Source organism: Centroberyx affinis, unplaced genomic scaffold (assembly GCF_046629955.1).
Source record: "Centroberyx affinis isolate AG114_WGS23_722 - 3 ecotype Tasmania unplaced genomic scaffold, CSIRO-AGI_Caff_v1 ptg000718l_1, whole genome shotgun sequence".
Lineage (NCBI taxonomy): Eukaryota > Metazoa > Chordata > Actinopteri > Beryciformes > Berycidae > Centroberyx > Centroberyx affinis.
In genome coordinates, this window is record NW_027279335.1 from 596,894 (window position 1) to 823,180 (window position 226,287).

The 226,287-nt window shown below is 44.2% G+C and overlaps 8 protein-coding genes and 2 pseudogenes across 19 annotated transcripts; 3 read left to right on the top strand and 7 right to left on the bottom strand.

The window, feature by feature from the left end:
- Positions 1-14,145: 14,145 nt before the first annotated feature.
- LOC139644220 (arginyl-tRNA--protein transferase 1) lies at positions 14,146-76,075 on the bottom strand. 3 transcript variants are annotated; one of them, XM_071519633.1, is made up of 13 exons: positions 75,938-76,075; positions 69,278-69,341; positions 69,049-69,111; positions 68,731-68,834; positions 67,066-67,263; positions 60,347-60,561; positions 57,159-57,287; positions 55,504-55,632; positions 48,502-48,534; positions 41,391-41,572; positions 37,538-37,637; positions 23,110-23,230; positions 14,146-15,121 (listed from the first exon to the last, which is right to left on the bottom strand). In XM_071519633.1, exons 1-13 carry the CDS (start codon positions 76,035-76,037, stop codon positions 14,943-14,945), a joined length of 1,617 nt encoding a protein of 538 aa, XP_071375734.1. In that variant the 5' UTR covers positions 76,038-76,075; the 3' UTR covers positions 14,146-14,942. The 3 variants fall into 3 exon arrangements, with proteins under 3 accessions (XP_071375734.1, XP_071375736.1, XP_071375735.1); XM_071519635.1 differs by lacking the exon at positions 57,159-57,287; XM_071519634.1 differs by lacking the exon at positions 55,504-55,632.
- A 1,553-nt stretch (positions 76,076-77,628) lies between these two features.
- Positions 77,629-78,488, top strand: LOC139644203 (gamma-crystallin S-1-like). Its single transcript, XM_071519608.1, has 3 exons — positions 77,629-77,640; positions 77,839-78,081; positions 78,204-78,488. The coding sequence occupies exons 1-3, from the start codon at positions 77,629-77,631 to the stop codon at positions 78,486-78,488; spliced, it is 540 nt and encodes a 179-aa protein (XP_071375709.1).
- A 707-nt stretch (positions 78,489-79,195) lies between these two features.
- On the bottom strand, positions 79,196-86,535 carry LOC139644212 (delta-1-pyrroline-5-carboxylate synthase-like). Of its 2 annotated transcripts, none has more exons than XM_071519620.1 (18): positions 86,407-86,535; positions 85,751-85,868; positions 85,455-85,606; positions 85,100-85,249; positions 84,820-84,924; positions 84,444-84,596; positions 83,931-84,021; positions 83,495-83,619; positions 83,244-83,388; positions 83,059-83,132; positions 82,624-82,723; positions 81,831-82,051; positions 81,502-81,639; positions 81,200-81,395; positions 80,780-80,901; positions 80,306-80,492; positions 80,120-80,215; positions 79,196-79,973 (listed from the first exon to the last, which is right to left on the bottom strand). In XM_071519620.1, exons 2-18 carry the CDS (start codon positions 85,845-85,847, stop codon positions 79,792-79,794), a joined length of 2,334 nt encoding a protein of 777 aa, XP_071375721.1. In that variant the 5' UTR covers positions 85,848-85,868; positions 86,407-86,535; the 3' UTR covers positions 79,196-79,791. The 2 variants fall into 2 exon arrangements, with proteins under 2 accessions (XP_071375721.1, XP_071375720.1); XM_071519619.1 differs by having other exon boundaries at positions 84,438-84,596.
- Positions 86,536-87,273: 738 nt separating this feature from the next.
- Positions 87,274-89,648, top strand: LOC139644204 (tripartite motif-containing protein 72-like). The gene is made up of 6 exons (XM_071519609.1): positions 87,274-87,861; positions 88,024-88,119; positions 88,223-88,456; positions 88,710-88,732; positions 88,826-88,959; positions 89,047-89,648. The coding sequence occupies exons 1-6, from the start codon at positions 87,274-87,276 to the stop codon at positions 89,646-89,648; spliced, it is 1,677 nt and encodes a 558-aa protein (XP_071375710.1).
- Positions 89,649-90,366: 718 nt separating this feature from the next.
- Positions 90,367-104,191, bottom strand: LOC139644205 (uncharacterized; annotated as a pseudogene).
- A 1,033-nt stretch (positions 104,192-105,224) lies between these two features.
- Positions 105,225-107,189, bottom strand: LOC139644235 (probable E3 ubiquitin-protein ligase TRIML1; annotated as a pseudogene).
- Positions 107,190-108,386: 1,197 nt separating this feature from the next.
- On the bottom strand, positions 108,387-141,856 carry LOC139644233 (actin-binding LIM protein 1-like). Of its 6 annotated transcripts, XM_071519647.1 has the most exons (24): positions 141,622-141,856; positions 135,077-135,093; positions 132,234-132,237; positions 129,008-129,145; positions 125,656-125,839; positions 124,732-124,841; positions 123,219-123,345; positions 123,017-123,110; positions 120,731-120,818; positions 120,175-120,239; positions 119,025-119,102; positions 118,635-118,793; positions 117,892-117,927; positions 117,639-117,768; positions 115,694-115,798; positions 114,693-114,740; positions 112,920-113,005; positions 112,393-112,516; positions 112,068-112,129; positions 111,686-111,746; positions 111,477-111,484; positions 110,848-110,922; positions 109,629-109,709; positions 108,387-109,412 (listed from the first exon to the last, which is right to left on the bottom strand). In XM_071519647.1, exons 1-24 carry the CDS (start codon positions 141,854-141,856, stop codon positions 109,299-109,301), a joined length of 2,229 nt encoding a protein of 742 aa, XP_071375748.1. In that variant the 3' UTR covers positions 108,387-109,298. The 6 variants fall into 6 exon arrangements, with proteins under 6 accessions (XP_071375748.1, XP_071375749.1, XP_071375751.1 ...); XM_071519648.1 differs by lacking the exons at positions 132,234-132,237; positions 135,077-135,093; positions 141,622-141,856 and adding exons at positions 113,846-113,980; positions 136,800-136,821; XM_071519650.1 differs by lacking the exons at positions 132,234-132,237; positions 135,077-135,093; positions 141,622-141,856 and adding an exon at positions 136,800-136,821.
- Positions 141,857-149,448: 7,592 nt separating this feature from the next.
- On the top strand, positions 149,449-160,429 carry fhip2a (FHF complex subunit HOOK interacting protein 2). Of its 2 annotated transcripts, none has more exons than XM_071519614.1 (17): positions 149,449-149,617; positions 150,848-150,926; positions 151,147-151,295; positions 151,445-151,549; positions 151,661-151,783; positions 151,958-152,182; positions 152,311-152,507; positions 152,858-152,972; positions 153,155-153,231; positions 153,395-153,587; positions 154,054-154,217; positions 154,992-155,138; positions 155,230-155,320; positions 155,567-155,710; positions 156,544-156,684; positions 157,265-157,368; positions 157,505-160,429. In XM_071519614.1, exons 1-17 carry the CDS (start codon positions 149,573-149,575, stop codon positions 157,614-157,616), a joined length of 2,211 nt encoding a protein of 736 aa, XP_071375715.1. In that variant the 5' UTR covers positions 149,449-149,572; the 3' UTR covers positions 157,617-160,429. The 2 variants fall into 2 exon arrangements, with proteins under 2 accessions (XP_071375715.1, XP_071375714.1); XM_071519613.1 differs by having other exon boundaries at positions 149,463-149,617; positions 151,126-151,295.
- An 82-nt stretch (positions 160,430-160,511) lies between these two features.
- Positions 160,512-182,952, bottom strand: LOC139644209 (serum response factor-like). 3 transcript variants are annotated; one of them, XM_071519615.1, is made up of 8 exons: positions 182,097-182,952; positions 178,145-178,411; positions 169,060-169,300; positions 166,530-166,694; positions 165,008-165,118; positions 164,153-164,350; positions 163,827-163,903; positions 160,512-163,072 (listed from the first exon to the last, which is right to left on the bottom strand). In XM_071519615.1, the coding sequence occupies exons 1-8, from the start codon at positions 182,739-182,741 to the stop codon at positions 162,977-162,979; spliced, it is 1,800 nt and encodes a 599-aa protein (XP_071375716.1). In that variant the 5' UTR covers positions 182,742-182,952; the 3' UTR covers positions 160,512-162,976. The 3 variants fall into 3 exon arrangements, with proteins under 3 accessions (XP_071375716.1, XP_071375717.1, XP_071375718.1); XM_071519616.1 differs by having other exon boundaries at positions 163,802-163,903; XM_071519617.1 differs by lacking the exon at positions 166,530-166,694 and having other exon boundaries at positions 164,153-164,340; positions 165,004-165,118.
- Positions 182,953-184,724: 1,772 nt separating this feature from the next.
- On the bottom strand, positions 184,725-210,334 carry ptk7b (protein tyrosine kinase 7b; the record flags this gene model as incomplete). The annotated part of the gene is made up of 19 exons (XM_071519611.1): positions 184,725-187,102; positions 187,629-187,807; positions 188,027-188,178; positions 188,509-188,589; positions 188,687-188,919; positions 189,078-189,239; positions 189,720-189,920; positions 190,583-190,710; positions 191,416-191,563; positions 191,934-192,083; positions 192,418-192,537; positions 193,154-193,289; positions 193,715-193,851; positions 194,500-194,766; positions 196,591-196,721; positions 198,936-199,083; positions 201,747-201,931; positions 202,221-202,323; positions 210,038-210,334. Coding segments are annotated over 19 exons (3,119 nt in total), but the record flags the coding sequence as incomplete, so codon positions are not given.
- Between the last annotated feature and the right edge of the window lie 15,953 nt (positions 210,335-226,287).

Here is a 226,287-nt window from a genome sequence, read left to right on the forward strand (position 1 = left end):
CCTGTTAGCTTTTATATGAGCTTACAATGTTATGAAAAGCAAACATCCAAAGGTTGCAATACAATGGAAAAGCTGCTGTCCGTAAGAAAATCTGCAGATAGTTCAGAGTTGCACTCAGTCTCTGTTATCGGTTAGTAATGCCAGTTTTTCCTCCAAAAAAGATCAAATTCTCCATTCTCCCTCCCAACCCCCACAGTTTTCTTTCTTAAATTTCAGTTAGCTCTTTTTGCCTTTGCCTTGGAGGTTTTTCAGCTCCCAGAGTCCAGTGTTTGTCTGAATCTCAAACTGGAGAGATTTTTTTTTATCAACCCTCAATGGGTGGTAGCTTGGCCCATCTAAATGCCTTTATGGACAGAGGCGGTAGTTGGAGAACAAACACCCCTCCCTCCCTGCTGACAGCTCCCAACTTCAAACAGAGCAACTCCCTAATCGCTGGTCCTTCAAGCCGGATGGGACGAGGATGGGACCCCAATCACTAGCACTAGCACCACTAGCTCCACAAAAGAAACCCCAACAACACACCAGAGACACACACGCCCTCCCAACTCACACACACACACATCACAGCAAACAAGAGATGCTGAGAGAGATGGTGCAGCTGCACTTTAACAGAAAGACATCACTATCAGGATCCACCAGCTTCAAACAACAGAGCTGTCATCCATGTGGAGAATCATCGGCTCTCTCAGCTTTTACAGTGAACGTTTCAATAAACGAGGGAGTATTGACACAGCTTTCAACTACTTCGCTTTGTTTTTGTCAGGGTTCATGATGTAATAGAGAGGCAATCAATTTGTAAATCAATAGAAAAGGGAGTCTTACACAAGAGAGTGGAGATTAAGGAGCGGCTGAGTTTTTTGCAAAGAAAAACTTTAAACTTTTCCAAAGGATTTGGATCGCTTGATTTGAGTCAACAAACCTGATTCACTCTCGCCAACGTTTTTGAGTGTCAGTAGAGCTTCAAATGATGTTGACAGCATGCTGCACCCATACAAGAGATATGAAAGAAGCACAAATGTACTTTTCCACAAGTGCACACACCCACAGGCACACACACACACACACACACACACACATTGAGGCCTAATTGGGTTTTGAGAGTATGAGAGCGGGTGTGGGCCCACCTGCCCCTGGTATCCGGGCTCTGTATTTGGGGGCCATGTACTGAGTGCTTCTGTGGTGGAGTGTGAATAGGCCGGCGGCTGAGCTAAGAGAGCTGTGTGCACATGGCCTCCATGGCTAATCTGCTAATGTATTCCAGAGGTCAGGAGGGTTTCGCACCAAATCAATGGAGGGATTTACACAGCTTTCCCCTGGAATGTGCTCCATCCGCACTCTGCTCCGGGGAAAACATCCACCTCTGTTTTGCCAGGCCATCCAATTTTCCGCGGCATTTAACCACAAAAAAGGAGTAGCGAATAAAAAAAGAGAGGTGCAGCGAAGCACTCTCTTACCCATCCCCTTCTTTTTTAGCATGTCCGCCTCTCAGAAAGTCAGCGGCGGCGGCGGCTCTTTCACTCTCGGCGCGCCTGGTGGGATGTTTTGGGCCGGCCTGACAAAGCCGAGGCAGGCATGTGGGCCTCTCTTTCGCCTCTCATGTCCACCGTATACAACCCCGTTGGTATTTAAGAGTTCACTGACCCGTGGATAACTGAGCAGTGATGTAAGCTAGGGCCGTGCCTCTCCATATGGAAGGAAAAGGTGAAAAGAGAGCAGGGAGAATAAAGAAAGAAGAAGAAAAAAAGGAATGCATGGGAGCAGGAAGAGCCTTGATGTGGAGCCGCACTATGTGGACTATATCTTCTCTCTGATCCAGTCAGAATTTAAGGAGGTGTCAGTGCCTTAAAGGTCAGAGAAGCATGGGTCTGATCGCTGGTTCAAATCCCCAGACCAGCTGTTGAAAGTGAACGAGTACCTCTCTCTCCTCCATCTCTCCTCCTCCAACAAGAACGTGTTTTCAGTCAATTTGCCTGGTTAGATAAGGGTTAAAAAACACTCCGGACAGAAACACTGTTTTACCTTCAGTCTTTAACTTTATTCCATGGAGCCACCCGTCTGCTCCTTTCCTCTCTGCTATGGATTTCAGAGATGAGATGATGCCCTGAAATCTTATAATTCCTCACTTCTGCACCTAGTCTCGGAGATTTAGAGGGAGAGTTATGAGAAATAAAAAAGGGTCATAAAAGGAAAATCCTACATATCAGAGACCTATAACAGAGATTCTGTAACCTTGAAACAGAGGAGTGGGATTACCTTTGGAGAAAGAGGAAAACAGAGAAAGAGAGAGAGAGAGAGAGAGATGAGGGAGGGAAAGTGGCTCACCCCACAGCCTAGCACTCGGAGATTCTGATATGAGATCATGGGAGATATTTCCATCTCCTTATCTGCAGTGTGTGTGCGTGTGCGCGTGTCAGTGTGCGTATGTGTTTCATGCGAGTGTGTGTGTGTGTGTGTGTGTGTGTCAGGTTTTCGTGTGCGTAGGAATGCAGCGGGGGTATGCAGCTCTCCCTCCTCTCCCTCTGTCTCTGGCTGTTGGACTGGGCCCGGCTCAGGTCATAAATAAACCGGCCTGGATAGAGGAGGACGCCTAACCCAGACACCCAGACGCAGGGTGTAGAGGGGCCCTGGCCTCCAATCCAGACAGCCCGGCCTGGTCCAGCACAGCCCAGACACACACACACACACACACACACACACACACACAGAACCACTTTCACTGCCCTTAAACACAGAGTTATAGAGGTCGCAGGTCAGCTTCATATAAACGCGCTCAACTCCATACGCTCTAAAAGGGAGATTGATGTGCAGCTCCATAGAGACTTCACGTGTTATTCTTTCACATATCTGTGTTGGGGTGAGCTATGCTTTGTGCAACTCCCATAAGGAAGGCTTGAGATGATTTGTTGGTTGATAAAAGGGAGAGTTTAATGTAAATAGTGGATTTATAGATCTTTGGAGGGATGAACCTCCCACACAGGCAGATTAGGATTAAGATTTTGCCCGACACTGGAGACTTGTTTATCTAGAACAGGTCCCATATTGCGAATTCTGCATTACATATATTATCATCAATTTCTCTTAAATTACAAAGTCATTGCTACATAGTCTTTTTGAACAGCTGGAGCTCTCCTAAACACTCTTATTCTCGCTTTTTTTCTTGTGTCAAAACTCCTCCCGCTAACTTTTGCCATCCGTCTCTATCACTAGCTGATCTGTCTGCGACTGCTCGCTTCACTGCTGCAATGCTACATGATCTGTTTACCAATACTGTACTTAGCCGGCGGGTAGAGGGGGAGAAGCGACTGAGGGCTGTTTTAAGGGACTCAGACTCGACACACACAGTTAACCTCGAGCTGTGTGTGTCAGCCCAGTCTGGAGACGCTGCAGCACTAAGGTTAAGCTTAACGTTTACTTTATTGTCTCCCAGAGGAGGAAATATGTCTCAGACTCCGCACACTGCAGAGTACAAAAAGCATATAACAGCTCATTAAAAAGACATAAAATTGCATGTAAAATTTATAATGTTCAACATAGAACCTACGACAGCAGAATGAATACCATAGTCACATCCAGAGGTACACTACCAGACACACCTAATTTAATGTATTATGTTTTTCATTATCTTAAAGCCATTTTGATCTAAATAGTGAATTTGATGCTTATGTATGAATTTCTTTCCAAAGCCTTTGCCTTTCCATCAAGGACTGTAAAATATAAGATAGTTTTGATTTGTTTAACATTTTTTTGGTCACTGCATAATTAATTTTGTGGTTTTGATGGTTTTGATGTCTTGTGTGAAAAAAAGTTAAAAATAAAGAAAAATCTATGTCTCAAACTTTTGACTGGTAGTGTACAATATTGAGGGGTTTAATCTCCATCACCTCCATCCAAGTTCATCCTCTCTCCCCACTTACTCATCTTCCCCCCTTTTCACCCCCCCCCTTCCACTTTCCCTCACGCCACCAATCCTGACAGCCGCCCCCCCCCCCCCCCCTCCACCCCAACAACCCTCCCCTCTTGTCCCGCAATGCCCCGTCCTCTTCATTGACATGATCTCTCCATTCATCTGCCAGCGCATTTCCTGTGCGCGGGGCAGCGGGGGGTCAGCGGTTTGATAAACTCATAAAAGGCCCCCAACGTTAGGCCCGCAAAGGCCCCGGATGGCCCCTGTCACCCGTTCCCACAGTCCCGCCTGTCTGTCAGCCACGCTGACACACTGACAAACGCTGTCACCCTGCGCCCTGACCCCCTACACCCCCTACACCCCTCTGCTCACGCCCACTCCCGTACCCCCACCCCCAAACCACACACATTAACAATCATTCGGTCTGGCCTGCCAGTCATTAACGCGACTGACTTGTCCCGTGTCGGCCCGTCAGCGGAGGAGAGGAGCGGGGAGGAGAGAGAGAGAGCGCAGCGGGCACAGCGCCCAGTGACTCCACCTCGTCCCGTCAGGAACAGGCTCTCTTTCTGTCTTTCCCTCCTCTGTCCCGCCAGAGCCTTTGAAAAGGAAGAATGCGGCATGCTAAATCTGCCCACAGAGGATGGCGGGTGGTGTGAATAGGCGGACACTGATGCCACCCTGCCCCCCTCACACACACACACACACACACACACACCCTGGCACAATGACACAGATGCTCCTGGCACAAGACTTGGAGGATATTCTTCTTTTTAATCATGCCCTAATGTCTTTTTTCTCTTTTCAGTTCACTTCTTGTTTATCCAGTTTCAGTTGCTGTGTTACTTATTCCCGTTCCTCCTTATCCAGATTTTTTGCAGCCTATCTGGAGTCTGAACCAGCACCATCCCAGTCTCACCTCTATCTATAACTGACCTTCTATATATTCTGGCCACAATCCCTGTATCTCACACATCACAGCATCAGCACTTGCCATTATTCAGGGATGCAGAAGCCTGAAATCCTTGTTAGATAAATTCATTTAAACTGGTGAAAGTCATATGAACTTATGTATTTTTTAAGGGGAAAAAAGCAGAAACTGGACTTTTTTTCTGCAAATTAACAGATTTTTGTTTATGTTATGTTTATGTTACCGTATGGTGATCACCACCTGGGGGTCAGAGTTTGCCCATCCATTATTTACATCACTGCCGCTGTTATAGTCTGACCTTTGCTCCCAAAAGAATACAGTTACAAGAAGTATCTCTGCAAGGCTATCTGTTCGGTCCAGCTCCCTTACACCAGGTACACAACCGCAGCCCCATATCTCACCCCGAGAATGAGGCCCGGTGGTGGGCGTCCCAGCCAGCGGAGGCCCGTCCCGTCTCCAGACACACATCAGTGTGATGGAAAGTCGCCGTAGCGGGCCAGGAACCCAGCTCACCCTGTCTGAAGCCAGCTGCATTAAAGAACTGAGGGAGAATTAAGAGGAAACTTATGGGAGGGAGAGGAGGCTTTCTGTCAGAAGATGAGATAATGTGAAGGGACAGCCTCGGAGACACACACACACACACACACACACACACACACACACACACACACACACGCACACAGGTTAACGCAGTGGAAAAAGCACGGCAAGAAAAATGTTTGGATGGTTATTTTGGATGAGCTGCATGGGGTGTTATCTTAAAAAGGATAATGAATGTGTCTTTCCCTGTGAGCGAGGATGAGTTTCACTGTCTAGTTTGTAATGGTAATTTCCATCATGATGACAGGCTGGTTCCAGTGTGCTGAACTGGGGATGATGCAGGTCATGAGCCTCTGTCTCTGCCTTAGTCTGTCTCTGTCTTTCTTTGTCTCTGTTTCTGTGTCTGTGTCTCTCTGTATCACTCTCTCTGTGTCTCTCTAATGCTGACACTAGTTATTATTATTAATGTTATTGTTATTATTGATGTTATTGTTGTTGTTATTGTTGTTAATGTTATTGTTGTTATTATTGTTAATGTTAATGTCGTTGTTGTTGTTGTTAATGTTATTGTTATTATTGAAGAAAAGCAAAGGAAAGTACGAGAAGTTAAGATAATAAAATAAGTAAAAAAATTAAATATAATAATAAAAATAGACTAAATAATAATAGTATTTCCATTTTTCTTCTTTTTGAAAAAAAATAAAATCATTTGGATTCATTAAATTGATTTTATTATCTTCATTTCCTGTGCATGACTCCCTTGCTTCCTGTGTGAAACCCATTGTGTGGGTCCTGGGGGCAGAACGGCCAGTTTTCCAGCCTTTGTCACCTCATGACTTTGTGCATAACCAACCACTGTGCCCCCACCCCCCTGCTCCCCCCCATCCCCCCTCCTCCTCCTCACTGCGAGCTGCTGTATCCTGTGTGGTGAAGCTGGCACCGGGGCTCCGAGAGCTTTCCTGCACATACGCTTTTGATTCCGGCGCTTAAGTTTTCTGGGTTCCCTTCATGTGTGGCTCAGACCATCTTCTTCCCTCCGCTGTTTACTGAACAGTAAAACCCGGAGGCCACAGACCGACATGAGCTTACAGTGAGGCTCCGCATTCCCACCAGAGAGGAACCCATCTCATGAAGAATAATACTAATAACGTGACCAGAACCCAAAACACTTCCTTTCCCGCAGCACTGCAGATCGGGTTTTTGTTATATTATTCTTCATATTTCAGCGCTGGCCGCCAGAACGCCTCGTAAACGCTAACCCAACGTTTGCTGGTGCTTTTCTCAAAGTGGCGCACTTAAAAATCTTTCTTAATCCAACCTCACACCGGCGGCAGATTTATTCCAACCCTCAAACAGGCTGAGGCGGTCCCACTCTGCAGCATGTCGGGGTTTCTTTAGGGGCTTGTAAGTGAATTAGAATTGCCTTTAAATTACCCTGGAGAGAGCAGACGATGGAGGGAACGAGCCAGAAAAAAAACTGGAGCGAGAGGACAAGGAGAGGAGACAGTGAGAGAGAAAGAGAGAGAGAGAGAGAAAGAGAGAGAGAGAGGTATAGGGTGTAGAGGGTGAGAGAAATAAAGTGAGAGAGAGAGAGGAGAAGAGAAAGAAAGAGAGGAAGCAAAGGCCTGGTTTTCTTTTTCCCTCGCTCTGGATTCCAGGGTAATGACTGGGCTGTAATGGTACTGAGCTGCAATCCGCCAAACGAAACAAGAGGCCCAGCCAGCCCAACGATGTTTATTTCTCTCCATTTTTCATCCTTCCCTTTTTTTTTCATTCGTGACATGAAAAAAAAAAGAAGAAATCATATATACAGAATCTGCATTTAATTTGCATGGCAGCCCACTATTTTCTTCCCTCTTTTTCGTCTGCTCCCCTCGTCCCCCACTCTCTCTCTCTCTCTTTCTCTCTCTGTCGTTTTTTTTTTTTTGCACATTCAGCAAGTCCTTCGGCCAAAGCAGGGATTTGTGGCTCGCTAACCAGTGGAGGGGATATTTTTTTTTTGAGAAATCCCCCTCTGCCAACGACTTTTCTTTGCCGCGGCCTCATCCACTGACCTGAGCAAAGCGTCTGTCGAATCACCGCTGAGAGACTCACCGCTCCATGCCGCCTTTGTTCAGCGGCGACCTGCAGCTGAACATGGCAGCCTGAGTTGGTGGAGGAATGTCACCCTTCATCTTTGGGTTTAGCCTTGCATCTTTTTGAATAGAGAAATGAGTGAAATCTTTCTCTGTGATCACCATTTCTACCTGTATTTGAACCAGAAAATTCAACAAAAGTGATGTATTTTGACTTGGTATGAAGGAATGGTCAGTGAATCCGGGGTGTTTCAGCAGAAAAGTCCGTAATAAACCCGTGGAGGAAGCTTTGAGCCCGCACACTCACGCACCGACAGCAAACCCAGCAGTGTGGAGCTGGCTGTGTGTTCTGTGAGACTGATCAGGTCTGTGAGCCACTGATGGGCCCCGGTCCAACAGCCACAGTGGCTGGATGAGAGCAGGCCAGGCTGCATGCCACGGGGGATTTCTGGGATCAGTGAATCTCTCCTTCTATCTCCGTACGGCTCGGAGGCTCCAACTTTTGTGAGTAGGAATTCTGGCCGCGGCCCTTATTTGGTTGGATTTACGGGCGCCATGTAGCGACCGCAAATTCAAAACACAGACACGAATTTCTCTCTGTGCTCGCGGCGTCCAAGCGAACCACATCAACACAAGTATTTAATATAATTGTGGTTTGTATTGACATATTGGCTGTTACCTGCACTCATAGTCCTTGACATTTGAGATAGACTCGCATGGTATCAGGTCATTTCTATCATGCTCCAGAGGGTGTACTCAGGTTTGCAGAGTATCCAATGCATTTATTTTGCAGTCACTTAAGACATACCCACCTAGCCATGTAATTACAATTATAACATACTGTATACACAATGGTGAAATCACAGTGTCTCCTCATTCACCTCCAAACTATGGAATATGACTACCTCTTCTAACCCTAATATCACAAAGATGACCATTATAAATACCATTATTATATAAACTGAATGTACAAAATATTACTCTTTTCACGAAGTACACTGATGAGGTGAATCCAGGTAAAAGCCATTATCCCTTATTGATTTCCCTTATTAAATCTATACCAGTCACAAAGGAGAAGATGTAGATACAGAGAAACAGACGAGTCACAGAAGGATTTTTCAGCTTTGAGACAATTGATATGTGGGTTGTGCAATCAGGAGGACGACCCAAATTTGTGCATTCGGTGCCATCATCCATCTACCCAAATGCATGTCTTTTCCAGACTCTGTGAGAACCGCGGTGTCCTCTCCAACCCCAGCTGCCCTCTTTTCCTCCTCCATCCACACATGGCAGCTCCACCGGCGGCCGCACCCTCTCCCGCTGCTGTCCAGAGCCAGGCAGCTCCAGGGCCTGTGCCCGCTGTTGGCCGGGAGTAAAAATATTTGTCTTGCTAAGCGTTTCTCCAAATGGCTTAGCAGTCTCTGGGTTGTCAGTCAGCCGGTGTTCAGGTGGTCTGGGCCTTGAAGATCTGCTTAACTGTCACCTAATTTTTCAGAGGTGGAGGGGTCATCCGCTAAATCAAACACCCCCCCCTCCCCCCTCCTGGCATGCAGCGCCTCCCCTGCGAACCCTTAGCTCCCGACCCGCAGCCTTTATCGCACTAGATGTCTGCCTGCACCAGTTGAGCCGAGACACGGCGCATGAAACATTTCTGACATTTCTCGAATGTGTGGCTAATCGGGAATGGCAGCTCATGTCTGTGGGATTCTCTTAAGTGGGGGAGACGCGGGAGAAAGGGGGAGGTGATGCTGTACAGCTGTATCCCACAGTGGGGGCAGAGTATACAGGTCTGCCTGTGATTTATATATCTTGATAGGTTTCTTGGCTTGGTTCGATTCAATATACTTTTATAATGTTATGCGCCATGCTGCGAGTACATGAAATCACACGCTGTTTACATAATTTCTAGTGTTAAGAAGTAGCAACAAAATGGCTTTTTAGACAACTCAACACAAGAGCGTACTGTAGAAGTACTTAGTTGAAACCTAATCATAAGAACAATAGCTGCTAGTGGAAAAATGGCGTATTAAGTTATTATGGGCTATTAGTGGGAAAGATTGTACGCTTTATTGGTTAGATCTGAGGGCCAACTGAATTTATAGCATGAAATGAGGTGTGAATAAAGGAGAGAAGTGAGAGGCTGAGGGTGAGGCGCGTCTCAGGCGGACAAAGGGAATTTAATAGGAGAGAACAGTCGTGCGCTTGTTGCTTTTACAACGAAGGTAATTATAGGAATTTATACATCCACGGCACTCTTGCTAAATGCATGGAAATACATTACATACACAAATAAGCATAAGCGTCATGTGAAAAAAAAATGATGCCGTATACTGTCTCCACCACAAAGAAAAACACCATTAAGGGTATAGTGAAGAAAAACAGTGTCAAAAGTGTTCAGTGTTGCTGCTACGACTTAACTCGCCCCGCTGGGGCTGTGCGGCCCGGGCGAGCCGTAAATATCAGCGTTTTTATAATCTTAATTATACAGACATTTTTCTGTTCTCCTCCACGGGCCAGCTCCCCCTCAGACCCAGCAGGTTGCCGTGGCGATGCCAAGCACTCCCCCTCCACAACAACAGCAGCATTCAACAGGCAAAAAGATTTAGAGCTCTGCAAATATAGCCTGCGCTGGGCTTTTTCATGGGCCAGGCGTGGGAGGGGTTGGGGGGTGTGTGTGTGTGTGTGTGTGTGTGTTGGGGGGGGTTATGTGACTACGACCTTACCTCTCTACCTGTTTTCTTCTGGAAAATGTATTTCCCCTATTCAAGGAGAAACAGGGAGAGGGAAATTTCCACTGCGGCGTGGCGCACTTAAAAATGAGGTTGGGCCTCGACGAAAGAAGATTTAGATCCTCCAGAGGAGACAGCGCACATATTTGAGGGGTGGGTAGCTGGTGACCCTGAGCCCCCCACCCCCCCACCCCACCCATACACCCACCCCACACCCTTACCCCATTCACACCAAGCCATTAGTATTCTAATGCCACTGGGAATATGTATGACCGCCTCAGGGAGAAAGAGTTGCGCAGGCCTGTGCCAGAGGGGCAGCAGAAAAGAAGAGGAAGGAGAGGGAGGGAGGGGTAAACAGAGAGACGTTAACGTGGTAAAGACCTATAAGAAGAGAGAGAGGAAAGTGATGGAGGCATAACACATGGGAGGGGGTGGGGATACATATGAGGTCACCATTTACCTCCATGCAGTCACAGTTGGTGTCTCCATGCCTGTAAGTGTTTTTGCATCCTGGTCGTTTTCCCCATTAGCTTTACAGACAGATGGGGAATCAATGATAATGATTTATCATACTACTATTGTTCCATGATTCTGGTTTTCTGATGTTTTCTGACTCTAATTTCATGTACCTCCCCTCCTGTTACCCTAACCAGGGTCTGTGTCCCACTCTACTCTTATTATGGCTATGTCTTTGGTTTTGGTGCTGTCCTTTTCTTTGCTTGAGTAACCTTGTCTCTGTGTCTTCTGTTTGTCTTTTGTCTTGATTGTGAAGAACCTTTTCGAAAAGTGCCATAGGCCTTTTAGTCCACTCAAAGATAAAGGGATGCAAATGAAATCAGAGGAACACACTGCTTTAGTGGTTCGCCCCAAAACCCTCCTGCCCAGTCGTGTAGTGGTCAATAAAAGGTGGGTAAACTCCAGTCAGTGATCATCACAAGGCAAACAACCACCAATACAAACAAAGATCAATTATTTTCAGAAAAGCGTTAATTTATGATGTTCTTCTCTTAAAAGACCCTATCCTCATACATCAGTGGTTTACCCTCGATTGCAGGCCTGCTCCTGCCCAAACCTGAGAGTGACTAAACACACAGTATGTATATATACCCAACAACCTGATGCTTGTGAATACATTCACCATGTCCAACAGCGAGCTGGACCAACTCGAAGCCCCATGTCAAAACGCATTCTCTATGCTTCCTTAATAGCTCGGGCTAATCACTTTAGCATTGTCTCTTGCCGCACAAAGCCTCCCCTCATGCCCCGTATCCTAGGTAGGGGGCGAGGGAGCGGTCTGGTGACGGTGCGTTGAATCCTGGGTGACAGGGCCCCAGTGGGTGTAGGTGCCCCCCTGTCCCTCAGATAATCCCCAGGAGAAAGGGCCAGCATTTAGGGTGCGATACGCTTAATCCGGGGGGCCTTGCGCACAAAGGAGCCCCGCACTTCCTCCGGCCTGAGAGCTTCCGCTGCTCCTGGGGGCCCGGCGTGGGTGCCAGTACAAACATGCACCAATACACGTCCGCATTACAATGGAACAAACAACACAGACATATAGACACACACACATACACACACATGCAATCGAAGAGAGAGTGGGGGGGGGGGGGGAGTGAGCATGAGAGAGAGAATCAAAAACAAACTTGTAAATTCACACTGTCCTTATGGGGAGCCAATCCAAACAGCGAGCAGCCCACGCACACAAGGGCCAGTCAGAGTAAACATGGTGCTGACACACACACACACACACACACACACACACACACACACACACACCGTGGGCACAGGGAATGTTTAGATTCTGCCCCCGGGAATGGTGAAACAAAGCTTGAATGTAGTGCAGAAAGATTAGCTCGGCGAAGGACAGAAAAAGAGAGAGAGATCAAACAGCACACTGCCTGCAGATAGGATCATATTTACAAACAGGAAGACGGCTTTACGTAATAGTCATTTCAGATGCTACATGGAATGTCCAGGTTTACTCATATGTGCATGTGACTCGGGGATGCTGGCGGGTGACGCATGCATCTGCAATCCCATCCCATCCCTGGCTTTGTGTTCGACAGTAAGGGAAGAGAATATTAAAAAAAAAAAAAAAAAAAAAAGATAAAATCTGCAAAACCCAAAACTATTCCCTCTTATTTACCAGAAAAATAAATAATAGCCACTAAGGCACAGCCATGTAACATTTAGAGACATTTAAGTAAATAGCTGTGGGATATTATTCCATATTTTTCTGATATGATTCCACATGCAGCGCTGTGAGTTTGGACTTGGGGTATGGAAAAAGGGAAAACCTCAGGCATGGTGTATCTATTTCCTGGTTTCCTGTCTCGCTTCTCCTTCCCACACTATTTCACGCCGACACATCCTTTTTCCTCTGCGGCTCTCTCAGCGTTCTCACATGGCCACAGCACATCTGTGGAGATGCTACATGCAGCAGGTACAGAGAAAAGATCTGATGTGGAGCAGATCTGGGTGATTAAAAATAATTCTAAGCGTTGGTTTTAACCTGCTTGAAGTGCCAGATGGGTGGAGTTAACCACAGGACAGTTCAGTCAGTGTCAGGTAAGTTGTCAAAATGCTTTTCTGAGATTGTCTTAGCTTTTTGGCACTCGTTTTATTTTCCTACGTGATAAACCCCACCCATCTGGCACCAACGTGGGCTAAAACAAACCATAGAAAGTACTTAAATGTTTGATTTGACCCAGGTCTCACATGAAGATAAACCCTTCTCTCTAGGCCTCTTTATTCTCTGAATGGTGACCTCTGGCTGAACGTTATTCAGCAGCGGTGAGTGGTCAGCACAGACCTCATATTTAATAAGAATTATGAGCAGTGATTTGTAGAGGAGGGTGTAGTTTGACACAATTATGTATCGGACTAATGTCCAAACCCCGCCATGCTGTGTCTTACAGCATTATGGACTCATTAGAAAATAGCCGGCTGGTCCGGGCCGCTTGTTTTGACAGAAAGAGGTCCACCACAGTACTGGCATATGTCCTTGTGTGTGGTGTCCACCAAGACTAACCATTCGTGACAGTGCCAGGAGTGTGTGAGTGTGTGTCCGTGTGTGTGTGTGTGTGCACACCAGGTCCAGGGGAAGCATGCCTAATGTGGGAGAGAAACAGTGAATCCAACGTGGCCACTAGCCAGCGTCAGTGTTCCCTTCCTGGAGAATTAGCCTGTCAATCTGCCCTAATTCCCAAGGACACAGGCAGCTCTTAGACCCAGGTTGGGTTTAAACTGGAGAGATCGACTCCGCTGACTGTTTTCTCAAGACTGGTTGCAGACAGGCTGGCTGGCTGGCTGCAACAGTCAGACCACAACAGCTATAAGAGCAGAGGTGCTGGACTGATAAGAGTCCAGGTTAGAGTAAAACTGACACTTCCCAGTCTGTGCTTAGAGTTTCAGTTTGTTGTTGACCGACACCCAGCTGGCAAGAAGCATCTGTAAGAAAAGGACGCCCACCCAGCGGGTACAGACAAATTAACTAACCGTCCCAGGAATAACTGCACATCTGCCCTTTATATGGGTGTTCTCTCTAATGAAGCCTTAGTCTGCTGGGCCTGGCCGGGGTCTAGCCAAGTCCCGGAGGCTGCCCGCTGACGTCAGCTCTCTCCCTTCCCGGCTGAGAGCTGGGCTGCTGTTGACACTCTGTTGGAGGGCCAGGGGCCATTTGCATTCATGTTCTGCCAGCTCATATATCTGACACCTGTCGCCTGGCCCAATTCAAACAAGCCCAACCACATCAGTGAACGTGTCTATCTGTGAGTGTGCGTATCTATTGTGAGACATAAGCTTGGTATATCTGTACAAATTTACACTCCGTTTGTGCCAGCGTACAAGGTTCTCATTGCATTATTGCCCTGTTCCCAAAATCCCTCTGACAGTTGCTTCTGGGTTATCTTGCATAATTTGCATGCGAAAGAAAACCACAAATTCCAAGCAGGGAATATACAATTCCTTTATTTGGTTTAACCAAAAATAACAGGGTCAATATTAAAAGAAAAGCAAATAAAGCTATAAATATAACAGACATAAACAGAAACAGTGACATTTTTGCTTCACAGGAACCCAGTGATAAACATCTTTATTACATTGTGGTTTAGTATGAGAGAGTTTGGATTTCTGGGATGTAAATGAGTGACCAAAACCTTCTTGTCCACGCTTATTAAAGATCAGTAGATATTCAATGGGGAACATGTACTTCGATTTGCAATGCTGACCTAAATCTGATCCCACATCAACACAGGACAACCATAACCTGTATGTGGTTAGAGGTTCTTTTACAACGTAATCTCTCCATCAGCACACAGGGTTGAGGATGGTACAAAGAAAAGCAAAGCAATGAATGCATGATATCAAAATAACATTCAAGGGACTGTTCCCTGTAACCAACCAATGAGTTTGTGTCTTTTCAAGCAGAGGGATACACAACTAAACTGTGAACAGATGCTACTGGATTCAATGACGAATAAAAATAAATTCTACCAAATGTGATTGAGACATAATTCATCAAGCAGGCCAATGGGTGAATGGGTACATACATACAGTACATATTGAGTGGCTACTGCATCGTTTCAGCCTGTGTAGAGCTAAGCATGGTGATACTACAGGGTGAAGCAGCAGAGAGCACTTGCACAGACAGTGAAGAGACAGACAGGTAGACGCACACAGAGACAGACAAACAGGCAGACAGACATATTGCTGGGAGGCGGTGCTTTTTATATAAAAGGGTGCGGCGGCGCATAGCGGCGGCCGTTTTTTTAGGCGCGGTAGAGCAAGATCCTCTCGGCGCAGACCTGGCCCACCAAGCCGGCGTACTGTTCCACCTCCGTCTCGTCGCTGGAGCCCTTGCGTTTGCGGGAGTAGGCTGCATAGGGCATGACCGTCCGTCTGTATAGCACCAGAGCTCTGCCCACATCCTTCAGCACCCGCGCATCACCTGCACAGACAGACAGACATGGGGAAATAATAAGGCCCAGCCTAATCGCATGAAGCACAATAAACATCGTCCTCATTTTCCCTCGCGCATAGGCTACACGTTAACCTCTGACTGACTTTGGTTGGCAATGATGCACCATTATTCCGAGAAGCTGCTGGAGGAGTATAAAGCCATTTTTTCCCGCAGCACTAATTCCCCTACGCCCTAAACCTGGAGTCACGGCGGTACGTTAGCAGGCTAGTTAGCTGGCCTTGTTTACGGGGCCTTGCTCCCTGCTGGCTTGCCAAACTCAGCATCTCATTAGGCCTTGTGTCATAAACTCTGCCAGCTCCCCTCAGACCAGTGAAAACACCGCTATTCTCGAAGCATGCGTGTTCAGCAGCTAAGAATGGTCCTCTGGAGAGTTGGGTGGAAAATAGGGTGAAAAATGATGACCCCCACTCTGACACTAAAACCGCTGCCTCCAGGAGCGGGAGGCTGAGCCAAGCTGCCCACAGTGGCGCCAACAATCATAGAGGACATGCAGGGGCAGGCGGGGAAGCGGCGTATCAACTGAGAGAACCGAACGCACACAAATACAATGCACATAGGCGTGAATGCAAGTGGGCACACACACACACACACACACACACACACACACATCTCAACACCCACTGCAAGGCCTCATCACCTCCCCACTCCAGTCAGAACAGCAGTCACTCCCCATCTTCTGTCGTAGACTGAAAAATCATATCATCAATGAGTACCTCATGTCACCCTCTCCCCGCTCTACTCACTCTCGCTCTCTTAAAAAATGATTCCATCTCTCTCCTTAGCTCTTATTCCATTTCTTTCCCTAGCACTTCGCTTCACTTTCACATGATTGTTCTAAGGTCACAGGAATATTGTAAGAGTACTGAGAGAGGGTTTCTTGTCATTTTCGGTGATACAGAAATTGAAGCTTTTTCTCCGATTACACTCATTGCAAGTCACTCTAGATAAGAGTGTCAGCTAAATGCTTAAAATACAAAATTTAAATCACCCCCTCTAAACTTCCTTACACATTCCACACAAAACACTTCATCCAATCAGCTTGTCCTATCAATAGCAGTTCCCTTTCAGGAGGTGGAGAAGACAGTACAGTCCTGGACCGCCCGGCCTGGCTGTGAGGAAGCAGGAAGAAAATAAACAGAGAGCTTCCAGCCAGGCTGTGGAGTGGACGAGCCCTCCAGGCCCCATGGCGACACATGAGTCAAACAGAAAGGAGTTTGGTTTGGTATTAATAGACTTCAGGGCCTCCCACTCGTCACTGCCGCTCCCCTGTCTACACCCATGTGGTTCCCAGCTGAGCATCCAGGTGTTGTGTGTTGGTGTGTGTGTGTGTGTGTGTGCTCATATTTTTGCTGAATTCCTGAAATATTCGCCACGGCACCACCAAATCCCTGCAGACCACCTGTGGATCGGGGCAAGATGAGACAGAGGATTCAACAGGGAAAGCAAGACAATACAGACAAAAAATGCTAAACCGCAATGTGATGCCACAAACAAAGGCCTTCCCTCGTGCCAGGCGGTGAGACTGATATCCTATTGATAAGACCCATTCATTTAACCACTTTTACAATTTGTGGGGCTGGCAGTGGTTTCCCTCGGGACGGCAACTGCAGCATACGGGCTGGATTCTGCATTTGTGGGCTGGACGTGGCCCACGACGTCTCGTTTAAATGTGTCCACATGAGTAAAGCAATGATATGGGCTGCAGTTTGAAATATCACTGGTCCAGGCAACGATGAATTCAGGACAGCAGCCCCAAAGGCAACTTTGCAGGTTCCATTAATCAGATAGCTATTGAGCAAATAAGAGTGACAATGATAATGAGTGATTCATGGGGCCGCATCCAGGTTATTCATGTACCACTGTGGCCTCTGACTCACACAATGATGGTACCAGAAAAGCAAGGCAGAGAAATGAAGAGATGCGTGCACATGGCCACTAAGGACTCAATCTTGCCAGTTCCTTCGTTCAGTCTTTATTTTTCAAAACTGAAACTTTTTGCCATTTCCACTGGGTATACAGAGAGAGTAAGCTTGGATGAAGCCCTGAGGCTCCTGAGTTCCCACGCTCCCCGCCTCTATAAAAGATATTTTCATATTTCAACTGAGATTTTCAATCCACAGTATGGCGTCATGTTTTATTTATTAGCTTAATTCCCCTGCTCTGTAATGTCCCAGCCTTGGTGTTTTACCCTCCTCTAAAAATGCTGAGTCACAACATTGGAGGATGCGTTACAGGAGTATAAACTTTCAAATGAGGAAAATCAGCAATATGTTAAACCTCAGTCATGTGGGAAACGGGCTTCAGAAGATGTAAACATGTTATGTAATTTCCACATGATCCTAATTTTGGTCCGTAAAGTATTAGTGTGTCCTGATGGGATGACAGAGAAGCTATTCTATGCTTCCTGAATAACTCTCATTCTTTATCACAGTGTTGACAGACCACAGTTACGCAAAGTTACACTTGTCCACTCCAATGTGTGTGACAGTGGTCTAAAGCCCTACTGTCTCCCTGTGAAGAGGCATATTAAGTAGTGAACATGTTACACACATAGCAGCTTGGGGCTTTTAGATGGTCTATTAACCTCTACAGTAACGCTGAGCAGAGCTCGGAGAGGAGGCACAAGGCCCTATCTCTCTCTCTTACTCAGGACAATCCAAACATCCGCTCCTCTTATAAACACTCATTTACCCCTTTCCCTTTTCTTCCTAACTCCCTCCATCCACCCGTCCATTCCTCCCTCTTCGCTCTGAGTGGCTCCAGACCCACCGGACGTCCAGTGACACGCCGCTCCGAGGTCGGAGCCCTTCGGGGTCAAGGTTCAAGGGTCGGGGGGAAGAGGAGTGGTGAGGGTCGGTCCGGGAGTGAGAGGGTCAGGGCCGGAGCGAGGGGCCTTGACACCCCGCCACGCTCCTCTCTCTCTTCCCATCCATCTCCAGTTTTCCAAACGCTTTCTTAACACCGGACACTGGTCAATGGCAGGCCATAGGGTTAGCCCTTGGATAAGACCGCTTCCTATGACCCAATGTTGTAAAGCCAAAAGAGGACTTAAGCATGAAAAGCAAAAGGGCAACACGGTGGTGTAGTGAGTAAGGAGATCATTCTTTGACTGCAGACCCGGGTTCAAGCGCCTGGGTCAGCAAGCATCCGCCCTGCTGAAGTGGCCTTGAGCAAGACACTGAATCCCTACCAACTTCAGTTCTGTCGCCGACCACGCACTTTGACCTCGTACTGGACTAGGGCAAGCGAAAAGAAACTTTCCCTACAGGGGATCTATAAATCATCACATTATTATTACTGAAATGAAGGAAAGGTACTTCTGCAGCGGTCAAAGAGCAACAGATACAGTCGAAAACAACATGTCTTTGTTTAAAAGAAATCCCAGCTAACCACTTCCATCCCCCTCCTGTCTCCTGCACTCTGACAAAGGGATTTAAGAGAGGAGTGATGGCCCTCTCCCCTCCACTCTGCAAGGGAACATTACAGAGAGAGCCAGGCTAAGGAGCAGAGAGCTTGGTGAGGAGCAGGGTAAAGTGCCTCTGCAGCAGGGTTTACAGAGACAGACACACTGATAACAAGAAAGAAAGTGTATAAAAGCCAGGCATGTATAAAGGTAGACATATGGAGGGGAAGGCGGGGGGCTGGGGGTAACGGGTGGGTGCTGTCAGACCGGGGCTTGTAAAGATAGAGGGGCCTTCTCTCCTTTGTTGCCTCTTTCCACCACCTAATGTCTTGGCACCACTTAGCCTGGCTGCAATAGCCACACATGCACAAACACACCAAAACACACACCAACACACACACAAACACACACACTTTCAATAAGCAGCAGCCTTTAAAGCACATATAGACTGCAGTACCTCAGCTCAATGGGGAGTGTGTGTGTGTGATTGATTGTGTGTGTGTGTGTGTGTGTGTGTGTGTGTGAGGAGAAAGAGAGAGAGAGAGAATGAGCATATTTTAGAGATATTATATGATGATGTTTTACTGAACGCAACTTAGCATAGTGTGTGTATGTGTACGGGTGTGTGTGTGCAACATGTAAGTTTGTGTGTTGGCGCCTGTTGGAGGCACTTAAGGCTCGGGGGGTGACTACTCGTGTCACACACTTTTACAAGTGTTTATCCTGCTGAGAGGGCAATGCCCCTACTTCTCTGTCAGGCAAACACTGATTATGACCGAGTGTGTGAGTGTGTGTGTGAGACAGTTCATATGTGCTGTGCAGAATTTGTGTGTGTGTGTACTGTATGAATATTTGTGTGAGGCTACAAAGAGGCCCTAGATGTGTCAGCAACAGGCATGCAATCAATGTGAGCCTGCTTTAGACAGGGTTGTGTAAACTTTAGATTAGCACTCTTCACACACTTCATTAGCACAGTCAGTAACGCGGTCGCCCTGACAATTTGAACTAACACCCAGCATCCCTCTTCTCTCTCACCCAGGGTGACACTAGGACCTCTAGGCAGGCCTTTACAACAGGCCTGGGTTGGAATGAATGGGCAACAGATATTGTCGAAGCCTGGGGTGTCTTAAACAGCACTGTGTAGAATGTGTTGTGATTTGGGGGTGGAGGTAACTTTGGTTCTGAGACTCCTGAGCCAATTCCAGGATTCATTCCAGTAAGTGTTGTAGTGCAAAAATGTATATTTATGTGGACAACTGTATATGGACAACTGTGCTGTAATTGTTATTTTTGGGGCGTAGTGTATTTTCATTATATTTACATTTTTCAAATTTCCATCTGTGGCAGTCCAGTCCAGTTAAATGACTAGAAAGGAAACACTGCTCATACAGGGTATCCAGCAGTGACTGTAATAGTTAGTTACTCCCTAAAAGATACATAGCAGGAACTCCGCTGGGCACAGGACTTCCCCAGTGACTGATTCAGACCACGGAGGGTCCCCCGTAGTGTTAGTGTCCTATGCTAATTCAAAAACGGAGAGGAACATGTGCTAATTTAGGACTAAAACAAGCCACATGTTGACAACCTGCCAATTAGGGGTGGACCACAAGCCTCAGCAGTGTGCCATGCTGCTATCCTGGCGGTGACAGAGCGAGCTGACCTGGTGACTGACCGACCGCTGTGTGTATTTCTGGAGAAGACAACAACCTCCCCACTGGCAGGGACCTACTGTAGCCGCAGTCCAACCCCACAACTTGGCTACGGCCTTGGGAGCTAACGATCGAGCTAGCTAGCGCTGAAATGTACTGGCACTGCGTTTCAACACAGAAAGCCAGGCCTGAAATAATGTCCGCTCCTGTCCAAGATCAACAGTCCACACAGGAATGGAGGCACCGCATGACACACAAAACACACACAGACTCACACATGCACACACACACACACTCTAACCACAGTCAAAAATTCACAACTCTGACACCACCACTTTGTCCTCAGTAATTTGTGCCTACGCAGGGATTAGAGCTGTGATTGACAGGAAAAGGTCAGACCTACCACTGCCTAAGCTGTTAATGGCCATGTTGTAAATGACCAGCCTACTAATTGTCCTTTAAATACCCTCGCTTCTCCTGGGCGTGGTGCTTTCACCACCGCATGAATCAACTGCAAAAGCTTGCCTAGAAATTGAAAAAGGTCTACAATCTAAGAGTTATTAGTTTCTTGGATTGTCTCAGCTTAGAGATGGTACAGTCAGTCCCCATCACATCATCTGACAGCCCCCGAAAAGTGAAAGAGTGGACAGCGGAAAGAGGCCTAAGTGGCAGAGGAGGTTTTTCCTTAGCAGTTCAGCTCCCCAGGGTGTGTGTGTGTGTGTGCCTGTGTTGGTTTTTACCTCCCTGCATGGCACCAAGTCCAAATATGACCTCACTCTGACAGAATAATAGAGCACTGTCTGTCTCTGGCTCTCTGCACATATATATCTCCCTCTTTCCTTCTCCACCTCCCCTCCTTGTACCTCTCTCTTTTCCAGTGCCAGCATACGGTACCAGCCTCCCTCCCCTTCACTTCCCATCGCTATAAAATTATTTATGTCACAACAGGTTCCCCTCCCTCTCCCCCTCCCCCCCCGTCTATTCTTCTCCTATTACTCCCTCTCTCACCCTCCATCTACCAATCCTCCCCCTTCTCCCTGACAGCTCCACTCTTATCTATTTAGGCATCTCAAATTCTTGTCCTCTCACGTCTCTTACTCCTCCTTACTGTCTATCAGTGGATCTTTCCCGTTTGAAACTCAGAGGTCCGGTGCTGACACACACTCTTCCGTCCATTCCCTCCATCACACACACATCTCTAGCTTTCCTGTCCATTGTGCCTGTCTGGTGATGCGGATTAATGGGGAAGTGTAAACAGGGGATGGCTGGCCCCCTGTACTGTCAACCTCTCAGGTTACAAGTACTCACAATACTCTGGCACACATGTATGCACATTTAGAATCATGCACACACAGGCGTGCGTGCTAAAACACACACTGTACACTAGGGCTGGGCGATATGACCTGAAATCCATATCCTGATATTTTGTCACGTTTACCTCGTTAATGATAAATGAAACAATAATTTGTTTATGTTTTTTACCTTGGCGGACTAGTATTGCATTCTCCATTAGTGTTATGGCCATTAGCGTTGTTGCACTGGACAAGCATAACACAGCTTTTATGTAAAACTGCTTTGCTAACTTAATCTAGTTGTAGCTAAAATCACCGGAAAAAAATATTTTCTGTCGCATAGATTAGCCATCACAGCTGCAAACACATTGCAATACAAACAAAGGACAAGCGGGCATCAGTCAATACAAGGTGAGAGAGCACCGCTTTCTTAGCATTTTGCAAACTTAATACATTCCACACATTACGCAAAAAAAGCTGCTTTGCTAGCTTTGCTATCTAGTTGTAACTAAAATAATCATTGGCAATTTTTTTTGTCACACACAGATCAGCCACCATACTTGCAGACCTTACTTGTCTGTAGCACCGGGCGAGCGGGAGACTGACTGACCGACCTGAAGTTTGGCTCCTGAGGGATTGCCAAATCCATCAAGTTTCACATTCTACTGGTAGCAGCTTTAATTTAAAGAAACACATAAACTACACTGCATGTGAGGAATGCATTTACTGAACATAGGAAAATTAGGTTGGTAAAAGATTCTTAGTGTCCATTTTGATACATTTTCTGTATACTGCCCAGCCCTGCTATGCACTCACACACACACAAACTCCTGTCATCTCTTCCCTATATCTCCCTGCTAGCACTCAGAGTCGTATGATGCAAGTGCCTTCAGTTTGGTTTAGGTAGGAGGTGTTGGAGTTTTACTGCAGATTCCCCTAAGCCATCCAGTGCACAGCAGAGAACTGCAGAGTCAACAGAGCAGAGTTAGGGGAGAGAGGAGGTACAGAGATTAACAAATAGGGAGACGGAGCTAAAAAAGCTATCACTCTCTCTGCAGCTATGCAAAGTCAACCCCTCACTCTTTAACTCTCTCAAAGTCTCCCTCCTCCCCCTTCTCTCCACTTTCTCCCTCCCTTCCCTTCGGTCCAGGCAGCGGGCGTCTACTAGTCTAACTTCTGCATGTGGTCTATTACCACTGATATCATTATTCATCTAATGACAACATGGCCCTTTCATAATGACAGCGCTAGCTCTGCTCTGACCACACTGAAAGAGCACGAGGAGAGAGAGAAGAGGGCGCGATCAGAGCTGCCGGCACTCTGCTGACCCCGGTTCAGTGACCGCACGCTATCTTGTAGCAAGCCCAGAGATTTCGACACAGCACCACAGCGGAACCAGATCAGATCGTAACACAGGGTTCCTGGGTTCATCCAGAACAGCCTGTAGGTGGAATAGAGAGATCCAAGATCTAACTGACAAAGGCAGGTCAGTATGTTAGCGGTGGAAATGAAATCAATGGAACAGAATGGGTCCTGAATATGGAAAGACATTCAGATATTAAATTCCTTATGCTAATAATAATAGTGGAGTGTGGTGTTGCATAGTTGTACCTGCATCAGGGTCCTGGTTGAAACGAGCGTAGCGGGCACTCTCCAAGTGGGGTATGCATCGCTCTATAGGCACCCAGACATAGGTTTCTGGGCACAGGAGGTCTGAAGGCTGGTATTGCCCCTAGGGAGGGAGGGAGAAAGAAAGAGTTATACTTTCACACCAGACTAGTCAGCCGCCAGTGTGAAAGAGTCGACTGGTGTAAATCAACCGCAAAGCTTCCCTGGTCAAGATCTGGGTTGAGACCCAGATCAAACTCTGCTCCTCCTGGTGTGAAAGTTCATTGCTTAACCCGTGTTCCTCTGTGCTGTCCACTATGTTGAACGGAAAATGTAAACACAGAATCAGCATACGATAATACTCCCTGGTTGTGTTTGGGAAAGGGGTACAAGTCTGTATTTGACTTAACATTTTGGATGGAAAGTAAAGCTTAACAAAAACAGCTGCAGAGCAAAGAAAAAAAATGGGTGAGGAGTAGAATGAACAGAGAGAAGAGAATGGGGAGAGAGAGAGAGACTCCATTATCAGAGACCTGTGTTCTATCACATTGCTCCAAACAAACACAAACTGCCGAGATAGCTCTGTAAACAAGTAGGCGCCTCCAACAGGCCTGCTGCGCCTTCTCAACACACACACACGCTATATTTATAGTTATATGACATTAAACTGAAGGACAAAGATATCTTTACCATTTCATAAACACACTCTCATACACAATCGAGGTCAGAGAGTGCTGGGTGATGATATTCAAAACAAAAAGAAAAAGCCAGCGATGTGATGAGGAACACAAAATAATCAAGAAAGAGGGAAAACAACAGGGATTTCCTATTGAATGTGAGCTGTATGCCCCAAAAAGAACCCCCGAATCCTGAAAGAAAAAAAAAGAAAAGAAAATCTCATCCCTGGAAAATGCTGTTGCTATACGGGCATATAGGCCCATCTGTCAGTGGGCCTATATGGAAAATATGCAGCCTGTTTTCACAAGCAGGACAGGACGACGTGAGAATGGACTAGTATGCTTTACGGCTCTGAAAAATGAAAAACAGAAGAAATTATGTGTGGGTGGGGGTGGGGTGGGGGCATAAGGGTGGGGTGAATGACAGACAGGTTTTGCTCTCAGGGTGGGGTCCTCCTGCCTTGTACTCTAGACACCCCCCTCCCCTCCCCACACAAGGCAAACATAACACTTAATTCATATGATCATGGAAAAAGTGTGCAGCAGGGTCATAGGGCCAAGGTGCACGCTATACGTAAAAACCAATTGAGAGTAGTGCAAAACATACTAGTGTGCTTTAAGTGCTATTGCTAACAGATGGGTAGTGAGGGAATGCTACGCATCTGTAGTTGCAATGGACACACACACACTGACCGGACACCCTCCATGTCCCTACAACCCATAGCATTCTCCAACTGTCAGCACAGTCAGCTCCACACTCTCACACTCCACCTCAACTCTATAGATTCCTTCAACACCACAGTGGGACACACCTCCATCTGCTGAACACACACACACACACCTGCTCAGCAGCACACACAAAGATACACACACACACACACTTCCCATTATAGGCACCTTTACCCTGACACTGCACTACAAATCACCCCGGATGTGTGAGAGAACACAGGTTGGAAGGAAGAAGGGAGGGACAGACGAATAGAGGTAGAATAGAGGTGTAGATGGAGTGACTAGCCTTTGGTTACACTCTGGAGAGAAAGAGAGAGTGAGAGAGATAGAATAAGAATGACAACATGCGAGCACAGGCTTCTGGTTAAGCGGTTATACCATGATGAGAACCAGTCATGTTTCTCTGTGTGTGCCTAGACCTTGTATAAGTGTGTATTTGTGCAGCGTATGAAGTGGACTCTTGATTCTTGAAGGCCTATATTTTTGTATCCTGGTTTAAAGTGCAGTTCAGAATGACAGATCCAACTCCTTTACTATAAAATGTTCGACTCTGACAGAGCGAGAAGCCTATATAACCACAATGAGAGACATAGGCAGGTCATGGCACAGGCACAATTCCTCAATTCTCCCCCTGAAAGGAAGGAGGCATGGGGAGAAGGGAGGAATACAACCAAATATGAGAGGACACGGCTATTAGTGGTCTGGAGCGAGGAGAGAGGAAAGAACAGAGAGAGAGAGAGAGAGGAGGAAAAGAAGAGCCTGGTTGGCCACTATCTATCCGTCTGCTGCTTCTCCTTATTGGACTGAAAGGGAAGACTGAGCTCACCACCACAAACTCTCTCTTTACTCTGTCTTTCTTTATCCTCCCTCTCCATATTTCGTTTTTTTCCCTCCCCGGGTTGGCTTGAAGGCCCTGTAATTCACGACGACTCCTGCAGCCATGTTTTCTGTTTTTGCGTCAGCTCGCTCGCATTTTCTGTCTCTTCATTTATCTAACGGTTGCTCATACCAACAGAGAGACCAGTAATCGTTTCCTGGAACTTGGAACCTTGAAAGAGGAGTGCAGAGTGTAACTGCATGTCTAATGGCTGGAAGTGAAATGGCCTATTCCTATAAATCAATGTTGTCGAGTGGCTGCTAGCTCAGCAAGGGGTGTAATGAGGGCGGGCGCAGGAAGTGATAGTGTGAGTATGTGTGCATGGACAGGAAGCCTGGTGATAAGGGGCTGTGTGTGTGTGTGTGTGTGTGTGTGTGTGTGTGTGTGTGTGTGTGTGTGTGTGTGTGTGTGTGTGTATGTATGAGTCTGTCCAGTCTAGATAGTGTCCACCGTGTTTCAGGACTACCCACCCACTCACAACAGATAGCCAGGACGAGGCTCTTCACACAGGGAAAATCTTTTTCCTCCTTTCTTCAGTGGCTCTCCTCCCTTTCTAAACACCCAAAGCTTCCCACACAAACCAATCCATCACCATCCCTCCTTCCCTCCCTCCTTGCCACGCTCACGCGTTCAGACAGATATGGAGGTGATGCCGACGACTGACGACCTCTGAAAGGCCCGTTTAGAGAGACAAAGAGAGATGGAGAACGAGAGAATGAGTGGAGAAAGAAGGAAACATTGACAAACTTCAGCGGCCAGACTTGGCTGCCATCAGAAGTGTGAGGAACGAGAGGGAGTGGGGGAATAAAAGGAGAGAGAGACGGGGAGGGAAGGAGGGGGTGAGAATTAGATGCAGATGAGTGCAGGGACGGTATTTAACGTCACAGAGACATGGGCCGAGGCGAGCTGATGGAAGTGATAGGAGCAGACGGAGTGCCAGGACGAAGGGGCCCAGCGCTGAGACGAGGTTGAAAGTGGGGGATGAAGAGGGAGGACCTGGCAACCATGGACAGAAAAAGACAGAAATAGGAGGGAGATAAGTAGACAGAGAGTGAGATGGAGACAGGAGGAGGACTGACAGATGAGGGGAGAAATGAAGAGCTGCATTCAATCAAAGCCACAAAGAAGGGGAAACCTCAGCAGAATGGAAACTGTACATTCACAATAGGGCTGTGGAGCTGACAGGATGCACTGAGTGATTTAAATCTATTGTTTTGCCCTGGGTTTGTTAATGAGTGTGTAGAGGTCACTGTTTTATGGCAAAGCAATCTTCCACAGTGCAGGTTTCCCAATGAATTGAACTTTAACGAGACAGAGGCAGAGACAGAGAAGAAAATTACACAATCGCATTTGAATAACAATTGCCCAGTGTAAACAATTACACAACCCCAATCATGAGAAGCAAATAAACACATACTTCCACAGTGCTTAACATGCAGTTACACAATACTTTGCAAATCTGTCATCACTCTGAGCCCTTGGGTGACGCAGAATCACTCACTCTTTTCGGGACGCACAGACTATAGACACACAGAGATAGCTGGGGCCCTGCTGTCAGAGTGAACTTTATTACCAACTCGGAGACAAACACATAACTGTCACCTTATTTCTCTACCCCGTTGTGCACCCTTTCCCCTAATTCTATCTCGCTTTCTCACACACCTCGGGATAGGAGCAACGCTCCGGGCCCATACCTGTGATTTATTTGAAAAGCAATTAATCAGACACATAAATTGTGTGCTTCACTGCGGCCAAGGAATCCTCGTGAAAACCTACACCGCTATTGCCTTCTGCTTCTTTTCTTCTTCCCTGCCTGTTTGAGGAGGACTAGAGAGCAGACACGTAGCAGTATGTGCAGAGTGGAGACAACTTTCATCAACCAAGAGCCCATCAACCAAAAGTCTATTTCACATCTCCATCTTGTTCAAAATACTAAATGCAGTGCTTCTGACTGCTCCAAAGTCTAGGCTTAAAGTTATGATCTGTGTCATTTCTGTGTAAATAAATGTCTGTTTTGCTACACGCTATTGCCATTGGTATAACGCAATGGTGATTCAACCTATACCCAGCTCATGAAAGCTTTTGCTAAATATCCGGTGTCAGCTAGGTCTTTCCAGGGAGACATCTTCTGACACACAGCAAGTGATGCTTTTAAGTTTCCGGCAGCAACAACAGCGGTTTGTTTGGAATGAATAGAAGAAGAACTGGGTAGTTAGCATGAGCAGTAATATCCAGCATGGCTGAACTGACAAAGAACAGAGCGCCCCCTACAGAAACTCATGGATTACCACTTCAGGACTAAAGCTTTTGGCTCCTGTCTGAGGAGCTTAGGCGAGCAGAAACAGTATCACTTTAAATCACTTCTTAAAACTTATTTTTACAGACTTTCTTTTATTTAGTGTTTTTTATCATATTATTCTTACTATTAAATTGTGTTTACCCTCTATGCATGTCCTTTACCTTGTGCTGTCTTCTTGTTTTTGTTAGTAGCAATTTATTTTATGAATATGATGTTTACTTTTATTATTATAATTATTATCATTATTATTATTATAGAATGCATCAACATGCTACTATAAGGCACTAGTACATCTCACTGGGTTCTCCTGAAGAGCAATTTGGGTCTGAACCTCTCTGTGATTGGGGTGTTGAGCAGTGTCACAGTTCAAAGTGATCCCTCTCCCTACTTGGAGCAGTGAAGACCAGGAGAGAGGAGGTGGATTGGGTGTCCATGTGTCTTAGTGAGAGGGCTTCCCTGGCTCCACCGCCTTACTTTACACCCACATCTGCTGCTGATTTCCTGCTCATATCTCCTATTGAGTTTTCATCTGCCCTCCCCCTAGCCGAGGTATCCCTGTGAGTGTGTGTGTGTGTGTGTGTGTGTGTGTGTGTGTGTGTGTGTGTGTGTGTGTGTGTGTGTTTAAGTCAGACACTGTGCAGAATTTCCAACTGCAGTCTCAATGGGTCTATTTTTGATAACAGTATCAGTCCAGCTGAAATCTCTACAGGAAAGAGCACTAAGTTATATAGTAATCTGTTGGTCAACTGAACACCTACTTCAATGCGAGACAGAGTGGCTCCAATAGAGTGATGGGAGGGGTGGTGACGGAACAGGATGAGGTCACCAATGCTAGCTGCTGCTATGAACATACTGGTCGTCTATATGTTTGTCTCTTGCAAAAGATATATTATCTACAAATTTTGGGCAATACAAAAAAGAGCCTGTTGTATAATATAGGCAGTTAGCCATGGACACAATGGTGAATAGGATTTGTCAGGATTACACACTGGTCAAGCACTCTCAGAAAGACATGGACATTTGACCCAAACAGACAAATACGGTCGCCGCGTTACGTCTTTGCAGTACATTCTTCAGCTGGTGTTGAAGCAGGACAAGCCTGAACTGGGAGGGGATACAAAGAGGCCTAGTGTGACCCAGACCCAGGCAGACCTAACCTAGGCCGGCCCAGGCCGACACTCTGACCCAGGGTCACATTCAGCCAGTCCTAGTCAAAGACCAATAAACACAGGCCCTGATCCCTACATCCCAACTCTCTCTCAAACATACATCTCTCACAATACGTCCCCTCTATCCTTCTAGGACTTTTGAATCGCACACATTCTCCCCAGACAAGAGGACAAGGCTGGGGGCCCTGCCGTTGCTGACGGACACATGTAAACAGTGCAGCTCACACAAACACACACACGCAGCTAGACAAATAGCGCTCGCACTGAGAACCTGGCCGGCTGGAGTGAGGGACGGCACCAGTGAAAGACACGTCCAAACAAACTCTGTGTCGTTCTCTGACTCAGAATACTGCGCCTACATGCGTGCAAACACACACACAGACACACATTTTCACCACGGACAATCTGTACATGTGCGTTTTGTGTGTGTATGTGTGTGCGTTTGGGTCTGTGTGTGTGTGTGTGTGTGTGTGCCCTGAACATGTCTGGGGTCTGCGTTTGGGGAGATTTACACTAACCGCCGCTGTTTAAACACTTGGGGCCCGCCAAGGCCTTTTCACCCCACTCAACACATTACCACAGGACGACCTTCAAATAAATAAAGCATCCAGGCTGGTAACTCTCCCCCCTGGGCCCCTAGACAACCCCCACAACCCCCCTACCCTACAATCCCCCACCCTACTCTGTCCCAGCCCTCCCTCGCCCCGGCTATGCGTCACGGCTCCAAGGATGACAGGTTAATGAGGAGAAAATATTTTTACAGGATCGCGTTTCGACGGAGCCCCGAGAACCAAGGGCAGCGCTTTTATGGGCATCAGCTCGCGGCCCGGGCACTTTTATCTCTTCATCTCCTCTGGTCTTTATGGGTAGGCGAGCTGCTACGCCTCCCTGACACAGACCACAGCTTACAGACTTACAGTCACAGCCCCAGCCCCTAATCTCAGTCTTAAAACCCCACCTCAAGCATCTAACTAGAAGACCAAAGCCCAGCCCTCCACCCGCTCCGAATGACTGTCTAACTGCATTTATGAGGCCGACTCACTCTGCCCGTTAGTGCTTATCGACGATCTGGTAGCTTTTCCTTGCCAAAAACAGACCAGCCGTTTCAGACAAAGCGGCGCAGCTGCAGCAGGTTTGAAAATAAATAGTGGTGAAGTTAATGGCAAGGCAAACACCTCAGGCTGGCAGCTAGAGGGCTCTGGATGTGCTCAGCGTGACACCACCTCCAAACTCTCACTTTCGCCCCCGTGACCTTCACACCTCCCCCTCACGTCTCCCCTCCTGCCAGCTACCCCCCCCCCCCCCTCCCTGTCCTTCCACCCCGAGTAAGACTGAATCGTCTGACCCGACCCCATGAACTTTGCCCCCCCCCGCCCCTCACCCTGTCAGCGCTCCTCCTAGGGGGTGCCAAGCAGAGGCTGCCCCCAGACTGTGCCGTAGCCTGTCAATGATTTGTTAAAAACACAACCGTGGCAGGACAGGAGGAAAAAAAAAAGAGATGATGAGGCATAAAAGAGAGGTGAAATTATCAAAAACTTTAAACAAATGTTTCTGCTGAGAGGTGCACTGTTGGTGGTCTCCCGTCGAGCTAAATCAAACAACGCTCTTTCTGTCAGAAAGGCTCCAATTTAAGGAGGGGGAGGGGAGAGGGCTGGAAGGCAGGGAAAAGTGGTATGTTTTAGCCTATAAACTTCACAGAGAGGGTGAAAATGGGCCTGGTCTGGTTTGATCTTATTTTGATGGGCACAGGTTTTCTAACAAGAGGACTGTGAGAAGGCTACGCTACTGGCATGCAAGAGGAATACATTAGTCTGAAATTGAATATTGCTTCATCTCAGGAAAAGACCACTAAGGGGCAAAAAGAAAGCGAGAGGTAAAGAAGCAAAAAGTATGATGGTAAAAATGTGAGAGCCCACCAGTCTCGACATGAAACACTGCTCTCACCACAGTAATTTTATACCACCTCCATTTTAGCCATCATGACTCCAAGCATCCAAGCATGCAGATATGACAATCGGAGAAATAAGATCCTCCCACTGCAAAAATATATATCACTCCCCTGCTTGCTAGCCAAGCAATAACATTAAACTAAATGCAGAAAAAGTGTGGCTGCGGTTTATCTTTCTAAATGAAATCATCCTATTTGGTTCAAAGCTTCTTCATCACTCCCCCCTCCCTCTCTATCAATCTTTCATCCTAACCAGCATGGTGGCTGGTTTCCTGTACAGTTGCTGAGAGGAGAACGGGAAAAAAAGAGTGAAAGAAAGAGAAAAGGGGTGGCTTCACTATGCCTGGACCTGTAGGATCTGTGAAGCGTAAACCTACAGTTCTACACAAACATTGCTGTTGACAGTAAACCTTTTCACTGCTACAATAGAGAATACAACTCAGCAAAGTCTATCAATGGGTGGGCAGAGGTTAAAAAGTTTATGCTAAGAGCTGCAGTGTAATAAGAAGACATGAAGACTATACCATTTGGGCCATATCCAAGGCTATATGCATATATATAAATAATCATAAAATAAAGAGTTCTGTATCCACTTGAACAAATCCAACAGCTCTGCAAACCCAAAGCTGTGTACTATACCATGGTTAGGGATGGGCCCCCCTCTGGGAGTGACTCACCCCTAGATGCCTCAAACTCACTCACTGTCACTCTTAATCTGCACAGATGTACATCCAAGTGACACGTAGAATGTGAGGTCACACGCGTACACATAACATATGAATGGGGCCCCCCGAGTGAAAATAACATGCATGCAGAGTCCTGATAGCTGTGGCTCTAAGCCCTTAGCATGTCACAACCTGCAACTGCATACTTGGAGATTTACAGAGAGAGGGAGAGAGATAAAGAGAGAGGGCGGGATTGAGAGAGAGATTTATTACCATTAACATACAACATGGGTATTGTTTCTCCTTTTATCCCAACTGATCAGAACTGAAATAAACTGAGAAAGATGTAGACAGAGACAGACAAAGAGAGAGGAAATTATAAAAGGACTGAAGGGTATAAGAAACCTATAGTCGCTAAAACGGGGTAACAAGACACAGATTCCCATTCATTTGTTAGAGTGCAGGTGTGTGTGTGTATGTGTGTCCTGAGGAAATGAGGTCCGATGGATGTGCCTGTGCTGGGAGGCACTTTGTCATGTCTAATTGATGTCATGGGAACTAAGCTCATGGTGCAGGTGACAGAGAAGCCCCCGGGCCTCAAACTGATTAAGGCAAACATTAGCATAGCAGCAAATGATTCCAACCGACATCAGATTCTTTCATCAGTAGCATCTTTACATATTCCTCCACACACTGGCTGAGACCTAGATGAATTAAGTTCAGGTCTGTTGCACTTAAAAGCTTTGGCCCATGTGGAGAACTGCTGGTTGTTGCTAGAGAGATGACCGGCTCTCTGACTGTGTTTGTTGTTTGTGCGCAAGGAGGAGTCGGATTGAATGGAAACGGAGGTGCAGCTGCTGCGAAAGGGCTCCTTAAAAGTCAGTGAAGTACCGCCGGGAAACGAATAATCCTTTTCATCTTGCCTCCTTTTCTCATTTGGCACACATTTTGTCACTCCTTTTTTGCTCTCCATCTGTCCTCTTCCTCCTCCTTTCACTCATTTTGCTCACTCCTGCTTTCTTCCTCTCTGTGGAAAATTTAATGGTTTCCTGGGCTCAGCTCGAGACATTCTTTCACTGCGAACAATAATAACAAGAGTAAGAGCCACTTTATGTAACCCTCTCACTCCCTCACCAACTGGGTACAACTGGGTATTCTGAGAGTGTGTGTGTGCGCACACACAAGTGTGTGTGTGTGTGTGCGCAAGTGTGTGCATGCATGCGTTCACTTGAAAATAAGTACTTGATCTGTTAAGACCAGGTACTGCAGGCTATTAAAGCCAAGTGGGCGACCGCTTCATTTATTATCATCAAAGTCTGCTTATTCAATACTTAAAAATAACCTTAACATGCACACACACACACACACACACACACACACCTCTGCAAAGAAATGGAAAATTACTACAACGTGGCATGGTTCTTTTAGCCCTCTGTCCAAAATAAAAAGAGTGGAAAATTATAAAACAAAAGCAAATGAAACTGTGAGTACATTTTGGAGCTGCTGGCACTAGATGGAGTAGTTACTGATGGACAAGGGAAAAAAGAGGGTGAAAAAGCAAAATGGACTTTGTTGAAGAGCAGGCTGAGTTTATGTTTTTAACAGATGCACATGCCAATGCAGATCAAGTGAAGAGCTAATCTAAACCTCAGCTATGCAAATTTATAAACTACACTAGCATCCAGATATATTGCAAAACCTATTGATGGTGCAAGAATTTCCCCAAGCATGTTGTGAGGGGCTCCCTCGCTTGAGAGACCCCAGGAAATGTGTCCACTCCAGCCACTGGAGCATATGCTGCAGGCTGCAGTACACCCCTGCACCACTAGATGTACTCTTTCAGAGTTCACATTTGATCACAATCCATCCAAATAACCAGCAAATATGCTGTATGACAACCCTAAGATACAACTAGTAAGCATGGATTTATTATCCATTAATTATTATTAAGACATTTGGTTGATCCATATGTAATTTCAACCTAATATCAGCAGTCACGGCATTTTGTTCTGATTTGCAAAGGCTCAGTGTCTCAGGTCAAGATGACAGTTCATTCAGATACTTTAAGCTACCCTTTAGGGGCAGTGAGAGAGAGAGAGTGGCAGAAGGGCCAGGACCTTTGGTCTCATTTAGCCTCCAACAGCTTCACCTTCTGCTCTCTCCAGCCCAACATCAGAGGGCCAGGGAGGGCCAAGGGACCAGGGACAGGAGCCAGGGGCAGGATGTCACGTCTAGCCCTCAACCCACCAGCCAAACCAGCCAGGCTCTGTGGGACACTCCGTCCCAGCTCGGAGAACAAAGGAGAGGGTCTGACACTAGCCAGGCAGCCCCCTGCTCCTGGCTGGGCTCCAGGCCTTCCAGGACCCTTTAGGGCTGCTCTGCAGGCCCATGTCCAGGCTTTGGCCCTGGTGAGAAGGTTTCAACCCACCACACATGGAGCTGTTCCCCTGGACACGCTGAGGTGTGACTTGGCGGAGAGGACTTTCTGAAGAATACCCCAGAATGGAAACATAGATAATAGAGTCAGTCCACTCCAGCCTCACACAGCCATATCCCACACACACACACACGCAAGAGGAGGGGATGATGCAGAACAGACAAAAGGACAGCACAGGGGAGAGGCTTAAGAAAGAGTGTTACCTTACTACTCTTTTTAAGACCTCTGCTGTATGTCTATGAACAAAGCATAGTGCGCTCCATAAAAGCCTTCCATAATACTGCGAGTCTCAGTTAGCTAAACAATGTAGTTTTAGTGTTCCTCGGGGACTGAGAGGATCGCATGAACAATCCTCTGAAATCCCACAGAGAGGAAACTGGTTTTAGATTGTTTTTAGTATTCCAGTCAGCATGTTGTATTGAACAAGGCGTTCTAGGCTTCCACTGAAATTCAGAGACAGACGAGTACGGGGAGTTCCTGAATGAAGAACTGGCAAGGGGTTGGTTGAGGGAGGGAAGGAGGGAGGGAGGAAGAGGTGTTGGAGGGGCTTGAGAGGTGTCCAGCAGGGTTCAAGTGCTGGTGTTGTGGTCCTTGAAGAGGCGAGCAGCAGGACTGAGATCCAGAAACCAGCGAACCTTCAACACAACAACAGTGGAGTTTAGGGGCTCCCCAGGGCTCCATCGTAGGGACTTGAACAATTCCACAGTATGTCTGTGCATTAATGAGCTACTTGGGCTCATATGCAAATCAGGCAATGTAATGAGACACTGTGCATGTGTTGAGAGTGTGTGAGACCGCGGGTGTGTGCCTGTGGGAGTGTGCGCGCCCAAAGGTGGGAACTGGGCAACCTTCTCACCCCGTTCTGTGTTCCTCCCCAAGGGTAAAATAGGAAGACGTAGGCTTAATAAGGAGATTGTGAACAAGACCCTCCAATGGCAAACACACAAGAACAGATATGGGGTGGGGGTGGAGTGCGAGGGTGTGTGGGGGGGTAAATACCACTGCAGGGGGGGTTAGGAGCTGTGGTAACAGAGTTCTCAGACAACAGTGTGATCAGGATTCTACACACATACACCCACACCCATACAGACACTCACACAGACACACACACACACAGAGCAAACAGACAAATGCATTCCATACACAGACACCCAAACAGAGAAAATGAACGATGCACTATGCAAACCCAAAAAAGATGCAAAGGGGGGAAAAAAAGGTTGTGGCAGTTTGCCATAATCCCCAACAAGACATCAGTCTCCCATGGACAGCGACAAGCTTTGGGAACAGCTGAATGAAATAACAGAGAAATGAAAGCATCAATGTGGGAATAGAGGAATTAGTAGATGAATGAGAGAAAGAAAGGATGAATGGGCAATTCTTGGCAAAACTAATGGACTTGGAAAGGTTGCTTACTTTCACCATGCTCCCAAAGCTATACATTCTCAAGCAGCGTTTGGTGTGAATGTGAGCGTGTCTCTGTGAGACATGGTTACTGTATGCAAGTGTGTGTGTGTGTGTGTGCATGCATTTGAGTCTAGGTACAAGTGTCGTATAGCATTTGTACATCGACTTCTGTATGTGTTGCGTATGTATCTGTATGTGTGTGTCACACACACTCCTCATGTTGCTGAGTTACAGCAGCTGTCTGCAGTGTGACCTCTCTCTCAACCACTAATGTCTTCAGCAGCCTTGTCTGCTCTCCCTTGCTTTTCCCGCCCCTCCATTCTTTCTCCCTCTCTCCCTCTTTCTGTCTGTACTGTAATCTATTTACATTCCTCCTCACTTTCATCCCTCCATTCCCTAGGTTTTGCTGCGTATGAATCAGCTGTTCAGGTCTAATAGTTTTTCCATGTGTCTTTGTGTGCATATACCTCGTATATATATATACATACACACACACACACACACATATATATAAATACATATATAATAATACATATATATATATATATATGAGAGTCAGCCAGCATGCTACACTGTGCTGTGCTTGTCAGTGTGTGTACACATGCATTTTCAAACACACAAATCCCTAGGTTTGTAAGCTTTCAGCAGAACTAGAATCAGATGGCTTTGCCATTAAAATTGCTGAGAGCACTGAGATGATGCTGCATTCATGTTCTCGTTCGGGCTTCTATCCCACAGCCATGTGGGTGTACCTCTGAGCTCTTTAGAGCTCTACTTTACACATGTTACAGTATCGGCTCTGATGAGGTTACACAAGTTTGATGTATGTACAGTATGTGAGCCTCACTGAAATATACTGGTTGAAGCAACTGTCGCACTCCCCCATCATGAGTGCTTCATTAGTGCTGGCGTGACCATTTATTGAAATGTTGTCATGAAATACTGTAGAATGCAATTGGCATATAGGACCTCTAAATTCATTTGTTAACAGGTTGCCAGGCGATTCCTGGCCTACCTTCTGATTGTTGAAAAGAGCACAAAAGTTGAATTTTCCAAGCAATTTATTTTTGGAGAGTGTAGAGTGACACTGTATCATTAGTTCACTAATGCATGTACAGTATGCTACAATAGCTAAATGACAAATAGATATATAATTGCAGCATTTCACCAACTATCCACTAAAAAGGCACCATTGCTATGAGACTTATGAGGAGTAAAATGCTAAACTCTTGAGCTTCTGGACTTACAGCAGGCGCCAGCATCTGTGTGGCAAGGAGTGGGAAAAGAAAAGAAAATATGTAGATAAAGTGGGAGAGAGAGAGAGAGGGTGAATGTGAGATTAAGAAAAAGTGAGAGTGAAAAATCAGAGGAAGAGGGGGAGAAAAAGAGCCAGTATTGCTCCCTTCCTTTTGAGGCCCTTGCACCTAGAATAACACAAGGGTAGCAGGGAAAAGGGGGGGCACTTATAGGCAGGCGGTTGGGATGGTTAAGGCCTCTCAGGAATATCATGCTCCCTACATAAGGCAAAAGGAATCAGAGGAATAAGCCAATAAGCCACTGTGGCCACTGGCCTGAGGTGAGAGCCAGGGTAGGAAGGGAGGGAGAGAGAGCGTGTATAAAAGAGTGCGTGTGCAGGATCAACACCTTCCACAGGTGTCTCCGTTTCCCTTCAGTGTCTCTCGCGATGGACTGACACACCGCCAAACTATCCTGATGTGCCCATAAAACAGTGGAACTTTACTTTTTTACTGTCTCGCCTTCCACACACTCTGAGGGTACAGTACAGGACACGTGCAGATGGCTTGGCTGCCTCTCATGTACACAGAGAGACTTTCTGGAAGTGAGGCTCAGCGTGAGAGATTAAAATAACAAACAGATAGGGCGGAAACATTCGGCTCGCGCGAATTGGGCTCGCACATCAAAGTCCTGGTCATATATCATTCTGACAGTTTAGGGAGCGGGGCAAAACTTCCACTCTTGGTGAGATATGATAAACAAAGAATAGAAATACAACATTATTGGATGTACTGCTGCACATCCGTGAAAATTGGTAATCATTAACAATTTGCAGAGATCAGAAGTGAAAAGAAAGAATAGAACTGCACACATTTAGCGGTGTTGCACTGGTCAGGCGAAGGGCCTGTATAGCTGTATAGCTGCACTTAAAGGTGGTTTGTATAAAAGCGTCAACCCAGTGGTAAATTTTATATGTGAGTCAACACATACCTTATAGCGCATCTTGGGGCAGGAGTGAATGTAAAAGCCCAGGTAGTAATAGGACAGCTTGGAGGACTGTTTCTGCAGCTGCCTGGTGAAGGCGATCTCCCTGTGGGTGGACACACACACACACACATCTTTTTAGACAGGCACTCTAAAGGGAAAGCCATAGACACTGACATAAGAGCAAATGACTTCAGTCCAGAGGTGGTGTTCATCACTGAGAAAATTAAAATCAATCAATAAACTAAAATCAATTTAAGGAAGATGCAGCAAAGAATAACTTAAAATATATTATTGATATTACAATATAAAAAAATATCAGAAGGGGAGTAGTTAAACTGTACAGATATAATATGCTTCCTTCAATTAATTTCTGTGTTTTTTTATGGTGAGTCAGTATATTAACAGTTTATCAATCAGGGCATTAATGAATATATTTGGTCATAGCAGTCCTGGCTAGAACAGGGCCCAAACTGAGGAAGTAAACGGCCACACTAAAAAAGGCAGCTTTTCCTGGTCCCATTTCATTACACAAAAACAACTGCCTTCTCTCTATAGGCATTGAGCTCTTGAGCAGAAAAAGAAGGTGGAGAAGAAAAGAGGGAGAAAGCGTGTAAAATAAAGATTTAGAACTTGGAAGATTTATACAGCTTCCTCAAATACAGTAAATGTCTTGGTTTCTTTATTTTTCCCCAATAGTTCCTTCCTTAATTGCATCCTTTTACTAAAGCCTATTTTCCCTTTTCCCTCCACCGTTTCCTTCACTATTCCATAACTAAATTCCAGCTCCTCTTTCTTCTCCCCCTTTGTTTCACTCTTCCTTCCACCCCTCTGTCTTTCACCCTCTCAAATGAAGGGGGAGAATTCCCTTTTCTTAAAAAAAAGTTAAGAAGAGAGAGTGAGAGAGAAAGGAGCCTTAAATAAAATAGATGCACTGAAAAATAAGACATGAGACAAAGCAGGCCAGGCCGGGGAGGGGGGGAGAGAGAGAGGGAGAGCGCGGGAGGAGAATATAAAAGAGGAGGGTGAAGAAAGAGAAAGGGAGGGAGAGGAGAGGCAGCTAGAGCGAGGTGCTAGAAGGTCACCCGCTTGCTGCCAGGTTCCTGGGTTCCCATCCCCTCTCCACAAAAGGGCCCGCTGGGGCCTGAATGGGGAGGAGGGGGGGTATCAAGAGAGGTGAGGGGCCCATTCACAAAAAGCCCTGCACCCCCCTCCACTCCAGCCCTTCACACCCTCACCACCACCCCCATGGCAGCAGCTTGAGTCCGCCATTATCCCCTCTTCAGCCATCTGACACTCCAACACAAGCCAATTATCAAGCCCTCTGCTCCTGCACAGCTTCCCTCATACTGATGTGCACACACACAAATACACACACACACACACACACACTCACAGGGTGCATAATAGTGCATACCACGTGGGCCTCATTGCAGCCTTAGTATGCATGTGGAAACATTTAATTCCATAAAATATTACAAGAAGAGTGGTGAAGAGCAACAGATAAAATATAACCCAGTAAATTTTTTTGTATTTTCTCCGTAGTGTAAAAACAGCATATCAATCAGCTGTATTTCTAATGAATAATAAATATGATTTGTGCTAAAGCAATAGCAGCCCAGTCACATACTATCGAAGTCTGGATAGAGACTATAATATCATCAAAAATTAGAAGAACTACAAAGAGTGAGCTACTAGCATGGCAAGGCAAACATACTGAAACTTATCTGACTGAGGTAATTTGGCATAAAACAGATAGTTTGAAGCCTACACTAATCAAACACAAAATCAAATTCAGCCTATGCAGGTACACACACATATAAGACATTGATCCAGTGTGGACACCAGCTGCCTTTCTTAGACAGCAGTGCCTCAGGCATCTCTTTATGCGCCTCTTTCCTCCTCCTCCTCCTCCTCCTCCTCCTGTCCTCGGGGCCGAGCAGAGCGAGCTTCTACACTCCTCCCATAAGGAATTTCTCAACATCTCCCTCTCCTGTTTCTACTGCAGAATCACACACACACTTTGATGCATAGAAGACCACAAAACATGCGCACACACGGGTGCTGCTGTACTTGTGAAAACTTTTTGGAAAATGTTTTTTTTATTCCCTCCCTTTACTCTGACAGCTGTATTGCTGACAAAAACTAAATACCTGACCCTAACCATAATATTCACATAATCCTTAATCTATGCCTGACCAAAAAGTACACCATTTCCCAGGTACAGACCAGGCAAACATGTGCAAGTCAGGGATCCCACTGTGGTCCTGGTGTAAAATTCCATGACTTTTAATAACCAAGTCAGAACGCTTCCATGGCCTTAAAACGTTGTTCCTTCCTGGTTTGTTAATGATTTTCAGGTCAGTACAGCTGTAAAGGGGTGAACAGTCCAGTTTCCACTACAGTTGGACTTGCTATGGAGAAAAAACACCATCTAATACAAGGAATGTGTGAATAAAGTTGGAAAATACATTCCTGTAAAGTGACCCATTTATAAAATTCCCTGATATTCCATGACTTCCCCAGAGAATTTATCAAATGCCTTGATTTCCCTATCTGGAAAACACCTCTCTAAATTACATAATATTCCAGAAATTCCATTCCGTGACCAGTGAGAACTTGACAAGTTGTTTTCTGGTAATCGTACGATACTTGTGAGGACTTGTGGATATTGCAAATGGAGTTAAACCTCTCACACACACACACACACATATAAGTTTTGGACAGAGTCAGCAAAGCCAAGCAGACTAGGGAGTGTCCAGACCTGATCAAAGGCCTGGGCTCTGGTGTCTGTAAACAAGCGGGAGGATTTCAGTCCCGCTGGCTCGCTTCTCCAAGGCCTCCTCCACACACCGAGCACTCTGTGTTACTCTTGGAGTCAGACTCTTACAATAATAAGGGATGGGGAAATGTGTGTTTATGATGACCAGGGTGTTCCCTCTATATGAGCGGAGCCTGTCCTATCGTGACTGCTAGGCTCACTTACACCCTTAAGAACGTGCACACACACACACACACACACACACACACCTGTATACACCAACTGTGAAGCCTAGATCACCCAGTCTTCCACATCTGTGCAGAAATATTTTAAAAAGCCTTTCTCACATTATTGGGTTACATTTTACAGGAAGCGCCAGATGTGCGTGTGTGCCTAGTATGTGTGTGTGAGTGTGTGATCTCTTATTTCATCTCGGCAGAGAGCAGTCGTCAGCCGAACCACAAACAGAACACTGCCTCAACCAATCAAGAGAGAAGAGAAAGATATGTACCTCGACCTGTACTGCACTTACAGTACACAGTTCTAAGGAAAGACGTAATTCGGGGAGGAGATGGAAAGACTGAGAGGGCAAGAGTCAGGGAGGCAGCCGGTTAAGGAGAGGGTAAAAGAGAGGGAAAGAAAGAGGAGGAAGAATTCAAAGAAGAGTGAGATGCATACTGATTCCTCTCTTTGAAAGGTGCATGTAGCATTTTAACATCAACGAATCCTTACCACATTCATTTTGAGACACTAGTATAATTATTCACTGAGACGACTATCAAGCCTCTACACTGCACTTTACATTGTGCGCCACCAGGTTAGATTTCATGGGAAATCTGGATTTCTTTACAGCAAAAAGGGAGATTGCTTTACAGCACAAAACAGGAAGAGGGTGCTGTTCTTCTAGAGTAAAAGGAGCAACAAAAATGTCGCCTTGGTTTTGAGAAACACAAACACTAACAATACAACTGGCGTGAGATAGAGGCTACCAATCGTCTCCACCATGATCCAATTTGTTTACGGCAATTATACAAAGGCTTTTAAAAATATAAAGAAGAGCTAATGGGGGCGGGGGGGCTCTTAAGGCCTGGCACCAACCTGAGTGCAGAGTAGGAGCCCAGTGACAGTGAGGCGAAGTCTGGGTGGTAGTACAGGTAGACAGAGGACACACAGGTAGGCAGGATATCGATCACCCCCACCGCCACGATGCGCCCATCAAGCCAGTACTGCTGGTGGAAGGAGCCGTAGCCCATCTCTGGGCCGTCAGGAGAAGACTCCGCCTGGGGAGGAAAAGGAGGGAAAGAGGGAAAACAAAAAGAGGCAAAGAGAGAGGGGAGCAAGAGAATGTGGTCATTGGTCAAAACAATAGTATTACTCAAGTGCGCAATAGAGTTTGCGTGTAAAATCTATAAATCACAGTGGAATGAGAATGTGGGATTTAACAAGACTATTTTACTTTCTTTAGCAGATCTACTTTCACTCTCTCTCTCTCACACACACACACACACACACCTGTGTGTTGGTGTATTATAACCCAGGCTGTTCCCTGGCAGGCCTCACACATAATGTGTGGGGGTGTACAGTAGCCTCACGTTCAGCCCGCTAATGGCTCCCAAATGTGGAGCGAGAGCAGGAGCAGGGTAGGGTGGGGGTGGGGGTAACTAGCCACAGAAACACACCAGGAGAGGCCTTTTTAATAAAAGACCCTGCATGAGCAAAATCCATTTCACCAGGCGGCGGTGGAACTGCGCCAAGCTTTCTCCTATATGTTTGTGTCTGCTCTCTCCATGTGTGCATTGGAGAATGTGTGTGTGTGCGTGTGTGTGTGTGTGTGTCTACTCCATTAATAAACCAGTTAAGCGCTTGACACATATTGCATTTTTCACAGTGATCTGCATGCTGGGTTTTTCAATCAAGTCACTTGACTGCTTTTATCACAGAGGCTTAAGACAAGAAGAGGAGGGGTTGGGGTTAGAAGTCATATTAAGCCAGGGTATTGGTCTCTGTGTGTGTGTGTATCGGTCCCACACGAGTAACAGGATCCTTCTCCTTCACCAACATTCATCTGGGCCCGGTTAAGCGCTGCAGACGCTGCTAGTTATCACAACACTGGGAGAGCTAGCTCACTAATCCAGTGCGCCACTGGGCCCACACCCTGACCAAATTAAACCTGACCAAAAAGCAAAAAGCCTCGGTGCACAGATATGCATACACACACACACACACACACACCCTGCAGCTCCATGACCCTGGAGGGCTGAGCACCACCAATGGGGTGTCTCTGTGCCACATTCCTGCCTAGCCCCCTCTGAGTTGGTATTTAAAGTGGAGCTGGCAGTAAAAACAAAGCTAGATCCCTCCAGCTCAGGCCCTGGGACACCCAGGTCTGATTACCTGTCTGACACAATGCACAGCGGGATCCATTCACTTTGTGTGTGTGTGTGTGTGTGTGTGTGGGGGGAGGTTGTATCATTGGTGGTTGATTAAAGTGGCGTGGTGCAGCCCCACATCAGAGGATATGTGATAGGAGAGAGAGGTGGGTGGGTTTGGTAGACATTAGCTGTGACTGACTGACTGACTGACTGACTGACTGACTGACTGACTAACTGGCAGGCAGGCAGGCAGAGAGGAGGGCCAAGGAGGGAGGGGTTGGGGTGTGAAATGAAGAACAGTTAGCTGGAGGGGTGGAGGGCAACTGGGGGTGTTGAGGGCTGGCAGGCACCACATCTGGAGCAGGCGTTGGAGTTTCTGTGGCCATAGGTTCTGTGTGTGTGTGTGTGTGTGTGTGTGTGTGTGTGTGTGTGTGTGTGTGTGTGGCTGGGGGAAATGTCCGTCTGTGCAAGCAAGCAGCCTGTTACTTTCTTGGCACCGGTTCCCCCAGAAACACTGGAGGCTTTGTCAGAGCCCCTTGTGTCATTTAGAAGTCGTCAGTAAGAGGCAAGAGTGTGGGCTTCCACATGTGTGTGGTGGCGAGAGTGTGTAAGAGAGGAAGATTTTCCATACCCCACCCCGAGTATGCATGCTTGCGCACAAAATGTGATGTGAATGTGAATGCATGTGCAGTAATAGTAACGTCTGACTGTGTTTGTATGGTTGTTTACACGCTGGTACCGTGTTCCAGGCTGATCTTGTCTGACTGACCTGTGCGTCACCTCAGAGGACGGCCTAATGGCTGTGTCCTTGCCACTGTGACAACAATCTAAACATTCTCCACACTAAACGCTTTAAACCACCTCTGAGCCGCACGGCAGCCCCAAATCGCTCTCATATGGCCCAGAGATCGCCGTCTCTCTCCTCCCTCCCTCCCACACGGGGCAATAAGGAGTGTGAGTACTAAGCAAATTCACAGTGGTATTCCATTGGGTTCTAATTAGATTGGGACAATTAGTATTTGCACATGATTCTAAGTGTTTGTTTTAACCTGCTTGGAGTGCCGGTTGAGCAGACTTTACCGCATCAGGACAGTTCAGATAATGTCAGATAAGTTGTCAAGCACAGGAAAGTGTATAAAATGGACTTTCAGACTTTTTTGTAATTGTCTAAAGTTGTTGGCACGTGTTATGTTGTTCTATGTGGCAAATCCCACCCATTAGGCACTTGAGCAGGCTAAATGTGGGCCAGATCTGGTTCTAATCATGCTCTGGGAGGAGAGCGAGAGGAAAAGACAGGCATGATAAACTTTACAGATAAACACAGGCCATCCATGTATTTGCAAGGTGATAACTGTGATAAGTGATAACTCCGTAGTGATGCTCTCTTTTTATGCCTGTAGTAATAATGTCAGCTAATGTAATAACAAAATATAAAAACAAGTTCAAAAATGTAATATGTCAAATGTCAATCACTCCCATCATAGAGTATAACATTTTTTCAACTGATGATGTAATAATACTGATATTGTACCACTACTTAACAACAAACGTATCAAAATTGTATCAAATTCATGTTGACCTATTTATTATTTAGGTGGTACTTTATCTCAGTGTCTCTTACGTGTGCTATGAAACTTCATAACCTTACTTAAGGCTGTCCATCATTGCAGATGATGTTGCTCCTATTATTAAAATCAAAGCTTGGTACTGCATGTGGTTGCAAAGACCAACAGACCAATATGCGACCCACAGGATTTTGCCATATGAGGGGCAGATGTCCGCCTCACGTTCTGCAGCACACTGATGCCTCTTGGCAAATCTTCCATTCCAGCTTTCATGTGTGTGACACACTGGCAGCCAGTCTCCAATTGGACCAATAGGATGACTTTCCTATCAGTGTGATGAAAGTCTAAAAAGCATCTGAACAAAGCAACTGTTTGGCACTCCCAATGAAACATCTTTTCTCTAAAAACAGAGTGGACAAAGGCCTGGCTTGTGTTTGGAGAGTTGAGATCAGGTGAGAGACGTTTTTTGGAAATAGCTTTGAGTTTATTCTATTTCCTCATAACAATCAGTGAGTTACACAATAGCTTTGGGATGAACATGGTTTCATTTAGAATTTCATTTTTTTTCTCCTTTTGCTTTCTTCCATTTCATTCACATTGTTAGCTTATTACATTATCCCTCATTATTATTGCATCATCAGTTAAAAACACGTTACGCTCCTATAAGTAATAATTGCTGGTTAATGTGATAATGTATTACATAAATCGGGTCACCTTGCCTTAAAGAGCTGCTAACCCTAAAAGAACTTCCTGAGTATGGGTTTCAACAGACAGTTTTAGTGTCCCATGGTCTAAATGCAGTTTCAGAGGTTTTCCACACTGCCAAAGATACATTTCTGGGGGAAAACACTGAATACTTGTAAATTTTTTTGGCAAGAAAATTGACAAATTTAAAGACATTGAATATTGACACAAATTATCGATTGCTGGTGACTTCAGTCTAAAAATATCAGTATTGGCCTTCAAAATCACATAACCCTAATACAAAATAGAGGTTTACATTTAGTCCTAATCCATGGTTTTGGTAGGAATCTATCAGTGGGGGGATGGGTGCTTATCCTGCCAGCATTTGTTTGTCCTACTTAATCTCAACTCTGTGTGAATCTATGGTGCTGAAAAAGAGATTCTAGACTGATTATGCTGTCATGATTTTGGCACTGACCAAGAACAGATGTAGAAACTAGCTAGGTGATTTAACTTTCTCTCACTCCCTCTCTCTTTCAGTCACAGACACACACACACAAACACACAGTGAGGCCTGCAGGCAGACTGCTGGTTGTAGCATTCAGTAACGGCTCGTTTAAACTGACGAGGAAACGGTGACGTCCGATTACTCTTTCCATCAGTCTTCTAGAGGCCGCAGAGAGACACACGGCATGACCGGCTCTCACTGCCACACACAGCGCTGCCCTTATGTAGGATGTGTACCTGCACGTGTGCACACACTCACACACACACACACGAGGGCTTGGAGAGAGCATATGCTACAGTAAATGTAAACAAGCAATTAAATAGTGGTACAGTAGCTGTTTAATAACTGATAAACTTTGCTGAAGAGCTGTCGAGCACAGCATTGAACCCCTACTATTTTAATCTGCAGATGATCCTCTGATATTGATATTGTCGAGCCAGAAATTCTTTAGGTCCAATTAAGCTGTATTTCTTTCATCGCTGTAATGCTATAATTTTCATGACTGGCGGGTGGGTCAGCATTGATGAAGCAGGCAAATAGTGCAATATCACATCATGATGGATCAATCAAAAATAAATGTATTCATTAGTTATTTTACACAGCAATTTACGTAGCTAGTACCTAGAAACTGGACTAGAAATGTCAACATGGCATATTATACAAGCTGTCCAAATTAGCATTTTCTCTTTGCATGTCATTGCTTAAATCTCCCTGTGTAAAAGCATAATGTATAATAGGTTGTGTGCATGTATTTCTAGTGGTATGCAAAAAATAGGCTATACAAATTTCTCTCAAGTTGTAATGGACAAATGGAGGCATTGCTGCTGACTCAGGGACATGATGTAAATATGCATTCTCATCCACTAGGGAGGGAGAGAGAGAGAGGGAGGGAGAGAGAGGGAGGGAGAGAGAGAGGGGGAGGGAGGGTGGGAAAGAGATTGAGAGAGAGAGAGATTGAGAGAGAGGGAGGGAGAGAGAGAGAGAGAGACAGAGAGACAGAGAGACAGAGAGAGAGAGAGAGAGGGGTGGGGCCAAAGACCTGGGTCCATAAAACATTTGTTGACTAATTAGCCAACACCCCTATTAATGAGTGTTTGCCCCACGGATAGACACATTAGGAGGCCGTAAAAAACAAAACAAAACAAAACACAAAACAAACACAGAAACAGAAACAGTGCACCCCAGTTTGCCCATAAAACCAAGTGCTTCTATGGCACAAAGCACAGATACTGTAACAAACACCTGCATGACTGCTGCTCATCATGTCTCCAGGTACTGATGTGCACTTGTGTATCAGACAGTGCAGGTGTATTTGTTTTTATACATTTACGCACACGCGCGCACACACAGACACACAGACACACACACAGACACACACACAGAGAAGAAACAATGACTGCTGATGTTAATTACCACTGTGTTTCAGCACGAACCCTCTGCAATTTTGGGTGAAATGGATCACGGCAACAAACAAACAAGTCAGACAACCTGCGTCCTAATTAGCCACAGTTGGATACGTATGGGCGTTTGCATATATTTGTATAAATGCAGGCTTACACGTGAGCTGATGAACCACACAGTATGCAGGTCCATGTGGTGAGTGTCTGTGTGTGTGTGTGTGTTTTAATAGCACTCTGATTGGAGACAGATGGAGGCCAACACGCAGAGGTAGCGCGGAGTGCTGCGCATAATAACTCTGAAATGAAGAGCAGTTGGAGAGAGACAGAAGAAGACGGGGGGGGGGGGATCAGAGAAAGAAATAAAAACAAGTTGGGGAGAGAGGATGCCAAACCAATGGAGACGGCCACCTGAATCAAAGCCTGAGAGGAGGGGACAGCGGCGGCAGGCTGGGAGGTGTGTGCGGGAGTGTGTGATAGTGCGTGTGTGTGTGTAGAACAGTGTAATTCAGTGCGTCTGGCCGCCAGCCTTGACGAGGCGATAAAAGCTTGTTTCCTATAAACACTAACGATGTTCATTAGTGGAGGCCTGAGGGGGCCCACAGGGCAACGCAGAGTGACTGTATGTGTGTGTGTGTGTGTGTGTGTGTCTGTCTGTCAGTCTTTGTGTGTGCTCCCGGACCTCAATCCTGTTAAAGTGGCGGTTATAAGCGCCCATCCCGGGTCTAATTGCTGGTGTAATTGTCCTGACCCCAACAGGTTCGCTGCCGTTCCTGATGGCTGCAGCTCACCAGGCCTGCTCTGTGTCAGCCGGTGATGCCTGGCTGCACCTACACCTCACCCACCGACCACACAGAAGAGCACGGTTTAGCTGTGAATACTGTTCCAGATGTCCCAATCCTTTATATTATAAACTACTATAAAGCAAATGAGTATGGATTTCGGTACCAGCGAGGCTGCATCACAGTTTTATTAACCAGAAGCTAACATCAAACTTTCCATGCAGCCAGCTCTAAGCAGTTAGTTCTTTTTCCTAACTAGGGCAATAGCCATCTGTTTAACCCCAGAGTGATGCCCATGGCTCCGCCTAATCAGCCTGTAATCTGTACCACACCGCACACAGTGAAGAGCAGTGCTATGTCCCGCTCTGCCAAGGCCAGAGGAGAGGACTGGTCTCAAGGCCTCATCTTCGACACGGTCGCCACGCAATCTGGACGCCACATTTCGCTGTTCTCCTCCCCCGACACCCCCACCTTCACTAAGACAGAGCGGCTAAATAAAAAAAAAAAACTCCAATATGAAACAATACCCGCTTCCTGAATCCCTTAACCCCCCAAGCCCCCTCAATCCAGCTGGAGGGCTCTTGGGGAGAGAGCGCAAAGGTGGGTGGGTAGGTGTGGGGGGTGGGAGTGAGGGGGTGGAGGTGTTTGCTGGATGAAGAGGCTATTGTGTGCAGTGTGTAACATGGGGAACTATTGTACCCATGTATCCCCTCTTGTCTGTCTGATAAAGAACTAAGCACTGTAACGTGGGGAAATTTTCAAATCATTAGCAAGAAGGATCACTTACTTCCCCTCAATATCTCTACAGTATGAGAGTAATTTGACCGGGAAGATCACACATATGGAAGAACACAGACATCAAAAAGCACTTTTATTAGACTGTCAACAGGGAAATACATACCTCTAGTGGTGAATCACAGAGAAATCTCCGGAACTGTGGAGGGAGGCAGCAGCGTCAAAAGAGGGGAAAGAGAGAGAAAAACAGTTAGTTCTAAGGGTCACCAACTCTTTTGAAATGGCATAAATGAAAACCATACATGTTTCCACTGCTGTCTTATATAGTTTATCCCTCCCACTTCTCTGCCTGTTCAGGTGTCAGATATCAAATGTAGCCCCCCATTCAGAGAGGGGCATAAAAAGGAAGACTGTATTTACACAAATGAAAACATTTAGCCTATCAACTGAAGCTTACAGGCCAGGGAGGACATAGTGACAGCTTAAATAAGCGGTGTTGCCAGTGTCAAAATAGCCTATCCCTTAACACACTTCAAAACGCACATCAGATCTCAATTACTGGGGGTCTTTATGTCTATGGAAACATTAAATCTAGCTCCCATTCTCTCTACTCTTTCCTGTGCTCCCTCTTTTTTCTCAGTGCCAGGGTGAGAGCAGTGTGTTTACAGACGAGCCGACCTGCAGGAATGGAGGACGAATGTAGCATGCTTCCATGTTTAGGCCAAATCCGCTCTGTAATGAGAACCAGCAGAGCCATGGTGGAGCGGTGATGGACAACCCTTAGCTCTCTCTCTCTCTCTCTCTCTCTCTCTCTCTCTCTCTCACACACACGCCACAGTTTCAAGTTCGTGTTTCGTATTTCACAAGGAAATGCAACAATTCAGCTGTGTCATTCATTTGTGGGTAAGCTATAATGTGTAACTTTGGTTCCACCGTCTGGTAAGAAGAGTTTGTGTCTTGCGATAGCACAAAAGGAGCATAAACACAGGAGACAGAGGGTCCAGACAGACCTCGTAGACGGGGAGGGAATATGAAACAATGCAACACCATCCATAAAATAGGAAATATCTATGTGCGTTGCTCCATATAGGCATACTAAAAAACGGCTGCCGTCATTAATGGGTTGCTCTGTCTAATGTTTTCCCTTCTTTTCTTCTCCTTACCTCTATACCAGGGTTTGACCAATATGGGTTTTTAAATGCTGATACAGATATTTTTGGATTGAAAACCCATGTTAATGAAATTCTTTTAGATGGATTAGCAGTTCATTAAGACAGGGTGAGGCAGATTTCATTGCAGGTTTTACATACCGACGATCCAAAAGCTGTTAAGTAAAATCATATCTTCACCTCTGTCATATTGGCGCTGGGCAACATTAACAGGGCGACAAACGATTTGCAGGCCAATATTGGATCAATATAGGAGCAAACTAATATATCGGTCTAACCCTCTCTACCTTACCTCCTAAAATAACAACTGAATAAACCAAAGACAATAAAAATGGATGAGCTGACCAGCTTCCTGATCACTGACGGCTTCATTCCTGTCTTGATTGCTGCCGTTTGGAATAGGGCTAGTCTCTCAGAGAGTGCTTGTCAATCAATGGATGAATCCCAGGTTGCCTCTCCCTCCCTTCATATCTCAGTGTGGTGCCACCAAGCTAGCAAGGAGTTATAAATCCCCTGGTTCCTCCACCAACCCCCACCTTACTCCTGTTCATACTAGGTGAGATGCAACACATTTCATTGGCTCTGAGCCCAGTTGTTCCACATTCCTAAATAAAAGACAGCAAGCATATGATAAAACCGAGATGCTGTAGGAGTTGCTGGAGTTTCCCTCACACACACCAGTGTCTTCTGTCGGGGTGTGTGTCTGCGTACAGCAGTAGAGCCAGTAACAGTGATGATTGCTGAAGGCATGGTTCACTGGGTGGGACAGTCCTGGCTTAGGTGCAACTCCAGCTCTTGCCAGGAGTAAAAACTCTTCCAAAAGAGTGTATGACTCAGTGTGTGTTTGTGTGTCTGCCACAGCTGATGTGTGTGTTGGTGACACTAATGCAGTATGCTCCAATACAGGGCATGATCTGGCAGAGAGGGCCAAAGAATGATGCCCTGTTGTCAGACCTGCACGCACACGCACACACACACACACAAACTGTATAACCTTTCAGTCACAAGAATTGGGTTCTAGTCAGAGAAATAAGAAGGAAATACATAAAATATGAGGATCAAGTGAAGAGGCAGACTGCTAGCATACATTATTTAATTTCACTGTCTAGCAGAACTCAGAACTAACAGAACTCACGTCCCTTCAGTGATGCATGCACTGCAATAATACACACAGTTCTTGCTGAGGGGAATGGTTGTGAGCTATAAAAGTCTCACAAACTGTGCTCCCTGTGGCGCTAAATACTACAACAAGACGCCACACACCACCTCTACCCTCAACCTCACATCAGGACAGAGAGGAGTAGAGGGGAAAAGGGGATGGAGAGAATTACTCAGACACAGCACAAATACAAATGCTGGACCTCCTCCTATAATTGCTCTTTGTTTGTTTGTTTCCTACTCAAGGCCATTAGGCTATGAATTTAAATCAGGCATAATGCCAACTGACAACCTTATACTTTTGACATATATTTTCATATCAGTTTCTTGAAATTCCATTTCACTTTGAAGAAAAGAGTATTTTGTGTAGATCTTAGACCAAACAGAACCTGGAATGGCCATCTCAGTTTGGTCAACAATGATCACACCTTATACTAAAAATGTTAATCAAGTTCCCCACCTGTGACACATGTAACCACAACACTAAAACGTTATTTTCGACTCTTAACTTTGGAGTGACTACTACCAGTAAACAAATTACCAACAGTAAACCCTCTCAAAGTGTATTACTGCTGAGGGGCATAAATGAAACTGTCAAAAAAAGAACTAAACGGTTTACGAACAGAACAACATCTGCGGTTATTAGATGACATCATTTATAGAAGGCATGCTAAGACAGGCTGCTGTGTGTGGAAATGAGAATCTCCAATTGACCTTGCAGTCAGTAAACTGATATATTACTTGATAAGACATTTGCAAGGTAAGTGTGTGTGTTTATGCATGAGAGCCTATACGTGTGTGCACATGCATACTTGTGTGTGTGTGAGTGTGTGTATGTGTGTGAGTGTGTGTATGTGTATGTGTGGCTGTAAAATGTAGTGTCAGGATAAGTTTTGATAGGTCCTGGCAATTCCCTTCCTCTCTCCCTCCCACTTTTACCAGGCACTCATCAGGGGGCTGCTGGGTAATCTTACCCAGAGGGCCAAGCAGTGCAGCACAGCAGGTTTCCACTGCTGTGTCCACTCTCCCTGGCTGGGCTAGGCTGCTCTCCTGGAGTCTGGCAACGCTGCCCCCACTCTGGCCACTGACAAACAACAGACCACACAGCCTTGCCAGGCTGACAGACACACAAACAAATAGACAACCTCATTCACAGACACAGACTCTGGAAGAGTTAGATGGTCTTAAATGTGTAGGCACGATCACTCGGACGTGGAGACAGCAGGAATTAACGCGTGAACACACTCTCAGCCTCCTCTCTCTCTAATACAACAAGACACACGCCTGTAAACGGAGCCGTGTCCCAAGTACCTTCTGGAACTTTCTCATCTCCAACACATGGAGTCCATCACTTCCTCTCTAACTCTCCCTTTCCTATAATAAACACTCATCTGTGTACGATTAGGAAGGCAAGCAGCCGTCTCGAGCACACACACACACACTCACACACAAGCTCTCATGTCCTCACTAAAACACACACACACAGAGCACTGGCTCTAACACACATATAAACACACACATATAAACACACACATCTGCTGAAGTCTAATTGCTACTTAGTGCTCTCCTCATTGTGGCCTTCACTCGTTTACAAATTGTTCCTCTCCTCATTTGTCTGACAAGGTGGTTGCATTCACTCTCAAAGATAAAAAACAAAACAGAAAAAGGAATAAACACAAAAAAACTAAAACAACACAAATCCCATATTTTCTTTCTCTCTTCACCACATTTTTACTTTTGGATTGGATCTTTGCCATTTCCTTCAGAAAATGTGATGCAAATATCAACAGGTGAAAATAAACAAAGTGCTTTGACCTCTGACCTGTGAGGAAGTGGAAAGGTTCTGCATGGAACTGGATCTTCAATGGGAAACATGCTTATAGAATTTTTTAATGAACTTCTGGGTATTGCGCACACCCATAATGCAATTAGCTTTGAGAAGCATTTGACAAAAAAATGGATAATCTGGGCCAACAGTCACTTTTTCCCCCCCATTCATGTTCTTCCATTTTTATTTTTGATTTACAATGCCATTTCTCCATTTTCCTTGCATTCTTTTTTTTTTTTGAGAGTACCGGGATGTTTTCACGTGTCTTGGTTAAGGTCCTGGCCATCAGGAAGAGTAAATACAGATTTAACAGGATTTGTTTTCCTGAAAATGAATGCCACATGTGCAGGAACTCAGAGTCACGGCTCAGCACAACAGTTAAGACCAATAAGTGTGAGTGAATGTGCGTGTGTGTGTGTGTGTGTGTGTGTGTATGAATGTGTGTGTGTGTGTGCCTAAATAATTGCTAGTATATGGGCTTGAGCTCAGTCAGGAAAAAATGACTGGATGTGTAAGGAACAATGTCTGGCTCCCTGCCAGTCATGGCATGACAGGAAATGCATACGGCCTTAAACAAACAAAGCCATTGCACTGGAGGACAACATACTGTCTAATGATAGTATAATCTTGGCCGGGTAATTCAACTTGCATGCACACGCGCCACACACACACACACACACACAATCTCTCCCATCGCCTGGCCCAGAGCCAAAGTGCTGGTGGACGGCGTGCCAGATTCTGTCCCTAGGTAATACCTTAATGGATTAATAAATACCTCCACAAACACTAAATGACCCAACTTCCTAGGTAGCAGCAGCAGGCATAGCATGGCAAAGCACCAAAATCTCAACGTGCCATCACTGCTTCAACAATATGTTTCCCATTTCTTTACAAATACAACGGGACAACGGGGGGCGCGGAGCTTCTGGGAAGAGCATGGGCAAGTAAACCAGCAGCCTGACGGGCAGAAAAATAAAATCAGTAGGATTTAGTGTTGTGGGTTCAGGATTGACTGTCACAGTAGTGAGTGAGTCAAACTAAGGGGGAGACAATAAAGTCAACTTTGTTTGTGGGGGCACAATCACGGCAGGCCTCTGTGCACTACAGTGGGACGAAGCCCAACCCAAGAACGGAAACGAACCATAGAGAGGATCGGTTGTTGGTATTAATGCAATCCAACAGAAGAGGGGTGTTTATAGTGGACGGTACCAGGGGGAAGGAGGCCTCGTGTGGTGGCTCGTGTGTGTCTGTCAGAGCAGGCTTTAAAACCCTACCCACAGGGAAGGTAGAGTTACCCCACTGGACACTTAACCCAGAGCCTCCCTCCCTTTTCCCCTCTCGCTGCACTAGAACAACCATGACTATTGTCTGTCTCCTGAAGCTCTCCGTACAGCACTGGAAAGAAATAACAGGTTGAATGTAAGAAATGTACACTTTATCATTTTAATCAAACCCTGTCAACATTAATAAATGCCGCCGGTGCGATGTAGAGTCCAATCATTTCTCTGTACCACTCCCACAGGTAGATGTGTCAGGGTGAATTAGACTGTATGGAATCATCCTTAAGAGTAACTGCCCCAACAGACAGCAGAGATGCTACTGCAGATGCTTGCGATCCATGCCATTTTAGGTTGTTTTTTTTGGTCATATTCCTCTAGTTCTTGAACTCATCCCTGGAGGGCCCTCCAATCCCACTATAGTTGTAAACTTGAGCTGAAGCTGTGCACACAAACACACACACACCTCCCCTATTAATAGAGCTGGTGTTATGGCACCAGGAAAGAATCTGCCACAGACTGCCCAATCTGACAGCTTTTATTATTTATTAATTCCCTCACTTTTACAAGCTGGAGAATTCAGTAATTTGCTGAGGCCTGTTGGCAGGAGGGTGGAGGAGGAGGTTGTTTTTCCAGCCCTAAGGGACAAAAGGCCCTCTCAGGTTAGTGAGAATGTCCAGCAGTTCTGCATCCTGACTAGACCTCCTTTTCTCCTCTTCTTCCACTAGCTCTCCCAAACACGCCTCCATCTGTCCTGATTTCTGGTCACGGTGGCCAGTGTTTATATGCAGTCTCAGACACCAAACATACCATGTTTTTTTTTTTACAGCAAACACAATTTAACTGTGAGCCGAGTTTTATGGCCAAGCAGTAAAAGCACACCCCAAACTTCCATGCATGACCAAGAGTCTACTTTAAACTTTCTGAATCCATTCCCTGGCTACCTATTCTATTTCCCCCCTTCCCAGTCATCCTGGACAATACTTCTCATTCGACGCATAAGCTACTGAAAAGTAAACATTACTGCACGCACACGCACGCACAGCTTGCAGTTGCACAGTACAATGTACGGAAAATACATACAGTAGTTGTACTATTTGTTGGGGGCTATAGGATCCTTTACTTCCCCCACCAGCGAATACACTGCTGCTCTGATGGGCTGTGGGATTAACTGCTGCTGATGGAGATGAATATCCAGCATTCAGGCCAATGACTTCCTGTACATTACACTGTAACCAGTACTCCCTCATCTTGTCAGCATCTTTCAGCATGGCTCTATAACGCTGCGCCTCCGTTGGTCAACGCATCAGAGTCATTAATAACCTGGGCTATTTCCAGTTCTTATGCGCGTGCGATCCCACTCACCTGGAATCTTGGGCAGTGACATCAATAAGAATGAATCTACAGTATATGTAATTAAGTATAACCAAATGCAATGAAATTAGCTTTCAAGCATGCAGGGGTCATACTATACCACAACAGTATTTGTAATTGCTCTGAATACGCTATGTGAACACATTATGCAGTCTGTGCACTTTTGCCTTGAGTGATAAAAATTGTCTGCTAAACTAATATAAATTGCTTCCCAGAGACAACATAGCTTTGGTACTGTGCATAGTGTATAATGGATCACGTGCAAGCGCAGCTGTGTACAGTGGAGTGCCCAGTGCAGTGCTGTGACAGAGCCACGTGCAGTAGCGCCCTACAGTAGGTGCGATATGATAACAGTACAGTACCTCGCTCTCATTACACTCGGAGGGGGCATCGCCATGAACGGTCATCTGGTAGCGGGCGTACAGCGCCGCCGACTGCTCATAGGACGCCATGAACTGAGGGTCCTCAAAGCTGACCGGCACTAGCCTCACCTTCAAGCACAGGGAGTGGAGGGGAGGGAGAAGTGGGATGGATGAAGGGGCGGGTTTGAATTAAGGGTTGATAGTGGACATGGGGATAACAGGACAAAAGCAGGCATAAGAAGAAATAGATGATTACAAAAAAGGAGAGGTGGAGTGAGAAAGGAGGGGAGCTTCGGGGGAATGGACAATAGGGGGCATCAACAATAGACAAGAGGCTTTACACAGTGTCATACAAATGCTATGGCATCTTTAGGGTTCTACTAAAGCACATCAGTCTCCCAGTCCACAAGGCCAGGTCATAAAGTAGGTTTGAGATGAGTTTGAGACACTCGATTCAGTGATTTAGTCAGATTGTGGTTCGAAGAGGATACCTAAACACAAGCAAGCAATGGGATTCTGGGAGATTGAGAGCAGTAGTGTGTTTTCCACGTGATGGGATGTCCAGGAACTTTGAAGATGAGGCTAGTGCACTGCCGAAGGACCCCTCCGAGAGAGGACACAGTGTCAATGAGCGCAGAGTGAGTGTGTATGTCACAAATTAGTAACATTTGACAATATAGGCACCTTTCAAGGAGGTATACAGGTTGAGGGGACTGCAGGCCCAAAGGAAATTAAAATCGGACAACCAGTGCTAAATGCTATGTTGAACTGAGATTTCAGTTGAGCCATAGCGATTTAATGTGAGGGCAGGGTGATGGGGGGCACAGAGGGGGTAAATGTGTGGCTGTGGGAGGGTTTAGCCAACTATCTGCCCCCCCAAAACCGAAACAGCTCAAGACTAACGACCCTGCCGGCCGACTGGGGCCAACTCAGACACCTGGAGAAACACTGCTCTCAACCATGGCGTATGGGAACATTTTCTCCTCCATTTCCTTTCCCTTTAACTCTCGCTCTCTCACACACATACACTCTGTTTAATACTAACATGTTTATTCACTTTCTTTCACTCATACAGACATTCTAGCTTATTCCCCCCACTCTTCACCTGCCTCTCCATTTCCAAAGAGTGATGATGCTGAAACCTCTTAAGCGTAGATCATGTATTTATTAATTCCAAGCTCTTTCCACTCCCCATACTTTGAAGATGCTATCTACAGTACAGTCCAGGCTTTTCTGTCCATTAGGATTTCAGTCATTGAAATGAATAACATTTGTAAAAAAAAAAAATAATACTTTACTAATACTAATACTTTTTTTTTATAATAATAAAATAATACTCATCATATATTTAAATATAAATAACTACTGATAAATAGATACATTTAAAGAAAATTAATACCTGGGCATGACACCGGATTCAGCATTTATATTAAAAAAAACATACTATTGAACCACTTTTCTCACAATTTCAAAAAATCTAATCATAAAGCTAAAAAATGGTAAAAACTGTTTTATAAGAGACTAGGGCAATTCCATAATCCTTACAAAGCTTCTGCTGGTACCCGAGCATGTCCACCCTCTTCCTCCCTCCCTCCTCTCCCTCCTCTCCCTGGGCACCCCTAGAGCAGGTTGACCTGTGCCCCCCACCCTCTGACCTGGCTCTCGGAGGGCTTGTCAGGAGGGTCCTTGTGAATGGCCATCTGGTAGAGTTTGTACACCTGGTAGGAGGCGTCGAAAGAGGCTTTGAACTGCGGGCTAGGGGGGCTGGAGCGCACTAGCCTCACCTTCAAAAAGAGGATGGGCAGACAAGGGTTAACATCAAAATGAGACTGGCATAAGTGGCTAGTACAAATCCTCACAAGAGAGACACATTATCACAAATCAAAAAGAGAGTATTAAAGAAGAGATGGAGAAATGGGTCTGTCTGAAGACGGACAAGAACACACCCTCTTCAAGTTCTGCCTGCCAAATATATACTGAATTTGAAAATCTGAAAAGCTTTCATTTTGGGGGTTTGGTTCTGAGATAGCTGTAGCTGTAACCTGTTGCTACCCCTCTATCTATTCCTCTCTCAGTAAAGGGGCTTGTCATTCAACAAAGGTGGCTGTCTTTCACCACAGCTGTGGCTTGATGGGAAAGCATGAACAATACAGAGAAGGGTGTGTTTCTGTCCATCTCTATGGTGACAAGAAGAGTGACGTACAGGTGTTTGACAAGAAGAATACCACAAGCATCTGCCATCACAGTGAACTCGTACAATATGAACATGTGATGGTCCTCAGAAAAACAAAATCATCATTTGACACCATCAAGTTTCTTAGTGTGTGTGTGTGTGTGTGTGTGTGTGTGAGACCCTGTTTCCAGTGCTTCACCATGTCATGTCAAACTAAAGCTTGATTCATACTCTTGATTCATGTTCAGACAACACATGGGAGTGTGCAAGGCCTTTTTGTCTGCGTGTAGTTGTACAGAGTACATATAAAGATGAACCAATCAGATATCTTCTTGCTATTCAGCACTTACATCTCCTGTATGTTGACTATGAGAAAATGTATTTATTATAATATAATTTTTTTTAAATTCTTTTTTCTTGAGGTGCATGCCACCTAGGCATTACAATGCCTATAGCCCCCATATACAGCCCTATGCAGAGTACTTCTTAATGTTTCAAAGCAGAGGTATAAATCAAGCTTGAAGGGGGAGGATCACGAGAAGCCTACGACAGAATGAGTGGTGGAAAGAATAACTAGCAGAGTGTTGCTAGTGTCACACGGACTGAAGAAGAATTCACCTTTCACATCCTCCAGCTCCATTTTAATTAACCATCTCTTAGTTTGGAAGCTTTTGTTGGCCAAGGAGCCTGTGCCATATGAAGCCTCTGGAAGGCCAGGATAGGGGAACTGAACCTGGGGTTTGTTTGAGTTGGACCTGAGTGAGGCTCTCTCATATGACCACTTGGCACCCACGTCCTTTAGTCAAACAAAGACGTTGGGGCTGTTATGTAAAAGATAATACTTAAGTAAGGCCTTTTTAATTTAGTTCTAAAACTCCAGAGATATCCTTTGATAGGCTGAAATCATTTTGTTCAGCCAACACTACCGCAGATAGTGGATAGCTTGGCTAAAACTTAACCACTCTCATAGCAGTCTTGTGATACAACACCAACAGGCTGATACTGGACCATTTCAAGAATGTTGAAATAATGCCACATAATACCAGTGGCTTCGGTTGAGCTTTAATTAAAATGAGATATTGGCCTTCTAAAGCTTCATCTGAGAGGCCTACTGCTCTTGGTTAGGGTTAGAAATCCTGATGTCTATGAGAAGTGCACAAAGTAGATGCCTTTCTAAGAAAGTTTAGGTTGAAATTAATAGAAAAGGCGACTGATGCCCAAACCATAATATGTGAGCAAGAGGACACTTAAGGAGGAAATGGTATGAAGATACAGTGTGGAAAGTGTGGAGAGGGGATACAAGACTCTTGAGGACTCTTGAGTGAGTACTGGTACTCAGTTCCACACTTCCCTGAGGTGCCTGAGGGGCTCTGAATCGTGTGGCCACACTGACCCCTGGTGGTGGCTAGCTGAACTACCGCTGCCTTTAGGGTAGGGACAGAGGTACCTACAGTGTTGTACATACTGTACATCTCGCCTCTTTCCCATGCGTTTAAAATACAGAAGGCAGACCAATCCTGACAAGAGAGAAATTCCTTTTGACCCCAGGTCAATTTCTCAGGCCACAGTCCCTACCAAAGGAAAGGAGACTCTTCATCACCATATTTCTCCCTTTATCTCTTTCTTCCCTTTATGTCTCCATTTTCAAAGAGGCCACTGGAGAGTGTTCTTCCCTGAAATGTGCTGGGCCAATCAGTCAAGCAGCATGACATGTTTAACAGTTGTGTTTATGATAAAAAAGGAGCTGGGGTGCTTTTAATTGCTCTGGTGTAAACAACTATCTTAATTTTGGTGTCAAAACCTCTTTGAGCCCACAGCTGACTCATCAGTACTGAGGGCCAAGACTCAACATTAGATAGATTCTGTAAACTGCTTATCACCAAAACTGTCTTTTAGCTGCAGATTCGATGCCGCCTGGCCACATGTTTTTCAATAAACAGCTAACTGGGTCAAACACAGGCATCTCTCAGTTATCTGACTTAGGAAAAAAATAATTAACCTTCATTTGCAAAGGGATAACCTTGTGTGCATGCCCACTTAGCAAAATTGAATGGTAATCGCAGCCAAACAAACTAATCCAATAGAAAAGAGCTGACTGGGAGGAGGTCTGGCCAGTCTGGTCTCAGGGGGTGTCCAGACAAGAGACAGACACTGCCTGGCTCATCACTGCATCTGGCTCACATCTTGGTCCTGACCAAGGATGACGTCACTCTACCAACCTCAGCTCAGTGTCTTTGCCAGGGATTTTTCTAAATCGTGCTGCCCCCTCCGCCAAAAGTTAATTTCTATGTCCTCTCAAACAGGCTGAGCTGGGAGCTGTGGTTTTAATGTGATCAGTAGGGTAACCTGACCCAGTGTGTGTGGTGTGCCTGTCATTTGGTTGAGTTTGTGTTGGGAAGAGGTGGTTTTTCCACTCTGCTCTGGCCAGCCATCCTCCCCGCACACATAAACACATGGTGAAGTCACTGGGGCTAGGGAAGAGGGCTCTCTGAAACCAACTTTTCGTGCTGGACGATTCCAAACATTATGAGGAAAGAAAACTCACGATAGTTGGAATCATCAAAATGGGCTAATGTTTATTCCAAGCCATTTCATTCCAGTTACATTAACGGAGAAAGGAGACTTGGTGCTTTAGTATATTCAGACTAGCTCCTCTCTCTTTCTGCTCACCTCAAGTCGATGAAGAGGGCTGTCAGGCAACAACTCGCTGATGAAATCTTCCAGGGGTTTGGGTTGGTTGGTTTGGGTGGGTGTGGCTGGGGTGGGAGTGACAAGGGAAGAAACACCACCAGCCTGCTGTCTCATCTGTTCTTTCTGAAGACGCCGCTCCTTCCTCAAGTCTTTGGCCTTCCGACATGGCGGCCGGCTAGGATCTGCGCCAATCCCTGCACCCCAGATAAAAGACATAAGAGACATAGTAGGAAGAGGAGAGGGATTTAAAAAAGCTCAATAGAAAGATAAGGTTTCCAAAGGTGCTAGGTGGGGGGTATTATAAAAACAGCCTTCTAAATCCATTTTCACTCCAAAGATATGGCATGGCATTTCCAAAGCGTTTCAAGGAACGGAAGGAAAAGGACTTGAAAGAGGAAACACTAGCAGTTATATATATAAAAAATAACTCAATTACTGCGTTATGGAAGAGGAGAACAAGTTTCCCCTTTATGCAGCCTTCTGAATCACAGTAGTGAGAGAGGTGGTAACTTCAAGCTGCTGCCATTGATGAATCCCACATTTGGGGAACATTTTGTGGGTGTTAGACCATGTTTCCGATGGATTTTCCCTGCCCCACAGGGCAAATGGGCTGCCATGTTTGCTTTAGTGTACCCCCTGCATTAGAAGCCAGTCTCCTCAGAGAGCTCAACACAGCTTCATGGAAGTCATTTTCTTGTTTCCCTGCCTCAATACTCTTTACATTACATCATTGCTTAGGAGGCTATAAAACAACATGGGCTGTTTGTTAGTCCAAGTGGTTTAAAGCTAGCCAGTGTGTATGTATAAATGGACACAGTTGGTCTCAAATATAAACAGAAAACACAGGGGCTCTTTTACCTCAAGGGTTTTTTTTTCTAATGACAATGACAGAGATAAGACCCTGGCTGGCTGGTGCGGACACATCAACAGGTAGCTCTGCTCACCACACCAGAGGCTGTTCCACATCTAATACACACATACACACACACACACACACACATACATAGAGGTCCCTCCCTCTGGCACAGAGGGGTATGTGCTGACGTCTGAAGACACAACCACTAAATCAGCAGCACTTCCATACTGTGGAGGAGTGTTGGTGGAGTTCATTCTTTTATAGAGAACACAAAATGAAAGACTATTCTGTTGATTTACAGTACATATACTGTACATGTGAACACATACACCACACTGCAGAGGGACACGTTACAGACTAGCATGTACACTCTCCAAAGCAACACCAGTAACTAAATCTCTCCCCGTTTCCCTCTTTCTGTCCCCCTCCTCATCCTATTCCTCCCCTCCTGGGCTCTTGCCAAGCCCTCCAGCACTCCGGGCATCCCATGTCAACAGTTTACACGCCCACATCCTGTTTGGAGCAATAAGGAAACGAGAGCCATTTCCTGCTTGTCCCATTGCCAGCCGCCACCGTCGGGCTCACTGGCTTACCAACTTTCCCCTCCACCAACGTCACAGTGAAGCGAGGGACACCCGGTGTTCACAAGGGGAGAGGGAAACTCTGGCATTGGCTGAGGTTCAATGTCAGCATTCAACACCAGTTGACTCTAACTCAAGAGTCTCTACTTTTCTGCTGTTCAGAGACTCTGGTGTTTGAACTGTAAAGTACAGCTTCTGTCCTGAGCAATAAATATGTTTTAAAGCAAGAATCGTGTGCTGATAATGGATCATCAAAACAAGCAAAATGTATCAATTTAAAATCATTACTTGCATTTGTCAATGCAGGCTGAACTCACAACATGAAGACTAATACAATGGCAGATTAAGTCAGTATAGAGGTTGCTGAAATTTCAATGCAATAGTGATATTAGTTTTGTATGACAAAACTGTTGCATTCTTCCTGTAAACAGTTGGTTTACAATTCACAATTCACAGAGGGAGTACACAGGATCCCATAAGTCTATTTAATAGGGAGAACATTACCTGGTTTTTGTATCATTTCAATCTCCCTGACTGTTTCCTGTGTTGGTCTTTATTGGTGAATGACTGGAGAAAGAAAAGGAGGGGAGCGTTTCAGAGCAAGGAGGGTGATATAAACATAGAACCCAGGGAGTGACAGTGCAGTCAAATGGTTTTCCTCTATGTCAGAATAAACATGGGGGGGTCAAGGCAGACCGGTTACAATGAGACCCTGAACCAACGTCTGGACTGTGTTCATCACACTGTTTGACTCAACCACAAACACATCAGCCCTTATCCACAATCACCCTGTCCACGTGTGTCTCCCCCCCCCTTTAATTATACTTTCACTACACACACACGCACAGGTACTCTTGAGGACAGAGCCTGCAGTCGTGGTGAAGATAAAGTCTGACAGATCTGTTCCTGTGGAAGACAGATGCTCCCACTCCAGCAGTTAGCACTTCATAAAAACTATGGCACTCTCCCTCCCTGCTTCCCCAAACACACATACAATTCTCAAAAGGTAGACTCAGGGTAAACTGGCTAGAACTGAGACACATTGCTTTCTCGCACATAAACGTGTATAAACACACAAGCTAATTTTACTATGGGAGGAGGCTGCTCTGTCTTCAGCGGGTAGTGCCACTATAATATTAACATCTGGGAGTCAGTAGTAGCATTTTATAGGTAGACAAATACTACCCCGTGGAAACTGTGGGAGGTACCTTCTGTCATCCCCACCCAATCAAAATACACACAATACAGCTTCCAGGAATGAAAACACATTTGTCAAACAAATTCATCCCATCATCCATCATTCTGATACTTAGATAAACAATCAGCATAACCTGCACAAGCACCCATGCACTGTAATGAACACTACTATTCTTTGGTGCCGATGGTGTAAATGTTATTGTCTTGCATTGCACTGTGTAATAGTCTTTTATTACACAGTTTTGTTGAACACTCAATTCTGATTGGCCAATGAACACATTCTGAGGTCTGATATTTCTGAATAACACACAGCTGTTTCACATCTAATCATATCACTCAAGTCAAGAAGTCCATTAGATTTTGCTTATTTCTAATCAAATTAACTAGTGACACCTTGTGTCAAAAAGACGTGAGGCTGAACAGCAGTCTTACTGGATTTGGCTCCGTTGCTATTGGTACATGTAGCACATGGATACTAGCTACAGACATTTCAATGTTTGTAATCCTGCTGAACTAATTTTTTTGTAAGAAGCTTGTAAATTACTTAACCTTGTAATAAAATAATTTTGAATCCATATTCTATGTCACATGATCAATGTGTTAAGTGGCTGTGTAATAAGCAGAATAGTGTACAGAAAGCATAAGACCCTTCAGGTCGATCAACACCCTTCCACAAATGGGCTTATTCTGTAATAATGGCCGATCCCTTGCTTATTCACTGCAAATTAATTGGCTTCTGGGATTATAATAAAAACTGGAAACAGCAAGTACTTCAAATATTAAGACAACTGGATACAAATGCATGTATGCAAATTTCATTGCTTATCTATTCATTGTAATTACCATCATCTCTTGATTTAAAAAGCAAACCAATTTTGCAAAAAACAACATTCCATCTGTACTTCCATCCATTTACCTCCGGCTGTAGCTAGGCTATATGGCAGATGGGGAGCCATGTTTTCCCAAACTAGCACTGGAACCTGCCCAAAGCCATAAAGTGCTCCAGTCATAAAGCTTGAGAAGAGCTATGTCCAGGTGTTTTCTGTTGGAGGTGAATGAGGGGGGAGTGGAGAACCACTGTCTCGACACACTAAATCCTCCCTGCTTCCTCTTTGCTAGCCTCCTGAAGGGGCCAGTTATTCTGAGGGTCTGGGGAAGAGGAGTGCAGTGCTAAGCTCTTCTTTCCCTCTTACATTGCAACCGCACTACTGACGAGAGGTGTAAAGCGAGGAGGAGGAACTGGCACCTCTGAAATTCTTCTATGTGTGTGTTTATGTCTGTGTCTGGATCAAACAGTGCCAATACCAGGCTTTCCTGCTCCAATGTACGTCTTCGCTTTATGATAAACGACCATAGGGCCTGTTCTCATTAGCTGTGTGAGAGAGAAGAGTGGTTGAGGCCTGAAATATGAACAGTTGATAGGAGTGTTGCTTCCCGTGTCTAATAGGAGTTTATTATCTCTTCGCTACAAGTGTTATTCATTCATTACTGCTTTGTTACTGTGAGTTGTCTGAGGATATCCTGTACTGGAGAGTAAGGGGGAGAACATGACAGATATGAAGGCCCAAACCAGACCCATTCATAAAAATACAGAGGGAACGCCAGCCCCATTCATGCAGCTCCTGCACAAAGGAGTCCATTACAAGGTAAATAGTGACACCTTCTGGCCAGCAGTGGTACGTACACAGAAAATCACATTGTCAGTTTCACAATTTATTGCAGTTAAGTGACAATACAGTTACACATTGCAACTTTTTAGAGTGCTTTCTGCTGCAGTTACAAAGCATGCAAAATAACTGGCCATGTGGGGAACACTAAGCTGCAAACACCCTGTGGGTAGATGCACAGCAGAACCACTGCAAGAGGAGTCTTGGCAGTGGGAGAGTCAGCATAACTCACAGCAGCAGCACAGATGAGCAAATCAATATTGGGAACAAGGAAATGTGTAGCATCAGGGTGGGAAACTACCACCAGCTACCAAGCAAATATACTGCTACTACTTTACTGCTACGAACCAGCCACTTTGGCAGGTAACCAACTATCATCCAGAGGTCCTGTGTATTCTGAAATTCTAGTTGGCTGATACAATATTTTAAGTGACTGGTAAATTTTGGGATTTACCCATTGATAAAAAGGAAATCTCTTGCCCTGTATAGCATGCTCTAATTAATAATATTAAATATAGCCACAGGTGCCCATTAGCGGGGTCCAAGCTTGAGTCACCATTTTGGAAAAGTTCTACATCTCAAAGAAGAAGAAGAAGATTTCTATGAAAGTCCTAGCATGGTTCCCGACTCCTGAATTGCGTCCCGCCCACTTTTCAGATTTTGTCGAGCGATTCAGATAGTCTGGTGTTGCTCTAGTCAACATCTTGTTCTCACTCAGTGAAACAATTGAGCCAATCAGTGCCTTTGCGGGTGGGACTAAAGTTTGAACCGTTCGTTCTGGCGTCCGGATACGTCACTAGTGATTGAGAAAATCAACAATTAGGCGCTTAAGTCAGCCTAAGTCACAGCCAAATGATTACAAGTGTCAGAATTTTGTGATACAAACATGGTGGCATGGGCAGTTGAAATATGCTGTGTGCAAAATTTGGATATAGGATATAGAGGCAACTTTGTAGGAGGAAACAGGTGCTATTACAAGGTTTGCCTGATGGTGGCACTATGGAGCTTGACCAGTTGTGGTCTGACACACTTCTGGGTCCATCCCAAATATATATGTGAAATTTGGTTGCTCTAACATTAAGCGTTTAGGAATTTTGCCTCACTTCCTGTTTGTGCATCTTCGCCATTAAAGCTGTAATCTACAATAGTCCATATATGCTGTGTGCAGTAAAGCTTCATTATCCCAGAGGAGCAATTTGTTCTACAGCTAGCAGAGTTCAACACAGATGACACTGAGACAGAATAACAGTACATAAAAACATCTAAAAATACATCAGCTACATCAGCACCAAAATGTAACAGTTAATAACTTCAGTCAAAAATAAAGAAGAAAAATGCTTCAAAAATCAAAAAACTGGTATACAGCAATAACTGAAACCAGCATCAATGACATCCCTTAACACACCTCCTGGCGTCAAAGGCCATATTTGTTAATAAAACCAATTGGACCTTTTAATTTTGCACATGGGCATCCTAAACCTATGTTCAGATGGGAGCTGAACAAATTCATAGTGTAATGGATGCTTATGATCTGCTTAGGAACTTTGCAAGAGAAATAGCAAAAAATTGGTTTTGTACAACATTGACAATGGCAGAAAAACTATCATGGCAGCAATGGATTCATCTCGAGGAAGGAATATGAGGAAAAATACATTTTTGATTCTAGGCCTTACAGTTCAGGAGTTATTGGCCAAACAGTAAACTTGCTTGTTGTAGCGTCACCATCTGAGCAATCAGTGTTTTTTGTTTTTTTTACCCGAGTAGTGGGGGAGATGTGAAACCTATTCACCAAATTTCATTGCTCTTGGACTTGTGGTCCCTGAGGTACAGATCATTTGAAGGTAGAAGCAACTGAAGGGGATTGCATGCAGACGAAGGGGTTTGCATGATTGGAGTGAGTGAAACTACGTTGACTTTAAAAACTCCACCTGTTAAACACCAAAGTGCTGTGGTAGCACAGTGTTGATGAACTGTACAAATTATTTAATTCATGCATTGACTTAGCCACTGCAGTTAAAAAAAATCAATGGGCTACTTCCTGGTATGTACTGCGCAACAACCTAGAGCTGGCTCATGCATTTGTGACTTCTACTGTACTGCCTGGTGTACAAGTGCACACTGCATTTCCTTTATGCATGGCTCTTGGGAGTCTGCATGGCCTAAAGAGCACATACAACAATTCCCCTAAGCACAGAGCATTGCAAAAAGCATCATACACAAACAAATAAACGAGCCAACTAACAAACACACAGAGCCCGGCTCCTGAGCATGTTGTTGGTGTTCAATTAAACACCCAGATTTTAACAAAATCTGCAAGCATGATAATCAGTATAAGGTCAATTTGATGTAACCATTTGGTTTTGTACCAGTCATTCATTAATGCATCTGACATCTTACCTGGTTTGGGAGTTGTGGCTGCTGATCTCCCATCTGAGACAGAAGCTGGATCTTTTCTTGATGTTTCTGAGTCTGCTGGTTTGGAATCCGCTACCTCCTTCTGAATTTCTGTGATAGCAGGACACTCCACTTCTGACAGACAGACTTTAGTCGGCTCCCGTGGACCTGCTTCTTCACACATCGAGTCCATCGGTTCCCCTGCCAAAGCACACAGTCAACATCCCTTACACTATATAATGTATACTCTAGCGTCACAGTAGCAACACTGTTTTGATTTTGTGTCTGCAGGTGTATAAGTGAGAGTTCACTGTTGTAACACTTTGTGGTTATTTACATGGCTCTATGTACATAGGGAGTATGATTACTACATGCTACATTATACAATTGGTAGTTTCAACAAGGATTCAACAGATATGAGTCTTTGAAGGTCAAGAGTGAAAACTACTGATAGTTGATATATTTCATGTAAATATTCAATATTAAAAGATAGAATTTATTACAACTCAGTTTGCCTCTCAATTTTCATCTTGTTAAGGTGGAAAGGCCTCTCAACAGCATTTAAACCATGGGACATAATGCAATCTGATTGGTCAAAGATTCATTCCAACCATGCTGGCGATTCCCTGTTGCTATGCTCATTGTTGTTACCAGGGAGCTAGTTAGCAATCTTTGTGTATTTTTCCTGTTTTTATTATCATGCAGGTACTCATTACTATATTACTAAACTACTATATTACTATACTATTGGACATTCAAAATTGGATGTCACAAAACTTCTTACAATTAAATGCAAATAAAACTTAAGTTATTGTATTGGTCCGGACTGCTCAAATGCACTGATCACAAAACACCTTGGCACACTGTGATATAATGTAGACTATAATTGCAGAATCCTATCTTAATTTAGATAAACATGTGAAAACAGTTTCTTACAGTTACGGAAACTTTCTAATATTAGATCGTTTTTATCATTCAAGAACCTGGAAACAGTTATTCATGCTTTTATCACATCATGCCTTGATTACTGCAATTCATTGTATACTTTAAGCCAACAGAGTATTTCTAGACAGCAGTTAGTGCAGAATGCTGCAGCCAGACTCTTCACTGGGTCCAAGAGGAGAACATATTACTCCTGTCTTAGCTGCCCTTCACTGGCTTACAATATGTTTTCGGATTGATTTTAATTTTAATTTTACTTTACTAATCACATTTAGGGCACTCGCTGGCCTAGCACCCAGTTATATTACAGAGCTTTTGACCTCCGATGAGCCTAGTCGCAGCCTGAGATCCTCGGGCAGGGTGCTCCTGATCGTTCCACAATCAAGATTAAATCTAATGGTGAGGAGATCAGTCCACCTCTGTGGCATCTTTCAAATCTCTTTCAAAACTCACTTTTTTGGAGTTGCTTTTACTTGAACCAACTGAATTTAACCTGTCCATGTTTTAAAATTGTTTTGAATGTTATATTTCATCCCCCCCATATGCTCATTGTGTTATTTTATGCTTAATATACTAGAGTGTTTCATTCCATGTATTGTTTTATCTTTACTATGATTATGAGGACTTTGGTGTTGCCGACGCATCTAGGTGTAAGCTGCATCGCCATAGCACCCATAATCACAGTAGAGAACACCCTCCCAATTATTATTGCCAATATATACTCACCATCACCCTGTCCTGTTGGTAATTCTCCTTTAGAAAGGAATTTGCTAATCTTCTTCAAGATCTTCTTGTGGGATCTGGATGGCTGGAAGTTCAAGGCATGACATCTTGACAGAGAGCACAGAGGTAGAGATTTGGTTAGAATAGACTACTATGTGTATACATTTTCTGTTATTATACAAATATTTATTATTTATTATTTCTTATGTTATTAATTTTATCTATCAAACTACCATGGTTCACCCAGTTTCATGTGTTCCATTCCGGCATTAGTCATGAGAGAAAACTCTGATGAGTAGGATAAGGTGCTACTGTGTTTACCTGATGGTGTACTGTGGGCAGCATGTCTTGTTCATTATGGGCTTATAGACATATTTCCCACTTCTGTAAAGAAAGAAATGAATAACATTGACTGTAAAATCCACTATCAATGGTAAATGTCCCAAGAAAATCATCATATCACCTTTTGTTGTTATTCTATTGCACAAGTAGATAAGGCCAATATGTGAGTGAGCAGGGGAATGGGTGGGTTTAGGGGACAGCTTCTTACCTTCTCCATCCTCGGTCTATGAGGTCCTGGTAGTCTTGTACTGTCATGGTGTGAGACCACATCCCTGTAGAACAGAGAAGGAACATCATGAGTTTAACAGGTTGCATTGATTTACTACAAATTAGTGCTATGCTAGCTCTTAGAAAAATAGCAAACTATGGAAAGGTGACATTGAATACTGCAGATATAAGGAAAAAGTGATTATGTTTATTGTGATTATGTATTGTGTTGTATGTAGCAATGCCCCGATCAATCAGCCACCGATCATGGTTCTAGACTTTCTAAAAAGGTCACTGTTGATTGATCAATCACCATTTCAACCGAAAATCAGATTATAACACTATTTTCATGTGCTAGCTGATGGCAACTGAATACAGACGTTTTCTTTTAAAAATAGAGACTGGGTCCACCCATTTTTAGTGACCTTCCTGTTTTTAATTTCAGAATTGGTGGAAATGGTGGAACATTTCTGAGTAGAGCAATTTGTAAGTATTTGGTTATTGTATTCATTTGATTTTTTCAACTGTAAACGATACTGATAGCTCACATATAGGCCTATTAATTTCTGATGTGGTGTTGTGACAGAAGACATAGACTATGCTACTTCAATGAAAACCTTTTTCATCCACTACCAGCGGCAATGTGAGTAAGCACCTCAGTCATCAAGCACACACTATGTTTGGATTTATTTACACATGGTTAGGCCAGCAATGGAATGCAGCCATAAGAGCAATCTGTTAAACATTGTGCTATATTGAAATTTTTATTGTTTACGCTTGCTGTGCACTTTTATAGGATGTGCTGTTGTTAGTAGAAAGTCTGGGTAAAATGAATCAATTCAACCAACAACCAACATTCGGATTGGTGATCTGCCAATCACACTGTTTCAAAATTGGTAATTGGAATCACCCCCCAAAAAATAGTTTGGTGTATCCGTAGTTGTAAGCTTTGATGCAAGTGAATTTTCCTATTTGGGACAATAAAGTATTAAATTTGTTCTTATGATAAATCCATGTATTATGTGTAGTGTTTAATACACAAACAAAGAAAATTCCCTGTTCAAATGGAAAGAAACCAGCCATCAGAGCATGTTGCCATTAAAATTTCCTATAAAAGGCTTAACTTGAATGCCAGGAAATGACATGGTGCATTGTCAGAAAAAGCTGTTCATTTTGCTTTCAGTCCTGAATCAGCCAGGCGCTTTTCACAACTGAACAAAACAAAGCTTTATGAAAGCTTCAAGAAAATAACTCCGCTAACTTTTTTGTGGGCTTGACGTAGGATGCATCTAAGGTACAGAGCTGGGATAACTGGGATATCTCAGTGTGTCCCCAGGGAGGTGGAATTTCCCACAGTGCCTCAAGGCCCTAATGGAAACATACGGTCCTCTGGGATGTAGCCATAGTACCCCGGGTCCAACTTCCCAGAACAGAGCTCTGAGCTCCCCGTTTCAACTCATGACCTTCTCTTCTACAACCATATACTGTAAACACTTGGCATGCACATACACACATACACCTAAAATGGTTTCACTTTGACACTAACAGTATCAGTTTCCATCTAAACCAACCGGGGAAAAACCACTGTATACCAGTTCACACAACACACACACACACACACACACACACACACACTCTGTTTTGCAACTTTAACTGAGTACTATTTTCCATGTCCCAGCAGAGCAGTGTTTTGCTAGAGTCCACAGAGACAGAGAGACAACACAGCATGATATAACTAGAGCTGCAATGATTAATCGATTAATTGATTAGTTGTCAACTATTAAATTAATCGCCAATTATTTTGATAATCGATTAATCGGTTTGAGTAATTTTTTTAAGAAAAATACGTCAAAATTCTCTGATTCCAGCTTCTTAAATGTGAATATTTTCTGGTTTCTTTACTCCTCTATGACAGTAAACTGAATATCTTTGGGTTGTGGACAAAACAAGACATTTGAGGACGTCATCTTAGGCTTTGGGAAACACTGATTGACATTTTTCACCATTTTCTGACATTTTATATACCAAACAACTAATCGATTAATCGAGAAAATAATCGACAGATTAATCGACAATGAAAAAAATCGTTAGGCTAGTTGCAGCCCTAGATATAACAGAGCAACACTACAGCAGGGAAGCAGTAAATGGCAGATGACTGGGGCCATTCCTCCCCTCCAGCTACAGCAAGAGGAGCCTGGTCCTGCTATGGCCTACAGGTTTAGCACCAACAGAGTAGGTTCCTCCCACTGAGGAAGTGAGAGCCTCTGGATTCTTGAGACAAATTATGATCTATCTCTGTGTAGTACACTGACGATAACATAATTGTCACAAGAATGTTTTCACTAAGCACCTGTTTGGACGACAAGCCATAATGATATTTACCACATACTGTAGCCTATATCTGATCACAACATGGCAAAACCACTGGTCATCTTATAAATTGTATGTCTTCAGTTCTTTCATGTATTCAGTCAATTCATCAGTGAAGCAGCAAGATACAGTGTCGCTTGAATGACAGAGTATTAGTTCTCTGGTTTCTAGCTTTGGGAAAGAGTTGTTTGTGGTCATAAATATTGAGTAAACAGCCCAAGATCAAAACAGATTACAGACATAAACATAATTTCTGATAATAGTTTTGTACACAAATCTTGACAATACTAGTGTCTACCATAGCAATAAAGTGAATTATATATTTGGGTGATTTTTTTTAGGTTTAATCCATAATACAGATGTAAACAAAACTTGGACATTTTTTTTATCCTCCTGAATCAACAGACCTCTGGACACAAAAACAGTATGAAGGACACATTCTCGTATTTTGCAGCTGCAATGTTTGCATACACTGGGGTAAAACAGATCTAAGACAAAATAGGATGACCAGGCTCGGGTTGCAAAATACCCAGTCCATTTCCTATCATAAGTCAAAGGCTTCAGAGATCTATGTTTATATATCCCGAATTTATAGTCACTAGAGGAAAAGGCAAAAATGCACAACAGTCTAAAACATCCTGCAAACTACACTGAGTGATAACAAGTAACTTCACCCTATTGTAGGGCAAATTAAATAACAGCATAAAAGCCAGATAATTGTTAGCCAGAAAGTCAGATAATTGAAAAGCTGATATTTCTACAATTGCATCGTGCCATCTGGGCTACATGTGAATGCTATCTCTGCTGTCATCACGGCACAACAGGAGCGCCTGTCTTGTCACTCACACCTGATCCATTCTCCAGCCTCCACTGAGGCATGACAGACACAGTACCACAGAGAGAGGGGAGAGCAGCACCACAGAGGAGAGCAGATGTGATCTGTTGTGTTGTGTGGAATTGCTTTGTGTGTGAGCCATGTGGTGCAGTGATGTTATCACATTTAGCACGACACTATTTTTCTTCAGCACCTGAATGGAGGAGTCTAAAGCAAAATATAAACATTGCTCATATATCTGACAATAACATCACTGATCTAGGCTTTGAGTTTCACAAATCTTATCAAGAACTCAAAAGCAATAGAAAGGAATCTCCCATTAGAAATTAATCAGACTTGTATATCCAGAAAGTTAAATCTTAAAAGAAAACTTAAAATCACATACTGGCCCAAATAAGGCCACTGGAGCCCCAGAGGCCTAAAAGAATGGCTTAATTACTATAGCATCAAGTCTAGTGCACTTTTACCTCGACCCGTATCAACAAAAGGAGACCTATGGCCTTTTAACACTGTTGCTGACCTCCTACAAGGATTAGACAGGACCACAGCTCTCCGTCCTCCCCACACCCCGTCCCTGCCTGCCCTCCTATGTGGGGTTACGTACCCAGATTACCTCTCTTATCTTAGATTAGCCAGGAGCGCTCATCTGCCAGCTAGCCCAAACACTCATTGACTGCACAAGGAACTGCCTAAGCCCTAATTATAGTCAGCGCTTCTCATCCTCGCTCACCTCGACTGTGTTATACCAGTCTCTGTCACAAACAACTTTCCATCTTCTTACATGGCTTTTTATAGCTCTGTATCAAAGGCAAAACCTCCTACAAAGGAAGGTTACATTAGTCTAACTAAGAAGAGCATCTAGACAGAATATACTGTAGAGTTTTTTTCAGTAGCATCTGCATTTAAGGGTTAAGTTCTGCTCAATTGGCTACTTTTACTTTCAAGAGCATGATTATAGACCTCGATGGCATGTGACTATGGTCTGTATAACCCTTCCTGTCAGCAGAACAAAACTGGAAAGAACATTCACAACTCTGAAATAGATCAATCTCTATAGAGAGAATAAATGGAAAGAATATTCCTGAAATAGCAGGAGGATTAAGCTATCGTAACTCCATCCCATCTTAACGCTATAATCAAGAGTTCCAGGCAGCCCTTACTTTTCATTAAGTAAATGTACACAACGTTGAGTAGGTGGACAGGCTCTTTCCTGTTTTGCAGTGTCCGACACAGAGGACTCACCAGTAAGCCTATATAAGGCAGTCTTGGGATTTTTAGGTCATCTTCTCACCTATTGTTAATTTCAACTGTTCCATATCAGAAGTGAAACGTTATATTTTTGCAGGTTTTCATTGGTTTGCTGATGTTTCCCATTGCCAAATGACAAACAGACCACACTTTATAAACAAAGTTATGTGGTTGTGCAAGTCTGCTATTTATTGCAAAAACCTTGAATCCTAACAAGCAGATGTGTAAACAAACAACCTTGTTGGTTCCACTTCAGTGATGGTCTGGAACACATTCAGAGAAGTATGAGAAAATGTCAAAATCGGCCAATGGGCTTCATTAAATGCTCAATTCGCTGGCTATTTTCCTGTCCTTATCAATTTACATTATCACTTTAAACAAACTGTTTCAGGGTTCACTTGGAAGTAGCCCGAGGCCACCCCTCTCAGGCTGACCAGAGAGTGACTGTTGGATGTGCATCACAGCTCGACCATTCTCACCTCACCAAACAAACTGAACTAAGGAGGCAAACACTCCACCATTTACCTCAGCTGCAATAAATAAGATAAGATAAGATAGCACATTATTAATCCCCTTCGGGAAATTGGGCAAATGTGAAGCATCCAAAGTCCTATCTAGGGCTGCAACTAACGATTATTTTCATTGTCGATTAATCTGTTGATTATTTTCTCGATTAATCGATTAGTTGTTTGGTATATAAAATGTCAGAAAATGGTGAAAAATGGCGATCAGTGTTTCCCAAAGCCTAAGATGACGTCCTCAAATGTCTTGTTTTGTCCACAACCCAAAGATATTCAGTTTACTGTCATAGAGGAGTAAAGAAACCAGAAAATATTCACATTTAAGAAGCTGGAATCAGAGAATTTTGACGTATTTTTCTTAAAAAATTACTCAAACCAATTAATCGATTATCAAAATAGTTGGCGATTAATTTAATAGTTGACAACTAATCGATTAATCGCTGCAGCTCAAGTCCTATCATTCTGTTTTTAAATGCTTCCAATCCTGATGTGCCACAGTAACACAGCAGCACAACACTACACTTGCTAGGATCACATTCATGTACAGTAAATAAGTGGCGTGTTACGTTTCAGCATGTCGAAATCCAGTCTCATATTGATGCTGTGACATTTCTCTCTCCACACGTTGCAATCCATGTTGCCTGTTCAGTCTGAAAAACTAATACAGTACTGAAGGTGGGAGGACTGCCCACTCAGAAACTACAACTGACAAGTTTGTATGGGGACATAATGAATCATTCACCATAAGATGATATCCACATAACTACCAAATTACACAATCACAAACAAGTTATGCAAATTTCAACACGAGGCTATCATGTGTATATCAAGCATGAACTCTCACATGGCATGATAATTATCAGGAGACTGTAGCCATCAGCACACCAAAATATGGAAAGACACAAAAACGACACACATCTTGCATTTCCCACACCCCAGCCATGAGTTGATGCCTTTTTGTGGAAAATGCAGTTGAACCATCTTGACCTGATACATAAGACTCTCCTTCCTGTCTGGGTGAAAGTGCTGACAGACCAAGTGAGAGGGACAGCTGCAGTTTTGCTTGCGAGCTAAGGGCGATAGCCTGGCTTCACTGCCCAGCTTCTCTAGCTTGCTGCTAGTTTTCACGTCAGTAGGGCAGGATGTAAATTGAAGTGTACAAGGCTATAAATCTAGATTATGTTAATACATTGTTAGCCTCGAGTAAAACAGTGTTGTTCAAGTGAAGTGGGGTCATTAATTGAAAGGAAGATAATCTTGTTGACTACCTTAATTTATTCCAAGGCTCTCTTGGTTGGTTTTCCAGGAAGGAAGAGTTAGAAAGAGGGCTGAGAGATAAAGGGCTAAAATTGAGCTAACCTTAGTAAATTTGGGTAGCTTATGTTCCCTAGCTAGCTATTCGTTGACCAATACAAGCTATTCAAGTAGGCTGTCTCAATGTAACAATATTGTAAATATAGTGTAATAGTATTTTGTTGCAACATAACAACATTCTTAGAGGATATTGGTTTGTCAGTGGCAAGCTAGCTATGGGTTAACTGACGTTAGGCTTGCAGTACCAACATTAGCCCTCTTTCCAAACAGTACCATTCCAGCAAATAGACGGAGCTCCATCACAGCACACAACGCTAGCGCAACAGTTCAGTGAAGCGGTAACGACTAGTTCGCTATTTCATTGAACACTTACCATGAGAGAAGTTGCCTTTTTCATTTTTACAATAACCACAACGGTAACCGTCGTCCCCACCGAAATATTCTACTATTGTGTACGAGTTGTTTCCTGCCATCTTTATCGTCTCAGACAGATGACAGCCGAGCTAGCCGGTGTCGGGGAGGAGAGAGCAGTGAGGAGGACCTGTAAGAACACATTTCCGGTGCAATGTTGTCCCCAGACTTCAAAATAAAAGTTGTAAAGTTTCAGAAACGATCAGCTGTTTCATATCAATAACACAAAAATAATAATCACGTTAACGTTGCCAGGGATGTACTGGAGGCTAAACACACTTAACTCATCTTTTTATTTGCGGAATAGCATACCCAGATTTTCAGGCTGACATAAATCTTCAAGACATAAATTCATAGAATGGCCTACAACATAGAAGTAAACTCAAGCTGAAGTAAGTTCATCATGAGGATAGGGTCTGTTTTGCCTTATGATAATCACTGAGTACAGGTCATTTTTATACACCTTTTAATTTACCACTGCATCACTGGGCACAGCCTTCAGTAGAACACAGGATATCAGTATGTTAAATGTCAGAAGTGGGTTTCTGACCAGAATTTTGCCAGTTCAAATTCCCAGAGCAGCTGAGAAACTGGTGGGTGAAGAAAATGACTGCGTCTCCCTTTCCACAACAACTACTGTTGAGGTGCCCTTGCACAAGGCATTTACCCTTCAACTGACATACATGTTTTCTTTGGGCAGCTCCCAGATGTGACTGTGTGTATAGCAAGGTGTTACTGCAAAAGTAAACCTCTTCCTGTATAAATTTAAAAAGGCACATAATATAGTTTTGCTCAGTTTGGATATGAAAGATTTTCCTCAATGTTCAACTTGGTTTGATTTGTAAGCCAGAAATTCTGTACAGCACCAGAATCACTTGTTTTTGCATCTGTTTGAAACACCTAGTGGAAAATCTGTCTTTTGTGCTTTGAAATTGACATATGATAATTAATAACACAATTTTAATTAACATATTTCCCCCCAAAAATAGTTGTGTAGCATCAGTGTGAGAGTGTGTGTCTTCTCAATGTGAGCCAGGACAATGATCATAAGAGACAAAGACACACACACACCCCTTTGTCTGTCAGCCACAAAGCCAGCAACAGTGTGCTGTGCACAGAGGGAGGCCAGCAGCACTAACTGTGCGAGACTAGCACTGCCCTGTCAGCTGCTGCCAAACAACACAAACACAGACACACACGCGCAGTACAGAAAGCTGCAGAAACACACATGCTCACAAACACTCGCACAGTATAATCACACTCATGCACAGTCATACAGCACCCACCCACTCTAAAATTCTCTCAGCACTGCAGCATCATCCACCTTCCTGCTCTTCCTATGTAACAACCTTTGAACTTGTTCTTAGCAGTACAGTGGTTGGATGGGCTTGTTTTTTCCCCCTAAGGGATAAACACAGAGTCTGCAACTCTATTGTCAAAGCCTAGAAAAGGGTCCACCTAAATTTGCATAACAACAGAATTAACTGTAAATGGAGCATGAGGTTGACATGTGCCCCGAGTCATGGGGCAGTACAACAGTTTTGTGCTGACATGATAACTCACCTTGTTTCAACAACAATGCTCTATGCTATTTTCACACAGATAAAAGGCTGTGGAGACGAGGACAGGCCTGTCCTGTCGACCTCCGCTGTCATGATGGGAAAGGTAAGCAGAACCTGTCACAATTGTCCTGATAAAACAACAGACAGACAGCCTTTACAAGCCAGATGTATCCTAAACGGTTGTCCATTATGATCTCCCGTTTTTGGAATGTCTCGGAGGCACAGTGGATGGCAATTTTCAGAGGGAATGATGGGGATTTAGACTGCGATATGCTGTTCTAACTGGCGACTGTCTGTACAGATCATCTTCTACGAGGGCAGGAACTTTGAGGGACGTCACTATGAGTGCAACAGTGACTGTTCTGACATGCACTCCCACTTCTCTCGCTGCAACTCCATCCGCGTAGACAGTGGCTGCTGGATGGCCTATGAGAAGCCCAACTATTCTGGCTACCAGTACATGTTGACCAAGGGGAGGTACCCCGACCATCACCGCTGGTCTGGCTTCAATGACTGCATCCGCTCATGCCGCATGATCCCTGCTGTGAGTAGTAGTCCTTGACATCGCCTTACATAAGCTGAGATAAAAATCTGATTCCTTTTGGTCAGATTATTCTGAATGTTTCAGTGCAGTGACACAAACCCCTCTTTTTCCTCTGTGATCAGTACAATGGCAACTACAGGCTGAAGATCTTTGAGAGGTCTGACTTTGGGGGCAAGATGACGGAGCTGAGTGACGACTGCCCCAACCTGCAGGACCGCTTCCACCTGCGTGACGTCTCCTCCTGTAACGTCATGGAGGGCTACTGGATCCTCCATGAGCACCCCAACTACAGAGGGCGCCAGTACTTCCTGCGCCCCGGAGAGTACACCAAGCACAGCGAATGGGGAAGCATGAGCTCCACCATCGGCTCTGTGCGCCGTATCACAGAGGTGAAGCAGTCCCAATAAATCCACTCTCCGGGTTGGACAGCTAGGTCACTCTCACAGCCTGAAGAGGTTTACACACAGTTTGTCTTAACACAGGGTCGGTATCAGGGAATAAAAGATTAGACTGCTGGAGACTGGCTGAAAAATGGCTTGGATTCCTGGTTAAGAGAAGCTGTGATAAGTGTTCAGAAAGTAGTCAAGATGGCTTGACTTGCATTAGTCAAACACATGTTCAACAAACAATACCTCCGAACATAAAGAGTTTAGTAAACTGGTTCACAATTGTAAAGTAGAACAAACAGTTTATAAGATATGTTACTAACAGTATGCAACTTACAAGAAGCAAAGGGTGTAAGAAGCAAACAAGTGCAATTTATAACTGAGGAGCCTGCTTAAATGTTCACTGTTTTAACATTTTTGGAATCATAACCAAAGCACTAATTTCATCTGTGGCATGACAAAGTATCTTGTTATCCTGTCAATGTAGCACTGTTTAAGAGTAGAACACAGAACCTGAAGGAGTTTATGTTTGATGTGTTGAGCAATTAAATGTTGTTGTTAAATACAAAAAAATCAGTTAGCTTGTCTTTAATTACCAAGATTAGCATATATTAAATAAATACTACATAAATTTGTAAACCAAGGACATAAGATGCAGTTTCTTTGGGCATATTGATGTAACAAATATAACACAGAACCATGAGTAAAGAACTGTACAAGCATATTTATTCAAATTAGCTGTGCAAAAAGGTGGGACAAAATAAACCTGAAGCGAGGATCTGCACAAACACTTAAATTACAAAAGACCAAGGGGGACTTTATAAGTAGAAAAATAATAACTTAGAAAATCACAACCGAGCCAATGATTTATTTTCTGTCAATATAAAAATCACATGACGGAGGAGAGAAGCTATTACCAACTGTCAGATTTATGTCTGTAAGTAGGTGACTGACTGTCACCTATACATGATGCCATATAATGGTTTAAGGATCTTTTTTTCCTTTTGCCACAATATATTTATTCTCACCAACCGTTTGACACACCATCATTACTGTCCAAGAGACAGTAATGAAAAATGAAAAATATCCAAGGGATCTGAAATTTTGGACAGTTTCACAGATTTGTGCACAGGCTTACAAAAGCAGGAACGTAGTAATCCTGTAAATGTAGTGGCTGTTCCGAATGCAAGTTCCCTGCAGCGGCATCATGTAGATTCATACAGGTGATGGAGCTGCAGTTCAAAGTTGAAGCACTACTGACAGAAACAAACCTTTGGATAAACTCTGGGTCGACATCCCTCATGATGACTCTGTGGTTGGGGACCTAGCTAAGGATCCTGCGGGGGACAGGGATGTTTTCATGGAGGTATTTCATACTGCCTTGTTCGGAGAAGTCGGCCACGGTGTGCCCTTCCCCTCGAAGTACCCATTTGGTGGTCAGGAGCCCCTCCAGACCCACCGGGCCTCTGGCGTGGATCCGAGCTGTACTGATACCAACCTCAGCTCCTGCAAATAAATAGCCCATAATGAGCTCTCCCGTCCTACTCTCAAGTGCCCCATCTTCAGGCTAAATCAAGCAACAAAGGAGGTGTATTCTCATATTATTTTCATATAGCATGAAGAAGTAAAACCATGCTTGTTTCCGTACGTACCTAAGCCAAAGCGGTAGCCGTCGGCAAAGCGAGAGCTGGCGTTCCAAAACACGCAGGCGCTGTCCAGCTGCTGCAGGAACTGTTCAGCAGTCTCTTCTGCGGAAAACAAGATATTGAACTCATTCAAAATATTTCTTAAAATCGCGACATGAAAATGTAGATTGTAGTTGTGAAGGAGTTCCTAACCGTTTTCTGTAACAATGACGTCGGTGTGGGAGCTGCCGTATTTGTGGATGTGGTCCACAGCATCCTGCATGCTGTCCACCACCTCGATGCAGCACTCCAGGTCCCCATACTCCGTCCTCAGAGACTTGACCTCGGATGGACTGAAGGTCAGATATGATGCAAACCTGGGGCCAGCGTGGATCTTTACCTGTGAAAACACCATTGAACGATGATTTTGGAAAGAGAATTATAATGAAGTACTCGTACAAAAATAGCTCTACTTTATTGATCTACCCACATAGGTTTAAAACTACACTGTTGCAAGTGACAAAACCTCTTCAGAGTGGTTGTTTTATCGTTAAAATGTCAGTCTGTTGGCCCTGTCAAACACTCAAATCTTCACCAAAATGTTAAAACCACTGAACCAGCTACTTTAAGTTTGTGCACAACACTTGACCATAAAGCGATAATGGAGTGTCTGTGCATGTTTCTTACCTCTTCTGTTCTCAGCATATCTATGATCTGGTCAAATATAGGAGTTCTCAGCAAATCTCTGTGAATAAGGAGTGTCTCCATGGCGTTGCAGGCCGCTGGGTAGTCGCATTTGGAGTCTTTGACTGGAGTAAAACATAAATCACATCACCCACTTAATGAACAGCAAAAATGACAAATAGATTTACATGCTGTGAACTGTGTATATCAACTTCCATAACTCTTGGGAAATGTGAAATTAACAAAATCACATTACATTTTAGCCAAATGTCCCCAAAAATACAAATAAGTCTGTATTGTGATAAAATATGAAAACAAAAACAAAAAAGTATTAGCACTGGGACCAAAACATCAAAATTAACCAACCAACATCAAAATTACCCCTAACCACCACAGCTACATAAATTACAGGATACCACATACCAATGTCAATAGCTTTGTCTATGCTGGCCTCATTGTCTATGTAGACGTGACAGACGCCCTCGCTGTGGCCCAACACAGGAATACCCTTAGCTGCCCTTTGGATGTCCCGGACCAGCTCAGACGAGCCCCTTGGGATGATCAGGTCAATCAGCTTGTCCAGTCTGCACAGATCCTCAACTTCTTCACGTGTGCTCACCTACATAACATGCCAATGTTAAGCATATTACCAAAACATGTGATGTAAACATGGTAAACATTTATGTAACTGACTATAATATTTAATGCAGTGTTTTCAGTCTTACCAGCTGAATGGCATCCTTCACCCCATGAACGGAGAGTGCTTCCTGGGTGAGTTGATGTAGAATTCTATTGGTGTTGGCAGCTTCTTTACCGCCCTTCAGTAGCAAAGCATTTCCACTCGCAATAGCCAGAGCTGACACCTGTAGTCCAAAGGAAAAAAAAGATCACATATAAATCACATACACAACAGAAAATAGGAAATGCATGAAAAAACAAAAAAAATCATCAACTCAGGACCCAACTTTCAATAACCCCCAAGTATGCAAGAGGGATCCCAGACCAGCACCTAATGGCGATCAAGCCTAGAGGCTGACCATCGGGGTTGACTGACCTGTGGGAGACAGTCAGGGCGGGACTCAAAGATGACCAGCAGGACACCGATGGGGACAGTGATCTGCTCCAGCTCCAGGTTGTTGGCCACCCTGGTCCTCCTCAGCACCTGGCCCACACTGTCCCTGGAGGACACAGCAATCTGACGCAGTCCAATGGCCAGGCTGTTCAGCTTGGATGTGGACAGACTCAGGCGGTTGAGCAAAGGCAGGGAGAGACGACCTATGAAGAATAATAATAATACTGATAATGTGATATCTTATTGAGCCCTGTAGGGGAATTCTCTTTTTGCTTGCCCCCTTACACAAAGTGGTCAGAGAGCAGGGCCAGCTAAGGAACAGTGCACCCTGGAGGTAGTAGGGATTTAATGTCTTGCTCATTTCAGCAGGGTTAATGCTTGCCAAAACAGGAGCTTGAACTCAGATCTTCCAGTTGAAGGGCAGCCTCCCTACTCACTATACCATGCTGCCCAAAACACATAAGACAGAATTACTACTGCCAGGCACTACTTCCAAACTTCTAGGTTCAACACATCCATAACTAGCCTTTTACTGACAACATGGCTGACACAGACCAGAGCTAAGAAAACAGCCAGCCGATGCTGAAAACTTGATGCTCCAGGCCTCCTAAGTAAGCCTGTTTCCTGTAGTTGTAATTCACAATCCACAACCAAGACAAATCTGATGATAATGTCATCAACAGCCTGGGAGTAGCTGTTAAGTGATAACCACTAGCAGGGAATGACACTCAATTCAGCAGCTTAAAGGTAATGTCTCTTCTCTGTGCCTCTGTACCTGATATGGTTGCCATCTCCATGTCTCTTTTGTTGGCGCTGAGAATCTCATCCTTCTTCTCTGTAAGCAGGTCAGCCAGACGGCAGATGATCTCCCCTCTCTGAAAAAACACACATGATAATATGATTAATGAACAGCAGAATTAAGAGCAATTAACCTAAAGATTACCTTAAAGGTGATTCATGTCAAATGAATTGCAATAATGTCAACGCGCAATATGTATCAGTGGACGGCTTTGTATCAGCATATTTCATTATGCTCCGTCTCTGCTGCTTCTGATGTGTTACCTATCATTCTATTGCAATCAAGCCCAAGAACTTACTAACTGAACCCAATGAAAGCAGATCAATAATAATTTAGTGCGTCACTAAAGCTAATTTCACAGCAATATGCTAACGAGAAAATCCTCCTCATATCAGGGAGTGAGGAACTCACCTCGTCAGGATGCAGGGAGGCCAGAACTCTGCCTCCTTGCCGTGCCATCTCTGTCTGCTGCTCCACTGTGGGACCTGGTGATGTAAATAACAGCACAAGGAACCAATCAAACAAGTGCGTCTCTAACACCTCAATTTCAAAACAAGTGAGTGACATTTTCACTCCGCATGATTTCAGTACGTCACCTGCAGGTTTCACTTCAGAGAAGAAGGTGCCAACTTTCTTCCCCTCTACAATGTCTGTGATGACATGGCCTGTGACCTTGGGATGTGTGCCGTTGGCGATTACGACAGACGTGCCACCCTGCAGTGCCCACAGGGCTGCTTTCACCTGATTTAGAAAACATGACTGAGTAAACTGCACCTTTGTAATCATTTGACCAACTTAGTCCTGTTTACACACAGGACTAGGATAAAGTACTTTCTGTCATGCTGACCTTGGCTTCCATGCCACCAATGCCCACTCTGGACTTAGTGCCGTACGTGATAGACTGCTGGTCTCCAGGGTAAAATATATCAATTAGCTTGGCATCATCTGTTCCTGGGGGACTGTCGTACAATCCTGCGGGATAGAGATTAGTTTTATTAATCCTTCAACTAAGCAGGGTAGTCATGCTGATATTGACATCTTTTGTTCAAGTGAACCCTGACCAAGAAGGCAGGTAGTATACAAAATGTTTCCCATAAAAACATAACACACTGACAATATGTTTGTGAATAAAAGAAATACAGTGACTGTATATCAGAGCTGAAAGAGAGAAGCAGTCTCTTGGAAGCATTCAATAAAACACAAATAAATTGAATTAATGTCAATGCTTACTAGTTCTAAATGTGAATGAAAAAAAACATAAAATAAAGAGTGTATTTCTGTACCTTCAACATCAGACAGGGCAATTAGGAGGTCTGCTTTCATTTCAACAGCCAGCCGTGCAGCCAAGCTGTCATTATCCTTGATGCTTATTACCTGAAATGCAACCGTAATTTAATTGAGCCAAGAGTATAATCACTGTACCTCACATATACTGTACAATAACAGCTGATGAACTGCAAGCATGCAATGGAGCCTCTGACTCCCATTTAATCACAACACCAACACAGTGTGCTCCTTCCAAAAGGAACTAATAGGCAGGTTTGTGCACAGTGAAGACAGGAATCAGCCAATTATCCCTGAAAGCAAGAACAACATACTTTGAAATGCTAGACAATATTTAAAGCAGCATAATATTAAAAGCATGTGTCCAAGAAGTGAAATGTTAGTGACAGTGGAGAAATGAGTGAAAAGAGACATACTTTTTTTTGCTTATGCATGCCGTATGTAAGCAAACTCACAACTCTGGACAACACTTAGCATTCCCACCATGCCCTTCACACAGTACCCACATTTACCCCCTGCAGATCACTGTTGGGAACAGGGGGAGGCACGACAGCATCATTGGTGTTGATGATAGGGACTATGTTCATCCGCAGCAGTTCATGGAGTGTGCTGTTCAGGTTGCGGCGCTTCTGCTCATCATGAAAATCTAGGTTGGTCACCAGGATCTACAGTATTGGACAGACAAGGATGGAAATCCAAATGAGGATTGAATCCTTTGCTGTTACCATGCTATTCTGGAGAGATATGCTGAGGCCAACAACACAGACTGTAATTGATAACATTATTCTAGGTTACACAGGCAAAATGAGATGTTTGGGTCAGCATTGATATTCTGCAGAACTGCACAACGCCATAACACAGATAGATTTTTCACTGTCCAGTACTTACTTGTGCGGTGCAGGTGCTGTACTGGGTGAACATAGCTTCATACAACGCCATCAGACCACTCTGTCCAGCAGCTGCACACGCCCGTGCCTCCAAGACTGGAACTGCCTGGAACACAGAGAGAATTCACTTAAATAAACAATTCATAATTCAATGAATATTTATCTATTATTCTTCTGAAACAGCAGATTAAAATTTCCATTGTTAAAAGGGGGTGTGTCTGAAATAAGTTTGAGAGCCACTGTGCTATTCTATTGTGCTGATAAGCAGGGTTTTCATTCACCATTTCCTTGAGCTGGTTCTGTCCAGAATGCAAGGCTTGTCTGACACTCTGAGACAGCAGGATCTCATGTCTCAGTCTCTGCTTCCCAAATGCCACAGCACCACTAGTGACAATCATCATCTCCCTGCCTTGGTTCTGCAGCATAGCCACCTGATGGGACAACAAAAACACAACATTCAAGTCCTTCTTGCACGGTCAAGATCACTCCTCTAACTCTGTACTGCAGGTAACTGGAGACCGAAAAAGTAGTGCTCAAGTCCCCCTTTAGCCCACATTATATCATCTTCATGCTTACACAACGATCATCAACAGAGTTCCTTGCTTATCTGTATCCATAACACCAATGTGACGTCACCTGTTCGACTATCGAGGCCAGTCGTCCCAGAGCCAGACCACACTCATCTCCCCGTGTCACCACAGCACTCCCCAGCTTCACTACAATGCGTTTGGCCTGCTTTAACTCACTGCGGTGGGCAAAGGACTTCCCATGGGGACGGGGGAGAGGGACTGCAGAAAATAAGGATGTAAGATTTTATTACAGATCATCACCAACATGCACTTATTATTCTTCTTCCAGTACACAGTTCAGAGAGACAGTGAGGGTAGGGTGCCCACTTCAGGTATGGTATAGAATGTTGGCTGCTTGCTTACACTTGGTCTGTGAAAATGGTCTGATGAAGAGTGGGCAGACATTTGATTTCCAGGTCCTGGATGGCAGGCGGGAACACAAGGCCAGCCTTGCAAACATGGCACTGAGACCTAAGGACAGCTAAACACACCAGTGAAGTTTTAAGTTACTCAAACTGATCAACAACGTTCTGCTTCACCTGAAATGATCAACAGCTTGTTGATATGATAGCTAGAATACATAATGCTTGACTACTATCTACATCAGTGCTTAACAAAAACAGGGCATGATGTCAGAATCATTTTAGACTAGTTGGAAAGCTAATCAGCGCCTTGATGTTATCAGCAGTGTGTTGATGAACTTGACTCGGTCACTGACTCAGAGAAGATGATGTCTATTGTTGGCAACTAACGTCTGCTAGCTAAGAAACTAAGGCTGTCGATGCTACTAACACTAATAAAGTCTACACTATACCGTAGCTATAGCTGGGTAGCCAGCTAATTATGCGAACACTGTAAATGTGGCTACTAGAGCTGTGTCAAAGTGACAGTTAAACCGGTAGCTAAAGCTAGCTAACGTTAGCTAGCATTAGCTATTGTGGGCTAACTGTTACCTCGCTTAGAGACATTTCTTTACAAAATGGACAGAAGACAAAATTTATGAGAAGACTATCTCTTACCAAGCAATATGAAAACCAAGACTTCCCACCACTACACTTGTGTGTGCACTGCAAAGGAGAGACACGTCGTCAGTTGGACTGAGCTGGCGGTCCCTTGCCACATCCACAACCCACGTTGGTTGGGAGTTGTGAGAGCATTCAGCTATCCACCAACAGTATCTGCGCATCATTTTTGGGTACATGCGTAGTAGGAAGCTGGGCTTGCGCAGACAACAGTCTTTACGTACGCAGAAATAGTTGGAGTATTTGGGTGGACACTGCAGTGTAGTACTAATGCATGGGAAGAGCCAGGTATGTATTGGAGGGTAAAATACACACACCCAGTTTGATATGTGAAATACAGTTTACCCGTTGTTTATGCTAATATAAAACTTGATTATATAATATAAATTAATTGTCTAGTTATTGTAAGTAGTAGCAAACCAATTTTCTAATTTAATTACAAGTAATTAAAGTTTCATAATTCAAGAATTCTTAAAATAAACCTGCATACACCAAATTAACCATTACAAACAAGTATTGTTTTTCAAAAATGACATTGTATGTGGAAATTAAACCGTCAACCCAACCACAACTGCACTCAAAAAAATCAACATTGATCCTCTTAGGTAGAAAAAAGAAGAAAAGAAATACAACCAACACAATGCTTTTGTTTCATATCAACTAGACTGAAATGGAGTGGCCTCCTGTGAGGCCACAGTATAGTTTGAAATAGTTGAGAGGAAGCTATCAACTCATCTTTAGTAATATGACACTCTGGCACATGAGCGGTGTGTGCATGCCAAAAGAGCTCTATGAAACATTCATGAGCAGGAAGGCTGGGAGCACAGCGCAGACCGAGGAGCCAAAGCAGGTGCAAACAGAGCTATGGGGACATTTGAGGATACTCTGAAGTGTCCCACCTGCCAGGACCTCTTCACAGACCCTGTGACGCTCCCATGTGGACATAACTTCTGCCTCACCTGCATCCGGGATGTCTGGGATGCGGACATCTCTGAGGACGGTCCTTTCTTCTGTCCGGAGTGTCAGATCTTCCTTCCCTCCAACCTCACTCTGGAGGTGAACACCAGCCTGCAGACCAAGGTAAAGGACTTCACCACCAGCAGGCCACCGACAGCAGAGCTACAGACAACAACTTCAAGCAGAGTGGCTCCAACAATCCACTGTGACCACTGCATAGAGACAGCATCGGTGGCCGTACAGACTTGTCTGACCTGTGATGCCTCGCTGTGCCAGGCCCACGCTCTGCTGCACCAGCAGAGGTCGGCTCTCAGGGAGCACACGGTGGTGGAGGTGACTGGGGATCCCCTGTCTCTGAAGTGCCAGGAGCACCGTGAGGAGCTGAAGCTCTTCTGCATGGAGGAGAGGGTCCCTGTGTGCTGTTTGTGTGTCCTGGTTGGCCTGCACAAGAACCACCAAGCTGCCCAGCTGCATGAAGCCTGCTCAGACTTCAAGGTGAAGACTCACTGTCAGTAGAGATGGCATAAAATGAATAGAATATGATTATTGTTTTGTCATAAGGCAGTGGGTTTGATTTTCTCATAGCTGTCATGATCATTTCTCTATTTCTCAGGATATTTATTTTCTATAGGTCTGTCTTGTATCTCTTGTCTTTAGAGCATGTTAGAGACCACTATGACCCAGCTGCTGAAGAGGAGAAGTGAAGCAGAATATGCCATCAAGGACTTGGAGTCACTGTATACACAAACAGTGGTACAATCCATGTGGAAGATCTCTTTTTTGAATCATTATTTTTTTTATGCACAGCACTGCCTCACACATGCATTAAAAAAAATATGTTTTCTTGATTTTCCAGAAGTCTGCTGCGGATTTCAGAGAGAGAATCTCAGACAAGTACAGTAGGATCCGGTATGTGCTGGACGGCGATGAGCGTCTGATGATGCAGATCATAGACGCAGAGGAGACTTGCATGACAGAGTGGCTGGAGGCCCAGAGGGGTGTCATGGAGGCCCAGATCAAAGAGATAGACAGCCTCAGAGCCTCTAGCAAATCACTCCTCCAAGAAACAAATGATCTGAGATTCCTACAGGTGAGTTAATGGTGCTGAATAGTATGACAGTGTGTTATTTTGATCCTGTGTTATTACATTTCATAACTTTATTGGGAAAAGTACGGAGCCCCTAAAGTCCCGAAAAGTGATATTTTTTTATCTTGTGCGCACAAGATAAAAAAATATCACCGTTCGGGACTTTAGGGGCTCTGTAGAAAAGTGCAATGCAAATGTGGTTAATGTGTTTTGTGAGATCTCAATGTGCAGTACCTGACATGTTTATCGTCAACAGCAAATCACAGCACACAGTCTTGGGTGAGTTTATTCTTCACTCCAATTCTTTTCTATCCCAACTGCTTCCCCTGGAAATTACTTTTGTCCTCTAATGGTTTTCAGTTTTTATTGTAGCAAACCTCTGGATTTAGCACCTATCCAGGAAGTAGACAGAGACCTGTGCGACCCTGAGAGGATGAGGACAGCGGAGAGGCTGGTGGATGACCTTTCTGTGGCTCTGTCCCAACACTTCCCACGGATGTGGTCATGTTAGTACAGGATCAACTACTTCACAATCTAAAGTCAGCCCTCACTATTCGTGTAGCTGTGCACTGAATGGGGATGTTTATTTGCAGATCTAAGTTCTCTGACTTTGGACTCCAAGACAGCCCACCCCAAACTGGAAGTGTCCCAGGACAGGAAGCGAGTATACTGGAGCAGGCAGCCTCTCGGTGAGGCTCCAAGCCCTCGGCCATTTGACTCCCAGTACTGCGTCCTGGCTCAGGAGAGCTTTAGTACTGGACGGCATTACTGGGAGGTCATTGTCCAGGAAAAACCCTACTGGCTGATTGGTGTGACCACGGGGCCAATCCCTGGAAGAGATCATCCAACTCAGAGCCATTCCAGCCTGGGTGTGAGCAAGACGTCCTGGTGCATCTACCATGGAGATGGACAGTACCTGGCTTGCCATGATACCCAGGAGAAGAGGCTATCAGTCAGTGAGAAGAGAGTCAGGAAGCTGGGCATGCTGGCAGATCTCCAGAAGGGGGAGCTGTCATTCTACGATGCTGACGCTCTGACGCTGCTTCACTGCTTCTCTGTGCAGTGTGCAGAGCCTCTCTACCCCATGTTTAACCCCTGCATTGATGTGAATGGTCTAAACAGGCAGCCTCTCGCCCTGTTTTGCCTTAAAGACTACTGGGACTGGCATGTAAACACAGATAAGGATAAAGAATGAACTTGCACTCCCTTAACGATAAGAAGACAATCCTAAATAGCTCTGCTGTGAACACACTGATGTACACTCCTTCAAAAAATGTGTTTATTTTCTGTGTTCATATTCAGTAAATAACATGATTGAAATCCCATATACATTGTGAAGATTTGTTTGCTGTCAAAATTACCATTACCATAGATACCATCACCAGTCTCCTAGCCCGGAACCAGGAGCCTGAACTAACCATGCCCACTTTAAAAAATATTTTGCAGAAAACAGTTGGGCAAACCACTAAACCTGAGCTCTACCCTGAGATCAATGTATTCCATCTACATTTTAGACAAATTAGAACTAGAGCTATATTAGAACAGCTTACAATGAGTGTAACAGAAGAGTAGGCTTAAATTCCTAGATGTCCAACATTACTAGCACCAATAGTAAGGAGAGCAAAGGTCAAAAACACCATTGTACCCTGACAGTAGATGTAACAAAATTTTCCTGTAACCCTAGAATGATCATGTAGGAGCTGAGGATGCTTTAATAGTTGTTTTTTGTTTTTTTTAACAGGTTACAATTTTAATCTATTAGTCGGTTATACATTTCAAAATAATTAGCCCCTCAAACCCTGCAGGCGGTATTTCATAAACAGTGTAGTATATATTTCATCAGATATTATCTAGTACATCTTGAATCAGCTTTATTCAGCAATTTTGGTCCACAGAAGAGACTCGGTGAGCATCTAAGCAGTTTCCATGTTTGTCTTGATCCAGTCCAGGAAGTGAGTGACCCGTACATAGACCCCTGGCTTGTTCTTCTTAGCACAGCTGTCCCCCCAGCTCACCAGACCATAGATGACATGCCTGCCCTCATCCTCACACGTCAGCGGTCCTCCAGAGTCGCCCTGCAGCAAACAAAATGCCCAGTGAGACCCAACTAATGGGAACAGTGGCGCTGCATTACTCCAGAGAGCTAGACACTTTAATATTAGACTATTATTCTAACTCGTAACGTAATACTACTGTACTGTGTAGATAACAACTGCTGTCTGAAAAGAGTACAATCTGAATGCATCACATCCCCCTATTTGCTCCTCTGTTCCCCACGGACCTGGCATGTGTCGACCTCTCCCTTGAGATACCCGGCACAAAGCATGCCTTCATCCAGGGAATTTCCGTAGATATCAGGGCGGGAGCAGGTTTCCTGGCTGATCAGTAGCACCTCAGCATCCAGCAGGTGGTTGGAGCCAGAAGCTTTTAATAGGGTGAGAGGCAATGAGGAGAATAGTGAGATGTCATTGAAGCCCTGATCTAAAACCATTTTACTGGGTGGAGATATAATAACATGAGGACAGAAGACCTGAGCAGCCAGTGTCTACTTGTTACATTTGTAAATAATTCAAGGCCATTTGCATTTTTTTGAACTGCCTGTTTGGTTTCAGGCCATCGTTTCTGCATGTTTGGAGAAAAGTTTGGGCACACACTGTCTCATGATGTGAAATTTGTCATGTCATAGACTGTTTAGTAGAAAGATGAGGAGAAGAGGCAGCAAGGTACAGAACATTCCTCTTACATTCCTCGGTGGCACCCCATCCAGAAATGGTGCATTCTTTCCCATCAGGCAGTATAGTGTCAGGCAAACAGGCAGCCTTTACAAACTGGGTCTCTTCGGCACAGATTCCATCATATGAGGCTTTCAGCTTCAACAGGGCTTGGAGGAGGAGAAATATTGCGTTGGTATTATTATATCAATGGCACTGACATTGCATGTTACATGCATATTACAATCATGGAAGTAAGTGCCAAGTCTGTATTTACCTATGTCTTTTGAATTCGTAATTAGGTCGTAGTTCTCATGTTTTATTACTTTTTCCACCTCAATGATTTGCTCTGTGGGCTCGTCTGAATCCAGAGTAAGTCCTCCCGCCATCACTTGCATTTCTCTGTATATATCACTGTGTAAACACAGCAATGGCAGGGTAACAGGTGTTACAGCATACTAACATACATGATTTGAAAGCCATTTTCAATTTCCTATTAAGAGTTTTACTGATGACTGACTGTTACTAGTAGCCTAGTTTCAATCTCTTTCAATGCCTCAACCTCAATCAACAGAAATAAACCAGTTCCGCTAGAGGCCCAGTTATACAAACACTATTGGACAAACTTCCACTAATTTAAATTGAGTGTTCAGCCTGGAAACCGTTTGAATTACTACAAGAATAAGTGACTGGTTGCCTATTAACACATTGATTAACTGGGCATTTGGCTTACATGCAATGGGCAGCTGTCAGTGCCCAGCAACTATTGATGAGTACTGCTCCACAGACGTGAGTGAAGTCTCCGTTGGAGCCTCTGCGTCTGGCCTGCAGGGAGAGCTGCCAAGGTTGAGCACCGGGAATGGACTTCAAACCCCCGTAGATGCGGTTGATAATCCTCGTAGGTTGAGGCTTGCCGCAGGTGGAGAACTGCGGCTCAGCGGTGGGCTCAGCGGTGGGCTCAGCGGTGGGCTCAGCGGTGGGCTCAGCGGTGGGCTCAGCGGTAGGCTCAGCGGTAGGCTCAGCGGTAGGCTCAGCGGTGGGCTCAGCGGTGGGCTCAGCAGTGGGCTCAGCAGTGGGCTCAGCGGTCTCAACCAGGCCTCCAGGAGTCTGGGGAGATTCACTGGGTTCACCGTCTGTTGGTGTGGGAGGAAGGTCTGTGGGCTCTACCGATGGAAAGAGACAAGGGAAATATTAGTTCTTCTTGGCACAGCATCTGTCTATTCAGGGGTTGTCTGAGGTGTGCGTGGCTGACCTGCAGAGCACCTCTTCACGTCACAGTACTCCCAATGTAGTCTTCGGCCATCCCTGATAAAACACCAAGGCTGCCTGTCTCCATCTGGGTTTCTGGGTCATAAACATTGTGTGTGAGCTCCTGTCCTTTCATCCTCTGTGTACGTATTTACTGTGCATTCTTATAAAGACTTATAGAATCTAGTGTCTAAGTTGTCAATATGCTTCTGCACCAATGTCCCCGAGACCAACTCCTGTACACTCATTGTGCTTGGCAATTAAACTGATATTGATAGGTGAATTGAACTGAATTGAATTGATAGGTACTGCCAGTGATGTAGTGGTAAATGAAAGATTTGATCATTATAGGCAAACAATGATCAATATAAACAAGTTCAATTACACTTTCAGAGAAGTATTCATTCTTTTTTTCTGCTGCAGTAGGTAACTTTTATGGATTAACATTTAGAAGCCACGTTTGGTGGCCGAAGACGAGTAGGATAATATGTCAGAAACTGCTATTCCACTGCTATTCTCATTTCAAAGTGAAATATGTGGAAATCCATCTGACCAATGAGGAGAAGTCTGAGGCAGAAGGCGTGACTGTCAATCACTCCTCCTGTCACTCACTAGGAGGGGTGGGAGGCGTGTCATTCCTTGTGTTGGTTTGAATTTCAGGAAATTTGATCTCTCTCCTCTCGAACACACCCTATCTTCATGTAAATTGCTTAGATGCAGCTTTGTATGATGTGTATTCTGTGTATTATTTAAACCTGACTTACCTGCAGAAGTTGTGAGGGCCCAGTCCATCAGCATCCTCAAAGGTAGTGAAGGGATCAGTTCCTTTCTGCAGGATGAAGTAGGAATTCCAGTGGAGACACCGAACCCCGGGTTCTGTCTCACTCACAGTCCCACGATATGCCTCTCCGTTCTCCTCATAACAGTCGTCTGGGCCTGGTGAGGATATCCCAGCAAGTGAGCGCATACAGGGACAGAACAGAACAAAAGGAGGTGAAACAGTAAGAGGAGATACTTACCAACATCGCATAAATGTCCTGTGAATCCTGAGGGACATTCGCAGCTGAAGTCTGTTGTGTGATCACTGATGCACCTGCCGCCATTCTGACAAGGATTAGGATTACAGACTTCAGCAGCTGTAGGGAGAACAAAGATACAGCAGTTTACCACATTTTTGATCAAATGGACACACTCGGGTGACTGATAGAACTTAAGGATCTGGGTGGTGGTGTGCTTTTCAAACCTCTTTCACAGTTGGGGAGCTGGAAGGGCTCCCTGCATTTGCATTCGTAGAAAGGGGCAGTGGTGGTCAGCACACAATCCCCCTGCCCACAAGTACGCCGCCTACAAAGTCTGGGTGCTGCAAGAATAGATATGATTTTTTTTCTATGTCAATCCACTAAAATATTCAGGTTCAGAAGAATTAGGAATGTGAATGAAAACAGCTCCCTAGAAGATACAGGCACTGACAGAATGGTAAACACCAAAGCATGATTTCCAAAAGCACCAAAGCATAATATTCATTTTCCCCATTGAAGCTTTTTCATTTGATTTGCTTTTAAAAAGGAGCATATAGGCTGCAACTATTTAGTATTTCAGAATAAAAGCACTTATTACAATGATTATAAGCATGATGATATGTAAGGGATAATGCCCGACGAGGTGTCCATTATCAGGAATTAATGGACGACGCGAACTCGAAGGGTATGATCCTGCATATACCATGATCACTTGCCAAAGAAAAAAAAATTAAGACCATTAATTTATATTTTCATGCGTTTTGTAATGAAAATCTAAAGTTTTTCACAAGCCATAACTCAGTTTCCCTGGTAACACCTGAGGGTTTGACTAATACCTGGAACAATCATTACCATCCCATAAGGTTCTTATGCAATGGAAACGTTGTTCACTACTCCAGTAAATAGGACGAACCTTGGCAACGAGAGATTTCTAGTCCGCTCAGCTCATAGAACCCTTTGGCTCAGCTATGAGCCAGAAAGCTAACGTTATGCTAGCAAGATTCAAAGTCAATAACATTGCCTAACATTGCACATTCTTTAATTCATCTCCCACCCCACTAAAATCATAATGCAATCCCCTTGAAGACAGACCCTCAAGAAGACAGATCAATGAGGAAATATGAAAAGGAAAATAAAAACACAAAGCTTTTTATTCCAAACCTTTCTGACACTTCTTTCCCTTGAACGGCTCAGGACAGTAGCATTTGAAATTTCTCCTTCCCTTCTCCACACACACACCATTGTTGAGGCAAGGGTTTGGATTGCATTGGCCTAGAGTATACGCAAAGTGTAGGGGGGAGAAATAAGGAAATATGACATTTAGACAGTTTTCTGATATTTCTGTTCTAAATCATATGTTACAGGTTACAGTGATTGTTCACAGGTCATATAAGCAAATGTGCTTCTCTGAACACTACATTTTCCTTTTAGGTCAATGCCTCACCGTCTGGTTCTTGAAGTTGGAAAACCCAGTCTGTATCAACATCTTCGTCATCGTTATCGTCATTGCTTTGGTAATCTACAATTGGAAAGAAAAGTTTATTTATGTTTGCATCCCCCAATCTCTCTTTCCATAAATGATAACATATGGTGTGATATTATGATATCCTTACCAACAGTGTCACTGTTGCCTTGGCTTCCAGGATTAACACGTAATCTTGATCTTGCCCTAAATCTTCTTGACTGATCAGATAAGAAAATTCACCATGTGAGATCATAAAAAATACATTATAGAGACAATTCCGAAAGGTCCTATATTGTCCTATACCAATGATTTAGGCTACTAATGCAGAGCCAGTTCAACATCACATCTGCTGTCTGTTTTAATATTATTTTTTCCCAAAATGAATCAAATCAAAAACACTCAAAGCTGAGACACTGAAAATGAGAGAAAAATACAATTAATATAATTCATTCTTTGTCTGCTCCATACTGTTACTCCAATAAAAGTCCAAATAACAGAACGTAAGACAAACCTGAGCAGGAACGATGAACACAGCCAAGAAGACGCACATAAGGAGCAGCTTGAGATTCATGATGGCAGTGAGTCAATGCAGACGCAGGAGAAAGCTATTGTCTAGTGGATCACTTACTCCCTGCTCCAAATCTTTATGTACCATGGAGCCAGACAAACCTGTATTACTAGACTACTATAGACTGAGCTATATGGTAACAGCAAGTCTGAGTTGAAGGAATGTACCTGTCATCTAGGACATTTTGTTCATTATGGACATATTGTTATACTGTGAGACTAGGCATGGATCTTCATGTGACAATGCAATGTTTCATCACTTAACATCACCTCAGGTCTTTACTGGGCATAGTTATGTGTTGTAAGCCATTATTTGTCTGTGCACGTGCATAATATTTATATAACTATGATTTCCACACTAGTTCAAATGTGCATACTATCACTCTGTTTCGCACAACAGGATAGATGTTGAAATTATGTATTTGTATTATATAGCATATACTGTATATTATAGGCTATAACATTGTCTCTGTATATAGACATACAATTCATAAACATAAAACTCATGGCACTGACACCACTGGTGACCTTAAAAAAGACTTAAAAAATGCTGCAGTTTTAAAGTTTTCTTTTTAGGAAGAATAAAAATCAAAACACAAAGCAACTAAACAAATAGCAAATGATAAGTCAATTGTTTAAAGACTCAAAGCTTAATTTTGATTCCACGTTCACTCCTCACTCTGTCCATTTGTATTCAGGTTTCTATACAAGCAAATATATTTCACTGAGTTATTTCACATGCAGTTGCAGACCTGAAAAGCAAAATGCCAGAAACAACAGAAAACACACAAAACATAAATCATGATGAATACAACTTTCACAACTGAGCCCTTTTACACTGGCTGGCATGTTGTTACATAACATCTGCTTATGCAGATGCTGCTTGTGTCTTTGACTTGATCCAGTCCAGGAAGTGAGTGACCCGTGTGTAGACCCCGGGCTTGTTCTTCCTCCCGCATTGGTCCCCCCAGCTCACCAGACCATAAATAACATGGGTGCTATTCTGCTCACATGTCAGTGGTCCTCCAGAGTCGCCCTGGAACATCAGAGAAACCAGTTAACCATGCGTAATGGTAGAAAATGCAATACTGCACGCTACAAGAACCTCAAACAAGTTGGTTAGTCACACACACACACACACACACACACACACACACACACACACACACACACAGCTTCCCCTACGAACCTGACAGGAATCCACCCCTCCCTGCAGGTAGCCGGCACAGAACATGCTGTCATCCAGGACCTTGCCATAGATCTTGCTTTCAGAGCACTTGTCCTGGCTGATCAGCAGTACCTGGGCATCCAGCAGGTGGTTGGAACCATATTGAGCTATAACCAGGGAGGAAGTGGAAAAAGGGGGAATTTAAAAGGAACATTTACAAGAACACTGCAGTGCTGTCACGGCAAATGACTAATTTTGGCGATTTTCATGTTTGTATTTCAAGGTTCAAGGTTAAGATGGTTTGCAGGAGCAGGACTTTTCATGGCCCCAGCGCCTATGAAACCCATGCAAACCTGAAAATTTGACTATTTGAGGACACATGCTGCGTCAGCGGCAATAGACACTGCTGACAGGTTAATGTTCATAAATGAAGCATCGCGTTAGTTCATGCAGGACACGGACGTCACGCGTAATATAGAACCTCCTTGGTTGCTAGTCATCTACCAGCTGATCACCACGCACACCAATCATAATCCATTCTCATAACAAGGCGGTCTATTTAAATGGCCTCCTCCTAGACTGATTCCTGCTTCACAACTGCTGCACACTCTGCTGATTGGTAAAGCTTTACGCTACTGCTGCTGTTACTGGTCATGCTGCTGCTCCTACCTGCTACAAGTTGCCGCTGGTCGCGCTGATTTCTCGGGCTCAAGATGTCTCATTTTCGTCAGATGAAGAATCTCCAGAGGCAGCACCATCGGCCTCCAAACCCGCTGTCGGAGCTCCTATCTCGCAAACTACAGTCTTATAATACCGCTTCAAGAAGGCATTGTCCAGGAAAGAATGGCGTTTGCGCGACTCATCCCGCCGCCACTCTCGCAAAGGAGCGAGAGTCCGAACTCTGATTACGAGCCGACGGCCGGTCATAATATCAGCTCTCACTCGGTCGTGAATGTCCGCTTCAAGTCTTTTCTGCCAGCGTCAACGGCCATTAGACCCCACAGCGGACCAGGGCATTTCCATGGAATTTCATCGCAAGCAATGACGTCATGACGCCGATGAGGATGCTGGGAGTTGTAGTTCCCATTGCTCCACTTCACCTAAGCTGAGTATTTGCATTGAATATTTGCTCTTATCATGGTGCAAGCATGCATCATGATGGCTGGCTGGCTGAGCTCCATTTTCGATTCAGTGTTGCTGTGTATTTAATAGGGTTGCAAAATTCCGGGAATTATCAAAGTTGGAAACTTTCCATGGGAATTAACGGGAATTTATGGGAATTTATGGGAATTAACGGGAATTTATGGGAATAAACGGGAATAAACCAGGAATTTACTAAATTGAAGGTATGCTCTTAATAGGGAACTTAAATATAGTTGGGGGAAATATATTTTAGCATAATCCTGACTAAAACAACCAGATATCATGCAAGTACAGTTGAATATCTATGCTATTCCTCAATCACATGCACACATAGCACACTGCTTACTGCAGGGCTATTGAGACCACGCCCCCTACATGCACTGTGCATTCCTGTGCATTTTTGCTAATTTTTGAATGGGTTGGGTCGGGGGGATGAGTAATATTTAACTCAACATTCATGTTTTTGTTCTTCAATGAAAGAATTGATTGTTCAATAAAATATTTAACACTTGATAAAGTTCTACTTACAAATAAATCTGTTTTAATTGTATTATTTTGGATGGATGTCTGCTTATAAAAAAACAAATATTTATGCTTGGATATGATACCTTTCCATTAAATTACCCTTAATTCCCATAAATTCCCATAATTCCCATGGAAAGTTTCCAATTTGGAATATTTCCAAAATTCCCCAGCTTAACTTCCCATGGAAATTTACCGGAAACTTTCCGGAAATTTACCAGAAATTTTCCACCCCTTTTGCAACCCTAGTATTTAAGCATAATGCTGACATGCTGCTGCTTAGCTGGGATTGTAAGGTTGTACTACAATTGCTTGTTGCTTTACATCAGTCAGAAATAGTTAAATGCAGCTCATTTTAGTGAGAAGCAATTTTGTTTTGGGGGATTTTTGCGCTCCTCAAAGAATCTCTCCCTTATATTCGACTGGACTCTTGATATTGTCTCAGCTCAAAGCATGAGTGCATATAGCCTAATTGATACTATTGCTGTCATCAATAAATTGCAAATGTCATAAGAGATGCTGCATAAGGTGGTTGACTGGGTTTCACTGCTCTGATTTAGGTAGTATGACCTCACACGGGATGCATGCCTGCATCCCTCCCAAGAAGCAGTAGGTGATAGCTGAGGTCTGCAGCAGGCTTGCTGCTACACATAGATATTTCACATAACCGTAGTACGACCTCTTTCAAGGTGTATCTTGCATCCTTGTTCTTTAATATAATGAATTTCTGAGGTCTGCAGCAGGCTTGCTGCTACACATAGATATTTCACATAACTGTAGGATGGCCTCTTTCAGGATGCATGCTTGTATCTCTTCTCTGTAAATCTGACTTACAACTCAGCAGAGGTCAGCAACAGCATCGTCTGGTGCCACTGCTTGAGGTCTGCAACAAGCTTGTTGCTACACATTGATCTTTCTATTATTCATCAGCTGGTAACTTACTAAGAATCGTCTGCACCAGTTATGTTTGGCATATGGTTCTGTGGTTTGGGGGATTTGCATGGCGCCCCTGCTGTACCTTCAGCATGCTTGCTGGGTAAGCAGGGAGCTGCTACAGCAGGGCCATATCCGCCAATCATAACTGTATTACCTTTAGTTGCAATTCATGGTTTTATCTTGTGACTAAAGTGTTCCTGACTGAAATGCAGCATCGCGTTAGTTCATGCAGGACACAGACATCACGCGTTGCTAGTCATCTACCAGCTGATCACCACGCACACCAACCATAATCCATTCTCATAACAAGGCGGTCTATTTAAATGGCCTCCTCCTACACTGATTCCTGCTTCACAACTGCTGCACACTCTGCTGCTTGGTAAAGCTTTACCTCCACCTCCCCAGCCTCCACCTGTTATAGTCTATGCAGTTGAGCCCACGGTGGCTCTTAAGTATCAACACTGCTGAGTGTTGCTGCTCCGGCTCTGCTCTGTATTCTTCCATGGGGGGATTTGCATGGCGCCCCTGCTGTACCTTCAGCATGCTTGCTGGGTAAGCAGGGAGCTGCTACAGCAGGGCCATATCCGCCAATCATAACTGTACTACCTTTAGTTGCAATTAATGGTTTTATCTTGTGACTAAAGTGTTCCTGACTGAACTCTTAGAAAGGCAATGATCTGGATGAAAGTGAAGGTCACGCTGAGGCTGAATGGAGAGAGTCTTACAATCCTCAGTGGCACCCCATCCAGAAATAGTGCACTCCATCCCATCATTCAGTGGGGCATCAGGCAGACAGGCCGTCTTCACAGACTGGGTCTCATTGGCACAAGTGCCGTCGGCACCTTTCAGCTTCAGCAAAGCTTAGAGGGGACAGTTCAGGTTAAAGTCACAATGAAATTAAAAAATCACTTTTTCACCTTGTTAGCTAATTGTACATGTCATAACAATGGACAATACATGCCAAAAATATTACAAAAGTTTCTTGTATTTTTATATTAAGATCTCTCTACTTTTACCTGGAAAACAGCATATTATTAGTGTTTAATTCATGGCATACCAGTAGACCCCCCCCCCCCCCCTCCACCCCTCCCATCATATCAAACTCTTTCTTTCCTTTATAGATAATGCTATCCCATCGGTTTACACTGTTAGTCACTTTTGAATGATTCCACCCCACAAATATGACAAATTATGGAAGTCAGATACTCCCAAAATGCCATCCTGATATCGGCCATTAAATCCTATTAGTGATGATAATATCAGTTTTTTTTAAATGAAATGAGAGAGAGATTTGAGTAGAAGCCAAGTATATAGATCACCTATGTCATTGTAAACAGCTGACTGAGTCTCTCTGTAGTTCTCATGCACAATGGCCTGCTCCACATGTAAGGTTTGCTCTGCAGGCTCTTCCAAATCCAGATTCAGACCTCCCACAACCACCTGCATGTCGTTTTTTTTGTCACTGATCAAACACAAACAACATGTGACAGGATAATAAAGATTGTGCCAGCATGTATGATCTGATATTCCATGTGTGCATAATTAGTTTATGTTTTGCGTTGTTTCAGGTATGCATTTGTTACGATTTTGCTTACATGCAATGGCCAGCTGTCAGTACCCAGCAGCTTTCAATGAGAACCCCTCCACAGGTGTGTCTGTAGGCATGGTTGGAGCCCTTGAGTCTCATTTGCAGGGACACCTGCCAAGGTTGAGCCCCATTAACGGCCTTCAGACCCCCATAGATTCGGTAAATGGACTTCTTCGGCTGAGGTTTTCCACAGGTGGAGAACTGTTCAGGCGGCGTGGAGGCGCTGGTGGTGGACTGAGCTTCTGGAGCCTCGCTTGGCTTCTCAGACGTGGTGGGTTTGGCAGTTGGCTGCTGGCTTGCTGCCGTAGGTTGGGGTTTGGCAGTTGGCTGTTGGCTGGCTGCCGTAGGTTGGGGTTTGGCAGTTGGCTGCTGGGCGGCTGCCGTAGGTTGGGGTTTGGCAGTTGGCTGCTGGGCGGCTGCCGTAGGTTGGGGTTGCGGAGCAGTGGGCTTAGGACCAGGAGAGACCGCTTCAGTGGGCGCCACACCTGAAAACACATACAAAATAACATGACTATTGTTGCTGATCTTCTGCTCGCTCGGAATGCTGTCTGACAAGTTAAAGGCCGACCTGTAGGCTCAGGACATTCTGTCACATCACAGTAGTCCCACAGCAGCTTAGGGCCTCTTCTGATGAAACACCAGGGCATCATGTCTCCGTCTGGGTTTCTAGGTCAGACAAAATATTTGAGTGAGCAGCATCCCCTTTCATACTGTAGATGGTGTCTGTAATTCATCTGCACCCTGCAAGAACTATCCATTTTGATAATAAATAAAATAAATAAATAAAATAAATTTTGTCCAGGAGATTTTAAAATCTTAAACAAGTGGAAATATCTGCCAATGGAATCAGGCAATTTGACTTATTTCCAAAGCTGTTTCATCTGTTTTGAGAATTTTCTTCTAACATGTTTTGAGAATTTTCTTCAAACAAGTCACAGTATCTTCAATTAAGAGAGGGTAAATCAACCACACCCTCTAAAATATGCAGGTCACGATCCAGACGAGACGTCGCAGAGTTTTAATAAAACTTGTCTGATCATGATGCACAAGAATTGTCATGTAGGGTTTAATTTTCCTCGCCAAGACAATTAATTAATTTCAAAGTTTAAAAGAGATAGAGGCTAGTAGCAAGTGCAGCTAGTTTTTTTTTAATATGACTGAAATTATTGCTGTGTTTGCATCTCTGGAGAAAGAACCATTTTCAGTGGAGTATTGTATCATGTCATATAACAGGGGCCAAAATGTAACAATAACTTCAGGAGGGATGCCATCAAAGCCTGGAGACTTCCCGGTCTTCATGGTCTTGATAGCATCCTCAACTTCTCTAAGTGTAATAGGGGAGTCTTGAAGATCTGCATCAGCTCCAAGATACGTACGACATGGGCTTTAGAAAGAAAGTCTGTGCATTTCTCACGGTGTGGTTCCACAAGACTATTGCAGCCATCATCTTTAATGCAGGAAATTGGCAAGTTTTCATTCTTTCATAATTTTTGGGGCCAGGAGTCAACTAGTCCATTTCTCTCTCGCTTGTAGCCTACTTGTTGGGAGGAATTGTCATCATGCATTCTGGTTTCAAGTGAATTCTCATTAATTTTATGTAAATGTGTTTTATGAAGATTAGAAGTATACGTAATTGAAAATGATCTAACATGAGGTTAAACCTGACCTGCAGAAGTTGTGAGGGCCCAGTCCATCTTCGTCCTCAAAGGAATTGAAGGGATCAGTACCTTTCTCCAGGATGAAGTGAGAGTTCCAGTAGAGGCACTCATCGCCGTCATCTGTCTCACTCACATTGCCACGATACGACTCTCCTTCACCCTCATAACAGTCATGTGGGCCTAGTAAATATACCACAATCAGTCAGTATATGAGTTATAAAAAGGTATATATCGGAATGAGAAGGGTGGAAGATAACGCAGAATGCAGTATTTACCAACATGGCAGAAACGCCCTCTGTACCCTATAGGGCACTCGCAGTCAAAGTCCATGCCATCCCTGATGCATGTTCCACCATTCTTACACGGATTAGGCTCACAAAATGAAACTTTGGCAGAAAATAGTACACAGTGAGAGTTTGCATTTGGATACTGCAACTGACCAGTCTGTAAAAGAGGAATACTGTAGACTGTAGTTTCTTGTTTGGATAAGAAAGACACCCCTCACCAGTTCTGCAGTGTGGAGGCTGGAAGGGCTCCTTGCATTTGCACTGGTAGAAAGGGGGAGCAGAGGTCAGGACACACTCACCACGCCCACATCTACCCTTCCTACAAACCTTGGGAGCTGCAGGAATAACACAACAAAGAAAGTGTTTCATTATTAAATTATTTTCGCTGCCAGTAACCTTTGCAGTACAATAACAGCCTTGAGGATAGACAATTATTTCAAACCTTTCTCGCACTCCCTGCCCTTGAAAGGTCTGGGACAGTCACATTTGAATTTTCTCTTGCCCTTCTCCTCACACACACCATTGTTGAGGCAAGGGTTTGGGTTGCATTTGCCTGAGATATGAGCAAAGTAAAGGAGGAAACATGAGCTGTTACATCATCACTTTACATTGTAATAGTATGCCATGGGAAAGCATGTGAAATTGAAAAAGAAAAGCTTGTTATTGTTCCATTGTTTGAGAGAATGCTGGATGGTCAATGTCATACCTTCTGGATCTTGAAGTTCAAAAACCCAATCTGCATTGTGTTCATTATCATCATCGTCGTCGTCGTCACCAGATACGCCATCAATAATCTGAAAGTAAATGTCTAAAAGATGGTTTTATTGTTAAATGTGACGCATGATTGTGTGTGTGTGTGTGTCTCTATTTTTAAGCCAAAGCCTTTCACCTAAGCCTATAAATTCACTTGGGAGATGTTTTCCCCTCTTTCTTCAGAATGCAGTAGTGTATACAGTATAGTATTCTGAGGACTTCCACAATGATTAAAAGATATCAAATGCTCATCTACATATAAAAACAAGTAAATTACTTACCATCAACTAAATCCTCATACCTTCCACGCTTGTGTTTTCTGTCAGCATGATGATGATCCCTATGCTCCCCGTGTTTTCTGTGTTTGTGTTTACGTTTTTTCAGCTGATAAAAAAATATTAGCGCCACATTATAGTCATAATAAAGAAATGGATAAATGCTCAGTAATGTTCTGTTGTGTTTTATTCACAGCAAAATACATTATCAAACATTGCGACATTGTAAATAAGTCAATACATTTGCCCATTTCTCTACTCAGTTGCTGTATAAACTGCCAGTCTTGACATCAAGCACTGTGCCAATAGAGAAGTAAACAAAAGCTCTGAATACATACTTCAGCAGGTATGATGAGCACCGCTAGGAAGAGGCACAAGAAGAGGAGCTTTAGGTTCATGATGGCAGTGGATCAGGGAACATCTAGGAGAGTGAAATGAGAGGATGCTGTCTGGCAGATCACTCACAGTTTTCTCCAAACACTTGTGTGAGTACACTAACCTTTGTATTGCCAGGGTATTCTGGCATCCATGCCTCTTGCTGAGTCAGTTTTATTGATCTGGACTGTGTTCTTGGATAGGCTTTTCTAGTAACCATCATCAGAACAATGCTCAAGCTCTACTGTAGCTAGCGAACAGTAATAACAAACAAATATACTGTATGGCACAAGATGGAGGTCATCACTCTTTGTCACCCTTGAACAATTATTAATTTAGAATTTGTGTGCACCACATGTTTCATAAAAAAAGGGCAAGCAGCAGCATGCATTCAGTTGCAACACAAAGGCTCAGAGAGCATATTTGCAAAGAGCTAATTATTTGTTTGAATGTAGACTTTGGATCCACATCCGGTAGGTGCATCTCAGGATAAACTGTACAGTGTGCTCTTAGATCTCTTTATACATTTACAAGATCAGTGAAGCAGAATTCTTATAGTATGATGGTATGCCGACCTAAATATGCCATAACATCACTTGTACACAACAGTAAATTTTATGGCTTCCAATTAAAAGTGAGACATTTCTCTATCAATATCGAGACATGGAACTCTGTTACAAAGGAAGAAACTCAATACACATAAAACACCATGATCACGGTCGTGTTTCTTAGTATCGTGTAAAAGGGTAGGCTAATGCTGCACACTGCTTCCAGTGCTCCCACATGTTTATTTAACAGCTGAATAAATATTTGGGTGCACTGGGATGTGTGGTGTTAACCTTTAACATGATTCCTTGCTACACTCCAGCACCTGACACAAAATTTCAGTGGGATGTGCTTATGTCTCTCCTCTTGCCCACCTGTTTCTTAGTATGACATCTGAAATACATTTCATTGTTTGAAGAGAGTTTATTTTTATTTCAAAGAGGAGTGATTTGATGTCAGCAGCATTAAAACATTGAGAAATTACTATGAGTCCTCCTCTGGAGCTACAAATCAAAGAGCACTGGTAGGAGTGGGGGCGGTACAGATTACTATAGGTCTAGCATTGGTGCCGTTGTGGTCGTGGCCCGGACACAGTGCTAGGTGGAGGCAGTCAGTGAAGGTGCCTGCACAGAAGGAGAACAGCGGGGTCATGTTGTCTGCCCCGAGGAACATCACCAACCCTGCAGGGAAACTACACAAGACCCCAATATGACAGAAATGTTGTGTGACGGGCAGCTGATGGGGCACCCCTCCGTGCCAGGCGGTGTACTCCCCATCAAAGAACTCCACACACCAGGACTCATTGCCACGGCCCAGCCAGCAGTCCTCGGCATTGCCCTTGCGGGGGATGGTGGGATAGGTGAGGCCCAGCTCCCAGTAAGTCTTCCCGGTCACATCGATCTCCCAGTAATGGCGGCCGAAGCTGAAGCCTTGCTGGCTGATGACGTTGAGAGTGGTGTCAAAGCGCCCGGGGAGGTCAGGAAGTTCCTGCCAGGTGTCTGTGTAGGTGGCGCTGTCGCCTTGGGGGGAGATGATCAGCTTCGGATGGGCCGTCTCTGGATCCAGACACACCTCACTGGAATCTGAAGACACATATCCAAGGTTGTTTTTATAGGAATATCAAGATATTAAAGAGATTGTGTTGTGGTTAGAAACAGTACGGTGTTAAATGTGTGAACTGACAGCTCTTGATGAGTTTCTTGGTGATTGGGGTCTGGGAGCGGATAAGCAGAAGCATGTTGTTGGTGAGGCTGAGGATCTGGTCAGCTTTGGCCTCGTCCAGGTTCACGCTGCTGGGGTCTGTCCTGTTTAGGAGATCCATCACCCTGGAGGAGACAGACCGAAGAGAGAGACGACATCAACTACCACTGCGCTATATTGGAGCACATGCTTGATTAATTAGTATACGCGCTGCTTCATCATGGATTTCATACCTGTCCACTATCTCTATGTCCTGGTGCACATGCAGGGTAAGAAAAGAAAGATTGAAGAACAGCAGAGAAATCAGTGAGGTTATATGAACTCTGAAAGCAAATTTATTTCCATATCACTCACGAATCAGTGGCCAAATCCAGACATAATGTCTTTGATGCAGTTTCCAGTCTTTTAGTGCCGAAAGGCAAGCGACATGAAATCATACACATTTGAGAAGCTAAATAAGACATTTCGTATCAAAGAGTTTGTGTCCATATTTGGCCAAGGGTGTCTGGATTTGGCCACTGTTAAGTGAATTTTATTTAATTTCACAATAAGACGCTCAAGTCACCATTGTATCGGGCTGCATGTCCATTTGGTCCAGTTCCACCGAGAGTCTGGCCAGGTCCTGCTCTATCTCCTGAATGAGAGAGCAGTTCTTCTCCATGAGCCCATCCAGGGCTGAGACAGCTGCCCTCTCCTCCATCTCTAGGTAGGCCAGGGTAATCCTCAGGTCCTCCTCCAAGACCTTCTGGATCTCCTCATATGTCCTTATGATGCTCTCCCTTATCACTGAAGACTTTTTCTGAGTCAGGCACAGTACTCAGTGTATAAGTAATGGTGAGCATAAGGCATAAAGCCTGTCCACAGCTGTGATTACAATGTTACAACGTTCTTTGTTTGCACAAGGATCATGACTGACATACCTTATCTACTGACAAACTTCACGTCACCATAAAGACAGACAGATTTATTGTTGTAGAGAAATGCCTATCCTGGCCAGTCCAAACACAACTTACTTTGATTTCAGATTGCCGTGCAGCCAGCTTCTTCAGTCTGTATTTCACTGCCTCCCTTTGCCTCTTTAGACACTCCTGATGCCTTTCTAACATCTCCTGCAGAGAGGGTTGCACACATATTCAGCACAATTCAATTGAATTCAACATCAGCAAGATGGGTCCAACCAAATTCTTTGTGGTGAAGTGCAGCGGCGGAAGCAGAAGCAGCTCACACCTTATTGTGGGTCTTTATCTCAATATCAACGGAGAAGATCTTGACTAACAGTGGCGGCTGCAAGGGAAGTGGTAGCAAGTGAAAGACTATCAGTACGTTTTTTTGGTGTCCCTCTCTCCCACTGTTTATTACACATATATACCCTGTGTGCTGAAATTTAAGCCATGGTACAGTTCCCTTTTCGCAGCATAGAAGGCTTTATCATGTAGCCCATGAGCTGTCAAGATGAAAACCGCTCCCCTTGACCCCCTCCCATATCTCGCTCCACATCGCCTTTAAATGACTGTCACAGTAGGCCAGGCATCTGTCTTCCATATTCCATAAGTGTCAGTGTTATCAGCGCTGTCTTCTTCTTCTTCTTCCCACAAGAATTCCCCTATACAGCAGCTCTCATGTAACATGTGCTGTATAATTAATCTGTAAACTAACCCCTGAGAGAAGGGTGGGGCCACTTGACTTGTTCAGTTCATATAATCATACAGTCAACATGCTAAGCAGCTTAAAGGGGAACGTTTCAGTGGTGGCATTTAAAGCACAATCAGTAATTATGTAATTGTACACACACCACCCACTGTTCTTTAGAGGTCACTGATTTCAGACCCATGTTCCCAGAAAGCACTCTGAATCTTTAAGAAAGCACTGGCTACAGACTTTATTAAAATATGAATGATAGACTCTCTCATTATCTTCCTGTAGAGAAGGTAAACCATATCATGGCTCTGGTGAAATGTCAGTGTTAAGGGTAATGTAAATCTTGAGTTGTTAAAGAAGCAGAAGTGAACACTGCTAATTCCTAAGTTCAAAAGTTCATTAAAAAAAATGACTGGAGAGAGCAGCAACATGGCTGATCTAAGGTTTCCAGGAGCATACTAAGTAAGTCTTATGTTCATTTTTCGGTTTATTCACACCATGAGGATATTTGCTTCCAGACTAAATGTCAAGACTGCAGCCACACAAATGTTTGTATCAGAGAGAAAGGTAAGGTCAGGATCCGGTAAAAAGATGGATGTGTTTCCTCACAGTGGGTGGGAAGTGTTTGTCCAGGAGGTCAATAGAGTACACTGTGTCAGACTGGTCCCACAAAACTACTAAGTACTCACATTACCTCCCACGCTATCCCTGTGCAACATCGCTGAACCAGAGTGTTTATTGGTGAAATGCAAAGAAGAAAACAGAGAAAAGAATACAGGCGGTGGATACCTTTGGTATAGCCGAGGATCATACGGTTCATGGTGATTTAAAGCTTTATTGGCTTAGATTTCAATACAACAAATGGCAGTGTGGGTTTTCATTTATAAAACAGTAATTTCAAATACAGTTACTTCTTACATTGGGTGTTTTATCTATTTGTTGGTTACTGTATGTTGTATACGGCATTAAAATATGTTCATAGGATTTGTTATTCCAATACAACTAAAGGGAAAATATCTGGCCATGTTTATGAGAGCCTGAGAAGAGAGAGATTTTTTTTTTTTGTCAGGGTCAGATATGAATGTTTGGCATGTACAGTAGCCTTGGGAAGAAGACTGACAATGAGCAAGTGTTTGGATAATTCGTTTTCATATTCTAGATCCAGTAAAACAATTGGTAGGTCAGCTAAGTGCCCAGTGGCTTTTTATTTAAAGACTCACTGAGCCGATTCTTGCCAACATTGGGCTAAAACTGTTTCAGCCCAAGTGAAGGGAAAGCTGACTCATGTTCAAGCTATGAGCATGGACATTTCATAATGGTGCCATGAGGTTCTACTGTACTTACAAAGTTCCACAGGAATCAACAGCAACAAATAGTAGGAAGAAACAAGCAAGAAAGAAAGGAAAGCAGTTCCACTCGAAGCAAAGCAAGAAGTAAAACAAGCGCAGTCAAAAAAACATAACATGACCCTATTGATCATTCATTCTCATTCTTTGTCATTTTTGAACATGGAAGAGATTCCCATTCCTTGTTTCCTGTGCAAGTCTATCGCTAACTGGACAAATCATTCAGCTCACAGTCTCCGGAAGCATCAGAGCAAAAGAGTCCATTTCATCGCTTCCTTGATTATGTCAGAAAAAAAAAAGAAAACAGAAGAAAAAGAAAGAAACCAAAACCTACATCTAGATTACAGTTGGTAGTGTGCTATCTGAATGAATGTACAGTATATGCATGCTGCTCTGACTGCTAGAAGAGCTTGGCCTTCTTTTTCATGTCGTTGCGTTTCCACAGGGGAAGCCTGTCAAACTCCTGGATCTCCATTCCAAAGATGTCAAAGAACGTTTCAGGCGCTAAGTGGCGCTAGAATTGAGAAGAAAGGTCGAGAAAACAAAGGAGGGGAGGGTGGGAGGGGGTGGTCGTGGTTAGCATTGAAGCCACAAAGGGGTCACTGCAAAAATGACAAGAAGCAATGGATACTGCACATTCCTTGCTACAGTAGTATTTGTGTAACATCTTATTTACACAAAGTAGACAAATCCAGTATCAATTGCGGACGGTCGTGTGGAAAACTGATACCTCCAGTCTGGTTCTGTCCACTTCCCTGGGCAGTTTAGCTCTCCCTCTACTGGTTATCATGAGCATTTCATAGGGGTACACCTTCAGAAGGAGACACTTGTCAGTGAACAGGTCAAACCTAGAACTGAGTCAAGCTTCAGAAACCTGGAAACCATTTTTAGGAGACAAAAATATTAAATTTTGATATTTTTGTACTACTGGCTGGGACAGGGGGAACACTGGGTGGGAGAACAGGTATGTGAGAGGAGGCTGACTGGGAGTGAGAGCTGTTTATTGGGTCGTGGGGGAAATGCATGGTGCTATGGTGTGCATACTATTTTGGTGTAGAAACGTGCAATAGATTAAGTAAAGGGGAAAAACAATGAGAAAACAGAGTTATGTGAAGATCTGTATTCTGAGAGTAATATAACGCAAAAGGGGAAAACTAACTTACTCAATATGAATAATGTAGGCCAAATAAGTCCACATGGCAATGATTGTCCTGGAAAGCTGAGGTGATTCTAGTTTTAATAACTAATTCCATCTGAGCAAGAGGGAACTGTCCAATCAGGTAGTATACAACCGTTAATTTGACTGAAATGCTCAATAATAAGCAACTAGAAGTTCTTTGGGGCCTCTGACCAACTCATATCCACACAGTAACGTACACTTCCTTATATACTAAGCAGTATATAGTGATATGAGTTGTTTGGATGACAATCTCGGTGTTGGATTCTCCACTGTATGCTGCATACAGTATCCAGCCACTGTAGGTCAAAGCTATGTGCAGATGAGCATGGAGAAGCCAGCATGCTAAGCGCTAGAGTGACTCGGCAGCTCCTGAAGCAGCATGCTAAATCAGGAACCCAGCTAATGTGAGTCTTTCACCTCCAGTAAAAAAAAAAAAAGCTATTTTAGCTCCCTATTTCTTCCACCAATGTCCCCACACCACAAGGCTGATTAAAGAATACTGTTTATCTTATTTCACACTCCCCTTTTGGACTGGTCTCTTTTTCTTTGTCGAATTGCTGAAGTTGAATTGAATTGTTTCTAAATTAGTTTCTAAATTAGTAGCAAAATTGATCCTCTACATGTTAAAATGCAATTATATCAGTGAGCTACTCAACAGGCACGCAGGGCACCTTAAAGATCATCTTCATATGAATTAGTGTAAATTTTGTAACATATTTCAGTTTAGATTACAAGCTTTTCATCAATACAAAAAGAAGGAGATACTTGCTTTTGGTTCCAACATATTAGGCATAGATACTCCCCTGTCCATCCTTGCAAGTGCTGCACGGCCATCCTTAATGTGCTAAAGAATAGAACATACACAAATGTAATATAGTGGAAGGGGACTGGGTCAATGGCATGAATGTGTCCACTAATGACAGTGGGCACTATTTTCATTGGATGGAGCAAGTCATTTGGACAGTATTGAGTCAGGGAATAAGTATTCAAGATGGGCAGTCTTTGTACACTTTTTTCTGAATGTCTCTGCAGGGTTTTCTATGGTGCATTTTTTAAATCACATTTTCAAATGAGACATTTAGCTTGACTCAAAACATTGGTAACAACAAACAAAACAAGAGATGAGGCAATGATTGTACATTGCATGTACAGTACAGTGGCTCAGTGTCCAGCCATCGTAGTACTAGTGGGCAGTGCATGTTTGCTTCCCATAGTAGAGGCATTCCAAATCACTGCACTGCATGCCCTGTAGTTGACAATAATCCAACATGATGCAAGCATTTAGCAGGAGTGGGCGAGGTGCATTCGGGGCAAGGTGTCTCTTGCAACCCATGAGCAAGCAAATATATTATGCAAGGTGAGGAGCATGCCATGTGAAAAAGCAGATGAGAGACATACCTGAAACTCTGCAGGACAAAATGGGACAGAAAATGAGACTCACAGTTAATGGTTTTGCTGTCAAATCCCCTACCAGGCATTGTGATTCATTATGCAAATATTTCAAAATGCATGTCCGCTTATGTATTGAGAGTTTCTGAATATTGATGCTGAATAGCCCTAGTGAGTTTAGCAAGAGATAGAGTGTCTATTCTGGTGGCAGCTCTCACCTCTTCCTCCTCCACACATGTCACCATAGCTGTTGTACTGGGTGAAATCTGTGGACTGGGGCTGCAGGAACACAGACAACATTGCATCCATTAACATGTGCTTGTTGCTGAGTTAGAATTTACTTTAATCACTAAGTACAATAAATGTACAGGGATTTGTGTTTGCAACATTGGTGTCAAGATATACAGTACTGTATTTACAATGATAGCAATTTCTGCACATTTATAGCACTTGGCGATTAAAATTATTCTGATTGTGATTTAACAACAAAATGCCCATTTGATTTATATTGCTGTGTTGGTGTGCATAACTCCTATCTGTATTTTACTGTCTATATTTACACAATCAACAGCATTCTTGTGAGTATGTGTGAGCTCTTACCCGATGCAACCCATTCCTCCCATAGCCAGGCAGAGAGTTAGTTTTGGTTGGAGACGTTGGATCTGAAACACCAACATTGTATGAAAACACATCATACCTGGCAGACGGTAACATTGCACTATAAGTTTCTTTTAAATTCAAACACAACTAGTGCAGACAAGGGTCAAAGACAGCAGTAACTTGGACTACCAGACAGGTGATGCGTGTTTACCCCAGCAGGATACTTTGTATAAAAGGTAACTGCAACTACTACTGTATATGACCCAGGCCTGCTCTAGTGTGCCTATGACTCCAGAGTGTGTGTGACGATGAGGCCGGTCTGCACCTGCATCACAGTTGGTCTGTTTGGGGTCGTAGCGCTGAGCGGAGAGGCTGCGTGCATGACGCTCCCTGATCTGCTCCTTCTCCATCTCCTCCTTCAGGATGAGCTTTCCCAAACCAGACTGGATCTACACATGGCCACATACACACACACACACACACAGAAGTTCAAATAATTTTTATCCACAGTCCACATAAACAGCAATCCAGGACACAAACATTAAAGTTCACAAATGGCTTTTAAGCCTACATTAACAATGCATAAAACAGTGCTTTCTCCAAATATGGCAGCTAACAATGACTGTTGACAAAGAACAACACTAGCCAATCTTGCTATACACAGACACACCCACATGTTTCCCTTTTGTTGTAGTTGTTTTCTAAGTTTTTTATTTTACTGTATGGCCAATGTGAACCCAAGCATCAAATAAATGAGGGGAATATGACATCAAGAAGAGCAGCCCACCTGGGCAGTGTGTGTGCTGGTGATTGTAGTGTTAAGTGTGTATGTATAGAGGTTGTCTGGCTGACCTTGTTAAGATGTTCCTCTTGGAGCTGCTTTCTTTTCAAGGCCTCTTCCTCCTCGTCTTCTCTGGATCGTCTCCTCCCCTCGGACCCTACAGGTGCCATACACAGCCCCAAAGATGAAACAACACACACACACATGCACGCACACATACGTACACAACCATACACAGACACATCTTTCTGGAAGATACCATGCTGTACATGTACTGTACTGTCGAACCTAATGAAATGCTTCATCAATAATTCAATTTTTGTACAAAGACAGAAAGATATGGCTGCATCGTTTGGCCCACAGAACTACTGCGCAGTCTAACGTACCACTGGAGAGCAGTGAGGAACACAAACACTTTATGAGTAATAGGTGGTTGGTCGAACACAAATGTGAGACAGAGTTGACTAGACAGACAAACAGAGGGACTTTACTCGAATAATAAGCTACATTGACATGATGGATGCTCACACTGGCAGCTATCATCGTTCATGTCAAGATTTTACTGGATGTCTAATACACAGGACAGCACAATGTAAGACAGACAGACAAAAGTCAGTTTGAAGTCAGTCTCAGTTATCTCTGTCCAAGTCATTTGTGGCACTACTATTGAGTATAGCTAGTACACCAATTATGTGCTGCAAGTGAACAAAAAAGGTGAAACTGATGCTACCGCAAGCAAAAAGCAACATGGCGGCAACGGAAACCATTCAAAGAGGTACAGCGCTTCTGCGCTGTGCAAGCAAAACTTAATGACAAAAACACCTGAAGTATAGCCTGTGCTTGGAGTGAAAGCATAGTGAGAGCAGGGATGCAGTTTAGCTTTAGGGGCAGCTAGAAGGGAGAAAAGAGGAACAGTTAGGGTGTGGTTAGGTGTTAAGTAGCCATCGTGCCACTAGGGGGAAGCAGTGCAAGCATGCCCATCAGGAGCCTACTGTACCTAATACAGCGAGAGAGTAGGGCCAAAGGTCGCCCTCACTCTGTGAGCTGTCGTCCGGAGAGGGAGCATGGGCGGCAGGGAAGGTGGCGGATCTGATGATGTCATCAGCAGACTTGCTTTGGGGTGCTATGGCAGCTGTATCTAGGTTGGTAACCATGGGAACTGATCTATCAGTGTCTGGGTCACAGTCTCAACCACAGGTAAACATTTCAGCATCATCTGATCGTCGGGCTCAACGATCACTCAGTCCGGAGTGTTCTGGGTTTGATTCATATGCTGTCTACAATGCAAACAAATGTCTATCCTAACAAGTCATTCAATCTTGGATACAGTCTCAAAATATTATCTTCTGAAGTGGAAACAAAATGCCAGCAGGGTGAGAGTCAGACATTTGCAATGTTGGTTTCACTTGTTTCAAGCATGAATCAAGTGACATTATCTTGAATAAGGCAGATCAGGCCACCTGTTTTGAGATAATGTCACTTGATCAAAGACAATTCTCAAAACCAGCAGAAATTTGCTCACCCCACTGGATTTGTGTTAAGAAAAGTACGATTTTAAGACTGAATGTAAGATGAGGTGACTCGTTAAGATGGACAAAGTGCAGTGTAGGACAAGCTGCAGGTCAGACAGAAGAGGATCGGAGAGAGACTTCAAACAGGCCTCGTACATTGACACTGGGGGTGGGGACATGGTTACATGGACAGACAGTGTCAGCTGAAAACGAACACACCTTTAGTCACTAACATGTATCAATTACATTACTATATCACTCTGAACTAGTACTAGGCCAAGCAGTTGTGCCATCTCTTTTTGAAATGAAGACTATAAATAAAAGCAAAGGTACCGTGCTGTTTGTAGATGGGTGGTTTTCTGTAGATGTTGCTCCCCTGATCTGAAAACATTCAAGTACAGATATAAGAGACATTTAGAGAGATCACAGTGCCGGTGTTGCATCAAAAATCTATTGTAAACACAGTGTTTTGAACAACATCAACATGGCACCAAGTCATGACGCAAAAGCATCAAGTACTCTGAAATGGATGAAAGCATGTACCATGTACTAAAACCCCAGCCCTTGTGGTCTTCAAAGACTGTCACTGGCATAGGTAGTACACTGAATTCCTCTCTTTTTCCTGTGATACATACTTCTGTCTACTGGTGCTCATCTGTGATCATATAGTTATGAAAGAAGAGGGGAAAAAGCAAAAGCTGATACTGAATGGAGTAAAGTGGCAGAGAAGATAGATAGATAGATAGATAGATAGATAGATAGATAGATAGATAGACAATTTATTCAAACATTGTAGGCACTAGGCAGAGCTGATCTGGAAGCAGAAATAATCTCATTGGTTGAGTTCAACCTCAACGGGCAGAGCTAAAGAACCATAGCTTTTCAGAGTGCAAGTTAGCTAACTGGCAAACTTGAATGGCAAACAATGAACATAAAAAGCATAAATAAAAAATTGCAAAGAAAATTGCAATAAATGATCATGTCATTCATGATCTTCGAAGGTCAGTAGGCTAGCTAACTAGCTTACCTAGATAGCTATAAGCTAGTATGGCTAATTTGAACTTGTAAGGTCAAACCTCGATAACTTAGTATGGCTAGATTGCAGTTTTTTTTCAGTTAGTACAACACTAGGCTTCATAATATTAGCTACCTCCTCTCTTACCTATTGCATTTTTCATTACTTAGCCAGAAAAACATGTTTCTTTGACTCTACCCATTGTGCTTTAACTCAACCAATGAGATCATTTCTGCCCCAGAGCAGCTCTGTGTGTGATACGTAACAGAAGGTCAGAGGGTTGTGCGGGAGCAGTGACAGGGTGCGCTCCGGCTCCTACCTGGGAGGTGGAAATGTTTAGGGGTCTGAGAGAGAGGCGGAGTGACCGGCCGGCTGTCGGGCCTGAGAGGGAGGGGGGAGCTCCGGCCACTTGGCGGGTCAGTGCCTCCAGTGGGAAGAATCAAGAACAGAACATAAGCAGGGACACTGGAGGGGAAACACAGGTCTGGACGGCGCAACACATAGGGAGCAACGGGACCACTTGAGGTCATTTTGACAGAATGGGAGAGAATCTGATTGGTTTTGATAAATGCGGTTAATGGAGTTATATAACATATAAGCAGACAAGGGCACAAAAGCAGATCAAACTAGCAGATATATGCCGGAGTTGAAAATAGAAAGAATCCACGTTTGGAAGATGCGTTATGAGTCATGAGATGTCTGTTAGTCTGTTGTATAATCTAGAGTAGTTCATAGTTTGATACCTCCCAGCATGCAACAGTACAGCAGTAAAGACAGAAGCCCACTGAAATGCTAAAATGTTTCTTTTTACAAAAACTTGAAGACTCATTCTAACAATACAAAAAAGTTATCCATCAGCTAACATTAATGGAATTGTGTCATTTTGGGTATGTAAGACTAAAACTTCTGAGGTGCATGCAAAGCTGCAAAACACAAATGCAATGGCCAAAAACAAAGAGCCTTTCAGCAGCAGAGGCAGAGGCTGTTAGTAAAGGGTTAAGTGGCACATGCCAGGTAGTGAGGGACCGGCGCCCTGGTTGAGTTAAGTGGGCTTGGCTGCATGTCCCTTTTAAGAGGTTTGACCATTCCACAGACATCACGATGCCAGTTTGTGCCTGCATCAAATGAGAGATGGAGATGGATCTGGAATGATGGCATTGGAGCGGAGGGTGGTTGACATCTGGGGTGACGATGAAGGTGACATCTTGCCTTGGGGGGCAGCGGACAAGAGTGAAGTGGGGCCCTTACCTTGGCTATGGGGGAGGAAGTGGTGTCTGAAAGGGGAGGTGGGGCGGGAGTCACTATTTCTGGAGCCCACACTGTTACTGCACAGGGAGGAGCAGAGCTTCTGCATGCCTGTCAGAGCCTCTGCAGTGGGGGGGTGAGGGGGGGGGACAGGGGACAAAACCCCAGGACCAGGCAGCGGAGGCGAGAGATGTGGGAGGGAGACAGAAGGCGAGAGGGTGAGGGACAAAAAGAAAGGGAGGAAGATACACAGGAATCAAGTATCGAAAAGAGGAACTGAAAAGACACTTAAAGTGAGAAGTAAGGAGTATTTGAGGAGATGAACAGTAAGGAACAAGAAAAAGAAGAGTATTACAAGAGATACCTTTGAAAATCAAACAATACCTTTTAAAGGAAAGAGTAGAGAACTCAGAGGGATTGTGCTGTTAAAGGCGCAAAATCGACTTCAAGGTTGTTATGCTGCAAAAGTAGGCATTGTCCCATCTTATGAAATCATAAATGAAACATTTTGGCAATTTTTAGGACAATGTCTGCATAACATCTGAAAAGTCAATTTTGGTTGGAATTCCCCTTTAATATGGTAGACCGGAGTGAGGGGGTGAGAAGCTTAAGGTCCAGTGGCTTAAGGTGGGTCACTCTAGGGTCTAGGAGGAGGGAAGTGAACTGAAATAGAACCAGTTATGTCACTGTGCTTTGTCACCAGGTCAGGTCTTGTCAAGTCCGGCTCTGACAAAAAATCCAGCACTGAAGAGCGTTCAAGAGCTCATCCACGGTGTTTTCAACGACTCTCACGACAAGTTATTATCTACCTAACCTGCAAGGATGTCATTGATCCATCCCATAAAAACCCTGAAATCACCTGTGTGATAGTATATGCTTGCACGCACGCGCACACACACACACACACACACACACCACACACCACACACACACACACACACACACACACACACACACACACACACACACACACACACACACACACACACACACACACACACACACACACACAAACTCACCTGGCCTGTGAAAATGCTGCGGTGACCGTGACAAGGTGGGGGTGTAACCATGCCGATTATAAACAGGCGATCCTATGGAGCCCTGACTGGTGGACCTTTGGAGGATGCGTTCCCTCCTGTCATAAGAGCCCTGACACACACACACACACACACAGGTTATTACACACACTGATGGAGTTTAAGAGGATGACATTCCATACCACATTTCCATCTGTCATGCAGCACAGAGAATCTGACGAAGTAATATGCTCACCTCACCAGGTGGGGTAGGCGACATGTTTCTTGAGGACTGGAAAAGATCAAACAAGTCTGTATTACAGCTGTGCTTTCTTTGGGGGCATACTGTACTAACATTGACAGTTTGACAAACTGTCATCTACACTTTCTATAGGTACACAGAGAGACGGAGCTTCACAGAGGGTTTTTAGATTGCCATACTGTAACTTTGTAGTGTTAACAGGCATTAAGAGAGACTGGATGGCTTATTTGTATGGCCTAGCTGACCTTCCATATCTTTGCAAACTGTGTCATCTACACGGCAGATGGCCTCTTTTCTATTTGATGTGCGCCTGTGTCCTTTTCTCTGTGTTTTCGGGTTGTTTATCATCATCGGTAGAGGGTGACGTATCTTACCTTGTCGTCCGGCAAGGGGGAACGCTCCCTCCTGGCAGTGTGGAGCTGTGAGGGACACAGAAATTCAGTACTGCATAAAACCTACTGTAACACTACAGCAGGAAAGGATTTACTAACTATACAATACCATACAATCTGTAAACACTTGTTTTTGTGTTAATCCTTCATATTTGTATGTGTATATACTCATCATATATACACAAACAAATATGAGTCACAGGTCCTACTGACGCATTAGAGAAGAACTTCACAGCCCACAGCAAAACGGAGGAGTCATTTGAGGATTGTTGTTCTTACTGTGCAGCACACATGCACACAAATGGCACTCATGCGGGCAGTGAAGCATGCAGTCGGTGTGTTTACCTCTCCCACACTCTCTCGTCTCTCCTCTCTCTCATCCAGGGAGGTGGTGTACATAGGTTCATAGGTAATAAGATCGGGGCGCTCAATGTCATAAATGGCTTTGACTTTAGGAATGGCAGCTAGGTCTCTGTAATCAAGGATCTCATTGTCTACTTTTGCCTAGGGAGACAAATAAAGACAAACATACACACACACAGACAAGAGTAAGGGGAGATTACTACAATAGAAACACGCTATTACTGACCAGGGTGCAACTGTTAAAGGAGGTGTAGCTATTGATATTATACAAATAGGGAAGGTAATCTCTGATTGCGGGATGGCACTAAAACAGTAGAGAGATGTAACAAATGATCTATATTTTCTAGCATAGTTCCATGACAGGGATCTTACATAGATCGTGTGACCCGGTGAGCCAGGTATGCTTGAACCAGGTCTGGAACAAATACTCTCGGACGACGACCTCGTAGGCTGTGAGGAGGAACACACAGGTGGGCATTAGTGAACGAGTCTGTCAGGCAGTCAATCTCCCATGATCCACAGCCCCCTGCCATCTGCACATCACCCTGGATTATTCCCAAAAACACTAAAAACAAGGCACCCTCTGGGCCTTTTCATGGGTGATGAGAGGGAATTACAACCCCCGTTTTTACGTTTCATGAGCTACGTGAAGAACCTTGAAATACTAACATGTTATTTCATGACTCTGTCATTCATTTGCAAATTTGGCAAAGTGAATGAGGGCTTTTGCTCTGTGATTTCATGTTCCTAAGAATCTCATGCCTCTTGATGGGAAATGAACAGTTTGGATGGCGGCAGCGGTCTTGAATGTATCTGTATTAAATGAGTGGGTAAATGGGGATTTAGAAAAGACACATTAGTCGATTGTAACATAGCGTCTGCTCCTCCACATGTGTTGCGCATCTTTGTCCCATGCACCTTGGGTATGAGCGCGGTAAGGGTGTTAAAAGACAGAATGTGCATGGACGAGACTCAATGGCTCCGTATATGACACACACAGAGAAGGCACTGCAGGCTGTCTCCAGCAGATGGCAGCATACAGTGCATCATGTCCTATGTACATGGCGGAACACAGGATGATGCCATCTCATAGCCAATAGCGAATACAGTACCTGCCTTTCTGTTTTTTGGAGGAGTAAGAGGGACGGAGGCAATAGCTGTGGAGGAAGGGAGAGGGGGGTTCACAGGACATCACACAGGGGCTGTGCCTCTCCAGCCTGACCCACAGCTCACACATATATAAAGGCGAACATGTCCACATGTAAGTATGCACATGAACAAATATTTATACACACACACACACACACAACACGTCACCGCAACAAGGAAATTAATTTAGACGATGGTAGGTAAGGTTTAAAAGAGCAACGAGGGAGGGGTAGCGGCCCAGGTAGAAGCCCCTGTTATCTATCCTGAATTTCTAGGTTGTGCAGTAACAACTGGTCATGGGACGTGGACAGAAAGGTATCTTTTGTCAAGGCAAAGTCAAGGACAATGGAGTCAGTGATGCCCAAATTCCTACCCGCTCCCTGTGTCTCTCCTCTGTTCTAGTGGTGTTCTTGCAGCCAGGATGCCACACTGTTGATCCTGAGGAGGAGGACAGAGACGGTCTTAGACATAAGAAATATAATTGGAACAACAGGACAAAATAACACTGTAATGTTAGTGCAGCATATATGGAAATATAATACACTGGTCATAAAAATATACAGTTTATGAGCATATATTCAAGAAATGTGTACAAATATTTTATTTTACCAATTTTCTACATTTTTGAGATGCAATGTACATCAATAAATGTGTTGTTTAATACTGTTTATATAGTATATATTTACATGTATGTTGTAAGCTACTAATATTGGTAAAGCATGTAGTTTATCCAGTTTATGCAATGTGTTTATTGGATAAACTCTATATTATAGCAGTTTATTCAGTTTATCTAATGGGTTTTGAAAGGGTTTCATAAGCCCAAGCATGGTAGGACTTTCTTAACCCACAGAGGAGCATGTAATCCTTCAACTGAATTTAAAACGTGAAAGTCAAGGTTTTCACCCGACAATGACGAAAGCTGTGCTCACCTTGCAGGTACATCTCTTCTCCTTCTGTGAACATCTGGTTGCACCTGCTGCATCGCGCACAGCTGGGGTGGTAGTGCTTATCTCCCGCCTGGAAAACACAGCACACAAAACAACATCAGCACCACAGGGACACGGAGCGCAGCGGCAGCCTGCAGTGAACTTACAGAAGCAGAACTGTGACCTGAAGGGCCCACTTGACATACCCACTCTCAGCCACCCCTCTTTTCTCTAATATCCAAGCCAGGTTTCTACATAGGTGCTCACACCTAAAGCACAAGGGCTAGTTACATCAGATCCTGTGTATTGGTAAATACTCTCCCCTTCCTCAAGATCTAATGTGGATGTGCTCTTGCGCAAGGCACCTCCGCGCTGCAACCACTCCAGCAGCGCTGCTCAGTTGCTCAGTTGGTGTGAATATGTGAATTATGTGTAATATTCCCCAGAATTGCTGTAAATAACAATGTGTTCCTAGTCAGCTCATCTGGTTAAATAAGGATCTGTGACAATGTGTCTCAATGTGAAATCAATGAATTTAAATGAATGCATTCCAGACACATTCTCCTTCATGAAATGTGTATACTTTATACACTACACTGAATATATTTCTAAACCGCCAGTCAGGCTGTATTACAAAAATGGTAAGACTGTGCATGGCTTAGTTGACACTGAATGTGAAAACTACAATGATCGCCACAACACCAAGGCATTTGACAGTCAACCTGCCTTCAAATATTCAAGCGTTCCTCTTTTGTGCAAATCTGCATAATGCTATCCTAGAGAATGAAGAGAAGTCTGGAGTATGTGAATTACCATCTGCATTGATGTGGCACTTTGCATGCAGAGTGCTCCATCAAATAAAGGCTTTTAGGACTGGGACTTTGACCAGGAGGTGATAAATAGCCAAATAGGTCCTACCTACTGTACAACAGCCCTCTCTGGCTTTCAACTGACAAGTGGCCACTCACAGATATGGAGCCACAGCCTAATATTTGCATTTCACATTTTACTGTGTCAAAGAGTTTACAGAATGACCCATAGCACCTCACACTCAATATTCTTCACACGTACGCTGGCAAACTGAATGTCCCTCTCGGGGATACTAAAGGTGAACTTGACTTGATATTGTATACTGTATGTACAGTAACCCCCCCCCCCCCCCCCCCTCTGATTGCTACATTCATAACCCCTGCTTTAATAACCCCTTCACATTTCGCTCCCACCGGGCCGGACCATATGCAAACCCAGCTATGGCTGGAGTGGGTGTTTGACCTGGGTCTTGGGTCAGTGATTAGACTATCAGACAGACTGGGATGGCTTTAGCCCCACTGATCCATTGGCAACAACTCGGGGGTGAGACGCCGAGGCCCTTTCCTATTGTCATAAAGGCCTGCCTTAGTGCTGGATTACTATAAGCCTGGCTGGCTAGCACTGACATTTTCATACCATTAAATGACACATAACTCACTGTCTGATTGGATCACTGTCTGTCTAGCACTGGTGGGGGCAATGGAAAGAGAGAAGGGGGGTGTGTGGGTCAAGGACAGAAGTGTTAGTAATGTTTACATAAACTCGGCTCATAATACCTTAATAAGAGTTTCATACCAGCTACGTGACATATTCATGAATAATGATTAAGTCCTTATGTCAGATCACATTAGGTGTTTATGTAATATTTATATCATTTGTGGCAAAGCAAGCTTGTATGTGTGTGTGTGTGTGCAAGCATGTGTGTTTATGTGGGATAGAGAGAGCTGGAAAGACAGCAAAAAATCGGCTAAGAATTAATCTTTTAGTTGAATACTTTCATGTCAGGGTCTATTTGGCTCTGTGCTAAAGAGATTACACTAGAGATTATCAAACTACATTTCACAATTCTGCTGCATGAAACATCCTGTACATCTACGGGAAGCAGAAGTCAGACGTCAAACCAACAACATTTGTTAACTATGAGCATCTTCCCCTGTAGAATCTGAAAATCCAGTTGAAAATAACCCATTTGTCATTGTTTTCAAAATTACCTCCTGTAATTCTATGTACATAAAGCATAAGACTTAGTACAATTTTGACCATTCAAGTGAACACAATTGTTCCTCTACAGTTCCTTCAAGTCTGATCAGAGCTTACCTTATGCAGGATTCATAAGACGTCCAGATGCAATATTTGGGTGTCTATTTAAAGAGCCATATTATAACTTCATATAGCTGGCGGCACATAAAGAGTCTAGCTATACCAGAGAACCAATTAGACATCTGCAGTGGATGAATGTGTGTCAAGAGACTGGCTTACCTCCAGCACCTTCCCTGTGATGAACTGATGGCACGCCTCACACTGGACACCAAAATGGATCTGGTAGTCCTTCTCACAGTAGGGGGCGCCATCCCTAAGAGGAGGGAGCACAGATAGACCAAAACACCAGTTGGTTGACAGTGAAATATTGTAGTGTGTGTAACCGTTAGGCCTCTAATTACAGTGGATATGAAATACTTACTTGCTGATGTACTCCCCGGTTAGCACTTTGCCGCAGGCCTTACACTTAAAGCAGCCCAGATGCCACTGTCTGTCCAGGGCGAGGAGAGCCTGTCCATTCTTAATGTCTCGACCACACCCTGCACAGTCTGTGAAAGCACACACACACACGCACAGAGTGCCAGGACTCACAAATCTGGAACGCATGCTGGATATAAACAACAGGGAAATTAGAGAGGTTTGTTTTAAGCAAAAAAAAAAAAGCTTGTCACTGGGCATAACCAGGTTTGAATGGAATTTGTTGCACACAATAAGCCACTAAGGGAGTGGGACATCTTGGCAATTCTGACCCAAGACACTAGATGGTGATAGAGGGTAACCGGCAATGTTCTGACAGCCGCCTCTCACTCTAACATCAATATGTCTTTAACTGTGGCTCTAAAAGCATCATCCATATCCAAGTAGGATCCTAAGGCTCTAAAAGTGTAAGAGGTCGGTTTTTAAACGAACAATCTCTCCGTCATCTCTTCCTTAATGAATAGAGGATGAAAGCAACAGCGTCCGCTGCAACCACAGGGGATGATAACTACGTAAGGCATAACGAGGTTGAGATGATGACGTGAGGAGAATCAGCATGCCTTATTTATAGGTGACCTTGTCTAAAAGCTCTTCAACCGCCGACAGAGAGACCAGTGGGGGGGGGGGGGGAGAGAGAGAGAGAGAGAGAGAGAGAGAGAGGGAGAGAGAGAGTTTGAACAGGAAGAGAGGAGAGAGAAAGAGGGAGGAGGAGAGGAGGAGGGGGCTGAGGGCTGCACATTCCCTGCTCCAGAGGAAAGGAAATGCATGGCCATGCATAATTTAGCAAGGCCTGTCTTTGTGTTATTCATAAAGGAACATGGCTGGTCCGACACGAAGCAGGGTTTACAGGGGTTTGCAGAGGAGGAGTGGGGTAGAGGAACTCCCTGAGTGATATCCCTCCATCATTCTGTCTGCAAGCATAACTGGGTTAGAGGAGTACACCTTAGAAAGTACAGTATGCGACAGTTACTGTAATGTGGAGTTGAGCAGCAGTAGAGTTCCAGCTACAAACTGTCTTGCAGGCTTCCTCCATTTTCTGTTTCAAAATTCCATATTTCTCCCAGATCTTGATTTCTTGACCACATTAGAAGATTCTGGTCAGTGTTCAGTATAATTTATGCTAATAGTGTGTGGGCAAGGTGACTGTGATCTAGGCCTGAAAATTATTCTTCACAGCACAAATATCACAGTTGGTCAACAGCTACATAAGATGTGTAGTCATATGTGCATCAGAACTGAAAAAGAACATTTTTTCAAAATTTTTCCAGACTTTAAGAGCTTTTCCCAAACTACTCAAGACCTGGACGTAATCCCCATTTCATTCTCCATGCTATTCCAGACTTCCCGGATCTGCGTGGAATCCCTGCTCTTAGCCGAAATAGCATCTTGTGAAAGTGAATACCGTCCTATGCGTGCAGCCGGTAAGCATGTGTTTACTGGACAAGGGCTATACTTACTGCTGGAGCCGAGGATGTCCTTGGGTCCTGGAGACATGGGCTGGACACAGTACTGACACAGACAATCCTTCCCGTTGAAGGTCACCCTGTCCCCAGCAGGGAACGGTCGTCTGCAAGGAGGGGGAGAATCAACAAACGGTCAGATACCCGGTGGGAAATGTTAGTTTACTGGCAGCAGCTTGCAGGTTGTCTGATGGGGCTTGGGATGACTGAGCCCGATGATGCGCACACGTGTCAACGTTGTTTGGTTGAGGAGGCCATTGAGTTAGATGATGCAGAGGTGACACACAGCATGGTACACTACTAACTGGGACCTGGATGAGGCTTGAAGCATAACTCTGGCCATTTTAGAACTGGACCCTATTGTCCCATCATTCAAAATCACAACGATGGGTTCTGACAAAAATGGCGCCAATCACTCTGTAGTGATTGGCGCCATTTTTGTCAGAAGAGAATTGTCAGAATTTGTCAGAACCCATTTTGGTCAGAATCGATCGGTATGATGGGAAATTATAGGAAAATAGAGTTCAGGTCAAATAGAGTTATGCTTTAAGTTCAACCAGGAAGGCCTACCTACTGTCCTATCCAGTTTCCTTTAACCTGTTCCTATTACATTATTATCAGCCCACAGCAAGTTATGATCCTCTTTACATGGCTGCTTCCCTGTTCTCTTCTGATAATGTCAGTGCCACCCAACCTGCAATCCATCTCCACCCACCAGCAGGACCTATCCTTTCCTCAGTGGGGTATGTTAGTTGGCACTGTGTACAGGGGGTTCTCCCTACCAGTAGAGGAATTCACTGCCTGACATTTATTTTACATGGATACATATATAGTTAGTTAATTTAATAAAGTCTCTCTGGGTTGAACTGGGGCTTAGCGACTAATGTGAAATGCGTGGCTTGTCAAGGCTGGGCGTCTTACTTGCAGATAGTGCAGACGAAACAGGCAGGGTGGTAGGTCTTGCCCAGGGCAGTGACCACTTCTCCCTCCACAAAGTCCCCACAGCCATTACAGCGGGTGCCGTGCATGCGCTGGTAGTCCAGGGTGCACAGATACTCTCCATTCTTCATGAAGAAGCCCCCCTGGGCGAGGTCACAGCCGCACACTGTAACAGGACACACACACCAACAACTCTGCAAGTCGGGCCATTTAACGCTGCTTCCATATAACACATAAAGCATCCAACCATCAAGTCATCCATTCCTCCACGCATCAATGGGTTTGTTAAGACTTGTTAGTCTGCGCAAGCCTGAGTGCTTCACTGAATGCATGAAATGGACGCCGACTGAAATCAGCAAAAAAACGTCTTTTAATAGTCCTTTGCTGCTCTGTGCATGATGCTCTTTGAGTAAAAGAGCAAAACATACTTTCATCAGTAGAAACAAAAAAAAGAGCCTCGCCCTTCTAAAAGGACTTCGTATTGAGGGGCCGCGTTGATTGATCAAAACCAGAACTGCAAGGTCTTGTCATTGTAAGTGTAGAGGCGGGTTGCTCAATGCAACTAGAGTTGTTCAATTGTCTAGCCCAGGAAATGGCCTTGCTGTGCTGGTGCAGATAACTGGCCTTAAATACTCCCTACTACTCTGTCAGCCTTACAGCAAGCTTCCTTCTATTCAACATAACCTTGTCATCTACACAGACATGAAAGACTGGTAAAGGCACAAACACAAAACAGTTGAGAGTTTGGGCTATTGTTATGTTGGTGTGACAGTGTTATTAATTTATACCGCCGATTATGACCGCCTCAGTTTATTGGTCAGTCTGGAAATGGGCTGGGGATCGAAACGTTTTAGTCCCCCTGGTCTACTGGGTAAACTCAGATTAGAATGTCTACAATAAAAAACATTTATTAAAACTCTACAGTGCATCAGTATGCCTAGTAGTTTAACATTCCTTTATTGCAGTTGGCGGTGGCTGATTTGAAAAATCCATGGCTAAACATGAGAACTTATTTTCAATATGGTATAAAAGAAGGTCTGAGAAATCCTATGAGTCATGACTCCAGCAAAGGAACCTGAAGATACACTCAACACTTAACCTTACAAGTGCCTTATTCCAGTCTATTAACCTGTGTATTAACCTATGGAAAAGCTTTGTAAGTACACAGTATTACTATGAAAATCTTCTTAATACATAATGTACTTACAACAGTGTAATAACAACATTTCCATAGGTTAATACAGTGCAATAAGGCCATTGTAAAGTACAGTGTTACCCCTCGTATTTCTATTTTATCACATTAGGAATATTGCCTCACTTATTGTCAGATTGAAAATAATGCAAAATCATATCACAGCAACTATGAGTGCATGCGGCGCATCAACTTTGAGAAAGGTTCAGTGATGATTCAGTGATGGCACATCAGATGCATCCTAACCACAGAATGATCAAACGAGCTATGCAGTCCATTATTCCAGCACCATAATGTAAGCCTGGGAATATAAAAGCCTATTGGAAAAGTCACAGCTAAGAGGGAAAATATTTTGATGTTTGAGATAACTCCACCTAATCATTCTTATGCAATGAGCCACACTCTATCCTGGGGATGAATGGGAGCGAGTGAGGGAGAGAATCAGATTTAATTGCATTAGGGCTCAGGGATGATGAGATTAGCTCTTAAGCTAATCGAGTCGAGAGAAACCGACAGTGGAGGTATGGTGGCCTCAAACTGCGTTGAGTCCAGCTGCCTCAGCTTCTGAGCAAACGCATACTGTGTGTTACATAAAATGCCTTTTTGAAAACTCACTATAAGAGGGTCAACTCATATTTAAATTCTGTTTTAAAATGAAGGTGAAATTAGGGGAATTGCAGGGATTTGCTCAGGTCTTTTTGTACATGCTATGTGAGGAGCCTTGTCTCCTAACACACGCATAGGGGCCATATGGGGTCAGCGTCTGACACCGGACATCTGTTAATAACCTTTGAGTGTCAATAAGCTGATACACTTCAATCACCCTGGCAAGATCAGTACTGACAATTATTATTAGTAGGCCTACAGGCTGGGGACCAGAATGACAACAGCACAAATAAATTTAGAGCAAGGACTAGGACAGTGTCTCTTTTAGCTGTTAGAGCTGTCCTCATGTCTTATTTGGCAACTGCGAGCACCTGCATGCACACACAGACACACAAACCCACACACTTATTACCAATCACAGAGGCTCTGAAGGCATGTCTATCCACTTGCAAAGGACCGAATTAGGTACTAATCTCAGCGTTTGCTTGTGTTATTCTGAGCCCTTGGTGAACCAAGCCAACTCTACAACAGTGCTCCAGTCACAGATTAACTCAGCGGGGCAGGTTCAGCCTACAAGAGTTAGACTGCTTGGCTGGCTGTGGGCGGCTAAGGGCTAATCATGCCAGAATGCCAAATATCCATCAGCAATGAGACTAACCGCAGAGGGATTTGCACTGTCAACTAGTTTAGTCTGCAGAGATGTCCTCATGGCAGTCTGGATGCCACTTTAATTGAGGTATGTAAGTCTAAGCAGTGGAGATGAGTAAAGCCAGCATGTATCCCCCCTGGTTCACGCCACATAGAGGAGGATGGAAAGGACGCTGTGGCCTTTAGGGGCTCTTTGGTGTCTTGTACTGCTCATATCCAGCCTCATGGGACCTGGATGCCTATTGATGCAGTCATGGAAAAACCTTCCCAAGTCCAACTTCAGGGACTTCAATGTTTTTTTTCCCACAGTGTCATGAGCTACTTCAGATCAGTCAGTCAGACATCAGACACATCACTCCTCTATACCTGTATGTTTTCAAACTTCATGATGATTTTGTTTTTTACAAATCATGTCTGTTGTTTATTAGGCAGTATGTACTCAATGAAAGGAAGTATCAAGTTGACTATGAAGTATGAGACTCTTCACACCTTAGCTGCAAATTTTCACACAACTCCCACAATCCTCTTCTCCTATTCAGAAAGAACTACTCATCTACTCTGACTACTCACATCAACATCTGAGGAAAAAGCTGCTTTTTTTCTGTTGGAGATACATATCTACCAAAAAGTTGGACGCACAATTCACAACCCTGTCGGACATGGATTATGTGTAATACTTGCACTTTTAAAATGCAAATGGATACCTCCTTTTTACTTGAACTGAAAGTTTACATGGACCTTTATAGATAGAGCAAGTTTCTTGACCCTTGGGCCCATGAAACCCATTCAACACCCAAGATAAACCTTCAAAAAATGCACAAATAAGTCTGTTTTTCTAACTGTTTTTTTTATGATCCATTTCCATCCAACAGTGGCGTCATACTGTACCTTTACAGGTGAAGCACTTGAGGTGGAAGTGCTTGTTCTGCACCCGCAGCACCTCGCCCTTACATGGCTCCCCACACTTGTAGCACTGAATCAGGGGCTTCTCTGCGGAGTGGTGGTGTGTGTCCTGCGCATGAGCCACTGCGAGAGAGGAGAGATAAGCGTTACTATCCAACAATAATGATGATGAGACGTTGCAGTCGATGCACAGGATGGCAAGTACAGCTGTTCCATTGCTTAAGTTGTGGTAATTTGAGGACAAGCACTGCACGAGGTCCTGAATCTGCAACTTTACACAAACACCAGATAAAGACCAACTGCTGAGAGCCTGTCGGGGTTAGAAAGAACAACAGACACCAGGACAGCAGAACTTGGGGCCCACAGGCCCAGATAGGCTCTCTACTGACGGGTTCCAGAGAAAAACAACCTATTCTATATTTAGGATGTATCACTATTGAGTCTATTGTACTTACGTCCTTAAAGGAGAATACCAATGTCATTTGGAGTTATAGCCCATTTACTACAGTCTACGTCTAGTTTACACTTACCCCCATCATTTTGCAGTGTATGCTGTATGCAGTCAGACTGTTTTATTAAAATACAAACTTGCTGTCAAACCTAGCTTGAAATTAACTGCTGACTAAAAAGAAAGACGCCCTAAATTAAAAGTCATGGATGTGACAATAATGTTTAGAAAACCTTTTTGTAGGGATTATTTCCTGGAGGAGACTTCCATTTCTTCCTCTGGGTGTCAGGTGATTCACAGTAAGCAGAGCGTAACGTAATGTGCGCACTGATATGAAAACACTCAACTGGGACACAATGAAATGAAACAGAAAGTTTGACCAAACCAAACGACGGCTCCATGTTTACTGTGATGGATTATCTCACTCTGTGGAAGATGTTTTTCACCCCCCCCCCCCCCCCACCCTAATTACTGATTTTCATTTCATTGATGTGTGTTTTTTTTTGTTTGTTTGTTTGTTTTTTGTTTTGTTTTTTCTTGTTAATTTCTTTGTTTTGGTTGTTATATGTAGCGATGTGATGAATAACAAGTAAAGTGGTGATAACACTGTCAGAAACCGTGAATTGTACTGTATCAGTTGTGTTTTCACCAATAAAGAGATTAGTCAAAAAAAAAAGAAGATGTTTTTCATACTGTACAAGAATGAATAGAGAGAAATGACTTCTTCTGAAGGGAGGAGAACAAGCCCTGATATCTCCAACTATCCTGACCCTGTGCAGACACCAGCAGGAATAATGTAAAGAGAGGGGCAACCTAGACAACAGGCACAAACTTAAAAAAAAACAACACTTGTATTATCCTTTAACAGCCTGCTTTTTAAGGAAAAAGTAGCAACAGCATCCCTAGATCTCGATACAAAAGTACATATGAGAGATTTAGATGTCACTTTCTTATTGTGAGATGTTTTGACAACCATCTTGATTATATAAGACCTAAGAAGCTATTATCAACTTGTGTCGTCTAAGCCACTGTCTAATAGTATCTTTAGATGCGCGGCCCGCCACACATGACATGTCAGCCTGTGGCACTCCTCAGTAAAAAGTTTGGGCCTCCCTGACATGGACTGACATTTATCCAGCACTACTGTACGGTTAGTGAACGCTGCTGCAGTGCCGCGCATTAGCTGGCATTGAACTCTCTCTTTCACTTCCTCTCTCTCTCTCTTTATATACACACACACTCAGAATACACATGAAAGGATCCTTGCTCTGTCTCCACTGCAATGGATCATTAGACTGCGAGGCTAAAATAAGACATCACCAAAGGTACAGAAATAGCATCATGACCAATCGATGGTCTACAAAAATGAGACATTACTCTGGATTATTGATGACTTGGCCTGTCTTGCATTCCACCTCTGCAGTTGCACTGGCTTTCCCAGTTCGAAGCCAACATATTCAGAGATGGTATCATGGAAGGACGGGGTAAAATCAAATCAAATAAGTGCAAGAAGGCACACTCTTTAGAAAGTCTTCTTAAAAAAATTTGTCTAGCAAGCCGGCCTTCTCTGATTCGTCCTCCAGGGACGATCTACAAGGTCCTGCTTCATTTCTTATGGATAGCACACACCCAGAATATTCATCATCACACACATCTCCCATATTCATACATCAGACTGGAAAGGAATTCAGAGCGATGGTGACATGCTAAAAAAAAAGCAAAAAAAAAAAAGCACCCGTGGCGTTTGGAGATGGATGGCAGGAGGGATGAGGGAAAGAACGGGGGTACGAGGGGCGGAGGATCTGTCTCCCCGGTGTCTCCGATGTGATTACACTCAGCAGGACAATGAGTCATCTCTCGGTGAACCAGACTACAGTGGCAGTGAACCGAGGCTCAGCAGCTCTGTGTGTGACATAGCACCTCCATAGAAAAACACAGGCCATCTGGGTGACTTGGTGCACTGCAAAAATACCCATTTTAACAAGCCATTTAAGTTGTAAAATCATATTTTTCTTAGAACTTAACAAATCAGCCAATGGGGTGAGATAATTCCACTTGTTTCCAATGCTGTTTCACTTGTTGCAGGAGGCAGAATATAAACAAGTGTCGATATCTTGAAACAAGGCAGAAGAAGGCAGATTGATTCAGGAAATTTCTTGAGATGAGTTGCTTGGCTTTGGACAAGTCAAATTATCTCACCCCATTAGCAGATTTGTTTCACTTGTTACATGAAAAATAAGATTTTAAGTTGGTGAGATTGATCTTCTTTTGCAGTTTAGCGATGCCACCAATCTCTCTTTATGCCTGTTAGCATTTCTGAGTTACTCTTTTACCATTTTACAATGTGGTGGTGACAGCAGAAACAGCCTAGTATGGAAAAGTCAACATGGCCCAGACGGAAGATCTATGATCTAAAAACTGTGGTTTGGATGTGAATCTATGAGTGCTAGTGTGTTTTTCCAGCTTAGCCCCGCCTCTATGTATGTAAAGTGCTTTGGTTGCTTCAGCACTGGCTGTACAGAAGGAGTGAGGCTATGGCTGCATCAAGCAGAGATGGTACTACACAAAGTGTTTCATAAAAATTGTAGAGGCCTACATAAAAGGGATGTTTGTAAAAAGGATTCAGATTGAACCCTTTATTGGTATTGTTTGGACATGAAATCCATTAGGTGGATCTCTTTCAAACCTTCAGTAGGCCTCTACATTTATGACTCTACAATATGTCTACATATGCATGACCTCAAGCAATTGTATTCAAATAACATGGCTTTGATATGAATCATTACTGAATTACAATCTGTAGGGGATTTTCTGATATGGGCAAAATGGCGCTTGATTTTTTCGTATGTATATTATATAAGGCTATAAATAAGTAAGCAAGCGGTACATGAGGCAGCCTCAGCAGAGTGCAACTTGCCGTGAAATATACAGTAGTACAATTTTCAGACTGCTGTAGAGATTTCTCGTCCCGGGCTGAATGTGTTGGCTGTGCTGACAGAGTGATCTGTCCTGCCTCACACCAGAGGATACACTGGCTGATATGAGCCTAAACACACAATGAACACATGCACACACACACACACACACACACACACACACACACACACACACACACACACACACATACACAATCATGGTGCTGAGGGAACAATAACCAGCAGAGCATCCCCAAGCCTGGCGCAGAGGAAAGGGGCTGCTCTCCACCCTCTAACCCACCCACCCCCCACCCATTTAAGGGAAGCCTAGCTGCGTTAGCAATAATAAAGGCTGCAGATGATGCACAGGAGGGAACTGAAGACGGGCAGCTTGAATCCCCCGAGGACAGATTTTCCCGTAACACGTGCCCCAGTCTTGCTGGTAAATAACAATACAATGTGCTATTGATGGATCGTGCGGGATTTGCTGAGGAAGCTCGCTCTTCAGACTTCGCTGTTTTCATTTCCTACTGAGAACCCTCAGGAATGCAAAACCATAGTAGCGGTTGGAAAATGCACGGGGAAAGGGGGAATTCAATTAAACAATAGATGAGAGATGAAAAGCGCTTATAAAATATTCACTCGCCCACTGTGTTTGTTACCGTAAGACTCACAGACGGAAAAGTTTCCAGTACAGACAGATACCAGCCCCTGTGGAGTGTGTGTGTGTGTGTGTGTGTGTGTGAGGATGTGTACATGTGCATGTGTGTGTGTGAAAGAGAGAGAGAGCAAGAGAGAGAGAGAAAGAGAGAGAGAGGAAAGCCTAAAGATAAGATACACCAAGCGGTAGCAGTCATCTCCCCTCCTGGCACCCCTCCCAATACCTCGGGCCCCAGATGTGTCTGCTCCATACGCCCCCAAACACACACACACACACACACACACACACACTCCCATATTCAACCAATCCAACCCCTCTGGGATGGGGTATTCTGAGGGGGTCTGGCCCACAATGAATATCAAAGGGCTTTAATACACTAAATATGCCCACTGAGAAATCCGTATGTGTGAGTGAGTGTGTGTGTGTGTGTGTTTGGGGGGGAGGGTGTGCAGAGCTCTTCATCACGCAGACATAACAAGAAGCCCTTAACCCTCCCCACCATGAATATGTATGTCTCTATTCACAGACTCCCCGCCCCTCTGCCCCCTCCACCGGCGTCCCAGACAAAGCACTTCAAACGCGGGCACAAATTGTGGGGGGGACCCTATCTGGCTCCACCAGGCCCCCCAACCCCGAATAACTAATCCTCGGGGACCAGGGGCCGAGCATAATGATCCGCTCTAAACGGTCCAACGCCACAGATCGGAGCGTCTGCTGCCGGGCTCCACCGTCCACAGCAGGTACATAACAACGTGACCCCCGATAAACACAGAGAGACACTTTCAGTCCGGCCGCTAGTCTGGGAGGAGACAATGCTGGGCTTCATGAACTGCAGGAGCCGTTGTGTTTGTATAAGTGGAGCCAATGAAAGCCTTGGCTCTTTGCCTCTGAATGACAGGCCCGACGCCGGACCCACACCCCTGTGTCATATTTCCTGTGATAACCGAGCCAGCAGCACAGACTGAGAGGATGTCTGTTGAATGTATGGATACATACTGTATTTCTTTCACAGCACAGGCATTCTGGTGTCGCTCGTGTTGTTTTAGGCTGTATATTCTAGCTGCTCTTCCCGGCCGACCACTTATCTCATCTGTATATTCTGGTCCTGTGTGCCAGCTGTACAAACAGTATGTGTCTATGAGAGAGTGTGTGTGTGTGTGTGTGTGTGTGAGAGAGAGCCTGCGTTGCATTGATGTCTGTGAAAGGGTTTAGCTCCTCTTTCAGGGGGTAGAGACGGGCGAGCTTCAAAGATGAGGCACCACTGCAGTTGTCTGCAGCACTCTGCGAAATCACGGGAGGCAGGCGGAGGCACATGACATTATACCTTCATGGTAAACAACGGCATCGATCCGCGAATGCAGGGGATTCTGGGAGTTGGCGTTTTCCGCTTTTGGCACCAGGCGGAGACGCACACGTGACGATGATGATTATCTGACTTTGCAGACCGGAGTCAGCAGTGCCAGTTGCACAATAAACGCAGGGAATGTGCAGTAAGCAGTTGCAAAGTGAGATAAGAAACAGAGAGAGAGAGAGAGAGAAAGCATAAATACATACACTAGGAAGGTGCACAAACCTCTGAAGCACAAGTAGATCAAGGTAAAAAAGATCAGACTACCTTGGGTACACATGGCCCCTATAAATTACAAAGTATTTCAAGGGTATTCTTGGCTTTGAAAATAGGGCATCCGCCTGCACGCAGACAAAACGCTAACACTGCAATCCCTTGATTATGATTCATCATTTCCAGCATACGGTGTAATTCAGTATTTGGTCAGCTATGCTTATGTTTCACCCGCACACAGCACCTCGGGGGGTAACAGAGCCCACCTGGCCTCAGACAGGTCGCATGACGGGATCTCAGGAGGATACAGAGCGAAACCTTAGGTCACGTCCTTTCTGTCGTACGTGGCAAGAGTGTTCCCACAGCCTGCTATTTAGAGGCAAGGCACCGAATGAAAAACGAGAGGGCCACTAAATGCGGATGATAAAGTCAGACAGGCTGCAGAGAGCGCTCTCTCGCCACTGACAACTCCGAGAAGGGTTAAGTCTTCGGAAAAGCTCGCAGGGACTGTGGAAGATGAACATGTGGCATCCGGAGGTTATGGGTGTTCTGCCAGGCGGGGACTGGATGGCGAAGGCTTTTTCTTTGTGGCCAGAGAAATCCACATCAAGAGAAAAGTCCCAGAGTCGGACAACGCCTCCGGCCACCAGTGCGCTGTCAGACACATACACAAACAATCTACACATTCACATCTGTCAGAAGAATTGTAAACACGCATCCGTTGATAGAAATATTTTCAGACAAAACACAAAAAATATCACATGTCCACACACACACACACAGTCTCTGTTTGTCAAACACAATTCTACACAAGCTGGGAGAACAACTCATAAAGCATTCAAGGAGCCAAAAGAGTCATATATCAAGTTGATTAACTTGAGACACTATTAAGGGAGTTGGAGTATCGTGTCTGCTGGTGATGATGTATGACGACTTACTTACTGTGATGAATTACTTTCATATTCATTTCTTGTTCAATGGACTAGTGATGTAACAGTTTGCTCTTTCCATCACAGATGAACTTTTAGGAATATTTGTAGATTCAATATATATGTGATGAAGTTCTATGCATAGACTGTGCTTCAATTGAATGTTAATAAAATATTTTTCCTTTATTCTAGACAGTGGTTAAGTCAAAACACGGAGGATACTTGCTTTTTATGTCTTTTGGATGCTTTTTTTAATACACTAGTACTTTAATTTCGCAGAATCTTGTCTATGCCGCTGCTTTCTGTGAGTCATATTTAAAACAATGGCCAAGCTCACGATCCACATGCCATAGTAAATCGATGGGAATGTTAATTACACTGAAATCTGCCTATTGACTTCACTTAATATGGCCAACACAGCTGGATGACTTCAGTTATAGGCTGCAACAATGATCTTTTTCTTTAACAGGACACTATGAATGAGGCCACAGCTGACAACAATGGAGTGTACCTTTTAGCCGGTTGCTATGGTAACGGCTGCAGACAGAGCGAGCGATGGAGAGAGAGAGAGAGCGACAGAGAGAGAGAGAGAGAGAGAGAGAGAGAGAGAGAGAGCGAGAGAGAGAGAGAGCGTGTACATGTTCATAGCTGTTCTGCGCAGTGTGGATCCCTTCACTAGTGCTCTACTTTTCCTCTCTACACATTACGTACGGATCTAAACAGACACACAGTTCTGTCTACACACTATCAAATTCGCCATTATATCAAGCTGCCATACATGAAGACAGATGCTTTGTTCCAACGCACATTTACATAAAGCCTGACGCTGCCAAATGAACCAGACTCCTACCCAGGCATCAGCTCATATAGAGTATTGCAGAGGGCGTACCATGTTCAAGTCTTTAACTAGAAAGACTGTGTTTACGCTCCAGATGATTCCTTAGAGGCTAAAAGATGCTCCTCTATACTGTGCCATTTGTCGTGCTTTACAAGCTGCACACACACACACACACACACAGAAAATCACAGTCTTTGTCGTACCTCTACACCTCCAATATTAATCAAACCAGAGACTCAGAATTCAATCCTACTCAATCCAATTCAACACACAGACAAAGCAGTGCAAACACAAACGCACATGCTACACATCTACACAGACTGCAGACAGGCAACATGACTGGCAAAACAAATCCGACACACACACACACACACACACACACACACACACACACACACTCTCTCTGACCACGACCGCTGGAATACCTTTTTCTTTGACCATGACCATTGGAATCCAGGTAAATCTGACCAGAAAAGGGCTCTGGGTGTCGATCACCGGTATCAGAGGCAGCAGCTAATTCCTTTTTTTTTTTGTAGTGAAGGATGGAGAGCAAAAAAGAGAGCTGAGACACCAGAGAGAGAGAGAGAGAGAGAGAGAGAGAGAGAGAGAGAGAGACAGAGAGCGAGAGAGAGGTGTAGGCGCTAAGCTCTCCTCCCGAAATCAACGCTACAGCGTGGGGTATGCCTCCTGACTGCCTGTTTTCCTCCCATCCCTCTCCTCCTCCTCCTCCTCCTCCTCCCCCTCCCCTCCTGCTCCCTCTCTCAGCCCCTCTGTTGTGTCAGCCGCCTCCTCATTGCAGCAACCAGGTGGCTGCTGCTGCTGCTGTGTGACCAAACAGACCCTTTAAGCACACACACCGAATAATGCAGGCACACAGAAAACATGACAGAAAGACATTATGCTGATATGTCCTATCCTGATATAAGTTACATCAGTTTCACACTGCTTCCTATGATGTATGCTGTGAATTTATGGCATACAGATTTGATGTCAGCCTAGGAAGGGGGTTAAACTCAACAAATAAAAAGGTCAGTAAACTGAGTTTAAATGGGATTACCCTCTGCCACATCCCTGTGTATATCATGTAGACACACACACACACACTCACACCTCAACAAAGATTACTACAATAGGCAGCAGCTGATTATTGCACTGAACAGAGTTAACTGATCTTGGTTTAGACTTATTTCTGTTACAGTCTTTGGTCTTATGTAACAATGGTGAAAGCACATTACCACAGTTACCACAAAAATGCTGAGAAAATCTGGACCAACATATTGTCTGACTGCTGTACACTTTATAAAAATATAAACTTTGATACCGAACTATGATCTGCTGTTATGAGTGTGATCAGCCATGGAGGAAGCCTACAGCACAACCAGCCATGGGCGACTGTGATCCATATATGTAAGATTATATATAGATTAAGTGAAACTTCACTGATCCCAGTGGGGAAGTGGGGTCATTGCATCAGTAAATGGTAATAGGATACAGCAACAAAACATATACTATAAACAGAAAAATAGAAGATAAACAAGACTATATCAAATTACATAAACATATGCAACCAACAATCTCACCACTTGAAGCCAGCTGATCTGTCAACAATCACACTGCCTCCAACAGGGCATGTATGAGGCTGGTATGAGGGTAAGGTCCTGTAAGATCAAAGGTCTGACTTACCGTGATCTCTAGCCTTTTAAGCCTCGTATTAATATCTTTGGTGGATCCTCTGGAATCCAATTACAGAGATCACGGTAGAGCAAGTTCTTGGCTGACCCTGGTGATCTCTCAGGCTCCCATAGAGAGTATAAATCATCCAACGCTGAAGTCGTCATATGGAAGATAGATAGTACAAATAAACACTCTCGTTGGGCCGATTGTTGTGCTGCAGCTGACCGTCAAACTAGGCTTTGATTCGCAGCTGTAACATTTCATGTATTGTGATCACTTTTCCCTCAATTCGCTAAAGGAGAACTGAGGGAATTGAGGGAAATATTACACAAATATTTTCTACATGTGGTTATGAAAAAGACATGCTGCAAAATTCCAAGAATCCAATACACAAGGGGGATGACAAATATTTGGAACATAAAAATTAAAATACGTTAAGACCTGGGTCAAATAGTACTTGCAAATAATTCATTGCTTTGTTTTTTTTGGCCTGCTTGGAGTACCAGATGGGTGGGGTTTCAGTACGAGAAGGTTTAGACTATTTTAAAGTCAATGTCAGTTTATTATTATGTGAACTTATCCAACAGTATTTGAATTGTCCTGATATAATAAACCACACCCATCTGGTGCCCCGCATATATAAAAATCAACGCTTATAGAATATGTGCAAATACTATTTAACTCAGGTCTGCCAAACACTACAGTACTCATAAAGTACAGTACAAAATATATTGTGCTAATAAAGTTCCTGGCTCACCACTGAGCAAATAAAAACCACTGAGAGCCCAACAGAGTCGTAGTGGGGGACCAATCCAATATCTGTAGACCTTTAAATATATGGGCTAGAGAAAATAGGATTTGAGAAGCAATTCACCCGTGTCACACCAGTGGCAATTAGGGATCACACGGTCGCTGATCCATCTCTCCCATGCTGGAGACTCACTGTATCTTTCTATGGCTGAGGGGGAAGAATAGTTATGCATCAGCACCACCTCTGTAATTGCTGATGCAGGCAAGCCATTATGCATTCAGAATGCATTCATCTACTGCAGTGTCAACCGTGCCACCTGCTGGATACCCGAGAATGTGCATCACTTTCCATGGGGTGTTTTCCTCTCAATGGGCAATGGAGACCTGCCAGTAAGGCTAATGGTAAAAATAGCTTGTGGCCGTTTCCTCGGTGCTCCACCCTATTTTATTATGAAGGGAGGTAAAATATGTAATGAGTTTGTGATGACCTAAGCTGAGAGTGGCTTTTAAAAAAGATCCCTTTTCCAAATGTCAGCCAGTTAAAAACCTTCTCCCCCCCAAAAAAACTAGAAGTTGATACTGTAGCTACTAGCTGCTGAAAGCAACACAAAGGCATGCTGTTACTTCTTTGTGTCATAACTACATAAGAGGCCCTTTGTTATCTTGCCTCTTTTAATAATCTCGCTAGGAGTAGCTGGGCATTCAAGCTGCATGGGGCCTGCCAAGAGCAGCTCCTGAGCAGCAAAGCCTATTATCCATGGATGAAAGGTTCACCTATGGATGATCCATGTCTGACTGTCGCTTAATATCCTCACCAGGGTAACATATGTGTTTGCCTGTGCCAAGACCCGTACATGAATGCAGTTTAAGCACTATTATCATATGCTGTGTGCTTTACATTGGCTATAATAAACACAATTAATAGCACAAGAGGTCAAATGCTTGATAACAGTGGTTTGTGTGTACAATTTCCCCTTGGGATTAACAAAAAGGTGTATAGGATGCCATACAGCTACACACACTCACACACACACACATATGCATGCACGCACACTCTTGCTTACACATTCTATGTATGGTGACTGATTTTTGCAAATCCAATAGATAGGTAGCGTGAGAGTAACAGAACACAAACTAGGATGAACTCCTAAACTCTGTAAGAGCATGGATAGACCAGCCTTTCTGTCTTTGGATAATGACACACACTTCACTGGCTTGTTTCTATTTTAAAATGGGTTATAAAACAGAGAGAGCCTTTTGAACAGCAACGCTGTGCGACTGCAGCAGGTTCACTTCTTCAAAGTGTATTACACCCATGCATGCTTCTGTTTTGCAGCTACCTTGGATGTACATGATTCCCCCAGAGATGTTTTCACTTCAACCTTTAACACGTATTGTTTTATAATTCTATTAAATGCTTTGTGCACTTCTAAGTATATAAAACAATTTACTGACATAAGAAATACATTTCCCATGTGTATCCCTCACTGAGGTTTGGGTAATGCTGACTTTTCATCTTAAAAGTTTCTCTGAGCTATCAAAAATAGAACGAACACTCAGTGTCCTCCACATGACATCACTTGGGGAACAGAATCTGTGACACAGCATTCAACCATTGGAAATAGTGCAGCAGTGTTTACAATTTTGAGACAATGGACACAACTTTGTTTTCCAAAGGCCAAATCCATTGGCCAGAAAGGCCAATGGATTTGGGGGCTCTAAGAGAAGGCCAACAAGTCATCAGCTGAAGGGGATAAATACTATAATGATAATAATGATGACTACTATTTCTATGTGTGATATTGAAAATCTTACAACACTGCTTTGTACAGAAAGTGGGTCTAGGAAAAGTCATGGAAGAACAGTTTGAAAGCTGAGATATTTCAATGCTAAAATGTGACCCGGGCTTGGCCTTTCTACTGTTAAGCGCCCATTTAACGTAACCATTTATGGAGAGAGAGTTTAACTGTCACTGAACAAATGAAATGGCTTACGTAAGGCTTGACCCTCTGTGGCCTTTGATCTGCAGTCAATATCCATAAGGAAATTATGTTACTAACCTCCCTGATGGTCAGCTTTCTAGCTTAAACCTGCACTATTATCCAGGACCGACCAAGGCTTAAATCAACCACAAAATGTAAAGAGTCGTTGGTGTCTGGTATTTGCAAATACCCTTAGGGCCAAGCAATGATGATTTTACTACAGTGCCTGGCATGCAGTCAGTGAATACATAAGGTCTGGAAATCTCTATTTGTCCCCATGCCCACGTTGTAATCCTGATGTAAGCCACCATGTTGGTTCCTCATGTACTCTTGCTTGGCAAAATGCAGCATCCCCCCCTCCTGCATAGGGGTTTGCATTATATAACTAAGGAGAGGACAGTGATTAATTTCCTGACTTTTCAACATCTGCAGTAACACTTTTTTGGCGTCAGAGAGTTATGATTGCATAACACACGCAGGGGCTCTCATACACATATGCACAGGTCGAATGTGAAGGTGTAATCACTCGCTGTCATCCAATTAAAATGAAGTAATCTCTGAGCAACACCTAATCAATTCACTTTCAGACACCTACTCGCAAACAGCATGCCAAGCAGAGCAGAACAAACTGTAATGTTTGACTTAAACTGCAGCGCCTAATGGTATTATCAAACAGCATTTAAGAGTAAAACAATTTTGTTGCATAACTCTCATGCAGTAGGGAGTTCCACGTTTTGAATGATCAATCATCGCATGGCATTGGCTTGGCTGTGGTAATGCGATGTAACTGGCTGGCAGCCGATAAACACATCCTCTCTCCCAGCTGGAGATCCCGTCCTACCTGAAGCCACATCGTTCAGCCTCTCGCTCAGATAATAGTCATTGGGGTTGAGGTAGGGCAGCTGCTCCATGTACTGCTTGGGAATGAGGTACAGCACCTCGGCCACATGCCCGTCCTCGATGACGGACATGCGCTTGACCGAGCTCTTGCGTTTGACCCGGACGTGGTCGACGTGGTGGCTGCGGCTGGAGCTGCACAGCTTGCCCAGGCTGTTGAGAGTGGGCAGAGTGGGCATGGTGGCCCCCGCTGCCCTGCAACCTTCCCACAGAGAGGGGCGAGACACTGCGGGCGAGACGTCGGCCAGGCTGGAATCAGTCCTCCTCTAACATCCCGACATCAAGAATTGGGGGTGCAAAGCAGAAAGGAAAGTGCCAGAGCTTGAGGGATGACTTGAAAACTGCTAAATTCACTATCAAAAAACATCATAAAATCATGGGAATATCCAGTGGGACTAGCAAGCAGGCCTCCAGTGGACACTCCTCCTGTTGCGATCCCTCCACCGGTCGCTTCAGACCATCCGCAAAGGATTTCGGACTCTTGAGGAGCGGAGAGCTGATGTCAGCCTCGAGATGGAGATGCTAAACAGCAGGTATGAGAAAGCCCCCCTGCTGCAGGTAGAGCAGAGTGGGACATAGGGAAAGAAGCTTACTCTATGAGTGTCTTCAGTCCAGCCAGACTAGTGCCTTAAGCAGCTTAGGGCTGACGTCGAGCCTATGATTATCTTCTGGGTGGGGTTAGGTAGCGCTGCATTAGGTCAGTCCAGTGTGTGGTGGGAGTCTCCCTGCCTGATGGAAGCACTGGAACTGTGTTAGAAACCCATTCCACTGACGACCCACTGTGAATTGAAATTGTGACATTTCCACTGCCATGTCTTTGCTTTTGCTGTTTTGCCTTCACAAGCTCACCCTGCATCCCCATCACTTCTAAGCCTACTCACATCTGTCCAATGAACATCTGAGATTCTGGATGAGAGTCAGGATTTTTAAAAAGCATAAACCTAATTTCCAGTGCCCTTTATTTTTTGTGAGAGTAGGCTCCATTAAAGCAACCTGACCTAATCAGCTCCATCCTCTGTGAGAAGCTGCTCAGTGGAGACGCGTTTAGCTGCCATTATGTTCATAAAATGTTATTTTGTGCGGTTGTGTGTTGAGGTGTTTTGCATTGATGTGGGTTCATGCACAGCAGAGCTGCATGCACTCACATCAACACAACACCGTGGATGCATATTAATGTCTAACGTGAAACCAGATTGTCGGGCTAATATCACAGTGATCTAAAAAATCGTTTCAAGGAGGATTACCTGCATGTGTTTGGAGTCCACCTGTGCTTTGCAAGGTCAGAAACCAGCAAGGCCATTCTATCAGCCAACAACTCACAAACCCACTGTTAATCATCAGGAGTATAATTCAGAATGAAAGATACACAACAGTGCAGGGGTGGACTTGTAAGCAATGGGTCTCCAGTGGTTGATGTAGTCATTTTCCTGTGAAATCACTGGGTGAAGCAAGAGGATTAGGAAGATGAAAACTTTGTAAAGAGGCATGTTCTGGGTTTGTAATCTTGAAACCATCTAATGTTGGGGGAAAATCTGTCTCCGCAAAGATTTCCAAAAGGGTTTTATTGACGGGCCAAATACAAGTAACATATATCCTTCTAGTTGGTCTGCTCATTTCTGGATTTTTGTTGGAGCTCTTGAGTCAAAGATACATTCACCTTCCATGGAAATGTGAATTTAGCCGCGTGAGTCATCATGTCGTCCTGGTGGGAGGTGAGATGATGGATGATGGGAAGAGAGAAACTGAGCAAATTCTACAAAAGCAGGTATGGGTTGATGATAGCCCTACTATGCTCTTGATGTGTTTTAAACCACTTGAAAACAATACAGCTTTGTGAATGCACAGACAGCAGCCTTGCTAATGACAACACTGCCTCTAGTGTACACACTGATTAATATCTACATTAGCAACTGAATAAAAACATAAAAATAACCACAAGATCTAATACCCATCAAACAGATAGCTCTAATCACAGCTATCTACTTCCTACCAAATGAAATAAACCAATAAGAAACATGAGATATGATGAAAAGCACAGCAGCCCATGACAAAGCATAAAATGTCCTTTTAGAGGGAAGATGTAGGGCTTGGCCTGCACTTCAAATTTAATGAATCTCCTGTACGTCACAGTAGCTGCACAGAAACAGGATGGCTGGAGTTTACTACGACTGACATCAATATTGCATTTTGGTAATTTAATTGAACTTCATTTCCCCTCGCAAGTACACCTTAATTCCCCCACTTAAAAGCTTTGAAAAAAACAGAGTTTTATCCCGGGGGGAAATGATCCAGTATGATAGCGAGATGCGGGCTAGAGGACACACACATGCTCATACACCCACACATGCGGACACATGGTCCTGAGTGCAGCTAAGTTAAAGGACACGCTGCTCTGCTGCAGTGAGGCACTGCCCTCCAATTGTCATCCGTGCTACTGCCTCTGATAACACACATACACCAACCAGCAGCCCCCGATACAACTAACACACTCGCACATCGGCACATATGTGGTCCAAAAACATGGCAAGGCAGCTGTCCTACTGCACAAAAACAGCGTTGCACACAAAAGACATTCCAGACATTTTCCAGCCACTCGCGCTATCTGAATCCTGCTCCATTTGAAAAGCAAACCCCCCTCCTCCCCGTCTCCCTCCCTGTCTTACCGTCCAGTCCGAAGCAGGAGGTGATTTTTTGGGCGTAGTTGCAGATCCCATCGTAGCCAGGCTGCTGCCTCACTGTATCCCTCTCCCCCATCTCTACACGCTCACACACACACACACCGTCCCGTCCAGCAGCGCTTTCACTCCTTCCGCTGCTCATCAATTATTCAGGCTTATGGCCAGGCGCACACACACACACACACATACATACGCATGCACACGCGCACGTACACACATATGCGTGCCTGCATACACAGGCATACACAGAAAAGTGCTGATGCGGAGGGTCGTGCTGCTGGAGCGTGAGCAGCCCTCTCCAGTGGTCAGACAAGGAGAAGGCATCAGATTGGGTTACTGCAGAATGGAGCCATGCCTTCTTTTCCATCCACCATTGGTCATCCAAATTACACTGCAGTGTAACAGGTAGGGTGTGGGTGATGTGGGGATGTGATAACCCTGCCTTAGAAAAGGGCGGGGCCCAGGAGAAGGAGACTGGAGCAGGGATGGAGACTTATCCAGGAAGGGAGAGGACTCCCTTCCTATCCTAGGACAAAAGGGATAGTCTCTGGGTCTGGGGGTCTGATTTTTTTTTGTGAAAGGGGAGAGAAGATTTTGCTCCAGACACCCAACTGCAAAGACTATTACTTTTAGAGTTGATTTACTTAAGAAACGTATAACCTTCTATATTGCAGATGGGGATGGGACTTTTTGTATTTAGAGAATAGAGTTTACCTATACCATTTTTTAGGCTGACATGAATCTTTATGACAAAAAGTCATAGTATATATCATTGTAAGTAGAATCAAACTGATGCAAGTTACATGAAGATGAGGTTTTTAAGGAAGAAAAGCCTACATGAATGCTTTTCTGAAAATATAATTGATGATTGCTTAAATTAGTTGTGGTTTGCTTTATAATGATTGCCAGCTGGAGGTCATAGTTTACCCACCGTATTATTTTTCGCTGGTCCTATGATCAAAATAGCTATTAATACATTCTATCTTTGCGCTAATTCCGGTGAGAACTACCGCTAATGGACACTGAGCGACTCACTGTCAATACACTTCTACCAAGTCTTTAAAAACCTCCATAAAATCAGATTTCCAGTATGACGTGCCAACTTACACGACAGCCTGAGAGCGGCAGAAAAGTGTCTAAATGACTGATGCTGGCCCACACGACGTGACAACTCTGCTGTACAAAATGTGCTTTTAAGATTCAGGGGTGGAGCAGAGAGGAATGGATTAAACAGCCCAAGAAAAACAATAAATCCATGCCACATATGAGGAGCCAACCATAACAGTAGAGAATGAATGGTAATGGAGTATAGCCAACCACAAAACTAAATGAGGAGATGATGTTAATTGTTCTAACGTCGGTAGCTTCAAATGTAGCCGGTTTGAATTCCCAGACCGACTGGGAAAATCTAGATGGGGAAATTCGCTGAGAAACGCTCTCATCCTTCAACAGCCACCATCGAGATGACCTTGAACAATGCATTTAACCCCCAGTGGCCATGAGTAGAGGACTGTGGTAGCGCTATGGGAACGTATTTGACTGTATGAATGTGAAGCAAGGCATTGCTGGAAAAGAGTAAATGTGCTAAGTCAACTTTCCCTAGATCATAAAGGCTTGAAAAAGATCCTGTAATGTGAATGAGGTTCTTAAAAAAAGGGATACAGGGCTAGAGGTATGATGACACGGTAAAAGGCCCAGGTATAGTAGTATGCCTGCCAGGGTGTATTAAGGTTACTAATGGAAGGGCAAGGTGAACGCTGATGGTCCTGTGACAACTGGGGAGGAAGAGGAGGGAACAAGGAGGCCTGCAAGGCTAAGAGCGCTGTAATGGCAGAGGCTGGCTGGACAGCTGAGGGAGGGAGGGAGGGAGGGAGAGAGGGAGGGGCTGGGGATCATGAATGGATAGTGGAAGGGAAGAGTGGGGTCATTTGAGCTGCTTTTTACATTCTGTGCTTCTACGGAGAGGCAAATGCTCCAATCTCTCAACAAAAGTGTTCCAGTTGCAGTTCTTGCATTTAGCTTCCCTATGAATGCTGCTGCTGATGTTAGAATAATGTTCCATCACACAGACTATATTTGGAGATTTGCTTCAAAATACGGAGGAAAAAACAGCTAAAATATACTTTGGGTAGCTAAAATAGATTTTGGATATACACATATACATACAAATATATATATTCTTTACAGTGTATGGGAACAAAATATATTTACAGTGTCCAAAATATATTTTGAATGAATGTCATCTACATGTACAAATACCTGGCCAATTTTTTAATATTGTGAAGCATATCTCTAAATGTGTTTCAGTTTTTTTCAGTATAAAGTACTGTAAAGTAGGCCTAATACACAAATAAAATTAAACCCAGATTATTAGTAATTTTAACAGTTACAATAGCTGGGTTCTTTCAGCTTCCTAAACAACATTTCTTCTTGGAACAAATGCTTTATGTATGAATGGAAATGCTACAGCCAGTTGACCAGTACTTGAAGTTATAGGGGATAAAATACATTCAAAAGCTGCTGGCTCAGGTTGGCTCATACCAAATGTGTGTGTGTAAAGCAAATTGGAGAAGACAGTATTACGCCTCATGATACCAAACCGAACCTTGGTGTTAAATTTGTCATAGGTTTGTGATTACTCCCCTGTGCCAGTGTGTAACAGAACTGTACTTTAACTGTGATAATGAATTGATACCCCCACAATGGTCTAACCAACACCGGGCTAATTGGTGCATCACTATCACATAACTGTAGTGAGAGGGGTAGTTACTTCTCATGAATAACGATTGGCTGTTTGCAGGGACTTAAGCCTGCTAATCAGGTCTGTGTACCACAGGGGGGCTGTCAAGCGGTGGGCTCTCAGCACCATCGATCTCCCAGCAGCCAGGGAGGACAGATGCAGCGGGCCACATCAGTAATGGGGAGAGTTCAAAGCCATCCTGCTATACCAAAGAGCCTGAAGGGGAGTGTCATATAGGCTGATATTTCCCCCAATAACAGCATCAGACCCCAAAATGAAACTTCATCTGTTTCTATCCGGCTCTCAATCAGTCGACCAGCCCTTCTGATCAGAACCTGTAACGGGAACAGCTGGAGGCGGTTTATCTTCTCTTCGGCCAGAGGACACAGTCACCTGACTCAAATCCAGGACAGCACAAAGGCCCACCTGATGGGACCAAACCTGTTCAGGCTGCAGATATCGTCACTGCTTTTTGCTCAGCAGAGAATGGCCATCTAGGAAAACATCTACCTCAACTCAGGCAGGGTGAGATGGTAGCAGTAAATCTACACCTGTTAGTAGTCTACATCTTCTTTTCTTCCTTTTCCAAAGGGATGGCACTTCTTTGTTCAGTCACCTAGCCAGGTAAGTGTTAAGACAGATGTATTCACCCCTATAAACTATCAGGGAGTTGAGCCACTTCACTGTATCACATCAAGCCAGAGCATAGATCATTTGCACCCAGGCCTCCAAGAACAGAACAGCTCTCATTTAGGCAACAATAAGGGTGTGTGCAGCTGATTACTGAGGATATGCAATATTCCAATATTAATTAGCCTATATTAGATGTCAAACAGAAACAATAAGCCAGTAACCAGAAGAGGTGTATTATCACAGCCAGGATCAAAAAAGGTCTGATCTATTTTTAGACTGCCCATCTCCAGAGTGCAAAGTGTTCGTTTCAACAGTATCTATAAGTTGTAGGCTGTGCAGAAGGGGCTGCAGCAGCAGAGGCTGTAGTTTCAGCTATGCACCGGTGTAACCTAGTTATAATAACAGTGTCATTACCACAGCCTGATCCTCCCGAAAGACGACGCAAATAGGCTCCCTTCTCCATTGCCTCCATCCTCGAACCAAGATCCCCCCCAAGAAAGAGACTTTTCCCCCTTCTGTTCCCATGTATCGAGATGAAGGCTTCTGCGGCAAAAGATACTCACCTCTAGCAGACATGCCCGGTAGGTAGAGCCCGTCTTTTCTTTCACCGAGATTTACAGTAGGAGATCCTCCGGTGCGGCTTTGAAGAAAGGAAGGACCACTTGACAGTCGGATTTTATCTACACTTTAAGTTTTTCGCTGTCATTTAATGGGATTAAACGCAGGGAAACACACAGCCTGCGTTTTGGTAGACTAGAATAGACTGCGCGATGGAGAGAGCACTTTCTGGCGACAGGGCGTGTCCTGGAACACACAGCATCCCCGCTATTTTCCTACAAGTTTATATTCATTTTTCAACATTACACCGCAGGACTATGGAGTTACAAACTGAACGATTCCTAAAAAAAAATCCCTTGCCTGTATCTGCCTACATTGCCGGGCCATTAAAATCCGGCTAGCCTACTTTTTGCCTAGGATGACTGTGCTGTTCTGACCGCGATAGTTGGGCTGAATCATAAAGTTGACAGGCAGAGCAAAAGGGAGTCTGAAGGAAAGAATGTTGTTTTCTTAAAGATTTCCAGAAATTTGGCAGAGCATGTGGATTCTTTGGCTCACTTTAAGTCTAAAAGTATTGAAAACATAAAAACTAATCTTAAGCTTAAGCTTAACCCCTATGTGGGAAAGAAAATACTGGTATTTCAGATATATAGTCAAATTCTGGGAAATCCCCCCGAAAGCCAGAATTGATGCCTCTTTGACCTTGGTATTAGGCTCCCTCTGTGGGTTTCAGAGGGAGACCCTTTTGCAGTATATGTGTGCATATCGTCAATTAACATTTAATGCTCAGTGGGAGCCTTTGGACATTTTAATGCATGGTTATCTGAATCTGATGAATTGTTTACTTACTTGAAGTTGGCTTACTCTATCATGAGAGGTTGTCGTTCCTTAACTGAATGCAATGACCATCGTCCCTCATTGAACGCATTGATTTTCCCCCCAATTGCATGCATTGATCATTGTCCCTAATTAAACAACTGTCTCTTGTGTGCGTACGCCCCCTGGTGGTCTAACACAGCCGTGTTTGGCCAGGGAAGTGCCACGGTGTCCAAAGTGAGCGTTACTTGAGGCAGTAGACGTCTTGTTTACAGTCGTTGTGCCAGACCTGTGAAGTGCTGTGGCTGGCTGCGTGTTGCCGTTTTATTGCTTACGTTACATTTATTCTTCCATTACAAGGGTCATTATATGAAACCTCCAATCTGGATCGAGGCGGTAGCAACAGGAAGAAGAAGATAGAGGAATTCTCTAGGTCTTCTCGGGAGAAACTGGTCCAGTCGAAGAACAAAATGTTCTCCAAATTTACATCCATTCTCCAGCACGCAGTGGAAGCGGTGAGTTTCTACCAGAAGTCTACAATTATCTCTCGGTTGGCTTGTGTGTCTGGTGTGTTTCGGTTGAGAGGGGCCTTTGGTCGGCCAGACCTAACATACTCACATAGCATAACGTCAGCATTAACGCTAGATTGCTAACGCTCGCTAGCCAATTAGCCAAAGCTAACGTTAGCGTTTTGTGTTTGTGGTGTTAATTTGTTTGCTCTATTTACTGTTAACGGTAGTTACAATATTGCTATGGGTGTGTTTGTTGAGATATTTGCTCAGGGTAGCTAGTGTTAATTAACACATTTACCACATTGTTTTATTTCTTCCTTCCTGCAAGCCATTTGTGTTAACGGTAGCCTGTCAAGCTTAGCTAGTTAGCGTTAGCTAATGATAGCCGCAGCAAGCTAAGCTAACGCCGTAACGTTAGCTCGTTTCAACCAGAAGGATCTCATCATGGGGAGTATTGTTGAAATGATGGGGCAGCCTTGGTTGATGTTGCGCAGACGTTGTAATGTTATTACAAAACGGGCTGTCTGTGAGTTGGCTCGAACAGTTTGCTTGAAATGTGTTAGCCAGCCAACTAGCTAACGGCTAGAGACCAGCAGCAACCTGCCTGAAACCTGTTCTCAGGCTTCTTCATGTTAGGGTTGCCAAACAATAATCACTGGGCAGGTAACATAATGAGAATACTTTTGACTTGAGGCGAAGATGTGAACTAGTAAGTTACAGAATTGCCTAACTTATTCTGCCGTGTATGTGGGTAGATAAACAAGCAGATAATATGATGAATGGCTACTGTCGCTAGTGAGTAGTGAAAGTATAACCTTTTGATTTAGCTGGAAATCCTTTCAGCTATGTCAGGTGTATTGGAGCAGAAGAAGCACCACCATGGGTTGCTCCCACTACACAGATCAAAGTCAAATCATCTCTTCTATTTTGTTAGCTAGGTATACATTGTGAGACAGAACCATTTAAGCAAGGTGAAAATATTGATGTGTTCTTAGTTGACTGTTATGATTACTGAGACACCCCAATATCCATTTCATGCATTTCCATCTTCACATACAATTAAAAGATTATGCTAGAGTAACTACTCCTTTCTCTCTTTAATCGAGCCAAAACATATGTAGACTTTTTGGTATGATAAATAGTACTCTCTGCTCAGCATTAACCAAATAACATGGGCTGCCACTACAAACATAGTCAATACACTTCATTATGATTTCGTGTTTTCTTTTTCAGCTTGCCCCTTCGCTGCCCTTGCAGGAGGACTTTGTCTATCACTGGAAGGCCATTACACATTATTACATAGAGACTTCTGGTAAGAACAGTCTTAAGACCATAACTTACTGTAACACCTTATGGTACAGTGGATATCCACAGAGATACCATGCATATTTGATTAGATCGCCTTGTAAGTTGGTATGTCTCTGCACCAATGACACAGACATATATCTGTGAAGTTATTGGGCTGGGCAGTTCAAGTGTTTCTGATATGTTTGTGTGTTTTTTCCTGTTAGATGACAAAGCCCCTGTTACAGACACCAATATCCCATCCCACCTGGAGCAGATGCTGGACATCCTGACCCAGGAGGAAGGGGAGAGGGAGTCTGGAGAGACGGGGCCCTGCATGGAGTACCTCCTACACCATAAGATCCTGGAGACCCTCTACACCTTGGGCAAAGCAGATGTAAGGCAGCCATGCTTGATAACTACAGGAACTGCACTACCTAGAAAACATTTTGTATCATAAATGGATATGGTGTCCATATAAGAGTGTGTGATATTGACCATAATCTAGTGGTGATGTTGGTTGTTTTTTGTTTATTCCCTCATCAGTGTCCTCCAGGAATGAAGCAGCAAGTGCTGACCTTCTACACAAAGCTGCTAGGGCGCATTCGTCAGCCTCTCCTGCCCCACATCAATGTCCACAGACCTGTACAGGTGAGTCAGGATTCCAGTGTCTCTGTTTGATATTCCATCTCCACAAAATGCTTTCCTAAATGACCAGTTATGTAACTTGCTTCTCTGCGGCTGTGATGTTTCCCCTGTCAGAAACTGATCCGTCTGTGTGGGGAGGTGCTGGCTGCTCCCACAGAGAATGAGGAGATCCAGTTCCTCTGCATAGTCTGTGCCAAACTGAAGCAGGACCCATACCTAGTCAACTTCTTCCTCGAGGTAGGTTGCTATAACACTGTGTAGAGATACGGTCCGAGAAAAGAAGTTGAGCCACACACTCATAAATATTCATCAGTATGTGAGACTAGCAGAAGAAAAAGCCTCATAGGAATTTTAAGCAAGCAGTTCAGTGGATACCTCTCATTCTAATCTTATCTGCAACATGACTTGCAGAACAAGGTGAAGAGGCCCGAGGCAAAGAGTCCTGGAGGGGCAGAGGGGGTTAAGGAAAACCTGTCGGCCCCAGACACAGGCCAACCCCAGGCAGCGGAACAGGCTGACCCCCCAGAGGAGCCCCAGGCTGCAGCCGCTGGAGCCAGCGCTGGCCCTACCAGCAACAACAATAACGGCAGCAACTACAACCTGGTCACCTCCCTGCTCAACCTCACCAAGAGCCCGGTTAGTAATGCAATGAAGTTGGGTTGTGTTTTGAGTTATTTAACCTGTTTTGTTTGTTATTTGAGTTGAAAGTCTGTATTTACGTCCTATGCTCTCCTTTCTGTCCATCTCTTCTCTCCCCTACTCAGGATGGCAGGATAGTGGTGAAGGCATGTGAGGGCCTGATGCTGCTGGTCAGTTTACCGGAGCCTGCGGCTGCCAAGTGTCTGACTGAAAACACTGAGCTCTGTGAGCTGCTGACTGACAGGCTGGTAGCCTTCTATAAGGCCCTGCCTCAGTCCATGGATCCCTTGGACATTGAGACAGTGGAGTCAGTCAACTGGGGGTAAATTTCGTCCTAGTGTTTAAAGCCACATCTTTCATGCTTCCCCCTCACTCTCTCTTAATTACTTCGAATGGATAGCACTGTCCACCCAGAATGGATAATCAATAGAAGTGTAATGATTTATCAATGCTAATCCTGTGTGAGTGTCTTAATTCTTAACAAGTTGGGCAGATGTTAAGACTAAGGCTCCCCTCAAGTCCAAGTGTGAGGAAGCTACATTAGCAACTTCTGAGAGTTAACACTTGATCATGGACATCTACTTGAGGTTGAAAATGCCCTTGTCAGTGGATGAACTTGAACAGTTGTGTCAAAGTTGTAATATTCTGGACTGTTTTTTATTTCTGTTTCAGTCTGGATGTATATAACCTGAAGGAGGACGCTGCTGTCTTCACAGGGAAGAGGGCTCTCATCTCCTTCCTGTCGTGGCTTGATTACTGTGACCAGCTCATCAAGGAGGCCCAGAAGGTCCGTCCAATACCGCCCACTCACCCTGCATCAAAACACATGCTGTGTTTTAGAACACATGCTGTGTTTTAATGCGTAATGTTTCTGTCTAAATGGAATGGGGGAAAAACAAAGTTATTTTTGTATATGGTAGCCACAGAAGGCTGATTTTTGTGTTTGTTTTTTCATTTTCTTTCCTCCAGTCGGCAGCTGCAGTGATGGCCAAAGCAGTGAGAGAAAGATTCTTTGTGTCAATCATGGAACCGCAGCTAATGCAGACGTGAGTCCTGCTTAAAATAATCAAAGAAACGCTCCTTTTCAACTTTGGTGCAGTATCAAGATCAAAGTCTGTCATTACATAGACAGGATGGTAGTTCGTGGGTGTGTTGCGTTCGTAGTGCCTTGTTGGTAACAGAGGTGTGTGTGTGTGTGCGTGCATGTAGGTCCGAGGTGGGCATCCTGACATCCACAGCTCTGCTGAACAGGATCATCAGGCAGGTGACGTCGGAGGCTCTGCTGCAGGAGATGGTTTACTTCCTGCTGGGGGAGGAGAAGGAGCCTGAGACTCTGGCCACCATCGCTCAGACTCCGCTCAGACACAGACTCATAGAGCATTGCGACCATCTGTCAGACGAGGTGCTCATCCCATAAACATGCTTATTATCCCAGTTGTACCCACTCCTGCCTCATGAATTGACTTTAGACATCGTTTAGGCATGGGTGATGAGACTTAACTTGGGTCTTCTCATTGCACCCTACCTTGTGTCCCAAAATGAAAGCAGTGTTTACTTAATTTTCCTGTTTTGCTTATTTGTTATCCAAAACTACAAATGACTGTCAATACCCGTCACTAGAGGACTTTGAGTTCCAGTGAATCATACTATCTGCAAATGGCACTGGAATTTTATATACCAACTGACAAAGCTATTGCACACATTTTCATCACATAAAAGACTGAATGAATCATCTCTTTGATGTTTGCTGAAATGGCCCACCGCCTACTTTTCAATCAGTGAGCACATACTACATTAAACTCGGCATGTTGTTCTATATTGTTGTTTATAATGAGATCTAAACCTTATTCCTTTTTCCATGTCCCCAGATAAGCATCATGACACTGCGTCTGTTCGAGCAGCTGATCCAGAAGCCCAACCAGCACATCCTCCACAGCTTGGTGCTGCGTAGCCTGGAGGAGAGGAACTACCTGGAGAACAAGCCCCAGGAGGAGCGAGAGCCCCTGGAGAACGGCCAGCCCCATGATGCCGTGTAAGGACCTGCCTCTGCCCTTTATAACCCCCCTGAGCCGCCTGGTCTGCATGGTTGCACTCTCTGGATAATCTTCTGTGGAGGCACACTTCAGCGGAAATAAAGTGAATGCATCAACTAGCTGTGTTTTTCAAATGTGCCCCCACTCCAACAACACTGTTCTTTGTTGTCAGTTTCAGTTGATGGGTTTCCTTTGAGCCATGACTAAATGGGTCATGATAATGCATGTCAGCCACTAATGACCATAAATGAAACTATTTACAGACTGTCAGTTCTGTGAGATTGAAGCATGATGATGAATGGGTTGCTTGTTTATTGATGTCATTGATTCATATGTGGTAGCCTCTAATGAAAAATCAAAATTAAGACATGACAAGAAAGCCCTCATAAGAGAGATTTCCTCTTACTCTTGTATACTAGAATTGAGAATAGAAATTACAATAGCTCACACTTTCCGACTAATGGGTCTCGTTTATCAAAATGATTCACTGACAGTTGAAAGATGCAGTAATCTTAGGCCAAAAATGATGTAAAATGTGAAAGGCACATGGCAGATGTTCTTGATGATTATGTCATTTTTAGATTAAATATGTTTAGCTGCTTTATTATCCATGTTTTCCACATATTTGTGTTTATCTTGCTGGATAAGTGGGCCCATCGATGGCAAGGAATTCATGTGCTTATAATAACTGAAGCAGTAGTGATCAGACTTGGGTAATATTCTTAATAGGCAGGGAATATTTATGTGTATTGTTTTGTAATGTTCCCTCACAGAGATCTTGAGGAGGATCCGCTCTTTGGTGATGACCTCTCTCCAGACCGCAGGCTCTCTAGTTCTGATTGGCTGAGCTCCTCTCCGCAGCAGAGTCCTGACCATTCCAAGTCTGACGGGAAGACGGAGGTCCACAAGATTGTCAACAGGTGCACAATCCGCTCATGGCACGTGACTCTTAATGTGGATGAGTTGTGCCTTGTTGATTTAAGTCTCATAGTTTCATTTTGTTGCCTGCAGTTTCCTGTGTTTGGTCCCAGATGAGGCAAAATCGTCGTATCATGTGGAGGGCACAGGCTATGACACCTACCTAAGAGATGCACACAGACAGGTAAGCTCTGTTTCTCTAACAATATACACATAGAATGAGCAACACTTGTGATTTTTGAAGAGGAAATGTAGATTAGAAACAGCAAGTTAGAAATCTATTTGTGTTTTCTGGCGATAAGATGTTCCTGTGTAATTAATCTAACCATGCTGAAGCAACTTCTTGGCCACTGACGCTCATCAGTTGCCCATCAGTTTCCCTGTGTGTCACTACCACAACAGATACTGAGTATAGACTGCTTTATCTCAGTTCAGGGACTACTGTGGGGTCTGCCAGCGGTGGGACTGGAGGGGTAACCCGAAGCCTTTTGAGAAGTGTAACTTGGACCTCCCGTTCTTCGAGGGCCACTTCCTCAAGGTCCTCTTTGACAGGATGGGACGCATCCTAGATCAGGTGCGTTTGGTCTGCCTACATATTAAATGACAGTGACCCTCATTCATACGGCATCATTGAAACAACTGCAAATTTAGTGTTGAACTATCTGTAAGAAACTTCCATTGTATTTTCAAGATCCACCAGGTAAGAGTCCACAGGTCTGAATAATTAGACGCCCACGCTGCAAAGTGCCCTTATGGAAATCACAAATGCCGCTTAGGATTCTAATGAAATCAGTGGAGCAAAACACAGCCATTTCCCTGCTGTTTATGGAGCACTACTTGAATAGAAATTAAGCTGCCTATTTGATCAAATCACTGCAATAGATTTGTCAGTTGATGAAAACAAGTCTCTCGACTTAATGAAACGGCAAAAGAAACTGAAGTGGTAAATAATGCAAAAATACGTATTTTTTTCATTATGTATTGTACCATGTAATTATAGTCCATATTTTCCCTGTGTGCTAGTTCGATCTAGTTTGACATGTACAACCAAATTCCAATAGATAAAAGTAAGGTTTTGCATGTCAATCGGCACACGGGTCATACACTCACTTGACAAGTGATGTTCAATGAGAATAGGAAATTAATGAAATAGAAAAGAGAGGTCTACATTAACTGATTTGGGGGGCAGTTTTAAGCTTTTATAGGTCAGTGTCATTAAAACATATGACACTCCTTTGTGGTGTTTCAATCCTTCTTTCATGGTAGATTTTCTGCCCCCATATTCCAATTTCATTGTAATTTATGAAATGTTTACTGTGAGTACCTGTTCATTTCCTGCCTCTGTGTTCTGTATAGTTGCATTGTGGCATTGTGTCATATCTGTGATCCATCTCCTCTGTCCTCCAGCCCTACGATGTAAACCTGCAGGTGACCTCGGTGCTGTCCAAGCTGTCTTTGTTACCGCACCCCCACATGCATGAGTACCTACTGGACCCCTATATCAACCTGGCCCCCGGCTGCAGGTCTCTCTTCTCCGTCATTGTCAGGGTAAGACTCATTACTACACTATACAGTAGGTAGCTTATTCATCACACATGAGGTGGAGTTGTTAGAGACTGCTATGCCAAAAGCTGTTCATCACTGTTATTTAGGTGCTTGTAGATTCCTCATTTAAAGGTGCTATGTGTAGCATTTTAAGCATCAATATGTCATTGTCAATATAATTGTGATACCTTGGTATAATTATTGTAAGCAAATAAGACGCTTGTGTTTCTCAAATTAAGATCACATTTTCCAGAAAGAGGATGTTGCTACTTGCCCTGTTTTTCACTGGAAGAACAGAGGTCCTCTTCCCATTTTGTGCTGTAGAGCAATCCAGCAGATTTCCCATGAAATCTAACCTGGTGGCACACAATGTAAAATGCAGTGAAGAGGCCGGTAGAGGCTGCCAATCTTCTTGGCGATGGTTTTGTTTGTTTACAGTAATTATATTAATGTCTGAAAATAAATGTGGTAATGATTTATTGATGTTAAAACGCTACACGTAACACTTTTATTTGGGAATTGAAGCAGTGCCATTTCCAACTGTGCTGTTTTGTTGACTGCTGCCTGTGCTTGTGTCTGTAAGGTGGTGGGGGATCTCATGTTGAGGATTCAGCGCATCCCAGACTTCACACCCAAACTGTTGCTCGTGAGGAAGAGATTATTAGGTCTAGAGCCAGAGGGCATCAAGTACGTACTTCTACAGTTCTGTGTTTTACCTTCTGTACTGGTGTAATTTGTCTCCTCTTGTTCTCTCCTCTCGCTGGTGGTGTGTAAGTTGGTTTCTGACCCAGTGTTCGCCTCTGTCTGTCTATTCCTGTCATAGTATTGACCACATGACTCTGCTGGAGGGGGTGATCGTGCTGGAGGAGTTCTGTAAGGAGCTGGCCGCCATCGCCTTCGTCAAGTTCCACGCGACGGCCTCCTCCTCGCCCTAACCCTCCCGCCGCTCACCCTGCTGCCCAGGCCGGGCAGACGGGTCAGGATAAAACTGGGCCCTCGGAGGCGTGGAGCTACGGGCGCCACAGGGTCAGCAAACCATTACCACTAACTGGTCATCCCTGCGAGACTGTTATTGCCCACACGGAGCACAGGTTTCATCAACTCCCTCCCCGCCTCTGGCCTCCCGGGCTTCACTATAGAAAGTCTTTGGTCTCGTTCCTCAGCAGGTCAAAGCGCAGACACTGCCCAGCCAGCAGGGGCTCGAGGCAGAGGAGGAGGATGGAGGTGGAGGTGCAGAGAGATGTTCACTGGACTCTTTAAGTGAGGTTAAGTACCCACACGGCCTCTGCATTTTCTCTCACTTTCTCCCCACCATCTTCTTTCTCACCAGCCAGACGGAGATGATAGCCCTGTAATTATGTATTTCATAGAGAAAAGAGGTTTGTGTGTGTGTATGTATTTATTTACAGTTTCAGTGTCACCCATTTGTAAACGTCAATGCCTTAGTGTGGAATCACACCTTTCAGTTACAGGAGATTGTTTCCTTTTGAAACATTTTATCTTAACCTCTCGTGTGTTGTCTGTTTGATGACTTAAGAGGCTGTAGAGAAGTTTGCCCTCTGCCGTATTATCCCAATTATTTGCTGATTGTTACATAAAAATTGCAGAAAATTGAGAAATTGAGCTGTTGTATCCAAGATACTAGACTCATATTTTGAATGCAAAGCCCTCATATTTATTTTTATTTTATTTTCTTTCAGGTTGCCTTTTTAACTAATGACTTTGTATTAGGGAAAAAATGGATTTTAACCAATCAAAGTAATCTTAATTGATTAAGCAGATGCTTATTGCTTAATTTGCTTGCCCAATCTTTCCTTGGTTTGTCTGTCATTGCTAGTGCTCTCCAAGCTCATCTGTAATTGATCACTTTCACCCAAAGATGTCACCATTCATCACATTTTGTTAAATGTGGACTCTGAAGTTGTGAATTTAGCAAATTATGTGAATTTGCACATGGACCTCTGTACATTGCACTCGTTACATTATCAGAATTTGTTTTTAGGGAACGGCAAGCTGGCATTTGTGGAAAGAGGCTTTTCCTTTTTTTTTTTCAAATCCACATTAGTTTTGAAATATTGCTCTCCATATGCATAGTGTTGCATTTGTCACATACCATTGTCTGGTATATCTAAGGGGTGATCTGTGCTATTGTATTTTACACCCTTTTTTTACACCCCAGTTCTCAATAACTTCTTGGGAGCGTGTACATGGCAGTGATGTAGTTGGCAAATCCTCTTGATCATATTGATGATTCAGCCTGTCATGGAAACCCTACATTGCGTCATGAAGATATTACATATCTTATGATTAGAGCTGTGAGTTCCTCCATAGATTATCATGACTTCCTATGCGGTATTACATTTATCAGCAGTATTACTTTTCACCTTGATCTTGGATGACGAGGAAATATACTTACAGTGCTTGTATTGTTGAAATGGGTTTGTTTGGTGGTATAACGCCCGGGTGTCTTGGGAGGGGGTCAGTAACTTTGAATCAGAGTCTCACCTCATGGAGCAGTGATTCATTACATAATATCTGAATGAGTCTAAATTAAGAAACTACTTGATATAACATTGGTTCTTGCGTTATGTTCTCTGTCTGAATGTTTCCATGATTGGTAAGTGTGTGTGTGGGGATGAGCTTGTTTATGTGTGTGTGTGTAATGAGTTATTGTTGCTATGGAGGATGGAAAGTTATTCAGTCAAGTCACAAGTCTTGAGCCTTTGATTTTTTTTTTTTTTTTGGTCCCACTACAAACCCATCATCTAAGCACCTAAGCTACATATGCAAATGTTTGCATGGAATCAGATTTGCACATTGTCTTCATTCTTGTTCATAATGTATATATTCCAACACACAGAAGCTTTTTGTTTTGTTTCATGAACCAAAAAAATATTAGGATGTACCAGGAGTAACATTTATATTTTAATGGGAAACTTTTTTTAAATTATCAATCGTGCACATTTTTTAATCAACTACGTTTCCAACCTTTCTGTACATGTGTATATTGTATGTGTACAATAGCAATAGAGATACTGCCTGGTGTAAATGCATGCGTATACATTATTTTTCATTGGTAACAACAAAAAAAAAAAGATCAGATCAGCCATCCGTGATGATTTCTTAGCTGTCAGCACTTTGTTCTTCTGAAGACACTGACAGGGAGAAACGATGCCTTACTTCACACTGTGGATCTCTGAGGACTAAAATAGACGTTTATGGGTTATCTGCTTCGCTTGGGTTTGGTCGTGACCTTAAGATGCTTCCATCGCTTGTGTTATATGGTCTTCATTTGGTTTGTGCAGATGTACAGGACTTGTATTTCCTCGCCTAGGTGCAGGATCTTAGTATATTCAAAATCTGATGCCAATTGATTTATTTTCCTCTTTCAGCTTTGACCAATCACTGTATCATTTGGTAAATGTTGCTGTGTTTAATCATGTTAAAACTTCATTGCTGCTTTTCTCTGGTGTGGAATGGGGTATGATTTTCGTTATACTTTTATCTCACGGCCAGTTTGATTTCTGTGATTTGTGCAATGCATAATTTAAACATTAAGGTAAGGTGCATGCCCATTCCTCATGCCTTCCAATGCTTCGCATAGTAATTCTAAGCGATCACTGCAGTCTCTCATGCACTCAGGGGCATTGGTTCATTTATTCCTCATCAGCCATCTCCATTTTATGACTGCTATTATACAAATGTATTAGGTTCCATTCAGGACATTATGGCTTTGTTTAACATTTTCCGTCCCAATAAAAAAAAAAAAACAACTTTATTCAGTAGGTGTGGTCATTCCTTGAAGAGTTCATTTTGTGTTTCATTCTGTTTTTATTACAAAAAAATCTGTACATATGTTGTTACATAAAGATCCAAAAACCCAAAAGTACTAAAACAAAACAAAAATACACAAAATATCAATTTTATCTTCCAATGACAATGTGAAAACCACAAATTCTATTCAGTAACTCCCCATACAAATTGTATTTTTGAATAAACACCAGATAATTAGGGGAACTGATTATTAATGAATGTAAAAATGCCTATAACATACAGTATGTTATTTTTCTATGCAAACAACCCATCGACCAGGTCCATTACAACAGTGTGCAGGATGACATGCACACAACAGACCTGTGTAAAAGAAAGTCTAGCAGGACGATGCCCTCTCTGCCAGTGAACGACCGAGCACCATAAGCCACGGTGCTTTATCTGCTGTCACATTCTCTTTGGCTTCAAGTCCGCCACGCTCAGCCATCCAGCTAATTCTATAATACTGAATCAAAACTCTAGTTTAGTTCCCTGTGGGCAGAGCAGAGGATCGTACAGTAGGTCCGAAGTAATGTGAGCTGGTCTGGAAATAAGCGAACCCTAAATTTCCCTTGGAATGAACGTGTATTCTGAAATCAGCCAAGGAAAAGAGGCACTATGGTGCAGAAAGGCTCTCAGTCTCACCCAGCTCATTCCTAACATGATTGCTGAGGTAAATACTGAGATTGCAGTCAGCCAGGGCCTTACAATTCTAGTAAAAGAAATATATTAACTTAAGCACCTCATCACTTTTCCAAATTCAAAGATCATTGTGGTTACTAAAAAATATTCATCCCCAATGCCAGTGTAACAACAGTATCGAAACAGCACTGAATACGACTGAATGACGGCATTCCATCCAAGGAAACGCCAATGCTTTGATTGCAGTATTGAAGTGGCATTACCAAGTTACAGTGTTAAAGCCTACTCTTGGTAAAAGAAACAGTGTTTTATCCAATGCCCTGACTGAAGCCACTAGTAGCTTCACGTGAAATAAAAAATTATATCTGCAGTCTGATGGATGTAAAGCAGGGCAATAGATTTACAATAGATCACTCGTGTATCAAATCAGCCAACATAAAGAAAAGTTCATTGCTTACCCATTGTCATTAGTACTTGTTTGGCACTCAGGCTTGTGTTACCCAAAGGAGGATCAGGTCATTAGTTATGACAGCATTTTAAAAAAAAAAGTACACAGACCCAATCTGATGTCAGTTTTGCTCTACCTGTGGCGCCACTTCGGCTCATTACTAGTTTTGTGTGCTTAAATATCATTTGACTGATATAATTTTGACTCAAATTGATTATTGATTGACAGCTAAACATAGTATATTCCCATTTGTAAACATTGAAGCAAATTGGGCCTGTAATTTGAGATTTTGCAGAAAGTTGGGATGTAAAAATGTATTTTCAATCAGATTGTCCTAGCTTTCAAAGGTATACCTCTAGTTTCTACACTCTCAGTCCCAGATCAGCTTCATGAGGAAACCTCACATGCAAAGTTGATGTCACATTACATGATTATGCTGTCAGCTATTGCATCGACATTGAAATTCATCATCCCAGCTGAACTAGAGAATATCTGAGCAGTGAACCATTAATATCTAATGTCTCACATGTAATGACCCAACTCCTGGGTCCCATTTGAGGGATAGCCTTAAAAATGTTACAATCTAAAACATAGAAAAATATCCAGCGTTCTTGCTCCATCTTGACATGAAGTGTAGTGAAAAAACACATCTCAAAACTCCCACCAGCATGACAGTAAATCAACATAATATGTTCATATATTACATTAATTTACATATCATATATGATGTGTAAATAATCAATTTCTTTATGCAAATTATTTGCATGTACATACAAAACAGCTACGTAAAAAAACAACTACATGCTGTCGCACAAACTAAAACAGGCTAAAAATACAAGTTTTCAATTAAAAAAAAAAAGAATTATGTACATTTCCAAATGTCTCTTTTAAGTCGATATGCATCTCCCCACCCATTTACAAACCCCAGATATGCACACACACAGACACACACATGCTTGTGCGCAAACATTTACTCACACTCGAACATTCAGACAAATGAATGTCTCTTTGGCTGGTGTGAAGCTGTGGCACCTGCAGTGTGTGTGTGTGTGTGCACGTAATGACACGTTTCTTTTTTAAAAAAAGCACACGCACGCACACACAAAAAAATAACACCATCTACGGCATAGAAAACAGGTTCGGATGACATATAATGAACACCTCGATATATTTCTATGCTTCTGCGAATATATTTATATACCAAAACATATACTCACAAGGGTTAGCCACACATATGCCCTTGAGTGTGTGTGTGTGTATATATATGTACTGTAAAGCCACATTCGGAGGTGTGACGTGAAACTCTGTAGGAAGGCATCAATAAATAGAGATGTCAGTCAGTCTGTATATCTGTCTGTGTCCCTGGGTCTGCAGCTAGAGCGCTCCAGCCGTCTGTCAGTCGCTCTTAGAGTTCTGTGCAGCGTCCAGGTTCACCACCTGCAGCTCCGTCAGGTTACTGCTGCTGCCGCTCGACTGCTGGCCAATCACCATCTGGAACACAACACAGCTGCGTCAGCACGCGGGCCGACAGCCAATCACAAAGCACAGCCACGTCAGACAGGTGGACAGACACCCAGCACAGCCGGAGCCCTCGCCACTGAGCATGCTGCACGACATAAAGTGGTGTAATGCTATATGGTAGTGCCTGATATTTGATATGATAATTAAGGCATTTACTAGAAAATGTTGAATTAAAAGCTACTACTAACTAACGCTTTTGTAAAATCCTTTTCTTTTTCCAACAGGACACATACTTCCTAATCAGGATCAAAAAGTGCTCTGTGAAATAGTGCTCAGTGGAAGAAATGTAATAATTAAATCATTAAAGAAAGGTGTATTTTCATATAAAAGCCTTGCCTTTCTCAGTCACTTCACGAATTTAAGTTTTCACTTGATCTAAACAAAAAAAAATATTTTGACCAAATCAAACTCCCTCTGACTTTTTTCACCAATCACAACCAGAATGGAGTTTATCAGTGAAGACAATGGGACCTGATGTTCATGCATAGCTAGAGAGGCTTTGTGTTTGGTGCACTGCGTGTGTATTGCTGCAAGTCACAGGTGTAGCCAGATGCCATCTGATCATCCACATCCATACATAGGAGGCGACGGGCCAAAACCCTGCCTCCCCCCCCCCCCCCGGTGCCAGACAGTGCTCTGTTAAGATGCATTAGTGCGGTCGGTGGCATGCTGGTTGCATAGGGAATATGAGAGTTTCACTTGTAAAATGGAGATCTTGCCGTACTGGGTGTAGCTGCACCGCTGAGACGGGGATCTGCACCGTGCCTGGGGGTGCTGTGAGGAACACCTGAGGGACAGCACCTGCACACACAAACACACACATGCTCAAACTCAGACATTTTGAAACTGAATTTAACAAGAGTACTGATTATATACAGTATAAACACTGCTTATAATTCTGTGCAGTGTATATCCATAACTTGTCCTGGTGGCAAAACCCACCCATCTGGTACTTCAAGTAGGTTAAAACCAACACTCAGGATTATTTACACCTATAAATTCACCCCTACCTGTCACCCAGCTACCGGTGTGTGTCGAGTGGCGTCTCACCTGTATCCTGGGCCTGTGCGTGCGACACCTGCATGGCGGAGGGGCCCTGGGAGAAGGCGTTGAGCACGGCCAGCCCCCCGTCAGCCAGCGCCGGTGTGGAGGCGTACATCACCGTGTGGGGACTGGGGTACATCATGTGACCCGCCATGGACGTGGGCACCGAGGAGGTGACGATGGTTGCTGGGAGACTCACCGTTGCTGGAAGGAGAGGGAGGAGGAGGAGGAAATGGGGGAGGGAGGGGCGAGGAGGAGGGAAAGAGAAAAGATGTAACGCAGAGCAACAGGCGTCTACAGGTTTTGTCCAGCAGATGGCGATTCATAACCATAAGAGAGGCATTACCACCAACTCTCAATTCAATTCAACTTTATTGTTTTGTATTATTCTGTGTTGGGAATGGATACTACCCGCAGTGACAAAATGAAACGTAAGAGGGAAATATAAATAGTTTCCTAAACAGCTCTGTCCAGAGAAAGCTGGACTCATCACTGCTCCATCTTTTCCCTCTCTCTTGTCCCTTTGGTATAAAGCCATCATGGACCAGTAAACATGAGCGTGCTGCGTGCAGTTTACTGACGTCACGTTAACATGATTTATGGGTATTCAAATTTTTCAAACAGTTACCTCTCTCTGCCATCTGGAGCCGCCAACGTGCAAAATCGCATCAGTCGTATAAAGCGACTGATGCATAAGATTCAAGTATTGCAGTATTAACAATGGCCAGGATGCTGGTATAAAGGCCTGGTTCTCTTAGGAAATTCTCCAAATTCCCATTCAGGGAGGTGTTTGGAAAACCCAAACTGAAGCAGACAAGACAAGACAACAGATCGTCGCCTTAGAGGAGGGACTGGACCTACCGGTGGAGTTGGCGGAGGTGTGGGAGATCTCGGGGCTGCTGTCGCTGTTGGAGCTGGGCTGGGTGTTGGGGTGGACCTGGATGGCCTGGAGCTGCTGGGGAACCCCTGCTCCTGGAGACACACAGGGGGGAATACAGCCACTACAGTAAGTCACCAGCACCCGCACCGTTGAATAAATCTTTATGATGGTCCCGGATTACGTTCAGTGTTATTGCACATGTTTAGTTTTATTCTGTTATAGTTCATTTTCGTTTATTTCCACCATGATAAAACATAGGAGCAAAGCGATTTAAAAAAAAAGACCAGTGAAAAAATACAACAATAATAAAACAGAAAGAAGAAGCAAGTTCATGTTTGTGCAAGGTGCTTATAAAAACATCTCCGTTCAATCAAAGATATTTAACAACTATGTCTCGACTTGTCCTGTTTTATTACCTAATGTAACATGTCTTTCAGGATGCTGAAAAGCAGGGCTATTATTATTTTATTAGTAGCAGTATTAGTATTAGTAGTAGAAGTAGTAGAATTACCTGTAGTTGCAGTAATCGTGGCAGTATTAGAAGAAGTAGTAGTGGCAGTAGTGGTATTAGTAGTCGTAGCAGTAGTAGTATTGGTATGAGTGATAGCAGCAGCAGTAGTAGTAGTAGGAACAGTATTAGCAGTGGTGGCAGGCATAGTAGTGGTGGTTGTAGTATTAGTTGTGGTAGTAGAAGTGGTAGTATTGGTAGTCCTAATATTAGCTATATTATTTTTATTAGTAGTAGCAGCGATTGCATTAGTAGTATTATTATTATTATTATTATGAGGTGCTCAGGAGCACCTCTATAAGAACCAGGCTCTGTGTGTTCATTTGTTGGTTTGTTTGTGTGATGCCTTTTGCAATGTGCTTTCAATTAAAACATCCCCAAGCCCCAAGAGCCATGCATAAAGTAAATACAGTGTGCACTTGTACACCAAGCAGTACGGTAGAAGTCACACAGCCAGCTCTAGGTAGATACAAGGTACATTTACATACCAGGAAGCAAGTCGGTGATTTTCTTTTTTCTTTTTTTTAATTATTTTTTTAGGCATTCTTTATGCTTTATTTGACAGAGACAGTGAGAGAGAGACAGGAAGGTATGGGAGAGAGAGAGGGGAGGACATGTAGCAAATGACCAGAGGTCGCTGCGGGAAGGACTGAGCCTTATGGTACGCGCTCTACTCGGTGAGCCACCGGGGCGCCCCAAGTCGGTGATTTTCCAACTGTCAATGCATGAATTAAATATTTTTTTCAGAGATTGCCTCACTTCCAACAACACTGTGCCACTTTGGTGTTAACAGGTGGAGTTTTTAAAGTCAACGTAATTTCACTCACTCCAATCATCCAAACCCCCCACTGCCACCCTCCACCCAAGCAAAACACTTATTATTAGTAGTAGTATTATTAGTAGTACTATTCTCTCCTCCTAGGTTTTTATATCTGCTGCAGATCCTAGCAGGCAGAGTGGGACACCACGGGGCAGACTGAGGCAGAGCAGGTCACCTGTGAGGGAGACGGCAGCAGGGAAGCGGAAGACGGCCTGCTGTCCCTGCTGTGGCTGCGGGGCGGCGGCCAGGGCCTGACCATGCTGCCCCTGGAGGGCCAGGGAGTGCTGCTGCAGCTGGCTCAGAGGAATGGTGGGGGTGCCGGGGGGGAGAGGAGTGCCTGCTGGAGAGACACACACACAGGAGGGAGTGAGTCTTGATTTAATGAATGCTATATATCCGTTCTGGAAAAACCATGATTACCTCAAGTTCATTTAAACAATAAGCCACAAGAGGCCAAAACCCTTTTAGCGGTTTGAAAAATCGCTAAGCCAAGGCCTCGACTGGCTTACTGCTTATAATAAATGGCAGGAACACACAATTTTGATAAGAAATGCAAATATTCCAAAAATCTTTTATTTGAATCAGTAAATAATTAAATGTTATTTATCCATCTAGCAACACACAGTAGTTCTTGCACAGTAGCTAAACAATGTAGTTGCTAGGCGACACATACAGTAAATAGCAGTATGATTGATTTCCATTCAGTGCATTTAAGCAATAAGTAATAACTAAATAAAAGCTTATTGCTTATATAAAATGGCAATGAAAAGAATGCAGATGTTGAATAAAACTTAATTTAATCAATGATAATTCAGTAATAATTAAATGTTCATCTTCTGCCAAGCAACATATTTGAATAGTAGCTAAACAACGTGGTTGCAAAGTGACACATAAGTACCGGTTTGAGTGGTGATTTTCGGTTAGCACATTAATATTCAAATGAGCTGTTGTGAGGTCAAAGGTGTGTTTTCATTGAGTATTTAACAATGGCTTCAAACCTGAATCAGCTAAATTCAAATTTAGTTTAAAAAAGTCAAATAATTTTTGTGCTACTAGTTTGTTATTTTGTAAGCGACTTTCTTTTCAAAAGCAGCATGATTTGTTTTAATTTTATGCTATCAATCATTCTGTCAGAGTAAATCTCAGCAGATATCTTATTTTGGAGTTACACCCTCACATTTGGTCATATGCTCCATAGACAGTTGCTTCGTTAGGGCGGGCAGGCCTTCTCAAGCTGTCAGCTGAGGAGGGTTTAGTGTGGGAGGGTGTGTTGTTCCACCTGGCACTGCTGCTATGTGCCAGACAGGTGGTGGAGAGGAGAGAGGGGGAGGGAGGGAAGGAGGGAGAGACTGAGAGATGGAAGGGAGGGGGGGGGGGGGGTGATGGGAAGAGGAAGACAGGGAAAAAGAAAAAGAGGAGGAGAGAGAGAGATGGCGAGGGAAAAAGTGAAAGAGAGGCTCCCTGGCTGTCCTTCAGCTGTCTGTCAGCATTACACACACGAGCTGTTAGGGAGCATCACGTGTCTGTCATGGCAGCCATGGGAGAGCACAGTCACCCAACAGACCCACAACAACCAGCTAGTAACATTACTGCCAACACCTAGAGGATGCACCGCTGACCGCCATCAGGCCTATTCAGTTTCATAGCTGTGCAACACAGCCTAGTATCCTGCATGATACAACAGCATCATATGGAAAAGAAGAACGCACTGGACAGCATTTAAGTTCAGACCAGGGTTTCTCAAACATTTTCAAGTCATGGACCCGCTCAAATATTAGATGCACTTTAGGGCATGGACCTCCATTGGATGAGATTTAGTCCCAGGACTACACTGTACATGGAAATAATAGTGCTGAGAGTGAAAGCTATGATTAGAATAGTCATTCTTATACATCCTCTAATTGGGATCATTTCTGATGTATTAAGTGACCCCTGGCATCCCCAGACCCCACTGAGGTAGACCATGTATTTCACTGCAAATCCACAGTGTGAAGGGATCCAATGAGAGAATCCATTTAGAAATACTTAAGAGATCCCCAAATCAGAGCCTGCTCTCCCGATACCCTCCTTGTGTTGGTGAAGCAGACGTCCCTTGCGTGTCACAGTGTGTCTGTGATGTCCCTCTAATGAAGGGTCACGTCTAGTTCAGGACCACTCTGTCACAAAGCTCCGGCTCCACAAAGTACGCCTCAATTATAATTTCAGCACGAGCCACCGATCCTTCATTGAATATTCATGACTAATTATGGGCCGTGTTCGTCAGCCCACTTTGCGAGGTCTATTGTGTCCCGCTCGCCTAATTATTCCTCTCCCAGAGTGGCAATCAAAGGCAGGGCCTGTCGCCCATAGATGTGGCTTTCCTGGATACTGAGGCTTTGTAAAACCCAAGGAGGCTGAGCGTTGGTGACTGGGTCTGAAGGGCTGTTGTGTGATGTAAACAGCTTGGAGATGGAGACACGACCACCCCTGGGTGACGGCTGAGGTCATGGCACAGCGCCATTCAAATTCTAATCATGTCATAAGCTAGACAACACTGACGCCATTAACATAACGTGTAGGCCTGCAGAAGTGTCTTTTCTTGACCACAGCGCGATTCTACAGAATGGCAGAAGTCTATCAGAGACAAAGACACAAACAATAAAAACGTCCCGCCCCACGGAGCCCTGCTTGAGGACCAGACACCCCAGGTTTTGCCCCTTCCATACCTGGCATGAAAGTGAAGCCGCTGGGCAGCTGCATGACCCCCGGGGAGGCGCCGGTGGTCTTGAGGACGGTACCGTTGGCACTGATGTTGCTGCTAGCCGAGACGGGCGCCAGGTAGTTGGTGATGGGAAACGAGGGTCCGCTGCTCACCTGCATGGTGGTGGAGGTGGTGGGCACCGTAGACTGGGCGCTGCTGGTGGTGCCTGGCAGGCTGGCCACCGTGAACGCCGGCTTCAGCGTGTCCTGAGGGAGAAACAGTCAACGGCGTGAGTAGGATAAGACTGAGTCAGATCACATGATGAAAGCAAAACTGCAATGGATTCTGACAAGGGAGAAAGAGGTGTGAAGATGTTAATCTGGACTTTCTGGGAGTTGCTGCTAGTGTTTCAAACTGCTACTCTATGGCTCATGACCCCTTAAAATGAAGCGATGCCCACTCAGGACCCCCGTGACAGGTGTGTATATGCAATTCAAACGAAGAATGATTTTTTTTCAGGTTGTTTAATTTGATTTATGAGAGGCCCAGAGGCTTAAAACAGTATTTCACAAGAAAAAGGCAAAACATTGAGAAAAATCAGAAACAGATTGACACGAAAATTAATCTGTATGGTAGATATATGTTTTTCCTATACCATAAATCATCTCACAACCCCCAAAATGATCTCACAATCCCCTGGGTGGTCCCAACCCCCGGGTTGAGAACCACCGTGCTAAAAGACGTCGAATCCAGCTGCTGCCAAAGCAACATCAATAGAGTTTCAGTGGAAGACACCTAAAACAACACTATTAATGGGGCTTTTCCTCTCTGAGCAGCTGAAAGCGGGGCATTTACACAGGGCATAGAGAAACGACTGAGGTGGAGAGGCGGGGGGGCGTTAATACTTGCAGTATTTTCAAGGATGAATGGATGGTTGACAGAGACCAGAATGGGTTTTAATAGACTTAGTGCAAATGACATAAACTGGGTAGAGTAATAGGCTGGGATCCTTCTGTAATTGCACCCATATGTAAAATACTAACTAGTGCAGAGACCATTTCCCTGAGCAATGCCATTCTCCAACCAGGAAGGACTATAGGCTGTGTTCAAGTTGGGAAAAAACAATGATTTAATAATCTGTTCAAGTGTCTACATTGAATGAAGGAGTAATGCTCTAGGCTGACTATAAAGGATAGCACCCGGACATTATTTGGGGCATCCATATGGCAATATACTGTATATAAAAACTGAACCCTTTCCCCTACACCAAAAGCTTACTCCATACCTTAAAGTGTCAAACAGAGAGAAAAAGATCTATAAATCATACTAGATGTGTATGTGCATGGCAGTGCATCGTCTTTGAAGACTATGACACTAGACTACCAATTGCATCCCTCATATTTTGATAAGTTACAAAGACAACTAAATTGACCACCTAACACAACACCTCTATAAAAGACTTACAATTCATGCAAATTATCACATCTGACTTAAGATCAAAGGGGGTGAGAAACAGCATCACACCATACACCGATGTGAACATCAATTGAACCAAAGAACACAGGATGTTTTGGTGAGTGGGCTGTGCGAGAAGAGGCGGGTAGGCGTTAGGCCAGGATCATAAAGCACATCTAAATCCACCGCGCCTGTTCCTACACACTCATATAGCAATTGCACATGATACTAATGATCTGTAAAAGCAGAACAGCAATAAGCCTAGACATTAGAAAGGCTGTCATAGTTCTCTTTGCCGTGTGCATTCAATATTCTCTGAGGATTTTCCCAATGATTAAACATGGACACAGAGAAGGGGCTGACACAAATCAGTAAGGGCAGAATATTAATTAGCTTGCATTAATCAGGGATGTGATCGCTGCAACACAAAAAGCAGGGAACAATGGGCAAACAGGCAGGACAAGTGGAATGCCCCATCAAAAATGAATGGGAGTTGTGAATCCTAGAAAAGGGTGCTGTAGAAACAGGCTAGCCCAACCTCTCTTGGCAAACGTGTAGATCAGCACTATTGGTTTTTATATGTGACTGATTACATGTGACTGGGTGAGAGGTAGAGGATCCAGCATGGACTGCACTGATAAGGCCTTCCAACCATACACTACCACGCACACATGGACACAGAGCTAATCCAGGAAATGGATCCCAGTCTTCAGCCACATAGCACTGCTGGACACATCTGTAGAGTAAAGACGGTACTGGTATACCTCACTGAAATGACTGGAGTAGAGAGGATTTATTTAATGAGTTTGAACACTCATAAAGCATTCATAAATAAACAGTCGAGGGTGTCACAGTTGAGTCAGAGACTTGTGGTCCTCATGACACGCAGATGACAAAGCAGGATTTGTCTAATACAAGCTGCTCTGAATCAACAACAGTGTGCTATGCAACAGCTATGCAGTGCTGAGCAGGCAGTCAGTTTCTCTGAAGCTCAGATCAGAGCATTGCTGAGGGGCTCCGCTAGTCCAAGGTCCTTTACCTCTTTAGTTAAACAGCAGCTTGAAAGCTGAAGGGGGAGGGGTGTGGAGAGGAGTCACACTTGTTGTGCTCTTTTAACCAAAAGAAGAAAACTTTAATGAATTCACTCAAAAAGAATCTATCTATTTACTATCATCACTATCAGCCCCATCATCTATCACATCACATGATCGCTGACAATCAAACCATGATACAGCTGTTAATAGTCCCGTATTTGCCCAGGAGACTCTACATTTTAGTTGTGATTCAATTTATGTTCAATAAGCTTTAATAGGACAAATGGAAAATCTCACTCAGTCGCAAGTCATTCGTAACCAGGTTGGCGGACAGGTTACGAACAGATATAACGTCATGATAACAGCTAAAAAAAAAAAAAATCACCAAAACCAACGACCATGAAACTAACATCATGTGTGTGACAGTGGGCCAAAAAACGTAGCACAGTGACAGCAGTGCCTCTGGTGTTGAATCGGCTTAAAACAAGTCACAAGTTCTATTGACACTGGAGCTATGCCACGAAAACTACTAGAAATATACCAGTGCTTGGAGCATCGCAGTGGTGTGATGGTGAGTAGCACTTATTAGCCACAGAAGTGAGACACAGAGAGTGTGTGTGTGTGTGTCAGGCTGAGGAGAGACAGGGCTGTACGGGGTTGGGACAGGGGGACAGGGGGACACGGGACAGGGGGACAGGCGACAGGGGAAAGGATAAGGGCGAGAGTACAAACAGCTGAGGGTGCGGACAGCTGGCGGGAAACCCGAGCACCTCTGAAGGAGAATTAACCCATCCCGCGCCAGCTGAGGCGGCAGGAGGCCACGTGTAAAGACAGCCGCCATCTGACTCTGAACAGTCCGCACCATTTAGCCCTCGGGCCGCGCGAGACCCACTGAATTCCTGCCACAGGCAGAGATGTTTCTCCCTGCACTATTGTGAAGGAGACAGAATGGCCCACTAAAGGACAAGGTCATCATGTTCTAGCCCTTTCTTCACGAGACGCGAATAAACACCAAGTCGACAAATCAATGCCTGCTCTCGCAACACCTACTCAGGTCCAGCATGGCAACAGAAAGGACTGAATAGGGGTAAAAAGTGTGTAGGCTACAGTAGGCAGCTCCATTCGCCAGGTTTTCACCTATCTGGTAAAGCAACAGCAGCCTCAGTATAGTCACGCTCCCACTATCTCTGTGACCTACATATCAGTCCACCACTGACCTACTGCTTTGTTTGACCATCTCCATGTGTCTCCTGTTCAACTGGCCATTCTATAAACAGCGCTGGCTTTTAGTTCAGAGTCAAGGCAGCACATAGTAAACATAGGCCACAGTGGTGTAATGCATTCCTTCAGAGCAGAAGCGAGAGGAGAGAATGATGCCTCCGGTGCAGCCACAGCCTTGAAACACCATCATTTCCTCCTCAATTCATATCCATCTCCTGTTTCTTCTGATATGATCTCCACTTGCAAGTATGGAGGAAATTATGACAGCGCTCTTCATTCAATTATGGTGTGGCCTGCAAGACACTTAAGCAACATTTGCTATTTAGAGGTACTCTTTCACAGTCTTCATCTTTCTGTCAGTGACATATGAGAAGTGTGTAACTTGGTTGCTAATAAATGGAAAGCACCATTCCCCCCAGTGACATAGAGTCTGATGAAGTCTGATGAAAAACAATGATATACTGTACTTACAACACATCCTACTGTGATGCATACTATGAATTTTGAATAAAGATTTGAAAACTTCATGTCACAAATTAAAAGTTGTTTTGAGAGTTTGACCTCTACATCCCATCCATCTCTTCCTCCATTTTTTTTCCTGACAATTTCAACCTCACCGCCGCTCTCATCTCTTAGGAAAATCAAAGCGTGGCTCGAAACAAACACCGACCTGGGGAAACTCGCCACTTAATATAATGAGCCATCAGAATTTAACAGATGAAGTCTGAATTTATTGTCGGTAAGAATGGAGGGCTGAGCCGTTTGGAGTAAGTTATGGATCCTCTGGACTCATGTATCAGTCTGCGTAGCCGGCAGAAGTGCCCTCTTCCCCATGCTATTTAATCCATTTTACAATAGAGGGACATTATCATACTCAAGCTACGCAGAGCTATCAAGTCTCATACACTTCACCCTTGTTACATTCACTGTGATTACATACTAAGAATCTTAATATGGAGGATCAGGAGAAAGAATTCAATGTATAGAGATACGGGACATCAGCACACAGAAAAACACACACTTCAAGGGTGCTCTGGTTAGAGTTGTGGTGCTATAGAGAACTGTACTGACTAAAAAAACCCTCTCATTTGTTCAAGCAACAAAAAAAACTAGTAAACCATTTTCACAGAGTTATTTTAATACTGCTGGTTTTGAAAATTTTGTGCATTCTTAAAGGGTTCCTCATAGCACCAAAAATAGTCCTGCTATGGCACAAGCATAAAGAACCATTTTCTAGATAGTAAACACAACCCGTTTTGTTAAGGGTGTACTTTGCCCTCCTTGCAATCACTGACATCATCCTAAACAGCATAAGGAAATGAGAGAGTTATTAAGCAGAGAAGGACACAAATGATTCACTATTCATGAGGGATTAAATCATTCCAAATTGAAGGTGACAACTGGCAGCCTAGTGCAGTGTTGGTTGGAGTGCCCATTGTGCAGCCTACTGGTGGCTGGCCCTCTTCTAATCTCCCATTTGCTGGCTCCCATCTCCCAGTCTGTCACCCTGCCAGCAACATGGAATTTGCGGCTCCGTTTGGGACTGCTAAAAAAGGCAAGGCAGCCCAAGTGGAGGAGGTGCAGCCAATGGCGGCTGACCTGTCCAGTTGCTTGCTGTAAAATAAGGGGTGGGGGGTGGTGGGGCGGGTGACATAACGCTGCTTCCCTCCCCCTCTGGCACAGCCACACATTGCTCTCCCCATCCAACTCCTCCACCACCCCCCATCTCTCTCTTTCCCTCCCTCTCTCTCTCACTCTCTCTCTCTCTCTCCAGACACTCTGTTTAGGAGCAGCCTTGTGATAAGAGCGCATATCTGGGTAAATTAACTTTCCATTATCTCAATGATTCTCTCTTGTCACCTGGCACTTCAAGCCGGTGCCCTGGCAGTAGCAGTGAGACAGGAGAGGACAAAAGAGGGACGGTACACAGAAAAACACCATCTATTAAAGTACAGTTCCCCACATCAGACTGTGAATGAATCATCAAATCAGCCCAGTTCCTCCGGGGAGACCAATTCAAATGCATACAAATGAAGACGAATTCAAAAAGGCATGCAGTATGCTGAATGAGGCCGTCAAGTCTGTCAAGGGATGTCTAATTAGCCATGAAACGCAGGGAAAACAAACATGTCGGTTGGTGGTCAGCGCTGCGGCCTCGGTGTGGAGGTCTCCGGTCAGTGGAGCTCTCCGACGTTACGGTGGTGAAGGAAATGCGATCCGCGCTAACGAGCAGTGGGAACAAATAAACCTCACCATAATTACAACAGCAACAGTGCTGGCAGCCAGAACAGCAGGGAGACAGAGTGAGAGAGAGAGGGAGATGGAGAGAGGGAAGAAGAGAGAGAGAGAGACAGTGGGGGAGGGACGAGGCGAAAGCCAAAAGAGGCTGCGTCACTTCTCTATGCAAACACAGTTATGTGTTATATTTTAGATTGTTGTGTTTTCTTGGTTAATTGGCTAGTTTTCCTTTGGGGGTTCACCACTGGGATCCAAAAATAAGGAAAAAAAACCATAAAAACATCTCTACTGTAAGCTCTTGTTTTCTGGTGTACCACTTCCCCTCAACCTGCCTTGTCTACTTCTACTGCAGTTAGTGATTTCCTACATTTCCCAGAAGAGCAGGTGTGAACTTGTTGCATTCAGCTGTGGGTTTTTACTTGTAGGTGGAGAGAGCAATAGCGATAGTACCAACAGCGATAGCAGAGAGAGTGTTTTCCACACCCTTACTCAAAACGCAACATGTCTTATGGCTGCACTGCATTCTGGTCTATTGAGGCTTCTGTCATAGAGACACTGGTCTCTCTGCCTCTTCTATGATGGATATCTCCCTGTATGACTGTTGAACGTTGGTGCAAAACGATGGGTGTAGACAGAGGCACTTACTCTTTGATTCTGAGGGACTGATACCAAAACGTGATGTTTACCATTAATGTTTTAAATAACTGACTTTTTTTTTGCTATGAAACTGCATTGTAGCTCTGCTGGAAATATCTGGACATGATGTCATGTTGTTTATATTTGGCCAGTTATCCATATGAATAAGAAAAATACACCAAACAACAAAATGGGCCCAGAAATGCAAGGTACATCACCAATAGCTATTTTTCCAACAGCATTAAAGTATTTTAGGATAGATTTTTCCTTTACTTCGGCAAGAGTACAGGCAACAGGCAACATCACTTTAGCAACAGAATTTCAACCATCACATGATTTTGAACAAAGCTTGACGGCGTCTCATCATGTCTGCCTCACCTAGCACCTAGGCCTCTCTCTTTTGCTTTTCCCAATCCCCCCCCCCATCACCCAGCCCAAGCCATGAAATGTTTAGACTAGCTTGGACTGTATGTATGACATACTGCTCTCCTGATGAATAGTGTCCAGACACTACGGAGATGCATGCAGCGACCGCGGCCAAGAGCAGACCTACTGCAGAGGAGCGCTCCCCAGAAATCCAGGGCTCCAAAACCACCTGCCATGTCCTAACCATAACAGCACTGATCCTGACATGGATCATGCGGTGACAATTTCTAGTGTTTCCTTCTGTGTTCAGCACTCTTGGGGCCCGTGCTGATCTCCCACACTCGCAATTGCACCGGGGGCAAAGGTCACAGCGTCATCGCCGACCCCCCTAAAAGACGTCATACGAACGGGGGACATGGAGTATCGCTCAAATGTTTCCATTCCACCCGTCCTGTTAAATATATATTGCTCTCCCCCACCCTCACTCCCACTCATATGTACATCCATACCTCCCTCCATATCACTAAATGAAGGGGGGGAAAAAAAGCAATCACAGGACTCCAAAGACAGCTGCAGCTTATAAGGAATGCGAGGGGCCTCAGCCAAGAGAACAGGCAGGGAAACCATACCATATATGGCAATAGAGGCAGAATCAAATTTTTATCAATGAGCGGAGCGGGCATGAGAGTGGCTTTACATTCAAAGGTTGATCCCCCCCATCCTTGACAGTGTATGGTACGCGTTAGTAGCCGCCTTGTAAAAACAGCACGCAGGCAAATAGGCCCAGAAGTGTCCGCGTTCAAAGGGGCGTACTTAAGCCGTGTAAACAGCGGAGGGAATCTCGGCTTCCAGCACGTGATTGCATGAAGGTGCGGGACAGCGAAGCGTGTCTGCTGACAGATTTCACAGCGTCTCTCTAAACTCGCCACTGTGCGAAACGTTCAAAGGCCCAAGGTTTAAGAACAGTTGCACTGATTAACGAGGCGTGGCGAGGAGAAAAAGGCCAGCGATCGCCATAGGGCACACAACCAGCAATACAGACACATAAACGATTAGATTTTTAGGTTTTTCGAGCAGTGTGAACTCATCTTTGATATTCTTGAAAACATCCTATGTTATGGAACTAACATTAGTCTTATAGGAGGTATACAACAAATTTCATGAAGATAAGTTGGGTAAACTCTACTTCACAGATCACATGAATAAGAGTGTAAACTGAATTTGGGTCTGTTTACTTTTCAATACATCCCTGATTATGTTATCTACTAACATGACACAGAATAACAGAAGCATCACACAGAATAACCAGTTTGACGTTCTAATATTTTCAAAAATTTAAGTACAACTCGCTCCAGCGTTTGAACCATGAACATAAAACAGCTCTATCTCCAAATCAAAGGTAAACAGTGAAGAACTACATAGCAGGCTGCGTGTTTCTCATCCTAATACAAGCCAGGCCTGCTGTGATTTATATTTTCAGAGTGTTACAAGGCTTTCCTGGGCAAAAGGTCAGCAATTTAAAGTGAAGATAGCTCCCTTCTATCCTGCCGGCCGGGATAATATTCCACAGGTTACCTGGCTCTCTCTCACTCCACAGCCCTCTGAAGGAATACTGAGACTTTCGGTTAAATTAAAAATGACTTAGTGCGCAATCACAGCCAAACCACAAGCAGCGAACCAGAGGCCTCAATTTTAACAGGCACAAGTTCAAAACTAAGTTTACAACAGTACAAAGCTTATTTTCCACAGCTGGTTGTGAGTTTGATTCAGTTGCTCTTCCCGTGTGCTTGTCTGGCCTTTTCTGGAGAGATTTCCCACCATATCCATTAGTGACTCTCTATGGTGCTTTATCTTAAAAAAAAAAAAAGAAAAAAAAAAAGAAGAAAATCCACTGTCTGCAATTCATGCTTTCCATTAGAGACCAGACAGTCAGCAGGTCAGAAGAACTCTAACTCATGTACCATTGTTGTTGAACTAGAAGTGGGCCGTGGGGACAGGTAAAGAAATGAGTGCATTCAATGTAGTGATTCACAGCTACAGCCTTGCTACTGTCTTTTTTCTTTTATAGGATTTGGGTTTGTTTGCACACTCAAATGGGAGATTACGATTTCCCTGCTTTTTGTGTTCTCGATCAAATCAATGAGAACTGGCAACTCTCACCTTAGTGTCCCCCAAGCTCTCCGACTCGGACACCTGGTAGGTGAGGTCCGTCTCCTCGAAGCCCGTGGCGCTCATGCGCTGGTCCGTGGACGGGTCGGAGCGCGGCGGCGAGTCCGGTGAGTTGAGGCACGTTTGGATCAGGGCTTTGCCCGTTTCACTGGTGATCATGGGTTGCAGCTTGCGGGTGGCAAAGGTGTAGACGTGGCCTGTTTCACTGGCCACCAGCAAGAGAACCTGGGTTCCTGTCAGTGTGGAGAGTTCATAGGCCTAGCAAAGAGAAAAAAAGACAACAAAATGATTTAAGTATCTGGCTGAGAGGATATAGCCCAAAGTATGGAGCACAACAATGTTGGTATAAGAGGTCAGGCTCTATTCTTATAGCCATTCAAACATCAGACAGATACGGTCCGCTGAATCAACGTTTGCATTGCTTTTTTCCCATACACTAATTACAGTAACCTCAATATGTGAGGGGACATGAGCGATCCCAATGGTGAACCCCCAGAGGAAAACTAGCCAACTAACCAAGAAAACACAATCTAAAAATACCAATGTAGTGAACTCTGACGTATAGCATAAATGCAGCTAAAATAACATGAGATAAGGCTCCCAGAATAGAGAGCGTGATATAGCTGAGAGACTGATTGCAGCAGGGGACTGGCTTGGAGAGGAAGGGGGTTGTGGTAGTAACCCAGTCTCGGTCTTGATGGAGGACACGAGGAGGAACTGTTCTTAACGGGCAGAGGCGGCTGGCCGTGAAACATGAGACCACCAGCACACTCTGCCGCCTTGTCATTCATTTTATAGCACATACACAAACATATACATTCACACTCAGGGGCGCAAGCAATGGGACAAGAAGATTAAACTCCGTCCAACATAGGTATACCACATGCACACACACACACACACACACACACACCCACACACCAATGCTGCACTCAGAGTGAACTCCGGAGAAGGTCTTTTTATCTAAATGAGTCATCGGTTATGTGGAGGATGCTTCTGGTGCGGCGAAGGCACAGTGCCATTAACATCACCTTGGTGAGCAGAACGCAGCCTGAGCTAGCTGATAGATGTTCCATTGTTGGCTGCAGGGCATTACTCTGTCAGACAGAGCAAGGAGGTGGAGACAAATCACATTCAAATTAAAGGGTTTTATTGAGCAGTTATAATGCGATGCATTCATGCTAGATTAGTCTACTCCATCAAGCTCTTCCTTCCTTAACACTTTGTTCATTATGGGCCATATCAGTCCAATCTTGCACTAGCTGAAACTGCCCATGTGATTGCCTTTTATGTGTAATGACATGATGGTAGAGGACAGAGAGGCTAGTGTTGGCCGATCATGTCAAGCTGCATTGCATTGGCTCTCATTCTGGGCACTTCAAACTTCAATTATGCAGAGCTTTGTGTGTGTGTGTGTGTGTATGCATTTGATTATGTGTGTGTTAAGGAACAGAGTAAAGTGGGAGTCTCTAGCTGGTTGTACAATTCACCTCAGATTCTTAATGGAGCCTTGAAGCAGGTAATGAACTATACAGCTCTCAATGATCCTCCTCCTCCACTACCTGCTCCCTTGATTAGTTATGCGGTATCTGCAGAGCGGTACCTGACAACAGTCCCTGATGTCTGGCTGACATCCAAGATGGAAAAGGACAAATTTTTCAACTTTAGTATGCTAGGTGGGAGTGCAAACTAGCACAATACTTTAATGAGTTTGCTTGGTCCACTGGTTTTCTCATAAATTTTCAGGATTGGGAGTGGGGGGGGGGGGGGGGGGGGGGGGTCTTCAGGTCAATCAGTTCCTCTGCCAAGCAGTCAAGTTTATGCATCAAGAGGATGGAGAAAAGTATACATACTCATGAGTGTACTCATGTGATGAGTGTACATATCATGGATTCTGACATGTGTAGCTATGCACTTCAAAACTACAAACGTCCCCAAGGCTCATTATTCATGTGGACTCTTTTTTTAATGTTTTGTCTTTTCCAACATTGTGCTGGACATAGAGGATGGGAGGTTCATATCAGGCCTCTTGGTGGTTGGATGCCACACCTGAAGGTAACCTTAAGGTAAGCACGCTTGTGAACAGAAGGTTGCTAATTTAACTCCCCAGACTTCCCTCAGCAACTTCTGTGGAAGTGCCTTTGAGCAAGGCACTGCTCCAGTGAGGCTTGTCAGTTGAAGATTGTGGTTGTACTGGGCAGCTCCCAGGTATAAATGTGTCTGCAACTATATGGAGTATGGCTGAAAAAGAGCATGCATGATCAGATACCTTACCCTGACAAATAACAGCAAAGGAAAAAATGTATAAGTGACCTGACCTGGCTGTATGTGCATTGGAAGGAGGAAACAAAAATATATATCCATGTGTGCAAGTTAGAATGTGTATGTGTGTGTTTATTTACTCTAAAGCAGATAAGAGAAGGGACTCAACATAGGTGAAGTGACCCATAAAGGGTTTTGCTGGCCAAATAGGCCATTTTCTTCAAAATGAAACTTGGGCTCATCCTCACACAAACCAGGGTTTGAGACCAATCTACTCTGAATGTTCCCAGTCCACCCACTTGTCAATTGCTCTGATGGCTGACATACTGTAGGCAACATTTTCTAAATCTCCATCCCCAGTGTGTCAAATAGTGTTCATGTTGCCAAGTGCCTACATAAAGACACCTCAGTTTCCACGACAACAGTCTAGGATACCAAAAAAAAACAACAACAGCAGAGTGCAAAGCACAGTCAGCTTCAAAGTAAAATAAGGGCAAATGAAAATTCTTGCACAATAAAGCATAGCCTGCAAGTGTCTTTTTGAAACCATAATGAAAAATGACAATCTATGTCTACAGCAAACCAACTGTGTTGTTGCGCTTTTGTTCAGGAGCTGACAGCTACCGCTTGTCTCCAAAGAATCAACTTTAGATAGGCCTTGACGCCAACTGCTGCACAATAATAATACTCTGTTTTGGCAGCAACCGTGCAGTTAAGTCTAAGTAGGAGTGTATTGCTTGGATACCGGAGTTAGTAGGATGGTAATGGTGGTGATGAGTATTGCCTTGGACCGAGTCCTGGGCCTATCATCTTTATCATCAACACTACTAATGATGAGCCCGTCCCAAGTAAACATATTACCACTAGTGTAAAACTGAATCCAAGTCGCCATTGGCGTTGTAATGTACAATACTATAATGCGTGCACAGACTCCTCTGTTCTGTTTGAGTGCCCTTTGACTGTCCTCTGATCTGTGTCCCTGGGGTTTAGTCAGCTGTTGGCACCAACAGGCTGGCTGCTGCTCACCGCCACATGGCTGCCGCCTGCAAGCAAACCCTCATTTAGAGTGGGAGAGAGAACAGTCTGTGGGCTAGTGATGGTAGCTGCCTCAACAGTTCCTACGCATGTGTGTGCATGAAGGTGTATGGGTGTGTGGGTATGTGTATGAATGTGTCTGTCAATCTGGCTGACAATCTGTGTGTGTGTGCGTGCGTGTGTGTGTGTTATGGTAGGGGGTGGGCAAAGTCAGAAATAGGACTGTCATTTGCTCAAGTCTATTTAAAGCTCATTGCCAGTCATGACTGTTTTGACTTCCTCTCATACAGTGAGTCAGTTTGTGCCACAACATTTGTTTTTTTTTCCATGCATAGTAGTAAAAATTGTTCCACTTGATTTGCTGTAGCCTTTAGTTTTACAGTACTTTAGTGTAGTCTTTATGAATTCATTGTATATGTCTTTATTGTAACTATTATTCTGACTATTGACATAGTGTTATGTGCAGGCTATTAAGGTGTAGCCCCAAGGGGCATTTTTGTCAACAGCATGAATGAATGAATGAAAACAATGCACCATCCATTATGCTGCAGTAGGCTACGCACGGTCAAGCAACACTTAAGTGACACTTCAATCAAGTGTTACTGTACTGGGATTAGATCCAAGAGAGCAGCTCATGTCAACTCACCTTCTTCATTATACCCGTCTTCCTCTTGCTGAAAGTTGTGTACCGCCTCAACTTGTTGTCAATAAATTCCATCTTTATCTTTACGCGCCCACGTGTCTTCTTGCCCGGCTTCGCCCCGACGACCCCTCCGGGAACCATCCCGTAACCTCCGGGGGGAACTCCCACCTCCTGGCCCGTCACCGCAGCCTCCATCTCCCCTCTCTCCCGCTTCACCCCTCTCCTGCTGTCCCCGAGTGAACCCATGGGGTCATCATCATCTCCCGAGTCCGAGTCATTGTCCGAGCCGCTGCACATAGGCGCACTCTCTCTGTCCGGGTCGAACCTGCCTCCGTGCGGCATGCCGACTCCCGTGTTCAAACCCCCCATGACTCCCTGGCCGGCGGTCTGCAGAGGGGTCAGCCCCGTCCCGTTCCCCGGTCTCCCACCTCTTGGACCTCCATTACCCCCCAACATCCCAATACCGTCCCTGTCCCCCTGTCGCCCCGCAGCACCGGCGCTCTCGCTGACCCCCGGTAAAACTTGCCCTGCTCTGACCAAAACGGGACGGATCCCGCTCCCGATAACCCCCGAACCGTGTCCTGCGGTGCCCCTGCCTGAAGCTGACCCGTTTCCAGATGGTGCCGATCCAGCCTGGCTCGGTAACATTCTATTTACGGGGCCGCGTCTCTAAACACCAGCCAAAAAAGCTGGAGCACGTTGTCTTGCAAATGACTGCTAAAGCGCATACAACCCTGGGCCACAAAATGTAAACAAACCGAGACAGTTGTTGGTTTGAAGTCTCTCGGAAACTGCCGAGACAAACTTTCGAAAGTGATGCTGCCCCGGAGACCCTTCAACCCCGGCTCAGTTTGGCTCAACCTCCTCCTCTATTTCCAAAACTCTGAGCACTTTCTCAAAAAGGAAAACGCGAAGAGCGCCGTCGATGTGGCTCCGCCGTATCATGTAGTGCGCGTTGTGAACCGAAAATGTCGCCAGAGTCTACCCGTAGGTATCTAAATGCTCATTTTAACTCCGTCAACATTGCAATAATTATCTTATCGTGGTTCATAAACATGTATGATCACCGTAGTTTGAAACAACATTAACGAAAGTGGAGTAATATCGCAACCAAGGAACTACTTTCCTCCTTATAAAGAGATACAATGTTCCCTTATATGGTGTTGTCTCTCCTTATTTGGTGAGTCACAGCGTCGCCTATCGATTGGCTGAAGATGATCTGAGTAGCGCTGCCATTGGCTAACACGGCACACTCATTAGAATAAATACCAAAATGGTTGCGCTACTCTCAACGTCACTGTGAAGTGGACAGGGAATGAGATACCAAAATAACAAACATGTAACTTTTTTGATTCCATCCAGTTTATATCATCCCACACCATAAATTAGGGTTTCTCAAACTTTTTATGCCAAGGACCCCCATATAGATTGTGTTAGTCCACGGACCTATATTTGACACAATTTTGTTCCAAGGACCCCTGTCTGTGACGAGCTTTTGAGGTTAGAATTTACCTCTTTTACCTGAGGATGTAGAATATACTCATCCATCACCCTTAATTACCTATATTGAATAGTGGGACCACAGTATACTCACTTCTCAGTAACTACAATACCACTGGTGGTCACTGTGCTGGCAAGGATAAATAGGTCTAATACAGTTTGTAATTACTTTTTATGGATTGTTATAACTTACTTATATGAAAAATGGATGTGGTGTGCCATGTAGGGCAATACAAGTGCTAGAAAGTCTGAAATCACATGACAATCTGGAACAAGACAGTTTGGTATACTTTTCTGTGACTGACAACTTATCTGACACTATCTGAAATGTCCTGATAAAGTAAATCCCACCCATCTGGTACACCAGGCAGGTTAAAACAAATGCTAAGTATGATTTGCAACAGGTTTGCTGGCAAGATGAGGGGGGCCTATTGTTTCAATGCATGGGCCATATTACCATGGCAAGGTCCTTGAGCTGTACATGCAGGAGGGATAAAGCTGTCATGACATGGCTGGACAATAATAGTAGCCTAAAGAGAACATACTGCAGGTTGACAAGATCAGTTTCACAGTCAGACTGGTGTTGAACATTGAACATGTTGAGGTCTTGTTAACTTACTCATCTCATGAAGTCTTATCCTTAGTATTTTATATAGTAAGGACAAGTCAAACAAGACAAAACCCACCAACCAAACAGTCTTATGGAAGGATATAGAACTCTATTTGCTTTGTATAGGCTTTGGTTGTATTACGATGGAGGATTCTGTGTGCAATCTGAAGCCTTGCCCCTTGACCCCTCACTATGCAGAAGACCAAACAGTTCCCACATAGGCTACAATGTAAGCATAACTTCATGTCATAGCCACACAAGTCTGTATGAGTGTTATGATGCCTCAGGACAAGCTGTGTGATGAAGTTACATGTTCTCAAAGCCTACAGTCAACTGCTGGGACAGAAAAAGAGAGCAAGTATATTTACAGCACAATGCAAGAGTCCAGTTAGAAGCATCACCTTTGCATGGAAAGTAGACATATATCAGCAATACATATATAAGCAGACTTTAATTTTATGACTTCTGGTCCAATATGTTATCAGTAATCAATATATCAGATGAAAGTAGAACATCCACGTCACGAATTCAACACACTGAAACTTACTCATGTAGGAAACCTCTTGTACAGCTATAAAAGGCTATGTGAAGTTATCATATTCATCTCCCAACACATAATTGCATGTAAAAAAAAAAATGTTTGGCAAGCTTTTGTGGTCAGCTGTCAAATGTCCTACAGAAGAAATACGCCACCACCTAGTGGAAAACTAGAGAATTACTTGGATTAGTTGCATGACACCAAAGGACTGCATCTACAGTGGCTTTTAAGATGCACTGCCATGAATTAAACACAACACATTGGGTAAAAACACTGTGAACCTTTATTGACAGCAGCATGTATATTTTTGTATATATTTGTGATTATTGTGAACATTTGCTGAAGCGGATTAAAAAAAAGAGGTCTAGGTGTGAGTGCCTAGCATTCATAGAAAAAAAACAAACCATTACACTAAAAACAATGTGTATAAAAACAAGTTCATAAACAACAAAAGGCCATTGCATTTGATTAGATATTGTAAAAAAAAGAGGGAAACAGTTAAGATAATCCTTCATTTACCAGGCACTTAAATGAGTACTGGTGACCAGTAGTCACTCTTTTGACCTCTGTTGTACTTTGTTAGCATATTCAGCTGCTTACCAGACTGAATGCATATTGAGATGGATCATGAGACTGAATACATAGCGTAACTACCTTAAGTGATCAGAGGAGTACCTTTCTATTATAAACACAGTAAAAAAAAAAGACAGGACCTTCATCATAAATAAACAGGCACCTGCATGTCCTTCTACACAACATGATAGAGATAAAGAGGGATATTCTTTTAAGTGAAGTTAGTGCATGGCTTCTACATTATGTACACATTGCCTGGATGGTCCACTTTGCAGCATTGCACAAAATAACTGGACCAGATAGGAAGGAGGGGAATTGTGATTGGACCTCTGAAGAAATAATGTTGCAGGTTAACAACAGTGATAGGCTGCATCGCTGCAACCGTGACAACACGGTGATTGAACATGTTAATGTGGTACATTGGGTATTCTTACCCATAGGTAGTGACCAATAAGCACCTCAAAGTTAATACGAGAACAGAGCACACTCATAAAAACATACAAAGCCCACACTGGCACAGTCTCATCCACTCAATATATTCCTTGGCTATAAAACTTGATCGTTCTTTTTTTTTTTCCTGAAGTGTTACCATAACACAGACTACTTGCTCCACAAGTTCCCCCGCGTCACAAATCGCAAGCGTAACAGACGACAAACCTTCATGCAAAACCCCTTTCCTCTTGTGCTTGCTCAGTATCCTGATATTTTGCCTCTTTGAACATATCGTAGGAACAGCTCAGTGGCACACACACATTGGAGGTCGTGAATGCAAGTTGGAACTTGGTTATAGCGTACAGGTGGTGAGTCTAGCACACAGTGCCCCCTGCTGGACAGAGTAGCTTGGTGTCTCCTCCGGGATTAGGGTGGAGGGGTGGGGTGGGGGGCTCAGGAGGCGGCTGTAGGGATGTTAAAGTTCAAGCAGGCCAGTTGAAACTCAATACGCTCCTAAGTGGTGATACAATGTTTCAAAAGCTTCAATGATCCACAGAAGTTCACATAAAAAAACCCACTTTCCTCCTCAGTATTTTCTCCATTTTATAAGAAAACACAGCGGGGAGATTATAGAGCAGTGATCCCAAGTTTCAATGGCTCTTCACAAGCTTCAGAGCAATAGTGGCTATCGATCTGAGCCGGTGAAAGCGCTTTATCTAACATCCCTATGTAACAGTTGGAGGTCCAGGAGAGTGGGTGTTGGTGGGAGGGGGTGGAAGGGGGGTAGAGGCACTGAGGTTGTCAGGCTCCATAAAAGAGAGTGTCTCTGGGACAGAGCAGCCCTGAGAGAAGGAGGGCTGCAGGCAGGCAGGGTCACAGTGGAACCACAGAGAGGGACTTCAGGGGGAGAGTCGTCCATGCTGCGGTTAAGGCAAATGTAAACTCCTGGCACTGCTCACAAGAAGCCATTCACACAAACACGAGTGCGTTTCCATTGGTATAGCGAAAGTCTTCTCTTATCCATGCACCCACTTTTTTTTTTGAAATACATATAAAAAAGTGTTTTCTCCTCAACCCTCTTCCCTGAAATGTGTGAGACTAATAATCCAGCATTCCTGTCTTTATTTTTAGGGGGAGGAGGGGTTGGGATAAGTTCCCCTCTGATGTAGGGGTGGAGGGGGGGGGGCTGGTCTTCTCAGACTTTGCTGTCGGAGGGCAGCTCTCCCAGGGCGTGGACAATCTCAGTGAAGGAGGGGCGCTCTTTGAGGCTGGGTGCCCAGCAGCGGACCATGAGCTTGTAGACTTTGGAAGGGCATCCGTCTGGAACGGGCAGCTTCAGCTTCCCTGCCTGCAGACCTGGAGGGTGGAGGACGAGCCGAGAGACACAGGTTATACCAGGTCAGAAACACTTCAAGCTTTTAGCTGTTGACTCAGGAATATCTAAATTATTCAGCCCAGTTTTGAGGCTGTAACATTTAACCGAGTTGGTGCGTGGCAGATAATTGCATGGAAATTAATCAGGGATTTGTGAAGTTCCAAGATTTGGTTAGAGTGCTCTCCTATGACATGAAAATTTTGTTCCTTCCTGGTTTGTTAATTTATAGTTTTTCAGCTCAGAAAACCTCTGAACTGTGCAAGTTGTAAAATACATTCTGGCAAATTCCTGTAAAATGACCCATCTGTAAACTTCCCTGATATTCCATGACTTTCCCAGAGAATTGATCAGATTCCGTGACTCTCCCTGTCTGGAATACACCTCTCTGAATTGCATATTTCATGACCAGTGGGAACCTTGTTTCTACTGAAAGAACTGTTGCCCTTCTTTTTGTGTTCCGGATCTCCCCCTTGATTTAGTGCTGAGCCACTAAAGCCTCATACTCACTTTCCAGCACCTCGTCGTCGCTGAGTTTGGTGTATGGCATTTCCCCATGGCTGAACACTTCCCACATCAGCACTCCAAAGGCCCACACATCGGACTTGGTGGAGAAGTCATCCTCAAACACAGACTCTGCTGGGAGCCAGCGCAGGGGGATCCATGCCTGTCTGTAGTGGTAGTACTCACTACACAGTTGCACACGGGAGGAATGACAAGATGGAAAGAGAGATATACAATATCAACCAGTTGAACGGTATTATCATGAGCTCACTGCAACTCAAATATCAGTTCTTAACATATAGGCTGTCACCAGGATGAAATCCTGTATGTTTATTGTACTTGATGATTAAAGATTTCTGATTCTGGTTCTGATTTTGACGATATGTTATTCCTGTCTAAATTACCTGTTGTAGACGTCCTTGCTGAGGCTGAGTGCGGACACTTTCACGTGACGCTGACTGTTGACCAGGCAGTTTCGGGCGGCTAGGTCTTTGTGAACAAAGCGGTGATTGGACAGATGCTCCATCCCATGAGCCACCTGGGCACAGATGGAAACCTGTGGAGAGAAAGGATGCGATGGACTGAGGAGCTGCAGAAGGAAAGTGACTTTGATGCTGCATGTATGATAGTAGCAGGAATTAAGAAGGTTTAAAGTTAACATCTTGCAAGAATCAGGAGTAGAGCAACCTGCACAAAAAAGCCTCCATCAATCTCTATATGCTGAAATCAACATACAGATCTATCTTTGATTCAAACATTAGTGCAATAACAAAAAAAGGTAGATGGTGGGTGGGATGAGTTACTTCTGATTCTAAAAAGCTCGAACACAGTGCAATGCACATGAATTCAGAGCCAGTATGGATTTAGTCATGTAGGACACACTTACTTTGGTCTTGGTGCTGATAGGCTGAGACTTGATCTTCTCATCTTTGCTTTTGGAAATTCTCAGGAACTGCTTTAGGTCTCCCTAATATCAGAAAAACAACAAAAAGAGAATTAAATGAAGCAAAAAATAATATCTTTGATCTGTGTGTGTGTGTGTGTGTGTGTGTGTGTGTGTTTACCAGGTCGTAGTACTCTAGGATGGTGTAGTGGGGCTCTGCCTCTCTACACAGGCCCAGCAGGCGGACAACGTTGGTGTGGTTGAGCTTGGCGAACATTTCAGCCTCGCGGCGGAAATCGAGCTGTAGCTGCTCATCTCTGGTCTGGAGGCTCTTCACCAACACCACCGTCTCCTCCTCGCCCTCCTCGATACCCTTAGCTTTGGCTAGCAGCACCTCACCAAACTCCCCTTTACCTAAATAAATATACACACATACCAGAGGGCAAATGTCAGAGCAGATATCACACATCTTGTTTTCTCATGCGAAAACACTGAAAATTGTCAGCCTTTAAACAGCATTTAGACTACATGATCCTAAACCTGTCCAACAAAGCTACTGCTGTCTGTCATACCTAAAGTAGTGATGGTTTGTAAGTTTGCTCGGGGAAACTGGAGCTTATCGTTGTTGACGTGGCTGTGGCGTTTCTCGGTTGTTGCCATGGTACCCATGTTGGTGAGTGCCACCTCCTCCTGGATCTCAGCGGTGGTGTGGCCATTTTGCTGCACAGCCCCTCCTGACAAACACAACACACAGTGTCAAAAGTCACAGCCAGTGTTAGAGAGTGTTGTCAACTTGACAGTTGTAGCCAAATTAAGTAAAATACAATTAACACTTAATCATTAGATGTTTCTGTGATCAGCACAATGTATTGAGCATAGACCCCACAGTACCTGACTAAAACTTGATGTTATAAAAAAAAAACAAATCTGAGATGAGTGTCACAATTAATGAAGCAAGATGCCACTTTTGTTTTGCTAGTTTGCTTCACTAAAACCATGTCCCATCACCTGAAGTTGAGACATGTTCTGTGATACATGTTTCATGCAGTACCCACAATGAACACAAGATGGCTGCAAATGCCTTAAAGTTTTCTACAAAGCTCTCTTTGTAACACCATAAATTAGGGAACATTAACTACTCACATAACCCCATGATTGACTTTACAACTGTCTAAACATGAATCCAGACACCTTTCTCCCTCACACATACATACCATTGAGACACTCCATCTCTGGCTCCTCCCCCTCCTGGCCCTTCTGCAGTCTTTTGGCATTGCGTCTCTTTTTGCAGTAGAACATGAGGCCCAGCACTATGATAATGTAGGCCACAGCCGCTCCAACTGACAGACCAATGGTCTGGATCATTTTGTAGGGGGCCTTGTCTTCCTCACCGTCATTGTTCTGCACTGGTTTCTCTGTCGGGCACAGATGGATGTTGTGGTTAACTGGAATGCTCTTAAAAAGTATGTGTCATTTTCAACACATCCACATATCTAACTTGGGATTTCACATATTTGTCTTCTTCTTTTAATACAGCTCAGAAAATTTGTATTCAGTTCACTTTGAATCGGGTGTGAAAGAGTGTACTGTGTGAAAGACTCCTTACTGTCTTGATTTGCAAAGTTGCCTGAAAAAAAACCTCACGTTTAAACATTAAATCTCACGTTGACCCTAACAAACTACGACAAAACATCCAAATTAAATTTAGTCTCCTTCTTTGAAACAGTCCGGAGTACTATGCTGCAACATTAGGAGAAAATGAGTTAATATGGAACACTTGTACTAGTGTGTGACTGTAATTTTCAGTTTCAGTCAGCACACAAGGAGCCACAGAGTGCAAAGCTTTATTAGATCTAGTGTCTGCCCAATCCCATCACCTCGCTGACAGCCTTGGCGTCACAGATGTGGACATGGTTATTAGCCTGTCGAGATGGATGATGGGCAGAGGATGAGGGTGTAATTAATGCCTTCACCCACCACTCGTGATCATGGCTTAGGCCTACTGTGTGAACCTTTGTTCATAATAAAGGAAGCCTGTGTAAATGGGCGAGTATGTGTGTGTGTATGTTAAACTCACCCACTACGTAGAGCTGTGCCACACGGTCTTTGATGCTGCAGCTGTTTCCGGCCACACAGGTATACTTGCCCGTGTCATCTGTAGTGACATCAGTGATCACCAGTGAGCCGTTGGGCATCTTCTGGAGCCTGGAAGACAGAAGGAACAGGACAGATTAAGACAGAGCCCTGCATGTTCACTATGTTCATCTGAAATGCTAACTGGCTAACTACGGCTAACAAAGGTTCCCAGGCGTTTCATGTATGGATTATACAGAAACGTGAAAAACAAATCTTTGGTGTTTACAAAACATTTTCAAAAGACTCACAGAATGTTAGTGGGTGCTTTAGTTTTGTCTTTTGGACGCCACAGTGATCAACTAACTCCTGACCTGTTAGTATTTTGTGACCTTTAATCAAGTCACTTTTAATGGTTTTGCAGTTTCATTGACAGACAGACTGATGACAGACTTAGTGATGAAAATTGGGCTTTTTAACATTACTGTAATGGTGATCACACCTTCCCTTCACCTCACTCCTGGGTTGAAACTCTTTTTCTAACTATAGTGCATATACTAAAGTTCTTGATAAGATGCAAAGCTAGCTTGTACCATCCACTAAACATGCACAATGTGCTCAAGTGTGTATATTCGCAGGAACAAAATATATAATGAACACAAATAGTTGAAACTGCTATCAATTTTCATGCCCCACATCGATATGTTGATCCAAGAGCCGGTTTGCCACAAAGTGTATTCATTTAACAAGGTCTACGTATGGTTGAGCTGCAGTCTCTAATCAGTCTAGAAACTGATAGAAATGGCATGGATGTGTGTGACGAATCGATGTTCTTACCTCCTATTCTTGCTGATGTCCAGCGCCTTGTCTTTGGCCACCCAGTGGATGTGAGGTTCAGGGTCGCCGGTGGCCTGACAGTGCAGGATGGCTGTGTGACCCTGGTACACTGTTGTAGGCTCCGGCTCCATCTTAAACTGGATGTACACTACACGTATGTGCACGAGCATACATACACACATACACACAAACACACACACACACACAGTCATTAATACAATACTTCCACCACAGCTGGGGAAGAATATTTCCTGTGGTGGACTGTGGTGACTGCGGTTAACATTTTCCTGTCATTCGCAGTCTACAACCCAAATGCAATTCATTACTAGGCTATAAAAAGGCCACACAGTAAATGCTATGTTCGCCTCTTGATGAGAAGGATCAATGAATGACTCGCTCATAAAACCGCTCTGAGGGATGTACTACTACTGAAACCACAAGTAATTCAAATGCACGACTGATGACTAACACTGTAGTATGACCCCTTCCTTGTAAACCCTGATGAGTGGGTGGTTTACCTGCCACAGTGAGGGAAACCAAGGCTCTGATCTCCCCCTGGAGGCTGTTGGAGGCAATGCAGGTGTAGTTGCCGGCGTCACTGCGGGTAACTTTGGTGAACTGGAGCTGGCCGTTGCTCTGCTCCACGTGAGGCGGCAGCTCTCCTCCGTCTGCAGGGGGCGACAGGGAGACACACAGGGAAAGGGGGTTCAGTGCTTAAATTTACTCCATCACGGCCAATGCAGATGAATGGGAGAAAATGATCCATGATGATGAATCTTCCTCACGCTCTGTTCATTACATATTCTGCGCATGTCCCTTCATATCCTTGTTGAAGCGGCATTTGTCATAATTAGCATTAGTGGAATGAAGGGTACAGAGGCATTCTGGATGAGCTATCGCTTTAAAAAAAAAAAAAAAAAAAACCAAGTATATAACAGTCATGCCTTATCTGATTAGGCTTTAAGCTGCTCTAAGCTAGGGTTAAGCCAGCGGTGTGCACACCTGCTTTGGTCCAGCGGATGGTGGGGTTCTCTCTGCCTGTAGCTGAACACTGGATGGTGATCTTATTATCCAGCTCCAGGCACTGGGCGGCCTGGGGGGTTGGGGTGAACTTCAGCTTCTCTGGAACACACGCAAGTCAAAACGCACACATTCATTACACACACAGCAAACACAGACGCTGGGGGGAGTGGGGTGGGGTGGGGGGACGCCACATGTCAAAGCCTTTTTTTGTGCAACTCACACTCCAGTACACAGATGAATGACACTTGGCTCATTCAAATCGTGCTCAGACACATTTGGGGTTTGCGGCTACATGCACGAATGTACACACGGCTGAGTAAGGGAACACAAGTCTATCAGGGGCTCAGATCATATAAACACAGAGATTGGCCAGACAAAACAGTGATATGTCAAGCAATCTATCACAGTAATCCTATAGCAGCAGCGCTATGCGGATAGGAATTTAACATTGAGATAATGTGTTAAAATGGAGGCTGTGATAAGGCTGCTGTGCATGAGTCAGATTTTACACCTCTGTGGGTGTCCTGCAGGAAGCCCAGAGACACAACATGGACATGCTGTTTCTATTCTAGGAAACACACACACACATTATGGGCTCTTTTCTCACGTTATGTTTCAGTCAGTCTGGGAAATGCCTTCAAGTACACTCTCAGTGGGAAACGTATTATCCATATATTGATTGCCTGATTGCCTGATAGATCTCCTTCCAGCTTACCAAGCACATAGACTCTGGCTTGTCCAGACAGTCGGCCGCCTACAGTCTTGGTCTCACAGCCGTAAATGTGTCTGTCGTACACCTCCACACTGTTGATCCTCAGGGTGCCGTTGGGGAACAGTTTAAAACGAGAGTCCTGCATGAAAGAGAACTTTTAAGTGAACTTTTCAAATGTGGTAAAAAAAACATAAAATGTGTATTAGGCCAGTTTCCATCAGCTGGGATGAAGTGAATAAGCAGGCTTCGTGAATGTAGAACGTAGCTACGTCAGAAAATGGAAAGTCTTCATGCTACGTTATTATTTATTCAACAAAGGCATTGCATTGCCATTTATCTCATAATTTCCATCTCAAGCCACTGTGAAAACTTAAAAAAATTTGCCATTTATAAGTTCAGCCTTCTTAATTCGATACATCATAATTTGTAAAAAATGAAGCTAGTGAGAGAATAAAATGAGATGAATAGGAGGGAGGATGTGAGTGTACTCTGTATATAAGTGTGTGTATATGAGTCATGCGTATGCGCAACTGTGTTTATATAATTGTGTGTGTGATAACTGACCTCTGGTGTTACGATCATGTTGTTGCGGAGCCAGGTGACCTCAGGTTCGGGGTTGGCCTGGGCATGACAGTGGAGGTAACCTGGTTTACCCTCCTCTAACTCGCTGTCCTGGGGCCTGGTTACCCACACTGGGGCAGCTGTGTCCACAAACACACACACACAAAATACAGTTATAACAATGCCTACAAACACACATACACACACAATAAATCTTTAGCTACATGCCAGTTTTGGGGAGAATGGCCCGTTAGTCAACAAGAATCTAGACACCAAAATCATCCACGAGTCCTGTTGTAGTTGTAGCATGTCCATGACCTAAAAACTTTATTCCTCTCGACTTTGCTAATGTTTTTCAGCTTAGAAGAGTTCTATATGGGTAAACCATCAGGAAAACAGCAAAAAAAAACACCATCTAAATAATAAATATCATAATAAATGTGTGAAATAAGTTGCAAATACCCCCTGACATATTTCTTTTAAGTGACCCATTTGTAAAATCTCCTGATAGTACCTGACTTCCCCAGAGAATTCATCAAATTCCCTGATTTGATGATATTCCAGAAATACCAGTGGGAACCCTCTCGTTCACTCTGGTGCTCCATGCTAACACTTTAGCATACGATCTACCAGGGACACATGGATGATTTTGCTGTGCATATTCTCATCACTTAACAGGCAAGTTGACCAAATGGTCAATCCCAAAACCCAGTGTATTCCTTTAATTAAATCAAGCCAAATGAGGTAATCAGGCTAGTCTCCGTGTGTTGGTAAGCATTCTCACTCACTGGCCACGGTGAAGGTGACCTCCTGGGTCCTGCGGCCTGCCTTGTTCTGGGCCACGCAGGTGTAGGAGCCCGAGTCTCCCTCCTCTGTGGGGCTGAAGACCAGGTCCAGGCCGTCCTGGTAGACCCTGCCCTCGTCGGGGACTCGCTGGCCTCCTCTCTCCCACCAGACCTCCGGCTCGGGTTGGCCCCGCGGCGGGCGACAGGCCACCCGCTGCAGGGTGTCCGCTGTGAACACCTTCGACAGCTTGGGCACCATATCCTCTATCTCTGCGGTGGTGGGAGGGAGAGAGCCAAGAGAGAGAAGGAGAATATTCAGCGTGAAGGAGCAATTTAAATGCTCAGATTGATTTCCATTTACACAAGGCCCCTGATAATCATCGAACTGTCTTCAAAGCCAATGAAGCATTTCTGAATTTGAATTTCATGAGAGGCCACAAGCGTACTTAATTCCAACACAGAGTTCTGTTAACAGAACTGATTTGTAGCGTAATTAGAGAACAAAGCGCACAGTAGGCGAGTATATAGGTTTTTCTCGGTGAGGAATTAGCCAGAGCCTGTGTGGGGTGAGTCATATCAAAACTGGCAACCCTATACAGTAAGTGGAATGCGATCCGCGGTAGTAAGACTCACAAGACCATCTCGCTCCCACTACTGTGTGGTATAACACTGTGTGTGTGTCCCAAATGGAAGTCATTAGTGCTTTATTAGCCAACATGGCTCTGAAAGCAGGTCAGTGGCGGCGACCTTTTACGGGTCTAAGGTCCAAATCAATTAATTAGAACAGAAGAAAAAAAGACACATTTCTCAGCAGATGAAAGAGAAGTAGGACTGGGCGAGGGGAGGGCAGCGAAGGGAGCGAGGCGGGGCTGCGATGGAGTCACTGTTTCAACTTGTCCCTAAATGCTGAATTCTACTGTGACACAATCCCCTATAATGCCCGGAGGGATTAACAACAGATTAAGTGAATTAAGGTATTTAAATGGAGCTGTGGTTCACTGGGTTAAAACTGCAGATACAGTCGTACCTCGTTAATCCAAACCCTTGGGGAAAAGAGTCTGTTCAAGAGAATAAAGTGTTTGGGACACTGAAACACACTGAAATTCCAGCCCTAAGCTTATTCAAAATATTTAACTTGCATGCACATGCATTCCAAAATGCTGCCTGATCTGTAAATTGAGAAGATACCAAAGTTTGTCCTTGTTTTAAGATCCAGGAACTACTTTTAAAAATAATTTAAAAAAGTTCTTGGAGTTATGGCTTGAGTGTATTTTGAAGAAAAAACACAGTTATGTGCAATATTGAAAGGGCTCTGACATTTTCAGATTTGTATATTAAATGTTTTTTTGTATCAGCAAGGGAAATCTGACCTTTATACACAACGAGTAGAATATATTTTTACATTGTTGATGTTTTTATTTATACACTACACCCATCAGTTTGGAAGTCTGACTTCTGATGTGAAAATTTCTACTGTATGTACAGAAAGTTAATTTGTGTGTCAGGGGGTGCTGTCCGAAGAGATGCAACCTGGGAACTGAACACTGATACCACTTCTGATCCCTCAATGGAAAGCTATCATGTGGGCATTTTACACATTGTGAGTTAATTATTCTACATTGTTTATTAGGCAGCTTGGGTCATATGTTGGCTGTTACTTAATGTTAGTTTTGCCCACTGTCACATCATATGAAACTACTGCAAAACCATCTATCACTACGCCTAGGAGGAAGCTTGTTGAGGTAAAGCCTGGCCAACAGCTGGACTAGTAGAGGAAAGGATGGAGGGAGCAGGAGAGGAAGCAGCTACCGGGGGAAGAGGGAGGGTGGATGGCAGGAAAAGGCGCCCAGTGCAGTGTCTGTAGAGGATACAGCTGGGGCGGATGTCAATAAGGGAATGTGATTACCATAGGAGTGATCTGGCCCTAAGTGAAAGACTGAGATGAGGGGAGGGGAGGGGGGAGGAGAGAGAGATGGTGGGCAAGAGGGTGACATAACCCAATTGCCCTCTCTCTCAGATTTCAGTACGGCAGGTGTTTATCTCTCACCAGCTCAATAACTGCAAAGTTGTGTTTGTGTGTGTGCGTGTGTGTACCTGCTATAAGGAGGGAGGCCTCCAGTGTGACATGGGGCCCTCGGGGGCCGCGGCCGACACACTTGTAGACCCCCGTGTTCCTGGGCTTGACCTGGGTGATGACCAGCGTGCCGTTGGAGAGCAGGATCACTCTGTGGAGAGGAAACAGATCAATGTACAGTGACGACTCTTCTCATTCTGAATCCTCAAAATAGTTGACCAACAAACAGGAAGCAACTGAAAAGCCAAGGTCACACATGAATTGTACATGAAAGCACATTAATGGACCGGTGAGTGTCACAGATATGTTCCCACGCAATCGCAATTCCCAGTACCAGACCTTGCTCAAATAGCATTTGCAAATAACTCTTAGCATTTGTTTTGGCCTGTTTGGAGCACCAGATGGGGAGGGGTTGCCACATAGCACAATACAGTGATTGCCAGAAAGTATTTCAAAGTTAATTTAGTATAGGCCTACTTTTTTTGTGCTTGGCAAGATACCTGATGCTATCTGAATAGTCCTGATTCAGTAAACCCAGGCCATCTGGTGCTCCGTGTAGGTTAAAACAAATGCCAAGAATTATTTGCAAACACTACGTCTCCAGCCTCCATAGCGCACAAAGAAAAGATTTAATTTTTATAAAGTCTTGTGCTTTAGGGGCCCCAGTTTGATGGCTGCCCCCTGGCCTCTGGCAGGCTGAGGGGAGTATCAGTGCCAGTGATGGACGGGATGAGAAGTAATTACAGGCTGACCTTAAGCCAGCTCCCAGGATGACAGATAGGGATCCCACAACACCACAGACAGCAGCTCTATAGACAGGCAGGTTGGATGCATTTGGAGTGCTGTGTAATTCCTGAGAAGAATCCTCCAAAAGAAGGATTTATCGAGGCCCTGGTGTGTCTGGTTCAGTAGTGGATCCCCTCAGGAGGAGTGATATTTCTGCAGCATCTCATCTTTCCCTGCTCAACAGCAGGAGGGAAATGAGCTTTGGGAGTGTGTGTATGTTTCCACCCCAGAGATCAGGAACTAGTCTGTGGAACATCGGTTCTCTCTGAGGAAACCGAGTCTAAAATAACCACACAACATAACGAAGAGAGACTTTTTTTTTTAATCTCTGATAATAAGACATGGGTATAGCTACATGGGCCCCTCCGCAGCCCGGAAACTTTAAACTTGGTTTTTATGTTTTTGCCTCAGATGGTACTTTGACCCATGGGGCAGAGTTTTTCTTTCTCTCAGCCAAAATAGCCTTGAGCTTTAGCAGGCATATTTTTTTCTTAGTTTTCACAAATATGAAACCCAATCTACATCAAATATTCACACATAATCTTTTGGGGGTTGTCTGAGCCGTACAGGTGTAAAGCAGATGAAATCCCCTGCAGAGAGCTGCATTCCCCTGGCATTTTACCAGCCCAGATCAATAAACACAACCAGGTTTCTAAAGACACAGTGTGTGTGTGTGTGTGTGTGTGTGTGTATGTTCACATTCAGCAGTGCTTATTACACGTCCCTCCACAGTCCCAGTGCTTAGTCATCACTAGCTGGGTCACCAAGCACGCCTCCGACAAGCTCATTACACTATTGCACTCGATCACCTCCCTCGCTCAGTGAACACAATCTACTCCCCTAATCAGTTTACTATGGAAAACCAGGGTCTTACTCGCCATGCGGAACAAGCTGCCCACAATGTAGCTATGTATAAGCGTGCTATATACCCCGAAGGTATACTTGGCAAGGTGTATAGAAATTGGGCATTATCTAGTGCTTATATGGTTATAAGGGACGTGGCGGTAGGCTGATTGTAGCCTGAGGGTTTTTTTCCGTTCAGTGCAAGAACCTTGGAGAACGTTGCAAAGCCTTTTGTGATAGGCTGGCCTAGCCAGCCTAGCCAGGCTGTGTTCAAGTGATGTATAGTAGACTGTGGAACAACTTTATGGCGCTCTACTCCAGAAATAACATTCCTTAACGCGCAACATTACCCCTCCAATTCATCTTAAGCCGGATTTGTAATAGCAAACAGAGGGCTGAGACACCGACGCAAGGGTTCCACCTCGCTGGGCCCAAAAGAACGCCCGATTCTCTCTCTCTCTCACTCACACACACACACACACACACACACACACACACACACACGGCTGATGTTTATATAATGGTGAGCAGGAAAGAAAAGGAAGAAGGAGAAGAGAAGCAGAAAAGGGAGGGGGAAGATGCGGGGGAAAGAGAAGGGAGCCCGAGTTGACAAGTGGGAGCAGAGAATATAGAGTGAAAGGAAGAGGGGGAGGAGGGAAAGATGAGGAGGAGGATGTCTGATGAGAAAGAAAGGAGCGGTGCAGTGGGAGGGAGGGAGGTTTAGCTCTAGACGTACCGAGACTTGTTTGCCAGCAACTCGTTCTCGTGGTACCACTCCAAGGTCGGCGGCGGCACAGCGGTGAACTGGCAGTGGAACACGGCCTCCTCGTTCCTCAACACCACCTGGTCCTCAGGAGTGACCACTGGCCGTGGAAAACTCTTATCTGGGAGAAGGGGTTGGGGGGGGAGGGTGGGGGGATAGTACACAAACATCTCTGATTACATTTACAGGCATTAGACCATCAAGTCACATCTGCTCGGACGCTCCAGCAACACACAAACACACACACCATTCTTACTCCAGGCTTTATTAAAACCTGCCAACAGCAGTGTGAGGCCGGTGCGCAGGCGGCCTTCAGGTGGCGGTGTGTGTGTGTCAGCACCTCGGGGCCCCAGGGAGACTTAATGAGGTCAGTGAGCGGCTCATTCCAGCACCAGACCCCGGGCTTATCAGGACCATCATCTGTCCTTTTTTTTTTTACCTCCTGGATCATAGAGTCACACACAGGGGATCATCTCCCTCCTCTACGAAGCTCTGGCTTTCCCAGCAATTGGGGTCGACTGATATGGAAATGGGGTCGATGGAAAAATTTCTACCAGAACACTAGCTGTATGATCAATTTTATAAAAAATTTAAAGGAGCATTAAATTACCGGCGACCAGTAGGAATTGCAACAACAATGGAACTTATCTCCTCAAACCCTCACCGTCACCCACAGGCCAGTTACAGGCCACCGTCACCCAGTGATGGTGGCCTGTAACTGACAAAAACAATAATGTCACAGTTCATAACAGAGACAAGTAAGCCAGCCTATTAGAGCAGAGATTCAACAGAAACGTCTATTGAAGAGGTAAATTATCACAATGCTGCAATAATAATAACACATTTTTAGCTGTCGTAGCTGAAATGTCTTGTGATGCCGTTTGGCCAGTTGTAGCACCGTCCTCCATCGTTGAGCAGTAGAAAATGTGAGTAGCTGGGGGGAGGAGACTGGGAATGTTTTCTCTCCCAGGCTGGAAAATAACTTTTGAAAGCCAGAAAATTCAGCACCTGGTGAAGTAATTGTTGAGTCCTTGGTTCTGATCACCAACCCTTTCAAACACCCATGAATATATTATGGCCATTTTGTTGTGGTCATGGTCATGTATTACGGTCATTTTACTATGGTCATGGGACAATATAAATCTTACTTAAGCGTTTGGATTGTGCAGAAACCACTGTGGAAGCCATATAGCCATACACCGTCTATATACAGTTGTCATTGACCGTTTTCTGTGCCTTTAGGGGAATAGCAACCAAAACACACCCTGTCAACTTGTAAACATCAATAATGTAGAAGACTAATAATTTCCATATGTTTTGAAGGATTTTTTGCATTCAATTTACCCTTCATAAAAACATTGGGAACATCTGCTTTAACTGCATAGTGTTTCCTTTCTATTCACCTGTTCCTTTTCCCCTTTCTCTCTCAGTCTATTTCTGGGTATCTGCCAGCCTCCGTCTGCCCTCTTGCTTTGACTAATACTGTACTGGACTGGCCCGGCCTGACCTGTCAAAAACCAGGGAGGTGGTACTGTACGGCCTAGGGGAGGAGTAATCACCACAGGACTTATCACAGCTTTTTTACAACCCAAATACCAAGCTGAGGCTTTAACTCCCAAAATGTTGAGCTCAACAAGGGAAGGGGAACAGTATACCGATTTAAAAGCTGATTTGATGCAACGTAAATACCCCTAATCCAGGTTTATGTGTGTGGGAATTTCAAATTGAACAGCTAAGGGAGGTATGGTGCCAATAGAAGCATTAGGATGTTGTGCTACTGGTTGCGTGGTGTAAAGAAAAAGAGGGCGTAAACGGCACACTGAGTACACCTGGCCCACCCAGGAAGTTGGCGGAAAGACCTTACTTAAGGACCTGTGACCAAAGCATTGACAACCTGTCTAAAGCTGTCAGCCATTCCTTCAGGTGAAGCCCTATAGAAGTGCAGAGGGTGGCAACGGGAAACTGGAAACTCAACAATTATCCTTTCTCTTTCTTCCTCCACCCAGGTGCTAATCTAGCGTGTCTCTGTGTGTGTGGGTGTGTGTGTGTTTGAGTGTGAGTGTGTGTGTGTGGGAGGGGTATGTTGCAGGTGGCTAATTAGAGTGGAACGGAGCATCAGGTTTCTTTCACAGATGTGCTGCTGTAGGTACTGTACTCCCCTCTGTGTTGAGCTAAGGGAAACTTACACAGGGGACACACACTGATTAAACAACAGAAGTCACGTTAACAGCCCACAGAAACACAAATAAGCTTACCATACAATATATTACACCCAAACTGTGTGTGAAAGCTAAATGGTAATGCAACAGAACAACAGAAAAATGCTGCTAAGGGAGCTGATGTTTTTGTACAGGCGCTAGATGTTTGTGATGTTGCTTCTGTCTGCGTGGGTGGCTGAGGAGGAAGGGACTAACACACTCTCTGGTAATCACATTAGGGACTCTCTGCCACTCTCTCTCTCTCTCCCTCTCACCATTAATGGTCCATACAATCTCTCTAATAACCCCCCGCACCATCTCTAAACACTTCTCGGCAGGTGTGGAAATGTGGAAAATTTTCATGGAGAGCGGAAAATATCAGACGAGCTCGGCTAACGCAGCGTAGCAAACATTTTTGTGATTTATTAATTTCAGCATCTCGTCTAGCTGGTTCAACAAAGCGGGTGAAGTCATGCTGACTGTGGCTGCTGTGAAGGCTATAAAGTGTTTGAAATGAAGGGTGTGTGAGGTCAGCGGTGAGCGAAAGTTCACACAAGGACAGGCACACACACACACACACCCATACCTATAATGTTGAGGGTGAAGTTGCTGTTGCTGCAGACGTGTCCGGCTGCGTTCTTGGCACAGCAGTAGTACAGGCCGTTATCGTCCGGACTGGCGCTCCTGAAGGTGAGCGTTCTCTCCTTGTTGTTGATCTGATGGCTCTTCTCTGTCAGCTTCACCCCGTCCTTGAACCACTGGCATGTGGGCCTGGGGAGGGAGAGGCAAGGGGCAGGAGGATTGGGCAGGGTAGGGGTGTTGAGATGAGAGAGGGTTGGGGAGAGAAGACAGAATAGGGGAAGAAGGGTGGGATGAAAAAATTGATGAAGCAGAGAAGGAAGTGAAGGAGACACAAAAGTGTGGGGGGGGGGGGAGAAGAATAGGAAAAGAAGAACATAAGGGCATGAGAAAGGCCAACAGGGAGAGGAGAACAGTTTGTCGGTACAGTGTTCTACATGATCCTTAACCCCTTGCACTCTGAACTGGAGCTGAGACTCACCGCGGGTGTCCGTCAATATGGCAGCGCAACGTGACCGGGGCAGAGCTCTCGATCTCCCCTTCCGAGGCGGGCTCCTTCAAAGTCACGCCCCCGCTCTCCAACCCTGTTGAGGGACAAAACCACAGAGGAGACATTAAGCGGGAGGAGGGAAAGAGCAAAGGAGGACAGGAGGGGAAAAAAAAAAAATCAAGGAGAGGGACAGGAGGAAAAATCGAGTTAAGTGGTATATTCCTGTGCTCTGTCCTCACGGAACACACAGTACAGCGGCCTGCGATGATGATGATGATGCTAATGGATGCAGCATGGATCGGGGGAGAGCCGGGCCCATCGCTGTGACAGCGCTATGACTCGGGAACACACAGAAAGACAGAACAGGCAGTTACCACATTACTGGGTCAGCTTGCATCAGCATACCACTGTCCTGAACTCGCAAAGGCTAGCCGTGCCCTTTACAGTGCATTTTATGGACATTTAATGGAGAGTAACATTGACTGGCTCTGTTAAAAGGGCCACTCTGACTGTCACAGGAGCCCATAAAACCTGGTAGAGGGGAAATGAGGAACACTGAACATATATCATACATAGCCCATGAACGATGCCCTCCCCGTCAAGGCCAATCAGTAACAAATTGATCACTTTTTTTGTTTTTTACTTGTAATTGTAGTATCCCCATTGGGCCAATCAGTATAACTTTGAACTTAGATGCATCATTCCCCCAAATTTTGTTAAAATGTGATCAGTGGTGGCAGTTATTGTGAAAGACACATGGACAAATAAAAATGAACAATGTAGCGCCTCCCTTGGGTCAATCACTGTACTTTTGAGAATGCCACAACAAAGTGGTGAGATGAATCATTCCAATAAGTTTTGTCGAAATCTGATCAGCGGAGTCTGAGATATCGCGAGTGACAGACAAACAGGTGAATGAATGACCAAACAGATGGAAGGAAATCGATCCATAGTCCTTGACAACGTGGAAAGAGGGGAACCGGCTGCTTTTGCCATTAGGGATTTGTTTCCCACATATTGGGAGATATATCAAGTAAGTATATCAAGAAATCATCACAGTAGCAAATCTTTCCTACAGTCTAAACTCTGACAATGTGGAAAAAGCATGAAAGAAAGGCTACATATGAATTTGCAGTGAATGATCCTTTCAAAAACCAGTACATATATCAGATGATATATTGCAGCAAGTTTCTACTGTATTTCTTCCATTTTTTCCAACCATGGCCTAAGCCTGACTGTTTCTCTAAAAGTAGAAAAGATCCAGGAAGCCTCCTTGCTTCAGCTGAAAACTAAAATGTCAATGATGAAGAGGCTGTATTTGTTCTGACTGAGACACTCGCTTATCGCCTGACCGTGTCACTTCCCACTGCTGAGTATAATGGACACCAAATGATACTGGTTAAAATACGAATTATTTACCAATCAGTTAGAGAGATCAAAGTCTTCTTCTGTCGGTTGTAACTGAGTGGTAGCTTGCTGGGTTTCCCCTTCCCCTGCTGTGCTGTGTGACTGTATAAATATGTTTACCCTGAATGAGTCTGTAGGCTAATTGTTATTTATGTAATGACATTTAAGCTGTGCTTGTTTTACATGCATGACTGTATGCACTGTATGGACTGTATGATTACTGGGTGCATGCATCTGTTCCTTGAGAGAGCGTGTTTGTTTGGGCTGCATGGGTTTATGTATGTCTCCATGAGTGTTACGTGTGTGTGTGTGTGTGTGTGTGTGTGTGTGTGTGTGTGTGTGTGTGAGAGAGAAATTCCTTCCTGAAGAGCTTCCCATGGCCCGTGGCTGAATAGTGAGGCTGCGTCTGTGTTGCTGTTTGTATCATCTATGAAATATGCATGGAATGAGCCTCCACCTGAGAGAGTGCAGGAGAGGGGCTGAAGGAATCAGTGCCACTGTACGGTCAGAGGGGGCGGTAGAGGAAGGCCTGTCACAATGAATTACGGAAGAACCTCGCAATGCTCAGCACCCAGAGGGATCATGGGAAACCATCTCTACAGAAACTGGGCCTCCATCCCCCTCGCTTACATCCCCATCTGATCCAGGCAGCGCTCATTAGCCACCCCCTAACAGAGATGCCCTGATGCTACAACAGTTGTGTGTGTGTGTGTGTGTGCATGTATGTGCTGCATGTTTATGTGCATCTGAGAGAGAAGAAGAGTTTTTGTGTACACATGTGTGTTTGTGTGTGCTGAAATCCAGCTGACAGTACTGCTGAGAAAGTAAAATGATGTGTGTGTCTGTGTGTGCGTGCGTATACACTTAAATGTCTTTGGCACTATAGCCGAGGATGCTGCTTGGTTGTGTGTGTCAGTCAAGGCCATTCTAGTCGGGAGTGCTGAAGCTTAGTGAGGAGGAAGAGGAGGAGGAGATGAAGGCCATCCCAGCTACACGGACCCGAGGCCAGACACACAGACAGACCTGTTATTAGAGCATGGGGAAGGAGGAATAAGGGGCCAACTTTAGCAGAAGGGGAAACAGTGAGTCACTACAGAGGAGGAGGAGAGCGTAAGAAAAAATAACATGGAACAAATGGATAGAGTATCATCCACAATGTGACTGACAGTCAGACCTGGGCCAAACAGTATCTGCACATAAATCAAAGCATTTGTTTTAACTTGCTTGGAGTAATAGGTGGGTGGGGTTTACTGTATCAGGTGGTGTCAATCACAGAAGAGTATGTTGACTTTTAAAGTAATAATCTGCGACATGATATAACACAACAGTGATTCAACCTATATCCACTTCATGAATTTGCTGTTCTAAACACCCGGGGTCTGGTAGCTCTTTCCTGGTAAAATCCTCTGCGCTTTACGTTTCTGGCAGCAGCATCAGTGGTTTGCTCGGACTAAATAGAAGAACTGGGTAGTTAGCATGAGCAGCGATAGCCATCATGACTGAACAGACAAAAAAAGAGCACCACCTACAGAAACTCAGACTTCACCTACAGAAAATCCAAGGAAAAACACGTCACAGTACTGGACACACTGTTTGATTGACAAGCAACCTCTGGGAAGTGCAGTGCAGAAACACAACAGCAACAAGGCGCATAGTACCAAAGATTTCGCCAAATAAAAGAAACAAAACAAAACAAGAGAAGTATTTGTGGATTACCAATTTAAATACTTCCCTGTGATTGCCTCAACTTTCTGGCACTCCACACCCATCTGATAACTCCAGGCAGGTTAAAACAAATGCCAAGTACTATTTGCGAACACTATTTGACCGTGATTTTCTGACACAGATTCTCAACGTTTGTCCCGTTCAGGGCTTGGGATCAGTTCAAGTTTCTCCAGCTGTCCACTCGACAAACAGAAGGCAGTCTTTCATAACCTATTAGTGGAGAATACTTGGCCATAATCCCTATCAGAATGCATGACTAAGTGTCACAGCGGCACAGGAGCGAGCCTGGCAGAGAACGCCGTAATTAGGGGCGTATAATTATTATGTTGGAGGCAGAACAGGAAGCTCTATCGACACTGGGATGATAACAGATGAATTGTGAGGATACTGTCAAGGCAGATGCTTAGGCCATTCATGCCTCGCCGTGCCAAAAGACAGATGTGTGTGTGTGTGTGTTGCACTCAACGAGCTGATTTGTTGCCATGGTGAATGGTTTCTGAAACGGAGAGGAAGGGTGGATTCGGTTGGCCAGGGGAGTGCAGACACAGGCGATACTGCATGACTGACAGCAACATATGGGTATGGAAATAGCCAAAACATACGGCGGAGCGGATTCACATTGTAAACTTTTGTCAGATGAAAGAAAATATCCTCTCGCACAGCCGTGGGACCCGGCTCACTGTGTTAGACGAGGTGTCAGATTTCATCAGCTCGGGCCGACAGAGGTCGACGGGCCAGGCAGCGGGCCACAGCGACTCAGAGAGAGGCTGCAGTCTGCTGTGACAGGGGGGAGAGAGAAAAGAAAGAAAGAAAAAGAGAGGGAAAGAAGGAGAGAGAGGCTCTGACACTGGATCAAGAGTCAGTCTCTGCTCTGCAGGGGAAAATCTGACGGATGGAGCCTGGGTCATTAATCTCGCATAAGGGATGCGTTTTATCAGCGCACCAGAGGAAACAAAAAAAAAGGAAAAGGTGTAGGAAAAGGTGGAGGACGCTCTAAAACGCATCAGCTGAACAATGTCGGAGAAGGACACATGGTGGGTGATCAGAGCATGATGTTTGTGTGAAAGAGGCTCTGTGATTTGAAAGATTAAATATGAAAGTAAATCTGTCTGCCTGTCTTTCTCTCTCTCTCTCTGTCTCTCTTTCATATAAACCCTGCCGCTCATTTCCCAAACAATGTCAGTCTGCATCTTGTTACTGAGAGGGGAAGTGAAGCGTTGCCTCCAGGACCAACAAACATGCTGACAATAGCGCTGTCCGACGCCTCCGCTGGACGCGCTCGCCATAGAGACCCAGTGACCAGGCAGGACAAACGGAGGGGTGGGGGTGGGGGTGGGGGGGTAAAACCTCTATTAGTGAAAACAGAGGGGGGATAATTACTTTAAATGACTCTTCAACAGGCAAGATTAGCCCACCCTCCATTGAGAGCAAGATAAATTAACTCTCTCCCACACCCGGCTGTACTCAGCTGAACTACTCTGCAGAGGGTAGGTGGGTGGGGGTGGGGTGGATGTGCCATACACTCTGGTACAGTCCATGCACAGTAAATATGGAATACCCCCCCGCGCCCCCCTTTCACCCCCCCCATTTACAGCTACACACGCAAACTAGCACACACATGACCGAACCCACATGCAGGATTAATGCCAGAGGGGGTCTTTGCTTGGAGGCTGCGTGCGGCTTTATTGCCCGTTAAATGCATGTTGGGAAAATATGAGAACATCTGTCATAACATGGCCTGATCCGCCTACAACGATCCAGAGACGGCCAGTCAACCAACCAGCGCACTGTGACAGAGAGACAAATGTGTCGATACACACAGACAGATGTAGCGTACACACAAGTGATTAGGGATGATTTACTACGCCGCTTTATCATTTGTATTCGATACGAAACATGTCCGCAATGCCGTAAGTGATTGTGTTTCTCCTTTAAGAGAAGACAGGCGTAATGAGACTTTGTACAAATGCTACTGTAGGTGGTTTCCTATCTAAGGTCATGCTGGAGGAGTCTGCTTTCTGCTGATGTTCTGGGAAATGTTCTGTTATCAAACTGATACTAAGCTTTCAATCTTACCGTACCTTGCATATGTGCATGTGTGTTTTCACCCAGTCGAATTAATAACACTATATCCATTAATAACTGCCTCTCAGCTATGTATCAGCTTATCTACTTTATGTATGGCCTTAGTACTCTCCTATCTGAAAGTGGAGAAGTGTGTGGTTACAGTGAACAGTGAGCACAGCAGGGCATGGCATGGTGCGTGTGTGTGTGTGTGTGTGTGTGTGTGTGTGTAGCTTGTATCCACATCATACCTCTGTAGTCTGGCCTCATTGTGGGCTTTGCTACGAGCCCTTCAAGTACCCGATCTCAAAGACCTCCTTGAAGGGTTACTTGATACGGTGCCCTATCAACACCCTCTCTGTCTCAGTCATGTAGAATCCACGCATGCAGACACGTACACTAATAAACACGTACTAATGCCAACACGTCGTGTGCATACATGATTTTAGAAACAGTTATAAATAAACTAGCAGTTAACACAGCATGCTCATAGCTAAGCCAACAACACACAAGTGAACCTTTCGAGCATCTGACGTGTATCTGCAGGTTTCAGAAAGCCAAGCTTGAGACTTTTTAAGACCTTTTAATGCTACCTAACAGAACTCAAGACCAATTGCAAAACCAAAAAGAAAACTAAACTGGCAAACCAGCCTATTTAAAAATGAATGCAGCTAATTTAATTTCTTAAACTATGTACGGGGAGCATAAGGAAAAGGACAACAGAAAATGAATTAAGGGACATGACGTCCAGTTGTGTTTAGTGAAGCAGATGGGAAAAAACATGTTTTGCAATTTGTACTACTAACCCTATGTTAGTTAGTTAGAAATTTTATTTTCCACGATGTGGAATATTGGTTAAAAGCTTATAATAAAAAAAAATGTCATGCTAGCTGCCATGCTATTCTGTACTCATCTAAAAGTGCACATGCAAGAAACCTGTCATTGCATGGTGAAAAAGTAAGACTTCTAATAACTGTGTTTAGGATATTTTAATACTTTTTAAGGCCTTAAAATTAAATATTTTTGTAAGACTTTTTAGAGCTTAAGGACCTGTGGACACCCAAGGTCTTGCAATAACATTTATTGGAGTTTCAATCACACAATAAAATCTTGTTACCAGGGAAATCTTGAATTGATTTTTGACCCTGTTCCTCAGTTTGGAGCCTGTTCTTGGGAGTGACAGACATCTACACTGACCTTAAAAATGCTCAATGCATCACCACCCTAATGAACACTGTACTCTGCAAGAAAATGGCAATATGTATTTTCCATGACTGCATGTATTTTCTGAGACTGGGTGACATTCTGTAAGAAAAATTAGATTCCCTGATGCTTAACACACAGTCTTCCTTCCAATAAAAATATTCCCTTGTTCTGTGCTGTATGGGAATGTTATTGACCTGGCAGAACACACAGTTTATTCTGGGTCACGATGGCAAGTCTTAAAAACTGGTGCTTCATGTCTAACTTGTTTTTTTTATCTTAGTGAGAACATCAGTTGAGCTTTATTGAAACACTAGATCATGTTTAATTGCAACACATAAAAGTAGTTCCCTTCAGGTCAGATGAGAGCTGGAAAACTAATGTGCTTCTTTAGTCTCTCTGGCTCGCACTTTGAATCTTCAGAGTCACAGACCACAAACATTCACTGGTGCAGGCAGATCTCAGACCCTGGGTTGAACCTCGTCTCTCTCTCTCTCTGTCTCTCCATCTCCGTCTATCTCTCTCAACGTCTCTCTCTGTGTTGCAGCTTGTTAGGTCTTAGGTCTCATCTGTTCTTGTAATCAGCCTTTAAACAAGTCCTGTCAACCTCCCAGTTGAATTTAGCTGGAAAGGACAACATATTCCAGATGGAGACTTTTTTTTTTTACCCAGCTTTGCTTTTTGTTTTCTACCGCCATCAGTAATGGTACAAACTCTGTTTTCCTGAGACACAAAGCCTTTTCAGCAACAACTGGTACCTGAGGGCCTTCAACAATACATTAACAAGGTTGTTATTTATCCCGAGTAGGGCTGGGCACAATTCCCATGGCTTCGCCTGAAACTCAAGAGGGTCACTGAATAACCAAATTAAGATCTCGGCGTACTCAGGACCCTTAATGGGACACAGTGTTCAGAAAGCGAGGGAGTGAAAAGCCCATCGTGAATAATATGCTGGAGCAAGGAGGGCAGTGTTAATCTAAACCTAAATAATTATATGGCTAGAAGGTGAATTACACTGCTCGGTAATTTCCAGACAAAAGCCTTTTGAGAGGATGTGGGAAAAGAGAGTGTTATACAACTGGGGGAAAAAAAAGATACAAGAAACAAGAAACACATGCTTGGTGGCACACATATCCAGTTTCCTTTGGAGAGAGGGAGAGGAAGCCACAAAGAGCAAGGTAACAACAAGGTGGAAACATTCCTCCAGCTCATACTACCTGTCATTCTATACTATGACTTTTGTTTTGCTTTTTTGATGCAGAAACTGGATGCAGACCTGCGTTGCCATTATGAAACCCAGTAGCATGGCAATTATTACTAAACAAATCATAAGGTCAGACTACTTTTGAATTCTTTCGGTTGAAGGTACCGAGGCTGAGGACATGAAAGGCTCGAAATACAACACTCACACTTGATATTGAAGGATGCGTTGGTGGAGTGGAGCTCCTCCGCTGTGACCGTGTTTTGGGCGACACACTCAAAGTTTCCCGCATCCAGCCTGCGGTCCACAGCGGTGAACTTGAGATTGCTGCCCTCCTGGAAGCGCCGCTCGCTGTTTTCCAGGGCCTGGCCGTTGTGGAGCCAGCTGTAACGGATGTCGGCCGGATCGCTGACCTCGCAGCGCAGCATGGCGCTGCGGCCGTGCAAGGCATCCTGGGACTTGGGCTCCTTGGTGAACTGGATGGCAGCAGCCTGGATGGACAGAACTGAGAGATAAGAGGGGAGAGAGAGAGGGAGAGAGAGAGAGAGAGAGAGAGAGAGAGAGAGAGAGGGGAGGGGAGAATAAGGATAGAGGGAAAGTAAAAAAGAGAGGATTAGAATGAGGTTGCTGTTAACGTTTTACTGCATTTTCCGTTCATTAAGCGCATGCCACAGCAACCACTTAGCGTTGTGGAGGAATGTGATGTTTAGACATTATTGGCTAGCCGTGAATTATTATAGTCGTAAAATGATCAGGACCCAACATGGGGAGAATACTTTTTCCCTTTAGTGAACTTGTGTCTTATTAAAAAGGACATGGGTGGGTGAATTTCTGACAGGCACACACACACACACGCACACACACACGCACACACTTGCCTCACGTGCCATCAGCTCAGGGAGACAGCTCTCTCAAACCAGGACATGATGCACACATACCCTCACACACACACTTAAATCTTTTATTTCAATTTGCAAGCTTTGTGTGAGAGAAATGTTTTCTGCTCTATTTACCAATGTCTCACTGGAGAAAATGACAGAGTTGGACTCACAGCAAGACAGGCGGAATACTACATAGCCTGCTAAGGTAGACCACAATGTAATAAGTCACATTTTAGAAGATCACAATACATAAGAAGCAAAGGAGAGAGAAATGAAAATAGGACAGGGCTTTATGGCTTTAGTTCCTATTTTTCAACAATGTTTCATTTAGTTTCAGTTGTTAGTGCCAACAGTAGCCTGATATTCAGACTGAATGGCCATGTGGTTCCAATTAGTTTTTGACACAAATATTGTCTTTGCAAAGACAATATGTTGACTAAGGGGGTAATTTCAACAAATTTTATTCTGCCAAAAATGACAATGCAAAAACGTTGCATGAATGGTTCAAACTTTAGCCCCGCCTACAATGTGATGATTGGCTCGATTGTTTCTCTGAATCACTTGACAAAATCTGAAGCGTGGATGGGACCAGGCAATTTCAACAGGAACAATTGGAATTTGAAAGAGCATCTCTGCTGGCAAGAAGAGTAGGGTGACACTGAGTGTTATGATCAATAACCACCTGCTAACCAATGAATGTCCATACTCCATGATTTAAAGAAATTGGGCAAAATTGCCTATTTTAGCACTTGCTTAGTCAAGCTCACTGCAATGTGGTAAGTTATACATCACTGCTTGTCGCTACCTTCTGTTGAAGGATCCAGAAAGATAATGTATTGGAGGGTTTTTTTGTATTTCAGTTCATCAATATGTTTTCCATGCCTGGCTGCAGTCTTAGTTGTAGATAATTATTAGAAACTTGGTGGGAGGATGGGGGACGTGAGTGTTGTGATCGCTGACTGGTCGTGCCTTATTTGAACTCAACAGCTGCTCCAGCTGCACTCTGCTTTCTTGTTAGAACAACTGCTACAATGAACTCATCAATAACCATCTTCTTAGTATGTCAGGACAGGCCTTCCACTGCCCTGCATCACACAATGTTATCATACCTGAAGTCAAGGTCTGTTATCGTAAGGAACGGTCCACCGGTAGAGTCGACCAAGCATACCTACACCTGCGGGAAGGTGCGTGTGTGTGTGACTGTGACTGTGTGTGTGTATGTCCCTCGGAGCCTCACTCTTTTAGGACTGAAGCCAAGTAAAAAGGGGGATCTTTCAATAATGTTAAATCAAGCAGTCTGCTGCAGATGAGCTGAGGTAATCCCTCCATCTTTGACCCTCCTCATCCCCCCGCTCCTGTCCTTCTCTGGCCTGCCCATCTCCTCATCAGGCTACTCTTTGTCTGGCTGCAGGTGGCTGGAGCTGACAGACAGGCAGGCAGACACGCAGGCATGCATGGAGGCAGGCAAACAGGAGGAAACATATAGACAGACAGACAACCAGGCAGGCTGGGTGGGAGCTGAGGACAAGGCTGGATGCAGCTGAGCAGGTAAGCGTCACTCGTGACCCCTCCAGTCCCGGAGGAACTGCGAGTGACAGTAGAAGCAGCACACAGGCTATGGAGAGACGAAGCTAGCCAGCCAGGGTTATACAGTATAGGCAGACAATCAATTCCTATAATACTACAATGGATACATGCCTTTTCCTAACACTGATCAATGCCATAAAGCCTGTGCTTCTTGGTACAATTCACTTTCTGAACTGCTCAGCGGGCTGTTTCAAACCAGGGGGTCAGCCATCCCATTAGACTATTGTTGTTGAGATCAATAGCGAGTTTATAAATGATTGGATAATGTTGGAAACAAGGGAGTATAGGTACAAGGTAGTGTAGGTGACTATAGTGTTTCATGTCGAGAGCGTGTATGGTTGTGGGACACCACAACGTACTGTTACTGTGGGATAAAGGAAAGTGCCGACTTAATAACCTTAATGACATACCTGCACTCACATGTTCAACCCCGTAACATTTAGATCAGGTGGCTAGTGAATGGTGCTGTCTGTTTGATGGTGCGTTCAGACAAAATTTCACCTCTTTCTACTTGCATGAGTTTGAATGCTTGACTTGCATGCATTCGTGCTGCGTCTAATTTTTTTTCACACTCTGAGCAATGGGTCACAGTCTTGTAGCTCTATGACGGCATCTACAGTCACCACTGGTGGGTTAGTACATCACTCTTTTAACATCTGAATCGGGCTCCTGTATGGATGCTTGCCCTGGTTTATGGCACACAGGGTTGTTACAGCACATCCTGTGTATCGGTAAATGGAGTACAACAATTCACCTATTTACAAGAGGCTGTAAAACTGTTCCATCTGTGTAAGACCGGGATGATTGGAGGCAGATGGGTTGGAAACACAGAGTCATGCATAACATCCACCTCTAGCTCTCTATCAGGTAACGTTCACAGACAGCGTAGCACCTCCATGCCAAGCGTACAGCTGGGGTGTGGAGTAGCGCGCCAACTTCCATCACACTGAGCCTCCTCTGTACAATGATGTTATTGCCTTTGGTATATAGAACTGAGGCGTGCAGTTGATGGTTTCATTTGAGACACACGCTGACGTGTGTGTGTGTGTGTGTGTGTGTGTGTGTGGATTCAGATTCAGAGCAGAGAGGGAATGACTCCCGGGAAAAGTCCCGGCAGAGACGGCACACACAGATAAGGCATTTCACATACCGCAGAATGACAGACGAGTAAAGAGAGAGAGAGAAAGAGAGAGAAAAAGAGAGAGGGAGGGAAGGTAGAGTGAGGCAAAGTCTATCACATCTGTGGAAGTCTGCCAAGTTTACTGTACTGTTCAAACACAGAAGGCATCGTGACCTACATCTCACAAACACACTCCAGCCCTGCCTCTCTACCACTCATATAAACAGACACACATGAACAGACTTCAAGGGCACAGACACACACATATACACAAAGCACACAGTCATATACACAAAGCACCACAGACACAAAGCCCACCCCCTCCATCCCCATCACCACTATCAAATAGCTATGCAGCGACAGAGCCATGTCCTTGCCAGTAGATTCCATAAAAATTTCATCTGTCCGACCAAATCAATACACTTCACTTTAAGGTCGTGCTTTTCAATGAGTCACACAGGGACTGTTGGACTGGGAATGCAGGTATCTGCTCAGAGTGACATTTCAAAGAGATAAGCGGCCCAAATGGTATCCAAACTCCTAGCGAGGGCCCTTCAAAGTGAAAGTGGATGAGAGAGAGGGCGATTGATAAAGGGGAAACAGACGGCAGGGAGGGGAAGCAGCGGATGGTTAATATTCTTGTGCCAAAAGCCCTCCAACTCAAAGAGGGAGGAAGGGAAGGAGGGGAGGGAGTGCACGTTAAACCGGCTGACAAATATACTCCTGGACAATGGAACTGACGATACACCGCACTAAAGTAATACAATGAAATATAATGAATCAATTTTACAGTTTTTCCCCTGAAAGTTTCATTGTTGAATGGTTGCCTGCCCTCAACACAACAAATAACGAAAAAACTGACGTGTGCATTCTCGCTTGTGAAAGAATGTGATGTCTTGATAAAGTGAAGCTGCAAAGAACTGAGCTAAGCAGAGCGGTCCATCTCCAGGGAGCCTCCCTACTTTCACAGATTAAAAAAAAAAAAAAAAAGTAAAAAAACAAGTCCTGGCTCTGATACCAATCAATATGCACATGCCTGGAAAAGGCTAGGAGGGATACGCTAATGCACCCGGATGAGCAGTGATCATCATGCAATATTAATAGCCTTCATTTAAAAAAAGCTTGAGTTTCCCTGGATTTCCAACTAAGTATCTGGAAAGAATAAGTTGGAAGAGACAGAAAGTGGGTTAAAGACAGGGGGGAAACTGCTGAGAGGGGTAAAATATCTGCACTGAGGGATTCTCCTGTTCGACTTGCTGCACTGCCGACCCCATTAAGCCCGGCTCTGCTGTCAGTCGGCCCGTCTGCCAGCGCTGTCAGGTAGGAGTCTGCTTTAAGTCGGCCTGACAGCCAGAACCCACCGTAATGGGCTCATCAGCAGCCTGCAGCTCTCTTTTCTCTCTCTCAGCTTTGTCTGCTGCCACAGACGGAGGTGGCGAAGCTGAATCACATTTCAACAAAAAGCTTCTATACCATAACAGTGGTGGGAAATGCAAGAGACAAAAATAGGATGAGAGGGGGTGTGTGAGAGAGAGAATAAGCGAGGGAGAGAGCGTGCGTGTGTGTGTGTGTGTGTAGACATTCATAATAGGATCAATATCCAGATCAGTTAAGAGAATCCGTTTGATGTTGATCCAGAGCAAAGATGCACACAGAGGTCATAGTGAGTATACACTCTGCAGTTACCAGCCACTAAATCACTAACAAGTTGGTTTTGGGCCGCAGCACTAAGTGTGTATGTGTTAAAAATGTTTGCTATAAAAAGATTCTTCCATACAAACATGTCATGTGTCGGCAAGTATTGTCAAACTGTATCTTGTCAATATGCCTCTGCACAAACGTCACGAAGATAAATTCCTGTACATTTATTGTACTTGATCCCAACATAGTGATTACAACCAAATCCTGGAAAAATAATCTTGATGCCAAAATCAGTGCATTGCATTATTTTTCTACAATTTTCTGTGATAGATCAAATAAAACTAATTTGTATCTTTATCCAAGGAATGAAATCCGCAGGTACACATTTTTTTTTACCATAATATGACTTGAATTATGAATTATGCTTTGAAATAAACAATGACATCAAAGATAAGGTCAATTTATAAATGAGGGCCTGGAGTCTGTAATCAGGAGTGTGTGTTTACAGACAGCCCATCTGGTCTCCAGCAGGCCATCACACACCGCTGTGGAGACAACAGGACCGATGTTATCTCTGGAACTTTCCCTCAACGAGTCGCCGCAGGGTGACGACAGCCAGCGATGAGACACAGGCCTGAGGCTGCAGAGGTTATAAGCAAACGCACCCACACATGCACACACACACACACATACCGGCACTCGCAAACACTTGGCACCGGACACGCCTGCTGTGGGATATCAAATAGCCCCTATAAATGTGGTATCAGCCTCTCAGTGGAGCACGTCTAAATAAGACAGCTGCTCTGAAAGACGTTTCAGAGTCAGAGGAGCACACACGAACACACACGAACACACACACACACACACACACACACACACACTACACATATACTGTAGATCAAAACTGTGACTTGACACAATCACTGTCCATTCATGATCCAAAAACCGTACGATTACCAAGATATCAGTGGTGCATGTTGTAGAACTGAGGAATACAACACTATCTGCCATCTCCTCCTCTGCCACTGGGAATGAAGATGTGACTGTACCATCAGTGATCACTCTATTCCCACTAGCCCCCCCTTCCTTTCCCCAGCCTCAAAATCAACATAACCCAATTAGGGATAAAAGCAGCAAGACTCCAGATAACATCAGTCCTCTTTACTCAAAACGCAAACACTGACAACAAACAGTGCACCTTCAAAGGGGCACCAAAAAGAGGAAATGGCACAAACAGGATTAGAGCGCCTCTGATTGGATCAATTATTAATAACTCCAAGGGTTCACACAAGATCTGAAAGAGAGCTCAGTGTGATTTGGAAGGCGGAATGAAACAACTTATTTAGTAAATGTCAATCAGCGGGTCAGATGAGGGCCTGAACATTGAGCACAGAGTGGAAAAACATACGTTATCAATATTTCAAACTTTTGCTTTCACCTTTAAAAGCGTCTATTTTACCGGTCACTGGAGACCGGAGCACCGTCAGCAGTGGAGGCTGGGGACTCAAAATGTTGAGGACAGGACTTGGTAAATTGTGGGATAAAAGGGTATAGCCCAAAATGTAAGGCTATCAAGTCTACTGCACTCAAGCCTAAACAACAAACTTTTTAAAGAAAAAGTTAAATGGAGGTGGATCATGCTCTTAATCCTCACTGACGCACGTGATGAGGTCACCCTACCAAAGTGCTCCATTAAGTCACACACACATGCCAGCAGCAGGGAGAAAAACTCAGTTAATATTTTCATTTCCTCAGCAATTTAGCAATCACTGCAGATTCCTGTCGTTCCTCTGGAATGCCTAGCTAACAAGATTAGCATTCCTACCGGGTGGAGGAGGGAGGGAAGGAGCGAGAGAAGGAGAGGAGAGGAGGTGGGAGTCCTCGCTATGGGGGGGGAGTAAAAAGTACAATACTGTACAGCAGACCTGGATCAGATGGAATTCGCAAATAATTATTTGGGAGGGAATGTGACACAGGACAATGCAATCATAGACATAAAATTTACACTATGTGGAATCAATTTTACTCTATTTGTTATGATTGATAACTGATCTGACACTATCTGAAATGTCACGTTAAAGTAAATCTCACCCAAGCAGGGTACAACAAATGCTAGGAATTGTTTGGAGATACTATTTAGCCCAGAGCCTTGTTTCCCAACATCGATCGCTCTTTGAGGGAAAGAGTGTTTTTAAGTGTAATCCTACGAAGGTTAAGGGATATTGTGCAACCACTACAAATACTAAAGTAGAAATTAATTTGTTACAGCGCATTTCATCATATCTTGATGAAATCTGTGAGAGGCAGATACTGTCTGTCACAGTGCAAGAGATTGTTTTTAGAGGCTTAAGTAAAACCTCAGATGAAAAACAGTAACAGTTACATCCTCAGTTGTGTTTGTAGACTGAGATGTCAAGGAGATAAATTGGAGTGGGAATGAAGGGAAAAGTCTTGGGAACCACCAGAGCCCACTGACAGAGCGCTCATGGTCTTTCAACAAATTACTGGATGTGTGTGACAGTGTGTGTGTGTGTGTGTGTGTGTGTGTGTGTGTTCCAGTTTTCCACTGACTGCTCTGCCTCCCATGGCAGGCAGAAAGGGCAGAAACTCTTCTGCAAAAGCAGTGTTTATGGTCTAATAAGCACACTGGAAAAAACTGTTGACAAGGACACACGATAGGTCAGGCCACACATTACACTCCATCCTTAGTTAATAAGACTGTGATACATTGCACTGTTAAATCTCCGCCCACCAAAAAATGTATATAAATGTTTTGGTTAATTATACTGTGTGTAATATTGTGTTCTAAAAATTAAGAGTATGTAAGAAAAGCTATAAAAAAAATCAGTATGTTTGGCCTAAAAAACAAGAAAAATAGAAGCTCATATCAGACGCTGATGTCATCTTAAATTTATTCTGCTAAATGTGCATTTTCATGCTTCACCAATCTCTTGGTCAGTATTTTTAGCAAGGCCGTGTGTCAGCAATAGTCTGGCATCTGCAACAGGAATCACAGAGGGAAATCACCAATGCATGAAGCTGAAATGGTGCCCAAACAAAGAGGTCAGGTTGCCTTATTTAACGTGACAGCAGAGATGTTAAACAGGAGTCAGAGAACAAGTACAATGTCTGTGTCAGACCATTGTAATGGTAGTGACAGTCCAGCCCGCCACACACTGATCTCATTCTTGGCCTTTTGCAGGGTTTGGTGGGCTTAACCAAGTGATTTTGTTCTAGTACGTAAAGTCCCCATGAAATGAACTCCCATTACCTTTGCTTCCTGGAAAACAGAGTGTCTTTCATGGTGACCTCATGCTGCACTAGTAGGCGCAAATATACATTTCTAACCAATAAAACCATCCGATTTTTGAACAATCCCGCAGCCCTCCCGACAAATTAAATTGTCTTTCTCTCCCTGACTCATATTCCACTGGTTTAGACTTTTGAATGATCTCTCACTGCATCATGTCTCACCACAACATCCTGTTTCAACAGGATGTTGAAACAGGAAAATACATCAAATACAGGAAGTAAAGATGCCACTTCATGGGGTCTTTAAGGTAGGGAAATAAATCTATATGCAACAGCAAAATGGAAAAGTGGGCAGTCCTCTATGTCATGTATTGAATCCTGAACTAGTCCATCTGACGTTTGCATCATTTTAAAAAAGACCACCATGGGCTCTCTAAAATCCCCCACTGTGGGTGTTTAACAGGGTATCACAGCCGCATATAATGTATCTGATACATTTTATATAATACATACCAAGTAGGCGTTGACCTACAGCCAATACATCAACCTCAACCATTACAGAGGCACCCCCACTGGAAGATCAAGATCAAATGCATCAAAGTAATACAAAAGAATGAGTCCCTGCTGCCTCTTCATTTTCCATTACATCCAAAAAACTGACCCCAGCTTGCGTTTCAGTCTCCACGGGGCATACATTAGTACCCCGCATCCCAGTGTTCACTCCACTGGTTCTAATTGAAAACCATGTTCAAAGGAGCAGAGCCGGGCTGCTTTTCTATCAGCGCTACTGGTATGCGTACCCTCTAGTCTAATTCAATCGCTGCTCTTATTGTACCAGGTAATTGCACTGTGGAGGGGGTCACACTCTGAAAAGCGGCTGCTCGTGTGCAGAGCGAGAGCCAGGCTCATTATAACAAACCACACTGAGATCACTATCGGTTCATGCCTAAATCATCTTACCACTCGTGTGATACCACCGACAGCAGGGAGAGCGCCGTACATCAACTATACAACAAAGACCCCCTCCCCGCCTTATTACCAGGAAACATTGGCATTGCAACTGCATCCCTCACCTCTCTGTTCCTTCATCCGTCTCTCTCTCCAGGTGGATTGCAGCACTCTGCCGTTCTGCTGCACTCTTCCCTCACTACACTCAGTCACCCAGGAAGCCTCTATGGAGCTTATGATCCCGATTTTGACAGTTCACACAATTAGCGCACTTGTCACGAACAAGACAGAGAAGCCGTAGTATCTGTGTTTTTCGAGTGATGGAAATTAATTTTCCCCAGCCAAGTACTTGACATGACATTTTGACATAGGTAAGTATGTCACCTTTCCTACGCCGTCGCAAAATGCCCTCTCATCTCGCCTAACGAGCCGCCACCTGCCGGTGCGCCACCTGACTTTGAAATGAAGGAGTGCCCCATATGGTCTCCATGACAGGAAAAATAATAAAAACACTTGTGTAACAGTGTGCGTGCGCAAGAGGGGGCGAACAGACGTCAGCCATAAATCTCTTAATAAGCGCGCTGGGAGGGGGTCAGCGGCATCAAAGTGTTAGCAGTGCACCGCGCCCCACCCAAACACTCCTCCAAGTGGGCTTTAATAGGCCACCCATCCTGGGCCATTACCGCCTCATTACCGCATCCCACCAGGAGGGATGCAGCAGGCTTCAGGCTGGGACTATGGACTCAGCCTGGGACTGGTAGGAGAGGTTTGGCCCTTTAGGGACACTAGGATCTCAATTACATAGCCAGGGGGGGGAAAACAACAGAATCATCACTCAAAGTCTAAGCAGGAATCTCACACTTGTGAAAATACACTGTATCATGTTGTTCGCACTGAACGAAACCAGGAAACTGATGTTACTGTTGAGAGCATGTACCAGCATATTCTACAAAAAGTTTAATTACGTAGGTAACGTTAATACTCAAAAGTTCAAAAATAGACTCCATTCACAAAAATAATTTACTTCTTTTGTAGCTTTTTATATTTACTTTCATGTCAGCAAACAGTTTGTAAGAGTAGGTGTCACTTTACTGCAATGTTGGCCATCTCATTTTATCTCATTTGCTGAGGTCATTTAGCTTCCATTGTAAAGCGACCATAGCATTATAGGGTCATGCTATTCCTTATTAGTTTGGTACTATTCATATCACTGTCCACAGAGAGCGATCTGGTGGCTGTATGACAGATGGAGCTATATGATGAAGCCTTTCAGAGGAGATATGAGCTACATCGCTCATCATCCCCCCCTGCTCTGTCCCTCTCCACAAGGCTTCATAACTGTCATGCCATATCTAAAATAGAGACGTCTGAGCCCGGCCAGCTCTCACCGATTTTCAACACCCACTCATAAAAGGCCGACTGTTGAAACACAGGCAGCCTAATGCATCTCTCTATAACCCACGCATGCTGGGAACAGATCTAGAGGACAGAACATGAGCCGACAAGGAGGGGAGAGAGAGAGAGAGAGAGAGTGAGAGGGAGACAGAGAGAGAGAGAGAGAGAGAGGCTGACAGGAGGTTATACAATCTCAGCCTGGAACGACCAAGCAATGAGGATAAAAAAACACATGCGGCACCTACAGATCTGATCCTGGCCATGAAAGGGACCATGGGTATTATTACCCATGGTGCACAGCAGTCTGGGGCCACAGCCATCCCTGCAGCTGTGTTCTTATGAGACAGTGTGAATATGGGAGCAATTATTAGATTAAGGTGGATTAGGCTTTACTCAGGTAAAGCAGGTTGGGTCGTTGCCGCCTCTTTGGTCCTGTAAAACTAGGCACTAATCCAATAATGAGACCACTTTTGGAGGGAAAACTGAAAAGTGCTGCAGTGGGGAATAAAGGCCACCATTCCTTGTTTAGTTCTCTTTATTCAACAAAGGCTCCACACACAGCCAACATGATGAAAGCCTAATGCAAACTGTTTACACAAGTAAGTGCTAAAACTATCCAGCAAAGGGCATGAGCAAAACTTAACAGAGGATTTAGTATCAAACTGAACATAAAGGCACACTAATGTCAAACATGTGAGGTCACACTCTCCAATATTTTTCCAGCATAATGAGCCAAAGATGGAAGATTAAGACGCAGTGGAACAGAGGAGCTCAGCAGTTTGCAGCCCGGCTAAACATCTCCCGCAACTCTGATAGATGTTCCAGACTAAAGAGTCTGCTGTTAAGTGGGAGCTGGAGAACTCAAACTGGTGTCATGGTTAAATCTTTCTCTGCAGGCCTGTAGATATAGCCTCAAAAGAGTAATATGACAGATTTGAGATAAAGCAGAGAGCCGCGGAAAAGGAAAGAAGGAGGGGGATGCTGTTTCCAAGTCTCCTGCTTTCTGAAATATGATCTGTGAGGATGAACAATGTCAATGGATTAAACAGAGAGGGGGAAAATAATACCTCTACATTGCAACCCAAACCCAAACAGTAAGACATGCAGACAGCTATAAGAGACTGCCATTGACTTGGGACTGAAACCCTATGGAGTGTAGCAATCATGCTTAGGACAGCAAGTCTCCAGAATGACAGGAGCTGCTTTTCGCATCAGCGGAGCTAATAAATGATGGCTCCCTCTCTGGCTCTGGCACCAGATGGGCGCTGAGTCCTTGGCTGCCAGTCCGGGTCTCGTCTCTGCAGGCGGCCCTGGCTAATGCCTGCACCTCAGCTATGCCCAGACATGAGTGCCAACCAGGAATGTGGTAGTACTCCGCTATCCTCTAGCAAACGACCCAGCATGGAAGGGAGAGAGTTGAGATAAGAAGGAAGGAGAGGAAGCCTACAAAAATAGAGCATAAAAAAAAAGGAAAGCAATTCAGAAGAAGAGGAGGGCCTGCAACCTCGTTTCCGTCATTCTGTTGACAGCTTATCTTGTGCCTACAGTCATTTGGGCTTTCTGAGTTTTTATACAAGGTGGGGCAGAGAGAGTCTGTTGAACTCATTACTCTATCACTATCTCACATGAAGGAGGAGAGGAGATTGTATAGGAGATAAAACAGTTCCCTGGAGTATTTCAATTTCATTCTAGGTCAGTCCAAAGTCAGGTTACTGCTGTAACATCCAACAGCTAATATATTTCAGTAGGATAATTAAAAAAGCTGTTTGAAATGAGATTCCTGTGTCAAGGCAGTATCAGTTCACTGATCTAATGAGAGAGACAGATTAGGAAGAAGGGAGGATGGAATACTTAATGACAGATGGATGAATGGATGGATGGATGGATGGATGAACATGACGTGTTGATTGCTATTCTTAGAGTTGGATTCCTCCAGTCACTCAACAGGGCTCCAGGGTACAATAAGGCCTCCATTAAACCACATTCTCTCTCCATGTCTGTCTCTCATTTTCTCTCTCCATCACAGTTGTAACAACCAATGTGCCCTCGCCACTTCGGAAGTGTATACCTAAAAGCTTCCTGTAACCCCTGTGGAATAAGCAATCTGCAATATTCAGCAGAGTTATTGAAGCGGCTGGGATGCAGTATTGTGTTTTGCGTTCCGACGAATGCTCCCTGACGCCATGCCCTGATTGAGGCTGTGAGAAGAGCGCGGCCCACACGGGACATAATAAATACTACGATATACAGGTCCGCGGAAGCAAGGTGAGAGGGCAGTGTGTTCAGAAAAATGGAATGGAGACATGGGTGGCCTCTTTGCCCCTGAATCTCTCTTTCTCTCTCTCTCTCTCTCTCTCTCACACACACACACACACACACACACACACACACACACACACACAGATGTTGATGCTGGCAGGAGCAAATCAAACACACTTGGCAACCAGGTTGTTTCCAGTACCAGTCAGCTCTGTGGTGTTGGTTTCCTAGCAGTGCTTGGCTGGCTCTGGTGAGTAAGCACAGTGTGGTCATCAAAGCTTAATTAGCCACAACCTCCTGGACAGGAGTCTACTGTAGCTCCAGTCACTGGAATGTGTACCTCTACAAGAAAGGAGTCTGTGACGATGGACCACATAGGTAGGAGTATGTGTGTTTGTACTGTTTTATATGGGTTTGTTGACTTTGTAAACACCAGAGTAGAAACTTTCAATGGAAGATCTCCACTGCTGCACACTATGTAACATTATGCTGAGGAAAGCTACTAAAGGATAACCGTGCGTTCACACTGCGAGCAACAAGTCACTGGAAGTCCATTCATTTCCTATCAACCTGTGCAACCAGGGAAACTCTGATGTGAAGAAAAGTTGGTCCTGAACTTCACAGTCATCAGCCAATCAGATTCCTGCGCTTCGTTGTTTCTCTACCAATATGATTTCTTTTCATGAACAATAGTTCTGCCTCTCAACTTTTATTTTAAAGACTGCAGCAATGGATTTCTCAAAAACCTTGGAGAGAAGTCGTTTCTTCTTGATTAATGCTATCTAATTACCACTTGCTAGCTAGCTATATTCAATTCAATGTGCTTTATTGGCATGAAAGTTCACAGACAATATTGCCAAAGCATCAAAATGAATATCAGTCTAGGTGTGTGTGTGTGTGTGTGTGTGTGTGTGTGTGTGTGTGTGTGTGTGTGTGTGTGAGAATCAGTGCCTGGACAGAGGAACTGGGTTGCTGCATGTTCAGCTCCCGTACCCAGATATATTATCTTATCAAAACGATGTAATGTTATGAAAGGCAATACCTGATACCTTTGCCTCTCGCACCGCCCACAATCGGTCAGAATAGACCGACCAATCAACCGAGTTGCTCACAGTGTGAATACATGGAAAGAGATGGAGGTCTAGCTCTTTCTTGCCATGACCATGTCTCCAGTGAACATGCATGGAGGAACAAAACAAGGCTGAAGTAGCTTTTCAATGGGACAGATGGAGTCATACCTACTTCAGCCCGCTCCTCCCACCGCAAAAACAAATCCAGCAGAGCAGCAGACTTGAGACACAAGGAACTAATTGTACACTTTATGAGAATGTGTGTCATCTAAATAAAACCTGACATCAAAAGCATCCCATTATGAGAGAGAGAAAAAGTGAGTGTTTGTTGCTCCACCACTGTTCCTAAACAATGCTTTTTGTGCTTTCTCTGTCTACAGCTCAAATGATTCTAATTAGGTAGTATTAACTTTTAATTAAGCAAGGTACTCTGTGCCATCATGTTCACAAGCCAGCAGGTGGTCCATTTGCGCTGCCATGAGAGGAGCAAGACAGGAAGAGAAAGCAGAGGGGGGGAGAACAGCTGGTAATCTGTTTTCTCTAGGCCATTATGTTTGGAGTAGAGACTGAGCTTAGTCTTGAGTCTTAAAATATTATTTTTCTTAAAACAAGTGAAAACAATGAGATAATTTTACTTATTTCCAATACAAATCAACTTGTTTCAATAATTTTCTTGAAATCAAGTTATGTTGGTAGTAGTGCATTCATCTGACTTATTCTGTCTTGTTTCAAGATATTGACACTTATTTCTATAAAATCCCTGAAACAAATGAAACTACAAGTGGAATTATAACCCACTGGCAGAAGAAAAATAGGATTTTAAGACTGAATATTTTTGTAGTGCACTCCCTATTTGCTATGACTTTGAGGAAACTTTCTTTGGGTGAAGCAGGGATTTAAATGCATCAATTCTCTGTTTTAATTTACATTTGCCATATATTATACTATTCCGAAAGGCCATTGCAGCGTGTGTGCCACTTCCCAGTCTCATCGGATGACTTGAGTGTGCCGTAGGGGGTTCATGACATTTGCAGGTTCTCCAATTATTTGAATATCAGAGGTAAGGCGGGATGCGGCAGACCCCCGGTGAGGCTCAGCATTCAGATGTGATGGCACCGCTTTGATTAGCATAGAGAGAGCTGCATCTACTTTAAACCCCGATGGTGGAGAGACTAAGGGGAGGAGGAAAAAGAGCAATTGAAAGAAAATTCACAGACTAATGGCTCTCTTTATTCCTGCTAGGCATCACTAATGAATATTTGATCTAGTGGTCCCTTCTATAATCTGTGTGGCATTTAGTCGTCAATCAATAATAACAGACCATCAGGTGGGTGCTGGCCAGATGCAAGTAATGAACAAAGCACAGATGAATCAAATTAAGGGATAAAGACTAAGGATAATCTCTCAAACAAATGGATCTAGCCCGATTTCCATCAAAAGAATACTATGGCAACCCTGAGAAATGGCTCCACCTCTCAAAAGCAAACATTCATAAGGTAGTTTTATGTCACACAACCTTGGCAGTTGTATTCAGCCTTTGTGATGTACAGCCACAGTCATTATGGGCGATCACACCTACTTACTGTTTTGTAGGGTTGCGTTACTTGGCAACACACGCCACTCGTCATGTTTCCACCCACTCAGGTTGAGCTGAATACAGTCAAGGTGATTATGTTGTTTCTGTGAACACTTCAACAGCTCAGTGCTCAGTGCTCAGCCCCCCCCCCCCCCCCCCCATCTCCATCCCCACCCCCCATCCCCATCCTAAAGAAATACGGCAGCGTTGGTTACGTCAGTGGAGACCAGGTTACTGAAGGCTCACCGCTCCATATGTACAGTAGATTAGGGGTCTCAGGACAGGAAATGAAATGTTTGGTCTCTCCACATTGTGGCTGTGTGGAGTGTTTGTACAGGTAAGGCACCTGTTGATAGGCATCTAGACACTAACACAGAGCGCGACGATCTGAGATAGGACAGGAAGACAGATTTCCTGGGGGTAAGTGTGACCGATAAAGGTCTGGACATAGGGGGTTTAAGACGGTGGGTACGACTGGACCAATGCACGACCTTTCTGGTCAAACAACTTACAGGCTCCAGGCTATCAGCAGGCTTTCACCTTCATTCACCATAGATAGCTATTGGAAACCTAAAGGACATTACATAAAGGGAGCTAGATCATATAAACAAACTTCCAAAGTCCTTGGTCAAGTAGTATCTGCAAATCATTTTCATGGTTTGTTTTTGCCTCGGTGGGTTGGGTTTGCCACATTGGATAATACAATAAGTGCCAGGAACCTTAGAAAAT

Excerpts from the sequence above, each read along its gene's own strand:
- LOC139644203 (XM_071519608.1), top strand. Across the intron at positions 78,082-78,203 it reads CATGCCGCATGATCCCTGCT|TACAATGGCAACTACAGGCT; the intron begins GTGAGTAGTAGT and ends CTCTGTGATCAG.
- LOC139644204 (XM_071519609.1), top strand. The coding sequence starts at position 87,274 with ATGGGGACATTTGAGGATACTCTGAAGTGTCCCACCTGCCAGGACCTC. Across the intron at positions 87,862-88,023 it reads AAGCCTGCTCAGACTTCAAG|AGCATGTTAGAGACCACTAT; the intron begins GTGAAGACTCAC and ends TCTTGTCTTTAG. Across the intron at positions 88,457-88,709 it reads ATGATCTGAGATTCCTACAG|CAAATCACAGCACACAGTCT; the intron begins GTGAGTTAATGG and ends TATCGTCAACAG.
- fhip2a (XM_071519613.1), top strand. The coding sequence starts at position 149,573 with ATGTTCTCCAAATTTACATCCATTCTCCAGCACGCAGTGGAAGCG. Across the intron at positions 151,296-151,444 it reads ACACCTTGGGCAAAGCAGAT|TGTCCTCCAGGAATGAAGCA; the intron begins GTAAGGCAGCCA and ends TTCCCTCATCAG. Across the intron at positions 155,139-155,229 it reads GTCCACAAGATTGTCAACAG|TTTCCTGTGTTTGGTCCCAG; the intron begins GTGCACAATCCG and ends TGTTGCCTGCAG.
- LOC139644233 (XM_071519647.1), bottom strand. The coding sequence starts at position 141,856 with ATGCCCACTCTGCCCACTCTCAACAGCCTGGGCAAGCTGTGCAGCTCC. Across the intron at positions 120,240-120,730 it reads AGAAGAGATGTACCTGCAAG|GATCAACAGTGTGGCATCCT; the intron begins GTGAGCACAGCT and ends CCTCCTCCTCAG. Across the intron at positions 117,928-118,634 it reads GACGAGAGAGTGTGGGAGAG|TCCTCAAGAAACATGTCGCC; the intron begins GTAAACACACCG and ends GATCTTTTCCAG.
- LOC139644220 (XM_071519633.1), bottom strand. The coding sequence starts at position 76,037 with ATGGCAGGAAACAACTCGTACACAATAGTAGAATATTTCGGTGGGGAC. Across the intron at positions 48,535-55,503 it reads CCGAGTGTAATGAGAGCGAG|TTCCGGAGATTTCTCTGTGA; the intron begins GTACTGTACTGT and ends CTCCCTCCACAG. Across the intron at positions 15,122-23,109 it reads CAACCAGGACCCTGATGCAG|GTGATGCGCGGGTGCTGAAG; the intron begins GTACAACTATGC and ends CTGTCTGTGCAG.
- LOC139644209 (XM_071519615.1), bottom strand. The coding sequence starts at position 182,741 with ATGTTACCGAGCCAGGCTGGATCGGCACCATCTGGAAACGGGTCAGCT. Across the intron at positions 164,351-165,007 it reads CACCTCCGCCAACTCCACCG|CAACGGTGAGTCTCCCAGCA; the intron begins GTAGGTCCAGTC and ends CTCTCCTTCCAG. Across the intron at positions 163,904-164,152 it reads CGCACAGGCCCAGGATACAG|GTGCTGTCCCTCAGGTGTTC; the intron begins GTGAGACGCCAC and ends TTGTGTGTGCAG.
- LOC139644212 (XM_071519619.1), bottom strand. The coding sequence starts at position 85,847 with ATGTTTGCAAGGCTGGCCTTGTGTTCCCGCCTGCCATCCAGGACCTGG. Across the intron at positions 85,250-85,454 it reads TGGCCTCGATAGTCGAACAG|GTGGCTATGCTGCAGAACCA; the intron begins GTGACGTCACAT and ends TTGTCCCATCAG. Across the intron at positions 80,216-80,305 it reads CGTCATTGTTACAGAAAACG|AAGAGACTGCTGAACAGTTC; the intron begins GTTAGGAACTCC and ends TGTTTTCCGCAG.